We start from the raw sequence: 272535 nt of genomic DNA, 5'->3' as shown, positions 1-272535 counted from the left end.
CACGAGGCATTTGGTTGCTAATTCAATGAGTGTGAGTAGAGTATGAGATGAGTGTGAGATGAACATTATCATGTTTGGTATAAAATGAAGAATGAGCATGAGTGTTGAATTTTAATTGTATAATTTCCATATTACATAATTTTTTGTACATAATAATAAGAATATATTAATTTAATAATTGTGATTACTTCTTAATAAGAGATATAATAGTTTTTTGATTATCGAACTCATTCTCCTTTGTGGAGATTAACAAATCTCACCATTTTAATGAGTTTGACTAATCTCTATGAGGGAATGAGGGTGGGATGAGTTTGAAATTTGACTCTCCCAAACTCAATCAAATAAGGAAATGAATAATTTTCACCCTCAACTCGCCTCATTCTCTCCTCAAAATGTCAACCAAATGGCCCGTCAGTGTTTTCGCTAACAGTGTAATGTTTAATATTTGGACAAGAAACAAAGTGACTTAGGTTCCGTTTGGAATTTCGTAAAGGATAGTATAATATTATTGTCCAATGCGTAATTTAATCCTTGTATAAGTTGATGTATAATTTAATCCTATCAAGTGTTTGGAAAGAATATAATATTAAGCTTGTATAGTATGAGATTTGTGTAATATGTCTGAATTACCCTCAATTAAAGTGATATCGAGCATCTTTTTTGTCATTCCACATATTATTTCTTATACTAAGCGTTCCGTATAAAATAAAAACGAATTGGAGGTATTTTAATATTATAAGATCGGTATCGTATAAGAACCACTTTTATATAAAATTATACTATCCTATGTATTTTAAAAATCATCCAGACACCCTATAACTTCATTAAAAGATAATTTTATACCATACAGAATCTTATCCTCCCATCCAAACGAAACCTCAATGTAATCACGAATAACTAAGAAATTGTTCATAGAAATTCTCAGTGACAACACGAGAACTACAAGCCAAAACATCTTTTGGCACAATAACCCAAAAGGGTGGTGCTAGTGGTGGGTAAACCAGTTTTTGTCCTGAGAAAACCAGGCACTACAACACAAGATCAGGAACCCATTTTCACCAAGAGTGAAACAGAGATACAGAAGAAAGCTTCAGGTTCTCTTATGCATTGATTGTTAGTTTGAATTGATGAAGCCATGGTACAAACTAATTGTAGTAACTACTATTCCAACCCAAAAAGGGTAAAAAAACCAACCAAAAATTGGTCACCTCATTCCCTCCTCAAAAAGCCAACCAAATGCCCCGTTAGTGTTTTAGCTAACAGTGTAATGTTTAATATTTGGACAAGAAACAAAGTGGACTTAATGTAATCACGAATAACTAAGAAATTGTTCATAGAAATTGTCAGTGGCAACACGAGAACTATAAGCCAAAACATCTTTTGGCACAATAACCCAGAAGGGTGGTGGTGGTGGTGGTGGTGTGGGTAGCCCAGTTTTTGTCCTGACAAAACCAGGCACTAGAACACAAGATCAGGAACCCATTTTCACCAAGGGTCAAACAGAGATACAGAAGAAAGCTTCAGGGTCTCTTTTGCATTGATTGTTAGTTTCAATTGATGAAGCCATGGTACAAACTAATTGTAATTACTAATAGTAACTACTATTCAAACCCCAAAAAAGGGTAAAAAAAAACACAACCAAAAATTGGTCATTTTCCATTCATTCATTGAGATTGAAGAGGGATCTGAATTCTGCATATAATTATTATACAGGAGCTTGAAATTTCAAGAACCCATTTTTGTTTAAGAGAAATTTAAAGAACCCATGATTTTGACCCAAATTTAAGCTACCCATCCTTCAATAATCATAAAAAGAGGTCATTTGCAGAAACAAGATGACAAAAAACAAGTTCCAAATTCTATGGAAGAAAAACTAAGATTAAACCTACCTTCTGTTTATCTTACATTTTCCTTCAGGTTGATGAACCCACACCCCATATCCTCTCTCCTATGAAATTCATCAGCCTCCTCACAGACCCTTTTTCTCCCCCTTCCCCTGCATCACCACCACCACCACCACTTCCGCCGCCGCCATCACCACCGCCGCTGCTAGATTCAATCACCGAGTCAGATTCGCCTAACTCGCTGTTCTGACTCGTCTCGGACGGATTCAACTCACTGGACTTATTACTATCACTACCCTTTTTCTTCCTGTCTTTTCTGCTCTTTTTACTTGACGTAGAACTCTGAACCAACCAGTCCTCAAAAGCTTCGATGATTTCATGGATCAACTGAAGGTTCGGCGACGAGTCCCACCTAGCCCAGTAACTCATGTAGCATCTGAAACAGTCGCACTTGAACGACGGCGGGTGGTCACCGCTTCCCGTAGTATAACTTCTAGCAAAAGAAGAGGAAGACCCACTTTGGTGGCCTAGGCGATGGTGGTTTGAGAAGCAGTTTCCGGAGCTGTTGGAGCATGAGATTAGATACGCCAACACCTCCTTTTCCTCCGGCGAGAGAGCGGCGGCGAGGGTCAGAATGGCTGCCGGGAGGAAGGTCAACTGGTCGAGCTTGTCCGGCTGTGATGGATGCACCGTCCCTTTGCGATAAAGCTTCTTCATACCTGAAACAATTAGTCAGGTTCTCTGGGAAAAGAAAGAGGTGTGTGTGTGTGTGTATGTGAGACAGAGATTTATCGAGCCCTGAGAAGCTGGATGGGTTTATGTTCTCTATACAGAGAGGTGGTAGAGACTTTGTCTTGGGGTTGATGACGCAGTGGGTGAGGTGGATAATTTGGGTGTACCAGGGGCTATTTTTTGGATGTTTGGGATTGAGAGAGTGTGTAAATCGTATACGTTAACTGACATGATGATGAGATGGGACCTTGCCGTATTGAATGTTGACGACTACTCTCTGTCTGTGTCTCTCCTTTGCCTTTATACATGACACAGTTTCTAAAGCCCAATATAGCCCAGCATGGCAGTATGTAATTGTGTACATGTCAACTACTCATGCCTGGTCATTTACATGGCAAGAAAATGCAGATGCCTTTAGAATGCCTGAAGAAAAGGGCTTTCAGGGAACCGGGTTGATCAAGATTCAAGGGTCTGTTCAGTATAGAACCTCAAAAGAAAGGAATAAGAACATTGAATCCTAACCAACAATTAGATAGGGCTTACCTTCACTGGATGCTTGTGGTGGCAAAAATGAAAACCGACTATAGAATTCAAATGGAGCAAGAGTTTAGATGTGAATTACCTTCAGTGAATGCTTTCAACCACATAGATGAAGCTTGAAAGATCAGAATTCAGATACACTCTCACTGCTGCTTTTTGTCTGTCAATTCGGTTTGGTAAGTCTATACTTTATAGAGGTTATCATAAGTAACGATTAATTAAGAAATCTGAGATATGGTATCTTCCATATGTGGAAACTATACCCTCAGGAATTTAATAGAGTTATTACGTATATGGGAAGATTAAATCAAACAACACACAAGCGAGTAACCGCTGTTATATAGAACAGAATAAGGAGGTGGTTCAGTCTTCCCAGGCTAGGTAAAATAAACTAACACCAAGTCCTAATGACTATTTATAGAAGATCAATAATTATATCCTCTAGGAAGAGCTCTGCAGACGTGTCTTGATCCATGACTCCAGATATTGCAGCTCCAAATTGTTAATTGAATGTCCAAGGCCAGGATATGCCTACAAGAATCAAGATTGTTGGTCGGAAACTATGTTTCAAGCATTATTAATTAAAAAACCGGAGTATTTGAGTAATATGTATAATACCTTGAACTCGCAGCTAACACCTGCTTTTTCGAGGAAAGGGGGCCCTGCTTGTCCAGCTTCAAACAATACTGTTTGGTCTGCCATTCCGTGAGACCACAGTATAGGTGTCTGCAAAAATTGTTTGGATCTAAACATTAATCAAAAAGGAATGTAATTTAGATGGATATCTTATAACTATTTTTTTCCTTCCTTTCAATGTTTTATTCGATTGTAGAAATGTGAATATATCAAATATACTTGTTAGTCTAAACAGAGGCCAAAACAAAGTCCTTCCAAGACAAACTGAAGCCGTGCACCAAAAAATTGTGTGCCATTTAGTTAAATCAACTTAAAATGCTTGAATAAATCTCAATTAGAGGGAAAAGAAATAGTAAATTTCTCAAGTTCAAGACTCTTGGCAATAAACCATATCCAACTTCAGCAACAAGGCAATAGCCAATAATGTATTATTTTCCAGTTTCCACATACTTGAAGACAGCAAAATCTAATTACCAAATTGGATTTACTAGAAAGGAGGGGGAGAGAAGGCGATGATAAAATGTATTTTCAAAATCTAAAGAGTGGACTTTGGTGTTGTAGAACAGAAGTACCTTCTTTGCATCTGGTGGAAATTGTTCCATCATTGAAGTATTAATGGGAACCCATCCACTAAAGACTGCACCTCCTCCAAGTGTTTTAGGGTACAGCAGAACACTTGCCAAAGTTAAAGCACCTGCAAGAGCTTGTAAGCAGTTGCAGCAACAGACTACACGTAAGTAAAACCAGACATGTTGTCAAAGGATATACCTCCTTGACTGAATCCGCACAAAAATACATTTTTAGGATCTGTCCCTGAGGTTATTTCCTTGTCAATCAGTGCGTGCACATTCTGAACAGCTTTCAGCACACTACTTTCATCCTTTGGGGAATCCTATGGTATATCAACAAAACAAAGTAGATTAATAATGTGCACAAAATCAGAACTTTTGCATAATCATCTGGTACAGTCCAAAACAAGGGAAGTTCCCATCTCAGAAACTTCAAGAAGTGCCTGTGACATCACTTAGGAATGATGAACATGGCGTGGAGGACTTCAATGACCAATGGTATTCAAGACATATGGGTTCTTGCAGGATATGTGTACAGGAAACTAGATGAACTGGGGGTATCATCTTGAATAAAATACAGATACATAATTCAAGAGGAAAATAATAAGTTGATTCCAAAATTCCTTTTAATCATACTATAAATAGGCTCCTTATAGACTTGTAACTGCGAAGTAAAAGCCTTCTGAACATTTTGGTTGGACCTTAATGGCATAAGAGATAAGATTTATCCAGTGAGATGCAGATGCGTAGAAGAAAATTTGAAAAACAAAAATAGTTTGAGTGGCGTATTTTAGCTAGAAAACGGTGGACGACAAGCATCACTTACAGCAGTCACAGGAATCTCGAGAATGTCAAACCATGAAGGCATAGTAGCGCCATCTACAAGGATAACAGATAGCACCATCATATATGATACATGACATAAGAAAATTCAAAACATCTAAAAAATAATTGAATTAATAACGTCAGCTACAGTAGAAGACACCTAGAAGATTTTATTTTAAACCAAACGGGCAAATAAAAAAGAAACTAAAAGAAACTCAACATTCATCAGCAATCAAAGACCCCCGAACAAACTAAGCACATGGAAGTTTAAGATCATGATAATGGTCCAAATATGCTCATTGCGAGACATTATGTAGTGCATTCCACTAAAGGAGTAGTAGCCCAAAGATACTAGGACAAGTAATAGCAACTTCCATATCTATACATATATGTATGTATGCAATGTGTATGTCTAGGACTCTAGAATATTCAATAAGAACGCCACAAATAATTGATGCATTAATGGATAACAGATAACTAGACTGAAGCTTTGTGATTAAGATGAGATGGTAAGATTCAAGGATGTTACAACCAAAAGCATCAACTTAATCAACAATAAACATCCAAAAATCTACACCAACTCATAAGCACTCACTCGTCATTTAAATTTTCAATAAAACTTGCATAAAGAAGTAGATAAAACAAGCAAAAGAACCTCCAAGTGCGACAATCCAAACAACTTATGGAAGCAAGTGATTTTAGTATTGTCCATCATCCAATGTGCTGCTTAGTTTGCCTATTTTATACTTGAACATATGATTCTTATATATTGCATGTCGAGATGACATGCTGTAACCAATGGATAAATTTAGTATAATGAAGGATAAAAAAAATGCAAAACAAGGTATTTCATAAATTTTTCTAAATTAAGTAAGATGAAGGACTACTCACAATCCGTATCACCCAATACACAAAACCATCAACTACATTCGTAACCATTCACCATTATCATAAATTTCATTCAAATCCAGGAAACAAAGTCATTAATCAAACTAAACAGAACAAAAAATTGAGCAAACCCCACACAAATCATACACGCACATAAGTAATCAAACGAAACCAACGAAGATAAAAACCCTTACAGTTGCAGGTGACTGGTTTGTTGGGAGCAGAAGGGAAGGCCCATTTGGTATTCCTAAATTCTGCAGAAGTGAAGAGAGACTTGATGGGTTCGTTGGCGGGGCCAGAGTCACCCAAACCGTGAAGCCACAGAATAAAGCTTCGAGACATCGAGTCTGGGTGTCTCGTAGATCGGCTCGACTGGGACACTAGTATAAAAACGAAGGTACTACCTAGCGTCACTATAAGAAGTGCAATTGGCGTTGTCAACAGTGTAAGCTTCATTTCCAGTCGTCCATGGCGATCCGGCTTTGCATACCCGTGCATGTCCTTTTCGGATTCTTCTGGATCTCGGGCCTAGTATTGTTGTTTGGGCCCCCACATTATAGTCCAGCCCAACTAACACTGTCCATTTTCCAGTAAGCCATCACTTTCTTTAGTTAATTGGGAGCATCCACAGTGGTAAAAATGTAATCCTGTCCTCCAAAATCATTTCCTTTCTTCTCCTCTCTCCTATATAATACAATTTAATTGAGTGAGTGGGTCCCACAATAAACAATATTCATCAACACTCTATACATTCCAATATTCTATACTCATTTTCTCTATTTTCTCTCTCTTCCTTTTTATCATCTCTCTCTTCTTTTTAATCTTCACTCTCTTTCTTTCCATCATCTCTCTTATTTTTCATTACATCTCTCTTCCTTTCCATCATCTATCTCTCCACTATTCATCAACTATATGTATATATTCCAACTCTCAAGTATCATTTTTCTACAACTAAATTTTCAAGTGTCGTTTTTTCACCCATTGTGTATATGTAGCGTTATACTTATCAAAAAAAGTAACATTTCAAGTATTTAAAATACACTCCATTATATCCATTGTGATGATATAACACTATACTTATTCAAAAAATGTTGTTAACAATATCAAATATAACACCATTGTGGATGCTCTAAGTTATTCTGTGTGAAGGTCTTGAGCCTTAAAGGGTTTATTAGTTTCTCTTTAGAGATCAAGTAGGCCCAACTTATAGAGGCACTAGGCCCAACTTATAGAGGCACTGTTAAGAACTAGGCCATGTCACACTCATACACACACCCAACTGATCGATATCTTCCTCAATCAATCACACAAGTCCAACTACTCGCACATGAATTTGAAAATAAGTAAATAATGAATATATTTCTTGTTCTTGATCAGGCCCGGCTCAAACAAAAGAATTCTTGATCAAATGTATGATTAAGATGACGAGTGCACCTTGTCACATAGCATGCGTTTCACCGAATCGCATCTCATGTAAGATGTGCGGCTAGGATCCTTTCACTTCGCTCGTAAACGGCTTTATAAGCATCTCTCTATCTTGCAAGGGTTAGGGTTCACGTTTCACTTTGTCCTTCTTCCGCCTCTGCGTCTTCTATCAAGAATTAGGGTTTTTTTTTTCTTTGTGATTTTTTTTGATGGTGAGGCTGCATGTACCAAGAGAAGGGATTGATTAGTAGCCTTGATCTTGAATTGCCGAATCGGCTGTAGCTAAATCGAAACAGGCAGAGAAGTTAACTGGCCGGTTGTTGTTTGAGATTTCAATGAAGTCTCTGCCGTCAACATATCTGCTTACCGAACTTCTTACATTTTTTTTACTTTCTTCCTCTTTCAATCTTAAATCTCTTTCCAAACACCGAGTTAATGTTTTCGTGTTTGTTGTATGAGAAGGGAGACAGTAATGAAACGGCATAGGATTTAGCCGTTTTGAGATACCCCTTTCGTACATTTCTCTATTTTGAGGTCACTTTCCAGGCAAGGTGCCTTGATTTTTCAGCAGCTTGCGTCTATGGGTGCCCACATTTCTTCTTCCTCTTTTTGTCAAAACTCATAAGTAATTCAAGATTTAATTTTTAATCTGCTTCTCGGATTTCTTTAACATAGTAAGTGTGAAATTAACCAATTGGCTGATAAATTAGTACTGAATATTTGTAGGACCAGGGACCAAATTGTGTGGAAACTTCTCTATGTGCAATCTATATCCTGAATTTAGGTTCATATAGTCTGAGTTTATACTCATGTCAAAGACAAAATTATATACAAAATTGTATGTTATTTGTTCTGGTAAAAAAAGTGCGAAATTGTATTGGAGGAGAATTGGGCCTGAGCCAACTTCAGCTTAATTGGAAGTTCGAAGCCAAAAAAGAGGCCTTTTGAGCTTTGAGAGTTGAGACTGGGCTTGGTGCGTATGTTAAGAGACAAAGTTGTAAAACATTTGAACCAAATAATTTTAGAGCTAGAACGGACTTTAATTTATGGTTCAAAAATATGGGCTTCTATTGGGGTAATGAACATCAAAACTTTACACAAGACCCCTCGAAAACTTCAAAGAACTGAACTGGCACTCTTTTTAAATTTATTTTCACAATCACATCCCATTGCCACTGCCATTGAAAGCAGCAGTCAAGTAACCAAATCTCATCCCATCCTTCCTCCCAAAATCATCTCAGCAATCGAAAGCCTTCCCCCGAGAATTGATCTTCTTGCAACAACCTATTCACACTCTGACAAACCCATTTCTCCTCCATGGAGGGAATGTCCATTGCCAATGCACATCACCCTTGTCACCTTCTTCAGTCCCTCGGGTTTTCCTACAAATGTCTTTGGGAAAAGATTACACGGCATTTCAATTAATTTCAATGAATCATGCCTTTTTTAACGTCCATATTCAAAATAAATAGATGTTGGGTTGGAGTGGGCCTTGTTAAATTGTTATTAGCAGCTTCTTATTCTAAAGCTTGATATTGTGATTCTCGTCAAGTTAGGTCATCAAGGCTGTGAAGAGAAGTGGGTTCATTTAATTTGTTATCTTTCTTTAATAATTTTTTTTTTATAGCACAAAAAACTTCTCTGTCATCAATCACCAGACATTAGTCTTGTTTTATCTTCTGGGCTGGGCCCTACTTATCCGGCAACCCTTAACAGTTATCGGTCGAGTCCAAAAAGTGTTTGATAAATCGGGTCGGGTCAGACTCGACCTCGTGCACACCCTACGCGTTGACTTCCCTTGAGTGAGCCATCACTTTTCACTTGTGAGAAATGGGCCTAATAATGACCGGGCTCAAGGCTCACTTGGGCTCACCAAGGAGACGAGACATCTATGTGGACGTCAGACATGGGTTTTAATAGATTAATGTAGATTCCATAACATTATAACAAATTTAAAGGGTTTTTATCCATGAGGACAAAACTTAAAACTTGTATTCCAATAAGGACAATCTAAAAAAAACTTTAGAAAAAATGACAAAGCCTAGATTATAGATGTTGTGGAGTAAAATATTGAAGATACTGAGCTGAGGAGGTTATTCCTCCGTACATATAAGATGATGGTGACAAAACAGTTTCAACCGATGAGTAGTTCCAATTTCTCCAAGGTAGCGGTTCGAACAACAACTATTGTAGGAAGTTATCTCAAAATGGTGCAACAATACTTAACCTCCGAAACACTATAAATACATGTATTATTCAAACATTTGATAGAGACTGACTCACTCTTTTCTTTTTTTTTGATAAACACTGACTCACTTCTTGAATAAAAGATTCCAAAATGATATACGTTCATAATTTTTCTATCCATAAACTTACATAATCTAGGTGGCAAACAAAAAAGACATACCACATAGATTAAAAAAAATAAACAAACTTTATTAAAGAAATCACATAGGCATGCCACATGTTTATGTAAGTTTATGGATGTGTAGTGTTTCCGTAAAAGATTAGACATTTCGTGAACTTGACAAATTGCTTAACCACGTATATCCTTATGTCTTTGTTATTACTTTATTATTTTCTTTTTTCTACATTGATTTTAACATAAAAATTTTATCGACAGGTGCGCTAATTTTTTTTCCAAATTTTGGGGGAGGGGGCTAGCCCCTGTATTGCTTCTCCCCTAGAGTAGGGGTGTTCATTCGATTTTCGGTTCAGTTTTTAACCATAACCAAAATGTCCGAATCGATTCGATTATGATATTTTAGAATCCATAATCGAACCATATAGTTCGGATAACCAAACCGAAATAACCATATTTTTTTGATCGGATCGGATCGGTTTTCTGTTTCTGAAGAAATGAAAAAATATGAATAAATCTCAAATAGAGTAAGAAAATAGCCATGATCAACTCCAACTCCATCTAACAAAGTTTGATAAAAATTCATGATAATGATAATAAATATATTATTTCATCACAATTAAAGAAAAATAAATTTACAAGAACGAGATAAATAATATGATTAAGAAAAAAAAACATACATGAAAATGTCTCTCCACTTTCACTTTAGGAATAATCAATCTTAATTTATATTAATTTTAAAATGATAAGGCCACCATGAGTTTCAACTAATCAATCTTAATTTATAATTTGTGTAATGATTAGGTTAATTGGAATCTAAATTTATAATTTATTATGAAGATATAATCAAAGTTTTAATCTAAATATGTAACTTTTATATATATATATATATATATATATATATATATATATATATATATAATGTATATAATATTTGGATATTTATATAATATATATAATATAATATATCATATATCATATATATCATAATGTTTGGATATTTATATAATATATATAATATACATTAATATTTTTCGGTTATAACCGTAACTGTAACCAAAAAAAATATCCGAAATTTTATTAAAATCATAATCATATCCGAAAAAACTGAATCGAAAATCGAATAATCACGGCTATGGATCGATTCTCGGTTTACGGATCGGTTATGGACACCCCTACCCCGGAGGAAGGGAAAGATCTTTGAAAAGGAAAATTTAATTTTATAATTAAATGCTCTACGTATTGAATATTCAGTTGAAGCATGCCGTACTAAGCAACCCCTGAGTATTTATTTTTCGCATGCGATAAATGAGTCACTGACCGGAGTTTCCGTTTGATGCGTGATTCGTGCGTTTCACCACACACAGACTGGTCACAAGACTGAGAGTGGCACACATAACTAGAATTACTGTGTAGCCATGCATGTCAGCTTATCCTAGCTAGCTTTACGTGGAAAATAATAGAAGCACATCTACAATGAACCTGAAGTGTGTCCAATACATTGTAACAGTAATTAGTAATTACACAATTGCATGTGAATGCTGTTGTTACTCCTTTTTAACACTGTTTTCCTTCCTCTTCAAAAAAAAAAAGAAAAAAGACTGTTTTCCTTCACATATTATAAACAAGAACCAACATTAATGTCATCTAGTCTAAGTGAATAATTGCATTTGGAGGTTATATAAGACAACATACATACATAGGACCAAAGGTAGAACATATCTGAGAGCCATGAGTAACTCATATAACACTCATGTGTATGGTATCTAATAGAGATATCGAGTTCGAGCATCCCCTCTATTTTCCCTAAAATAAAAAAAAGCAATTAGAACATATCTTCTTAATAAAATGCAAGATGCGAAATGTAAACTTTAGTCACACCCCGAAGTTTATTAAAAACAACCCAACTTAAATTGACAATCCCTCATAAAAATCAGTTGATGGGGTGTCTTTAATAAATATAAGGATGTGATTAAAGTTTGCCGATGGAAAATTTTAATATATGGCCAAACTGCATGGACCAGAAGGAACTTGGGCCTATTTGGGCCAAATGAGTTTAATTACAGTTCAGCCCAAACTGTAGCTGATCACAGTTTTTTTTTTTTTGAAAAGGTCAAGAGACCGGATATATATTCATATACTCGACTCGTAAGTAATAGAAATGGAGGCCATTATGGGCCCTCGGGCCACCATATAGGTGGAATACAATCAACATCATAAAATAATGAACAAATCAAGACAGTCTTTAACTAAAACAAAACTTAACGGAATAACTCAATAGCAGTCATTAGCATGGCTTTGAAGAGTTGAATTCCAAGAAGACTTCTCCGCCTGAATAATATGCACAACCGAACAATGTACCTCCTCAATCCAAACCCGCATGCCTTGAATGAGAAATTAAGTAGCTGATCACAGTTACGGGAACAGGGAGAACACCTTTCGTATAAGCTGTAAGCCATCCTTTCGTATAATTTTTTTTTAAAAATAAGAATAAAATTGATTGTTTTCCAGGAAAGAAAGAAAAAAAAAAAAAGAGAGAAGGAAAGCAGTCTTCCTTCGCTTTGGAAGCCGAAAATATTATTCTCTTCCATCACCCTAATTTGCCGTCAAAATTACACGGGAGAACGGAGAGCGTTGAAGCTAAGCAAAGAAGTTGGAATGAGATCCAGTTCGTTGTTTACTGCTTTTGTTAGATTAGATGCACTTTTTTTTTCCTACTATTACGTTTCCCCTCCTTGTGTGTGATTTGGCATTAGTTCAAAGGATTTAAGGGGTTGAACTGATTGGATCTTTTTCAGAGATTTAATTGGGATTATTGTGTTTGTTTCCTGCAACTGAACCGATTGGGCTGTTGAATTCCGTATTGTCTTGTTATTTATATCGTGGGTGGTTCGACTTTTTTGTTGAATCTTTGTGCCTTTTGTTTATATTTGTTAGATGTGTGATTAGTCCTTTTGTATTGATATTTTTCTTAGCGAGAAAGCAACATTGTCGGTTGTAATTCGAAACCCCATTATTTTTTTGTTTGTTTGATGTTCATGGAATAAGAAGGGTCGATTAGATCGAGATTTTACGGATTAAGAAATATGTAGAATGCATTTCAGGAGTTCATATTACTTTGTGGCTTTATTTCACAGTATGGTGTGTTTTTGCAAGTGATGGAAGAATATAAGCTATCTGAAATTGAGCACATGAAGTGCCTATTGACCTGATTAGAGCTAAGGGGAGATTTCTTTGCAATGGAGGTTATTCGTTGCACGTATTTGTCACGTGTCCGAGTGTATCTGTGTCCGATACGTGTTGGACACTGACACTCACTCCAAAACAGAGTGTCTGTGTCTGTATTGTATATGTGTCCCGTGTCTATATCTGTGCTACATAGATCAATAATATTATTGAAATGAAAATTCGTGCTTGAAAATGTTGTGACCTGTGAGTTAACTAAGCTTATCTTATTTTGGTTGCTTAATATTTTTGGGTATGGTATAAAATGATGATCTTCTGGCCTTTGAACCCAACTATTAGACATTTCACATTTTGAATGGTACATGTGTGTTTAATGGACGAATTTTTGGTGGAGCAGCTAAAGTTCTAGTGTTTGCCAACCATGTTCACTAGCTTGTTCAATTAATTCGATGTGCTCATATGTAAGTAAATTTTGCTTCTGATTCTTTGCCAATAAATTTCAGGGAACTGAAGTTTGTGCTTGTTTTTCAGGCTTATAACTTGCTGCTTCCTTGAACTCTACAGCCATATTTTTACAATACATCTTGGAACTATTCACTATTTGGGCATAAATAGAGGAGATGGCTGAAGGATTATCTAGCTTTTGGGGTCCAGTCACATCCACGATTGAGTGTTGTGAGACCAATTATTCCCGCTCGTCTTATATTGCGGAATTTTACAACACCCTATCGAACATTCCAGCTATCATTTTGGCACTTGTGGGCCTTATAAATGCATTAAGACAACGGTTCGAGAAGAGATTCACAGTTCTTCACATATCTAATATGATACTTTCTATTGGAAGCATGTTATATCATGCTACATTGCAACGAGTGTACGTATTACTTTCATCTATTTATCATATTGGTTGTTCCTTAACATTATTGAGTTTTCAGCATTGACAAACTAAATTAATTAGGCCAGTAGCTTTGCAGGGTTTTCAAAATTTTGTACTTTCAAGTCTTTCCTCATTTTCTAGAGGTTGGGTTGTTTAAAGAGGTGAATTGTTGAAGAAATGTATCATTGCCCATCCTATTAGTAAAAGTGTAAAACATTACATGAAACCAAAATTGCTGAGTCTTTTTTATCTGGGTCATGCTACATTGCAACAAGTGTACGTATCACTTTCGTCTATTTATTTTGTTGGTTGTTCCTTAACATTATTGAGTTCTTAGCATTGACAAACTAAATTAATTTGGCCAGTAGTTGTGCATAGTTTTCAAGATTTTGTACTTTTAAGCCTTTCCTCTTTAGAAAGGTTGGGTTGTTTAAAGAGGTGAATCTGTGAATGTTGAAGAACTGTATCAGTGACCACCCTATTAGTAAAACACTACATGAAACCAAAATTGCCGAGTCTTTTTTCCCTGTTGAGGGGGTTGTGGGGTAGGGGCACATCGGGCAGATAAATGACAGCAAAAAATACTTTTAGTTGTTGTTGATGATGTTGACTTTTAAGCTTGAGGTTCAACTCATTATTGATTTTTTCATTGGCTGTCGAGAGCCACCTCTGAAGATCATTAATAATTTGTTCCCAGGCAACAGCAAGGTGATGAAACCCCTATGGTATGGGAGATGCTCTTATATATGTACATTCTCTACTCACCTGATTGGCACTATCGAAGCACAATGCCCACCTTCCTTTTCCTCTATGGTGCTCTCTTTGCTGTTTTGCATGCAGTGATACGATTTGGTACTGGCTTCAAGGTGCATTATGTGATCTTATGCCTCCTTTGCATTCCTCGAATGTACAAGTACTACATTCACACTGAGGACATGTCTGCTAAGCGGCTTGCAAAGCTCTATGTAGCAACTCTTTTTCTAGCTACCATGTTTTGGCTATGTGATCGGCTTTTCTGTAAGCAGATATCAGGTTGGCCCGTCAACCCCCAGGGTCATGCCTTGTGGCACATCTTCATGGGTTTTAACTCGTACTTTGCAAACACATTCTTGATGTTTTGCCGTGCCCAACAACGGGGTTGGGCTCCAAAAGTTGGCCATTTCATGGGGTTTTTGCCTTATGTGAAGATCGAAAAGCCTAAAACGCAATGACAGAATAAAGATTATGTTTTCTACTTCTAATTCAATGCATGGAAGTCCAAGAAGGTTTTTATCGCACAAGATAGGTAGTCAGTCAAGTTTTTTGCTATTCTGGTTGGAGCTAAAGAATGTTGAATCTGCTTTTGAGCTGGCATCAAATTTTCATTGTAAAAGTAGGATATGTACAATATTTTATATCCTGTTTTGAGTTTTGGCCTTTTGGGCAGTCAGTACTAGATGCTTTTATGGTTGATTACTTAGATTATTTTTTTGAAAGTCTGCTTTATAAACATGAGATGTATGAAATTGTTTTCGAACTCTTTCATGGAATTGTTTCTTATTATGTCAGTTATGCTCGTTTGGTAGGATAACTGTAAATTTACAAATTTGTTTTCCTTATCGATTCCCTTTATTGATTTACGTTGTTTTGTGGTGCCATTGTTTCTCCTCATTTAGCCTGATATGATGATGTTCTTGGAAAGATATATTTTGTGCTGCAATTGCACTTGTTTTGACATGTATAATTAAGCCTCTGCATGCAATCATGCATCCAGAGTCTGATTGCTAGATTCCTACATTAGTTTTCTTTGCCCTGGAACCTTGTTTGTTTGTAGTAAGTCGCTTGGACAGGAAAGGAGTATATATTGAAATCTAGAATGCCCCAAGCAGGGTGGAGTATATATTGAAATCTAGAGTGCCCCAAGCAGGGTCAATGATTGGTTTCGCGATCCGCTGAGAGATACATTGTTGAAAGTGCATATTATTCTTTATAGTTTTCTGATAATCTGATATGGCATTGTTCAGATCTCCGATATTACAGTAGCTATATGACGAAACATTCCATGTCAAGTCAAAAAAACTAGGAGATAAGAGAGGAACCATAATTTGCTCCGGTAGGAGTCCCTCCCTGTATTTGAGTTGGTTAGAATACACTGTACATAGTATGCTCGCTAAGAAATGACTCCGCCTAACTACTGAAATCGAAAACAGGAAAGACATGTACAAATCAATAGTCTTTCTTCCATTTGCTACGCCACCATGGATAGAACGTGCTCCGCTTGGATTTTGGGATCCGTGAGGTGGATCAACGGAAAGAGAGGACCAAAATCTTAAGAGGGTCCAGTCAGCCTGTCCTGGATGATCTCACCAAGCTTTGTGTACAAGGCATACTGTTCTTCGAAGCTTATGTTTGCCAATATCTGGAAAGAAAAGTAAACCATCAACATAAATTGATTCAATGTCCGTCCGTGCCGCTGTGTATCAATATAGATGGAGATTAACAGGGAATAACGTGACAAACATACCTGATCCAAGATTGTTTCGACAGTAAGGCTTTGAGACACAACAAATGACTGGTGGTAGATATATGCAAAGACAGCCATAATCATCTACATCAAATGATTAAGTTAATCAGAGCTTAATCAATGCCTGCCTTGGGTAACTAAAGCAATGAATGATGACCCACGATATTTTAGCAAGGATGAGCAGCATTTTGTCAATCACAAGATAATTAAGCATGGTAAAGGACAATATCCTTTATGCTTATAGCAGCACCAATAAAATTCAAAATTTGAATGAAAATCAAATGTGTGCAGAAGCATGTTACCCACCAAAGTAAAACGACAAAAGGAAAGGGGAAATAGGAAAGCTCATCCTCTCATTCACAAAATAATTACAGGAGAAAATAGAACCCTTATAAATCTCATCGCAACTCACCTGGCAGTCCATTCTATCTGTAATCCCACCATGTCCAGGAATACTATCACCAAAATCCTGTGGCAAATGAAAGGGAATACATTTAGTAATGGCGTGAAAAAGTGTACAGCAAGCCATGCCATCTAGCAACAGTTAGGATCGGCAAAGCATAAAAAACGCACCTTGATCTTAAAAGCTCTTTTAAAACCACTTGCGAAAAAGCCTCCAAAAGGTGCTATTATTGATGCAAACAAACCAAGACAGAGAACATGCCATTGAAGAGGCAGAATATCTATCTCCTTCCAAGGAAACTGCATAAGAGAATAGCAAGCACAGGAAAAATCATTAATCCTTAACTGAAAACAAATAGAAATTGAATTTCTAAACACAAAATTAAAATTGCATAAAGAACTTCTAAGGCTTGTATTTCAGATTGAATGCCATGCTTCAAAGTTCAAACTATCAAGCAAAATAACGCATTTGAGTGACTGAGCATAATCCATCGTATGAACAAATGTCTCAGGAATCTATCAAACCGAATGCCACAACGACACATTGGTGCAATGTAAAACATAGTCAATTCACTTCCCTCGAGCATCGAACATTATGCTACTTTTGGGTAGGAAATTGAGCAAAATACAATTTTGTCTGATTCTTTTTTTAATGGTCTTCAATAAGCAAAAACTAGGTTGATTTCAAATCCAACCAAACACCAGTTACTCACCCATTTAGGCAACCATCCAGGTAAAGTATAATGCTCCGGCTTAAATACTGGCCCGGGATCACAATGAAGCCAACCGGTAGATAAATCCTGCAAGTGTTATGCACGAAAAACATTACCACAAATTTCTTTCAAGCATAAGTATATTTCTAAAGCATCCATTAGTCATATATTAAGCAAATACTATACCTTCCTTGGACATGTCATCCACTGAAAACGCCCCATCATATTCGCAAGCTGCATAATGAGAACAAAAAAAAAAATCTTTCTTGAGAGAGAGGGAGAGAAAGGTAAGAATGTGGGGAAAAAGGATAAAGCTTAACTATCAATTCTAAAAGTTAAGCTTATGTACTCGAAGAACAGGAGCTGTTGTTGGTATTTGTATTCTACTTGATATATGAAAGCCTTTTGTTTCCCCTCATTATTTTTGATGATCGCTTTGAGAAAGAATTAATCATACGTATAAAATTTGAAATGCAGAAACATGGCATGAAGCAATGGAAAGATTTCAAAGGAAGCACTTATCATAAACTGTTACATAGCAGATGCTTAGTTACAAACTACTTGAAGTGACGAGAAGAATACAATTTGTAAAAGATGTCACAAACATAGGTATGGTGAAGTGCATTGCCCAACTGAAGCACTTAGCATATTCACACAGAATTCTTTAGCCACAAAAATATACATAAAAGGGCTTAAGATCACATTTAATAAGAGATAAAGAAATCTATGCTCACCACAAAAGCAGATATAATAGTTGTAACAGATGCTCCAATGAATCCCTCCCAAGTTTTCTTCGGGGATAGCTTGATTAGAGGTGTTCTCCCAAAGAAAAATCCAAAAATATATGCAAATATATCATTGATGACAATAAGTGTTGCTGGAAGAAGAAACCTACATTAACAAATATGCCCATTTATCAGAAAGGAAAAAACACGAGAAAAATAGAAGCAAGGTAATCAAACCATATAAACATTCAATTGAATGGTCAATTTCTTCTTCTTTTTTTTAGGGGGAAGAGAACGGCGGGGTGGGATGGGGGGAGGGGGGGGGGGTATTCAAACCTACCTTTACCACTAGACCTCAGGGTCAGTCAACATAAAGCATGTTACCAATCAAAAATACTAATCGCAATGATATTCATGATTGGCCCTCAAAAAGCTTCTTATATAACAATATATCTAGACCATCATACTAAAGATCATTGGAATTTTGGGAAACAGTTAGGGATTGGATTTTTTGGAATTGGGAAGAGATAATGCCTGAAGAATTACATAGTAACCATGCAACCAAAAAATTTATCGAGAGAGTATCATGATATGCAAGTGATATAAGTAAGAAATTACCAGATAATTCCTTCAAAAATGTTCGCCACAGTGAAAGATGACTGTGTAAATACCACAATCAGAATCATGTGTGTCCATGCATATTGGCCAAATTGATACTTGTACATCTTCTTCTTCAGTGTAAGAATGAACCACATAAAACCTAAGCCAAATATAACACAAAAATACTTTCAGCATCATAGAACGAACCACGAAAAAATTCTCAGCATAGGTCATGAAAATTCTGTAGAATTTTTAAAGGAACTTTCATGCATAAAATACATAAATACAAAAGCCAATATCATTTCACATTATTACCATCTGTTAATGGGTATGAAATTAGAGGTATTAGACTAAAAAAAAAAGCCAAAACATAAGTATATGGCTACCTGCGATATATAAAGAATAGCAGATGACCATATGATACTTGATAAGGCTGCTCACAAGACGATACAAGAACTTGTCTGAAGCGGGTACAGTATTGGCAAGGCGTTGACTTAGAATGCGGCCATACACAAATAGCATCGCGGTGAAGAAAAAGTGCCTGATACAGAATCTAAGAGTTAAAAAAGTAGTTTGAATAATACATGTAAAACACACTTCGAAGGACATGTGGAAAGTAAAGGAATACTCTTACCAATTTAATAGCCTAAATCCTGGGAGATGTCTATCTTCATGTGCTTTCCTGAGCAGATTAAACAGCTCCTTTGCCATAAAGATTTGAATAACTACCACCATTGTGGTGATATATAGATGGCCCATGTACACAATAAATGCAAACCCCCCAATCATCCATAGAGTGGAGTATGCACGAATCAAGAATGACTTGTATTTATTATTATCATCAACAAGTAAATGGCCTCCATTTTCTTTGCTAGGCTCCGGAATTGCCTGACAACCAATTCAGATGTAATTGTGAGAATTTCTACTTCAAATACTAATGCAACACTCGTGATTGGATATAAGTATTAATCCAAAAACTTAATCAAGAATGCATCACAACAAGGCATAACAGAAAATAGTATGAGGTATAAAAGAGCGCAGCAAAGGCCGCCCAAATTTTCATGACAGTGATCAAAACAGTCAAAAATTTTCATATACTACATATTAATATTCTCTAAATTGGCAATGAAAAATAAGCAAATAACGGCTTATTAAAATTATTGGTAACTAACCTCTTGAGAGCGCCTTCGGTGCCGAGACCTGGCAGTAGGCGTTGATACGTTTCCGGTACTATTATCCTTTTGCATTGAGGCTGTTTCTACTTTACCCAGCTACAGAGAATTGAAAACAACCCACATACAATGCAGTACATAAAATTGTTACCTGGTCATCAAATAACATAAAACAACAATAGAAGAACACTTGGGGAAAGCCATAAAAGTTTTTATTGATGATATGAGCTAAAGCAACACATATGAGCTAACAAGCCAGACATACCCTTAACCTAATAGTTAAAGACAAAATAGAAGATGTGAGGACCAGCTTATGTGAGCCACAGAGCTATTAACTATATACAGACTGCTCCTTACTTGTTCTTAAAATCAGTATATACTAGTATAATCATCTTATAGCCAGGTGCAATACATTAATCCTAAATTAAAGTATTAAACAGAAATGCAGTATCCAGCAAGTGAAAGAGACCACTTATGTCTGGAGATTGCATGGTGAAACTGTGCTAGAAACCACATTGGTAAAAGTGCATTCATCAACAGAAGATGACAATACAAAAAATCCAAGACAACCTAACCCAGCCCACCCCTTTCTTTCAATTTCCCTAGAACTGCAAGTAGTGAAAATCAACCTTTCGAAAACCCACTTTACCCTTTGCTTCACGAGTGAAGATGCAAGGACAACAAGCGATGCGGGTGCAAATCCTCTTAGTTTAAATGACAATAACAACACAGCTACAACAGCAGCAGCAACAAAAATGAAACAAAATGCCAGTTCTGCAATGGGTCCTACATGAGCTTACCCACCAACTCATATCAAATCTCAATAAAAACATGCGAAAAATTAAGCCCAAATCATGTTACTCCCACGTCATCAGTAATCACCTATCATTCACCTCTTAACGAGTCAGCAACTTCCACTCCCTTCCTCGATACTTCCTTCCACTGTAATTAAAAAGATTCAAACCCTTGGACATCACTTTTTACCCAACAAATTTCACTTCACCGAAAATTGAAAACCTCCATTTAAAACTAAATCAACATACATAAAATTAACAGAGAACAGAGTAGTATTCAACCATTAAACTCCTACAACTTAAAAATATATTAAACAAAAAAACTTGTTCGCACCCAAATCTGAATCAGCCCAATCGATGTCCATCGCAAAACCGCACCAAAGAAAACAATGAACCAATGAAACCTTTCATCGAACACAACGTAGCCAACACATAAATATAGAAATAGACAGGAGAAAAAAAAGAAACCTGTTACAGAGAGGCTCAGTGACAGTGCAAGAGGGAGGCGCGAGAGATGGACGACAGAGAGAGGACGAGAAGAGAAGGTAAAGCAGAAGGACGAGTCTGTTCTCGTTACTAATTTCGTGGAATCCCCAAATTGAACACCTGCCCAAATTCTTTTTATTAACAACTTTGCCCTTCCTCTCAACCCAGTGGCCTATACTTGGATAGCCTTGAATTAACGCTGATATATTACAGCGTTACCACGCGATACATGTTTTGTAGTAATTATTTCGCATTAAAGGCTCCATCTTGCTATTCTTCTTCTCTTGTCTTATTTCTCCTAATATCCAGTTTCAAATATAAACAGAAACTACTTGATTTTCTCTCTCCTTAATCACTCTAATATTTTATTGTGAGTGATGAAATTGCTGTTAAATTTGTTTGAATGGAGAGAGCGAATTAAGATTCCTATATATAAATATATATATAGTTTCCTAAGTGATTCAATTTCCATCCATAAATAAGTCATAAATGTGTACATGACCCTTGTCTTACTCCAAGAATGTATCTTTATATTCATCTTGATTAATGTAGTACATTAATCTTAGTGTTACGTTAATGTGTATGATACATGAATATATAAAAATCAAATTTTTTGTTTTTAAAAATAACAAATGACATGTATCAAATATATAGAAAGTGTTCATGCTTATGTGACCTCATAAAAAAATTAACATTGCGCTCTCTAAATTTTAATGTTGGATTATAGTATTGATATTGATGATCACTAATTCTAGTCAATTAATTAGAAAAAAAAATAATGAGAGGGAGGCATACATACATAATTTCAGAAGTCCCTTCAATGTAAATTAATTAAAATTTCCTTATAAAGAAACTAGTCCAATTATGTGATTAATTGACTAGAACATTCAACAAATCCAAGTGTCAATTCATCATTAGCCAAGCGCAATTAGATTGTTTGATCTTCTTGATCCTTTGACTCTTGGAACCCTCTGAGTAGAGAGGATTTTGATAAGTAAATAAAATTGGGAGGGCCAAAATGATTTTGGTATCCATATGATCATGACTTTCTTTTTAAAGTTTCTTTTCTTTGGATGGTCCAAATTTGATGTTGTATAATTAGGATGAGTATGGGAATCTTTATTTTTTTTAGTAGATGAGCGGGAGTGAGGATTTGAAATTGGGTACCCTCAATTTGAGTATATGTTTTAACCGTTTCGAGGGTTAAGGGTATTAGCAGGGCATCTCTCACGCATTTTAACTTGTATGTAAGTAGCCTTATCCCTAAAGTTATTCATATTCTTGTTAACTTGTTGGATTGACATTCATTTTGGGACTAACTTGAAGATTAGCTAGAATTTGAGATTTTAGATATATGTGGGCGTGTGTGTGGGATATAGCCAATAGATGGGTAGGTGCACAATCCGAGGTCAAGACATAGGGGTAAACGAAAACATTTAAAACAAGATAAGATACACAACGATTAACATTATTTATACCCTTTTTTTACTAAATATATCATATTAACTCTTTAAAAATACACTAGAATGGAGTGTACTTAGTAAAAAATGAGGTATAAATAATGTTCATCTATAGAGCAAGTTTATCTTAATCCATGAATGCATAGCATAAATTGACTTCCGTTGTAGTGTGTTATATATACACGAGTAATAAAGTTGTGAATGGTGTTTGTTTTTTTTTTTAAACAGGGGTTTGGGGGTTTGAGGAAGGGAGGGATAGGATTCGAACCCATCCCTTACATGCAATGTAATAAAAGTTTGTGAATGGGTAATTTGAGACATATTTTCTTTTGATATATATATTCAAATTTTCTATTCAAGTGGGAAATTTCTGGGTGCACGGGCCTAACGGCTTGAGTTTAGATCCATATAAGATGTTTAAATGATAAACTTATGTATTGTCGTTTTCGGTTACTAAAAAAAATTGATTCTCTTTTATCTTTACGTAATCACGTATTATTGAAATGTTATGTCGATGTTGTTAGAGACCCAATCAACTACATATACATGTCCATACTTTATTACTTTAGACTTTCCAAATGACATAAGAAAATTTTATTATCAACTTGTTAGATTCACATTCTTTTCTTGTTCCCTAGGACAACAAGAAAAGAATAGTTCACCATTAAAAACACTAATGGAATCATACAGTATTTCTCATCTTGTTTTACTTGCTCTCTCTCTAGTAGTTTACATAAACCCACTTTGATATCATCACCATTTTTATTGTCAAGTTGGGTAGATACAAGATTCTCAATGTCTCATCATAGTAATTGGAGATGTTACTTTTGTGTTCTTCTACATAAACCCCATCAAACACATCAAGATAGAAATTGATCAAATGGGAGCAATGCTAAGTAAATATTTCAGTTTCAGTTCAAAGAAATCCAAAAATGATCAAACCCATTCAGGCAATCATCAAGCTAAAGCCTTTTCAATCACTGAATTGGCGAAGCCAGAGTGTTTGAAGACAAAGAAGAAGATCATCAAGAAGAAGAAGAAGAGTGAACCGAACAATAACCCACAAGAGAGATCAGATGTTATTGTTAGTAGGATACTGACTCTTGAGGAAATGCTATTAGCTTCTCCTGGTTCAAAGTTCAAGCCAAATCACAACAATGGATCAGGTGAACTCCATGTCTTCAAACATTTCTCCAAAAGGGTACACCCTTCTTCTTCTTCTGCTGCTGCTGAATCCTCTAAAGCAATTAGAGTGGTTACTGCTAATACTACAACTGCTACTTCAATGGATGTTCAAAGTGGGAAGAAGAAGAGAAAAGTGAGCTTTAGGTTACCAGAAGAGGCTGATATCTTCACATACTATTACTCATCCGAGGAGAAACTGGACAACTACAGTCTTTAATTAAAGAGTACTTCTCTTCTTTAATGTCTGTTATTAAGTATATATACATAGAAATTAAAAAAAAAAAATCAACGTGAGTTGGGTTTGGTCATCCTATTTTAGTGACTCAAAGAATAGAAAGTGTAAGAAAGTTAGAACCCAAACAAATTGTAAAGGTATTCCGCTTTGAGCCTCAAAGACCCGCACAATTTTATTCTTATTCCCTCAACTTTCTGATGTGAGAATGTGGTCCTTGTTGTTTTATGCTATTGTGTGGTCAATCTGGAAAAAAGGAAACTAAGTGCTACTGTCCACTCTTTAATTTTTGTCAGGGTTGCATCTTCTATGTAGTTGCGAATTTTCTATACCTTATTTTACAGCTTCTTCAATTCTGGAAAAGTGTCAAGAGCTGGAGCAATCAGCGAAGAATCAACAATGCACCCTAATCACTTTGGGAGCCTCCACCAAGAGGCTAGCTGAAGTGGAATGTTGATGGATCAGCTATAGGGAAGCCAGGCTTGGCAGGAACAGGTGGAGTCCTGAGGAATATAAATGGTGCTTTCATCTGTTTATTCTCATGCAACATTGGTATCTATGAATCTAATGAGGCATAACTCAAGGCCATCAGAAAAAACAATGGAGTTATCAGCATGCATTTCCCCCGGAGATATCCAGGAAGGGGATCATCTTGGAGACTAACTCCTTGAATGCCTACAAGTGGGTTACAAGAGAAGGAGATTCTCCATGAAAGCACAAATGGAAATACTATGGTGGTTCTGCATGTTTGATATAGGCAGAGATGTTTTAGGCAAAATCCTTAGTATTTCCATTTGTTTCCTGTGGCCCCCAGTGGGGTTGTAGTTTGATTCCAGGCCATCCTATCTGATGTCCTGCTATATTCCTCTGTTGTTTTTATATATTCTACTGTTCATAAAAAAAAATTGATGTGAGAGATCTTTATCTTAAGTGAAAGGCCAACAAAATACTTGAGTGCGTGTTTTTGTTATGTCTAAAAAAAGTAGTTTAGATGACAAATCAAATTAAAGGAAGCCATGGAAGAAGCAGAAGAAATATAGAGCCAGCTAGGACAACAAAAAACTATAAAGCTGTCCTTTCAATTGTTGTAGCTCTCATTTTGCATACTATCAGGACCCTCCGTGTAGTCTAGACGTTCTTGGCCTTCTGGGCTTTTAGTGAGTGTGAGGCGCCAGTGCCTTCCGGCTTCGGGTGCATTTTGATGTTATCCTTATTCCTTACCATCTAATTCCATTAATTACACATATGTAAAATAGTTAAATTGACATATAAGAGGCTGCTATCAGAAAAGGGTCCATAGCTCAGTGGTAGAGCATTTGACTGCAGATCAAGAGGTCACCGGTTCGAACCCGGTTGGGCCCTTTAGCTTCCCTATTTTTCCTTTCCTTCTCTTTTTTCCCGATTTGGAAGCCAAAAATTTTCATATCAATGATATATATATATAGACTAGACAACTTTCAACAATTCAACATAAGACTAATCTATTATCGTTGCAATTGTCTTGCCATATATATATATATATATAGCCAGCTTGATGGCACATGAAATTAAGGTCTAGCTGTGTGTATCATATGAAAGGGAAGACAATAAAAAGGATATGGAAGACCCTGCTATGTCTCAAATACTGAAAAAAAGGTCATGCTCATTACTTGCATCTTTAATTGATTCTACACCATCATATCAATTTAGTACGAGCATTAATGTCATTCATTTTTTTGGTAAACCGAGAACGACACCAGATAAATTTGTTTTTTGGACAGTTAATATGGGTCTAAACTCAGGCCTTAGACCCGTCGCGAGGTCCCAATAGTATTGGTTATAGTGAGAATCGAACTCATAACTTCCCGAATTTATACGATTTACTACGCGATAAGATGTGGCTAGGATTGAAGAATCATATAACGTTTTTTAAGTAAAACGTCCATCTCAATATTATATGTAAATTAGAGAATAGTGTCATTTTGTCTTTTAGAAACTCTATGTAAACTACAGAATAATGATATTTTGTTTGTATTTTGGGGAATCTGTAAAGAGAAACTGATAAATGTTTTCTTATATATATAGTTAAAGCTTTACTAATCAATTCACGAACATCGATCAACGAACATCGATCAACAACTCAATCATGAACCCAATTCTTCTTCTCTTGGCTTCATTGGCTTACTCTTATTTCTTGGTCTCAAAAGCACCAAATGGCCTTCCAAGATTGTTCTTCAACACACCTACGTTCTACGTTTTTGCCATCATTCCTTGGTATTTCTCTTCAAGCAGCTTCTTCAGAGGATTATGGTCTTACTTCATCACATGGATTGCTTCTTTCAAGCTCCTCCTCTTCTGCTTTGACCAAGGTGGACCACTCACTTTCTCCATAAACTTCATTGATTTTCTCTTATTAACCATTTTTCCTCTCAAGATCCGAGAAAGTACCAATCCTTCTTCACAGCCAAAAACAACTGAGACATCAAAGGTATTCAAGTTAATCATATTTATTGTCATCTTATTTAGACTCAACATGGGTTATGGTCCATTTGTGACATTGGTTTGTGGTGTCACTATGGTTCGAGCCATGGCTCGGTACGAACCCGTGCCAATTTTCAACCATCCGTACTTGGCAACGTCTCTCCAAGACTTTTGGGGGAGAAGGTGGAACCTTTTGTCTTCGTATATCCTCAGATTGACCATCTACAATCCGACCCGAAAGACCTTCACGGGGCTTATCGGGTTCGGGCCGGCAAAGGTGGTGGCCTTGCTCACAACTCTTGGCGTGTCCGGGATCATGCATGAGGTTATGTTCTATTACATCACTTGCGGGAAGAGACCCGCTTGGGATGTCACGTGGTTCTTTGTGGTTCAAGGGGTTTGCATGGTTTTTGAGGGTACACTGAAGAAGCTGGCTCGGATCATGGGTTGGACCATCCTGGTTCACCCGGTTATTTCGGTTGTTTTTACGATCGCATTTGTGGTGGCTACGGGCTATTGGTTGCTTGTGCTGCCTACCTTGAGGAAGGCACAAAACGAATGTGGAATTAGGGTTGAAGGATTTAGCTTTCAAATCATCTAGTGCAAGGAATGTTAAATTTGTTGTTGATATATGTGACAAAACTAAGAAGAGATTCAAGAAGGATCACATTATTGCATTGATTGAACGTTACAAGCGTGTGGGATTGTCTTTAAATTGCTAGGTACTTTAGTTAAAAGCCCATGCAAAATATTGAATAATTATTTAGTGGTTCTGACACATCATGTCATATGTTGATATTATATAGCAAAATCAATGGGACAATGTCAATTCACAAGCCTGTACCAAATAGATCACATATTTGATCGAATTCTAATTTGGTGAACAATGTTGAAGGACTTTAAACTGTCCGTAAGTCTCAAAATTTGATCGAGTTATCATTTTGGAACAAATTTAATATTTAAGTTGAAATATTTGGACATTCGATGATCGATTTGGAACTAAATAAATCTTTGAATGGCAAAAAGTTATACCATTAACTAATTATCACAAAATTGCCATAAACCGTTAAACCATGATGAATAGAAAACTGGTAACCCTGGCAACCGTTCATTGTGTTGACATCTCTAAGGATCAAAGATTGATTTCTTAAAGAACTCGCCAACAGCCGCGTACTCTTCAAACGCCCGAACATCGACCTGATACCGGACCAACGGGGGCAACAACACCCAATAACTCGTCACCATCACGAATCCTACCGTCAAAACGGTCGATATTAGCCTCGGTAACCGCCACCTGCCTTTAACCGCCTTCTCCAACCCAACCTCCGCCACCACGCACACACCGTGTAACAATAAGAACCACGTGATTTCCCAGGTGGGCTTTGCCCGGCCCATATAGTAGAATGTCAGCTCGTGCATCAATGCCGACACCAGAAACGTCCCAAGCACCGCCGGTACTTGGGCCCACCTAGGACCAACGGCACACGTGGCAACACCGTGGGTAAGTTCATATACAGCCGTTCGCAGAACACTCGTTTCCGGGAGATTCCATCTTGTACCCCAAAAATCTTGTAAAGATGTGGATAGGTAAGGCTCGAGCTCAACTACCAAAAGGGCTCGAGCCAGGACTGCAAACAGGTCCAGTGTCCTTTCAATAACGAAGTAACTATGAACACAATAAAGAAACGACACCACCTTTGGACAGAGATGATCACTGTAGTAAAAAACACGTACAAACATGGACAATACAAGAACCTTGATTGCAATCGATTTCTTGGTCTTTCGAGGCCTTTTTTGAGGTGGGTTTGCTTGGATTTTGATAGGTAAGGAAGCGAGGGCCAGAAAACGAGGAAGAGAGATTGAAGGGTCTGTGGATAAAGGACCTTTGTCGAAAGCAAAAAGCAAGAGCTTGAAATTGGCAAGCCGAGCAATGATGAAACCAGTGGTGCCACTAAGAATGACAGAGTTCAGATTGAGAGGAAGAAGAAGGAAGAGGCATATGATTGGTAGTATGGAGAAGAGTCTTGCGAACCCTTTTGGGGTTATCTTTCCTATGGAATAACAGTAGCAGAGAGAGACCAGTATTGAGAGCCATACCTTCACGAAGTTGTGGAGCTCTCCCTCCATTTAGTTTCTTCATTCTCTTCAGATTGTTAATTAGTATATCATTATTGATTAATTGTTAGTTTCTTTTACAAAAATTAAAAATGATCTCCCATGGAAAATATAGCCACCGTTGACAAAGAATTCAATCATCTCGATTGAATTTGCTTGTCTTCTTGAATCTTTCAATTGTATGACCATATCATTCCTCCAAGGCCACCTTGTTCTCTGGTTCAAGACCAACCAGATTTGACTCATACGAGTAGCTGAGCATGTTTGAATCCTTCATTGGGAGAAGAATTGTTAGGGATGCACGGTTGACTGGTTGCCAGATTGATCCATCAGCTTATCGGTCAAATTGGACAGCCATGATATGGTTTCATAAAAGTATAAAAACCGTATCCCAGATCTAACCAGAGCAGATTTTACAAGAAGAAATCTTCAATGTTTCAGCACTAGTAAGGTCCAATATATATATATATATATATATATATATATACACATACAAAAGAGGTGTTTACACGACTCTACCACCAATCCTAGCAGGAAAATGAGGGAAACAAACAATTTAAAATAAGTACAGAGAATTCACATCATCCTAGCTGATGTTTGCTTCGGGCAATTCAGAAGCAGGGCACTCCTGTCGATTCTGTATTAATCAGGTAAAGAGAGAGGAAAAAAAAAAGTGGTAGGCAAAACACGTCGTACATAACAAGAACCTGAAATCATATCACATTCTCCACGAAACCAGTCACAATCTACAGTGCCGACAGAGATGGCAATGCAGCAATAGATCCCCAATTTTACCCTGAAAACATTTAAACAAGATCACTGGAAACCTCAGCGGATGAGAATAATACTAAGTGTACTAGAACATATAATTCGATCATTGTAGACATCACTGCTTTTTCTGGTGCAAGGTAAAATCTGGTTTTAACTTTTAAGGTCATTCTTACATATGGGATGCTCCTCTCTATCACAGAGAAAGTGGAGAATGTCAGTCTACTCGGAACCTCAACAATACAAACAAAAATCAGACACCAGCATTCACATCAAACCTTCTACATTTTCATCTACCTTCTGGATAAAGTTGAGATATCTTGCCAAGACCAAAAAGTGGGTACATCAATGCAGTCCAGTAACAACTTAAGTTGGGACTTGGCTTTGCTTCACTACCGATGCTGCTCATATATCTGCATATAAGTCTCTGAGAGTGCAACCATTTGAGGAAGGGTTTCAGAAACATGCAAGTCCTGCATCTCATACCTGTGTGCATTAGATGACATACACGTTAGTCTGGGATAGCATCTGCTTTCATTACAACTGTACAAATCAGTTAGGAATATATTTACCATAGTTCTTCTGACTTCCTCTGCACAAAAACCCTGTAGTAACCCTCATCATGTTTACCATCATGGACAATATTGGCAATCAAATCGTACTTGGAACGGGTTCTTTCATTCTCTTTGGGTGTTGGCAATGGAATATAGTCCTTCAATTCCAAATTCTTCACAGGGAAATTAACTGAAATAAAAACATCAATTAGCACAAGGATGGTCAAAATTAAAAAAACACAGGACAGTTCCATAAGGCGGCATAGTCTCAAATTAAATATATCTTGAGCTTACCTAAAGTCGGGTTCTTCTCGACAAAGAAGTTGTTCTTTGTAAAGCGGCGCATATGGAGTATCAAATATTGTGGCAATCTGGTAACACGGAATCTCTTTCTTGCTATACAAGGACGAACAACTTCAGTCACAACCTCACCATCAAACTTCTTTAGTATATTGAACAACGGGACCTAGAAGAAAACCACTTTCCCAATTAGTCCAAAAGCAAACATGGGAAAACAACAACAAAGAAATGAATGTCACAAAATAAAACCTGACAATACTGAAGACAATGAATCAGTTCATGACAGAAAACAACCAACACCAAGGTTCCAACAATCAAGTTAGACAAGGCAGAATACTAATCTTCTGTTTGTTTCAAGGAAAACAAGCTTTATGATAACTCTTCATTTTCTGGTGTTTGTTTCAAGGAGTTTTCCATCATATATTTTTATAAAAATATGTTGAAAAACTAACTATTTTCTCTAAGGAAAATTATGGATTTTCCAACAGCTTGATTTTTCTTGAAACAAACGGAGCCTAAACTGATTCATCAATGCATGATGCAAGATTGTTGTCCCCAGCAATCAACAAGCACAGAAAAATCAACACAAGGTGGCCCTCATATGCTAAAAAACATGATTTCATTTCAATATAGGCACCCTCCTCTCCTCAGCTATTATTATAATAAATAGAAGAAGCAGTTCATTACATCAAACAATGTCCAATACAAGTGAAATAAAGAATTTAGATAAAGCACACACTAATGCAATTATAGAAGCCAACAATGCTTCATGCAAAAATGTTCTCCCATCAATCAGCATGCATAGGGAAATTAATGCACCATTGCTCTCATATATGACACATATAACTACCAGATTTTCAAACGAGAAACTTAGGGCAATAATGTTTCTCAAGTAACTCTGAACCACTAAATTTTAGCCCAAATGGCAAATATGAATCCCTAATGCTGCCCATTGCATTCTGTCCAAACATCCTAGCTGTGTTTCTACACCAAAAGCTGAGATGCAGAATATGTCATTCTAGAAGAACTTTTTAATTGATTGGTATAAATAAGATAAGAATCATTTAAAAGCCATAATGTGAATCAATGGAATGAACTAAAAGTGAAAAACTCAAAACCACAAAATATTTTAAGAGTCCATGTATGTCAACCAGGAGGGAAAACTCAAACAAATATTTTAAGAGTCAACGTATGTCAAACAGGAGGAAAAACTCGAACAAATCTGTTAATTAAGGCACAATCTAAAAGATATTAAACATAGTAATTAGTAAGAGATCACAACAATTTACTTTAGCTAGAAATACAGCATGAATCAGGTACCTGGGGTATTATATTTTTCTCCATCACATCTTGAAAAAGAGGTGGTGGTGGCAAATCAAGGCCAAGCATCAAGAATGTCATCCTGGAAGTTTCTGTGAAAATGCCATCATGGGCAGTTCCAGCATCAGTTGGTTTTAGCATACCATTCTGGTCATCACCATTTTCTTTCTTCTCAGCGATACCCTTGTTTGGAATCTCATTCACAACCTCCAATTCCCCCTGTAAGGCAAAACAAGTTTTGTATACACAATCGTTAAATAACACATATAAGGTATCACTAACAATACCAATAAACTGAAGCACTTGGATCATTAAGAGCACCTGAAAGCATTGGTTTATGATGCTGGTCTTCCTTTTCGAAGTTCTAAGATCTACATGCAGGGTGTTCAGAAGCCAAGAGATAAATTCAACTGGGTCAGACTGCACACCTATTCGGAACCGCTTCTTACTAGCTTTCATAACTGCCTGAAGAAATTCATGAGGACTCACCTGTAGAGAGACAACATTTTTTGTTAAAAAAAATTGTAATAACCAAGAACAATAATCCAAGTGCACTTATCAGCATTGTCAAACCTGTCCTTTAAAGTTTCGAGCATGCCATATTTTTCGCGTAAGTTCTCCAAACCGCTGAACAAGAGGAGATTTGCAGTGCTGATAGTTCTCTGGAATGAGAAAAAAGTTCCTCAAGGGAGTCACTCTCATCAATGATTGGATTGTGACATTCACAAAATCGGTGTTCTTTATGTTATTGAGGCCCACCTGACATTTTGAAACATCGAGATAACACATTAAAAGGGCTGAAATTAACATCTTAGCATATACAAGAAAACCGAAGGTTTGGTGTTAAGCAACACTCTCCAAGTAGGAATAAAAACGAGTACCATTCCTGGAAGGTAGTCAGAACCATCTAGTGCCCTGGACCACTGTCTGTTTCTGTCAAGATGCTCAACTTGCTCGTTTGTAAACCTGATGCCACAAATTAACTTTTGTCAAAGAGTAGGTAACAAAAACCTTCACCTAACAAAAATTTAAATCCTTATAAAAGAAAATAAAATTCATAAGAGTGACTGTTAAAATAAAATTATCTTCCATTGAATGCTCCTACTGGACAACTCTACAATATTAACCCCTTATACGTACATAAAGATTGGTAGACAAGGAACGGGAAATGAAAATTAAGAAAAGAAAAGATGTAAATAAAAGCAACAAAGACAGGTCGCAGCTTACCTTGGGTTCAGGACTTGCCGAATGTCATCCAATGATGGATCGTTAATTTCATATCCATCAGGAAGACAGTAAACTTTTTCTGTTTGAAGATTGATGTAGACATGGTGGCCAGCTTCAAGGCTATGCGTATATGCATGGGATTTCTGCCCTCTTCCTTGGTAATATTTTCCACAAACCAAGCATGCATAGACATTTAAATTTGACAAGGAGACAGAGCAAAACTTCTCAAAATCAAAATCCAACACCTGCAACACATACAAGAATATATATCATGTTACAAGCGACATATATTCACTATTTCACTCCATCTGCTATACTGTCACAAAGTAGACTGGCAATTATACCAACAGAGTTTTAGAATTATACACTTTCATTTTTTTTTCAAACTCAAAATATCATATATATCCATATAATTTTTAATAAATAAAACCCGACATATATGATCTTCATTCTTCAGAGAATAAATTATGTAGTCAGAAGTTGAATGGAAATTGCTTACTTGTCGATCAACGGTATCGAGGTATGGGCAATCCCGCCGGACTTCAACCAAGCGGGTTCGCCGCCCTTGACCAAACCCTTGTCCAAGTCTGTCATCATCGTCACTCTCATCATCATCATCTACGTCTATCTCAGCTCTATGACCATTTTGCTCCATCCTTCCTCCATTAACCTCTTGTCTACCACCATGAGTGGATTCCCTCCTTAAATCCTCCTCCTCCTCCTCATCATCATCATAAGTATTAGCTAATGGCAGAAGTGGGTTGTCGAATCCAAGGGGCGGAGGAGAGAGAGATGACTGCTCAACAATCTGTCTCTTTGAATCCCTTTCCTCCTCCATTGTACTTTCTTCTCTACTTGTTTTCATCTTCTTCTCTCCTTTCCAACTTCACGATTAAAAATATTCAGAGTATTATTAGGTTTTTCAATCCATGACTACAAAATAAAAAAATTATGGTGGATGGATTGAAACCAACTAACTAACCAAACAAAAAATAACCATACCACAAAGCTTCGCATACAATAAGGATAGAGAAGGAGTAACTTAATCATTATTAACTCAAACGGAGAACTCTATATCAGTTATATCAGTGAGTGAATAACCAGAGAAATTCGTCTGAGTAGACAAGAAAAAATGAAGAGAGAAACGCTGGTGATTTCAATCGGGTTTCGGTATAATTATAAAGAAAATTAGATATCCTGCTTATATCTCCACGATAGTGTATAACTAATTTAAATCATTCTTGATCTAATTTCCAAACACTTAAATCCTACAGTTTAGACTAGATTTCCCTAGCAAAATTAAATCAAATTCTACGGTATATTGGCCCTTAAAAGGACATTGTCGCCGAAAAACCACAGTAAAATTGTTTTCAAAAAGTTCGAACTGCAGCCACAACAATCATCACATATTTTCGATGATTTTCCCCCAAATTCTTGCCAACCAAACCGAACAATAATCCTAGTTCCTAGGCTTTACAACATCAAGGTTAAGGCATACCAAACATAACAGAGGTGGGGAGAAGACGATCAACATGGCGGAACAACTAACCTGAGACAAATACTGATTCTGGAAGCAACGAGAGAAAATCTGGCTGCGTCTCTCTTGCCGTCGCCGACTCCGAACGGTCGCGAATCCTACCAACTTGTGGGTCTGGAGGGATTGGTATTCGGAATGGCGGAAGGTGGATTTACTAGAGAAAGGCCGGTCCAAATCAAGATGTCCGAACTTGGGCCTTCACATTATTGGGCCATATTATCAATTAGGCCCAAATAATTCTTCCGTTGCATCACTGATCAGAATAGTCCCCTTCCGCTCATGGATTCAGTGGAAGGCCATATCAGATTAAGGGAGAGAAATTTCCAGATAAAAATTCTGTTTTTTACTTTTTACCATAACAGTCAGAGACTCAGAATTTCATTGCACTTCTGAATTAAAGAGTTGATTTTGCTCATGTTTATCCTAAAACTGTGTCGAAAACCTAATTATAATTCTGAAATAGCCACGGAATGATCAATAAACAATGTATAAACCCAAAATGCTTAATACATAAATAATGGAGCAATAGCTCAATTGATTATATCTCTAGATTTTGGTTGCTCAAGTCGGGAGTTCAAACTGGCTTGGAGTATTTTTCTAAGGTTTTTCTTGTCTCGTGGGATTTTATGCCCATATAGACTTTGAAGTTTACGTCCACTCAGCTTGTCCGAATGACATGTTGGGCTAGGTGGTTCCTCTTACCAAAAAAAAAAAGTAATGATCACAGAGGCTTTACTGTGCAGCTTCTAAACTTTTCTGCTTCCCAGCAGAATTAGTAGACAAGGCACAGATAAAGGCTCAAAACAATCAAATATTAATTCACTGAGGCAAAAGGATTCCAAGAGAGGCAAGGAAGACTGCTGAACCAGGAAATTCTCAAAACTTTTATTAATAGATACCTAGCAAACGAATGTTTACATGCATTCTCATTTAATCTTCTCCTCACTGCTTAGATTCCAGATCAATCTCAGACATGAAAGTAAATGAAAATGAAAAACAAGGAATGTTTAACATCCAAAGCAGATTCAACTTGTAAAATGATCAACTAGGGACAGAAAACAGTGGCTCTTGCAGGTGGGAACTCCCTGAGTTTTAAGTTGACTGCCACTCTTTTCGGATATCAAAGGTGTAGTTGATCTCCAAGTAGCACTTGTTGTCGTCATCGATAAACTGGAAACAAAGGAGAAGGACAATGAGTACAGAAGAGATCAATATGAGTACAGAGTGAGTACAAGCAATTAAGCATGACTCTTTTATCATGGTTTAAAACTTATCTACCAAACTTTATACGAGAACCCCATGGTTCTGAATTTCAGATGTAAAACTTATGATACACATGGGGTCTGACAAATAATGAAGTCAAATCATTCATCAGAAAAACAAAAAAGCAAAAAAAATCATGCATGTAAGAGGGTATTAACTTAGCCACAGTTCTGCAAATGATTATTCTAGAGCAAAGACATAAAAAGTGGAATGAAATCAGTATCAAGATTCCAAAATCACCAAACAATTAGTCATGTGTTCACAGTCATCAATGGCTTTTACATTAGAATGATTGCATAGAATGGGATAATGGTTAACCAAATCGACTGTAGTTCATGAGTCTTTTTTAAAATGTAAAGCATGAAAAAGTTTTAAAAGCTTTACGTTAAAAGTTGTGGGACTTACCTTGGTTCTAGCTGCATATTGGCCTCTAGCAAACATGCCAGATGGAGTTGTTTCTTCAGGCATCTCATGAGTATAAGGTTCTGCCTGAGGGCTAAAGGTTCCAAGCATCTCTTTTGCGCTATCAACTGTTAGAACATGACCAAATATGGTGAGAACGTCCTGTCCTATAAACATTGAACATACGAGTCTTTCACATCATATCAAGAAAAAGAGTGATAGTAATACCCTTCAAGCCAGTTTTCCAAACTGTGTTAGTGTATCTGAGGCCAGACACGATGTTATTGTTAACCTGGAAAGTGAACTTCAGACTGTATTTGCTTCCTTCTTTTAAGGTGAACCATAAGCCTTTTGGATTTCCAGTTGGAGGGACTGAAAGGACAATATCAGGTCTATCAGCGGATTTGATCGCCAGGCTCAGGATCAGAACTTCTGGCTCCAGATTTTCTACATAATATCAAGCACAAGAAAGTTTCATTGGCATCATGTGAAAAAATGAAAAAATAGCAAACTGGAGGCAATAAAAAAGAGATGTAAAATTTCCTATGTTTTAAAACATGAAGACAAGTCCTCTACCAGCCAATGATTAGCTTGAGAATCTGGAAAATTTGCGCAAAAACCCTTCACCAGCGCAATGCCTTGAATTGGCATGATTCAAATTGAGGGCAGACAAGAAACTCAAAAGCTTTCAACATACTGTTACTGTTCATTTAATTTGGAAGCAGATTAATCATGCACGCGTTATTTGCGCAGCAATGGGCGAGTAGTTATTTCAGCTATAATGGAAAATCAAGCAAGCAATGAATTAAGATATCATTTTTCTATAAGATACAAGACAGAGAGATGGACATGAACAAAGAAAACTTAAATTTTCAGTTCAACAGAGATCAATCATGAGAGAAACAAGAACTTCTGTGGAAGAAATTGTAAACATATAATCACCTCCAACAGATTCAAGATCCACACCAGCAAGCAGCTGTTCTTTCCACCTTCTCAAGCTCTCATCATCCTAAATTCACAAAACAGCACCATAATGCATTAAAGAAATGTAGATTAAAATCCCAATTTAAGGACTTTTAATTATATCAATCAAATAAAAAAAATATTCTCAGAAAGAAGAACCAACCTTATCCTTCTCAGAGAGTTCTTTAAGCGTGACCTGAGGACCCAACTCAATCTTCCTTTCTTCATCTTCCTCTTCATCCTCGGTTGCACAGATGGAGCTGTCACTCATTTGTCTACTAACGCCAGCACTGGGAGATTCATCTTCATTCGCGGGTGTTTTCGCTGCTGCTGCTGTTTTGGTCTCCGAGACATTTTCATTGCTCTCATCCAGACCCATGTTTTTGGAACTCGAATCCACACCAGCCGTCAAAGACATCAACAACAGCCCATCAAACAGTGACAGTCAAAAGGACCAAAACGGTTTATGAACTCTCTGTCACCAAAAGAGAAAGCACAAAACGTCTCGAAAGCAAAAGAAGAACAAAGGCAAAACCCAGAAACAACAAAAAATGGGAGAACCCCAATAAAAGATAATAATAGTAAAACCAAAAAAAGTAGGTTAATTTTGGGGTCAAAAGGAGGAAAATCAAGAAATCCCACAAATATACCCTTCGAGACAAGAAAAGACACCAAGAAAAAGATGAGAGAAAGCAAAATGCAGAGGTGGGTTTGTTTAGGAAAGTTTCAAAGCAGAGAAGGAAACGGTCATGTGGTGATCCGATATTCCAAATTCAACAATGGAAAATACGCAAGAGAAGAGATAGATAGGGACAGAAAGAGAGGTGGCGAGATCGTGAGGGTCACTTCGGCAGTCGCTTCCACGAATACCAAGATTCGAGGAAGAGCAATTTCAATTTACAGGGTGAGATGGAGACGGAGATGGAGATTGGATGGATAACGGATTCACTTTGACCGCTTCTCCTGGTTATTTCCATAAATTATATAAAAAGCTAACAAAATTTTAAATGGGGATTTAAAGCTAATCATTACTACTTCACATAGGATTACTGAAAAATGAAAGAAACGGACTTTCCCCCTGAACAGAAGAAGAGAATAAAGGTGGCGATAATAATTTTCTATGTCTAAATTGATTGAATATTATTATGCGATTCATGATCATCGGAATGTGCAACCACCTTACGTGGGGTTGTTTCCTCTAAAAGATATTTGATCGTAATCCGGCACTGTAGTGTATATCCATGATAAGTTAGTAACTGGTTTTCATAAGTGCAGAGTAATAATGCTGCTTAATTAATTATTACTCCTCAAGAACAACTAATGTTCAGAGATGTCAATCATGCATTCATGCACTAAAATTCATCATAATCCATTTTTATCAGCAGATTGGAAATAATCCATTTTTATAGAGATAAACATGATTCATGAGAATGTCCTATATATCGCATAAATATTAAACACGGTTCATTTCCCTCAAAACTCTCTCGTTGGCCGAAACGGATTTGGAGTTCGCAATTAGTTTAAAATTATAAAGTCTACAATTGAAATCCAATGGTTTGAGAGGTATGCCATATCACAACATTTTTATTTTTCAAAATTTAAAATTTATCTGAATTTTTCTCCATTATTAGATGTGAATTGTATACTCTAGAGAATTGCGGAGTCCCCAAATCCAACCGATCACCATTGTAGACTTATTTGTTGGATAGGACATGATAATACCAAAATGACCTCTACTAAGAACATGCCATGTGTCGTAACACCTGGTATAAGATGACAAGCATACCAAAGGGCGAACATCTAAGAGGGCGAAGAGGAGAGTTCATGACCGAGAAACCACCATTGGTACCCCACCGAGCACATATGTTTGATCTAACGAGATGTTCTACCCTGGTGCTATGCTTTCATATGAGAAACCATTACTACAGGAGTAAATGATGGATCCACGTTCTAACGTGGAGTTAATGATAGACCTACGATCTCCCATAATCGTCATTTACTAACTAGTATAAAAAGGGACCCTTCACCACAGGTAAAAGGTACATCCTAAAATCTTGACCCTTGCATACTTAATAACAATTTGAGAGAAGAGAGCTCCGAACACCGAGCACTCTACAACACGTGACGTCTTCGAAACCAAAGATAGTTTTGGACGTCATTGGGACATATTAGCAAGATGAGCAAGAATATATATCCAGGATGACCACAAAGATAATGTTTTGTGTGAGAATCCAATCGAGTTGAATTGATATTCTATTTTACTTGCCTCGTCTCCAACGAAAATGACTTATATCCCTAACATTTTCATTCATAACAGTATTACGTTATCTAATGACATAGAATTTCGTTATTACATTGTCTAATTACATTGACTCTCCTTATTACGTTGTCTAATTACATTAATTTTCACTATTACATTGTCTAATTACATGTTATGACTAATTATAACTGAATTTGTTAGGGATACATAGTTATTACATTGTCTAATTATATGTTATGACTAATTATGACTGAATTTGTTAGGTATATATAGCGATTCCACGTCTCTAATCTATAACAACATTCTTAGGTTGTTGATCAACCCTACCAATCCGGCAATCCTTATCAAAAGTCAAGAAACAAAGAAATTATGTCCTCTTACGAAAATGGTCGTTACTCTCTTGTCTTCTTACATTCTTTCAAGAAAAAGCAATAAAGAAATCATGGTCTATTTTGTCATTTCAAACAGTTATCTTTCGATTCTGTCTCGGCAGACAAGACAGGCACCTTATTCAGATCTTCATTTCTTTTTGATATTCTTCTGATTTGTATCTTCCATAGTTCCATCATCTCATTCCCACATGCTAATTTACTACCTTGCCCCTTATTCCCTCTATGCAATCCAAACAAGCAGGAAGGGTGATTGATAGTGTAACAAAATAACATTCACTGTGAGATCTTGACACATGACAAATAAAATCAGTATCTCATCAAGACAAGAAAACATCCTCGGCTACCGATCAAAATAGAACCGAGAGGACACTAATCAAGGAGAACTATCAAAACTGAAACTCGTCTAATACATATAAAATGGGACCCTCGTAAACAATCCCTAACTTCACACTCCTACACATTATTAGGTGCTAGAGAGAGCTCCGAACACCTAACGCTCTCATTTGATAATTTATCGACTTGAGCATATGAGAGGTCCCCAAACACACAATCAGAGCTCCCTTAGCTTACATGTTTTTGTGTAGACAATCTTTATCAATATTGATGATAATTTTCGACTTCAGTTCTATCATCTGATACGTAATCAAGACCGAAGTCCCCGAACACACCATTAAAGCTCCTTTACCTTACGTGTTTTTCTGTGTTGACAATCTATATCAGTACTGATGATAGTTTGTTATTTCAGTTCTATTATTTACACCTTATCAAGACCGAAGTTTTGAAGGTTACAAGGTATAATCGTGTCGTTCCAAGCTTCTTGAACAAATGAGGGCATTAATGTCTTCTGATTGCATAGAAACTATTTTTAAAATAAGGGGTAATTTGGTCATTTTAAGTTTATAAAGAGATAGAGCTAGAGAGAGACAGAGAGGAAAGAGGGGAGAGAGAGACAGAGCGCAGTGGTGAGAGGGACGAGAGAGCCGTTTTTTCGGTTAAGTATTAATTTATATGAGAAGAGAGGAGCCTCTAATGGTGTCGGACCAGGAGATAGCGAAAGGGGTTGAGACGGTGCTCCGACAGTCAGACCCTAATGTGGTGACGTCTGTAAACGGCGTCGTTCAGCAGCTGGAAGCGAAGCTAGGGTTAGACCTCTCCGACAAGGCGGGCTTCATTAGGGACCAGATCAACCTGCTCCTCCGAGCCCATCCAACGACACCACAACAAGGACCACCACCACCACCACCACCACCACTACCGCAACCACAACCCCACCACCTCCCTCAGAAGGACCATTTTGCCCTCCAACACCACCAGCAATTCCTTCAACTCCCTCAACATTCACAACATTTCCCTTCCCATTTTTTCCTTCACCCTCACTCTCAGCACCCTGGCTTTCCTCAGGACCTCAACTTCCAGCAGCACCCGGTGCCTTCCCCGCCCCAACCCCAACTGCAACCACAACCACTGGTCAGAAAAGCTGAGGTCTTTCCTCAAAATGTGGCAGCTACCGCTCTTGCCACCGAAGTACCTAAAGAAAGGTTTGGGCTTTTTCTGTTTTTTTTTTTTGTCATTTTCTTCAGGTAGTCGTACTTGAAATCTCAGTGTTAGGGTTTTCTCTGGTTTCGTCTTAAATTTGATGGTTCGTGTCGAAATTGAGTGTTTCGTCAATTGAAGTGGTGTTCTTGTTGAGATTGCGAAATTAGGGTTTTTAATGCAAGTTAGGGTTTTAAACTTCTGGTTTTTTTGTATCTCTGTGTGTGTGTGAAAAATTCATTGCAGTGCTCAAGCTGGAGCCAAAAGAAGGGGTGGTCCAGGGGGTCTAAACAAAGTATGTGGTGTTTCACCTGAACTTCAGGCTGTTGTTGGCCAGCCAGCCCTACCAAGGACAGAGGTTGTGTTTTGAAAATTTTCAATTTCTTCCTTTGATGAAGCTAATTCGTTATGTAAATTATTTGGTTATAATTGTTTAAAGTAATTTGTAGATTTTCTAAAATATTCTGGTTTGCTTGATTCAGATTGTGAAGCAGTTATGGGCATATATAAGAAAACACAACCTCCAGGATCCAAGTAACAAGAGAAAGATAATTTGTGATGATGCTTTGCGTTTGTTGTTTGAGACAGACTGTACTGACATGTTCAAGATGAACAAGCTGCTGGCTAAACATATTATCACACTTGAACCTTCAAGTAAGTGATGTGGTAATTTATGAAGCTCTTTTTTGTCCTATTGTGGTGTTGATTTTAAATTTAATATTCTTGCAAATATCTGGAGAGTTGTCTGGACAAGCTAAACGATCAAAGGTAGATGTTGAGTCGGCAGCTGAAAGTACAGAATCTTCTGCATCGCCTGTTATAATATCCGAAGCACTTGCCAAGTTTCTGGGCACTGAAGGAAGGGAGATGCCTCAGCCAGAGGCATCAAGACTTGTCTGGGAGTACATAAAGGTTAACCGTTTGGAGGTGGGTACTGGAAGCCTAAGTTTTTTGTATAGTTCTTTTGCGTAAAATTTGACTTGAGAGCTTAGTTTTGTCCTGTGACAATCCAGCACTGATCTCAGAGGTTTATTCCGCTGAATTCAAGTTGATCCCCTTTTACCTAGCAGTCATGATTTGGTCGAGAAAAAAAATAAAATAACTGTCATTATTTGGTTGTTTCCTTTTAGCATAGCTCATGTTCTGACCTCCCTCCTCTTAAGTGCTTACATTTTTCTCATTCCTTTTGTTTTCTCTCGTTGAAATGTTACTGTTGCAAGTTTCTGATTGGAACTTTCATTTCCTCTTCCTTTTCCTTTTGTTAACTTCTCTAACCTTGTTGTTAGACCAACATTGCTTTGAAGTTCAAATTCTAACTCAATATTTTTATGATTTTGCTTGTATCCCTTTAGGATCCATTGAACTCGATGGTGATACTGTGTGATGAGAAACTTTGGGAGCTTCTTGGATGTGAAAGCATTTCTGCTGTGGGCATTAATGAAATGTTGGCACGCCATCACTTATTCAAGCGATCATAACTGGTAAGTGTAAACTCTACAATGGCGCACTTTGAGGTTGATTAACTTCACATTTCAATCGCAATTACTTATTGTGAAATCTCGATTGGGGTCATTTTTAAGAACACACACAATGTCTTTAAAGTAGGCAGATTATCATGTCAAACTTTGATGCCCATGATTGTTTTCTCCTACACAAAATTATTTCCCGGTGTTCTTACTGTGTGCATAATCAACTTGATTACCTGGCTTATTCTTTCAGTCGTTGTGTGAAGTTCATTGCTCATCCAAAGTGTTTGGCCCAACTGCTGCTAGATTACCAATGTCTGCTGCTGCCATTTTCAATTCCTTGTAATTATTCTGTTTATTTTTTCGACGAAATATCATAAATCCTCAGTGAAGTTAATTTATTTTTTTCCCTGAAAAAATTGGTTATTCTGAGAATCCTTGGCTTCTCAATGTATGTGGGAAGGGTTCATGATTTGGTGGCCTTTTCATTTGCTTGCTGACACTTCCTTACTTTTTTAGACTGCCTTTGTCAGCCATTTAGTTTCTTTTATGATCCTTTCATACCTTACCATGCAATAATTTTCTCTTTTGTTTTTGGGCAATTTTTGGAGGCAAATGCAACTATTTTACTTACAGATCTGTACGAAACAATTGGTTGAGTATTTTCCCCCTATATTCTGCAGGTACTTGGGGGTCAGGGCTGACGGTAGAAAGATACCGAAGAACCTCTTTGTCCATCTTTTGTTTTAGGTTCATTGTTCTTTGTGAATTGACTCGGCTGGATGGTGTGCTGATTTACATGCTTGGTGATTGTAATCAGAATGAATATGTACCCGATTACAATGAATATGCACCATGGGTCTGTGGCAAGGATTATATTGTAGTTAGCCATTACCCTGGATTTAGGTTTTCTCTAACTTTCGTTGTGACTTAGCTGTCCAGTGTCTAACCTGATAGCGGGCTGAAGGAAACTCAATGGAAATGTAAAACTTATCTTATGTAAGAGTAGTATGCAACTTTGTCCATGCCTTTGCTGTTGGTTTAACAGGGAGTTGCCTTCACTTTTTCTGTTTGGTATTATTTCCTTGTGGACACATGTTACTGCAGCCTGTGTTTCATGCGCTGGATAATACGTATCAGATGCATTTGAAGTCATGAAGAATTTTATGGGCTCTGAAATTTTGCAGAGAATGAAAGGAATTCAGAGCTTCCCAGCGTAGAGCTGTGGACTAGCTTATGTTGATGAAATCTGGTATGCTCAAATCTGAATTGTCGAATAGCTCTCATATTCATACCTTACAAGTATCCTTCCCTCGTAGATTTGCAAGATATAGAAGCTGAAACCCTTCCCTAAAGGCATGTGTGTTGGAAGAGAAAGTGATAAACTTTCCTCTGCAGTCCCAATATTTGCCTATAAATTGTTTGATTTATTAGTGAGATAAACTAATCATGACCCTAGACAAACTAGGATTAGTTAATGTCCTTCGTTAGCCATGGAAATTCCTAAAACAGTTGGGAATAGGAAAATCGACTACTACTGGGATTATAAGAAGTCACCAAAGTTTTCTCTATAAATACATACCACAGAGGCTTAATTTTTATTCTCATGCATTCTATTCTTCTTCAATTCTTTCAATCGCCAGCTTTTCTGATTCCATGGCCAAGTTTCTTCTCCTTTTCCTCGTGCTTTCAACACTACTGCTCGCTGCGAAAGCAAGCCAAGAAGACTCCAGCATGGCCACACAATATGGCAGTAGTGAAGTAAATGTCTCTCGGATTGTGAGTGCCCTTGTTCATAAGGGTTACGTTTGGCGTCAGACTCTGGAGGCCACTCTAAGTAGCCTGATAGGAAAGAAAAACTCAAGTTTTACCATATTTTGCCCAAAAGACAAGTGGCTACGCAAGTTTGAGGTACGCGCGGCCTCCGCCGACGCTTGTTGCATTCCATATTACGTCCTTTAATCTCCGAATAGAGGATTTGGAGTTAAGAAGCGACACTCTTCAAATGTATTCAAGGATTGATACACTCCTGCTGGGGCATCCTCTTGTGGTGACTACTCAAATACAGAATGCTAAGGATTCCGACTCCCAGGCTCAACTCAACCTTGTCAACGCCATTGATTGGAACATCTACGATGATGGGCGCATCATCGTTCATGGAATTAAGGACTTTCTCGATCCCTCTGTTCAAACAATCCTATTTCCATGACTTGAACATCGGGAACCCATCAAAACCACCACCTCTTTCAATGTTGAAAATCATCCACTGGGTTTTCTAGTCATATTTGTTCTCTGTGTCTTTGCTGTCTCTGAACTCGTTTTTTGGGCATATCTCTGTGGTTATGGTCGTCGTGAAATCACCACAAAATAGATGTGTTAGTCTACAGCTCTAGGATTGAAGCATTATTGCTTATTAGATAGTCTAGATTTTTGGTTTCCATGGGAAAGTTGTAATATCTTTATTGTAACACTTGAAAGGAATTTGACTCCAAGATTGCATGTATATTTGCATTCCAAAATTGTATATTTGCTATATAATTTCCACATTCAATCCACATGCAGTGTAGGTTGTACTACAAATTCAACGTGCTGTCCCAACCATTCCATTAGATGGGTGAAAACATCCAGAACTTGCTACAAAACAAGAAGAACATGTTCAAGAGAAAACAGAACAAAGCCTTCCACCAAAAATATTTGGAGACAGCAATGAGAATCCATAGTAAAAATAGATTTCTTGGCTCATAGAGATAGAAATTACGCTACATTTTGACCATGTAAAGGCTGGAAATATAAGAAAAAGTTGCAGACACATCTACATTCATTCATCAGAAATTATATCAGATAATTTGTGGGTGTTTCGGTTCTTGATTGCAGTGTAAAGCTTGAGACTTCCTTCTCTTGATCCTCAACTCTCAGCAAGCACTGGCACCAGCATTGAGCCTTTGTGCCTTGAAGAGAAGTTGTTTAGAATCAGTGATTTGTTCAGAAATGGTGTAACCTTAGAATCGCCATAACACAAGCTGTTTTGGTAGTATATTTGTGTAAACAGGAAGGAAAACCAAATGCAAGAAAAGAATGAAAGCGAACCTCAACATGCATACTTCCTATCACAAGCTATAATCACATTGAATTGCAGTGGATGGTCTATTATTTCCTTGTACAATTGTATGTGCCAAACTCAGCATTAGCCTACACAGTCAATCTGCAGGACCCACGACTCTACAAAAGCCCAACAAGACCATAGCCTGAGTAACAACCAACTCAACAAAGGCCCACGGCCTATGCAGCCAATCTAAAGACTCACGAGCTCTACGAAAACCCAATAAGCCCATGGTCTCTATGAAAACCCAACTGACCCATGACTTGGACAACAACCAATTCAACAAAGGCCCAAGACTGACACAGTTCACCTACATGCCCACTCCCTCTATGAAAGCCCAAAAGACCCATCATGGTTTGGGCAACAATCGACCCAACGCAGACTCATCGTTTAGGAAGCTCTTTCACAGGCCCGAGGCCCAAATCAAACATTCGACAGATGCAACAATTACATGATTTCATAAAGCAGCAAGAGGCTCAAATCTCATCCAACTCAATACCTTGTGCTATTGGAGGGTCATGTGAGCTAGAGGCCTATAAATGTATAAGTCCTGCCACATCAATGGAGGTCCAATTTTGGAGGTATCTATTTTTTCTCTCTAAACACTCAACTTTTTTTTTTTCACTAAAATCTCTTAGCCATATTAATAATTACTTGATCGTTGGGGCGACACCACACCAACGCCAAGCTTTCATGATCTATTCTTTCTATAATCTTTGTAGGTTCTTGATGGTCTCGCTTCATATTAGATTGATTGTAGCAATGTAGCATTTGCCCCATTACTTAAATAATTTATTTAATGATATCTCCTTTTAGTAAATTACACTAATATCCTTATTCTTTCATCAGAAAGACATTTCACTTCAAGTCATCCTCGTCGAGTAAAAACGACAAAACCGCAAGCGGAGAGAGCAGAGCAGAGTGGGTGCTGCGAAACGAAGCAAAACAAAACAATCTCGTTTTTTAGCATCCGATTTAGGGATGGCGGAAGATCTGGTACTGGACACCGCGATCAGAGACTGGGTGTTGATACCGCTCTCGGTGGTGATGGTCCTAATCGGGATCCTCCGGTACTTTGTTTCCAAGCTTATGCGCTCGTCCTCTCAAGTTCCCGATGTTAAGATCATCAAAGAAGGGTAAGTCATCATTCATCCCGAATCTCAACGGCATATACCTATAAATACGCGATTTTGATTTCTTGTGTTTTGGAATTTCAGGCAAGTTATTGTTAGGGCTCGGAACTTGCGTGCCAGTGCCAATTTCATACCTTCCAAGTCCTTTCGCGCTCGAAAGCTCTACTACAACAACGAGGTTTGCCACTTTTAATATTGGCACTTTGAATTGCTTGTAATTATTGATGCTGTAACTTAATTGGTGAAATTCATTGCCGCGTCTTATTGTTGGGCGCTATTTGAGCTTTACCTTTAAGAGTGGAAATGAGTTTATTGATAATTCAGAGATTACACAGAAGTCGATGCTGCCTGTATATTGTTTGAATTGCTGAACGGTAAAAAAAATGTCCATGATTGAGAAGGAATTCTTTACCAGTTTAGTTTGTGTTCCAAGTTTTATTCTTTCTTGTTTGGATGATTAAGTTCAGTATTTGTTGTTGCACGCTCGCAGGAGAATGGGTTGTTACATGTTCCAAAGGGCCAGGCTCAAAATCCACAAGCACAAATGTTCTCTGATCCAAACATGGCTATGGATATGATGAAGAAAAATCTTTCTATGATCATACCCCAGGTACTGAGGACTGAATTTTTTGCCACTGTTCTTTACATGATTGATCAAATGAGATGATTTACAGTTTTGTGTGAATGTTTCTCCTTCTGCCAGACTCTTACTTTTGCATGGGTAAACTTTTTCTTCTCTGGCTTTGTTGCAGGTTATTTCTTTACCCTCTTCTTCATCTTTGTTAATTCATTGTTCCTGGGTTTGATTTTCTTTGCCATTTTATGATATGTTTGATATTTTGTTAATGATGTTCAGCAAAGATTCCCTTTCCACTGACTCAGAGATTCAGATCAATGTTGCAGAATGGGATTGACTTGAGCACTGTTGACGTTAGCTATGTCAGTAGCCGCTCATGGTACTTACTCTATCTTTCTGAACATAATGCATTTTCCTCTTGGGGCGGGGATTTGATTCCACAACCCTTGAGCAATCAAAAAAGATATTCTGTACACCAGCCAGTTCTTATCTCCAATTATTTACAAACAGCCTTCATCTTTAAATTTCAGGTATTTCCTTAATTTGTTTGGACTTAGGGGTTTATTTAGTCTCATCCTGGGTGAAGAAAATGGTCAGTATTTTCCTTAAACTTCATTATTCCAACTTTATCATTATTCTGTTTTAATTCCTGCAAACTGGAATTAGCTCTGCACGTTGTGCTGATCCTTATCATATATATATTTTTTCATTTGATTGTTCTTAAAATAGCAACGGATGATACACAACGTATGATGCAAATGAGTGGCTTTGGCTTTGATCCGTCAAAGGTACAAACTTTACTTTTTACCCACCTGTTCATTTTTGCTTGTGTAGGTTTTCCCTTGAGACGCTGAATATAAGTGCTCTTTTTTTAACTTTTGCTAGTTTTCAAATATTTTCTATCTCCTCAAATGATTTTTCGTGGAGAAGATTTGTCTGAATAATGTGCTATCAATGTAGCTACACTGCAACTTATGCAATTACTAGATACATTGGACATTATATGAACTTTATCTCCACTGCAGTATAATTGCTTTAGTTTTTCACTAATCTTTTTGCAAATATATTTCTGTAATATGGAAACCTACCAATCAGGGTTCTATATCTTATATTTCAAGTATGTCTCTGTCATGTCCTCGTATATTTCTTTACTTGTTGCGGTTGTTTAAAATTTAAACGTATTGATATATATGCTGGTCTGGGCCTTCCATCTTGGGAATTTCAGAGGCGTGGTCATTAAATTGTTTTGCTCCTGTTTTCCTTGTTCCCCCTCATGTACCTAGTATTGAATTTGTAGAGAAAAGTGTAAAGATAGAAGAATAAATAACTATGTTCTACATGAGGTGATAATCTTGGTAAAGAAAGTTTGCAACTGAAGCCCCCTCCTCCCCACCTAATAGGCATGTGAAGGACATCTGAGAAATTTTTTGCTGAAGGACAACTGAAGCCCCCTCCTCCATTAAACCTTCAATTAGTGTGGATTATATGGCATGTTATGGAGGATTGACATTTATGTGAATACTGCATTGTCTGCTTGAAAGGTTTTTTTTCACAAATTGCTGGAAATGGGTGTTATTTTTGTTTTATTAGGATTAAATTGTAATGTATAGATCATTGGGACATGCAATCATGTAACCCAGTGGTAGAGTTGTAAGGGTACAACCTAGAGGTAATAGGTTGAATTTCTATAAACAACCTCTCCACATATTATGTGGGGGTAAGGTTTGTTGTGTACATCTTGTCTATTCCCGACTCTTGTCCACTGTTGGAGTCTTGTCATAGGAGTTGTTCACCTTTTTACCTATAGATCATTGGAGTTGTTTACCTTTTTACCTATAAATCATTGGGAGGTGGGTGGCATTTTCCTTTCGGGGTTTTGAGCATGGAAAATTATTAAGAAAGAACATTGAATGATGTGACGACTCAATATCAGTGTTTTGAAAACCGGACCGGACCGGCCGGTCGGACCGGTCCAACCGGTGACCGGCCACTTGTCCGGTCCGGTTGAGGTGCCAAAACCGGTGATTGGTGAACCGGGATATTTCCGGGTGAACCGGCCGGTTCTTCGGTTGAACCGGTCAGAACCGGACCGGTTTTGACCGGTTCGGTCATTTATTAATGTTAATAAGATATTTTTGAAATTTTGTTATTTGTAGGGTTTGAACTCATGACCTTTTATTCATTAAAAAAAGTTTTAACCACTAGGCTATGAGATTTTCTTTATTTAAAATGGTACTTTATTTGAATATATTGTATTTTTATGAAGTTTTCTTACATATTATATGCATATAATATAAATATATATATAAATAATTCATTACATTAAAACCGGTTCGAACCCGGTTTGAACCCCGGTTGAACCTTTGAACCTTTGAACCGTGAACCGAAGACTTTTCCGGTTTGATGACCGGTCCGATTTTAAGAACCTTGCTCAATATAGGAATGGGTTATTTGTGCAGCAGTACTATATGCAACATGATTGTCTCCTAATCCTGTGTCTTTTTGTTCATATCAGAGCTTGGGTGCTGAGAAAGACAGTATTGACATAGTCCAACATGATTGGGCTCTCCTGAAATTTGAGCAGCGTGCTGAAGCTACCCTCAAGAAACTCATCAGCTGAGCATTAGCCATTTGTGTCAACTAAATGAGGCTTACACAGAATGTGGTTATTCACTCATGTTTTTCTCCATTCATGGTGGAATTTCACTGCTGGCTGTGAAGTTGGCAAGACTTCAACAAATCGAGTAGCTGGGGATAGTTTTCTTCTTAAAATGTTAATTGTACTCTGCAGAATTTTCCAGAGTGATGGCCATACCAACCATTTCTGAGTATTGATCTACTTGGATCTCTCTTCATGTAGAAGTATTCTGCTTAGATTTCTGTCGGGTTATTTTTCTTGAATAGACATGATTGTTGTATGATACACGGAAACAATTGATATTCCATTATTATGTGATTTTGGCACTTAATTATGGGGATTAGACATTTTTGCAGTTTTGAACTACATCAGTTGTGAGATTTTATTCATTCTTGATTCAAGCATTATTTATGCTAAGACCTATATAAACAGTTGAGCATGCATTGACATCTCAACCCTCACAAGAAAACTACAGATAACCAACATAACCTCCAGACAGCGTTAGTATATTTAGCAGAAAAAGGATAAAAACCGGCTTTCCTATATTCTGTACAACCGGTATAATATCTTTCTATGCTCAGTAAAAAAAAACCCGCTTTTTATCTGAATGTAGGAGGGAGTGATACTTCACAAAGTACCAAAGCTGCAACCAACATGTTCCTGGGTGATGAAGAGAAGACGATCTTGCATAACAGCTGCGGAAGGATAGGGTGGAAAACACAACTGGTAAAAGCATGTGTGAGATGAGGGAAGACGATCATGGGGCTCTGAGGACTTGTATATGTGAAGTTTAGAAACTAAACCACGGAAACCCTCAACTGGAAGATATTTCACTGATGTCCAGAAGAAGAGGAGAACCTTCTTCTGTTTTTCTGACATTTCCCCAACAATCTACAATGCACCACAAAAATTCATAAATATGTTTTGATATTACATATATCCGCAGGATTCATAAATATGATTTATCATATTACATAAATACTAGTGCGTGTGTGTGCGCTCGTGCGTCTACAAACACATACACCACGACTTCATCGTCAACTAAAAATGGGCGGAGCTACGTAACATCGTTGATTGATAGACAATGGTGTTTCAACTACTCTTAAAAAATAGTTGATTAAGAACAATCAAACAATTGTCTCTGAAATATTACAAGAATGCAATAGTTCTCACCTCAGCGGTTATCAAGTAATATGTTTTTCGACTTAGGCTTTATCATTTTTTTGTTTCGTTTCCCATTCTCTGATGCCATTGATCAAAAAGAAAATGCCAAAAGAAGTAGTATGCCCTAGTACACGGGTAGTGTGCAAGCAAAGCCCTAGTACATGAGTAGTATGCAAGCAAATGGAAACTAAAATGAAAAATAACTCAACATTCTAAAAATGATTCATGGAAACTTATTCTACGTAGGCTCTAAATGTCATCACAAATTCAAGTCTCAATTCTCAACTTTCAAATTTTGCTAATAGTACTTCTATTTTCTTCACATAAACCGGTACTTTTTGACAAATATATTTTATACTCTTTCTGACTCAATACCTTCATTGTCGATTTCCTCTTTTAACATTAAAACCTTACCTTTTTCCCCCAACATTGATGCATCATGCATTGAATCGTGCTTGTGCTGCTCATTGCGGCCAAGTTATTCCAACACTCCTCTCTCATTTCACAGCTTTACAATACTTCTCCTCAAGTTTCAAAAATTCCAGGAATAAAAAATTTGACACCATAAAATTCCATCCTATTTCTAGGATATTTTATGATGGATAAGAGGTGATCCATCCCTACTCGAGCAACAGATAAAATATAGCCACCCTAATAATATAATAGCTATGCTACCATACTAAGTCATAACTCATTGTAACTTCACCTGTAATGATATTTTGAAACCAGAGAAATGTAAGGTATGTTATTATATCCAGTACTGCTTGTAAAGTATCCTTTCCATTTCGTTATCATAAAAGTTACAAAACACCCACTCTAGAGCCTACGGAACATCAGTCTTCTACATTTGCAATCAATTTGCCGAAAGCATAATCAAAATCCTTACTTCCCAGACTTCAATGTCGATTTTAAATCCTAATTAAAAAATAACTTCCATTAATAAACTAGTGAAACACTGTCAACTGCCATAATATAAACTCTACTCTTGAAATCCGTGAAAATCATATATACAGCACTATTCTTAAATCATCCCTCAAGTCACAAAGTCAACAATTCAACTCTCACTAGAAGATAATGGAAGCTCCCAACATCATGCAACTACCCTCATCATTAAAACATTCTCCATTCAGTCTGTCCTAAAAATTCTTAATACAGTATATTTGCAAGATAATCCTGCATGCAACTTAGGGTTTCTTTCTAGTACTTTTATAGTCAATGAAAAAAGTTATTTCTATATTTATCTTAAAATGTGCTGCTAATCTAGTATTGCCAATGATCTTGATAGACATTTTGGTCAACATAGAAAAAGCAAAAGCACCCTCACGTCTTAAACAATTTACTCCCTTGAGTTTTCCATGAAATCTGATAACGTTACAGACATGTCACCAAATTCCATGTGACCTTAGCTAAAAGTATGTGCAACTTTTTTTTGAATCTACAAATTTTATTAAGGCACCAAGCATGTAACAGGAAACAATGTTCTTATTGATCCAGCTTTAACTTTCATGATGCTTCAAAACAGTGGTTAATGGAGATACAAGAAGGCAAAAATAAGGCTAGTTATCACAACCTCCTCATCTAATGGGTAAGGAACACAGACGCAAGTATTTCAGACCATACTTACAATCCAATAGAAAATGAAGAATAAGAACGTGGCAGAAGACTTTACTTTTCCTCTATAATTTTGCAAAACACCCACAGAAAAGAAATGTAAAAAATTGGTAAAACAAGAAGTTAACTTTCAATGTATACTTGTGGAAGAAAGGCATAGAGTGGTGAACGAGAGTTCTTTAGTTCCAAACAAGGGATATCCAACAAGAATGCAGCCGATTAAAATTTAAAATGGTAAAACAGTATGTAACACGCTTCTGATAGTGGAAATATTGTGTGTGTGTGAGAGAGAGAGAGAGAGAGGTGAAGAACAACAATGAAGACAACCAAAAGACGCATTTATAGTTCAGCGTTAATGAAAATACCACCCAGCAGGCACATACCTTCCAGAACCACAGTATCTGAGGATCAGTTTCTGTGTAGCCATTGAAATCAGTATGTGCCTTCCAATCATCAACACAGATAACACTTTCAGTTCCATATAGCATCCAGTCAAGGTCTTGTAGCTCTAAACTATGGAAGAAACATGTCCGCTTGTCTGGCTTAGAAAGAATATCTGCAAAACCTTGCGCAAAATGAGAGACCTGTTCAGAGATTGACGTCACAAAGTGATGTTGGATGAGAAGATCAACATATTCTTCTCTATTCTTGCTATTCACAACAATATTCTTCCCACCCAGGCAAAGCTCCACAGCTTTCCTGGATCCTAGCTCCTCAACTTCTGTAACAAATGTCAGTCCTAAAGCATCTGAATCAATAAACTCAGCATCCATCTCAAGGATCTGCTTACAGCTATTATATAATAATGGATCTGCCTCCCGAATATCTTCTACAGAAAGTTGCATTCCAGCCAATTGCAAGAAAAACACTCGATCAAAGAAAATTCCCACTTGTACTTTATGCATCAAAGCGAGAGCAATTACCCGACCAGAGAAGCTAAAGTACTCCAGATGCATGGGATCCACCTTAGATGCTGCAAAAAGAAGCAGGAGGATCACATGACCTATACAGGTGCACCCTATGTAGATATACTGACATATAATTATGAAAAAAACTGGTTATTTCAACTGATGGCAACTTTTGACCCTGAAAACAAACTACAAGATTACATTAAATGCTAATTCGTAATAACTGCAACATGATAACATAAATCACAGTAAACAACTCCCATACACGAGGTTCCTGCAGAATTTGTGACCTCTAGGTTGCATCACTGCAACTCTACCATTGGGCCACATCAGTATGGATTATGGAATGATGGTAGAGTAAGTGGCAGAGTAATCGACTGGAACAATGGTTATGGAATGATCCGATAGAACTATCTGGCAATACTAGACCAAGAGTTCAAATTACCACATCAGTATGTCAACAAGCAACAATCTGCCCCCTCCATTACTTTCGTCTTTAAGGTTTGACTCGAAGAAAAGAGTTAGCAGCCTACAAGCCCATGGTAAAAGTTGTGCCAGCACGTAATACTTTGTAGGTAAAACATGGTGGTTTCAATAGCATTGTTTTTAAAAAAGCACGCTTGCAGCAGCTAAAGATTTTGATCACTGTCTAAAGCAACAAATTTTGCGATAGAAGAGACGTATACTCTTTCACCCTAAGTCTTAGAAGAGATTAGGCGAGGAGGTTCTGGGTAAGTGTATTACATCTGATAACACCACAAAAAAGTGTTTTGAGAGCTAATCTTTCACTTGGAAAGAGGTTGCTATTCTTGAAGTCCTCCGATTTTGTATCATAGGAAATACAGGCATTGATCATTCACTATTTCACCATTAAGTAGTCCCAAAAACAAAGAGTTTAAGAAACTATGATTATCTAACTGATGGTTAATAAAGGATAAACCATTCAGGAAAGCAAGTTTAAACCACTTAAACAGCTTTCTCACTTTTCAGAGCAATAGCCTTAAGTGAACTGTCTGATTTTCCTTCAGATATTTTGGAAACGACTGATGATCACATTAAAAGCTCCTGCAGTCAAGCCAACCCCTATATCTGAAAACATTCAGTTTTTGACCAACTGCAAAGCAGTACAATTTTTTTTTTTGAACTTTTGAATAAACAAGCCTTCCAATCAAACCATAAATTGGTTCCGAAGTATTACGACGCTCAGTTTATGGTACAGCACCTCCAACTATCCCAAACTTCGTTACATGTAAAGCTTTAAACTAAACTCAAATGCGCATAGATGATACCTCATTATCTTGTAGGTCGAGAGTCAGTAAAACAACATAACAAAACCTCAAATAATGAAAACACAGCATGAAATACTTAATGGCCTGATTGCACTAGGCATTTACCATTTCCATTTTCTATATTTTATTTTCTTAGAAACATACATTTGGTTTTTATGATTGGAAACTAGCAAGACCGACCCGGAAGAAGGAAGTTTGAAGGAACTTCAGGCAGTTCAAAACCAATCCAGAAGGTAGGAACTTTTGGCAATTCATATCTAGTTTTTAAAGAGAACAAAAGATGAAGAAGCGTGGGCCAGAAAGAATGACAGAGACTATGAATTGTAAAACAGGAGAGAGAATGACAGCCATGGGGAACAGCAGTGGATTGGCAGACAGACTTTATTTGAGAAAGAGAGAGAGGGGGAGAGAGAGAGAGAGAAGGAGATGAATAGTGAAAATTGAAAACGACAACTCTGTGTTTTCTTTTCTTTTCCCAAAAGAAAGGTTTCATGTTCCGAAAACAATTAAACTAAATAGCAGCAAACAAATTCCATTCAAGTACCCATTTCCATAGAAATTGAAAACAAAAAAAATGCCAAAGCTAATCATGTTCTATCATTCTCTAATAACCGAACAATGTTATAGAATTCCTTGTGTCAAACGGCCCAAACCACATTAATTGTATGCATCAAACTGTATCAAATTCAAATCAAATGCTTACGCTGGCCGGATATGGTAGTCACAACCCATAATTCATGCCCATATCATATAAAGCTACCAACAAAAATATTTAGCAACCAACTTGACATTCATTTCTCAATCAGAAAAACATCTATATAGATATTTGTTCAAAGAAGTACACCAGCTGAAAATGACCACATTCCAGAATTCATGCTCATATTATACAAGTACCAACAAAATATAAGTTGAAAGATATTGGTTAACATTCATATAGTCATCCAGAAAAGCTTTCATACAGATATCCGTCAGAAAGAAAAGGAAAACATTTATTTCATCAGCATAAGGAACAATGGAAATAAAATTGTTCAGGGAAAGCCTGTTCAGAATCTGTTGAAAAATTGAGGTAACTTACAAGGGTTGGGATAAAATCTTTTATGATCATTTGGGCATGCTGCAAAAAGTGCATTTTTTGGATTGAATATAGCTTGGCACACCAGGATGAACCACTCCCTTAAAACACCAGGACCTGTGGCTTCCTCGTTTTTGAATTCCAAAAATAAACCACCACATAGAGAAGCAGGATCCGCATGTGCTATGTACTCAAATGATTCTGACAACAGTTGAGACCTGTCAATAAGCATCTCATACAGCTCGTCATTATCTTTTCTTACCTCTGGGAGCAACATCATAGCCAAATGCCTCCTGGATTCAAAATTTGTCACTTCCTTATGCTGAAAAAGCCATTGATTATCGTCAGCTGGCTTAGCATACCTAATAATTAGCATAGAGAAAGAAGCCTTCCTATGGGTCAATTCCCCCCAAAACTTCTCCTCAGCACCCTGATATAGTTTAGAAATGCTGTTCAATTCTTTCAGAATCGCAAGATACTGTGACCATCCTGTACGAACAACTTCGCCTTCTGCATTTGAATTCAGACACAAACGGTCCTCCATGTTCTTAAGGCAATCATCCATCTTTAACAGCAAATCAACAAATATGTTATGAAGCAGTCTTATCTCTTGCTCATGCCATGGATGGCTGGAACCAATCTTGTTCTGTGGCATGGAGATAGGACAGTTGGGTCCTGCTTGCTCCACAATTGCCTGGCGGAGCAGGGGCAAAAAAATGACAAGATTACGAACATCATTCGACAAAGACAGAATGCTCAAGGGTAACTCCATGCTCTTAACCAGGTCCTTAGACAACCTACTTGCTAGCTCACTAACAAATGGGAAAAGGTCTTGAATCACAATTACTGGCCGAATATTCCCTCTATCCCCTCTATCCTTTTTATCACCTTTATAAATCAACAAGCCATTCCACACAGAAGTCTTGGTCAACAATGACGCTAAAGTATGCCAGCAACGGAAATACAGGGGGTCTACATGACCTATCTGCCTAAGCAGCTTACAAAACTCTATTATTATGGTGGGTGCACATTTTATATACAATGACTCAGTTAGATTAGTTTTACTGATAGTCAAGAAATACTTAATACAATGATAAGCACACTCACGGTTACCTTCAATTGATGAAGTGTAAAGGGAAACCAAGGCAGTAGGTGCATACGAAGCCATGAATATGTGTATATAATCAAATTGCAATTCTATATCTTTCTTTGGCACTCCTGAGAAGAAATCTGACATACGGTCGGTAATGTATTTAGAAGGTCCAGTTACCACCTCGCCTTTGCAAAGTTGGTAAATTTTTGAAATCATACAATCTATGGCATTCCATCCCGCAGGGTGTCTTGTGCTCCTCATTCGGCCCACCATTGTGAGTCCAGCATCATTTTGGATATGGCAATCAGCTAAAGACTGATCCCTTTGTAGTTCTCTTCCCCTATAAATTAATCGCTGCTCAGATACAGGTATTCCAGTCTTGAGATCAAGCCGTTCAAGTAGAGAACCTACCGTCTCGTCCGAATTAGCACGCACAACCAATGTATTTCCGCCCCAAATTGACTTGATAAAGAACTGTACCTGAGTTTTGCACTCCGGTTGCCGGCAGTCCAATAATGATGGGGAAGATAGAGAATCGGGTCCGTGATTTAGCTTATTGAAGTTCGGAGAGATAGAAAAGATTGTTCCGCCACCGCCGCCGTTGGATGAGTCAGGGACGGCCGAGATTTCGTCCCTCTGCATCCGAACAGAGCCTAGTTTATCCTCGTCATCAGCGGCGTAATCATCCAGTTTTCGCTTCGACGGAATATGGTCATCGTACGGGGGTGATGATGAAGTGAAGGACGGTGATTGACGGAAAGACATCTGAGGATGATTACGTGAAGGGTGGAGCAGGTGGTGCTTGTGAAATCGCGGTCTCTGCGTTTCTCTGCTTTCACACTGCACAGCCGTAAGTAAGACATGAGACTGTCCAGTTGCTTTTTTATGCATGTCATTTTCTATGCGAAAGGAGCGTGGATCTAATACTCAGCGGTGCACGATAGTTTTTTAACTTTGCTACCTTGCGATATAAATAAACCGACGGCCACAGATCAAGCCTATGAAAGTACAGGTGTCAATAAGCCCCACGAAAGAGGCACAAATCAAGCTCACACAGGGGCAGACTAAGCCCACACACCTCTTATGAAAGTACATGTGTCAACAGACCCACGCAGGAGGCACAAATCAAGCCCACACAGGGGCAGACTAAGCCCACACACCTCCTTATAAATATTCGGAGGAGGTGAGACTAGAACCCATAACCTCAGTCGGGACATGCAAAGTCATTGCCACTCAACCAATGACTCATTTGCTATTTTCATTAATCATGTTAATTAGATGCTTTTGCACCATCTTACATGGATTATTTTTTTTTTTTCATGATTTGCCCTTTGAACATATGTTATGAGTCTAAACTCAAGGAGTTCGCATGCACAAAAATTTCCATATGAAAATATGGTACATTAAAAGTTGGATCAAAATCTTGCGCATGACTATGAAGACTCTTAGTGAAATAGGACTTGGAACATTTTGAGTTCATACGTCTCTACCCCAGACTTCTAGAGAGATATATGTAATCGAGTTTTAGTAAATAACCTTAAATAAAATCTTTTTCGATAGATGGTGAAGTAATTAATTTCTTGAAATTCTTACAAATTATATGATTAAAAGAACATTAGGATAATACTTCTCTCTCCCAAAAAAAACCTCTCAACTCTCTCAAGTCCTCTAGATTTGTTTAGAAGAAGAGGTGGAGATTCTTCTTCTCCACTTCTCCTCTGATCTTGTTCTTTATGCACTTTTCTTCTCATGTTTCGAGTTTGAATAAGATTTGTTTTAAGATTTCTTCTCATGTTTCGAGTTCGAATAAGATTTGTTTCAAGATTTCTTCTCTCCATCTCTAAATTTCCTCCATCTATGGCAGATATTCGATCATTGGTGTTTTTGGAGGTTATGACGACATATATTTGATTCATAATGATGAGACTCATAGATCTAAGGAAGATCGACCTCTCTTGTTGAAGGGAAAACCAAATTCCTTCATCTAGAACCATGTTGTTGTTTGTTTGATGTTTGTTTGTTCAATCTATGTAATCCGACATAGTTCGATGGAGTTCGGTGTCGTTCAATGGTTGTCCGGTGTAATACGGAGTGTCCGACGATGGTCTGTTGGTTTTTTTTTCTTTTTTAGTTCTCTTATAATCCATCCTTATGGTGGCTCGATGTCTTAGGGGCCTCAAACCTCAAATTCTCTTACTCTTTGGGTACATTAATACAATCCGGTCCATTTTTCAAAAAAAAAAAAACCATTAGGATCAAATTTCGTTACATTTTGAAGAGTGTAAACATGTCATATTACCTTTTTTGGCCAAACAATTCGTTCATAGTTTTCTAAACAAGCAAAGCCCAAAGACAAGTAAATAAAGCCTGCAAGATGGAGGCCCATGAAAGAAAGAAAAAACTAAAACTAGAAGCTTCACAGAACTGGATAGAGAAACCAGAAGGAAGCTTGGCAGCGGAGAAGGAGGAGAGGCTTTCACCCCCCTCAAGTTGAATAGGTTTGGGGTGATCAATGTTGGAGCCGTCAAACAAGTTCAACTTGGTGAGTAAGTGATGAAGACGAGGAGCGGATATAGCTTTTGTAAGAAGATCTACCGGTTGATCGTCAGTGTTGAGGTAAGCTAATCTGATAATTTTTCTTTGAATTTTCTCTCGTATGAAATGTAGATCGATTTCTATGTGCTTGGTCCGTTTATGAAAAATAGGATTGTGAGCAATGTAGATAACAGCCTGACTATCAGAAAATAGAGTCATGGGATAGCTACGGTTGACGTTGATTTCGTTGAGTAGACTGGATATCCAAGTGAGTTCATTGGTTGTGTTAGCAATAGCTCTATATTCTGCTTCTGCTGATGATTTAGAAACTGTATTCTGCTTCTTGGATTTCCATGAGATTAATGAATCTCCCAATTTGACACAGTAACCTGTGACAGATCGCCTGTTGTTTGGGCATGATGCCCAAGCCGCATCACAATAAGCCTTAATATGCAATTGGTTAGTAGCAGGATCTAATAATTCTTTGAGCAGCGTGTAAATGAATATATGTGGGGTTTTTCATGTATTGACTTAGAGGGTTGACTGCATAGCTAATATAAGGTCTTGTAATAGTTAAATACATTAGTCTACCTATAAGTCTTCTATATTGAAGAGGATTTTCTAAGATTGTACCTATGTCTGCAGAAATTTTGGTGGTAGTTTCAGTCGGAGTGTGACTTAGTTTAGCATTGGTGAGGCGCTACTGTGCTTAACTAGGTCAATAGTATATTTTCTTTGAGATAATTGAATGCCTGTTTCTGTTTTGTGAATTTCTAAACCTAAAAAATATTTTAAAGGTCCTAAATCCTTTATTTTGAAACAAGTAGCTATGTAAGTTTTTACTTGCTGTTGGTTTAACTGGGAGTTGCCTTACTTCACTTTTTATGTTTGGTATTACTTCCTATGTGTTTCATATGCTGGATGATATATATATATATATATATCTCTGATGGAATTGAAGTCATGAGGAATTTTAGGGGCTTTGAAATTTTGCAGAGAATGAAAGTAATTCAGAGCTTCTCAACGTAGAGCTGTGCATTAGTTTATTACCTTTCTCTAACAGTTCACTGTTATTTGATTTCAAATGGAATAAGTATCACAGAAGCCCCTAAACTTATCAAAAAAGATAAATGGAGCCCTCATGCTTTTTTTCTTGCCAAATCAAACCTTCGACTTCCATAAATGGTCCACGTTTGCCCTTTCGCCAATTTGTTGTTAAAAATAGCTGACGTGAACTTAATTTTCTGACGTGTACGTTATTTGTTAAAAATTACAAATTACGTGTATTAGCTGATATGAAATTTAAAAAAAAAAAAAGAAAAAATCAAACCATTCTTCTTCTTCAACACCCAGTCGTCGTCACCACATCACCACCACCAACAAACCCATTCTTCTTCAATGTTTAGGGGTTTGTGCAGGGATTTGTATGCAGGTCCGGTGAGTGTTACATTGGAATGGGAAAGGGAAGTCGTGCGCTCGACTCGACGTGAGCCGGCCATGTGCACATGACGCGATTTGGGATCCACGCAAGCCGGCCATGTCCACATATGGAGGGCCGAAGTTGCAGAGATCAATGGTGGAAGACCAAAAAGGTTTGTGTTTAATTGGTGCATGCTGTAGATTACATTCATTATTATACAGGGTGCTCATATGCATCTATATGGATTAATTCAACAATGAAATTGGGGATTCAAGTCAGAAAAATTGGGTCGCATCTCGTCGGGCTCTTTCCAGATGCGCTGCTTTGGGTCGTACTGGAGACTACCAGCGTTGATAAGTCGTTCGGTTGGATCTCAGTTTGGTTTCTATTTTCATTTTCATTTTCTGTTTTTCATCTTCATTTTTCATTTCTATTTTTAAGTATGGAAAACATGTTTCGTTTGAAATATTTAAAAATATTTTATGTTTTCTATTTTCTTTTGGCAAAACCATATTTTATGCCTTGAAGTTGCATGCGTTTCTTGTTTATGTCCTTGAAGTTTAAAATTTACCCCAAATATCCTTAAAGGTTCAAAAAGCTAGTCTTTTCTGTCCCAAAATCAATTTTCCGGCCATTGATCGCCGAAACTTGATTAGTTGAGAATCGAAAATTCAAACTGGCAATTACATCTCATTATTATAATTATAAAATTTTACATGTCATTTTCCTTTTAAAAATAAACAAATATTTTATCCAAAATAAAGCCCTAGAAAAGTGAGAAGCCCTAACGACATGTAAACGAATGTATAACTGATTAAAATTGCAAATAAGTACACCTAGTCAATGCCAAATCGAAAAAGAAAGGGGGACAAATCGAAGTATAACGGTATCTAAATCCAAACAGAAAGGGATCGAACCCTAATCGAAATAGAAAGGGATCAAAACCCAAATCGAAAAAGAAAGATATCTAAATTGAAACATAAATGGATCAAAATCCTAATCGAAACAGAAAGGGAGCCAAATAGAAGAAAACAAGGAGCGAAACCCAAATCGAAGCACATATTGCAAATTGACACCCATTTTTGAAAACCAAATCGAAACAAAATTTGTATATCGAAATGCAAATCGCAACGGAAAGGGATACCTGAGCAAGGAGGGAGACGGAGATTGAGTATCAAGTTTGAAGGCTACAAGAACCCTAGTGCACAAAGTGAGAGTGGCGCAGTTGAGAAAAATAATCGTTTCTTCTTGCTATGTGAAACACTGAAACCAAATTGGAATTGGGTTTTGTATAATACAATTTAAGTTTAATTTTTTTATTCAAATTCCATGTCAATAATTCCACATATTACTTAGACTATATAAATATATATGACACGTTTGAAAATGGTCTCCACATCAGCAATTTTTGATGGACCATGGATGAAAGGGCAAATGTGACCCATTAGTTGAAGTTGAGGGGCTCATTTGACACGCAAAAAAGATAAAGGGTTGAATTGACCCTTTTTTGTAACTTAGAAAGTCTTTGTGATACTTATCCCTTAATAAAATATGTAAAAAATATTTATTTTCAATTTTTTTTCTTCATTCAAGACTTGTGCTACCAAGAAGATAAGTTTGGTGTAACCAAACAAGGCCCTTGGCTAGGATTCACTTTTGAAGTCTTGGAGCCAAAATGAAGGGACAAGATGACATAGTACAATGTGCATCCATGGCTGAGAATTAAAGAGAGTTTAAATGGTCAAGATTTGAAGACATACATTGATCCAAGGGTTGTGCTTGTGACAACACTTATGGAAGAAAGGTTATACCTTTTCTCTCAAACTTCCAACGTCTATGTGCTCTATGGTGGAGATTTGTTTGCTCAAATCAGTAATGGCCAAGATTAGGAGCTGCAATGAATGGTAAAGATCAAATCTTGAAGGTTGATCCAATGGCTACAAGCATAGGAGAGCGTTTGATAGGTATGATAATACCTATCGTTTTTGGTAGAAATATCCCCCTCTTAAGCTTTCTTTTGATAAATAATGAGTGTATTTATGTGTTGATTTGTATTTTGATAGGTTGATTGCGGTTTGGATGAAAAGCGACGGAAAAAGGGCTGAATTGAAGAAAATGTCCACCGACCTTCGTGTGTTCAAATAGTCATAACTTTCTGTCACGTTATTGGAATCGAGCGCAACAAAAGGCATTGGAAACTAGACATCTCAAGCTTTCCGTAGAATCTAAAATCATGCAAATCGGAGGTCATATGGAGAAGTTATGGTCATTTGAATCATGTGTCTATGGGTAACGCGCCTAGGCGTGGCGCGCCTAGGCGCACAAATTGTGCACGCCCAGGATCACTCCTGCACGCCCAGTCCAGAGAGTTGGACTTGAATTTGAAGTTGTGCACGCCTAGGATTGCGCCTAGGCGTGAAAACAACGCGCCTAGGCGGAAAAAGCAATTTTCTGGGATGTTTTAAGTCGCGATTTGTCCGAGCTGCGGGAGTTTTTAGACCTAGAATAGAATTTCTGGGGAGCGAAAGCAGAGGGGGAGGCGACTCTTGGAGCTAGGAGGAGAGATTCTTCAGCTCAACTTGGATTTGCTCAACTAATTGGGTTTATTCATGATTTTCTCATCTCTCTTCTTGTGTTTTTCTCTCATTATGTGTAACTAAACCTCTTTGCCAAGGCTAGGTTGAAGCCTTGGGTTTGATGACTTTGTTTATGACTTGATTTACATATATATGAGTTGATTTGGGTATAAATCTTGTGTTTCTATGTTTGATTGCAATTTCTTCATGCTTGTGGTGTTTGGCCAACACTTTAGGTTTTTGGATGAAATTGTTTGGAGAATTTGCTTAGACAATAATATGTCAAGTAGATTATGCTTCTTGAAACACTTGATTATGAATGTGTCTCCCTTTAATTAGGTGACAATTTGTATGAATTCTAATCTCCATAGAACTCCATGAATTCCTATGCATGTTTAGACCAATAAGATGGCTAGAATGTATTTAGGAATATCCGACCTAGACCAATAAGATGGCTAGTAATCGATTTTAGGGAGATTTGGCTTAAGTGCGCTAAAACCGACTTAGGTACGGATTCGTTGTGCCCGAATTAGCAAATATGTGTGTGAATTTGTGTCATTGCAAGTCATTTCCCAAGGGGGATTCCAAAGCCTTGGTGTTCATCTCATTCATCTCATTTGCATTAGTTACATCTTTATTCTAAGAAAATACCAAAAACACTTTGCTATTTGCTTGTTTTAGTTTAATTACCAAACCAAACAATCTTGAGTTGAACTTTACTTTTGATTGCATTGTCCATACATACATACAAATATACATTTGGATTAGACATAACACCGTCCCTGTGGATTCGACCCTTGCTTATCATTGTGCTGTAGTCGCCGACTAGTACACTTGCTAGTAAGGTTAAATTTAGACCCAACAGCATTGACACAAAAGAGGGGTCTTCTCTTTCATTCAACTTGGAGAAGCAAATTGAAAATTATCCTTGAGAGATACTTCTTGCTATAAAGTTCATCAATCATCAAGCTTTCTTGCTATTTGCTACAACAATCTTCTCCAATACAAGCCTCTACAATCAAAGACTTCTTACTACTCTTGCTTTTGCAAAAGGGAAGTTCCTATATTCTTTAGGCTTTGTTTACTTACAATCTAAACCTCTCTTGTTCTTAAAATCCTACCTTTGAGAGTGTCGTTGTAATCTTGAGAGTTCCACACCAAATATCTTTGAGGTAACTTGTGAGAACCTTGGCTGAAAACCCCATTGAGAAAGTCCCTTTGTTAGGGCAAACTGTAAACATTGAAGTTTGAGGGAGTTCTTAGAACCACACCTTAGTGGAGTTGGGAAAATCCTAGGTTGGTGAATCTAGGTAGTAGATGTAGGAGAAGGGTCTCCGAACTACTATAAATCTCTGTGTTGATTTCCTTGTTTACTTGCTTCTATTTACTACTTGTTTCAAACTGCAAGATTTTCAAAACCCTAATCTGTCCGAGATTAGCAGGCTGCCTTAAACTTTGAATTTTGGTCTGAAATTTTGATATAGTGTTTATTAAGGTGTTGTGACATTGCATATAAAATTTCGTTGCATTTCGACATCATTTGATAGGTGAAATCTGAGTTGAAAAATCTGTGCGCATTGTGTTGTTTGAAAATCTGTTTTGTGCAATTCTTGATTATTTGATCATTCACTATATTGTATCACATCTTGCATTGGATTGAATATTGATTAGGATAATCATTAGAGTCCAAATTTGTGTGTTACTTGTTAATTGTCATTAATTTGTTTAAATTTGAAAAAGGGATTCTAATTGAAATTTGGAGACACAATTCACCCCCCCTTGTGTTAAACTCGATCCTTCACACCTTTGTCACCATGCATCTTTTGGGAGCTCAAAATTGCCAACTTAGAAACACAAGATGTGGCGTTAGATAAATTATATACGTTCCAAGTTTATAATTTATATCTTTCAAGCTCGCACATTAATTCCACTTGCTCATTGCTCATTTGATTCGAGATTACTATCGTCCCAAGTGATTTGTGTGTCCTACTATTGATCTTCTTCTTGTTTGGACAATGTTGTGCTAAATGACCAAATCCATTACAATCATAACACTTAACACCTTTGGTTAGGTTTAAGGGTTACTATGTCATTATATGCAAAGATACATGTACGCACCCGTCATTTGTGAGACGCGGTGAAATTTTTTTGCTTCTATCGGGGACCCAAACGGACCCATCCACTGAAGAGTACACAATTCCCAACATGTTAAAATCAGAAAAACAGAATGTAGGCACCTCCCCCAACTCCATTTAAAGCCATTGGTTTTCCCTGCCACACAGGAAGAAGATACATACATGTGCAGAAATATGGTAAAGAAAAAAAGATCATCCTGCGTCTTTCCTTGTTAAGTGATCTATTTCCCTTTCACATCGTCAACTTTCACGAATAGAATCCATCCAATACAAAAGGAGAACTTGTGTAGTTAAAAGATATTCTCAACTAAAAAGTCACGGTCTAAAGCAACTACAGCATTCAGAACTGCTATCATTACTTATAACATCCAGCACTCTTTACTAGCTACAGAAGATATATAAAATGGCCAAGTACTCAGAAATTTATGGGTAGCCAAAAATTATGCACTATGCAGTTACCTATTACGAAGAAAAAAGGAGAAATCTTTCTGTTGACAAGACTATCACATACTCTGTTCATTCGACGAACTTCCCGCTCCCCTCACTTCTATTGTAGGCTCGCCTCTTGTTCCTGGTAGCCCGGCATAAGCACTAATTTGAATGACACTTTCTCCATAAACTACTGAATCCGCGAGCTGCACCCAACAACCAACAGTTTGTATCTTGCCTTTTTTCTCCATTTGATATCTCTGCCAAAAGAGGCATCCACTAGATAATGGAATAAGGGGAATATCATCACTACTCATCGCACAGGGAACTAAAACATGGTTTACTGAGTAGAGTTTGGTCCAAGAATCTTTTATCATATAATCTTTCATCATCCACACTCCTAATTCATCGGATAAGCAAACCGCATACGACTTTTTCTCGGTCATCAAAAGGCATCCTCTCAAGACACCAACATCCATGACACACCTAGTGAGATCAGGCAGGGGTACTTGACCACAAAATCGTTCAGATTGAAGATCAAAAGCAACAATGCCTCGTTTCGGCTTAGAGTAGATAGCCCAATGCATAAATCCATTGACAAACACACCCTGGCGATGCACACATGAGTATAGATCATGTACACTCCTTGTCCATTTGTTCTGCTTCAGACTATATACCATTGATATAGACATAAGAATTTCAATTTCTGAATCACAAAACCTCTCAATCAACACCACTTTATAATCATACCCCATAGTATCATACCCAAAACCGTACCCTATCCTATCATCTAAATTACTCGGATAGGGTATCATCAGATGCTCTCTGGTAGCCACATTGCATATCACAATATTATATTGGACATCAAACAAGCAAACGAGACCATTACAAGAACCAACGAAATGGATGAAAGAGTAATTTCCAAGTTCATACCGGACAAAATTTTCCAGGGCTCTATCGAAGAAGTGGATCTTTTTAATCTTTTTATCATCAAAGTTATTGAGAACCAGAATTCTTTGGGGTGATCGTTTGAGATGAGAATTGACGAAATCAGGGCTCTGAATCAGGTCCCGACACGATTTTGACACGCTCTTGAAGCGAAAGAGAGACTTCGGCGGCAATCGACGTAAGATTTTCTCGATCAACTCAACAGGTAGATTCGTCGACATGATTGTTTCAGATCTGCAACGCAGAGGGTTTTTAGGGTTTGTAATACAATTACAAACAAAGATTGGTGTATCGTTTCTCGAAAGGAATATTTCGGCACTCGATCGACCGAATTGTATTGGCGGTTCTTTTATATGGAGAAGTTGTATTCTATTTAAGCTCCTGTTTGGTACAGTGAAAAATTGATTTTCAATACTAATCAAAATATTAAGAAAAATATATTAAGTTTAAAACTGTAAAATATGGTGTAGTTGTTTGGTGAATTAAAAATTAATGTTAACGGAAAAATTATTAAAATAAATTATTATAATATTAGTTTTTTTTTTTATATTAAAATAAATCAAATAAATATAATTCTTGTTAAAACTAATTTTAAGTATTAATTTAATTAATCAAATATAATTTATATTTAAAATTAATTTGAAGTATTCTTTTAATTAATCAAATTAATTTTCTTACATTTATTGTACTTTTAAATTTTAATTATTTATTTCAATATTAAATTTACTGTTATAATAATTATAAATGCATAAATATAATTAATTTATAATTTTTATTAAAATATAATTATATTTAAATCATTAAATAATAATATTTTATATAAAAAGTGTGAGACCCACACATTAAAAAATTTTTAAAAAATGAAAATTATAGTGATTTTCTCCGTTGGAAAAGAAACTCCCTCATGAAGCTTTTTTTGAGCCAACGGATCCGTTGACTATTTTTGTCTGTTTGGCATGGCATCGCTTGTGGAGCTGCCCTACCAAACAGGCAGTTAAATTCTGCAATCTATCCGTATAACGTCACTACACCAATTACTTATGGTTTCTTCATCGGTGAATTTTTTGATAAAAAAAATTATTTACACATGGTAATTTATTTTCCAAAATAGTATTGTCCGAGTTATCAAAATAGAATATACTCTAATTTTAGTTGTTTTTTTTTTTTGAAATAGGGTTTGGGAGGGAACATGACTCAAATCCACACCTTAATGGATGGATTAGGTCTCTTGCATATAAGATGATTGACATTCAACCAACAACTCACTTGTTTTTAATTTTAGTTATTGATTTGAAACGTTTGAACAATTAAGTGACGACACATTATATGAACCCGATGGTTGTATGATTGCATCTATATTTCTCCACCTGTTTGCTTCTGTTTTTTTCTCAGAATTTATTTACCTTCAGCTTGATGTGCAAATCGACTTCTTTTGGGTTTTTTTTATTTATTTATAATTGGAACACAATGAGCTTCTTTTAAGCTCGGAGTAGATAGGCCAACGCATAAAAATCCATTGACAAGCACACCAGCGGGAATGATTAGATGCTGTTTCGAGCCGGATTACTTATTACATATCTTACACACCAACTAAGCAAACCAAACCATTGCATGAACCAACCAAGTTAGCAAAAGTGTGATTTCAATCCTTAGGTGCTATCGGGGATATGGCTCAGTGATTGAGGCCTCGTTTCTTGATGAATGACCATTTGTGGCGTTTGATTGATCCGACTCAGTTGACTCTGAATTCTGCTCCAATGATGAAGATGTGTCTCGGATTCCTGTACTTTCCATAAAGAAAGCAGGTTTAGAAGGCTGTGGGAGACTCGCAGAGGAGCTGATAAGCATGGCACCAACTGAAGCCATGGTTGGTCTGCTAGCTTCATCTTCTTGAACACATAGTAGTCCTATGTGGATGCATTTCATGATCATATCACTTGGTCCACCACGTAATGCAGGATCAATCAGATTCAAAGCTGTCCCCTGATTCCAGTTTTGCCATGCCTGCAACACAATAAGACCAAATGCACATCCAATGTCAGTTCCTCTGGTTTAGCTCAGTAACAAGAGGGGATGGAATAAATTCATACTTACATAAGTTCTAAGGTCTGCAACATCCTCCCCGACATGGAAAGACCTGTTCTTTTGGCCGCTCACAACTTCCAATACTATCACACCAAAGCTATAGACATCTGATTTTGCTGAGAAGTGCCCGTTTGCAACATACTCTGGAGCCATATATCCACTGCATATTACCAATATTGGAGTGGATGGTCTTTAGTTCCAGAAAGTGAGAGATAATGCACAGTTAACAATTCGATTCTTATACTTACTATGTACCGACGACTTTGCTCGTGTCAGCTTGTGTTTGATCACTTGCAAACAACCTCGCTGTTCCAAAATCTGAAATTTTCGCATTCATTGCTGCATCTAACAGAATGTTACTAGCCTTGAGATCGCGATGAATTATCCGATGTTGAGATTCTTCGTGCAAGTAATTCAGTCCTCGAACTATGCCATAGATAATATTGTATCGACTTCCCCAATTCAATAGTGCACGCTTAGTGTTATCTGCAAAATGAGATTTCTATGTGAACTACAATATGTATATGTTTGTTGGTTTTGAGAGGATCCCGAATTACATAAGCATCATTCACTACATCATATAATTGAAGAGGAAGCTTAAGAATACCAGATAAGAAGTTGCTGAGACTTGAGTTAGGCACGAACTCATAAATGAGAAGCCTTTCTTCGCGTTCATAGCAGAAGCCCAAGAGCCTAACCAAATTCCTATGCTGAAGCTTGGCTAGTAACAAGACCTCATTCTTAAATTCTACTTCTCCTTGTGAAGATTCCTTTGACAATCTCTTAACGGCTACTTCTTGTCCGTTCGGAAACGTACCCTGGAAGAAAATCATAATAAAAATATGGCAGCTTGATTGATTTACCTTCACGTTGGATTAATCTTACTTATGGTGATTGATGATCAAATTTTTTTAATTACTTGCCTTGTATACAGGTCCAAAACCCCCTTCTCCAAGCTTATCAGAGAAGTTATCTGTCGCAGCTCTAATGAAGCTGAAGTCGTATTGCAAGGATTCCACAGTTATGATTTCATCCATTGCTTCAACAACAGAATAAGAATTAAGACAACACAAAGAAAAAAGGTATCTTCAAACTATTTTGTTTAAACCACAGATTGATTCAAACTTACTTGAGATTTTTGTTCTTTGTTTCTGTACTCTTTTTAAGTAGATGAAGATCATGACAATAACCAATACCACAGAAACCACAACTGAAATAACGATAATAATTAGAGTCTTGCTTCCATTCCCTGCAGAAACAAGAATTTTATTTGATCAAATCAATTGGAGAAATGCATAGTTATTAATTATCTGCCACTATAAAGAAAGAGATATAGCTGGTTACCTTTAGGAGGTGGTGAAGGTGCATCAACAATGTCATTATAGAAACGATTTGTCTCATATCTAAAATTACAACTTGGGAAAATCACTCTTCCTCCTTGTCTTTCAGTACAACAGGTTGGGATTAGTGCAGAAGCATTAGTTAAACAATATTTGCATTCTTCCTCTGATAAATCAGGAGTACATTGCACAAGACCATATATTGGTTGAAGGTCCGGCCCTGGTTCTTCTCCCACGGCAGCCTTTTTTTGAGAATTTCTTGTTGCAGCTTCATCCCGGAGCCTATACAACAAGGTATACACTGACGTATTGAACCCAGTAAAATCCGAGACATTAAACATACTATGGACGAAAAAGTAAGGTCCTCCTTCCATGAGGTGAAAAATGTTGCGGTTTGCATATCGTAATAGACATAAATTATAACCTCCGACTGCCTCCATGTAGTTGGAACAGTTTCTTGGGAGGGCTTCACTAGCATTTCTTATGCATTCGCGACAAACATCCGAAGTTATATCTGGTCTGCAAAGTGCAATTGAATAAACCTTATCGGAGTCTTCTCCATATGAAAAGTTGTAGAAGCCATAGTCAATTTCATTGTCGGTGTACATAGAGGTGAGGAGGGTATTGAGGTTGGTGTGATAGATGCTGTTTGTGGTGTAATTCCCCTTGTCTAGGCAATCACTGTACAGCAGGGGTTCTGTCTGAGCAACTGCAGGATGAACAATATTTAGAATGAAAACAAAGCAAGCAAGGAAAAACATTGGTCCTGAAAAAGCCATGTAGTATGTGCTAACTTTGTTGACTTCTAAGTTTATTTATAGACTCAAGAAATTAAAAAAAAAAATATATATGCAGCATTGAAGACCCATTTTTGCTCTCCTGGACTTCTTCTCATCCTAAAAATGATGTAATGAAGACTAGTCGTAAGCAACCATCAGTGGAGAAGAGGACAAGGTCTTATGATGTACAATAGAATTAGCATCGAACTGAGACATGAAAACAAAAACATTGTGCTCCAACCTTATCGTGTAATAAATTCACGCGTCAAAAGGATGCTCACATTGACCATAAGAGTCACCATTGTGGGCCCATCATTCGACTTATTCTCAACTTTACGTAAACAAAATGTTAAAGATCTTAGTAGTTGATATTTCAAATATTTGAACGTACAAAATTTAAGTAAATTGGCGGATTCTACATGTACACATGATACATTAAGTATCAGAATAAGCCGAAGTAGTTGGGATCTGAATCTAACGTACAATAATCAACATACGATCATCGTAAGCTGCTTTGTTTGGTAGAAAGTGAGCTTCCTCGTGATATAACTGGTTTCAAAGTGGATTAATGGAATGTGCGTGGAGCTTTCGAAATAATTTCTATGAAAAATCAACAGAAAGGCACACGAAACTACTAGGTTTGGTCCATTCCAATATTCTGGGTTGATTCTAACGAATAATGGCTATGGAAGTCATATGTTGTTCGATTTCTTATTAAAATTTCCAATACAATACATATAACGAGATGTGGTTCTTCAGGAGAACACATTGTTTACTATAAGAATTGAATTTATCTATATATTCATAGATGGTGGCGTACCCACTGCAGCGTCACTGGAGGCACGATCCCCCAGTCAATTGAAATTTTTTTTCACTAAATATACCCTTCATTCTTAACAATTTAACACTAAGACCCTCAACAAAAAAATAAAAGACCCTCATTACACACACTTAGCCCATTAACTAAGACCCAACCCCACTCTCATTCAACCCAAATAGACAAATCCCAAAAATCAAATTATAATGTAGTTTCTTATGTGTTTAAAATATTATTAATGTTTTTTTATATTTATAGTTTATATTCGTAAGTCGACTACATAAATAACCTAAAAAAAAAAAATCCATGGGCGCTGCCCCCGGACCCCCGCATCATTTTTGTGCCCCCAATAACTTCAATTCCTGGGTCTGCCACTGTTCATAGACCAATCCACCAACAATATTGTTCGCTTTGGTGTTGTTTGGTTTCATTGATACATCGGACCCACATAGTGCTCTCGCAGAAGCACGCATAAACTGCGGAGTTATTACGAGATGTTGTGATCCAGGAAAATGCATTATTGATGGTAAGAAACTAAATTCATCTATATATGTTATTAACATTCCTGACACTTATGGACTGGGTATACTAGACCCAATAAATGGACTATGCAGGTTAGAATTACTTGTGAATGGTCTGTTCATTAAACATTTGAAAGCCCCTACAAGTACCCCTCCCCTATGGGTGGTCCATCCATAAGGATTTCCGAAAGGCCCCCCAGGTAGCCCAAACAAAAGGAGCTAGCTCCGATAGCATATTTGGAATTTTTAACCTATACACATCGACAATATTATCTGCTCTAAATTGTCCGATTCCCGTGAATACATCTACGCGCACGACTTTCACCCATCCCAACACCCGTGATTTTCAAATGCATGAGCGTGCATTTTTTAGCTTGGATTTGGGGCCCAAACACTTGGGCCCCATAGCAGTACACTAAGTTAGAGTTCTTGAGTTAGAGTAAAATTTGGATGACCATATTACGAGCGTCCATAGGTGAGCCTGAGCCTATATATATACACACACACATATATGAAGGCAGTATATATATCTACATATATATGCACACAGATATATACATGCAATTGGAGAATTCTACTTCCTATTTCTTTGTAGGTTATCATCTTGATAATCATATATCACTCAAGAATCAGTTTTAGAAGTGTTTGAAGTCCGGTTTTTAAGAATGAGGAGAGTAGCAATTCAAGACAAACCATCAAAGTATAATAAAAAAGCAATGAAACTACATATCCTCAAATCCCAAACCAGACAACATGATCTAAACTCCTTCCTACACCTCCTTTAGCTAATAGATCTGTAACTTGATTGCCTTCTCTACGGATGTGTTTTAACGAGACTGATGTCAACTGTAGATTGGCCCACTCCACAAATATTCATTAATTGGCTAAACTTCCATGGCACTTTAGCAGCTCGTGTAGCCCAAGAATGTACACTTTGGGAATCAGTTTCCACAATGATATTCTTCAAAGATAAACTAGGTTGAGTAACAGTTAAATGCAACGCCTTTCTCAAAGCCATAAATTCTACTTCATTGGGGAGCTAGGAAACCATGAAAGCCTATTTTCATCAACCTTCCACTAAGGGAATCATTGACATGATTGGAACAAGCCTTAGGACTCTATATTCTTGAGTATATGAAGATGCAAATTCAGTTTGTATATTAAAGATTCAGACAAGGACAATTGATCTTTCAAGGAGTACCCGATTGTGCATAATGTGCTTCATGAAGACTTATGTACATGGATTAATATGTGGACCGGCTGTGGAGCTTAGTGAAGCTGATTTTATTGAATTAATATGTTCTAGAATGTCTCTACACAATTGGAGGGAATCTCTCTACAAGGTTTGAATTCAAGAGAGAGGCTTGGAGCTCATTTACTTGGAGGAGAAAATGCCACCTCTTTCATTACCCACAATGGACCAACACTTGTTACTGTTGTGGACCTGAATTATCACTTGTTTGGCACCCTGAAGGATTCGCCTTGAGCAGCTATGAAGGAAGTTCTTGATTCTCCAAACAAGGCTTTGTGTCTAGTTCAATTGCTGCACATTTTTTACTCCAACGGCTAGGTGATTAATGGTCGTGATTTTTAAGTACATTTTATCCAATGGATGAGATCTAAAGAGTTGGTGGACAATGCTATGTTTGGCTGCCTTTGAAGAAGACTTGAGCTGTGATTGAAGTTTAGAGAGTTGCAAATTACATTGAGCAAACAGGGGATTAAACTACATTTGAAGAAGAGCCAAACGGCTACAAAATGCAAGGGTGGGATTTGTTTGTAACATCAACGGACCAGATTGTAAGCATCAAATGCATGGCTGAGATGATCAAATCAATATGATCCAATGGCTGCAAGCATAGGAGAGCATTGACACAAAAGAGGGGTCACCCCTACCATTCTTCCTTGGAGAAGCCATTGCTAAGAAAGAAAAACCTATTGCTCTCGAGTTCTTTAGTCATCAAGCCTACTGATTTCATCAAGCTTCTACCCAAAATTCTTTGAGGACTTCACCATCATCTTGCTTTTGCAAAGTGTTATGGTCCTCTTCATTTGAGCTAATGTCTTGAAGCTTCTCCATAGCCTTGCTTTAAAGGACTTCACCATCATCTTGCTTTTGCAAAGTGTGAAGATCTTCATCTATTTGGCTACTATTTTGAGAGAAGTTCGAAATCCTCCTTTGAACTTCATTTATCCACATACCCGTGAGGTTATTGCTATTGTATTGAGTGTTCCTCAACCCCATTAGCTTAGCGCTAACCTTGAGTGCACCATTTGTTCTAAACACTTGTAAAAGTCTCTTCATTGGGCAACTACCTTGTTAGAAGTTGAGTTTGAGGGAGTGCTTGAAACCCTTGATTGTAAAGTTTGAAGATTGTCTTGAATTCTTTAGTCTTAAGGGTGACCTAAAAACCTTTGTGAGTTTTGTGGAGGTCTTAAGAAAACCACACCCGTAGTGGAGGTTGGAAATCCTAGGTTGGTGAACCTAGGTACTAAATGTAGGAGAAGAGTTTCCGAACTATTATAAGTAACTGTGTTGATTTTGCTTGTTTATTTGTTTTTACTTGTTTGTTGTTTATTTGTTGGAATTTTGGAACCCCAATCTTCCCGCGCAAGTTCCCATAGATAAAGTTTGAATTTTGATCTAAAATTTTGATATAGTATTTATTAGGGTGTTGTGACATTGCGTATAAAATTTGGTTGCATTTCGACATCATTTACTAGGTGAAATTGTTGCAAAATCTATGTGCAGAGTGTTGTTATACAATCTGTGTTTGTACCTCTTGATTATTTGATAGTTTATCATTCATTACAATGTATCGCATAGTGTATTGAATTGAAACTTGATTAGGATAATCATTAGAAGCCAAACTTGAGTGTTAGTTGTTATTTGACATTGGTTTGTTTGAAATTGTAAAATGGAATTCCAATTGGAATTTAAACACGATCCTTCAATCTTCACCCTTCATATAAGCTCTCTGCTCTTGTGCTTACAACTTACTGGAGACAGTGAGCTTGGTAAGATCACATGATTTTTCAATTGCAGAGACCTTTGCCTCAAATCTTTTTGACAAGTTAATTAACATTTTTTCAACAACTTTTTTTATCAGACAGAACCTCACTATAAAGCCTCATCTTGTTAACCAACCCTACTAATTTATTGGAGTAATCCTTCCCTGAGACCCCATCTCTCATTCTCTGAAGCTCAAACTCTCTTTTAAGTGTCAACAATTTAACTGCCCTTACCCTTTCACTACCATGGTACTCTTCCCTAAGTTTTTCCCAGGCCTCCTTGGTAGTTTTCAAACCAACAATTCTAGAGAAAATTACCTCCATGAATGAAAGACAGAGCTTTGAAGTTCCTCGTGTGCATCTCCTTATGTTGCTTATTTCCATGGGTGTGTACCCTTGCTCGACTCAAATCATGAGCTTGCAGAAGAGTCTCCATCTTCACAAACCAAAAATTATACCCTTCTCCTGAGAAGACAGGAGGTGTAGCCAAACCACTGCTTCCAGTGCTCCTGTATGCAGTGCACATGCATCAGCAAGAATACAAAACCACAACAGAAATCTATAATGATGAGGAACACAGAGAACAGCCAGCATAACCTTTGCTCTGATTCAACATAATGAAAACAGTACAGTGACAAGCTACATAAACCCTTACAATCGTCGAGACCATTCTCCACCACAAAATATCATAAAAAGACAATACCAACCTCAGTCAAAGTTACCAAGATAACTTGACCAAGTCAAACCAGTAGACTCAAATACCAACACATTAAAAGGGACAATGTAGATTGCAGTAGCAATGTACCAAACATGTAAACATTAGGAAGAGTCTTAGACCTTCAATACTTACGAGTACAAAATTGTACTATCAATGACATCCTTTGCTAATTCGTCTAATTTCCATCCTTAGCTGGCAAGCTGCTACCGGGGATCTAGCTCAGTGATTGAGACCTCGTTTCTTGATGAATGATCAGGCTTGGCATTGGATTGATTCGAATGAATTGACTCTAAATTATGATTCACTGATGAAGGTGGGTCTCGGTTTACTGTACTTTGCATAAAGAAGGCAGGTTTAGAAGGCCGTGGGAGAGTCGTAGAGGAGTTCGTAAGCATGTCACCAACTAAAGCCATGGTTGGTCTACTAGCTTTATCTTCTTGAACACATAGTAGTCCTATGTGGATGCATCGCATAATTTCACTTGTTGGTTCACCACGTAATATGGGATCAATAAGATTCAAAGCTGTCCCCTGATTCCAGCTTTGCCATGCCTGCAATATTAGCCCAAATGCACATCTAATGTCAGTGCCTCTGCTTTAGCCCAATAACAAGAGGGGATACAATATATTCAAACTTACATAAGTTGTAAGGTCCCCATCATCATCATCCCCAACATGGAAACGACTGTTCTTTTGGCCACTCACAACTTCCAATACAATCACACCAAAGCTATAGACATCTGATTTTGCTGAGAAAGTCTTTTTTAGAAGATACTCTGGAGCCAAATATCCCCTGCATATCACCATTGGAGTGGACGGTCTTTAGTTCAAGAAATTGGTGCTGATATAATTATTGTGGAAATATTTGTAATGAACCAGGAAATTTTAGAACAATTTGCAGCAGATTACTTGTTAAGAATTGATGTCAGTAACAATAATCATCAATTTGGCTGTAATATGAAGTGATAGATAATGCACAATCAACACTTCGATTTGAATACTTACCGTGTACCGGCGACTTTGCTCGTCTCATCGTGTGTTTGATCGGTTGCAAACAACCTCGCCAAGCCAAAATCTGAAATTTTCGCATTCATTGTTGCATCTAACAAAATGTTACTAGGCTTGAGATCGCGATGAATTATCCGAAGTTGAGATTCTTCGTGAAGGTAAATCAGTCCTCGAACTATGCCCCGTATAATATTGAATCGACTTCCCCAACTCAATTGTGCATGCTGATTGTGATCTGCAAAGTGAGATTTCTCTATGAACTACCATGTGTTTGTTGGTTTTGAGAGCATCCCGAACCATATAAACATCAGTACCACATCATATAATTGAAGAGGAAGCTGCTTAAGCATACCAAATAAGAAGTTGTTGAGGCTTGATTTAGGCAAAAACTCATAAATGAGAAGCCTTGCTTCGCGTTCATAGCAGAAACCCAAGAGCCTAACCAAATTCCTATGCTGAAGCTTGGCTAGTAACAAGACCTCATTCCTAAATTCTACTTCTCCTTGTGAAGATCCCTTTGACAATCTCTTAACGGCTACTTCTTGTCTGTTCGGAAATGTACGCTGGAAGAAAATCATAATCAAAATATGGATTAATCTTACTTACGGTGATTGATGATCAAATTCTTTTAATTACTTGCCTTGTATACAGGTCCCAAACCCCATTGTCGCAACCGGGGTCACGACGCAGTCCGACGTTTGAAAGGATGAAAAATGTTTAGAGTCGCCACCAATTGATTTAAGGTGCAATTGGACACCGTAAAAAACCTGCGAACCAGAGAAAAGGGTACAGGGATTGATTGAGTGTGGGGAAGGTGTTAGGCACCCCACAACTCCCGTTTGAAAACGGTTACCCGGATTAATCTAATGGCTATCTTATGGAAACTTGCTCTTTGCAAGATATAATTGTTTTGAGAAAAAGGTTGGTATGAAAAATACTATCAACTTATGATAGCTTTAGAAAAAGGGTTTGAAATAACACTTATCAACTTATGATAGTGTTTGAAAAAAGGTTTGAAATATTACTATCAACTTATGATAGTTTTTATTTGGAGATACACTACCCACTTTGGTAGGTTTAAATTTAAATACCAACTTATGGTTTATTGAACAAAATGCCCTACCAACTTTTGATAAGTTTGATTTTAAATACCAACTTATGGTATAAATGATTATATGTACTACCAACTTTTGGTAGGTTTAATTTTAAATACCAACTTATGATGTAAATGATAAAATACCCTACCAACTTTTGGTAGGTTTAATTTTGAACACCAACTTATGGTATAAATGATTATTTGGAAAAAATGTCATTTGCCAATTTAATCCATTATTGCCAACTTATGGCAAATTCATAAATGAAATCAAATATGGTCCATAATCCAGATAAGTGAAATCAACTTATGATTTCCTTAATTGAAATGACAACATATCAAAGAATCAAGATTTGCACAAAACAGATTTTCAAACCACACATTGCGCACAGATTTTTCAACTCTGATTTCACCTATCAAATGAGGTCGAAATGCAACGCAATTTTATATACAATGTCACAACACCTCAATAAACACTATATCAAAATTTCAGAGCAAAATTCAAAGTTTAAAGCAGTCTGCTAATCTCGGACAGATTAGGGTCTTGAAAATCCTGCAGTTTGAAGTCCTTGATTGTAGAGGCTCGCATTGGAGAAGATTGTTGTAGCAAAAAAAATAACAGGAAAGCTTGATGATTGATGAACTTGATAGCAAGAAGTTTCTCCCCTTTTCTTTCTCTCTTTTTCTTTTTCTCCCCCCTAGCTCTCTATTTTTGCTCTCTTCCCTTAGCTCTCTCCCCTAGCTCTCTATCTTGCTCTCCCCCTTTAGCTCTCTCCCTTAGCTCTCTATCTTGCTCTCCTCCTTTAGCTCTCTCCCTTAGCTCTCTATTTATAGGAAATTAGGAGCTACCCATCCATTGAATGACCAACCATGGCAACCTAAGTGGAGTCACCACCATTGAATAACCAATTTGCACTAAGTAAGTGGATTCACCACCATTGAATGTAAATGGAGTTACCACCATTGAATTTGCACTAAAATGATGGATTCACCACCATTGAATGTAAATGGAGTCACCACCATTGAATTTAAGTGGAGTTGCACATCAATTTGCACTAAAATGATGGTGATGCATGGAATGATGTCAAGAGAGATATACATATATGTGTATATATGTATAGGTGGAAATAGTAATGGGTTTGACAAATCATGTGGTGGGCTTTCAAATGATAATCAAGACATTGGTCAAGATGGTAGTGGACACAAGCAAATTAGCTCTTCATGAAATGGGCCAACAAATGTTGAACATAGGTTGGTATGAATTGGGCTAAGATATGAGTATTTGTGGGCTTAAGAATCCAAGAAAGAGAACATTTATGGGCTTATAGGTACAACAAATGTGTTTTTTTTTGCATTTTTGTGTTTTTTCTCATTTTTGTATTTTTTTGTATTTTAGCCGGACGAAAATCGGGTACTACAGCTGCCCCCCTTTGTATGTCTTTTATGAAATAAAAGGCAAACAAAGGTATAGTCAACCGAGTTTCGTACGAGAATTGAAATGCACGGGATCACTATGGCCATTCTCGGCTTGGCCAAATATTGGTGCAGGAAAATAAAGGGGCACGGGATCACAAGGCCATTCCCGGCTTGGCCAAATATTGGTGCAGGAAAATAAAGGGGCACGGGATCACAAGGCCATTCCCGGCTTGGCCAAATATTGGTGCTGGAAAATAAAGGGGCACGGGATCACAAGGCCATTCCCGGCTTGGCCAAATATTTGTGCAAGAAAATAAAGGGGCACGGGATCACAAGGCCATTCCCGGCTTGGCCAAATATTGGTGCAGGAAAATAAAGGGGCACGGGATCACAAGGCCATTCCCGGCTTGGCCAAATATTGGTGTAGGAAAATAAAGGGGCACGGGATCACAAGGCCATTCCCGGCTTGGCCAAATATTTGTGCAAGATAATAAAGGGGCACGGGATCACAAGGCCATTCCCGGCTTGGCCAAATATTGGTGCAGGAAAATAAAGGGGCACGGGATCACAAGGCCATTCCCGGCTTGGCCAATGTTTTTTTTAATCTTTGACTTTTTTTTTTTGGTGAAAAGGTGCTCGGGATCACTGTAGCCATTCCCGGCTTGACTGAAAATTTTTTATTTTTGATTTTTTTTATTGTGAAAAAGGTGCTCGGGATCATTGTAGCCATTCCCGACTTGGCTGGAAAAGATTTTTTTGATTTTTTGAGAAAAAGGTGCTCGGGATCATTGTAGCCATTCCCGAATTGGCTGGAAAAGATTTTTTGATTTTTTGATTTTTTTTTTGAGAAAAAGATGCTTGGGATCATTATAGTCATTCCCGGCTTGCCTGGAAAATTTTTATTTATGCAGCGATGATGCATGCATTGACCTATTTTGCTCAATTATGAATGTCTCATGAATGAATGAATGCATGTTTTCTCAAGGCTTTGCCATCCTCCAACAAGCGCACAATTACGAATTGCTAAACCAAATTTGTTTCTCTGTTAGGGTTGACCTTCTGACTCACTGAGCTTTCAATGTATCTTCTTTAATCTGATTAGTGAAGGCCTTTTTCCTTTCTGGATTCTAGCTCTTGGGCTATCTCTTTTCCTTCTCCAATGTGCATTCCCATAATCAATTGATTTTCCCTGAAATTTGCATGTTCGTACGCATCTGAGTTCAAAGCTACCCATTTATCTGAATTTCTTTATTCAATTTAATATTTTTTTTTTGCACGGCTTAGGAATGTGAGCTTCTCTTTCCTGCTAACACCTGCTTCAGCTTCAGGCTTTTCACTCAGATCCTTTCCAGCTTAGGATGCCAAAATCCATCAACTTCCTATCAAAAGTATTGTCCTGATGCACTCATTATATTTCCTGTCAAAACTTTGTCAGTGATAAATTCAAAAGTACAGCCATGCTTGTCAATTATTGAAAGCAAATGATAAATTTTTGGAGTATGAAATGAGAATTGAATTGGGATGTGGAAAAGGAGACAACAAGCAACAAAATTGAAGAAATGAATTTCCTCACAATTTGTTTCTTGGAGTATCAAATGAGAATTGAATTGAGATATGGAAAAGGAGACTACAAACCACAAAATTGAAGAAATGAATTTCCTCACAATTTTTATTGAAAAGGATGGGTGGTAAGAAAATATTTTAGAATGAAATATGTACAAGAAATTAGGGAGGTCAAAGGCAAGAAGGACAAACCGAACTTATTCAAGATGAAATATGTGATAATTCAAAGATTGTACCAAAATTGCCCCAATTTTGGTGTGCACCCAATTAACAATAATCAAAACTGACTTGTATGAGGCTATCTCTGAACCTTCCATTTCTGCCAACAAACTTCTTCTTCTATGTAACAGACTAACACCTTAGCAAGGTAAAATATCTGATGGTATAAAGAGCACCCCAAAATCTACCCCAGTTTTGGGTGCATGTCCAATTAACTGATCTCCAACCCTTCAATTACGAAATTAATTTTGCACTCCCACCTATGTCAATGTGAGACAAGTTAACAGTCAACTCAGGCAATACTCATCAATTCAACAGATTCGTGATCCAACCATCTTGCAGCCCAAACTAAAATGCCCATAAGGGTTTTTTTTTCACTTTAGCGGAATTCTTCTTTTTTTTTTTTTCCCCTATTTTCCTATTTTTGCCTAGAGCGCCCTTGCGGGTTTTCACTCTAGCGGGAATATTTTTTATTTTGTCCCTAATTTTTGCCTAGAGCGCCCTTGCGGGTTTTCACTCTAGCGGTTTTTTTTTTTTTTTTTTTAAGCATAATACTGCCTAAGAACATCGATATTTACTGGGTGAGGCAAATCATCTCCATCCATCCTTGTCAAAATTACTGCTCCACCAGAGAATGCTTTCTTCTCCACATATGGTCCCTCGTAGGTAAGAGTCCATTTTCCACGATGATCTTTTTGAGGTGGGTGAATCATCTTTAGTACTAAATCCCCTTCTCTGAAACAACGAGGTCGCACCCTCTTGTGATGTGCTCTTATCATTCGTCTTTGATACAGTTGTCCTCTACAAAGTGCCCCTAATCTTCTCTCCTCAATAAAATTTAGATGTTCATAACGAGTTCGAACCCACTCATTCACTAGTGAATGTACGCACAGAAGTCCGATATCCATATAGAGCAAAGGAAGTCTTGGTATTCATGTAGGAGACCTATCAATTTTTTCTATCTTCTCCTTCAAAAGCTGCACCAATCCTAACCTCCTTTTTCTGATCTTCAGTTCCAAGTTAACAACCTCAATTATTTCTTTGTGTGGCTGAATTATCCTCTCTTCTTGGTTAACTTGTCTCAACATTTCTGGCGATGTCTCAAATTCGTCCTTAATGTCAGGGTCAGATTCAACATTGTTAATGGGTGCCCCAAAATCTGGTTCATTCGATTCATCTTTTTCATTATCCTCAATTTCAATCCTGTTAAAATGGAATATGTGAGATTTGGAATTTTGGAGGTGATGGATGAAATGAAATGAATAGATGTGAGAATTATGAGCAACGATTTTTGTGTATGATAAGCATATCAGAATCATCAGAAACATGAGAACATGCAAAGGCCTTACTATGCGAATTCATCAAAAGATAAAGTAAAGACATGCTCATTACAAAAACCCAATCAGTGGCCATGAGCTGGGTCACAGATCATAGTGCACATGGATATTACTCTTGAAGGCTGTTGATAGAGACTGGCAATTCAAAACTGGTCCAGTTGTTGAGCTTAAAACCTGAAAGACATGGCAAGGCTTAACAGCAAAGTTTTGATCATTCCCCATAATAGCAACATGGAATTCCTCAAACTGCTCACATAACTCCCCAAAATTTCTGACTGTTGGATTGCTATGTTTTCACTTCCGTATCATATCCATGACTGCTACCAACATGTGCTCTAGCCTGTGTTGTCCATCTTCTAGTGTTTGTAGCCCCATCTCTAGTCGGGCTATCGCTGCACGCATGCGATCTGATTGTGGAGATGCTGCAATTACTGATGAGGAATCACCAGGTGGTGATGCTGAGGGACCTTCTTGGGTCTGCTTCTTTCCAGCAGAAGTTGTTTTCAAATGGTTGATGCTCTGACGCCATGTCCTTCTTTCTAGCATGGTGACCTGATATCCCAAAGATGCTTGAGGCCGAGGAGGTCGAATGCTTTTGAACAAAAGCAACCTTGTGATAAGCCGTGGGAAAAATAACTTCCCCGCCTTTGTTGGCTTCGTCTCGACAAAATCCTTGGCTTTGAAGATAATGGCCAGATAGATCTTCCCAATATCAAACCACTGCCCTTTATACATAGAGTATAAGACTGACAAGAATTTTCCTCGTCGTTCTTGCTCATGGCTAATAGGGCACAGATTTTTCCTGACAGCATCATCCAGCAACCACATCTTTGAAGGCAAGTAAGCACGGCGTGTAGCGTTGCTGTGCCTATTCTTTTTTCCTCCGCACATATCATCAACAATTTTCTGCTTTGACGCACAGATCGGTTGTCGAGATCCAGTGGGCTTATCATCTACTGGTGGATATCCCAAGCAGCAACACAGATATGCTGTCGTGAATTGAACTTTTATACCATCTAGAATGACCTGATAAACCAGTTGATTCCTAGTCCGCTCACTTCGTGGTAGCTCGATGAGAGTGTGATAGAAGGAGCGAACGATCTGAGGATACACCAGTAAGTCATTTTCTGGATCTGGGTCTACTAGAAACAGCAAGGAATGCTCCCTCAAGTAGCGCATCGCCCATTTGTTGAGTGCTTCTCGCTGTACCGTTTCGTCGATTCTACACTCAGGAATAATTTCAGCTTTGTTGAACAACGCAAGCCTGGACTGTAATCTTGAGGCGATGGTGCGCGAGCGTCTCGGCATAGCTCTTGATCTTTGTGAGAGAACACACTTTTGTCAGGAATGATTGAGATGAAGATGGAGATGGAGATGGAGATGAAGATAGCTCAGAGAGAAAACACACTTTTGCAATTGAGATGGAGATGAAGACGGAAATGGCTCTACATATATGAAGACATTTGCGGTGCCTGTCACATCAGTACTTACTTGACTGTCACCATCCACTGTTATTTTCCCGCTTGAGGACAACTCTTTTCTTCCTTCTTTTTTTTCAACTAGATAATAATAAAAAACAAAACTGTCACACTCAACTGTTCATTTCCCGTTTGAGGACAAACTTTTTTCTTTCTCTTTTTTCTTTTCTCTTTTTTTTCAACTTAAATAAAAATAAAACAGAATAATAATAATAAAAAAAAACTTTCACACTCTCCAAGAAATTACGAATATTTGCACAGTGAGGCAGGGTACATAACAGACGATCAGGATTTAATCCCAGCAGGACCTTCTAAGCTGTCTGATAAGAGATTCCAACGGAGGTGGAGAACATGACTCTAATGGTGATGGTGGTAACGAAGGAGAAACTGACAGCGATGGGGGCGGAGAGCTAAGAGTGGAGGATGACGGTGACGGTGATGATGATGATGAACATAGATCACAAGTCCCCGGAAGCTTTCTTTTGTTTGTTGATGCATCTCTCTTGGTTTCCATCTCTGGTCATGTAACCTTTCAAGCGCTTCACATCTGACAACTTCACTGGCTTTACAATAAAATCCTTTGCTCCTTCTCTCAAGCATCTGTTGATCGAGTCACTACGTTCTCAGATGACATGATTACCACTGGAATCTCTCTCAAGGCAGACGATCCCTTGATTTTCTTCAGCAACTCGTATACAGTAGTCGGTGATAATCAGATCCACCTTCAAACTATCAAACCCAACAGAACAATTATTCTCCTCGTCTAATCCTAGAAACTGAAGTACTCTTATTCCACTATCCACCGCCATCACTTTACAGGAAGTAATCTTGAGCAACCTTTCAATGACCGTTCTATCAACAAGGTTGTCATCGATAGCCAAAACATGAACCTCCTCAGAATCAGACAAAGAATGATCCATTCCAACTCGATCAACAAGAAAATTAAGAGTCAATTTTCTCAAAACTGCCCCAGTATTTTTTGTTGTTCATTTTTCATTGTTTTATCAATTCACAACTGTAATCTTGTACTATAAGGATGGCAATGACATGAGTGAATTGGTATTTTTCTTTTTTCTTTCTTTTTTGTTTCCCATGCATGACTATGAACTTATTTAATTTGACAAAATGCAATGACTGTGCCTACGTGAATGCATGAGAGAAGAAACCAATAATGGAAATTACAATTAAAAATGTGTAAAACAAAACATCAACGACAAATGAATAAATCGCACAAAAATAGAATATGCCATTACACGGGGTAACCTAAATTTCTGGAGGTTTCGGACATGGATCTAGGGCTTTATAAAGTGCTTGGGTAAGTTTTTCTAACTATTCCGCGAGGTCCCAGATCATGTTGCTTTTAAAATCCCAACTATTGGGACAAAAGCTCCTCCCTTAACTTTTAAGGGAAGTCGATCCGGTGAGGATATCTTCCACTACCCATGCGGAGACGGAATCTCACGAGAATAGTGGTCAACCCTCTCTAATACTAAAGGTAGAGCCCAGCTGGTAGGCTACAGTGAGTGTAAATGTATGAGATGACAAATACTTTACCACAACAAAATAAATCAACATATCTGCCATATAAAGGAAACAAACAATTAATCATACAAAAAGAAGTAACCGTAGCCAATCAGTTTAATCATATGGGCTTGACCCTCTTAGGTTTAAAAAACCTGGTGTTCCCCAGCAGAGTCGCCAGTTGTCGCAACCGGGGTCACGACGCGGGCCGACGTTTGAAAGGATGAAAAATGTTTAGAGTCGCCACCAATTGATTTAAGGTGCAATTGGACACCGTAAAAAACCTGCGAACCAGAGAAAAGGGTACAGGGATTGATTGAGTGTGGGGAAGGTGTTAGGCACCCCACAACTCCCGTTTGAAAACGGTTACCCGGATTAATCTAATGGCTATCTTATGGAAACTTGCTCTTTGCAAGATATAATTGTTTTGAGAAAAAGGTTGGTATGAAAAATACTATCAACTTATGATAGCTTTAGAAAAAGGGTTTGAAATAACACTTATCAACTTATGATAGTGTTTGAAAAAAGGTTTGAAATATTACTATCAACTTATGATAGTTTTTATTTGGAGATACACTACCCACTTTGGTAGGTTTAAATTTAAATACCAACTTATGGTTTATTGAACAAAATGCCCTACCAACTTTTGATAAGTTTGATTTTAAATACCAACTTATGGTATAAATGATTATATGTACTACCAACTTTTGGTAGGTTTAATTTTAAATACCAACTTATGATGTAAATGATAAAATACCCTACCAACTTTTGGTAGGTTTAATTTTGAACACCAACTTATGGTATAAATGATTATTTGGAAAAAATGTCATTTGCCAATTTAATCCATTATTGCCAACTTATGGCAAATTCATAAATGAAATCAAATATGGTCCATAATCCAGATAAGTGAAATCAACTTATGATTTCCTTAATTGAAATGACAACATATCAAAGAATCAAGATTTGCACAAAACAGATTTTCAAACCACACATTGCGCACAGATTTTTCAACTCTGATTTCACCTATCAAATGAGGTCGAAATGCAACGCAATTTTATATACAATGTCACAACACCTCAATAAACACTATATCAAAATTTCAGAGCAAAATTCAAAGTTTAAAGCAGTCTGCTAATCTCGGACAGATTAGGGTCTTGAAAATCCTGCAGTTTGAAGTCCTTGATTGTAGAGGCTCGCATTGGAGAAGATTGTTGTAGCAAAAAAAATAACAGGAAAGCTTGATGATTGATGAACTTGATAGCAAGAAGTTTCTCCCCTTTTCTTTCTCTCTTTTTCTTTTTCTCCCCCCTAGCTCTCTATTTTTGCTCTCTTCCCTTAGCTCTCTCCCCTAGCTCTCTATCTTGCTCTCCCCCTTTAGCTCTCTCCCTTAGCTCTCTATCTTGCTCTCCTCCTTTAGCTCTCTCCCTTAGCTCTCTATTTATAGGAAATTAGGAGCTACCCATCCATTGAATGACCAACCATGGCAACCTAAGTGGAGTCACCACCATTGAATAACCAATTTGCACTAAGTAAGTGGATTCACCACCATTGAATGTAAATGGAGTTACCACCATTGAATTTGCACTAAAATGATGGATTCACCACCATTGAATGTAAATGGAGTCACCACCATTGAATTTAAGTGGAGTTGCACATCAATTTGCACTAAAATGATGGTGATGCATGGAATGATGTCAAGAGAGATATACATATATGTGTATATATGTATAGGTGGAAATAGTAATGGGTTTGACAAATCATGTGGTGGGCTTTCAAATGATAATCAAGACATTGGTCAAGATGGTAGTGGACACAAGCAAATTAGCTCTTCATGAAATGGGCCAACAAATGTTGAACATAGGTTGGTATGAATTGGGCTAAGATATGAGTATTTGTGGGCTTAAGAATCCAAGAAAGAGAACATTTATGGGCTTATAGGTACAACAAATGTGTTTTTTTTGCATTTTTGTGTTTTTTCTCATTTTTGTATTTTTTTGTATTTTAGCCGGACGAAAATCGGGTACTACACCCATTGTCCAAGCTTATCAGAGAAGTCGTCTGTTGCAGCTCTAATGTAGCTGAAGTCGTATTTCAAGGATTCCACAGTTATGATTTCATCCTCTGCTTCAACAAAAGAATAAGAATTAAGACAACACAAAGAAAAAAGGTATCTTCAAACTATTTTGTTTAAAACACAGATTGATTCAAACTTACTTGGGATTTTTGTTCTTTGTTTCTGTACTCTTTTTAAGTAGATGAAGATCATAACAATAACCAATACCACAGAAACCACGACAACTGAAATGACGATAATAATTAGAGTCTTGCTTCCATTCCCTGCAGAAACAAGAATTTTATTTGATCAAATCAATTGGAGAAATGCATAGTTATTAATTATCTGCCACTATAAAGAAAGAGATATAGCTGGTTACCTTGGGAAGTAGGAGGAGGTGGGGAACCTGAATGAAAATTTTAAATTAAATAAATATATATTATCCAAATGACAAAATATTTTTCTAAAAAAATAAATAATAATACCTCATTTTACTTCTAAAATAAACCAAAATCATTTTGCCAACACGATGAATCCAATCTTGGACTTCACTTCCACGACTCTCACTCCGACGACGCTAAAAACTCATTTACAATAAAAATCAAACCCCCCAACACGACAAATCTTGTTCTTGGCCTCCAAGTAAAAATAGTCCAAAATTATAAGAATCAGACTTAAACAGCGCTTTGATTTGGAGTTTTAATTTTTTTAGGGTTTTTTATGGAGAAGAAGGCGAGGTGTCATTACATTCTTTTTGAATAACTGACCTAGAACGTTTGATCTTTAGATGATCAAAATGTAATCTTGAGCATCTTTCAATGACAAAAAATTTATTTTTAACCCTCCTAAAAATGATGTAATAAAGAATAGTCGTAAGTAACCATCACTGGAGAAGAGATTTTCCTCTCCTGGACTTCTCCAAATTCCAAAACTACCAGGTTTTGGAATCAACAGAAAGGCACATAAAACCCTAGACAACTCTAGTTTATAATGCAAGTAATTGGGCATAGACTCTCGAGTTTAAACTTTTGATCGGAGGATTCCAAGCTTATATTATAGGCCAATTTGTCCAAGTGTATGGGCTTGACCTTATGTCCATAATTAAAAAGAAAAAAAGAAAAGTAAATAAGATCTTGAGGGGAGTTGGCATTGCTGCATATGTGGGTCCCAACATCGGGATCGTCATTGCATTTGCTGTTGATGCAAATGAGTTGGCCTGAGCAGTCGTCTAGGGTTCGGCATGGACCGTTGCGGTAGGAGATGGCATGGGAAAGAAATGGAAGGAAATGGTGATAGTGATAGTGATGAAGAAAGCAAGAACAAGTGAAACTGTATTTGCGATTTGAGGAGGAGAAATAGTAATTGTACGAGTGTGATGATAAAAGAAGGGGTATATAATAATTATATATAGAGGAGGGGGTATTAATTGAACTAGTGTAAGTAAATAACCATCACTGGTGAATAGATTTTTCCCTCCTGGACTTGGAGACATGAAAACAAAAGCAATGCGGACCAACCTTGTCCGTGTAAATAAATTCACGCATCAAAAGCACGCTCACATTGACTATAACAGCCAACATTGTTGACCATGTCAGAGAAATGTAAAAAGATGTCAGAAGTAGTTGGTATTCAGAATGGTAATTGTTAAGAGTTTTTTTCCAATATAACACGTTCGCAATTAATATTTTTCAATATAAAACTATTGTTCTTTATAATTTTTATATGATCCATTCACGTCATTAATTATAACGTGCATAACGTCAAAATATCAAATCAACATGACTATTTAAAATTCAATAATCACGTAAATTAAGTTGACGTGAACTTATATATGGGTACATATATACACATATATGTATATATATTATATATACATAAATATATATGTATAAATTAAATAATATTTAGTTTAACAAACTCTGTCCCTCTCTCTAGAGCTTTCTTTTTCTAAGATTCAGCTCAACAATGGCGTCCAAGATTCAGCTCAACAAGAATAAATTTTGACTGAAACCCAGTTCGAGATATCCAGAATCTCTCAGAGCAAAAGACACTTCGAGAATAAATCCATAAAGCAGAGACCCATACCCATACCCATACCCGTACCCATACCCATACCGATCTTCGAGAGACTTGTGATCTGTTCTTTCTGCCATTGGAAGTGAACTTCAGAGCTCTAATTGCCCTTCAATTCAGCAAATGATCGGGACAAATTCCTTATGTCCTACAAACAGGTTAATGTCCTAGTAATCATAGTGGATCTCGTGGTTGAGTCCAAGCAAATTACCGCTCTTCAAACAAAAAAAGTGGAACCCGTGGTCGAGTCCACGCCGTTCCCAGGCTTGACCTCAGCGGCAGGTTCGATCGTGATGGAGTCATGGAGCCATGGAAGCAGCTTCAGATCTGTGTAGACATTGAGTAATGGAGTTGTGTAGAGAGATTTGTGTTCTTTGGCTTTTGACTGGGAACCTCGTTCTACAATGACTACAAAGATTATTAGCTTTGTTCATTCACGCCAATTTGATTGTCAAATATATTAATCACGCCATTTACGATAACACTCAAAATATCCATGTCGTTGTGGATGGCGTGACTCATGGAAAAATGGTCACGTCATCCACGATGACATGATTGTATAAAATTTTCAAAAAACACGTTTAATGTTATATTGAGAAATATTTTTATCTCAATATTATATTGAAACATATTTATTGTCAAAGTGTTACTTTGGAAAAAAACTCAATTGTTAAAGGGTTTTTTTAAACACACCCATTCTATTTATAATATAAAATCACCCTACCCTAGCGTAAACCTTTAGGTCAATAATTCTGACACTCACGTGGATCCCCCTACCTATTTGTCATTGGATGCGTCAGCTTCTATTCAATTAAGGGTCCTGCTATTTAAACCCCCCTTTTTGCTATTTAGACCCCCATTGATTAGACAATTCTTGGTATTTGAGCCATGTTGATGGTTGATTGTCTCATTTATGTGTGTTACTTATTTAGAAATATAAAGTAAAGGTAATAATCATGGAGACTGACAGACAGTGATTAAGAGAGAGAAAGATCAAGAGAGAGTGAATTATCAATTGTTCAATATATACATATACATATACATACATACATACATACATACATATATATATATATATATATAACTGGAAATTATGTAAACAATTTAATTATTAAAAATAATATAATGATTTTTAAATTAATTAAAGATAATAATAAATTATAAATTACTTGATAAATTATCAATTTATTTGAATTTAATTTATTTATTATTTAATTTATCTTAGAAATTCAATCGTGGAACAACTAAGTATTGTCTAATGACAATATCCTACCAATAGGATACATACCGTATCCTATCATTATGCTACATATTGTATCATACCGGTAAGATACATAAGTATCCTATCACTAGGATACACACCCTATCCTACCGGTAGGATACATTAAGTATAGGATACAATATGTAGCATAGTGATAGGATACATACCGTCTCCTACCGGTGGGAAACATTAAGTATTCTATCACTATGCAGCATATTGTATCCTACCGGTAGGATACATTAAGTATCCTATCACTATGTAGTATCCTACCGGTAGGATACATAAATATCCTATCACTAGGATACATACCGTATACTACCGGTAGGATACATTAAGTATCCTATCACTATGCTACATATTGTATCCTACCGGTAGGATAGTCCTATAATCATCAAAAGGTGTCAATAAATGAGGGGTAATCTTGGAATAACATTAAATTATTGGGGACAATAATGAGAACAATTTCGAAATGCTCCAGAAAAGCTCCTTAAGAGTAGCATGTCAAAGTTGGATGAAAATGTTACATAAAAATCTCTCGAACTATGTGCTACTAATGGACGGTCTTACATAAAAAAATTTTACGTGCAAGTAATGGACGGTCTTATAATAAATTAATAATTGTTATAATAAATTAGTAATTATTATAATGAATTAATTATCCATTCTGAATAAATATTAAAGTAAATTAATAACTATTATAAATAATAAATTAACAATTCTTATAATAAATTAATATTTATTCATTTATAGTTGTAATAACTTATATATATGAAATAAATTATTTTTATTCATTAATAATAATTAATACAATCAAACAAAAATTTACACGGCTTAACCATTAACAACAGTAAAATTTTCACCAAACACCTCACAACTTATTAATTTAGTATAAGAATTATTTTGACAATACCTTATTATAAGAATGAGCCAAAGACCCATGGGAGACCTTCTGGAATAACTTGATTTTATGAGCTTCGGTCTCGTTCTCCCCATAAAGCCCGGTCTTATCTATCGCTAGCGTGGAGTGGGTTGAGTTGGCGGCTCGAGTTTAGTGCTAACCAACATGTATGATAGATATGTTGGGTTGAGGAATTCTTAGTTATCAAAAAATGTTATTAACTAATATATTCCATGAATAAGTGCTTCTTTAGTATGTATTAATGAGCATTTTAGGGTTACTATTTTTTTTTTGCATGGAAGAGTTTTCTTAGATTCATAATCTACAAATAAAAATAAGATTTCTGTGTTTAGGCCAAATCCGAACAAGTAAATATATAAACTTAGGTTTTGTTAGGTAACGATATGTGTTGGGTTCTATGTCATTAAAAATTATTCATTTAAGATATATATTGAAGTTCATAGTTTTCCAAAGAAAAAAAAACAAATGTTGTCGTCAAATATTTTTGTTTGCGTGTGTTTAACGTATCGAATTTATACCCATATCGAATATTCAAATAACAAATTTAAATGATGCCTTTTTCATTAAAAATGAAATATATATATATATATATATATATTTCTTACGTTAATACATACATATTTATATTTCTTACCTTAATATATATATATACACCCAAGTAGAGGTTACAAAACAGACAAGAGGAGAGAGAGGGATGGGGCAAATTCCAAGGCAGTAGGGGCGCAAGAGAGAGAGAGAGACTATGTCTGTGAGACTTTTCATTTACATCAAAATTCCAACATTTTTCTGACACAAAAGTAAAAGAACTGCTAGTTAGTATTAACAAAGAGTATGTCTTGTCACTTGTCAATGTCAAAGGGGTTTATCTAGCAAAAAGAGGGGGTGTAAATAGTCTCGCCGCTTTATTTATTGTATAAATTCACCCTATCCTAACCTAAACCTTTAGCTCAATAATTCTGACACTCGCATGGGTCCCCCTACCTATTTGGCAGTGGTTGCACCAGCTTCTCTTCAATTCATGCATAATATATCTATATGTATGTATATATAAATATAAATATATATATATATGCATATATAGTTGTGATAGGTCCATTGCTGACATTTTCTGGTCATAGGGAACTACAACAAAAACTAATCATTATTTAATTACACAAATTATTATTATTTAATTGTATTTAGGCAAAGTAAAGCCACTTCTTAGAAAACTTGTAATGGTGTAAATTTAATGATCCAATAAAAATCAATACTGAGTCCCAAATTTATATGAGGTAAAATCAAATAACACAAAAGTCTTGGATATTTAAAACCAATATGAGGCCCTAAACAAACTCGAATGACCCAAATCCATCAAACGTCTACGCCAAAAGGCGTAGAGTATGATTTATGTCGTCGTTCCGCTTCCGACAAGGTCACCTGAAACGGAGCCCGTCAACAATTACTAAAATATCGACTACGTCCTTTTTTAATGACGACTATATCCTTTTGTATTTTAAGCTTCTTCCTCTCCAATTTTATACATATCCGACTAGTACGACTCGGGCAGCGTAATCGAATGAGTGGATGTAATAATCGTGATGGGTTTTATTTTCTTCATATAATTAATGTTTCTACTAAAATCCACCCAATAGTTTTTTGTGTCATTTTTTTTTTGAAACAGTGGTTTAGGGAGGGGTAGGATTCGAATCAACGATTTAATGGATGGATGATCTCTTACATACAATGTGATTGTCGTTCAACTAATGGCTCACTTGCAAGTTTTTTGTGTCATTGAATCAACACTTTTGTGTTCCAAAATTAATTATCATACCCTTTTAGTAATTCACATAAGTATGTTTTAATGTTAGAAGTACCATTATTTAACAAAAATGATGTAATGTCCATGATGGGTTGGTTTTTTTCGAAATAATTCATTTTTATGCTAAAACATAATTTTGAATTGATCAAGAGAATAAATTTCAAAAAAAAGTATTTGGGGTTTAGAATTCAATTTTTAGAATTTTTTTTCTTCAAAATATTAATTTGAAAGTAAGAATAGAAAATAAAGACAAAAAATGCGAGAAGGGAATCTTGACAATCTAAAAATAAGGACACTTTTTGTGTCTGGTCAAAATGCACAATTGACGAGAAACTCTCAGGTTGATTTCCCTAGAGTTTTTTTTTTCTAATATAACATTGTCAGAATTAATATTTTTCAATATAATATTGGAATGAAATTATTTCTCAATATAATACTACACGCCATTCAAAATGATGTATTCTTTATAATTTTATACGATTACGTCATTTGTGATGGCATGAACCGCGTGATCCATTCACACCATCAACGTATCAATCATGCCAACCTAATTGTATGTATTTAACAAAAAATATTTGTATGTATGTATGTATTTAACAAAAAAAATATATAATTAGATTCAGCGTGTTAAATATTAAACATTTTAAATTTTTAAATTTTTAAAAAATTCTTTTTTGATGCACCAAAATGGTACACTGATTCTATTCCCATACCTTTCTCTCAATAAATTGACTTTTTTGAGTCAATGCATTTTATTTGTTATTATAGTATTAATTCCGTATAGTTCATTAAGAAATTAAGCACAACAAATTGAAAAAAGAAAATGGCTCAAGGAAAAATACAAAATGTGGAATATTTTGAAGTGGATTTAGTAAAAAATAAAATGCAATCAAATCAATGAATTGTGAAACAATGAGTACACATGCACCTATTCAGAATCCACACTATTTAACAAAAAGATATGTGTATTTAGATGCACCCAAGGGCGGATTTAGGGGGGACTACACTGATTTAGGGGGGACTACACTAGGCTGTAGTCCCCCCAAATGTTTGGTAATTATATATATATACTTACATATATATACACACAGGAATTCTCCTATGTGGACCAAAAGTGTGGACCAAGTTTGTGGACCAAAATCCAATGGTTGTAATCAATCAAAACATAAGTGGGGGCCACACATTTATTATGGGGCCCACCACATCTATGGTTGAAAAACAAGTCCACAAACTTGGTCCACACTTTTGGTCCACATAGGAGAATTTCTGTATATACACATATATACATGCACATATATACACATATATATGGATACATGCATGCATACATACATATACGTATAGATATATACTAATATAATTATACATAAATAAATAAAAATACAATTATATACAGGTTCATACCTAAATATACACTTAGCCACCTAAAAAAAACACACTCCGTACATACTCTCCTTCGTTGGTGCAAGTGTGTAACGGTATTGCTTCGTAAGTTCGTCTCAAGACTCTCAACTAACAATAAGCCTAAATGTCTAATAAATTAATTTCAGTAACTTGTACTATCAATTAAATAGATGTAATGTAAATAGCCTCAAAAAAAATTCAAGGGGTAGCGGACCTCCACCAACTTTTAACAGTCCCCCTAACCTGAATTCCTGGTTCCGCCCTTGGATGCACCTATTCAGAATCCAAGTAAAGTGATGGATCCTACATTTCTACATGTACACAAGATCACTTTCCTCTGACGCTTGTCCACCACTAGCAGCTACTACTTGAAGTTACATTATTTCCCTCCCACTTCACGAGTCTCTGTCTTGTTTGTTCTTTACACATTTTTCGTCCATTGCTATGTCTTTTACCAATGATCAAGTGTACCCGGTAATGGGTACTGGTATCCTTCAATGTCTTTTAGCAATCAACTGTACCTGGTAATGGGTACTGGTATCCTTCAATGGCTTTCATATTCTGAGTACAAAACTGGGCACCTAATTATATAATAGCTTTTGTCAAAAGTAGATGAGAAACAATAGGGCTAGAGATGCCTCTCTCAGTTTATCTGATTAACTATTACATACATCTTTTTATTTCTAGCAAAGTATTCTTCAATAACATTTATGGTAAAGAACAAAAATAAATAGTAACATACTATGCTATGTCAAAACATGGACAAAACCCAAGAACAAAGAGCACAAGTGGCCATACTGCTCTTGTCATACTATGTTATATCAAAACATGGACAAAACCCAAGAACAAAGATCATAAGTGGTATTACGTGGCAGCCTTGCCTGTTAGTTGCTGGGTTATATCTTGTCTGAAAGTTTTTTTAGTTCCCTGACAGTTCACTCATCCCAATAATACTTTTACAGAAGCATGCTTAACTGCAAAATTATTACGGGATGTTCTCCAATGTTGGGCTTCAAGCCTGGCCCCAGAAATAGAGTCCATGCCAGCTCAAAGCCTAGGGTTAGGCTGCCCAATCCAGAAGTAATTTTGAATGGGGGACAATCGTTGGCCCAAGAGCTAAATGATGTCCCTACTCAAGGAAACGACAACTATGCATCTCTCCAACTTCTCGCTACAACAATTATGGTGAGAGGAGCTGTGGGTTTTTGGTTTAGTGATCCTTAGCTACTGCAACTTGTGGTTAATCTTTGGTTGTAACATGGGTATCTCATACGAAGATGAATTTGTTCTACGACTTACGAAGGAAAAAAAGTTGTAAGGATCCAAAAGTGTTTTTTCACTTTCATCTCATTTTTTTTTCCTTGAATAAGATATTCATACTATCATGTCATTATTTAAACATTTACGGTTTGATTAAAATGTTAGGTAAGCACATTGACGAACCAAGACTCAATAAAATCCGATTGTGGAACAATTTGGTAAAATCAGTTATCATTTTACAGCGTTTGAATTTTAAATGACTGAATTCCAATATAGACTATCTATCAGTGATCACAAACAACATTTACTCAATTGTTATTCATAGCTTTTCTCTCGCTGTAGGGGTTTGTTTCAGAATCACAAACAACTCAAAGTGGCTCCTCGTTGTTGAGCCATTACAACATTTACGGAAGGAGTAGATATATATATCACCAATCTGATTGATTAGCTAGTGATAGTATCAATGTAATCAGCCAAAATATGACAAGTCATTAGGACTATTCTTACCTATTTTATATATCAAAATATTTAACAATCTATTTCTAATCCGACTAACTGGATCACTATGAATGATTAGTGTCAATTTTAGAGTAATTAATTAGAAATATCCATGTGATTAGAAGTTGGAGGAAGAGGAAGGTTCCTTTCCTCCACCTCATAATGGAGGGAGGGAGTACTGTCAATGAATTCCAACAAATGGGGGAGGGAGGAGTGCTGCCAATCAATTCCAACAAATTGGGGGCCCTCCAATTAGGCCAAGTGTCTAGCATTATTGATCTCTCCTCAAAAATAGTCCACACACGTCTCAATATATGATTTGCTAAGCTAGCGTGGCATATCATGTTGCTGATTTGGAATTTTGTTATTGATAGACCATTATTGAGCTTAGAGAAAGACCACAATCTCCTCCCACATTACTGGATATGAAAGATGGTATTGTGACCAATCAACTAAATCCAGCAATATAAAATACTCCATTATTGGTCTTATTATTTTCATTTTATAAGAACAAGATAATATAAAGATTTGCATGTCATCATACAAACTTGTCATTTGGATATCGATATGTACCTAAACTTGAGACTTGAGTCGTCAAACTTGCATGCACATAAATTTTTCACTTGACAACAAAATAAATTGGGTCAAAACTCAACTCATAACCACAATGATATTGCTCATAGTGACTCGAAGGCTAGTGACTGGCTAATCATCATAGTGATTTAACAATAGTCCATCATTGGTCTCGTTAATTAGTTCATTAAACAATGCTAGCCCTTAATTTTCATTTATAAAAAGCAGGTTAACATAAAGGCTTACGTGGCAGCCTAATCATAGCGATTTTTCTTTTCTTTTTTTGGGGAATTGTTCAAAACAAATAAGGTAGAACTCAAATTTATGACTCAACTCTCCAAACCTCATCCTCCCCAAACCTTATCCTCCCCAAACTTCATCCATGCAATTATGCAAATACTAATCCGTATATCTAGTAATTTATAGTAATCAAGTGAATTTAAGAATAATAATTTCAACTTTAGGAAAAAGTCAAAAATTATTTAGGATGAGCTGGTTGGTTCATGATTGGTGGCAAAAGGAGTTAAAAAAATACTAATAATTGAGATAGGGATACCCACGTGGCATCATTTCCTGGATGTAGGGCCTATCTCTTTCATTTGGGCCCGCCCTAACTAACGATAAAATATTCACCAGAAACAGAACCGGAACATCCCCTTTTGTCTGAAAATTCAAATAAATAAATAACCATACAAACAGAAATTAAAGTTGTACACTCCTTCCGCCTCTTCACGCCTCTATAAAAACCTGCGAGTCTTTAGTGTTGTCTAATTTAATCTCTCAGACACCTGAAACTCCATTGTATTTTCATCATCTTGAATCCTCTCCACCCATAATCACCATAATGGACGGTGATCGTTCCGTTCATGATGACACCAAGACCCCACTTCTCCCCATCCATGATCAGATCATCCAACGCTCACCAAGCTCGACCTCCAGCTCCCGTCCATCTCTAATTACATCCCTTTTCACACCAAATAACATGTATATCCTCTTAGGACCGCTTTTGTGCGCAGTTATATGCTTATGTGTCAAATTGGAGGGTGCTCCGACGACTAGCCGGAACATGCTGGCAGTACTTGCTTGGGTCTTTGCTTGGTGGGTGACGGAGGCCATTCCTATGCCGATCACCTCCATGTCTCTGCTTTTTCTCTTCCCTCTCTTCGGAATCGCCTCCGCGGACAGCGTTGCCAAGTCGTTTATGGATGATGTGATTGCTCTTGTTCTTGGTAGCTTCATTTTAGCTCTCGCTGTTGAGCATTACAACATTCACAGAAGATTGGCCTTGAATGTGAGTTTTAATTCCTATGATTCATTCATTTCAAGTAATTACTCTGTTTTTTTTTTTTTTTTTTGGCAAAATTGAATGGTTAGATGTACATACAGCTAGATCGTTAAAACTGTAGTCGTTTTTGTCGATAATGATTGGAAATTTCTTGATAAATGACAAGAATTTGAATATTCCATATGTGGGTTCCTCACAGATGACATACTTGTTCTGCGGCGACCCGGTGAACCCACCGCTCCTGCTCCTGGGGATCTGTGCCACGACGGCGTTCGTCAGCATGTGGATGCACAACGTGGCGGCGGCGATGATGATGATGCCAGTGGCGACGGGTATCCTACAGCGGCTCCCGACGGGTCCCACGCAGTCAGACGCGGTTGGTAAGTTCTGCAGGGCAGTTGTGTTGGGGGTGACATACTCTGCGGCAGTAGGAGGGATGAGCACGCTGACGGGGACAGGTGTCAACTTGATATTGGTTGGGATGTGGAAGAGCTATTTCCCACTGGCCAACCCCATAAGCTTCAGCACATGGTTTTTTTTTGGGTTTCCATTGGCAGTCTTGATTTTCATAGCTTTGTGGGGTATACTCTGTTTGTTATACTGCTCAAGAGGGTCAGCCCAGGTTCTCTCTCTTTACTTGGACAGAGCCCATTTGAAGAGAGAGCTTGAATTGTTAGGTAAGGACTAACATCACCCAACACCAATAGACTAACCATTGCCAATTTTGATTGATTTAACCTCAATTTGTTGCATGCATCTAGGTCCCATGGCCTTTGCCGAGAAGATGGTATTAGCAGTGTTTGGGGTGAGTGAACTAAATCTTGTGATTGTTGTGTCAATTTCAAGTTGTTTAAGATATAAAAAAGCAAAGATCCCAGTGTTGATCCATGTGAAATCGTATGCGTCCATCTCAATATTTAAGATAGTTGGAACAAAAAAAATACTGAAATGCGTAAGATTATTCTTAAGATATGAATGACATGATTAATGATAAGGGAGAGTTGGGTGCAGATGCTGGTAGTATTATGGATGACAAGGAGCATAACAGATGACATTCCTGGATGGGGAATTCTGTTCAATGACAGAGCTGGTGATGGAACTGCCAGTGTAAGTGCTAATGACTTGTCTAATTGGGTGATTTGTTTGAATTGAGTGTAATGCTATTATTTCTTGATGTAGGTTTTGATGGCAACACTATTGTTCATAATTCCAAACATGAAGCAAAAGGGGGAGAAACTGATGGACTGGAACAAGTGCAAGAAGCTACCATGGAACATAATATTACTTCTAGGAGCTGGTTTTGCAATAGCTGATGGAGTCAGGAGTAGTGGACTTGCTGATATTCTTTCAAAATCATTGGACTTCTTAGAGCAGGCACCATACCTAGCCATTGCACCTATTGTTTGTCTCATAAGTGCCAGCATCACTGAATTCACATCAAACAATGCAACAACAACTCTCGTTGTTCCTCTGCTTATTCAAATAGCCCAGACCATGAATCTCCACCCACTACTTCTTATGGTCCCTGGAGCCATTGGAGCTCAGTTTTCTTTCTTGCTCCCAACAGGAACCCCTTCCAATATTGTTGGGTTCAGCACTGGACATATTGAGATTAAAGACATGATCAAGATTGGTTTGCCTCTTAAGATTTTTGGCATTGCAGCACTTTCCCTTCTAATGCCTACACTTGGTAAATATATACTCTCTCTCTCTCTGTGTATTATTCATTCTTTAATTTTGATGGTGGTGTGATTTTGACAACATTTGGATATTGCAGGGGCTTATGTCTTTGGGAGTATTGAAGTTGTTCAGTAATTGCTGTTTTGTTTTCAGAAGCTTCAGATGCTCAAACGACGACTGCAATTCACCGGTTAAAGAGTTTTGGAATTAATGCATATTTTCTCACTTTTATGAATGGTAGAAAGTTCGAATTTGTACATTATACCATGTAAGGATTAGAGGAGTTTAAGAAGGAAGAAAAGGTTGCTTTGGTTGACGAAGGAGGAGCATAGAGATTTCTACTTTCTAGGCTCTTGTTTTTCGGCCATCTTAAAGTTGGGCCAAGATTAGATTGAATATGGATCTTCATTAAAAGTTGGGCCACTGGGCCAGAAATAGAACAAGCACCTGTGAGAATCCAATCCATGCATTTTCGTAGGCTTTGCTGCTGACGATGTAGACATCTGATATTTGAAAACTTTTCAATAACCCCCTCAAACTCCATTACCCATTTTGCATTCGTACCCTCCCGCTGGTTGTGAGCCACGAGAAAAGCTTTCATTTTTACACATGAAAAATCGTAGCCCTCACCGTTGAAGACGCGCGGAGAAGGTGGAGATGAGGCTGACATGACCTTGAGCTTCTTCAAAAACTCTCGAGCTGTAGATTCTCCTCCTCTCGCATCACAAGTCCACCAAGAAGAATGCTCCGATAGTATACCACTGTAGATTCCAAAAGCACTTAAAACCAACAAATAACCTTGCAGTTCCAGCTATCAAAACAGAGCAATTGATGAAGATACAAAGAAAAGTTCCAGAAAATAGCTTTCTGTCTCTAAAACTGATCTTCTTTTTATTTAACACTACAAGACTCCAGCCAAACAAATACAAATACAAATAGTCAAACACAAAAATGACCAACTTAAACAACGTTAACACTAATACAAGACAAGACTCACTAAACCAACTTAACAACACAAATTAGAAACATTAACCAGAGTTGTATTAAACACAAGGAAAGCTCCAATGCTTTAAACAGAAGAAAGAGACATGAACCCCAGCTGAACCCACAAAACCAAGACTACAAATCAAGTTGAGCCAATGATGGCTTTTTTAATCTGCTCTACACTTCTCTCTCCTTTGAGTACGGTAACAACGTCGGGCATGGTAGGCCTGAGTGTTGGTACTTGCCTGATGCACACCATTGCCAGCTCCAAGATGATTTTGGCTTGTTTCATGTTCAATCCTTCTGGTGTTCTATCAATCAAATGGTCAAGCCTTTGCTTCTCTTGCAATTCATAAGCCTGTGCGTGTTTATGGTAAATTATTAGCTGCCACCTTGACAAAAGGATTATAACATCTGTCATCTATATGTGTGTGTGTGTATAATCTTGAAAATAAAGTTTCGTCACACTTGCATTTGGTTTAGTCAACTACATAAGAACATAACGCATTATGTCATCAGCAACTGTCTCTTACCAGACTCACTAGATACACACTTTGTGCATTTTCTTCGTACTCGAGCCTCTTCCTGCTGATAATTTCAAGCAGAACAAGCCCATAGTTGTAAACATCAACCTTGCTTGTTATTGTTTTTCTGAGTGTCGCCACCTCAGGGGGCACTCTTGAGCTACATCAAGAAATGAACCATTACGAGTGACAACTAGGCCATATCAGTTTTGGTTGATAGAACACCAGAAGTACTATGTATTGAACCAACTCTTGTGCACATTGTATGTTCTTAAAAATTAAAATTTTGAGAAAGTGAAGAATTTATAGTGTGATGCTTACTATTTCTTTTCTTCAGGCACCTCGACCATAAATATGTCCTCCATCCGAGACAGGTTTGTCAACCAGAAGTCGGATATCTTGACCTTAAAAGTACTGTCATCTGAAGTTCCAGCAAGCAAAATCTGGCTGTCTTTAACTTTTCCATGATAAGGTGTCTTCTCGTGTAGATACTTCAAACCCTCTGCTGTTCCCAGGCAAATAATATATTGTTCTTTCCAAGTAAAACTTGAGTCTGCAAATTTCCAAGTCGCCACTTAATACAGCTTTGTCAGAGTTAAAACAAGATAAGAAAGTTTAACGCTTATAGTTAATTTGCACGTAAGCAAATGCCATAAAAATCATCAGACCATCTATTTAATACCATGCAGCAGCCTACACAGTTTAGACACATCAAAATGGACACATTAAATCTGGATAGTTTGATGCTAGAATGAGGAAACGAGGCAAATGGATAAATTAACAAACTGGGCTTATATAATAATGAAATTAAAGAAAATACCGAACAAGACATCTTGGAGTGAACCGCGCTCCATGTATTCGTAGATTATCAAATGTAGGTCTTTTTTGGAATATGCACCATAAAATTTAACTACGTTCTCATGTTCAAAGGACTTTAAAGTATTAATATCTTCCTGGGAGAAACGAATGGCTTCCTTTGTTCTAGGGGATAGCTTCTTCACTGCTACAACAATTTCATCTGTCAATTGAGCCTGCGATTGTTCAAATATTAGAAGCATATGGTAACAAAAATAGATAATACATTAGAGACATAATTTGACCTTGTATACTTTAGCAGAATCCCCACTGCCAATCTGCATTTCCTGGCTAAAATTGCTTGTGGCTTTTTTGATCTCTTTGATGGAAAAATATCTGCCTTCGATGTTAATACGCTTTGCTATATACGATCAAAGAAGTACGTTAATCAATAGTTATCCTCAAATTATTATGAAAGAGGAAACTTTTTTTTGGTAAGATGGTTGTAACTTCGCATATAATCTCACCAGACAACTCTCTGTCTCTCCGCCACACCATTAGCCAGATGATGAGAAAAATCACTAGAAGAACAAATAGAGAAGCAGCTGCAATCCCCCCTATTTTTAAAGGAGATTGTTTGGTTTTGAATTCTGAATAAAAGAGGCAAATTGTTTCATAAGGTCAAGAAGTGAGTAATAAAAAAAGAAAAAAAAAAGCGTAAATTCTAACCTGGAATTACAGAAATAGCTGATATAAGAGGTCCATTGAGATAAGGTGGGTTATATATGGATCCTTTTCCTGCCCAGAAGAGGTGTATTTCCAATAGATTGTCATCAACTGAAACTGAAAAATTTGCCTTCCGTGATTTTGTATAATTTAGGCTCTTTTTTGGGCGGTAATCTCGCAATTTTCTGTCACCCTGTATCAAATAAAATATTTCCTTAGATGATGCGTATGGTAGTTAGGAAAATAGCTTCAATGATTGAAGTTAAAAAATGACCTGGATATAGACATCGAATGTCCGTTTCCCCAAAATGCTATGGTCTTCACTCTTTGTGTATACATTTTCGGCAAAATGAAGTGTCACATTATAGAGGCCATTATGTAAGCAGAGGGCATAATATGTTAGCGAGACAGGAGCTATGCGAGAATCCTCATATATATGTGCCTCAGGGACAGAGATGGCACATGATAAGTTCTCTATGTAATCTCTGGTTCCTGACGAAAACTCCCCAGAAAAACTGTAAGCCCAATTCCCATTTGGACTTGTGTAAAAATTGTCTGTTGAATTATCCGCCTCATAGTGTTTCCCTTGGAAAGTTGTTTCAGGACCTCCACAATTTATGAACAAGGAATTATCTGCAAGAAATGGAGTTAAAAAAAAAAAAGCCATCCTAAAACTGTGATATGATGAGAATGTCCATACAAGACTTATATGAAGCACCGATTAAAAATAAGTTTACTACTTGGTGTCTACAAATGTGCCAATAAAATACTGTCCATTGCATAGACTTTGGAGGGAGAGAGAACCTACACTTGGGTTTAGGACATTTACTTTTCATTCTCTCCTTTAAGGATTCCCTATAAAACAAAAGCAGGGTTATGAAACATAAATTGTCCATTTCATTGGTTGCAGATAAAGAGGATATAAAAACATACCTGTTGAGTGGTTCACTGGGAAGAGCAGCAGCAGGACACAACCAAGACCACAGAAAACATATGCTCGCAAGTGAGATTTGAAGTATTAATGCAAGAAAATGCCATTGATCAAAATAGGAAAGGAGACATTTCTTACATTTTTATCTTTTTCCCTAGTGGAGTCTTTGGATTTGATAAACCAGTTACATTTAGAAAATTATTATATGAAAGATCCCTGCAAGATGACCATTCACAGAAATGTAGGAATGTTTCTGTACAACTCATGAGCGAACAAAAAAAAAAAAAAAACAGAACAAATCATCATAAATGCCATTTCACATCATATATGAGAATAAGCTTAATCAAAGGGAGCTTAGAATTCTGTAAAAACAGAATTCTTCCAAGAGAAGAGACCACATATAACTATGTTATTAAATTAATGACATTTAGTTCCAAGTCACTAGATCTAGATGTGAAAGAAATTTATTTTCTTCCAATAAGTATCTTCGGCATTACGACCATTACCACAACGATGCTGTCCATATCACCATGCTATTAAGTATTTTGATTTAAGTTCTTCTCGTAAACTCTTTGAAAGAGAAGTTGGAGATCAAGCAGCATTTGGCTGGCTGCATACTGAAGTGCAAACAGATATGGTTCATGAAGGCTGACTTAAGAACAATGATATCACATTCATACCATGATGAACAAGATTTCAACAAAAATGAAATTTGTTCCTCAGTTGCCATTGCTTTCCCTTCTATTTTGGTGTCATTTACAGGACAGAACATGAACAATTTAATGTACACACACTAAAAACCAAAAAGCACACGTAGTTGAACAGTTTAGCACATCGGCTCAAACCAACTTATATATATATATATATATGATTTTTATGTTTCGTGACCGCCTGATATAGTATTAGCGTAGAAATTGTTCATAGTCCAATAGCAAGAGATTAATTAGGAAATGGTAAAACATGCTGTTTATTTTGGTGGTACCAAAGGACGTTTGCATAAATTTGTGTGGTGAGAAAAAGGGAATCAGAATCTCAGATGCATGAATAAGTTGTAGGGATCAAGGCATAGAAGCATACCCCTTAACCTTGATGGTATGCTCAATCCATTTGGGGATTGTTCCATTCAGCTGATTATGCATAAGAAATCTAAACAAAGAAACACAAATGAGACCAAACTCCAGAGTAACCTTTTTGGTGCAAAAATAGCTTAAGAGGAGCAGAAGCCAGAAAGTGGGTTTTAAAGAAGGTGGTTCACATACATCTTCTCAATACTTCGGTTACTTAGAGTATTCGGCAAAACACCACTTAAGTTGTTGAAACTCAAGTCCCTGCAATCAAGAAAAAGTGTAAAGGATAATGATTTTGAGATTCAACAATCTAAGCAAGGACAATAAGATTTGGGAAGGAGTGGGGAAGCAATTAAAATGAATATGAACACGAATGTTATCGGAGCTTCACATTGACCAAGTATGGAGTTAAAGGGTTAATATACATAGATGTAACTTTAACATGTATACAGGCCCTCATGCACACATGCGCAGAACATCTCACAGACATGTATATTGCTAATGCTATAGGTATTCAAATGTAGTTCTAAGATGAGAATGAATAGATAAAGGTGATTCCATCAAAAGTAAGAGGAGATTGATCAATGTTAGATATCTTGAATCTATATTTTTGTACTAGTGTAGAGTGGACTGGAAAATTCAAAAAATATGAGAGTTAGTATGCGGCTGGCTGCACTTAGGGGTCTATGCAAAAGGACTAAATGGTTAGCCTTCCCTTTTCAAAGTGAAGGAACAAGCCACTACAACCATTCAATATATTGCAAGGTAAAATCAACATATTTCAGTCATTATGACAAGATTGCAGTGTAATCAGATACATAAACAGAAATTTTGACGGCAAGATGTAACTGGAAAAACAAGGAAAGAAGAACTTACAAATAATATAAATCTTCCATGCTACCGAGCCATCTGGGAATGGTGCCATTAACAGAGCTATTCCTTATCATCCTACAGAAAAATTATTCAATAGGAATGTAGGGTATCACAAATGACGTCAAAATAAAATCACTCACAGCAAACCCATATTATCTAAGGTTGCATCTTCAGGGAGAGAGAAACCCGCATTCTTCAGGTCACTAACCCACCTAAAAAGAACAAACAACTAACAAATTTCAAAAAACCTGCAGGTGTTGTAGAGAATCTTGGTTCTTCAATCAGCTTAGACAATTCGGAAAAATTAAACAAAATCACAACAGCTGGAGCTGCACTTACAAGGACACTAGAGTTTTCATGGAAAATATTTTTGCAGGCAGTGGTCCTTCAAATTCATTTCCCAAAAGATCCCTGAAAGCATGTGGCACTTGTAGAAGTAAAGCATATATAAAAAGACAGTAGAAACTAGAAACTCAATGTAACGTGTTATGTGTGTGTCTGTGTATATATAGAAATGAAATTAATATACTCACAAATGAGTGAGATTGACCCAATTATTTGCAATGTACTCCGGTATCGGACCAGACAAGTTGTTCCCACTTACCTCGCTGCATTGATTATATGTATCATTAGGACAAATATTTGGGGTCAATCGACCATATGAATTCTTTGTCAAGAGTGATTTGAAATCCCCCATTCAATATTTTTGTACAAAGCAACCGTATGCCTTTGGTATCACGTAAATTTTCATGAACTTGGATTGCCCTGCCCTCCTCAGACATCTTCATCAATCTCGGGAATCAACAAGGTAAGTTGAATTTAAATTCTCCATTTGGAGAACTAGATCCCAGCTAAATTAACCATCCATGAGTAGTTACATAGACACATTATGGAACTATACTTCATAACAAAATTTTCTATCTCTCGTATTCTGTTTATGTTGATTCCTTTGTTGTTTGCATCACAGTTTACCACTCTGACTTTGTAAAAAATTTAAAGATAAGGCGCATGAACATATGTAAAAGTGAGAAACTGACAAATACTCTAGAGTTGTGAGATTGGCATAACTCTCCGGCAAAGTGCCATTAAGAAAGTTCCCTGACAACCACCTGAAATGACAGATCAACAAAAGAGACTCCTAGTCAAACCATTCTTATTTTCTTCTTCTGATCTTAATTGCATCACAGTTTAATTCCAAGCTGCTTTTGGAACATTAGGAACTTACAAATTCCGGATGCTTTTCAAGTTTCTAAAACCATCTGGGAGTTGACCAGCGAGTAGATTCTCGCTTAAATCCCTGTATATAAATGATGACATTCATGATAAGTATTATATAGAACTTCCGGTAGAAAGCGGGAAAAAATCGTGGTCTTGAGACTTCAAGTTGGTGGGGAAATTCCTTACATGAAGTGAACATTCCTCAGGTTTCCCAGTTCATTAGGAATAGATTCAACTAACTGATTTAATCCCAATACTCTGCAAAACCGATAACATATTAATGCATTGAAAAACAACTCTTGCAGTCAAGCTGCCTTGCCCCGCATAAATTTGCTGAAACCGTTTCCGAGATTTAAAATATAAGGATACTTACAAAACAGAAAGATTGGAGATTGAGCCCAATTGTGGTGGTATGGTCCCACTGAGAAGGTTGGAGGACAGATCACTATGGAGAGTGTAGCTAGACAGTTAGACTGAATGGAACTTTAGACCATAATATGATTTTAATACAATAACTGAAAGTCAGTAGTAGCAGGTCTGTGAATATCATACAACAGAACCATGAATATGTCTACAGTGCCAGGGCAGCAGTATGTTCTGCACAGCCACACCTGGTACCCCAACAATGGAGGAGATGATCCCTCCAACTATCAAGAAAAAAAAATCATGTCCGTTGTGGTCTTCCATGCATCTATTCAGCTGTACCGATATATTGCCGTATATATATTGATTTTCCCTTCCCCATTCCCCACTGATTAACCAGGAAAAAAAAAACCGAACGAAAAGGACTTACAGTAAACTTAGATTTTTCAGGTTTCCTAAGCTTGGAGGTATAGGCCCAATCAACTGATTATCTGAAAGGTCTCTGATTTTTCACACAAATTTAACCAACTGTTAGATGTCCAAAGGAAGGAAAAAAAAAAAGAAGAAGCAAGAACACTATTAACACAAGCAACATTTATTATTCCAGCAACAACTTACAAATATTGCAAATGAGGCAACTTTCCCCATATATCAGGAATGGTGCCATGAAGATCATTGTCGGACATATCACTGTTGAGGTGAGATCATAAGCAATATTTATATCTGACATTCTATATATCTATTTAGTTTTCATGGATTAATGTGGATATGTTAGAAACTTAACAGTTTCTGCAGCAATGGAAGTCCTGATAATGCTTCATGAAGCGAACCCTGTAGGTCTAGGCCAGTCCATGTTCTGTCACCCAAAAAAAAAAAAAAAAAATTCGCTGCTTTTACTTAGAAACCATATCATATATATATATACACACACTAACATTGAACTTGAATATAATTTTGTAACATACATTTCGGTTATGTGACAAATTTGGTCATTGCCACACACGCATCGAATATGGAGATTCACACTACCAGTACGTGAGGTTTCACAAAATGAGCTCGAGATATCTGGTGGCGGATGCATCTTTAAGGCGTTCACAAAATGCTGAAGAGCGTTCACTGTCTCCCAATTTCAAAAGTATTCAGTAATTCATTTGTCAAAATTGAACGGGCAGCTTTTAAATTTGTAAAGGAGTAAATGCATGTATGTATATCATGCTATCAGTAACCTGATTCATTATAAAACACACTACTTCACCTCCAATATTTTTATTAATAGTGACGAAGGAATACTGTGTTATAAAAACTTAGACAAGTGACTGGAAAACAAAAATTAACATACACAACGACAAGTGTACCTTCATAGCAATGAAGTCCATGCTTTTCAGTGCAATTTACCGGACTGCGATTCCCCCCCTTAAGGCAATATGGCTCCGAGCAAGTACTCCTTGTCACTGAACTCAGGGAAAATCCAGAATCAAGTATCATAAGCAGAAGAAATGTGATAGATGGAGCAAGCTTATTAAGGACTTTTGGAGACAATTCAACCATTTTTTTTTAAACTCGAAACTGTAGCTCTCCGTGAATAGTCAGTATTATGCTGGTTCATTTATATACATGCCAACTCAGATACCTTAACTATTATGGGAAGCTATAGATTATTGATACAAGATTTCTTTATTCTCCCACTTTTGCTTTTTTAAAGGTAAAGTATAGCTCTTGCATTCCATTGTTACTTATCACCTAAAACAAGTATTGTTTATTCGCTTCAACTTTTCTGTTTGAACCTTTTTCTTTTCCATTTTGGGAAAAATATAAGGAACAAGAAGGCAAGAAAAAAAGAATAAGAACAAAAGAAGAATACTCTCCCTTAATTAATTCGAAGGTTGCAATTCACTCAAACAACGCAAGACAAAATTAGAAACAAGAACTTAAATATGAAGTTGAAGAGGTCACTTCTTTTGCTTTCCCCTTTTCATCTGATTATGATATAGTACAACCTCTCTGTCTTTACCAAATGCATCCTTGATATCCAACACAATCAAACGTGATTCTCATGGTTGAACAAAAAAAAGGAAAACCCAATAATCAAAACTAACAGAAGACACTGTAATCTGTTTCATGGGAATCAACCAAACAAAATGATCTGTGAGACCTAGTTATTAAAAAATTATCAATTACAAATCACGCTTGGGCAGACTCTCACAAGTTTACAAAAATTCTATAGAAAAAATTGCTATGGCTGCTTTTTATGCTTTCTGTTCCTCCACAGTCCACAGTATTTCAACTAAATGTTATTATAGATTTTGTTTGCATTGATTGCATTGCCACTCACATGCGAACGACCAACAAACAACATCAAATTCAAAATTTTTTTAACAGAAATGAAATTATTTAAACTGTATACACAAGAACAAAGTAAAACAACATCAATGTTATCATATTATGATACAAATCAAGCAACCTTTAAGTCCTTACACACCAAGTATAGTATCAGTAAAATATGAATACTCAACAAATATATTACACAGAGCACAATTTCCAGAGGACATCACAGAGATGGTGATGCCCCCCTCCTTATTTCAATCACCGATTTCCTAACCCCGGTGCTTTCTCCAGACCCCTGGCTTGTTGACAGGGCATGGAAAATTTTTCAAATTGAAGCAATGGCTTACCTCCAAATAACTTAATAAAGGCATTTTCTGCATCAAGTCTTTCCAGTCTAGCTCCAGGTTTGGCAAGAACTTCAAACACAGACCTTCAACAGTCCACACAGACTCAGAGTTGAGACTCAGATGGATGTTGTCAAGGTCACCATTCTCAATGCAAAGATACTGCAAATTCGGGAGCTTTCCTGGTTGAACCCATTTCGGCAGAGTTTTATGAGGGTAATGTCTAAGATACAGCTCCTGAAGGCCTGCAGGAGGGGTAAGTTGATCCAGCATTGGTAAGACATTTTTTACTTTAACATCTTCCATATCAATAGCAAGAACCTTAAGTTTCTCAAGCTTCAAGAAAATCGTGCCCTCTTCTTCTGAGAGTTCACTTTCATCACTTAAATTCAATCGCAGGACTTGTAGCTCAGTCAATTGCTGAAGCTCAAGGACCTGACAGCTTCTCTTGTTAGCCTTACCCACCACCTTGAAACCTGATAGTTCCTGCATATGCGATAGCTGAGCCAGTCCACAAGGTAGATACTGAAGACCGCAAAATCCAAGGTCCAAGATCATTAGCATCTTCAACATAATGATTGATTGGTGTAGCTTGACAAGATTGTTGCATCCACTTAAGACCAAAATCCGGAGGTTCCGAAGTTTTCTGATTGAACGTGGTAGTACTTTAAGGCCTGCTGCGCCACTTAGATTCAGAACTGCGAGGCGTTTAAGAGAACAAATCCAGCACAGGAGTTCCTCCATATTGACATTTTCAAGCTTACTGTGAGAAAGATCCAAAACTCTAAGCACAAGGAGAGGCTTCATATACTTTTGGAGTGGAACTTCACTTCTTGACATCAGTAACAATGCTCTGAGCTTCAAACTGCTTTTCAAGGAATTTGCATCTGCCTCGTTAATGATTCCAAACCAAAGTGAATCTGGCGTCCATTTTTGTCTGCCTCTTTCAAAGCCACAAAATGACTCATTTTGAGCAATCATGATGGTCAAATCCCGCACCAAATCATGCATTTTGCAACTATAGACTCTTCGGTCATAGCCTCGCTGCTGCACAACTTCAACTAGGCATCTGCCTGCTAGTTCAGACAGATATTCAAAGCCCAATTCGGTAGCTGTTCTTGAGTTTGTGCTTCGGATAAGGCCCTCTCCAATCCACCAATGAATTAACTGTTCAGAATGGATCACCGAGTCTTCAGGATATATGGAGAAACACAAGAGCAATGTCTTTAGAAGACTAGGGAGTTCGTCATAGCTCAGTTGCAAAGAAGCCAGCACTGAGCTTGTTTGACCTCTGGTAGTCAATTCATGAAAATCATCACGAGTTTTCTTCCACTCTGTAAGAGAATGAATTTTTGGTGCGAGTGACGCTCCAATGGTCTTGATTGCCAGCGGAAGTCCCCTGCATTTCTCCACAATTTCTTTGCCTACTTTTTCAAAATGGGAATTAGGGCATATTCCTTTTCTTACTGAAAATGCAAACTTGGAGAACAGAGACCAACTTTCTTCTGGATTTAGAACTTTCGGACGATGGATCCGATAGCTGTCAACCCCAAATGCCACATCTTCGTTTCTAGTGGTAACTATGAAGCAACTACTTTTCTCAGTTGCAGTTGGTAGATTGGAAGATAGCCTTCTCCACCATTCAAAGTTTATATTCCAGACATCATCCATAACAATCAGAAAGGATTTCCCTTCAAGTAATTGGTGAATCCTTCGCAACATTTGACCTTTGTCAGACCCCAAGCCTTCTTGTCCTAATTGTAATTGTTCCAACATGCTCCTCATGATCCTTTCTTCATCGAAATTTTGAGAGACTGACACCCAAATCATTTTCTCAAAGTATCCACGTACTTCTCTATCATTCATAACTTTCTGGGCAATCGTGGTTTTTCCCAAACCCCCCATCCCCACAATTCCAACTTTGAGAATTTCCTCATCTGGCCAAAGAATCCACTCTTTTATTGTCTTGACATCATTTTCCAGTCCAATTATCTCAGAAGAATCAAAATCCTGTGACGAATATCGTGCAACTTGCTGCACAGTAGTGCTTGGCTCTTGGGGCCTCAGAAAACTTGTCAAATCTTTGCTTGTCATTTCCATTTTTGAATTAAGATCTTTCAACCTCTTTCCTATTTCGTATCTGAAGGTTATGTCAAAAGGTGAGAAGACAGAGCAAGAGTCTGCTTTTTGATACTCATCTTTGATTATAACATCTATGAGCACATCATCAGCTTCATAAATCAGTTCTCTCAGAACCATTAAAGTCACTTTCTGCGTCTCCAGATTACTTTTGAGGTTCTGCGTGTCTGCTAAGCAGGCCTTCACATTCCGAAGCCCTGCCTCCAATTTCTCAAGCTGACTACGATATTGAAACACATGTTTACTTTCAGTAATGAGATCTTGAACTAGCATCTCTACCAGTTTTCCAACTAAGGGATCCATTGCCAACATCTCCTTTTTAGTTTTACCTGCGAAACTCATGTACAAGCTTCATAATCAAAACTTCAAACTATATCTGAACCTTTACATCTTTCAATATAGCTCTAGATAAGCACTTTTCACTTCGGTTAGATAATTTGTTCACATATGATATGAAAGACAAGATCATGGAGTTACATAGATAAATGACATGGATAACAATCTTGCAGAAAATGGATGTAATAAGCAATAAAGGCTAATATAATAGCTAAGAACAAGCCCAAAGCATTGGAAAGAAGAAAGCAGTGTTTTTGAGCCATTTGTAAGGAAATAAAAATGAAGCCTTCAAACCTTAGGCATCATTCACTGTTGGCTTATACTAGCATTTCTATCACAATGAAGCAATCTTACAATTAATGATTCATCATCAATCCAATCCAATTTTCTCAATCTTATACCAATAATTCATGAGGCTAATGGTTCTACTATGGCACAGAAGCATATATACTTGGTAATTGTCTAAATATAGTTAGTTTAAGAATACTTATTAATCAATAACAGGATAGAAGCAAAACAGTGGAAGGTCAAATTACAAGTTCCAATGCATTGCAAACTGTACCTACTAAACACTGATTAAGTTCAAGGAGATACTGATACAGCAACTATACAAAAGATGATGTATGATTGGGCTTATTAATATTACAACGAAAAAGGACAGCAAGAAATGTATTTTAGCAATACTAGACATACTGTAAGGACTCAAACAGAAGCACATACCCCAGAATGCAGCAGATATGACCTGTCCAAGGGTATATAAGCTTCAACAGCTCTGGATTAAAAAGGAATTGAACCCCAATTCCAACCTCGACATAGAAATCGAACAGGGAGAAGAATACTTTATTAGTTTATGGTATTCTCAACATTATATAATATACGAAGCATACCAATTCCAAAACTTATTCTTCCTTATGAATAGAAGGCACAATAACCATTGGAGAGAGCAAAGTATCTCATTCAATAAAAGAGTGATACTTGGTAACAGCGCTCAAAGCTAAGCAAAGAATCCAACAAAACTTAACAGACCCAAAAGTAAGCAAAGAATGCAAAACATAGGGGGGAAAAGTGAAAATGATGTTTGAAAGTCGCCATGCTTTCGCAAAATCCAAGGCCACTTTTGCTAGCTTTACTTTAGCGTATAATTAATACAGGAAAACATTATGAAGCAAGTAGAACACTGATTCAGAGACTTATATAGGCAACTAAAGGTATGATTGTGTAAAAGGAGGCGTGCTTTGCATTCCTTTGTCAGGTCAGACAGTCAGGGTTATATTTTTGCCTATACGTGAATTGTCTACTATCAGTGTAGCCTGAGTTAGTCCCCAGTACATTCTAGCCTCATGTTTGACAGCATGAGATTGCCACTCTGAAAGATACCAAAAAATGAAGAGGAAGAAGAAAAAGAAAGGAGACTTTAACATAAGGTTCAACTCAAAAGTTGCAATCAACTTGATAAGAGAATAAAAAATTTTGATAATGTGGCTCTTCCTCTTCCATTAATTATACTTCCTTTCTCTTATTATTAGAACTATCAAAGGGAAGTGTAGATGAAAAGAGAGAGGCAGGAGAAACAAATTTGTGTAAAGATCATAAATCTGCAACAATGTGGTCATATGAATGAAGGTAAGAAACTACAAATCAACTATATAGGAATTCACAATGAAGATAATTTAGAGTCCCTTATGTGAGTTCTCTTTCATTTTCAAATTCATAGGTTTTAAAAAAGTGTTCTTGCTGTAAACTCACAGCTTGAGAGTTGGTGACCTAGCTACACTGTTCTGATAAGCGGAGGTATATACAAAAATAATTTTCACAAATAAATCATGTCCCAGGAAACACTACCATTTTTTGGGCAAGAAACATACAAATGAAAAATATCACGAGACACTTGAGCAAAATGGAGCTGAGTTCACCTCCCCATCTTCCAATGAAATTCCTGCTGCTACCAAGATTTTCTGTCCTCTTTATTTTTGTTTGCAGTATACCAACTGCCAAGTGATTTTTTATATCGCAATCTCCTTTCATAATCCCATCCCCTTTATTTGCGTTATTTTTCTGTTTTTGACCCATTAGTAGAGGAATGAACTACGGCTAGTCGACTACATTTGGCCATTTTTCTTTCCCTTGTGCTCAATAATTACACAATGTATCAAGTGCAGATGTCTGATTTTAGACCTTGGTAGCCCTCCTTATGTTAGACTTTGGTTGTCACCATATGAAATGGACAAACCACAAAGAATACATTATCTCAATTTTACAATCAATGAAAGAGGTTAAACTGCAGATAGCAGACATGTAAAACACCATAGATGTTATCTAAATCATATGCAGATCAAGCAACTTGAAAGACTTCACACACAATATAATTAAAACTGAAAATACAACAGCAAACAATTTAGCAAATAGATAACAAGCCAAGCATACACAAAGCAACAATGTCCAAAGGACACCAAAGAGATGGCGATGCCCACTCCTTATTTCAATCACTGATTTCCTAATCCTCGTCCTTTCTCCAGACCCCTGGCTTGTTGACAGGACATGAAAATTTTTTCAAATTGAAGCAATGGCTTACCTCCAAATAGCTCAATGAAGGCATTTTCATTACTTAAATTCATTCTCAGCCCACGTAGCTCAGCCAGTTGCTGACAGCTTGTCTTGTGAGTCCTACTCACCACCTAGAATCCAGATAGTTCTTGTAGACGCGACAGCTTCCCTATTCCTCGAGGTAGATACCCGAGACCACAAGATCCTAGATCCAATAGCATCAGCATCTTCAATTTAATGATTGATTGATGTACATTTACAAGACTGTTGCATCCGCTTAAGACCAAAATCTAGAGGTTCCAAAGTTTCTATGTCGAAACTTTGCAGCTTACTGTGCGACAAATCCAAAACTGTGGGGTGGAAAGGTTCCATGCTTTTATCGAGGGGAACTCCACTGCTTGACATTAGTAACATAGCCCTTGGCCTTGGACTGCTTCAATCGCATTTCCAAACCATCAACATTCTGGTGTCCATTTCTGTCTGCCTCTTTCAAAGCTGCCAAATGACTCATCTTTGGCAATCATGATGGTCAAATCCCGCACCAGTTCGTGCATTTTACAACTAACCGTAGACTCTTCTATCATAACCTCGACGCTGCACAACTTCAACCAGACATCTGCCTGCTAGTTCCGAAAGATATTCATCGTAAAAGAATTTGTGGGTTTTAGGCAAGACACAATTTTTAGAGGGCACAAGCAGAAGCACGTTACACATACCGAGGAATGTGGCTAATAGAGCTTGTGTAGAGTACGTGAACTTCAACGGCTCCAGATTGGAAAGCCAAATACTGTTTGAATACCGGCGGAAGAGAAAACGAACCACGAAAACGATATGGTTTATGGACTGCAATAATGCAAACAGGGATGTTTTAAAGGCCAAAAATTGGGGACGAGGAATATAAACACTAGGAGTATGCGAATATAGCGAGCGATTCTTGCTGATTTTTTTGATAGAAGGCACTGCAACCATTGGAGGGTTTAGAGTAATTTATTGCATTTGATAAAACAGGATAACAGTGCGCATAATAAAAAATACATGGAGTCAAATTGAGTTTTCTTCTCCTCCTCAAAACAAAAAAAGGGTTTTCTCAACCAACAAGAACTAACTGGATTGACAATCACAGAAATGTAGGAATGTTTCTGTACAACTCATGAGTGAAAAAAAAAAAAAAAAAAAAACCAACAGAAAAGATCATCATAAGTGCCATATCACATCATATATGAGAATAAGCTTAATCAAAGGGAGCTTAGAATTCTGTAAAACCAGAATTCTTCCAAGCGAAGAGACCACATATAACTATGTTATTAAATTAATGACATTTAGTTCCAAGTCACTAGATCTAGATGTGAAAAAAATTTATTTTCTTCCAATAAGTATATTCGGGCATTACGACCATTACCACAACGATGCTGTCCATATCGCCATGCTATTAAGTATTTTGATTTAAGTTCTTCTCGTAAACTCTTTGAAAGAGAAGTTGGAGATCAAGCAGCATTTGGCTGGCCGCATACTGAAGTGCAAACAGATATGGTTCATGAAGGCTGACTTAAGAACAATGATATCACATTCATACCATGATGAACAAGATTTCAACAAAAATGAAATTTGTTCCTCAGTTGCCATTGCTTTCCCTTCTATTTCGGTGTCATTTACAGGACAGAACATGAACAATTTAATGTACACACACTAAAAACCAAAAAGCACACGTAGTTGAACAGTTTAGCACATCAGCTCAAACCAACTTTTATATATATATATATATATATATATATGATTTTTATGTTTCGTGACCGCCTGATATAGTATTAGCGTAGAAATTGTTCATAGTCCAATAGCAAGAGATTAATTAGGAAATGGTAAAACATGCTGTTTATTTTGGTGGTACCAAAGGACGTTTGCATAAATTTGTGTGGTGAGAAAAAGGGAATCAGAATCTCAGATGCATGAATAAGTTGTAGGGATCAAGGCATAGAAGCATACCCCTTAACCTTGATGGTATGCTCAATCCATTTGGGGATTGTTCCATTCAGCTGATTATGCATAAGAAATCTAAACAAAGAAACACAAATGAGACCAAACTCCAGAGTAACCTTTTTGGTGCAAAAATAGCTTAAGAGGAGCAGAAGCCAGAAAGTGGGTTTTAAAGAAGGTGGTTCACATACATCTTCTCAATACTTCGGTTACTTAGAGTATTCGGCAAAACACCACTTAAGTTGTTGAAACTCAAGTCCCTGCAATCAAGAAAAAGTGTAAAGGATAATGATTTTGAGATTCAACAATCTAAGCAAGGACAATAAGATTTGGGAAGGAGTGGGGAAGCAATTAAAATGAATATGAACACGAATGTTATCGGAGCTTCACATTGACCAAGTATGGAGTTAAAGGGTTAATATACATAGGTGTAAATTTAACATGTATACAGGCCCTCATGCACACATGCGCAGAACATCTCACAGACATGTATATTGCTAATGCTATAGGTATTCAAAGGTGGTTCTAAGATGAGAATGAATAGATAAAGGTGATTCCATCAAAAGTAAGAGGAGATTGATCAATGTTAGATATCTTGAATCTATATTTTTGTACTAGTGTAGAGTGGACTAGAAAATTCAAAAAATATGAGAGTTAGTATGTGGCTGGCTGCACTTAGGGGTCTATGCAAAAGGACTAAATGGTTAGCCTTCCCTTTTCAAAGTGAAGGAACAAGCCACTACAACCATTCAATATATTGCAAGGTAAAATCAACATATTTCAGTCATTATGACAAGATTGCAGTGTAATCAGATACATAAACAGAAATTTTGACGGCAAGATGTAACTGGAAAAACAAGGAAAGCAGAACTTACAAATAATATAAATCTTCCATGCTACCGAGCCATCTGGGAATGGTGCCATTAACAGAGCTATTCCTTATCATCCTACAGAAAAATTATTCAATAGGAATGTAGGGTATCATAAATGACTTCAAAATAAAATCACTCACAGCAAACCCATATTATCTAAGGTTGCATCTTCAGGGAGAGAGAAACCCGCATTCTTCAGGTCACTAACCCACCTAAAAAGAACAAACAACTAACAAATTTCAAAAAACCTGCAGCTGTTGTAGAGAATCTTGGTTCTTCAATCAGCATAGACAATTCAAAAAAATTAAACAAAATCACAACAGCTGGAGCTGCACTTACAAGGACACTAGAGTTTTCATGGAAAATATTTTTGCAGGCAGTGGTCCTTCAAATTCATTTCCCAAAAGATCCCTGAAAGCGAGTGGCCCTTGTAGAAGTAAAGCATTGATAAAAAGACCGTAGAAACTAGAAACTCAATGTAACGTGTTATGTGTGTGAGTCTGTGTATAAATAGAAATGAAATTAATATACTCACAAATGAGTGAGATTGACCCAATTATTTGCAATGTACTCCGGTATCGGACCAGACAAGTTGTTCCCACTTACCTCGCTGCATTGATCATATGTATCATTAGGACAAATGGTTGGGGTCAATCGACCATATGAATTCTTTGTCAAAAGTGATTTGAAATCCCCCATTCAATATTTTTGTACAAAGCAACCGTATGCCTTTGGTATCATGTAAATTTTCATGAACTTGGATTGCCCTGCCCTCCTCAAACATCTTCGTCAATCTCGGGAATCAACAAGGTAAGTTGAATTTAAATTCTCCATTTGGAGAACTCGATCCCAGCAAAATTAACCATCCATGAGTGGTTACATAGACACATTATGGAACTATACTTCATAACAAAATTTTCTATTTCTCTCGTATTCTGTTTATGTTTATTCCTTTGTTGTTTGCATCACAGTTTACCTTTCTAACTTTGTAAAAAATTTAAAGATAAGGCACATGAACATATGTAAAAGTGAGAAACTGACAAATACTCTAGAGTTGTGAGATTGTGATGGAAACCCACACCGGCCCATAAGGCCCAAGGTAGAACTACAACCCAGAAAACCGGCTTACTAGGTGAGGGTGTCTTGGATCCTTATAAACTAGAGTTGGTAGCCCTATTTTTTCGATGTGGGATACTCATCAAACCACCCCCCTTGGACAGCCGACGTCCACGACGGCTACGCTCGCCCTTCAGACGGCAGCCCTCTCCCGGACGACAGCCCTCTCCGCAAACTCGGCTCTCTCAATGAAAGCACCAATGATGGAAACCCACACCGGCCCATAAGGCCCAAGGTAGAACTACAACCCAGAAAACCGGCTTACTAGGTGAGGGTGTCTTGGATCCTTATAAACTAGAGTTGGTAGCCCTATTTTTTCGATGTGGGATACTCATCAGATTGACATAACTCTCCTGCAAAGTGCCATTAAGAAAGTTCCCTGACAACCATCTGAAATGACATATCAACAAAAGAGACTCCTAGTCAAACCATTCTTATTTTCTTCTTCTGATCTTAATTGCATCACAGTTTAATTTGCTAAAGCAGCTGCTTTCTTGATGAGCGGAAGATGACCATTATTTAATATTAAAAAACTCTCTATATAATGAAAATTGCTCCTCTTCTTTGGCCTCCAACACAATCTCCACTCTCAACATAAAAATGGTCATCTTCCGCCCATCAAAAAAGCAGCTACTTCAGCAAATGACTGAGACATTCCATTTCCCTAATCCTACGTATATGGTTATTCAAGGAGCGAATGAGGGTGGCAGAGTTGTCCTCACCCTTGATGTTTATAACTTTGCCACAGGAAACCAGTACAAAACAGAGGCCATCATAACAGATGACATAGACAAGGCAGAAGAATTGGCCTCAGAATTAATGTTTGGGCTCATGAAAAACAGATTTGGTCTTCAAATAGACGATCTCAACTTCAATCAGATTATGTATTATCAAGACACTCTGAACACATGTGAATTGAGATGAACAACCAAGAGGAGAAAATTACTGAACTCATCAACGTCATGAATGTCATGAGAGAAGAAAAGAAGCAAGACACTGACAAAATACAAGAACTCAACTACAACATCGAGGTCATTAACTTAGAGAAGGAGGATGCAATAAATGAGGCAGAGGAAGAGCTGAAAATAGGAGCATCAAATCAGATATAGTGCGATTAATGGACACATTGCACAACCTAAGGAGAAAAATGAGAAGACTTCTGCAAGTCATGAATGATGATGCGTTTTTGGGAAGTCAAACATGAAGAAGAATTAAAGATAAAGATTCAAGCCATGCCACCAAGCCATGAAGAACACAAGACAACAAAATAAAAACACTCACTTTTTTAATGTTCCTTGGTTTATTTTGCATTTTGTATACTAGAGTGGTTGTTTGATCTTACTGTTCGTACACCAACGTCTCTATGCACAGCATTTTGTATTCTCTATGTTTTGAATTTTGTGACTGTCAGTGTTCATTAGGTGTTATATATCTTTCTTTATGTTTTTTGCCACCCACGTTTCTGTCTTCAATAAGTATGATATTGATAAGCACCATCGACGCTTAAAAGTGTGATTAATTTTTTATAAACAACACCAAAACCCTAAACTAAAAACCAAATTATTAAATTTCTCCTTACATTCTATGATTACCTGGATACGATTAGCCCTTCATCGATCGTTATTATGTGCGAATAACAAAATTTCTTTCAAAATCTAGATAAACAATATGATTATTCGGCCTCAATCCACATCCAACAAACCATAATTTACCCACAACAAAGCGCGGGCTGTCAGCTAGTATGTGTATATATGAAAATAAAAGGAGCGAGGTCAGTTGATGACACAACCTTGTGTGTGGATCCGCCCCTAACCTGAGTTGTAGAGTGAGTTGGTTGTTCCATAAAGTAGTGAACTGGATTAGTATGATGAAGGCTCACTCTACCAATTCATGGCATATTGACCAACTGGTTTGGATTGCTTATTGTCGCAACCGGGGTCACGATGCGAACATGAAAGGATGAAAAATTGTTTAGTTTTAGAAAATTGTTTAGAGTCGCCACCAATTGATTTGAGTGCAATTGGACACTAAAAATGTGGTCTACGAACCAGAAAATGGGTAAGGGGGTCTATTGAGTGCGGGGAAGGTTTTAGGCACCCCATAACTCCCTAAAAGGTTACCTAGATTGATCTATGTGCTTTTTCTGGAAAAGTTGTTGTATATTCCAATTTGGTGAAATTTGCAAATGAACAATCTAATTTTATTTGACGAATACAAATGGTATTTTAATTTGAAAAAAGATAACATAATTAAAATCTAGGCAGAAGCTGAATTTTATCAAGTCCTCCTCCTAAAGAACTTTAATTCAGGTATCTTGTAAATTAATTTATCAAATAATACTTTGAATAACATAATTAAAGCCTAGACAAGAGCTGAATGTTATCATGTCCTCCTCCTAACAACTTTAATTTAGATATCTAATAAATTAATTTATTATTTGCTTTTCGTTTAGATGAAAATATCATAATTAAAGTCTAGGCAATAGCTGAATTTTATTAAGTCCTCTTCCTATTTGACTTTAATTTAGTATCCATTAATTGATCATTATGTTTACGAATACAAATAATACTTTAATTCAAAGAGATAACATAATTAAAGCCTAGACAGGAGCTGAATGTTATCAAGTCCTCCTCCTAATGAACTTTAATTTAAGTATCTAATAAATTAATTTATCATTTGTTTAAATGAAGATAACACAATTAAAGTCTACACAGGAGCTGAATTTTATCAAGTCCTCCACCTATTTGACTTTAATGTAAGCATCTAATAAGTTAATTTATCATTTGTTTAAATGAAGATAACACAATTAAAGTTTAGGCAGGAGTTGAATTTTATCAAGTCCTCCTCCTATTTGACTTTAATGTAGTATTCATTAATTTGTTTTTATGAAAAGTTGGTAAAAACGTGATTATTGAATTGATGGATTGACAAAACTAAACCCCTAAACATGGATACTAATCATGTTAAACATAAATAAAACTAAACTACACTACTCTACACTACTTTTCATTATTGTCACTTCCCTATTACATGGCTTACCTTTACAAGGATATACATGTCAAATAAAAATAAGATAAAACTATATACAAAAAATAATAAACACAAATACAAATACAGCCCATGGAACCCGTATGTTGCTCAAATCCTGCCCAAATCTTCTAAGTATGTCCTCCGACCCAAGTAGGGTCAAGCCCGATCCAAACCCAACAAATCAAACATAAGAATGTGTCAATAATTAATATCCACATGCTAATCCAAACTCAAATTAATATCAAATTCATACTACGAGATTCTTCCGCATAAACCTTAGAGATGCATAAACCCCCACATCTTAATCTAAAAAACATGATATTTCAAAGCTGATCATATAAACATGTATACACTCAAATAAATACAAACGACCAAATCCATCAAAACACCCTTTTTCTTTGTCCCCCACCTTTTTTCTTTTCTCCCCACCTTTTCTTTTCTTCTTTCCTTTTTCATTAGCCTTCTTTTCCTCCCCCAATTGTGCCGCCTCCACCCTTTTGTTTTTTCCTTTTGTTTTTCTTTGATTCCCTTTTTCCTTTTGTCTTTTCCTCTCTCTCTCACACAATTTTCTTCCCCTTTTCATTTTAATATCAATGTGTAATAATGTGGTATAGGTGTAATAACAATACAGACAAAAGACTTTCAGTGGGTGGTGTTGTGCTTGTCTGTTGACTCCCCATATTCTCATATGCATGTCATGCAGAAATATAGGCAAACAAAAGTAACAAACCCTGATTCCCTCTTTTTTTTTTATGTTTTCTTTCTATTTTTTGTATTTTATATTTTATATTTTTTTTTTACCGGACGAAAATCGGTTACTACACTTATTATATAAAAAACTAAAAATTTGAGTATCATCTTGAGCATTATAGTATTATTACTAACAGGAACAACACATAAGAGGATGTACATAAACGGCAACACTGTGCATGCTTCTTACTCGATGCTTTGAAGACCAGTGCCCATATTCCTCAATACACTAAGCTTCTCAATACACCGATGACGGGCTCCCTACTAGTATTAAGAAGGCACTCTTCTCCACGTGAAACAATAGAAATGAACGCTAAAATTGCAGTCTTCCTTGCAACATTCAAGGGATATTTCTTGATCATTCTTACCACACAAGTGGCATGGAAGAAAGTCCTCTTTCCTTAGGGTGAAAAAGAGATCGCGTTCGTGCAGATCGAGAGCCCGGGCACTGCTTCCTTGCTTAAGGTAGGGGCAATCACCATGAGCACAATGAGGATGAACATAGATCGGACACTCAAGATAATTAGGACAACCGTAAAACCAAAGATTAGGATCTCTATATTGTTCACAAATATCACAATAAGGAAACCCATCCGAATCATCATTTCCATGGTATGAAAGGACAAGAAAATTTTCATCGTACTCGTACTTGGCTATATGTGGTAGTGTGGCGCATCCATAGTCCAATGCGAAAGGACATCGTTCTTTGCATCGGAGCATGTACTTGCCGTCTTTCTTGCCGACCTTGCCGCAACAAGTACATTGTGGATGGCTATTGCTTTGGGTAAACACACTGAGGGGATGCTTATGACTATCATGGAAGAATTCAAGAGGATTAACCAAAGCACATCGGATGTCAATCATGATATCAAAACAAGCTCGACAACGATATGAGAAGCCACGAAACGGATTATGGCAAGCATAACAATAGGAAGTGAGCCATTCATTGTTTTCAACAAGGGTTAGAGGGTGTTGTGGGTGAAGTGGGTGATTGATTTGTTTTGGTAATTTGGAACAGCTGATGTGGAGAGAAAAATCACATTCTAGACACTTGTAAAAGGGAAAAGAGATGATTCGCATGCAGGCATCACATTTTGTTTCAATCTCATGATCATCATTATCATGCTTTACCAGAAATAATTTATGATGAGGATGACTGAAATGCTCAATCTCTTGTTCAACTAATTGGTCCCCTGCTGCCTCAATTTCTTCTGCCCAGAACTTTTGTCCCACTTGTTGCACGTTGTCCAGTGCACAGTCAACATGGACAACACATGGACAATATTGACAAGAATAGCATCCAAATTCTCTCTTCACTTCTTGACAACAAATTCTACACATTAAAGCAGCAATAGATTGACTTTCAGGAATGAAATAAGTGTGGATGAGGGGGTGATCATGTTGTGGTAATTGGATTGAGAATGGCAGTGAGATACATTTATTGTGAACTACAACATGACAGTTAGTGCAGATCCAAGGTTGCAATTTTTTTCTCGAGGATGCAGACCGATACTGATCACTATCTGTGCCACAGAAATCGCATGTAAATGGATCTGACCTACTCCACGTAACGAAATGATGCTTGTGACTTTGGGGTCGAATAAAGCATCGTGCAAGCATAGCGCAATTGATATCAAGGTCAAATTTGCAATCAGAGCAATGGTAAAGGAAGTTGGCAATCTGTAGATCACACATATTGCAGTCAGATCCAGTAGGACCATATGGTGAATTCGTGTGAAGAATCAGAGTGTGTTTACGATGTGAAGGCTGTTTAATAATAGGGGGCAAGTCTGCACAAGTGTTATGAAGAAAGAAATAACAATCACCACTGCAATAGTAGAATGGAGCACCAGCCAATGATTTTGAGCACACATGACAAAAAATTTCTTCACGAGCGTTTAGGTGTATGACTTCCTGCTCGCAGAAGATGAGATCGTGAGGGTGGAGGTGGTCGAAAGATATCAATTGATGCACGTCCATATCTCTACAACGGCAAGACAAGACTATTTAGATCTGAAACAGACAAGTGGATCGATATATCTCTGCAATTTCAAGACTATTTAGAACTGAAAGAAAGAAGTGGATAGATATATCTCTGCAAGATCATCGGTCAGATTGCTTATCATTTTATACACACCTTCAACCTCAAAGTCTTAAGTCTAAGTCTTAAGTCAATGTGTGGATAATATGTAAGTGGTTGCAGGCCATCTTCCAGTACCTTTCCAAGCAACTTCATAAGTCTTCATTTCAAATCAAACTTCTTTTTATTTAATACATTGCGCGTGCAAAACAAATACGTTGTATAAAAATAAAAACAAACTTCTTTTGAGGTTCTTGAACTTGGTTTTCACAGAAGTTTAAGACCAACTTCATATTGTTTGGGAAGTTCGGACGTGCTGTGTTCTGCAAATGTTTGAGCATTTGTCCTACCTTGAATATGAGAGAGAGGAGAGATTAGATAGTTTGTGAAAAGAATTCAGGGAATATGAAATAATATGATAGGAGAAGAGTTCATCCCCAAGTCCAACCATTTCACAATTACATGCTTATTATACCCAGTTATCCCCAGAGGAAAAAAATAAACCATTTCTCCTTTATGTACACCCAAACGCTCCATTTTTCTCTTCCCCAACAGCACAAAAATGAAAAAACAAAATCTTGTAAACCCTGCCATTTTTCTCTTCTTTTATATCCATTTACATATTATAAGGCAGGAGCAAAATCACAGCTGCAAAACCCTTCCTTTATCTAATCTAACTTTCACCACCCTCCAATTAAAACCTTAAAAATAAAGGTGTGGAAAAGAAAGATACTCGAAAAGCAGATTCAAGATAATGGCAACAGCTGCAATTACCTTGGCTTCGGTTGTGATCCGAATGACAGTAATGGTTGGACAAGCCTCTGAGTCGAGGGACTACCGAGAAACATGGCCTGATATCGAGTGAGACAAATGGAATTGTGGAATTTCTTGAGATATTGGGCAGCATTTGCTTTGTGATTGAAAGAGGAGAGCACAAGCTGTTCCTTGTATCAGTAAAATATGAATACTCAACAAATATATTACACAGAGCACAATTTCCAGAGGACATCACAGAGATGGTGATGCCCCCCTCCTTATTTCAATCACTGATTTCCTAATCCAGGTGCTTTCTCCAGACCCCTGGCTTGTTGACAGGGCATGGAAAATTTTTCAAATTGAAGCAATGGCTTACCTCCAAATAACTTAATAAAGGCATTTTCTGCTCCAAGTCTTTCCAGTCTAGCTCCAGGTTTGGCAAGAACTTCAAACACAGACTTTCAACAGTCCACACAGACTCATTGTTGAGACTCAGATGGATGTTGTCAAGGTCACCATTCTCAATGCAAAGATGCTGCAAATTTGGGAGCTTTCCTGGTTGAACCCATTTCGGCAGAGTTTTATGAGGGTAATGTCTAAGATACAGCTCCTGAAGGCCTGCAGGAGGGGTAAGTTGATCCAGCATTGGTAAGACATTTTTTACTTAACATCTTCCATATTAATAGCAAGAACCTTAAGTTTCTCAAGCTTCAAGAAAATCATGCACTTTTCTTCTGAGAGTTCACTTTCATCACTTAAATTCAATCGCAGGACTTGTAGCTCAGTCAATTGCTGAAGCTCAAGGACTTGACAGCTTCTCTTGTTAGCCTTACCCACCACCTTGAAACCTGATAGTTCCTGCATATGTGATAGCTGAGCCAGTCCACAAGGTAGATACTGAAGACCGCAAAATCCAAGGTCCAAGATCATTAGCATCTTCAACATAATGATTGATGGGTGTAGCTTGACAAGATTGTTGCATCCACTTAAGACCAAAATCCGGAGGTTCCGAAGTTTTCTGATTGAACGTGGTAGTACTTTAAGGCCTGCTGCGCCACTTAGATTCAGAACTGCGAGGCGTTTAAGAGAACAAATCCAGCACAGGAGTTCCTCCATATTGACATTTTCAAGCTTACTGTGAGAAAGATCCAAAACTCTAAGCACAAGGAGAGGCTCCATATACTTATGGAGTGGAACTTCACTTCTTGACATCAGTAACAATGCTCTGAGCTTCAAACTGCTTTTCAAGGAATTTGCATCTGCCTCGTTAATGATTCCAAACCAAAGTGAATCTGGCGTCCATTTTTGTCTGCCTCTTTCAAAGCCACAAAATGACTCATTTTGAGCAATCATGATGGTCAAATCCCGCACCAAATCATGCATTTTGCAACTATAGACTCTTCAGTCAGAGCCTCACTGCTGCACAACTTCAACTAGGCATCTGCCTGCTAGTTCAGACAGATATTCAAAGCCCAATTCGGTAGCTGTTCTTCCGTTTGTGCTTCGGATAAGGCCCTCTCCAATCCACCAATGAATTAACTGTTCAGTATGGATTACCGAGTCTTCAGGATATATGGAGAAACACAAGAGCAATGTCTTTAGAAGACTAGGGAGTTCATCATAGCTCAGCTGCAAAGAAGCCAGCACTGAGCTTGTTTGACCTCTGGTAGTCAATTCATCAAAATCATCACGAGTTTTCTTCCACTCTGTAAGAGAATGAATTTTTGGTGCGAGTGACGCTCCAATGGTCTTGATTGCCAGCGGAAGTCCCCTGCATTTCTCCACAATTTCTTTGCCTACTTTTTCAAAATGGGAATTAGGGCATATTCCTTTTCTTGCTGAAAAAGCAAACTTGGAGAACAGAGACCAACTTTCTTCTGGATTTAGAACTTTCGGACGATTGATCCGATAGCTGTCAACCCCAAATGCCACATCTTCGTTTCTAGTGGTAACTATGAAGCAACTACTTTTCTCAGTTGGTGTTGGTAGATTGGAAGATAGCCTTCTCCACCATTCAAAGTCTATATTCCAGACATCATCCATAACAATAAGAAAGGATTTCCCTTCAAGTAATTGGTGAATCCTTCGCAACATTTGACCTTTGTCAGACCCCAAGCCTTCTTGTCCTAATTGTAATTGTTCCAACATGCTCCGCATGATCCTTTCTTCATCGAAATTTTGAGAGACTGACACCCAAATCATTTTCTCAAAGTATCCACGTACTTCTCTATCATTCATAACTTTCTGGGCAATCGTGGTTTTTCCCAAACCCCCCATCCCCACAATTCCAACTTTGAGAATTTCCTCATCTGGCCAAAGAATCCACTCTTTTATTGTCTTGACATCATTTTCCAGTCCAATTATCTCAGAAGAATCAAAATCCTGTGACGAATATCGTGCAACTTGCTGCACAGTAGTGCTTGGCTCTTGGGGCCTCAGAAAACTTGTCAAATCTTTGCTTGTCATTTCCATTTTTAAATCAAGATCTTTCAACCTCTTTCCTATTTCATATCTGAAGATTATGTCAAAAGGTGAGAAGACAGAGCAAGAGTCTGCTTTTTGATACTCATCTTTGATTAGAACATCTATGAGCACATCATCAGCTTCATAAATTAGTTATCTCAGAACCATTAAAGTCACTTTCTGCGTCTCCAGATTACTTTTGAGGTTCTGCGTGTCTGCTAAGCAAGCCTTCACATTCCGAAGCCCTGCCTCCAATTTCTCAAGCTGACTACGATATTGAAACACAAGTTTACTTTCAGTAATGAGATCTTGAACTAGCATCTCTACCAGTTTTCCAACAACGGGATCCATTGCCAACATCTCCTTTTGTAGTTTTACCTGCGAAACTCTTGTACAAGCTTCATAATCAAAACTTCAAACTATATCTGAACCTTTACATCTTTCAATATAGCTCTAGATAAGCACTTTTCACTTCAGTTAGATAATTTGTTCACATATGATATGAAAGACAAGATCATGGAGTTACATAGATAAATGACATGGATAACAATCATGCAGAAAATGAATGTAATAACTAATAAGCAATAAAGGCTAATATAATAGCTAAGAACAAGCCCAAAGCATTGGAAAGAAGAAAGCAGTGTTTTTGAACCATTTGTAAGGAAATAAAAATGAAGCCTTCAAACCTTAAGCATCATTCACTGTTGGCTTATACTAGCATTTCTATCACAATGAAGCAATCTTACAATTAATGATTAATCATCAATCCAATCCAATTTTGTCAATCTTATACCAATAATTCATGAGCTAATGGTTCTACTATGGCACAGAAGCATATATACCTGGTAATTGTCTAAATATAGTTAGTTTAAGAATACTTATTAATCGATAACCGGATAGAAGCAAAACAGTGGAAGGTCAAATTACAAGTTCCAATGCATTGCAAACTGTACCTACTAACCACTGATTAAGTTCAAGGAGATACTGATAAAGCAACTATACAAAAGATGATGTATGAGTGGGCTTATTAATATTACAACGAAAAAGGACAGCAAGAAATGTATTTTAGCAATACTAGACATATTGTAAGGACTCAAACAGAAGCACATACCCCAGAATGCAGCAGATATGACCTGTCCAAGGGTATGTAAGCTTCAACAGCTCCGGATTAAAAAGCAACTGAACCCCAGAGAGAAGAATACTTTATTAGTTTATGGTCTGTAATCATGTAAGCAGATAGAAAGATATAGGTTTTTGTAAGCAGATAGATAGATATTAGTTTTTAAAAGGGCATTCATGGTCTTCTCAACATTATATAATATACGAAGCATTCCAATTCCAAAACTTATTCTTTCTTATGAATAGAAGGCACAATAACCATTGGAGAGAGCAAAGTATCTCATTCAATAAAAGAGTGATACTTGGTAACAGCGCTCAAGGCTAAGCAAAGAATCCAACAAAACTTAACAGACCCAAAAGTAAGCAAAGAACGCAAAACGTAAGGGGGAAAATTGAAAATGATGTTTGAAAGTCGCCATGCTTTCACAAAATCCAAGGCCACTTTTGCTAGCTTTACTTTAATGTATAATTAATACAGGAAAACATTATGAAGCAAGTAGAACACTGATTCAGAGACTTATATAGGCAACTAAAGGTATGATTGTGTAAAAGGAGGCGTGCTTTGCATTCCTTTGTCAGGTCAGACAGTCAGGGTTCTATTTTTGCCTACACGTGAATTGTCTACTATCAGTGTTGCCTGAGTTAGTCCCCAGTACATTCTAGCCTCATGTTTGACAGCATGAGATTGCCACTCTGAAAGATACCAAAAAAATGAAGAGGAAGAAAAAAAAAGAAAGGAGACTTTAACGTAAGGTTCAACTCAAAAGTTGCAATCAACTTGATAAGAGAATAAAAAAATTTGATAATGTGGCTCTTCCTCTTCCATTAATTATACTTCCTTTCTCTTATTATTAGAACTATCAAAGGGAAGTGTAGATGAAAAGATAGAGGCAGGAGAAACAAATTTGTGTAAAGATCATAAATCTGCAACAATGTGGTCATATGAATGAAGGTAAGAAACTACAAATCACCCCTTATGTGAGTTCTCTTTCATTTTCAAATTCATAGGTTTTAAAAAAGTGTTCTTGCTGTAAACTCACAGCTTGAGAGTTGGTGACCTACTAGCTACACTGTTCTGATAAACAGAGGTATATACAAAAATAATTTTCACAAACAAATCATGTCACAGGAAACACTATCATTTCTTGGGCAAGAAACATACAAATGAAAAATATCACGAGACACTTAAGCAAAATGGAGCTGAGTTCACCTCCCCATCTTCCAATGAAATTCCTGCTGCTACCAAGATTTTCTGTCCTCTTTATTTTTGTCTGCAGTATACCAACTGCCAAGTGACTTTTTATATCGCAATCTCCTTTCATAATCCCATCCCCTTTACCCATTAGTAGAGGAAGGAACTACGACTAGTCGACTACATTTGGCCATTTTTCTTTCCCTTGTGCTCAATAATTACACAATGTATCAAGTGCAGATGTCTGATTTTAGACCTTATGTTAGACTTTGGTTGTCACCATATGAAATGGACAAACCACAAAGAATACATTATCTCAGTTTTACAATCAATGAAAGAGGTTAAACTGCAGATAGCAAACATGTAAAACACCATAGATGTTATCTTAATCATATGCAGATCAAGCAACTTGAAAGACTTCAGACACAATATAATTAAAATTGAAAATACAACAGCAAACAATTTAGCAAATAGATAACAAGCCAAGCATACACAAAGCAACAATGTCCAAAGGACATCAAAGAGATGGTGATGCCCCCTCCTTATTTCAATCACTGATTTCCTAATCCTGGTGCTTTCTCCAGACCCCTGGCTTGTTAACAGGACATGGAAATTTTTTCAAATTGAAGCAATGGTTTACCTCCAAATAGCTCAATGAAGGCATTTTCGTTACTTAAATTCATTCCCAGCCCACGTAGCTCAGTCAGTTGCTGACAGCTTGTCTTGTGAGTCCTACTCACCACCTTGAATCCAGATAGTTCTTGTAGACGCGACAGCTTCCCTATTCCTTGAGGTAGATACCCGAGACCACAAGATCCTAGATCCAATAGCATCAGCATCTTCAATTTAATGATTGATTGATGTACATTTACAATATTGTTGCATCCGCTTAAGACCAAAATCTAGAGGTTCCAGAGTTTTCTATGTCGAAACTTTGCAGCTTACTGTGCGACAAATCCAAAACTGGGGTGGAAAGGTTCCATGCTTTTATCGAGGGGAACTCCACTGCTTGACATTAGTAACATAGCCCTTAGCCTTGAACTGCTTCAATCGCATTTCCAAACCATCGAGATTCTGGTGTCCATTTATGTCTGCCTCTTTCAAAGCTGCAAAATGACTCATCTTTGGCAATCATGATGGTCAAATCCCGCACCAGATCGTGCATTTTACAACTAACTGTAGACTCTTCTATCATAACCTCGACGCTGCACAACTTCAACCAGACATCTGCCTGCTAGTTCCGAAAGATATTCATCGTAAAAGAATTTGTGGGTTTTAGGCAAGACACAATTTTTAGAAGGCACAAGCAGAAGCACGTTACACATACCGAGGAATGTGGCTAATAGGGCTTGTCTGGAGTACGTGAACTTCTACAGCTCCAGATTGGAAAGCCAAATACTGTTTGAATACCGGCGGAAGAGAAATCGAACCACGAAAACGATATGGTTTATGGACTGCAATAATGCAAACAGGGATGTTTTAAAGGGCAAAAATTGGGGACGAGGAATATAAACACTAGGAGTATGCGAATATAGCGAGCGATTCTTGCTGATTTTTTTTGATAGAAGGCACTGCAACCATTGGAGGGTTTAGAGTAATTTATTGCATTTGATAAAACAGGATAACAGTGCGCATAATAAAAAGTACATGGAGTCAAATTGAGTTTTCTTCTCCTCCTCAAAACAAAAAAAGGGTGTTCTCAACTAATAAGAACTAACTCGATTGACAATCGATTAGGTCTAATCATTAATATTTCAATAAAAAAGTTTCTAGACAGAACAGCATTATCCAAATTCCAAACCTTAGCTAATCAGCTCAGATTCTATAAAACAAAGTAAAATAGATCAAAACCAGGTTACAAAGACTAAAAAACTGGAATTAGACGACTTATCTATGGATTTACAGTTGCTCTCAAACCAATAAATCCTTCCAAGTTTAAACATCAGAAACATCCTTATTAGATTTTCCTTTGAGTAACTGTGGCCTGTAGCCTTTCTCAAGCACCTTCTCGATCTCCTCGAATCGCATTCCCTTTGTTTCAGGCACAAAGAAGAAAATGAATATAAGACCAACAGTAGAAATGCCAGCAAAGAGAAGGAAAGCCCCAAAGGAACCAAAAGCTTCTCTGATGCTCAAAAATGACATAGAGACAATCAGATTGGCAGTCCAGTTTGACATGGCAGCAATGCCTCCACCAATTCCTCTGTATCTCAATGGGTATATCTCTGAGTTAACAATCCATGGCACCGTCCCCATTCCGGGTGCGTAGCAGATGATATACAATGCCATTAGAACCACTGCAAGGAATCCAATCTTGCTCGGGCACCCTTCTTCGAACCATTGTCTTTTGCTTTCTCTGTGGCAGGCATTCTCAAATTCCTTGTTTGAGACCAAGCATGCTCCAGGATGGTACTACACCACACAGATTAATTGAAGTTAGTGAATCGAAACTCAATGAAACTACAAAGTTAAGGCAAAAAAAAACTTACTTGACTGGCTGAATTACTGCAGAAGCCGCACTTTGCTTTCACGCAAGACATACAATCCCAAGAAGGTGCATTCATGGCAGCTACATATGCTGGACAAGTAGAGTTAGCACCAAAGTGGGTGCTCTCTGCTACACTAAGAGCAGGAGCCTGACTAGCAGCTTGTAAGAACACAATGGCTAACACCACAAGGCAAGAGATGATCCCAACCATGGAGACTATCATTAACCTCCTCCTGCCATATCTATCGACAAATGCCATGCTAACAATGGTACCAAGTGCATTGAGGCCGGATGTGACAAGAGAAAGCGCCAAGGCAGTCTTCTTTGAAGCAAAACCGGCAAATTGAACGATTGTTGGTGCATAGTACATGACAGTGTTGATCCCCACAAATTGCTGAGCCACTTGAACTGTGATCCCCGCGTAGAGTCCTCTACGAACAACTTTGTTCTTGAAGGCACTTGCCAATTTAGCAGCGATGCTCTGCCCAATTGAAGATTCCAATTCCCTTTCCTCTTTGATAGAGGATTGCAGTGCATTCATCTCAGCTTCAACTTCATCAGCAGGATATATCTTCTCCAAGATATCCCTTGCCTCATCTACCTTATTCTGTAAACACGGTAAGGAATTAGGACAAAAGCCAAGTGAGAAATAGCAAAACAACAAAAGTAATTGTATAATCTATCAAATTTCATAAACACACATCAACAAAGACTGCGTAAGTACTAACCTGACTGTAAAGCCATCTGGGAGACTCTGGAAGGGTGAGCATGCAGAAGAATTGAAGTGCAGCAGGAACGCCAGCAATTCCAAGCATCCAACGCCATTGTCCGTGAACCTGACAGATGATTGACTTCAATATAATTCCATTCAAGAACATTTGAAATACCATGTTATAGTTTTGAGTGGTATAAATATGGTGATTGTAAACATATTACATACATTGTTGAAGGCAAGATTGACAACATAAGCAACGAACTGTCCACCGGTGATAAGAAGTCCATTAGTGGCAACAAGAGCTCCTCTGATCTTAGCTGGTGAAGCTTCTGAGATGTAGAGAGGTGAAGTCATGGAAGCTGCCCCGACTCCAAGACCTACTAAGATTCTGCCGATAACGATAACCCAGGGAGCAGGAGCTGCAGCCATGATTACAGCACCAATGAAGAAGACAACATCAGCACCAAGAATACACAGTTTCCTTCCAAATTTGTCGTTCATCCACCCTCCAATGCCAGCACCAAATATAGCTCCAGCCACAGCCATACTGACTATCACTTCCTGATTAAAATTATCAACGTGATTATTGCTAGAATCCCACTCTTAGGCCCCAATTGGGTGCTTTATGACTGAAAACCAGTTATGGTTAACCAACGATCAAACTTAAGTTATGCTACAAACTATTCAAAGCTTGTTACCTGCAGTACTGTTGACTTCCTAACAGAATCAAAGTCATCTTTGATGAAAAGAAGAGCACCAGAAATATTTCCTACATAAACAAAAGTGTTTAGTCAAGAACCAATTAGTCAAGAAAATAAAAATAAAAAACACAATCTAGTTATCAAAGAATTCATTATATAAAATGATGATACCTGTATCCCAACCAAACAATAGTCCTCCAAGGCCTGCAGTGAGTGCAAGCTTCATGATATAAGGAGTCTTCCATACTGTCTTGAAGCACTCCGTGAATTCTGTCTTATCAGCTCTCACACCACCTCCTTCCACCATTTTTTTCCCACCAAACAACAATGCACCTTAATTCGGCAAGCTCAGAACCTTCTCGAATCCGAACTAACCTGCAAAGTTGGTGACTTTTTGATGAGATCAAACAGCACAGCACTCATTTGTTAAAAGAGTTCCTGATTTGTTTCATAAAGATTCAGCAATTACCATTATCTTCAAATCTCAAAGTTTCAACAAAATTTTCTGTCTTTACACCCACAAGTCGACAACATATATGTATTCAGTATTACATACAAATTAAACGCATTCTCGAAACTGAATTCAAACTGAACGCAATAAATCAATCAACACTGAAAAACTGAACACATAATATTATATGTATCTATATATAATGACATCGTGACAATGCAGCATCTTTCAATGATCAATAATCAATAATCAGGACTCATGACATCCCAACAAAAAAATCTCGAACTTTCAAAACAAAACAAAAAAATCATAATGAAGGTTTAACTCACTAAAGAAATTTTCAGTCTCAGTGATGAAAGAATGATCAGAAAATACAAGCATTGGAGAACAGATTTGCTGATTGATTGTGGGTGGTTTGAGTAATTTTGAATTGGGTTAGGGTTGGGATTTCTCTAATTAATTAAAGAAAGCAGTAATTCTCGAATTTGTTTTTGATAATTAGGATTTGAAGGAATGGAGGACTCTTTTTTTTTTTTCCTTTTTTGTTGAGAAACTAAAAAGAGTGAAGAAGTTGAATTGGTCAATGATCCAACAAAATCTTTAAAAGGATTAGATTTAATTTAATTCACTAGAAGTAAAATCGGATTACACTCCCCACTAAACTCAAAACACATGTTAATCTCCTTCTTAAATGTTTTTGAATTCCAAAACCAAACAGATTAAAGACTAAAGAGCTTACCTTACCCACATAAAGGTAAACATACATAACCAGTTGAAAGCCCATTGGATCAATCAATGTGCTTGTGTGTGAATAAGGCCCAATTGGTTCTCAATGGGTTTGGGCTCTTGTAATCTGTCTCTTTTTCTCTTGTTTTTTAATCTACACCAACCAAACCTTTTGAAGTGATGATTTTCATTACAATATCCATATAAACAGGACCAAATGTAACCAAACTTGAAGGCCTCAACATCTCCTCTGCAAATGCATTCAATATTGAATTGACAAATGAAGTACGTGTTTTGGCATTCTGGCTCTGTAGACAGAGCCACTGCTCATCATAAATTATGATTTGAATGTTGCACATTAACTTTTCTGTATTCATTCATCACATATATGGCCTCCACCTTCCCCCATTTAAAACACTTTTGTGTGTTCTTAGTGTGAACAATTAGAAAGTCAACTACTTGGATGATAGCATAGGGTGAATCTCTCCGAAGTCAAATAGTTTGTAGTCGGAAGGTCTTGAGTTTAATTTCCCAAGGAATATTTATTTTTTTCAAACCACAAGTTAGGTTTTAATCCAACTTACTCTATCATAATGTGGAAATTTTTTTATACGGAAAATGACCATCCGATTTTACGTTCACAACAGATGTCCAAAGGACAAACGTATATTTGTTATTCTCGTTTCTCAAAAAAAAAATTACAAAATCAAATATTCATTTTTAGCACCCAATTAAACGTTTGGGATTAAATTTCAATGGATTCAATGGGGTTGCCACTAAATACGTAGTTTGGGCCTGCGACTAGCACTTAAACACATGTGGGCTCAGCCCATTGACTACAGGCTTTAACTGCTATAGCAAGTATGAATACGCGCTTTCTGTCTTTCGAGCTTCTTCCCTCTCCTCGACTCGCAAACGCTTGACCCTTGGATTCCCACATATACGGAGAGGAGAGACCGAGAGAGACAGAGAGGGGTAGTGTTCAACAAAGTTGCATTGATTTTTCCTTTCTTGCAGAGGCATTGTGGAGACAACTTCATTTCTGCGTATCGGATCCATTTTTTCTTCGACGGTTTCATTTTCACCTCTGATTCGATCAGAGACACGAAGGGAGGCTTTAGGCAATAGCCGGTACGTCTAACAATATAATCGTATCTCTTCTCGCCTTTGATTTATCTGGGTTTTGTGCCTTTTTTTCTATCTTTTAATGTCGCGTTGATCTCTTTTATGTGTTGGCAATGCTGTAATGCCTCTTATTTCAGTATTATCTATTTTGTTCTTTAAACATGAATTGATACCCAAGTTTACATTTTTGATGTTTTTAGCTGTCAATAACTGTCTCGTAGTCTTGGGAATAGTCCTCAGAAGTTTCATTTGTGTTGAGATAATGATGTTACCAGCCAAATTAATATACTCATTTTTTAATAGTGTTGAGAGCTCAAACAGTTAGATCTCTGAAGATTGTAGAATTAAATATTTTGTATCTGGCACTTGTAGTTCACTTTGACCTCAAAATTTAGAACATTTATGATACCAATTTGGCTGTGTTACCCATTTGCAAGGTTGATTGTTAGTAACCCCGACTCAATGGGACGAATTATGATGTAGCAGACCAAGTTTTTTTCTTTCTCCTGTAGAAGGAGAGAAGGTTTTGGCTTATGAGTTTGTAGGATGCTTACATTTATACATGAAGCTATATGTGTCAATATGGCATAAAACAATCTATTTGATGTAGATTGTACCTACTTTTACACTGCTTCTTCTTCAAGTAGTCTTCCCACATTATCACGAACTACCATCACATTAGATATTTGTGACTCTACAGATTAAGTGGGAAGATATTTCATACTCTTCAATATGAGATATTTCGGATTCTGATGCTTTGTTGACAGTGCAGGAATCTTGAAGCTGTGGCGTTTTTAGGTCTTCATCGGAGTGTTGCAGTGAAAAGCGTCGGAAATAATTACATTAGTGGCAGAAAGCATAGGGTGGAGCATCAGAAGGTTGGTATTTTCTCAGATTTGGTTATACAGCAATTGTTTCTTTGTGGCATTGCTCCTCTGTATAATTCCCCTGCATTTCAGGTTTCCTTTTATTGCCTTACTTCTCATATATTCCATTTTATTTCCTCACTTGGATAGGTGAAGTGTGGCCTTTCTTGGTTTGCATATGTCCCTGGAAAGTCCGGCAGGCTAGTCATTCTTAATATGGTTCTATAGGTTGTCATTTTTTTGAGGGTGAAGATGGCCTTCTGTTCTGAGGATGAAAAAACTGAGGATTACCTATTCAAGATTGTTTTGATTGGTGATTCAGCTGTTGGGAAATCGAATTTGCTCGCGAGGTTTGCAAGAAATGAATTCTATCCCAATTCCAAGTCCACTATAGGGGTAGAGTTTCAAACCCAGAAAATGGATATCAATGGAAAAGAAGTTAAAGCTCAAATCTGGGATACAGCCGGTCAGGAGCGATTTAGGGCTGTCACATCTGCATATTACAGAGGTGCAGTTGGGGCTCTTCTGGTATATGACATCTCTAGACGCCAGACATTTGACAGCATTGGCAGATGGCTTAATGAACTTCACAGTAAGTTATATGACAGCAAATTGGGTGTTTAGTTATTTTTTGATTGCTTTTTTTTTTCTTTTCTTGTGAGAACATGTTTGCCTGACATTGTTTTTCAATTGGAATATGGCACTAGGAGCATAGCAGTCCTGCAGATAATACATTAGAATTTAACAGTCTTAAGTCAACAACATAAGGCTCTGATTCTTCCTGCTGTAGTACGCTATATACTGACAACTCATATGCCAACCATAAAAACTATGCTATACAAGCCAACGAGCCATTTTAGTATTAATACTGCAATTTGCATTGTGTTGCAGTGGATCAAATTTTGTATTATACAACCTATTGATTGCCAATAGATATCGCTATTGGATCCGCGCTGGTGGTTCCTTCATTCTACTCTTTTTTGATAAATATACTGATTGATATTTTCTGTGTGCCTCAATGGCCTTAACTACACCTTGCATCCACCTTAAGCATGATGAACAATATTTAATTAGTGCAAGTTTGCTCTCTGACAGCTCACTCTGACATGAATGTCGTAACAATACTCATTGGCAACAAGTCTGATCTCAAGGATGCAAGGGAGGTGACAACAGCAGAAGGCAAGGACTTAGCGGAGGCACAGGGTTTATTTTTCATGGAAACTTCTGCTCTGGATTCTTCCAATGTGGCTGCAGCCTTTCAGACCGTTGTTAAAGAGATCTACAATATATTAAGTCGGAAAGTAATGATATCTCAAGAATTCAAGAAGCAGGATGCTCCATTGATGGGAAGTGGAAAGACAGTAGTTTTACAAGGAGATGGAACCCAGGAAGTAGATACTGAACCTAGAAAGGCTGGGTGTTGTTCATCTTGAAGCATGATTTCACAACACCTTGTTCTCCAAGTGTTAAACTTCTTTATTTTGTTGAAACGTTTATTTAAAAGAACATTTTAGTCTTTATGGCTGAGGAAGAGGAATTGGAGAAGTAGCTTATGTAAATTACCTTTTCAGTTTATTAAAGAAATACAATACAATATTCAAGGTTTTCAGTTTGTTGAACATTGTTGTCTAAGCAAATGAGAGTGATTCTGCTGCATTCTCTTGCATCCACTGTCAATTTCCATTGGTATAAGAGCAATTTTTTGATCCTAACTTCAATTAGTGGAGGAAGAAGTACATTAACATTCGTTTTAAAGTTCCTAACTGACTCTCTCTAACTTTTTTCTTGGCAAAGTTCCCATTGCTTTTGTTGTTAACTTGCTTTTTTTTTGCTTCATGAATTCCCATGGCTACAATGGTTTCTTTTAATCTTTCTTTCTAGCTGTTTTTCAATGGATTTAACCCTTCTATTTATTTTTCATTTCAAATTTCGGCCGATTGACAATTTTAAGGTTTACAACAAAACAAAGACATATCTCATCAATTCATTCAACGCGACAAAAAAAAAAGAGAAACCAATGCATATTTTTCAGAAAAGCCTCAGAATTGCAGAATGTCAGCAGGGCTAAACAAAGCCATTCAGTCCCGAAAGATGGTGTTCTTACTGAATGATTTCTTCATCGGCTCTTTCAAAACAAAAAATCAAAACTTTAACTCATTAAATCGGAAAAAGAAAAAGACTTGGATTAGATTTAGATGTATGTCTCATGGCAAATCCTAAGTGGTAAAGGCAGCGATGCTGCTCCACAAGGCAATGGAATATGAGACCTGCCCCATTCAACGGAGATTCCGAGAAACCTCAACGTTGGTCGGGCATTCATCTGCGACGTTTACTTCGGAATTTGCAAACACCAATTCGTTTGCTCCGCTTCAGTAAAGGGTCTTTAAGACCCTCCGTCGCGTTAGCACAGACAAAGAGAAACTCAACTTTCGAAGAACAAAAAACAACAAACAATCACATCCTTTGCAAAGAAATCACGAATCGATGCATGGATCAACTGATTCAATTTCAGGTCTATCGCAAAAGAAAACTTGTTTTGATAGAAACCGATTGAATCAGATACAGCAAGCCCTAGAAACGGCTTTCAGAAACCAAAAACAAGACCGAGGGAGAGGGAGAGGGAGAGGGACTGGTTGCAAAACCCTAGAAACGGAGATGTATATATAGCGTCAAAGCGAAAGAGATCGCCGACAGCAGTTTGTGAATTGTGACTAGGGTTTGATATCGACAGATTTTGGAAGTTTAGTCCATAAAAGGCCATAAGTGACCAAACACTAATCTAGGCCCAAATAGTTAACAAAAGCCCATAAATAACCAAACACTAATCTAGGCCCAAATACTTAATAAAGCCCATAAATAATCAAACACCAATCTAGGCCCAAATACTTAATTGTTCTTCATGATCCCATGAAATGGCTTGCGAGTTTTTTCTACAAACCTCACCTAGGCCTCTATTATGCATGCCATCAAGCCCAACACTATCGATTTGAAGGTATTGTATTTTTACTTGGGTAAATATATAAATTGGGTAAATCTTGTCTTGGAGGCACATCAGGAATCAGATGAATTTCAAGTTCAATTTGGTAAATGGGTTAACGTTGTGACTGAGAAGAAGAAAGTTTAGCTGCTTTTTATGGACTTTGAGAGTTGCTCACAACTTGGCATACAAATAAGTAGACTTTCCTTCCTTCATGTAAAAAGGGTGCTTAAATACCATGAGCTAATTATCAGAATCCCAGAGATGCAAGAGGAAAGAACATTATTCCTACTTGCTTTCTATGTTCTAAAATGGTCTGCTTCAACAAAAGGTGCTAAATTTGAAATTAAACATGAACTCCTTTTACAAAGAAACAACTCTATTTCATCCGGGAAGAAATAGAACAACAAACTCTCAAAAACTGAGAAAAAAAGAGGAAGCACTGCAATTTGCAGAGCAGAGCACAATCTCTTTTTAACTCTCTGGAAATGCAATTGCATTCCTCTACAAAAACATAGTTTCAACTGTATATCACCCATTACACTTGAAGAACCACAACGACAAATAAAGGACAAGCAAACATAATATACTAAACCACACAAGGACACAACAGATGGATTCTTTCCTCATTGAAACAAACTTTGCGACTGAACTCGAAGTAATTGGACTATATTTTGTGCAAATCCAGATTTCCCCAATTCGCCACATGCTGTGAATTTCTTTACAAGTTCTGCATGAAGTTTCCTGTCCGCGGCCTGTAACATGGAAATTTAAGAGAAGGTCAAAATCTCATAAACTTGGTGTGATCACATATATATCTGTCTAGATGAGTACAAAGGCGTGGATGTAATTAGTACTTACCATTGCTTTTTCCAGAGCTGCTTGGATCACATAGTTCCCATATGGATTTTTGGCAAGTTGTGAAAAACTTTTGTTATTCTCAAGAATAAAATCCTCAACTACAAGCTCCATAGCTCCAGAATTCACACACTTCTCCACCACATAACTACCACCTTTTTGCTTTGAGAGTCTCACATAGTGACCTTTAAGTGCCTTAAATATCATGTTAGAAAAGACTTGATCGTGGTAACCGAGGACGTGCTGAACAACATAGTTCCTGCAACAAAATTGGTCAATTTCAGCTACAAAATTGCGGAGCGGAAATTCTAGTGCATAGGATACATAATGTAAAAAACTTAGTTTTGATTTCCAATGCCTACATTGCTATAAAGGAACTTTAGGACAAGTAAAACAGTATAATGTTGAAATTAGGACAAGGAGCAGGTTATTACCCTGAACGATCCTGTGAGAGACACAATGAATGTTCAGCGACGATGTGTAGGAGCTGATCTTTATAGGGATTTTTTGAGTTCGTAATGAATGTCTGTAAGCTTCTGCATCCATACTCATGCTTCGCTAGTTGAAGACAGTTCTTCAAGGCTGCTTCATATAGTAACTGAAATCACAGGAAATCAAGTTAGATTGTAGCTCGACAACGCTGAAAAGAGATGCAAGATCATTCAATACAATTACCTGATTCTGCCGAGTGCTGAGGTTATCTAAACACTTTGTTATAACATGACATCCTGATTGGTTGGTCATTAGAGACCAAAATTCAGTGGAGAGAACAAGAACTACATGATCTATTAATGGTGTCCTCGCTAGCACTTTGATGAGATTCATGACTGAATTTGACCTGCTCAATTAAAGAAAAGATCATGAGCATACACACATAAATCACAAATATAGTAGAAGTTCTGATAAAAGGTTCCGAGTTAGGATTAATACCCGTGTCTCTGTTGCGATACATTGAGAAACGATTCATGATTTGCGGTTAGCTTGTAGGTGAGTCGTCTTAGCTGATCCTGATCGAATGATTGAACTAGCTTCGCAAAGTCTTTATGCCAGTCTCTGTGAGTCATTAACATCTCAGCCGAGTCAATAAGTTGGTCAACCATACAAGTTTCCAGGGGTGGATCTCTTTCATCCATGGTGAATCCCACCACGGAATAGTCACGACGTTGTGGCATATGACCCATAATTCCAACGTTATTAGGGTCTGAAGCACTCCAATGATGATTTCCAGCTAAATCTGTGAAGAAATATTACACACAAAAAAAAAGATTTGAGTACTCCTTGAAATCAAAATTCAATTAATATAGAGAAAAAAAAAGAACACAAATTAATGGAAGAATTACGTACCTCTATTGCGGTTCATGTAATCATTAAACGTCCAGGCACTCTGTGGAAATAGCGGTGAAGCTGGCTTTTTATCATCCTCCGCTGTGTCTTTTCTCGGCGAACAAACAAAACCAGTGTAACTATTACCAATCGTCAGTGACTGTGCTGCCATTGAAGACCCATTACGAAAGGCGAAAGATTTGTTCTTCGAGATGCATAGTTGATCAAGTTGTTGCCTAAGTTGATCAAAATTGAAACTATCGAGTTCTTCAACCTGTGAATTTGGAGTTTCGGGATTTGGGAATTTCTCCATTGATGAATTTTGCAGAAAGAAACAGAAGCAGAGAACAACAACAAAGAAACAATTCAGGAATGTGGGTTTTAGAAGGAACCGTTGAGGGCTTATATAAACAGTGAGACGAATCAGAATTCATGTGGGTTTAGGATTACTAGAAATACTACAGTGTGAGTTGTGTCGTGAATTGCAAGTCTTCTGAGAGGGCATGTTTGTAGGAAACTCTGATTCCCAATTTATTATGGACCCGGAGTTTTTTATTTTATTAGAAGAAAAGATTAAAGAGTTTCTACCCGACACCGTCTCTCACACTCTGATGAATGCCCATTAGGAAAATACAAAAAGAGACGAAAACAGAGGGTCTCAATTCTAAGAATTGGCAACTTTACCCTTCCTTTTTCACTATTCCTCCACGGGACCAGCGAAACTGCCAAAGTTCCTATGCCCATCTGATATCCATAACAAAAGGTTTTGACTTTTCAATTTATTAATCCGAATCAACCAGTTTACGCGATTTGTTTTTCTGTGTTTGACCAATATTTTACGTTAATTGCACAAGCTAATCACGTTTATTATTCATGATTTCATTCCAAGCATGAGCCAGAGCAAGGTAGTAATTTCTGTTCTTGCCGTTCGATTCCCTTTTTTCTGATGATGTTATAAGGAGAATGTTGGGATCTATGGTCATGATTAACGCTGTAATATGGTTCCTTTGAGATGAGATTTCCACTGCTCTTCTGCTATCACATGATTCGTATGATCTTTTATTGAGTCACGTTTGTCATGATCTGTATTTGTACGACATCGTTATTTTGATGCAAGTTTCTTGATGGGGTTGTCCAAAGTTATGATTTTTAGGCAAATAAGAGGGAAATCGAAGGGGGTGGTTGAGCTTTGATTTGAAATGGAGGAAGATTCATCGGAGAGGCGGGCTCTCCGCATGTCGCAGAAGGAGAAGGAGAGGGAACGACGTCGCATCAGGGACAGACAAAGACGGCAATCGATGAGTGCCGAAGAGCGCGCACACCACCTCGCTAGACGTCGGAGGAACTATCAACTGAGGAGGCAGAGAGCTGAGAATGCCAGGTTGGTCCCACAATTTGAGGAGGAGACCACTCAGGTTCAACATGAGCCGTTGATTGAAGCGTTTATTGTATCTGATGATCAAGGGCATGATGTAAAGTCTGAGGTGGGTTTGAAACTTCCTCCACATATATTAGCTATGCTACCCAGAAGGCCTCGTTTGACTCATTTTAAACATCTTGCTCGGTCATTGAATGATCAAGTGGGTGAAGAAGTTGCTAGTAACAATCACAGACTTCATGTGGAGGTGTTCGTGAAAGATGGAGAATCCTATTGTAAGTTCATTAATATATCTGATCTTGTTTGGTGCATTCTCTATATGTTCTTATTGAAGCAAGAATGTAGGATATGGATGTGAAAAGATTAGGGAGGTACATATGTGTTTAGTTAGGATTGAGGAACAAATCTAGCACATCCTTGGGTATGTTCATGATGTTGTAATGCTGTTCAGATGCATTATCAGAAACTTTTGCAATTAAAATGGATTAAGTCCCTTGCCAGGGCACAAAAGATGCATGGAATGAGCCCCTTTGTCATATACCTTATATTCTACCACTGTCAGAAATATACATGCACCCTTGTGAATGCTCACGATGTTTGAAGTTTGAACACCCTTTTCAGGTGGATCAGTAAAAGCTTTACGATTAAATTCTGTTAAGCGACTTGCTCGGGGAATAAATGCTACTGTGATAGAGTCTGCAGATCAAAACCATCAAAGTGAAGGTAAAGCTAAGGTTTGCAGATAGATTTTTGACGGAACTTCTTTGGATTTTAACGGAGCTTCAAATTTCTAAAAGGTAAACAGAATGTGCAATGTGGAGAGAGTCAACTCAAAAGTTGTGAGGTGCTGCAAGGTGTACAGCCTAATAGTCTTGGTGGTGAATACAATCAACTTAGTTAGGATGGTAAAATGATAAATCACTAGTTTTCTTCAATTGAACAGTATTAGTTTATTTTTATACGAGATAACCATGGTCAAGGGATTAACATATTTTATCTTTTTCATGGTACATTAGGTTAAAGTTCTCTCCTTGCTGAAGAAACGAAATGTTCTGGTTGGCCATATATAAAGTATGGCATTCACTTAGCTCCTCTTCAAAATTTCTCAATTGAAGACATGTAAGTAAGAACCTGATAGATAATGATTGAAGATCATCGTTTGCAATTGCTTGGCTTAAAAAGCAAATTATTTGGTTTTCTCGTGCATACGTGGGAAAGTTTGGTTGAAGAGTTTAAAGCTAAGTTTGTTGTTCTCTATCTGTTGTTTTCTTATTTGAATTGGTTCTACCTTGGCCAATATTCTGTTTGGAATTAAGATTAATGGAGGATAGACAGTTTTTATGGTTTCTTGTTATATATATATTATAATTGTTTTTCATATGAAAATAAAAGAGAATATTGACAGTGGTATTAATTATTGTCTTTTGGATATCAAAGGTTGACGCTAGAGAAATTTGATTTGAAACAAAAATTCGGGGCTAGCCATTTTTGGGTGTAAGCAGCATTAAGTGCAAAGACAGTAAGTAACACACAAAAACATGATTATCACAATCTTTTAGGTCAAGATTGGGAAGCTAGGCTTCATTACCATGTAAAAGTATAGAAGAGAATATTGAACTTTATCGTTTCTTGTGTATTGAATGGTAGACTTGCAAAGCTTTTACTTAGTTTGAATAAATCGACCTCTACAAGGAATTAAGACACAGATTAAGGGAAACTTTAGGAAGCCTTAGTTAATAGGTTAACCAGTTTGGGTGAACATTACTTGTCTATCAAATGCAAAAGAGGTATTACAGAAATGGTCGGTAAATTTCCAGGAGATGTGACATGAAATATGAACAATTTCAGTCAGGCAAACTAACTTGTGTGTATGGTTGGTACTATAGAGACCACTTTTCTTTTTACTGTGATGTAGAAGAAATCATTGAAATCTTTAATCCCAAATAAATTTGGATCACCTACATGAATCTGTGAGAGACATTAGTTGGAGTTAGAGTCCACTATATGGGTCCTCTTTCACCATTCATTTCTTTCTATTTAAAACTACACCCCCCCCCCCCCCCCTTATTCCTATATAATACATGTAAGTTGTAGATGAAATACAAATAACAAATTGGTTGGTGTTGTTATCCTTTAAGATTATGCGAGAGCCTATGGAACTTACAGCCGGGGCAGCAAACGGAAGAAAGATTGATCTAATAGCATGTATAAGTGAGAGAGAGATTGAAAATTGTCTTAATTATTTGTCTTTTGAGACAGTACAGAAGGTTGGCTAATTATAGTTTTAGTAGAGCTGATATCAATAAGGTGATATATATTATGAGAAATTAAGGAGGTATGGTGAACTGCATATTGTCATCTTTTTTTTTCTTTTTCCTTTTTTTGGCATGTATATGCTATCTTGGCTAACTAATTGGTTGTGCCTGATGATATGATGATAAAACCACCGAAACTAGATTTTTGTTTAGATAACTGTGAAGTAGCACTGCTTGATAGTATGGATGGACTTATTTAATGCTTGAATTTATAATTTACATAATTACATGTTTTATGCTTTTATGCCAAAGGTGTTCAAAGGACAAAGGTTAGAAAGAAACAAGACTGAACTTATAGTAACAGTATGGTTACGCATGAAAAATAAGACTGTAATATGGCGGAATGGGAAAATGGGCTTTTTGAATTCTTGCTGAGCGTCAACCTTGATTAATGAAGATAGTTTTAACATAGGCTCTCTCCTCATCCTCTTTCCCATTGTAGCATGTTATCAGGTTTCACATTAGTATTTATGTCGGATGTGCTTTTGCCATAGATATAATAAGTTATGACTTGTTTTGCTCTGCAACTGCAAATTATCTTACGTATAACCCTTTTCTATTTCTTCTTACTAGATCTTTGTAGATAATGTATTTATTATGTTCTTCTTTTTACTCTGTTCCGGGTTCACATTGGTTACAAGGAAAAAGTTCGACGAACTTTTTTTTCTTTCTCATGTTTAATTTTATTCTTTGATATGCAATTATCAATAACATAATTTTGGCATTCTCTTCATCTGAATCCTTGTAATAAAATCCTGGAAAGCAAATAAGTTTCTTCCTTGTTTCTTTCTTACTATATCTGATAGAATTGCAGGCTAGACGAAACAAATGTTATAGTGTAAAAGAGAAGAGAATCGCTGTATGACGAACGATTTTGAAGAAAACACCAAAGTTGTGGCTCCATTCACAACGGAGGAGCACGGAGTTCTTCAGATGCTTTGAAGTTTGAACATTATCCAAGAATTAAACATGATGTATTGACGTTCTTAGTGTTTCTCAGCAGATTCAGGAATTTCAGATATATTAATTACATTACATATCTCATTATTAAGCAGATCTTTATTACTTTCTTGTTGGTTGCATTGGTGCAGGGTTTCAATAGTTTTGCTTCCTCCTGTTCTGTGTTACCATCTTTTTAAGATTTTAGCATCTCTGCTGCTACAGCTTCTTGTCTTCTGAATTCCCTCTTTAGATTTATTCTATTTAAGGTTTGCTCATGCATATTTATTATCATCTTTTTTTTCTTTCAACTTGTTGGCACTCCACTTTGTATTGTTTGTACTTTATAGCAATACTTACATAATAAGAAACACCTATTGATTCTTCATCTGTACAAATTTTGCACATTTATTGCTAACAATGGAGGGTCCATGTTCGATAGACTAAAAGACCTCTCACCAGCTCATTCTACAGCTCTCTGCGTTCCATTAAATGATAGGATAAAACAAAACAGAACAATAAATTACAATGCAATCATTGATGGATATGTGATGCCATCATTCAAGAGGAGAAAAGTCTATTTTTCTTTCACCAAGGTCCTTTGAGTACAAAAAGACGACTTAATTAGGTCTGAAACTCAAAAAGACCTATTTGTTTCTCTCATTCTGGTTCAGGGGATGAGGGATTTACAATGGAAATTCAAAACTGCTTTATGGCACTAAATATAAAAAAAGGCGGCTAATCTTAATTCTATCAAGACATGGAGATGACATCATTGCTACCTATGCTCTAGAAGTGACAGCAAAAGTAGTATAAAGGGTAAAATTTACAGATATTGCCAGGCAATCATTGTTATCTTTCACCTCCATGCTGAAGAGGTTGCCATTGCTCTATTCTTCCACCAAAGGTATAGAGCTCCATCCCTCTCTTCAAGTCTATAGTTCTTGTTATATTCCTTCAACAGATCCTGGATACCACTAGTCGCTGAGGAAGTCAATGGGTATGGAGTAAATCCAGCCATCATAAGTCTTGACCTCCACTTCCCCAGAAGTTCATGCCTTTCTACCCTCTCAGCTCCCTCACAAGCAATCATGTTGACAATGTCTCTGGCCACACAGTGCTGCTCTGCATTGATCCGCTGCTTGTCATCCCTTGGGCGAGCCACGTCGATTGATTCAAAAAATGCATGATAATAATCAAGCGTTTCAAGGAATCTCTGAAAGAAAGGGGAAGTGTTGGTGTTGGATTCTTGCTCCATTAAGGTCACAACCTTCGGAGACAAACTCTTAACAAGCCTCAATAACCGGTCTCTATGATTCCATGTGGTCACACTCTCGTCTGGTACATGATGCAACACATAAGGAAAATTTACCACCACAGCTTCCCCAGGTCGAACCATAAGATCTTCGAGTTGAACCTCACAACCAGACATGGCAGCATCATGGAACTCAAATTGCACATTACATGACTCAGCAAGCTTTTTCAGCCTCTGCCCAACAATATGAAGACCACCACCACGAGCATGATTTGATTGTGTATCATCAACACCAGTCATGCGAATTGAAGGAGCTCCACCAGGCCGATGTGCTAGTTCTTGAATGAGGGCCATCCACTGGCTGCCCTGTGCAATCTGGAAGTCAATGAAGTGGATTCTCGGTTCATTTGCGACAGCTTCCTGAATGACAGTATTAGCTGACTTGTAGGCAAACCTCCAATACGGGCATATCTGAAAAATGATGGTCATGTAAGACAATAACTCTGAGCTTGTTGGTTCTTCACACTTCAACGCTTTGTAGATTTTACTCCCTGATGATTCTAACCTTGCTCTAAGCCCTTCCAACATGTAAGCACCTAATCGTTGCATAGGCCCTCCGGATACCGACACCATTTTCTCCAACACATGCATTAAGCCAGCCGCTGTTGGCATATCACCGTCGCATACTGCTTGAGCACAGGCAATGAGCACCTGTTTCAGGTCCAACCTGGGGATCATTTCCACGAGTTGATTCCAGTCCCAACCTGACACAGATGGAGCTTTGTGGACACCATTCATGAAGCAACAATTGCAACTATCAATGTCAGATTCTGGCCCAAGCAATGAAGTCTCCAGTTCCCTCAGCTTGTGTCGCAGTACATTGTCATTCTCTACAATTGAAGACCCACTGACTGGCGAGTTATACGCATTATCAGGGGAATGATGAGGGTCTGATAGGTATGACTGAGAACTCCTGCTGGTAGAGGAGCTGGCAGCAGAAGGGGAATCATAAACAACGAAACCAGTACTAGCTGTGGATGATTCAAGCGTAAAGAATGGCTCCTTGCATGCTTGAAAAGAGGCACTAGTTCCGTCACTACCAGCATCTCCAAATGCATTGTTTTCTAGAATTTTAAAATGGGAGAAATCATAGGGTTCAATCTCTTCTATCGGCTGGAGGTAAAACCCATGGATAGCAGCTGGAGTTTGATGTTTCTGAGATGTTTGCATCTAAAACCAACCCACTATAGATTTGATTCTGAAAATGGAATATATTACTATGCTAGCAGCCGTTTGTAATAGCAATATTCAACGGCAGCCAACTGCCTTGATAACCTGCAGCAAAGTATCCAATGATTATCATCTAAAACCAATGCAACTCAATCGGTTAGTGATGAAATTAAATGAACTACTTCTCGAATCATGAATTTCGAAGTATCACCTTTTGGATTTTTATACTAAGTTAATTATACAACCAATGAGAATATTATGGGCTAAGAAGAAAAGGCTTTTTTAAGGGCTGGCAAGATACCCCCCAATCCCCAAAAAAGAAAGAAATTGTTCATTTAAAATCCAAGATTCCAAAGAACAAAATCCCTTTTTGCAAAGGAGTGCGGAACACTGGAAAAAACATAGTTTCACTCCTAAAGTTCGTCAGAGATCTAAACTAAGGGCATAACAATGACTCATCAAACACTATAAGGAAGTTACTATATTAGCTTTAAGTGAAAAGAAACTTTCAAGCAGCATATAATCATGATTATTGCATAATCAGTCAAAATCCATCATTTTAAGGACCTATTTATGAATTGAATCCCAAATAATTTTCATTGGAATTTTTTCAGATTCATTTTCCAACCCCCACCAATGATCACAACAACGAAGTCTCAATCGCCATAAATCCCCTAGCCAATATCACATCAGAAACAACAAAAAAGCATTCACTTCCACAGAATTGAACTTGAACCCACATAGATGGCTACTCCTGTACTCCAAGCTTATATCAAAAAGAAGAAAAGCACATTCATACACAAACTCACAGATGCAGAATTCTAACTATGCAAAGTTAATTTCACAAAAAAGAAGGAACTTGCTTTCGAAAATTTAAACCCAAACCCGATTACCAAAATTCCATATGTTGAAACCTAAAACCCAATTCGATAAAAATTGATCAAAAGCAGAATCTCCATTAAATCAAAACCCATACATGAAAGACACGATATTTAGATGTCATCATCATGTGAAGGTGATAAATCAGCGAGTGTCAAGTGGTTTTCCTTACCTCAGTCAAAGAAATGACTCTCCAGAGCTCTTGATTTCACTATCGTCTTTCGGATTTCCTCTTCAATGGCAGCAGAAGAGGAAGAGCGACCACTTGTCAATCTCCGTCAAATGATAGCACACCTCTGTGGTGATCTGATATTTAAGGTTATGGCCTGAAAACAAACGCCCACGCATATGCCTTTAATTACGGTACTACCCTATTAACAAGTAAATGAGTTTTGACTTATAAAAAATAAAAATAAAAATAAAAAAAGAATGAGTTTTGTCATATTAGAAAGGATAATGATTCCCACTCAAAAAGTAGTGACTTTCAAAATATATCATTTAGTGTTGAAATGAGACTGTAAGAACTACGTGTGTATTTTTAATCAATAATTATTTTAATATTACGTAAATTTGGGGATCACAAAATGAAGATATAACATTCTTCGAAAATGATAAGCAGTAAACTAATTGACTAGAAAGTAGAGTATGGTATTGACTAAACTAAATTAATGTAGTCAAATATATAAATTGTCTTTTGATCTTAATTGGAATTAAATATATAAATTTTTTTGACAATTTGGAATGCTATTCATAACCAACAAAATTCCAAGTGTTTCCTCGAAGCTCACCAAATAGACTAATTCTTCTAATCCAATACTAGACCAAAAGTTGTAGTAGTTGATTTCATGTTCACTTAAATATATCCCATACCATTCATAAAATTACAAAATAAACACAACTATATATATACATAGAATGTAGGCATTTGAATTAAGAAAAAAGTAATTTCCTTTTGGCCTATACATATATCACATAGTATTTCGTTGTGCTTAAAAGTTGATTGATCAAACATATATATATATATATATGAAATATTTTGATTAGAATTGAAAATGATCTAAACATGGTAAAGTCTACACATCAGAATAATAAAAAATTAAATGAAAACCAGCTTGAATTAAATTCATTAACCTTTGGATTTTGGATCAGTCCACAACAGTGCATAAAAATGGAAGTAATCAACGCGTTTTACTGTTAGAAGGTGGTTAGTGGCAATTCCGTGAAAAACGTACATAGTCGAGGGCATATGTGAGACGACGCGTCTGCCAAGAAGGTCGCCAGTGCTCACAACACAATCACATTCTCCGAAGCACGGTTTCTAAACCAACGTGTTTCTTAATTATTTTATTTCTAAAATTGCATCATTGCTGACTTGGAAATTACATTAGCAGCTCCCGCACTCCACTGCAAGGAGGTGGGGCCTGGGAAGATGAGGATCGACTGTGGACGAGAACACGGGGCTAGTGGATGGGATCACACACACACGTCTGTGTTCATCCTGCCTGCGTCATCAGAGTCAGAGAGCATTAACCATATTTACCTGTAAAATACTAAATTGAAGAGGATGGTCCCACTAAGCCAATGGGACTTCGCCACGTCATATCCTCAATGTGTGGGATCCCATGATCTTTTAGTGATCAACATTATTGCTTTTGCTTTTACATTTCCAATTTTGTTTGTGCCATGATGTTTGTCATTTTATTTTATGACCAGATAGAAGAGTCAAGAATTAAATCTCTCGCACGGGTGTTTGATATAACTTAATCTAGCGATTTATAAATCATGTCAAATTCCTCAAAACATCAACAATATCATTTTTGGACTCGAGTATGATCGAGTGAGATGACTCAGAAGAATAAAATCGAGATTGATGTATCTAATGTGAACCGATAAATCCAAAGTGAATAATAATGTGTTTGAACTGAAAATTTAAACAACTCACATACATGATATTTCCGTTTTGAGTTTATCGATTCTAATGGATACATTCACTTAATGATGAGATGAGATGTAAATTAAAAAGGACAGCATACAAGATTCTTTTTTGATCTTAATGTTGATAAAACGAATTAAGAAAAGCCGAATCTTTGGTGCGCAAACCGACTTATTCTCTGATAATAACTATTTTTTTTTGTGTTATAGAATTGAATTTGGTGTCCCATGAAACAGGCCTTATCATTACTTTATTCTATTCTTCAGTTTTTTGGGGTCCTGTCCGGGCGAGTTCCTTTTTGTATCCATACTCTCCAATTGTTACAGTGTCATAAAGCATGACCATCACCATGATCTCATCACCTCACAAAAAACAAGAGTTAGTGGGGTTTTTTTCTCCCCAAAAAAGAAGCCTGATTGGGCCTTTTTTGTCCCTACTCTTAGTGGGCTTTTTTTCTCCCCACGAAAGAAGCCTTATTGAGCCTTTTTTGTCCCTACTCTCACTAGAGAAATCGTAGTACAAGACTAGAAACGGTAGTACAAGTGCACTTGCGTGTGTCAGTGTGCTGCTGTTAATATCAACCACGCTTCTTCTACTTCAAGTCCTCAACTACTGTTGATCTTTATTGTGTATTTTCGGTCGTCCGATCTTAGATAGCATTTCCCTATCGTGCGGTTATGTGCCATTTGCTCCGTCATGAACGACAAAACTATCGTTCTTATCTTCGTCGTCTACGACAATTCATCCCCGCCGCTGCAGAGGACTTTAGAACTTTTCAGTGCATGCATCTCTTTGTCATTTCATCTCTCTCCTTCGGTGCGTGAATCTGTAACTGCAGCGTTCAGTCGACCTCCATTATTCCAGGTATTTACGCTGTCTTTATTTCCTGAGATCTCTCAACAATCTATCTTGCATCTCTGTACATGATGCATGCACCTAATAGCCTAAAAAAGTAAAAAGTTAAATGGGTAGATGTTTATCTGTCAGTGGTTGTATGTATGATTATACTATAAAACCTGCAGTATAAATACGTTTACAGTCACCAAAACGATCTCTCAATCTTTCCAAGCAAGCGTCGTCTCGCGTATTTCTTCTTACAAGTAAGTTTCTACATCCCATGGGTGTTTAGAGTAGATTGATGATCTCTTTTCTCCACACCTGTGCTTATTTCATAGTGTCTCTTCTCTTCTCTCTAAACTCCCATCACTCCCAAATTCCATTCTATTTGACAGTTGTTTGTGTTGTTCGAAGGTGTTTTTCCCACGGGTGATTGGGGTTTCTCACCCGTTGTGTACGTCTGTTGTTTTCATCTCTTCGTGGATTTAGCATTGCTACTCTGTCTTGCGCTTCAATTTCTGGGTTTTGGGTCACTGTACTTTTCTGTTTCTATTTATCGGCTTTTAGTTTACTGTTCCATCTTACGATTCAATCTCTGAGTTTGCGGTCACTGTGTTTTGCTACTCTTCCTGTTTATTGTATGTCTGGGTTCGTTTATTGCTCTTCTTTGTCTTTCTATTGTTTCTTTGCATGCCGCATCACATCTTCGAATTACGCTGGCCGTTTTTCGTTGTTATTAATTTCCTTGGTGTTCTTATGCGCATAACGTACCACAATATTATCTATGTGTTCATTAATCAATCTGTCATTTATGGACATTTAGATTGTGATGATTGAAAATTTTTATCATTTGTCCCTCATTAAAATTGTAGCTAAGAGCAATATTTAGAAGCTATACTATTTTTTACTTCTTCCAAAAATGAAATTATGTATTCGAATTCCATATGAAAGTGCAAATAATCATAAACTATAATTGCTTCACCCTTTGTTTTGAGAGAAAAATTTACAGGAGATTTCTGTCACTAGAAAAAGCTCCAAGAGATAGAAAAAGGCATTATCAATCTGCTTATGCTGTATATGTGGTGACGTTACTATCGCTATATATGTGGTGTCATAACCTGTTGCTCTTTCTCTTTTGCATTATCCATTCCTCCTTATGTTCAAACTGGAATGTCGTCTATCAAATCAGCTGCTTTCTAATAATCATTTGTCCAAACATCTGTGAGTATCAGGCGATATGGAATACACATCTATTTCAGATTTGCAGATTGGGCAGCGTGGTTGTAAAATCAAGTGTCATGTTGCAAGGATGTGGAAATCCATAAATCCTACGATGCAAGACCAGTTGATGAGCGTGGATTTTATCTTGGTGGATACACAGGTTCATCATCTTAGAAACATCTTCAAATTCAGACAGTGATTAATATCAAATGCATGTCCATATAAAAAATATTCTTTAATTCTTAAAAACTTACATTTTGAAGGGCACATCAATACAAGGAACAATGCGAAAGGAGGATGCCCCTACAATTACGGAGCTGCTTATGGAGGGAAAGACTTATATTCTTGCAAACTTTATGGTCGTTCCACCACGAAAATCATTTCGAGCATGCCCAAACGACAATATGTTACGGGTTGGAACATGGACAGTCATGAAGGAGTGCTTTGACACTGATTCGGAATTTCCTCTTAATAAATTTCACTTCATTGATGAAGAAGAAATGGAAAATAGAATTCAGAATGACATTCTACTGACAGGTAACAGGTAAATTTTGTTTTTATGCTTATTCTCTTCCTTTTTACAACAATGGTTAATGGGTTTATGGAGAAATGATGTGCAGACATTATAGGTCATCTCATTTCAGTTGGGACACTTACCAAAGTCTTCTCAAATGGCAGATACATTTCCAAGAAAAATATGGTCATTCAAACACTGACGTGAGAATCCTGTATTTTGCTTTAATTGGTTTAAAACTGTGAAGATAAAAATATGTATTGATACACCCACTTAATTTTACGTAGGATCACCCACATATCAGTTACATTGTGGGGGACTATCGCAGAAGGTTTCGATGAGTGTTCTGTGTTAAAACTTCCGAAAAAAGAGCCATTGATTGTTGTACTTACAGGAATGACAGTAAGAGCATTTAGAGGTAACGTGGATTTTGCATTTTATTTAATTTCTTCATCTCGCAATAGAAGATGATTCGCTATAATTCATACATTCGTTTTTAAAACTGCAGCTCAAACAACTCTGTCAAGCACATCAGCAACCAAGATCTACATCAATCTTGAAATTGAAGAGGTCCAAAAATTTCGTCAAAGGTAATCTATGTATTACTTATATACTATAAAAAATATATTTTTTGGTATAATATATATACACAGATTTTCGTCGTAATTTATTAACTATATTTTCCATCAAGCCTTTCATATCCAAACGAGGTAACATTCTTGGAAACCAGTGTGAGGCATGGAATTGGTTCAGCAGAAGATTCTATGATGGAAAATAAAACTATTTCAGCACTTCTATCCCTCAATACCATATCAGATAAAGTAAGTGGTGCTCAACCCAAATATATATTTCGTTAAAAATCACCTTAACTTCTATATTTCATGTATTTAATTAAAGAATTTTTGCAGAGCAAGCAATTTTCGTGCGAGGCCACAATAACAAAGGTGGATGCATCTAGGGGTTGGTGGTACAATGCATGTGCTAAATGCAAAGCTGGGATAAGCAACTACAATGGGTTACTTACATGCAGAAAATGCGGTCCAATTGCTAATTTGCCCATTCCATGGTAATCTATTCATTCATAAAACTTTGCTTCTAATGATTGACAATTATTTTTCAAAATATAAGTGAAGATTGATAACCCCATATTATTTACATATTTCTTTACAGAGATAATAATGACCAACTATACGCATAGTATGATAGTGTACATCCTCATATCCAGATTTTGCTGCAGCTACTTTATTGAAAATACGAACCACAGATTCCTTTTATCATATAATAGTTTCTATCTCCTATTGTTAATTAGTGTTGCTTTTATCATATCATAGTTTTAACTACCTCAACGACTTTGAATTTCAATATAATGAAGTCCACTTCTAGAATACAATCTTATAATGTAAACATGTATTAATAGGTACATGGTCCCTGTACATGTCAAAGACGACACTGGAGAGGCAAAGTTTATCATGTTTGGAAAACATGTTGAAAGATTACTCAAAATATCAGCCTACCAATTGTCCCAAATTCCCAACTCAAGTAGAACTACAGTTCCAGTGATAATGGAACAACTCCTGGGAAAGAAGTTGATATTCACAGTGTCAATTAGTGAAAAGTTAGACAATTCAGAAAATTTGACTTTCAAAGTTGCAAAGGTAATTGATGAGCAACCCATAAAAACAGAAGGCCTTCAAATATTGAAACAACAAGATACAACTTACAGTCTTCGTACTTCATCAGACGAACAATTTACTGAGGATATTTCTGCAAATTCCAATTCAACCAACAAAAGGTACAGAACATTCCCTTTATCTTGATGTATTTAAAAGTCTACAGACGAGAAGGGAAAAAATGAATCTTCTTAATTATTGTTCTCATTAATCTTGATTTACCTATTCTAATTCAGCTATTCATATTTTTGGATTTGACAGGGACTTGAAAGACTTAGAGCATAATGCAACTGTAACAATCAATCTTGGGAAAGGAGATGTTGCTAAAAACCCAAGCATCGAACAAGGTTCACTTTACTTTAAGCAAATAATTTATAACATTATTGCTATTTTCTTATGTATATATGTTTTCAACAACTATAAAATACTTTCGGTTTCTGAATATGCATAACTCCAAACAGGTGAAAAAAATTAGTTAAAAATCTCTGTCATGCAAGTAGGAAAGCCCTGAAGAAATTACTCAAGTACATGTTTATAAATATATAAATATATGTGCAGCTGTGAAGTTGTCTTTATTCGTGTTTTGATATTTGCGAATGTATCTACGTTTTTAACACAGATTAAAACACTGGGTGATATCTAGCTTTTTCCCTCAAACAGAAAGCATTCTAATTTTCAAAGAACAAAACACAGCTTGCAGTCTTCATGGAATATCAAGTCCACAAATTGCTGACAACATTTATGGGTTCCCAAAAGCAACGAAAAACAGGTGCAACACAACTCTTTACCATATGTTTTTAAATATTTGCAGATGACAAAAAAATAAATACCTTAGTTATGGTGGTTGACCATCATTACCTCTGCATGAACAGGGAGTTGGAAACAAAAGAGGACAATGTATCTGTTACAATGAAGCATGAAAAAGCAAGTGCTGCCAAAAAAGGAAAGTCAAGCGGATGTTAAAGTACACATAGGGAAGTTATGAGATTTTGTTGTGTGCATATGTATTTTGAACAACTACAACTACTTTTGCCTTCTGGGTGTACAAAAAGTTATGCAGGTGGAAAAAGTTTAGTTCAAAAGCTTTGTGAATAGCTAAGAATACCCTGCAAAAATGAGTCATCCACATGTTTCTAACAATGTGTGAAACTATGTAACCTTTTGTTCACTGTGTATAAATAAACCATGCAACTATGTTATCATGTGTATAAAAGTATCATATGAGGTTTGAACAATCTAACAGCTGGGAGAACCACCTCAATCATGGCATATGCACGACATTTATCACTCGATTGACTACGTTCCAACATGGTGACCACGAGCCCTCACAATGCATGCGCTATCTTTCAATCTGTATAGATTAAGATTTGGCCTACAGAATGAAATATTTTACCCCCTCCCTTATCTGCTGCCATTAGTTGATGCCTTTAGTTCATTTATTTATTACTATTGAAATATTTGAAAACATATCACAAATTGAAAATCTATTGAAATATTTGAAAACATATCAGAAATTAAAAATCACCTAGCCCTTACATCTACACTTCATTGTCATCTACACTTCATTGTCTTTTCCAGTTTTATTCCGCTTACTAAATGCAAATGCTTAAAAAACCACTCTCGCTAATGCACATTGTTGCAGTGCACGCCCTAATACCAACTGTCATGGATTCTTTTATTATCAGCAAAGTAAAGTAGTACAAAACAAGAAAAATACTCCAAAATACCCACTCTTCCTGCTATCATGTGTCCATACTCTTAATTTCATCTCTGCATACAGGTTTGAGGCAATCACAATGAATACATATTGATTTATGTATTTAAAAAAACCAATGATAATGAGATTAAAAAACCAATCACAATGAATACAATAAACTAATGTGTTTATCCATTTATTGTGCCAAAAAAAATCCATCCAACTCTTACAATCATGAGTTAGTTATTAGTGTTCTTTGTCTTTCTTTTTGTTCTTTGTATGCATCAAATCTTCGAATTAAGTTGGTCGTTAAAGTTTGGTGATCATGTTCATGTGTTTCTTTTCTATCTTTTTTAATTTTTTTATAGGCAGTACTTTGTTAGCATGGATGACTCTGTTCCACAAAAGGTAAGTATTTCTTTGCAGCAAATAAATCTTGAATTTTGTGGGGCCTGTGATTCTAGCCTTTTCAACTCCACAAATGGGAGTGCACTTAATTTGGTTTGGGAATTTTTGCTGGTACATTGTTTTATTTTATTTCAATTTTCTCTATAACCTATTGTAGCCAATTCAAATATGAAAATCCATACTTTCCCTTGGGGATGGAATATAATTGATATGGTTATATGCCCCTATGTGTTTGTCTGTATGCAGTGTATTGGTTTTGATTTTGAACTGGGCTAATAAAACATGCTCTTAGTAACCAATGTTGGATTTCACACACTTGCTTTGATGGTGGGGCTTTCAATTGGTATCACTTATTATGACATTTTATAGATTGGCTGATGAGAACATAGAAGCTGTGTTTTTCCTCATTTTTTATTTCTCACCTCTACTTTGATTATAAGCTGACATCGTGAGCACTCTAGAATGGATTTATACTTATCGCTCGCTAAAATTACTACTCATTGCCCCTTTGTAAATCCGAGAAGTCTTTTTTTCATGTTTCAGTGCTTTATTGATAGACTGACAAGTGATATCAAAAAATATTTTACATTTTTAATGATGCATATATGGGTTTTTAGTACCTAAGTTATTTAGTAGTATTTAATCCCAAGGTTGCTTATGTACCACTCACTTTCGAGTAATGGTTCATGTGCCTTAGGGTGGAGTCAGTGAAAAATAATGATCAGACAGAGTAACTTATACTAATTTTGATGAAGCAAAATACTAATTTTGCTTGATGGTTGATAGTTTCTGTCAATTTCTTACAACTTTTGATCCTGTCAACAAGAAGTTATGTTGCTGCTGCTAAACAAGAAAAAATATATCAAAAGAGGAAAACGAATGGTGGCTTAATTTCTTGCAAATAAGAGCCAACCCAGTTGTGGAAAGATGTCATGACTTGAATTTAAAGCATAGAATTAGTCCTCCACACCATACAGTGACTGATCATCCAGTGAATATTAAGACTGAAGAAAGGAGCAGTGACATTGATATGTGTTTCCATTATAATGAAGCTCCATCACAAAGAAACATAACGTACATCCATTCATCAACCATTGCTTTAGATTATTATTCGAGAGCATGTTCTCCCTCCCCCATTGTTATATGAATTTTGAACAGGAAAAATTTGTAACTCTTCTGTTTATAGGTTTTGCAATCGAGAGGAGATGAACTCTAATCCTTAGTTTTTGCAGACTGTTTTAAGTTTTCACCCTTATGACCGTTCATACGCTTCAGCAGTACTTATACCCAACTACGCCAACAAGGATAATTTTTGTAACCTCTCATGATCAGTCCCGCCGCAAGGCGCGGGCATTGACCTAGTATATATATATATTCAAATCTGATCCCAGTTGGAGTTGGTTATTATATATAAATCTTGTCAAAACACATTGCGATTGCGTCACTGGCTACGGACCCACATGACTCGTCATGCCAAGGCTGGGAGACCAAATCAAAGCAAAAGCTTCTTTGAAAGTGGAGTGGATTGGATTTATCTGTGGGTTTCGATCTCTGTTTTTTGGGTTGTTGTGTGTGTGGAATAATCTCCGCTTTCTGCACAGAATAAAGGTTAAAGCAGCATAATTATATTATGATAACCCGGTGGTGGGGGTGGGGTGACTGAGAATGAATGAGATGACTTGCTTCTTTTCTTTTTCCTTGAATAGTTGCTCTCACTTCATGGGCAATGGGAATTCTACATTTCTTCCGCAACATAATTATATTATGATAACCAACATGTTTGATCTGGAATTTCCTGGAAAATGGCCCCCAAAACCTTAGGACGGAGACTTTCAACTTTGAATTCCTTATAAATCAGTCCAAGTTCTCAACTGAAACCCTTTTTTTTTTTTTTTCTTTTTAATGTGGATTATCTTATGTTTTTCTGGCTTTGGACTAAATTCACTAGCCCCACTGAGGTATTGGAATCCAAGCCCAACCCAACTACCCAAACCTTAAGCCCAAGCCCACCAAAGGAGCCCACAAAGAATAATTCACACTTTGTTGCATCATCCCCTTCAAAAGCCAATTATATGTGTGTAAATACTAGATACTAAATACTGATGAATAAATTTTTTCTTGACTACCCTTTCGAGAAAATGGGATAATATATATTTGTGTTTAAATATTGATGATTTATTTGCACGCCTAACCTAAAACTCTATTATATGTGCATTCCCTTCAAACTTTGAAATTCCAAAACAAATGAGGAAAAGGGTAAAAGGGCGATAGTGCTTCATAAAAGAAGCCTCCAATCTAGCACTGCTTTTCCATCAGCAGCTTTCCCTTTTGCATGCCATTCCAATCCAAACACTCAAACACAACAACTAAATATATAATGTGTTGTTTGAATATATATATATATATATATATATATATATATATATAGAGAGAGAGAGAGAGAGAGAGAGAGAGAGAGAGAGAGGGGAATGTGAGTGTGCTTGTATCATTGTATTTGTCATATATATTATGATTGTTCAATCAAAGACAAAATGAAAGTAGTCCTAAGATTATTCCCTTCCACTTCTAGTCCTTGTCCTCTTCCCCCTCAACCAATTAAGGGAAAAAATATTTTATAGGAATTGAAAAAAGACTTGCTCTTTTCAGAGAATACCAAACCCACCAAAAATGGTAAGCATTGTATTAATCTCCAAAGTCCAAGGCTCATTTCTTTTATATAAAAAAAAACTATATTCCTCCAAGCACACCCTTCCAATCTGCAAAAATTCAAAACATATATATATAGTTTGGAGTGTAGTTATAGAGCATTTTCTATTTTAGCAGCTAATGCTTCTCTCCTGATAGATTGGTCATTCACACTAGTCCTTTCTTTTTGTACTAAGCAGCTCACCTGCCTATTCTTTAATCATTTGGAATTTTATGGGGAGTCTAAATATGATTATTATTGTTCCCAAAGGACAACCTTAAACCATTCCAATACTTACTATAAATACCCCATTATAAGCCCATACAAAGCACCTTATAAGAGGAAATTTAAATGGGAATTAGGGAAGCACAAGAAGCAGTTGTACTTCAATCCTCCATTGCTTTATTGCAAGAGAGGTTCAGGGAGTTGCATAGAGTGAAGAAGGAGAGAGAAGAAAGAGAGCTCTTGAAGATGCTGATGATGCTCCCTGATGATCATCATCATAATCATGAGCCTTTGGAGTTCACTTTGTTTTCTCAACCTGAAAGGGTTCTTCTTCCTCCAAAGCCTCCTCCATTAATGCTTTCTCTCTCCCTCTGGCCATGCTCACAGCAGAGTGACAAGCACGGAGATCATGATCATCTTCAGGTCCTGGAGGCAAAGCCAACATTATTCAAGAATAGTTTGTTTCCAATGGAGAAAGTACCCACTTTGTTGAATAAACTTGATGATTTTGATATGAATCATAATGATTGTGTTGACACTTCTCTTCATTTATAGCTAGCCAGGCTGATGATCTCTATGTATAATAAACACATATAAATCCAACATTTTGGTCTGGTTGAACAAATGAATTATTTTCTTGTATTTTATTATTAGCTATAGAGTCTATAGCTTATATTACGATGATGATGTCTTTTTCCCTACCATGAAAGCAAAATGGTCATACATTTAAACCAAAGTACATAAATCAGATGCTGTCATTACATTATGTCCATTACTTTTTTATATAAAAATAATGTCACTGGGACATTTGGGGAGCAAAACCCTTAAATTAAGCAAAGTAGTGGTTATGGTAATGGAGGCCTAGTTATTGATGTCCATGGATGGAGCTTCTTGGCCTTGGAGAAACAGACTAAGTCTTTGGAGGTGCTCTTACAGTACCAGCTGCAGCAGGAGCTCTATCTATTCTTCTATTGTTTGGGTAGTCATCATTCTCATACTTAATCACTGAATCAATACCATGGCACTTGATCATCATAGAGTTGATGCAGACATTTGGTGTAATCACTTGAGCATCATTAACATAGAAATTTGACTTGCCATGATTTTGTATCTTGATCAACCTGTCATGTAACCCAGATGGGACTATGGTTCCTGTTGGAAAATGAATCAAGTCACTGAACTGAAGAGTCATTGTCATGGAATGACTGAGCAAGAAGTCTTCAAGGTGTTCTGGTGAAAGTGTGAATTTGGACAGCTCTCTGTCTACAGGCATGAAAAAGGTCAAGGATTCCTCCTCATTGAATATTTGGTGTTGGGTACTGCTATTGCTGTTCAAGTACATTTGGAGAATAACTGCAAATCCATAGAAAGATTGTGCTCTCATGTCTCCAACTGCTGCTTGCATGTCTGTGTGGTTGAAACTGTGTGAATGGGACAGAGAGACACTAAAGACAGAAAGAAGGCTCAGAAGCAGAAAACAAAGAAAACCCATTTGAAGGAAAGTGAAGAATCAGGGCTAGTAGCTTCTTGACTTAAAAAAAGAACCAACTGTGGGAGGATTTTATATTACATGAAGTTCAGCAGGTTAGCTTGGAAGTAGTTTAGACATGAGGGAATGCTTTTCTTGGAAATTTGTTTGATGTCAAATTAATTAAGTCTTGGTGTGAATTATTGAAACTTGCAATACCAAGAACATGTCATGTCAAGACTAATCTCTCCAATGTAATCAAAATACATAAATTCAGCAATCTTATTGTATAGTTCCATATTAATTGGAAAAGAGTTTACTGTTTGGTGCATTCTAGATAGACTTTGAACTGTTGTGGGAAGATTTAAGGAATGAATCTAAACTTTTTAAAAGAAGAAAACTTCTTTCATGTCCTCCTATTCTCCATAACAATAGAAATATAGCAAGCTGCTAATGTAGGGTGATATCAGCATGCATTTTCAGGTATAGTGGCTTCTGTTGATCAATGTTGTCTCCTTTGCTGAGGATTATGCTAGCTCTGCTCTGCTCTTTATTACTTCAATTCCTCAAAAGTCATGTAATATCCTCAAACATGGAAGCATCTATATGTGTCTCAACTATTCCACTCTCTCTATACCTTATTGAAGTTATTTTAATGATCACAAGTAAATTATTTTCTTGTTAGCAAATACCACTGTCTATAAAAATTAAGGACAACGCTACATTCCCATTTTGTGACCCCAAAAGACCTCGAAATTTATGTGATATTAAGATAACTATTGATTAAAAACTCAAATGTAGATCCCACTTCACATTCAACACTCCACATTAAATATGATTTTTGGTGGTCTTAAGTATTATCCAAAAATTAAACATGTATGGTATAATAAGCGTATGAATTAACTGTAAAGAAGATTCAATAATAAAATGTGGATGGTTAGAAAGACACTCACATTTAGATTCTTGAACCCTTATGTCAAATATTGAGAGATGTCAAAAAATAGGGCCATAAAAATTTATCGATAAAATCAAATTGATCGATTAAATTTATGTTAAAAATTGAAAAAACCGACCGAAAATCGGAAAAATCAATTGACACCGACAATAATCGATCGACTAATCCATTAAACTTATGTCAAAAAACCGAAACCGATCGTTTTCATCCCTACTAAAAAACACTTTCTCCTTCTGACAGAAAATACAAAGATGATGCTCACTACTCACCGAGGAGGCGAGGATTGATCACAGTCTGGCCCATAACGTAAAGATGGGGCAAGCAAGGCCCATCACGAATACTGCGGACCGACCATGGTCGACACAAGCCTTTGAAGCACATCAACCCGGAACCAAATGACAAGGTATTTCATTGGCTATTTATCATCTTGAATAGTGCACCGAACCGTACATTATCAATTCTTCTCCTCTAGTCCTCTATTTCTGGTAAAACTGTAAACGCCACACCGCCTTTTCTCGTCCCCTCCCCTCCAGTCTTCAAAGCTTGGAAATTTTGATAAAGCCATGATTTTTATTGGGTTTTTGCAATGAAAATCGATACTTCAGTTGGTTTGTTGTATTGGTGATATAAGGATACAGTTTTCGTTTTTTCATTTTTCCTGGGTTCTTGGAGATGTCTGAGAAATTCTCGCCAACGCTACGGAGTGGGGATCTCAACGATTTCATAGCATCCTCACAAGCATGCGTCGTTTCTCTTGGAACAACCTCAAAGAAGCCTGATAAGGTCGAGGTATTTTTTCTTCGTTTAGTCATTTGGTGACGTATTATGCTGAGAATTTTGATTTATCCGTGCTTTTTTGCTCGAAATTTGGAGCCTCTTTCATGTGGAAGCGGTATGAATAATGCCTTTTTGAGGTTTTGCTCATTCCTTCGTCTCTAATTGTTTGTTTTTTGAGGTAGTAAACTGGTTTAGTAATTGGGTTAGTTTGTTGGAGTTCCGGTTCGAATTTTGTGGGCCTGCATTCGTCGGAGGTTTTGATGTTTCTGAAGTTATGTTCTTATTTCCTCTTGCTTATCAATTCATCATTGTAAACTTTGGCATGCTTTTCATCATCTTTCTTGTGAAGGTTTCAAATGTTAGCAAACAGCAAACAGACACTGTTAAAATTTCACTGAAGGACTGCTTAGCATGCAGGTAATTTAACTCTCCCCTTCCTTCTCTATCGCTTAATATTTCATATTTCAATCAGTTGCGAAGAGTTTTAAGACCGAAATGTTTATATGAAATATTTTGTAAGCCGACTACCGTTTTGTTTCTCGGGTAGTAGTCAGGGTGGCTGCATGTTCCGCATATGTACCTTATTAACCTTATTTTACTGGAAGGCTGGGATTGTCAAATTGGCATTCTATTGGTGGTGATCCTTACTTTTAGCATTTAGATGACACAAACTTTTTTTTTGTGTGTGTGTGTATGAATGAGTGGGTTGGAGTTCCACAGGGTAGTATTGAGCTTGCAACCTCTCAGCATACTTTAATCCAGTATCTCTTCCATACTTCATGAAAATTTTAATGAGTAGGTTTCTCGTTTTATCAAACATCCTGATTATTAGCCTCTTGAGATTTCTGGAAATCAAATACAATAAACAGGAGAAGTGATCTGTGTTTCAGTTGCCGTCCAGCAGATTCTAAAAATGTTGATCAGTTTTTACATCAAATTTGGACAGAAATGTTTTTTTGCTTTGCTTTCACATTAAAGGCTTCTAATTTGCAATTTTCTGTGTTCATGCAGCGGATGCATAACATCTGCAGAGACAGTTATGCTTGAGAGGCAGAGTTTGGGTGAGTTCCTCTCAAATCTTAACAAGGGAAAGAATGTAATCGTCTAGCTTTCTCCGCAATCCAGAGCCTCTCTTGCGGCTTATTTTGGCATCTCTCCACTTCAGGTGAGTTGAGAAGTAGCAGTATGTGAGAGAGATGGAAAGAAACTGAGAGGAGAAAGGAGTAGCAGTGAGAGGATTTCTCTTCACGACTACAACCACCATCATATCCTTATTATCTACTTGCCATACACATTTACATCTTTCCATTACATTTTCAGCATACAACTACTTCATAAATACAATTTTATCAAGGTGAAACCATAGCGTTGCTAACTATCTATCTCGCTTGTTACCTGTTTATTGGCCTTTCATAATGGTTTGTATTTGTTCCTTTTGTGGATGTTTGTGTTATTCTAAGTGCAAAAGTCCCCGTCAATGTTATGGGTGTGTAAGAAGTTAACAACATTCCTGAAGTCCCTGGGAGTAAAGGCCGTCTTTGATACAAGTTGCAGTAGAGATATATCACTTATCGAAGCTTGTAATGATTTCGTAAACTGATACCAGCAAAGTCGTTGACAATGATAAAAGTAAATCATCTCTGCCCATGCTTGCGTCAGCATGTCCAGGTACTTGTGTCGGTGTGTTCTAGATTGCTGGAAACTCCCTTCTAGAGCAGGCGAATCCATAACGCTGATTTGGTATTTTAGATGACATGTTCATTCATAAATAATTTTCTTGTGATTGAAGGTTGGATATGCTATGCTGAAAAACAACTTGGTTCCTATATCCTCCCTTACATATCTTCTGTAAAATGCCCTCAGCAAACTATGGGAGCTACCATTAAGCATCATATATGCAAAATACTGCAGCTCAGGTAAATTACTCCGAGGATATAGTTATTTTATTGCGATTTCTGATTGTCATTATTTTTTTCTTACCCCTTCTCACATGTGAGCATCTTGATATGTATAGGGTCTTAAAGCGTGATCGAAAATTCAACACTCTGTTTTGTATTTGTGTGTGCTTTAATGATATGATTGCTGAATTCTTCGTCTAATAGGCCGGACGAGGTTTACCATGTAACGGTGATGCCCTGTTATGACAAGAAGCTGGAGGCTTCTAGGGATGATTTTGTTACTGAATTAGAATCTCATGGAGGTCTTAGGGTTGCAGAGGTAGATTCAGTATTGACATCTAGAGAAATTTTAGATTTGATACAGGTAGTACACGACCTTGCCTTTAATGAATTCTTTGAAACATTTTACTCATTTCTTGTTTTTAATGTTTTTAATGATATCAATACATGAGTTGGTTATTTTATTACCATTTATAGTTGTAGGTAGTCAATGTTAATTCTTATAAAATAAATAGGAAATTTTTATGTGGGAAGCACTGCTCTTTGATCTTATCTACGTGTTCTTTCTGTTGCTTATTGTAACTTATTAGGCTATACCCCTCAATTTAGGTGGAGAAGAGAACCTGTTAAGATTTGCAATGTGTTATGGCTTCTGGGACCTGCAGAACATTGTTAGGACGATTAAATTGCAAAAGTGCAAATATCATTTCGTGGAGGTTATGGCATGCCCATCAGGTTCTAATTTCCTCCTCCACTTTTACACCTTACAAAGTTCATTTTTCATAATAGCGACTAGTCCATGACTCCATATATGTACATTTTGCATGTCATATGGTGCGATATATGAAGCTAGAGATCATTGTGTGTTTTGATTGATCAGGCTGCTTAAACGGTGGGGGTCAAATCAAGCCGAAGCCTAGGCAAACTCCTAAGGATTTGATTCAGGCATTAGAAACTATTTATATGGAAAATGTACTTCTATGAAGTTACATTTGCAATAACTTTTTCTGTTGCTGGATTTGAAGTTTCAAAATTTAGTATATTTATGTGGATGCTATGAACTTACTTTAAATGCCTCGGAACTTTGGAGGTGATTTGCCTGCGTAGATGAGATCCTCCTATTCTTCTTTTTTTTAAAAAAAAAAAATTATGTTGTCATTCGATATTTGTTAAGGTTTATTCTGTAACAAGTTGTAGGTTTTGGTAGCTGATCTTTTTAAGAATCTCATTGTCAAAGGCTTATATGATGAGTGGCTTGAGGATCCCGGATCAAAGAAAGCAAAAAGGTTCATGCATACAGAGTACCATCCTATTGTTAAAAGCATCACTTCTCAGTTGCACAACTGGTGATCATACTTTCTGGTACACGAGGCAATGGAACTTCAGCTTGATACAGGGCATTGATATCGGATATTATCCTCACATCCCGGTGTATCCATTGCTTATATATGTGGGATTCGTTCAGAGGGAGATCCAATTTTTGATAGAGTAGACAGTACTTTTACCATTTGGCATATTAGAGTGTTTGCATATAGTACTTGATAATTAGGACCTAGTTGGATAGAGCAAAGAATTGAGTTGTATACATGATTAGTTCATTTGAAGGGATTTTTGACAGGGAATATTGATTAGTTCACATGCCTTGGCTTTGCATAATTTCTGGTAAACCTTTGCATGTAAACAGTTTCCATAATTCCATTCATGAGCTTGTAAGGAAACCTTGAGACCAAGTGCTTGCACATTGGCTTTCTTTATGTTATTGGATCAATCTCTTTAACTGAAGTAGCTGGGCTTTCTTTCTGTTATTGGATCAATATGTTAACTGAAGTAGCTGGTCTCAAAGGTCAAATTATTTTATTTTATTTTAAAATGGGGAGGGGATTCGAATCCTAATCACCAGGTGATACGCATTATTTTTATCACATTAATTAGTAACTTGGGTGTAAATTATTATTTTTATAAGTAGGAAGATTATTTTCTTTTTTATGAAGACAAGGTGGCATCATCTAATACTTGCTGCAAAAAAGATAAAGGTTAGATTATTGAAAATGGTAAAAAAAAAGTTCAATAAATTTGATTTTCTATTTTTTTTCTTTGATAATTTTTCTAAAATTTAAAATGGAAAATCATATTATTGGATCTACTAATTAAAGCTGCTTCATGAAATCTCTCTAAATACGGCAGGCATTAATTATCATTTACAACCTTACTAAAATTTGAGATATTAACGAAGCTTGACCAAATTCATCAAAATAATAAACAAATCATTCTTAAGAAATTGTAGAAAGCATTGAAATTGAATTCGTTGACAGAGCAGAGGTCTCCGCTTCTCGACAGCTATTCTTTCGTTTCCAAGCAAAAATATGGTACCAGCTCTCTCTCCCTCTCTCTATCTCTTGCACCATAGATATATATTTTTCTTTTCTGTAAATTATTTTTGATTTTTTCCCTGTTGATCCAGTTTTGTAGTGGGTTTTTTATTTTGGTTTTAGCTTCTGGGTTGTGTTTCGAATGACTGTTTTATATCAAATTATCGATCATGTTCGTGATTGATCACCAGATGCATATTGGGTTTTATGGATTGTGGGTAAAGTTTTCGTAATGGGATTCCTCATTTCTGTTTGATGGAAAAATCGAAAAGAGGGTTGCATGTTTGCTGATTAGTTTTATTTTTAGTTTTATTCGAGAAAGATTGAATTTTTATTTCATTTGTGGTGAAGAAAATTTTATTATGAAGTGCGAATTCTTGTTCTGTTATTGCTTGATTTATGCATGTGTTACTTCGCAGAATCACTTTTTGAATGCCCCAAACAATGAAACAAAAGATTCCTGTTAGACTAAAATGCTGCATAATTTTAAGATATCGAAAACCTTAAGCTGGTCTCTCTCTTTATCTATATATATATATATAATCCAATGCCTCTCTCGTTTACCTACATAAAATGTGTTTCCTGCTGTGGGACTTCAATGGATTTTGAAGTTGGTTACTTTAACATTGATGTATCTAGCATTACCAAACCTTGTCAACGCAGTTCAATTACAGTGTTTGTCGCTGTATTGTACTCTACCAATGGAATGTTGTAAATGGGAGGGAGGGAAATTCCGGTGTCTTATATTGCTCATCATATCCATTATTAGTTATTTGAATAAAACTGTGGTTGTTTTCTAATTGAATTTGGCAGACCACCTCAAAGAGAGTTGCAGAGAGGAAAGTAGCAAAGTTTCAGAGGAATATCAGTAAAAGGGGATCAGTGGCTGAGACTTCAACTAAGAAAGGATATGACTATCCAGTTGGGCCAATTCTTCTCGGGTTCTTTGTCTTTGTGGTAATTGGATCATGTAAGTTTGTCTAACACTGTTGACGACCTGTTGTTCCTATTTTATCCTGATATATAGATATTCATTGTCATTTGATCGTTCTAGTTTTTGTGGAAACTTGGGACATGAAATGCTAGGAATTTAACGGTGACAATGGTTGTTAGTTTTTCTTACGTGTCTCGCATGAATGCGGTCACTTGTTTTCTCGGTCTTCTCCTCAGGAAGCATTTTGCATACTTTCTTTTCAAGCACTGTTAGAAGAATTATATAATGTTGTCACACCAATATGTTGGCTGTCAACTACTAGTTGTTTTTCTGATCAAAATGCTACGATATCAGTATTCATCAACCAATATGAAGCGATTCAAACCATTATTTTGTGATGGTCTTATTATGTAATTATCACTTGAATTCTTTTCCCCCTAAACATGATCTTGGGGCATTATGAGATAGTTGAAAAGGATTGATTGACTACGGAACTTCTTTGTGAAATATATATTGTTGGGTATGGCATCGCATCACTTGCTACTTCTGTTGCTAATGAAATATGATGTTTTTCATTCTTAGTGTTTTGTTTTAATGACGTGTAATTTTGATATTCCGATTTCCTTCTTTCCTTCTCAAATCTCTGAGCTGCATGAAATGTTTCTTCTTATGTAAACCAAGTTTGTGGTTCTTCACAATGCTAATAATAACCGGAATGCTAAACTATGACTTTTGATAACATTATCATTGCGCACAAAATATGTACTCTTGACTTGAATAGGCCATACTGGTTAGTTCATCAGTGTTTGATGGCTATGTAGAAATTTAGTACTTATTTTTACTTCTTCAGCAGATTTGAAGTTCATAGGTGTTTTTTTTTCCTTCTCTTTCTCATTTACCTTTTGGTTGGCAGCTCTGTTTCAGATAATTAGGACAGCTACCAGTGGTGGGATGGCCTGAAGAGAACTGAGAAGGACACTGTGGGGGATGAAGGTTACTGATACAAGCTGTAGACCGTGAATATGTTAAAATGAGGTTAGACATCTCTGTTAATGTCCAATGTAAGGAAGAACAAAATTAAATAAAATGCCCCCATCTTGATCTCAATACAACTTTGCTGTCTTTTTATGTCGCGTTGCATTACTGTGTTTTCATTCAGTCTTCCTGGTTGGTTCTTAGTACGAGCAATTGGGTGCAAATAGGATCGCGAACTTGCTTAGTAGTTGGCAACTAGTGAATATGTGCTATACTAATACGTTGCCATGCTACATGTTAGACATTAGTATTGCTGAAAAAATGTGAAACATAAAGGCAGTAGGACTGTAGCGGTGATTTTCAATGTGAAAATCTTATGACTTACATACTCAGCAATCCTTTAAGTTCTAAACGGCATGATCCTTTTGTTGATCATCAAATTCAATTTCACTCAATGATAAGCAAAATCTCATTTATAGATTTATTTGAAGTTCATACCAAGCAAAAACATTCCTTTGAATGACTAAAACAAGCAGCTACAAGAGCCTATGGTTCATCTTCTTTGCATATGTGCTTTTCCTTTCATCTGACCTACGACTGGCTCGAGCCATTTTGCTCCCTGGATCAGAACTCTGGCAACAATCTGAGCTTTTGGACGACTTCTTGAGATGAGAGGTATAAACAAACTCATTACATTGCATATTCTTCATCATTAGACTTCCATTGTCAAATTCCTATAAAATGTCCATGTACTTGTTTATACCATGCCATTTACAATCACAAAAAGAAGGGAAGGGCAACAATAATCCGGTATGCCTACCTCAGAGATTTTCTTGACAGAGTAAGGTGTCAAACAAGGATTCAGATCGTTCAGGAACAGATCCTCTGTACTCCCAGGGCTTGTAGGATCACCAGAGCTGAACTCCTGCATCAAGCGTCAAATGCTTTATTTTATGATAAACAGGGAGTGAAGTAGAGATATCATTGGTCGTAAAACATGTGTCTTTTTTAAAAGTTTAAACTAGAACCTATTGAGTTAGGAGATTATGGTGCTTTTACCAAAGAATTAGCAGCATCTTCATGATCATAAGTTGGGGTCCTTGGGGAGCTGCTATTAAGTCGCATACGTTCCCTTGAGGTATATTTCTCTGCCTTTACCTGCTCCAGAAATAGGATGTTAGCTAACATGATAAAGATAGCTTTGCATATATATGTAGAGAAACATAGAAAAAAATAAAATGGCACAGGAAAATTCAACAGCATTTGCATCACTCAGACTAAGTTTACACATATAAACATCTGTGGATGCAAAATTCAGCCAAAAGGTGCAGCAACTGCTAATTGATGCTTACGCGGTTAACATATGATTATGGAACGCACTGCACTGTTGCGACTGCACATGGTATCAGTAAAAAGAAAGCTAGCAAAGTTATTGTTATACCTCATTGAGATCCTCTGCAAGACACTGTAACTGTCCTGTGAGAGAGGTAACTTGCTTCTGGAGAGTAGGGAGGACTTGCTTTGCTTGCTTCATCTCTGATCCCTGATTCTCTAAGAGTTCTTGAAGTTGAGAGTTCATAACATCAGGAAATAGTATGGCATCTTTTAATGCCTTCATTTCTTCCCTTTGCTTTAAGCATAGATCCTTCAATTTCTCAACCTGTTAATCCAAAAAATGGAGTCAAAATAACTCTCCACTTCTTACTTGTTGGTGTAATGTCTCACAGAACTTCAACTTGACATTGAGTTCCAACAAAGTTATTGCTTTTTAAAATGTTGTTTTTGCTGCAGAATCTGCTGGGAATAGGAGGTTTTGGAACTGTGTGTTTAAAAGAACAGAATTTGAACTCTAATTAATTTTCCAGATAACCCAAAAAAAAGATGTGATGCGAAGCTGAACTCAAGGTGGGGAAAATGAATATATGGAAAAAATAAATAAATTGAAATTCAAAGTTTCTACTGCAAAATTGTTTGCAAGCTAATTTGAGTTATAATTCACCTCCTTGAGAATCTCAAAAGTGTAAATCAGAAATCAAATTTTGAATTCAAAGCAGAGCAGAAAGGAATTCCCACCTCTATGCTTCTCTCTTGAAGCATGGACTTAAGTTGAGAAATCTCCTTCTCCTGGTCTTTGTCCAAGCTCAAGAGCTCCCTTTCACTCCTCAACACCATAGCCAATGTCCTAGTGTTCCCTTTCACCTCTGTCAATGCCTTAACCTCTTTCTTCTGCTGCTGCTTCTTCTCCTCTGACACCTTCCCGAACAGCTTCTTCTGCAACCCAGTGAAATTCGTCCCCTTCCTTGCCGTCCTCTTCAGATCCTCCGCGATCAAATCGCAAGGAACAACCAGCCCTCCTGCCGCCCCAGCCTTCTTCGGCAACATTGAGGATTTCTTCTCCATGAACTTCTTGACCATTGTGGCAATATTGTGGTGGTTACTCTTAGCAGCCTTGGTGGCTGCAGATAGATCCGAATGCTTGGCTTTTACGAGTGCACGAGAAGCTGATGTGTTGTGGGCTGCAGCTAATTTGAGCTTAGCGGCGGAGAACTCCGTCGAGGAAGACGGATCCGAGAAGAGAGAGGAGGTGGAGGAGCGTGAATCGTAAGATGTGTAGCGTGACGCCATTTCTTGAAGGGAATGTGGTGGCAATCTGGGACGGTGGTGGTTGTTTAGGGTTAGATAAGCGTCTTAAGGATAGGGCCGATGAACAGGTTTGATGAATTTCAGGCTAAGGAAGGAAAGATTTGGTTTTTACTTCGGCGTTGTCTGAATTCAAATTTTGTTGGCCGTAAGCGTGGAAAATGCGCGGGCTGTTTGATTGAACAAGTGCTTTACTAAATAGCCCTTGAGCATCTCTGCCCCAATATATTGCCATTGTTGTGGTTGTTCTTAGTGACACTTGTTGACCTGAAACCAAGTGTATGCCAAATTATTACATGTCAAATAAGGAAAACAATCAGTCTCCCGGTACAAGCATTTGCAACGTCCTTGTCTGAACCAGAACAAGCACAAGCTAGAAGAAGGATGAGCCAAGCTTCAGGTATGTGTTCCAACCAACTGTTATATAGATATGCTGTGCATAGTGTTTGGTGATCCATTTGATTTTTGTGGCGAGAACTACCCATTGGTAATAAAACCAAAAGAAGTGCAAAATCATAGCTTTCTTTTTGTGGATTTAGGGTTTAGAATTTCTATTCCGTGAATTCATTTGTTGAATTAAAGCGAATTAATATGCAGGGCGAACTCTAATCATTTACTGTATCCTTATAAACTGTACATTTTCATTGTGACATTGGGTGCTTTCGCGTTTACAGAGATAACTAAGAGAGGTTACAGTTTCCTCATATGCACTAAACATAATTGCAGAAAACAAACTAGCTAGTATTGATTCAAGATTACAACTTCAAGCAAATGAGCCATTGGTTGAGTGGCAATGACTTTGCATGTCCCTGACTGAGGTCATGGGTTCTAGTCTCACCTCCTCCGAATATTTATAAGGAGGTGTGTGGGCTTAGTCTGCCCCTGCGTGGGCTTGATAGTTTGCCCCTACGTGGGCTTGATTTGTGATTTGTGTCGTATACTGTATTCGTACTTGTACTCAAAAAAAAAAAAAAGATTACAACTTCAAACCCATTTATTGGTTTATATTATATTTGAGTATGATCTTCTCCTACAACATATTCAACAAGTCCTGCCCCTGCTTTTTCTCCATGTCCATCAGTTGCCAACTGAGAAACTCCTCCAAAGGCGATTATCATCACCAATAGCACAGCTGTTGAGGCCAAAAGAGGCCAAAAATAGACAAGGATTGCGAGTAACCTCGGGGCAGCATATAAAAACATGGAAAGTGCCAGTGAAGCAATAATCGCTGTTGCAAAATGATTTCTGTATTGTAAGATCTTCTCTCTGATCTCCATGAGGACACACAGACAAACACACCCAGAGAGAGAGAGAGAGAGAGAGAGAGAGAGAGACCAGAGTTGTTTATGTTGGAAATAACCGGTTTCATTGATTGTTTTTAAAGATGGGTTTCTTCTTCAACTGCTAATTCAAGATATGAGGAGATTCTTTTTGTTTTCTGTGTAATTATACTCCCATATTCGATTATAAAAGTACCCTCCTCTCTATATTCCAATTCTCGTTACCTATACTGCATTTCTGCTGCATATGAACATAAGTTGAGAAGGGCAAAGCAGTAACTACAAGAAACCCAAATGGAATTTATCTGGTATATATGCTTTCTCCACCACTTTTCATTGTTGTCTTTTAATAGAAGATTAGGACTTGGGGGAGGTTCTTCTTTTTTATTCTTACATGTGGTTATATGTTTTATGAACATAACTAGCTAATGGAAGAAGAAAATGAGTGGTAATATTTTGCTTCCATTTTATTCTCCTTATTGATGCCAACTGATTGAAGAAAGAGGAATAAATTTTTGGGAAGATTTTCAGATACCACAAATTTTTTCTGTCCACTTGATATTTCCTGTCCTAATTTTTCCTTTTTAAGGGGATAAAGATGGTTCTTTTTCTGGTCCACCAAGCCGGAACCTTGCTTTATGGGCAGCCGGCCTATGATAATATTGATATGTGCCTTTCTGATTCTGCTTCACTGGAAGGGAAAGGCCAACGAAATCCCTCTCTTTGCGGTCAGTTCCTTAAAGGAGATGAATTCTATCAGTATCTCTTACAATACCAAACTCTTCTTATGTTATTCCGCCATAAAACCCAGTTGTATTTAGTTGCTGTTGTATTGTTGTGTAATGACTTCGATCATTGTGTATTATTCGTGTTTCATAGCACTAAAAGAGAAGCATGAAAAGGGAAATGGTGGATCATGAGGAGCAACAACTTGGAGGAGGAGAAGACCTCTCTCTTGTTCACCCTGACCCTGTTGTGTTAGAGCTCAACCGACTCCAGAACCTACTCAAAGGTTTCATATTTTTCTCATAAACACACACCCTCTACACAAATTGAATTTGTTTCTGCAATGGGTTTTAGAATGTGCAATGATATATTGTTTCTGCAATGTGTTTAGTCTTGGTTTGGGCTATGTCTCAATTCCTAGGGAAGTTTTGGTTTAGTGTTACTAAGGAGTTGAGGGCTATAATATGCCCTCATGTTTTCTTTCAGTTTGTTAATCAATAACCACCATTGCCTGCATTTAGTCAAATTTTCTTGCTTTGTTTGCTTAGATTTGAATATGGATGGGGAAAACATCGGACGGGGAAAATGTTACTCTTGCAAGTGAAGAAAAAAGTGAACCAATTGCCTTTGTAAGCTCCTGCTTTTTCTTTGGTTCTACATTTTAACGTACTTTCTTGATACAATGATCATGATACATGGATTTTGGATTGAATTTAATGCAGGCAATGCAGGAAGAGAACAAAATCCTTGAGAAGACCAATCGCCAAAAGGTTTTAGAGGTTGAAGAGCTCACCCAAACCATTCAGGAACTTGAGGAGGCCATTCTTGCTGGTGGGACTGCAGCAAATGTAATTCGAGACTATCGACGACAGATTTCCGAGCAGCAAGTATGCACCATGTTTCACATACCTGATATCCGGCATTCTGTTAAAGAATAGTCATCATCTCTTTACCAATAATGATTAAATTCAAACTTCAGGTTGAAAAGAGGACATTGGAGTATTTAATTTGCATGTTTAGCAACTAATGATTAAACCAATCTACCAACACAAAATGATTAACAAGTGGAGACCTGGGTTTTACTAATTTATGAGATCAATATTGTAACAATTCAGGACTCTGTTTTGTAATGGACGGGTGATTAAACCAATCTTCCAACCCTATCTATAATTATAAAAGCAGAATAGGCTGTCGTGTTGGCTGGGTTTTGGTCATAATAATATCATGCAAAATCTTTATTATTCTCTCGTATTATCAATCCCGTCTTAAGTCTTAACAATATCCTAAGCCCCCCATTCATATTTATTGAAAAATAACCCAAAACACAAAGACTGGCTGACGGGGTGTGGTGTTGTGTTCACATGATTGAGCAGATGGACGAATTTTCTCCACATCTGCTGACGGGATAGCCACCTCCGCCCCAGCTGTCATAAACTGGTGTTCCATGATACCCATCATAAACCCGCGGCGGATATCCATATCCCTCGTAGCACGGCCCACCGCCTCTTCCTCCATAACACTCCACACAACACACCCCAATTGGGAAAGCCGCTACCGGTGGTACCGGCTGAGGCGCCTTCTCTGCTGCTTTGGGCCTCTCTGCTACTATGGGCCTCGGTGGTGGTGGTGATGTGGGCCTCTCTGGTGGTGGTGGTGCTGGTTTGGGCTTCTCTGGTTCTTTGGGCTTTTCAGGTTTCTTCTCGGGAACAATCTCAATGCCTTTGACAGAGTCACCTCCTTTGCAGCGAATCTTCATTTTGATCTTCTCAGGGCTACAACATACCACCTTGATTGTCACTGTGTTATTCTTCTCATCGTATATCTGGTCTCGAATTTCTCTTGTTCGCAAACAATCCAAACATACATATATATACACATACAACTCAGCCATTTTCAATTGATTACAATACAGAAAATTGATTAAAGAAGCTCTTTTTAAAACCAAATTATGATTTTAGAACAGGGAGAGAGACTCACGAGGGAATTTGCAGAGCACTCTCTTGATCTTCTTGTAGCACTTTTCGCATTGAAGATCCACCTTTATCACCATTATTGTGACCTTCAAGAAAAAATAAAAGGCGATATAATTATGACGTACGTGTAGAGAAATATGAACCACAGTTAGAATTGAATAGATAGACTGGAATTTGGAAGCACAGACAGACCTTTGTCTCACCCATGGCTGCGATGGATCTGAAGCACCAGGTAGCTAGGCTAGAAGGAGAGTGATGGTAGCAGCCAGGTATGAAGAAGCTGACAGAGAGACAAGAAAGTAAAAGCTGAAATTGGGGGTGATGATGACACGTGTGAATGAGAGTTGAATTTTCATGATTGTCGGTATATGAATGGTGCTGATTGCTGACTCCATTGGCAACCTTTCCACTTTGCATGTGTTGTGTTTGATTGATGCATCTTCTTACCTTTCCTTAGCTTGGATTCATAAATATTTATTTTATTAGTTAGACAAGTAAAATTGCATTCTAAGGTGAAAACCATGCCTAACTTTCATCCTACCGACACTAAATTTCCCTTTTGGAATTATCAACCGCTCCATGTCTTTTTAATTACCCTCTTCATTCTAACTCTGTAAACACACACAAGGAATGGAAGTGGGCCTATAATATATAAATGGTAGTACTTTCGACCCCTTGAGGAAAGAAGGAACCGGAACTTGAGAGTAGTTGTGTAGTAATTACTAAATATAATATAATATTTATGTTCTAATTCCTTAGAACACCAACAACAATTCTTGAAAAGTCACCCACTATGCTATTTTACAGGATGGAGGTATACAAAACATCAAAAATTGATTTCTCATAAGCTCCTGTAAAATAGGAAATGATGATTGCGGAGCTATAATGATCCACTAGATGTAACAAATCGTTGTAGCTCTGTTGCATGATATTTTATCACTAAATTATTCATTTTATGTTTTTTAAATCTTTTTGTTATTTAGTTAAAATTTAGACATTTGACTATAATATCTAAAGTCATGAATCATTGTTAAATTAATTATCATATTTACTTCATAGTAATATAAATAATATATATTAAGGTGTAGAAAGTAGAAACTATCATTCACTATAAATATATTCCATGAATACTCGATAAAATCACTTTTGAGTTGAGAAGTGAAATCTACACAACTCTAAAAGTAAAAATTCTTAGTGATGTAGTTTTCTTTTGAAGAAAACTAGAGAAGAAAATCCCAACCTATCGGTTGGATTTCTTGGGTGTTGAAAATATGGCTCGTGTATTTCTATTGCAAATTGAATGCGAAGAAATAGAGATTCATGCAAAATATCTTTCGAAACATATCATCATTGTGAACAGATGATTCTGCAAAATAATCATTGAAAAATGCATTCGCGACCTTGTAGTGGGTTACTATCAATGAACGAACGTTGTCCACGAGAATCGATAAGTGACGTTGATCCTGTTTTACGCTCGAATGGTTTTCTTTGACATTTCAAAATTAAAAGATCTTCAAAGTCATCCTCAGAGAATGAGTTTGAGGATGGAATGTTACAAATTTTTGTATACGCTTAAAAAAAAAATTTATTGTGTAAATATAATATAATGAATAAGAGTTGAGAGAAGAGGAAATGAAGTTGAAAATCTCTTTATTTTAAAATCAATAATCTACACAATTTTTTTTTATAGTAAAAGTATGTGATCATTGGAAAGTAACGTTTGTAATTTTGAACCCATATCACTGGTGGAGTTTTGGATGACCGTTTGAGTCCATTTTTGGACTAAATTGAAAAAACAAATTATCTAGTGATATATATTTAAAATTTTTTGATCTTTATTTTATATTATTATTATAAATATCCCGTGTGGGGGCCTGCCCTCGTATTATATTACAAAGCTAATCCCCAATCAATCCAAAAGGGAGAGCAAACACATGAGAAAACTGATGGGCTTCAGACAACAATGAACAAACTGCAATATAGCCTTTTTAACTGTCCTAATTCTATACTATCCCCCTCAATATGGGTTGCACCATCTTCTTTCTCTCACAACTCCCAATACAACATATGATTTTTACACAAGTCCAGATGAGAAATGGGCGTACAGTTTTTCTGGGGACTTTTTGTCAGGCATCTCCACACCAAGTGATTCCATAAACGAGTAATTAACATGCATGTTTCTATCTCTGTTTTTGTTTGATTGTTGGGTTTATGTCATTTTATTTATACTAAGGTTATTTTTGATATATTATTGACTTGCATGTTACGTTGATGTAGTTTAATTAGCGGGGTTGAATTTGGATATATTTTTCTCGAGTTTCTATTTTATTGCATAGTTGGTATCTAATCTTTCTTTGAAAATGATTGGAGAGGGAACTTCCTGTTGGAAAACAATCGGGAATGAGAGTACGTACAATACTAGATTTAAAGTATTTATTAATACGAAATAAATACAGTAAAAAACAAAATAAATACAGTAAAGACAAAATCAAAATATTGACTTGAATTGAGATTGAGGATAGCGTAATGCTATGTCGTATAGGAGAAATTCGCCTCTCTCTCTTGTGCTTGTAGTTCGATAAGCGTTTGCCACCAAGATTCAACAATCTGTAGCCAAAAATCGAGCACTTGATTCTTGGTCCTGATGAATTTACTAAGTCTCAGATCAAAATGTATGTGATGAAGGTTTGAATGTCAGAGTTTCTGATGATACAAAACCTTATGTCATTCCTTGTATTTATAGAATATCAAACAAGCAGTTATCATAGAGGAGTTGTGTTGATCAGACACAACTATTCAAACAAAACATAACTGCTTAGATAAAAATAACTGTTTAGATAAAAACAATTGTTCTAAAAATACACTGTAATTGGATATTTTCTAAGTCAATGAGAACCCAAGGCCCATCTTTTGATATATATATACACACACACACACACCCATCATATAGCCCAAGCTCATCTATGTATCTTTATCCAATTTAGTAAGTGTGTTAAGACCACACTTATAAACTACTCTTTCTTTCTATACTTTTCCAATGTGAGACTTTCTTATTACTATACAAAATCCTACAATACCCCACATTTGTATAGCAAAAAGAATCATCACAATGTTTTGAATGACCTGGAGAAAAACTAGATTTGATATGCATAAGAACAAGTGTCTCTTGGACTTGAACCTTCCTTAGTGAATACTTGTCGGATTTACTGGTGAGTCAGTGTGTATAGGAGACATTGAACTGTTCACCATATTTAGTAAACCTAGACAACAAGTATCACACATATCAAATCTTTACACTTTTTAGATTCATCAGTTGTGTTCATTTTGGTCCTGAACAATCCTGGGTTCATAAGAGCTTTAGAGAATTTAGCCATGTCATTCTCACAAATGCGACCCCATATTACTCTCATATAGGTGACACTTTTAATAAGAATACCTTGCTATATTCTTTTATCTTTTGTTAGTGTCATTAAGAATTATTAATAATTCACCCTTATCATCACAGGTATCATATGATTCATATCATAGGAATGAGCAGGATTATATGCTCTATTCCTTGAATTTCACCCAACTAGTTTTCCTTATTGAACCTAGACTTGGAAAACCAATTGCTAGGTTAGGTTTTCGTCAAGTTACTCCTTATTGTGTTGGCTTTAAGCCCATTCCCCTCGATAAATATAACACTTTCTCTTTTGGTATACCCTTTGTAAGTTGATTTGCAATATTCTCCTTTGAATTCACATAATCAATGGAAATAATGCCACTTGAGAGCATATGTTTTATAGTGTTATGTCGACGTCTTATGTGTCTTGACTTTCCATTATACATATGGCTTTTAGCTCTACCAATAGCCGCCATGCAGTCACAATGCACACATATGGCTGTCACAGGTTGTGGCCATATTGGAATATCTTCCAAAAAATTCTTAAGCCATTCCGCAGTTTTATCTAAGGCTATAAATTCCGATTTCATTGTTGAATGTGCAATACACGTTTGCTTTTACGATTTCCATGATACAACAACCCCTCCAAGTGTAAAGACGTAGCCACTTATGGCTTTTTCCATATCATTCGAAATCCAATTGGTATCACTATATCCTTCCAAAACTGGAGGATATTTTGTATAATGTAATCCATAGTTTATTGTATATTTTAAGTATCTTAATACTCTAACCAAAGCTTCCCGATGAGCCTTTGATGGATTGCTTGTATACCTTGCCAATCTATTTACTGTATAAGCAATGTCTGGTCTCGTGCAATTCGTAATGTATTGTAGTGTTCCAATGACATGTGAGTATTCCAATTGAGACACACTTTCCCCATTATTTTTCTTTAAATGACACTTAGGATCATAAGGAGTATTACATGGATTGCTATCAAATTGACCAAATTTTCGAAGAACTGTTTCCACATAATGTGATTGGCTAAGTACATAACCATCATTACTCCTTTGAATTCAAATTCCTAAGATAACATCGGCTTTTCCCATATCTTTCATTTCAAAGGTCGAATTGAATATTTTCTTTGTGGAATTTATTGCATCTCGGTTTGGTCATACAATTACACAAGAACCATTTTCAAAATTTTTAATATAAATACATTTATCACATTCATTGATCTGAAATCCATGCGATAACATTGTATGATCGAACTTTTCATGCCATTGCTTAGGTGCTTGTTTAAGTCCATATAAGGACTTTACAAGTTTACATACCTTTTTCTCTTGCCTTTTTACCACAAAACCTTCAGGTTGTTCCATATAAATTTCTTCATCTAATTCATCATTTAAGAATGCAGTTTTTACATTCATTTGGTGTATATCCAAATTGTAAACAACCGCAATAGCAATTAACATCCTTATAGATGTAATTCTAGTTACTGGTGAGTATGTATCAAAGAAATCTAGCCCTTGTTTTTGACGGTTACCTTTTGCTACTAGTCGTGCTTTATATTTCTCAATAGTACCATCAGACTTCAATTTCTTTTTGAAAATCCATTTGTAACCTATTGGTTTGCAACCAGGTGGTAAATCTACTAATTCCCACGTGTTGTTTTGTAAAATGAATTCAGCTTTGCTATTTATTGCCTCTTTCCAATAATAGATTTAGATGAAGTGATTGCTTCTTTATATGTTTGTGGCTCAGTTTCAGCGAGAAAGGTTAAGAAATCAGGTCCAAAGTCTTTTGCAACCTTCACTCTTTTTCCTCTTCTTGGTTCTATCTCTTTTCCTTGGGTAGATGGTGTTTTTTCATTTGGTTCCAAGTCCTTGTCTTGAACACCAGATGATGAAGCACCATCATTATCATGACTTAAATAATGTATCTTTATTTTATTTCCATTGAGTATGTCTTTATAAGGAAATATATGCTCAAACCATTCATCATCATTAGACTCAATGATGATATTTATTTGGATATCCAAAATTCCATATTTAATTATTAAAAATCGAAGTGCTGCACTATTATTGGCATATCCAATAAACACACAATCAGTAGTTTTAGGTCCAAGTTTAATTCTCTTTGGTGAAGGAACTTCAACTTTTGCTAAACAACCACACACTTTCATAATTTTCAAAGCTGGTGGTTTCTTATTTCATTTTTCGTATGCAAATTGATCACTCTTCTTTGGTGGAATTCTATTCAAGATTTTGTTAGTAGTAACTAGGGCTTCACCCCACATGTTTAGTGGTAAACCTGAACTACTAAGCATGGAATTCATCATGTTCTTCAATGTTCTATTTTTGTGTTCAACCACCCCATTTTGTTGAGGAGTGTAGGGTGTTGTCGATTGATGAATAATTCCATGAGAAGCACAAAATTCTACAAAGGCATTGAATTCATATTCTCCACCTCTATCTGATTACAGTATTTTGATCTACTTGTTTAATTGGTTTTCCACTTCAGCTTTGTATATCTTAAATATATTCAAGGTTTCATCTTTGCTATGTATCAAATATACATAACAATATTTACTGCTATCATCTATGAAAGTACACTACCAGAATCTGGGGTATTTTGCAACAGTTAGAAACCGTTGCAAAATTATGTTAAACTGTTGCTATGAACATTTGTAACAGTTCATGTCACCGTTGTAGAAATCGTCATCACAAAAGGTTATGACAACGGTTTTGTAATTTAATGCAACAGTTATTATACCTATTGTAAATGACTACTTTATGCAACGATCCAAAATTTATTAGCAACGGGTGTAATTAAATCGTTGCCTATATTATATTCTGCAACAGTTATTTAACCGTTGCATGTTATAATTTATATTTAGCAACGATTTTAACCGTTGCTGAACAAGATGTTTTGGGTGTTGCCTAATTATTTGCAACGAGTTCAAACCGTTGCGATTGTACTGGGTAACCGTTGCTGTTTATTTGTAACAGTTTGAAAGTCGTTGCAAGGTTAATTAACGGCAACAATTTATTTGTAGTTCGACAAGCGTCTGCCACCAGGATTCAACAATCTGTAGCCAAGAATCGAGTACTTGATTCTTTGTCCTGGCGAATTTACTAGGTATTTTTTCTCTCAGATCAAAATGTATGTGATGAAGGTTTGAATGTCAGAGTTTTTGATGATACAAAACCTTACGTCATTCCTTGTATTTATAGAATATCAAACAAGCAGTTTATAAGTAGTTATCACAAAGGAGCTGTGTTGATTAGACACAACTATTATGTTCAGATAAAAACAACTGTCCCAAAAATAAACTCTAATTGGATAAAACAAAAATAAACAATATTTTCTAAGTGAATGAAACCTTAAGGCCCATATTTTGATATATATATATATATATATATATATATATATATATATATATATATATACCCATCATACAATCCAAGCGTGGGGCCGAAGCTCATCTATGTATCTTTATCCAATTTAATAAATGTGTTAAGGCCACACTTATAAACTACTCTTTCTTATTATACTTTTCCAATGTGAGACTTTCTTATTGCTATACAAAATTCTACACTTTCGAGGATTAAAGTCTCCACAAACATGCAGCAACTGCTGTGGCTACCGAATGGAAGGATGAAAATAACAAATGTGATTGAACGACATCGCTAGTTACTTCTTCAATTCATCATCATATGTAGGTTGAGATGCAACGATTGAGAGACAATTAAGTTGGCTATATCAGAGAGAACAACTAAAAGCATAAGCAAAATTGAAGGTGAAATTCCTATTCTCTTCCAAATTTTTTTTATCTAAATCTTTTCTTATAACATAAATAAATGGTTAAAATTTTATGTTATTTTGAGGAAAAATTGAAGGGGAACAATATCCAATGTTCTCTGATATTTAGTTTCTTTACAGTGTACTTTTTTTTTTTTGTTAACATGACAAAAATCTTATATTCAAGATTTGCTGCAAGGGAAGATGAAAGCAATCTAATATTAGGCCAAAGCAGATGGGCCGAAGCCTAACAAGCGGCTCCAATGGAAATGGGTCTAAAAGATCATTCAAAACGGCCCATTTGATACTTCAATTTTATTATTATTATTTTTTGAAAAATTTCATCTATGCATCACAAAAATACTATCTTTATATCAAAAAATTATAAATTTGTACACAAAATCATAGTAAAAAGATCAAATTACCCTTATTTTTTATACAATATTAAAAATATTGATGTTAAGTTTACACACACATTTAACCCACAATTCAATCTCCCATTCCTTACCAATTTCAGATGATCAACGCTACATCCCAACAATTGTACCAGATTTTTGTGATAGACTGTTCTTATGAGAAGAAACAATTCGAGTGGCGTTGCTTATAAAGATGACCCAACAATAATGGCATGGGAGCTGATAAACGGGCCCAGATGCAACTCTGATCTATCAGGCTAATCTATCCAGGTTAGAAAAACTAGCAAGCATAAATACAAACTGATAGAGTGCATAGAAAAAGAAGAAGATTTAGGTGAATGATTTTGATAAATGTAAACGTTTTGGCAGGCTTGGATTACAGATACGGCATCCTACTTGAAATCTGTTGATGGAAACCATTTACTACAAGTGGGCCTCGAAGGTTTATATGGACAGCGATCAGTTGATAAGCAACAATACAACCCAAACTTCCAAGTAGGAACAGATTTCATTGCCAACAATCAGATCGCTGGCATCGATTTCGCAACCGTTCACTCGTACCCAGATCAATGGTGATAATACTAAGAACATTTCCTTCCAACCTTGGTTACATACTTGCATGATATTTTCACTGGATATTGATTATTTTCTTGATAAGTTAGGTTACCTGGCTCGAGCCGCGAAGCTTACAATTCATTCTTGAACATGTCATTGTATACAAGGATATATTTATGTAAAGTATAAAAAAAAATTAAAAAGTGGGGTAAAGATAATATTTTTGTAGTGTGTAATTATATTTTCCCTTACGTTTTTTAAGAACGGCAAACATGTAGACGGTGGATATACATGAATACATATAATTTTCAAACTAATCAAGTCCCACCCACTGATATCAAGAATTGTCTGCCTCACTAACGTAGTGCAAGTCATTACATCTCCATACATATCTCTACATATAACACCCACATCAGTACATTTTCCTCGAGGATTTAACGCAGCGTCCCAATTGGCTTTAATAAAATCTCTCGGAGGCCCCTGCCACTTTGGTATGCACAATACTCTTGTTGATTGAATTGTTGAAACCATGCCTTGTGTTGTCTGAGCAGGTGCAAAGTCATCCACCATGGACAAGAGGCGGAACACTACATGGAAGGGTTTGATCGCGGGTTTGAGCGCGTGCATGTTTGAGTGGGTGCTTGAGTGGAGGTTGGAGGAGCAAGTCAGCCCATGCTTGAGCAGGTGCTTGAGCGGACGTTGGATGTGTGGTTAGCATACACTTCATTAATTATTATTTGTTATTTTGGTTTTAAAATACTTAAGATTGTGGGCAAATATATCTTTTTGCTTTGTTTATCTTTAGGGTTCCTGCGAGAACCTATTTATTTAGCAACTTTAATTGTTAGAGGATAATTATTGATGAAATAGACTAGTTGTACGTCTTTGAAATTATTCTCTAGGTTTTCTTACCATCTAAGGTAATGACGAAGATCGTACATTCTATCAGTTTCCATTCTGCGTTAACAATAATTCCATCATGGACAAACTTGTTACGCCTATGCCACATCAGACGCATAGTGATTGCCATAATTGCATGATCCCGCTGAGATAAATCCTTCATTATTGTTTACTAGAATTAAGAGAAATTCCCTTTGAACATCACCCCTATCTTCTGTATTTTTTTTATGCTCGCACTAAAGACATATCTGGCCAATGTATTCCCATAGGGCCTGCATAATAGTTTCTTTGGTGTCATGATACATGTTAGGTATGTTAATTGATTTTCTATTTCTCCTCTCTTTTTTGCATTGATTTTATCAATACCAATCAAGTCTTATTCACGCTCTGCTTGCAGATTTTTGAATAAGGGTTTATCATAATTTAACTTGGCCTTGAACATGGTGTTTCTAACAAAAGTTTAAAAAATACACATTCTACGAGCCCAAGTTCATTTTATATGCTATAAATTTATCGGAACTAATGCATATGACAAAACCAAGAAGTCTGTGTGTTTATTAACTTAGATTCATGTATTCTACTAGCAAATAAAAAAGAGCAAAGCTATTTGATATTTTGATGAAACAAATTAAGAGTAACCTCGTGGACTACTCTGTTGATTTAAGCAAGTTTGCCTTCTTGTACAGACTTTTTGTTTTCCCTTTTAGTCTTTGTTAAAATTATTTATTCTCCGTTATACTGCAAGCCCCCTCCTCCCATCAATCAGAGTGATTAGAGATTGTTGAACCAATTAAACGATGGGGGTATCCTACTTTGTTGTATCTAGTTTTTTTTTTTGATAAAGAGGATGATACCTCAAGATTTTGTTAAAAAACCTCATTTATGGTGGAGGAATACCGAGGTTACAGATAAAAAGACATTAAATAAAAAAAAACAGCAATAACATAAGTAGAAACAAAAGGAACCAAAAACCAAAAGACAACTTTCAAAGAGCAAGCAAAGACCGAGGAAAAAAAGAGTTTATCTCAAAACCAAGCAACGAACTCTAAAACTCGATTAACCCTTGATTGTTGTATCTAGTTAATACTTTTTTTCCTAAACTTTGTTGCATCGCATGGGTCAAGTCCTAGTTTATTAGAAAGAAAAATGATAGAAGTAGACAGAAATTAGAAAGTGAAATAAGAAAGAAATAAAAAGCACCAAAGAACAAGTAGAATTGATTATTGGAGACTATTTGATAGCTTCCTTGCTCATTGCACGTGTGATGGGTTTATGCAAGGAATTGGGATTCCGTTTGGTAGAGGAATTCTTGTGTTTAACAATTGTGATAATGTAAAATCAAATGAAGACGGTTTAATTCGAGGAAAACCAGATCTCCAAAGACTTAAAGTCTTGTTATAATTCTTGATAACTTCATTCTCATCCACAAGAAATTAAATACAAACATAGAGAAGAGGTTGAGTTGCCAACAATCGTGACCACCACCACTCCTTCAAACTAGGAAAACAATACAGAATGTGATAACTATCGAAACTATTTACAACGTGTGCAACAAGCACCCATGATAACTGAAAATAAAAACTAGATAATGACTTGCACACCACCAACGCAACACATACGGTAACACTACCCACTCCTAGTATTGCATGATCACAATACTCCTTCATGGGACCTCACGTGCGTCCCTAACACTATTATAACAACATAATAAGCCAATTATCCTTGATTACACATCAAACCTTAATTTGTCATGTTTAGCAACTAATGATAACAACCTCCGCACCAACTGTCCGGTTTTAGGTTAATTTCAGACTTTCAGGTCGGACAACGCTACTTATTTATAAAATATTTACATGTTCAGATTATGATTCGAATTGGATTTCAAACGTCTTAATTGATCAAATCCGAATTGGTTTAAATCGAAACAACTAAGTTGGATAATAACGTAATTTGAGTTAGGGTTTGGACAAGTAAATCGGACAAATTTTTCGTGTTTGGACCCTTCCCTATTTTAAACCGAACAAAAATTTTGTGTCTGGACCTAGATTTCGGTCATATAACTTATGTTGAAACTTGATTTGATCTGGGTGGGACAAATTCAATCATCCAAACTAGACAAAATTTTGTTACCACTAGTTATACAGTGTTTAGCGTTGTGGTACTGTGGGATAGAAAACTTATCATTATGGGCTTAATCATGTACAATGATCAGCCATGGGTTGGAGATTAACATGGGTTTTCCTTGGAGCAACTACAATGTTGGTTTCTTAATGGGGACAACAAAATATATTAGAAAAAGAAAAAGTGTTTCCCTAATGTGGTTGGGTATTTTGTTGATGTGATTGGATCAACAAAATATATTGATACAATAGTGTAAATTTGTCGGTTTTTTTTTTGTGTAATAGAGATGAGACTCAATATTGACTTTTGTGTAAAAATGTGAGTGTATTAGTGACAGGACCCACATGAAGAGCAAATATGTAGGCAAACCAATGTCCCCTCCTCTCTTCATGCCACAACAAAAATAAACCATTAAAATCTCATTGTTGTATCCACCAATTCATTCATGCCCCATCAAATGTTACTTTTTGAGCATCCATGCCCCAATATATTGTCATTGTTGTGGTTGTTCTTAGTGACACTTGTTGACCTAAAACCAAGTGTATGCCAAATTATTACATGTCAAATAAGGAAAACAATCAGTCTCTCGGTACGTACAAGCATTTGCAACGTCCTTGTCTGAACCAGAACAAGCACAAGCTAGAATAAGGATGAGCCAAGCTTCAGGTATGTGTTCCAACCAACCGTTACATAGATATGCTGTGCATAGTGTTTGGTGATCCTTTTGAGTTATGTGGCGAGGACTACCCATTGGTAATAAAACCAAAAGAAGTGTAAAATCATAGCTTTCTTTTTTGGATTTAGGGTTGAGAATTTCTATTGAATTCATTTCTTGAATTAAAGCGAATTAATATGCAGGGCGAACTCTTATCAATTAGTGTATCCTTAAAAGCTGTACATTTTTCATTGTGACATTGGGTGCTTTCGCGTTTACAGAGATAACTAAGAGAGGTTACAGTTTCCTCATATGCACTAAACATAATTGCAGAAAACAAACTAGCTAGTATTGATTCCAGATTACAACTTCAAACCCATTTATTGGTTTATATTATATTTGAGTATGATCTTCTCCTACAACATATTCAACAAATCCTGTGTTAGGACCTTAGGCTTAATACAAGAGAGGGTGAATTGTATAAAGTAAGTCTTTTTAAAACTCTTTTTGGTTCCTGTAATTGCTAGACCAGGTCTTCTTTTGAAAACTAATTGATTAAGTCTAGAATTAGAATAGAATTCAACAAACAAGGTGCTAAAATTATTCTAACAGAGAATATTCAAATAATGTTCGCACAATTTGATCAAACAAGTAAGCATAGGAATAGGAGGGCAATGATAGATAATAAAACACAATAAAAAATGTAAAGACTGTAAAAAGTAAGGGTAGAGAGGGTGCAAACGATTTTAGAGTGGTTCAGCCAGAAATGGACCTACTCCACTACTCAAGGCTCCTCCTTGAGATTTGAAAATCCACTATGACAGCTTGCTGATGCAGAGACAAGCCCACCTCTTTACACAGCTGGTTTTGGCTCAAGTACTAGCCACGCTTTTTCAATTATGTATTTTTGATATGGCTAGAGGTTTAGAAACTAAATTTTGAGTGCAAAGAACCTCTAACAAAGAGTAGGATAACAAGAATTGCTTGGAAGCTCGTATGAAGTTTCTTTGTGCTCTTTTAGGTAGCCTTTGAGAAGATTATATAGGACTAGGGTTTCTCTCTTGACCATTTGAATCATGTCCTTGATTGTAGGAGTTGAAATCATCTTAATTTATCTCCATTCCCTTCCTATCATCTTCTTTCCTTTCTTGTATTCAAGGAATCATATTTTCTTTCTTTACTTGTCTTCCAAGAATCTTCTTTCCTTTTCTTCTAGGAAATCATCTTTTATTTACAATTTCTTCTTTGACTTCCAGAAAATATTTCTTTTGATTGCTCAATCACTTCATATCTTCCAATTTGCTTTGATATTGCCATAATCAGTGTTTCCAGCTTTACTGTGATTCTTATTGCCATAATCAGTGTTTCCAGCTTTCACACTTATAAAATCTACACCAATTTCGTGGCCTATTGCTTGAGCCTAGTTAGCAAGTGTTGAAGTCAGCAAAGATCTTCCACATCATGTGCTGTCATAGTAGATTTGTATAGTCCTGAAAGTTGACAGCTTGTAAGCTTATAAGTAAGCTTCATGTCTTTGATAAAAGTTAATCAAAACTATGACTGGAGTATGCAGGGAAGCATTTCACATTATGAAGACATAATAAACTTAATCATATAGCATTAACAACCCTAGAAATTTGATCATAGATACATATTAAGCACAACAAACATAACAAGCATATTTTGTATCAAAACATACCTGAACATCCTGCCCCTGCTTTTTCTCCATGTCCATCAGTTGCCAACTGAGAAACTCCTCCAAAGGCGATTATCATCACCAATAGCACAGCTGTTGAGGCCAAAAGAGGCCAAAAATAGACAAGGATTGCGAGTAACCTCGGGGCAGCATACAAAGACGTGGAAAGTGCCAGTGAAGCAATAATCGCTGTTGCAAAATGATTTCTGTATTGTAAGATCTTCTCTCTGATCTCCATGAGGACACACACACAAACACACCCAGAGAGAGAGAGAGAGAGAGAGAGACCAGAGTTGTTTGTGTTGGAAATAACTGGTTTCATTGATTGTTTTTAAAGATGGGTCTCTTCTTCAACTGCTAATTCAAGATATGAGGAGATTCTTTTTGTTTTCTGTACAATTATACTCCCATATTCGATTATAAAAGTACCCTCCTCTCTATATTCCAATTCTCGTTATCTATACTGCATTTCTGCTGCATATGAACATAAGTTGAGAAGGGCAATGCAGTAACTACAAGAAACCCAAATGGAATTTATTTGTTATATATGCTTTCTCCACCATTTATCATTGTTGTCTTTTAATAGAAGATTAGGACTTGGGGGAGGTTCTTCTTCCTTTTTGTTCTTACATGTGGTTATATGTTTTATGAACAAAACTAGCTAATGGAAGAAGAAAATGAGTGGTCATATTTTGCTTCCATTTTATTCTCCTTATTGATGCCAACTGATTGAAGAAAGAGGAATAACTTTTTGGGAAGATTTTCAGATACCACAAATTTTTTCTTTCCACTTGATATTTCCTGTCCTAATTTTTCCTTTTTAAGGGCATAAAGATGGTTCTTTTTCTGGTCCACCAAGCCGGAACCTTGCTTTATGGGCAGCCGGCCTATGATAATATTGATATGTGCCTTTCTTTCTCATTCTGCTTCACTGGAAGGGAAAGGCCAACGAAATCCCTCTCTTTGCGGTCTGTTCCTTAAAGGAGATGAATTCTATCAGTATCTCTTACAATACCAAACTCTTCTTATGTTATTCCGCCATAAAACCCAGTTGTATTTAGTTGCTGTTGTATTGTTGTGTAATGACTTCGATCATTGTGTATTAGTCGCGTTTCATAGCACCAAAAGAGAAGCACGAAAAGGGAAATGGTGGGTCATGAGGAGCAACAACTTGGAGGAGGAGAAGACCTCTCTCTTGTTCACCCTGACCCTGTTGTGTTAGAGCTCAACTGACTCCAGAACCTACTCAAAGGTTTCATATTTTTCTCATAAACACACACCCTCTACACAAATTGAATTTGTTTCTGCAATGGGTTTTAGAATGTGCAATGATATATTGTTTCTGCAATGTGTTTAATCTTGGTTTGGGCTATGTCTCAATTCCTAGGGAAGTTTTGGTTTAGTGTTACTAAGGAGTTGAGGGCTATAATATGCCCTCATATTTTCTCTCAGTTTGTTAATCAATAACCACCATTGCCTTCATTAAGTCAAAATTTGCTTGCTTTGTTTCCTTAGATTTGAATATGGATGGGAAGATATGAAAAGAAACAAAAAAAAGATTGTACCTACACTTCGCGTGGGGAAAACATCGGACGGGGAAAATGTTACTCTTGCAATTGAAGAAAAAAGTGAACCAATTGCCTTTGTAAGCTCCTGCTTTTTCTTTGGTTCTGCATTTTAACGTACTTTCTTGATAAAATGATCATGATATATGGATTTTGGATTGAATTTAATGCATGCAATGCAGGAAGAGAACAAAATCCTTGAGAAGACCAATCGCCAAAAGGTTTTAGAGGTTGAAGAGCTCACCCAAACCATTCAGGAACTTGAGGAGGCCATTCTTGCTGGTGGGACTGCAGCAAATGTAATTCGAGACTATCGACGACAGATTTCCGAGCAGTAAGCATGCACCATGTTTCACATACCTGATATCCGGCATTCTGTTAAAGAATAGTCATCATCTCTTTACCAATAATGATTAAATTCATACTTCAGGTTGAAAAGAGGACATTGGAGAGGTAGCTTGAAAGGATTAAAGTCTACGCAAACAGAGTAGCACAACTGTTGTGGCTAACGAATGGAATAATGAAAATGACAAGTCATGCCAGTCAGGCTGCGGCTGGAAGAGAGACGGTTGCTGCAGGTATCACTTTCCCAGAAACCTCTTTTAAGAAATATAATTTATTCAGATGTGATTGAAAGACATCATTAGTTACTTCTTCAATTCATCATATGTAGGTAGAGATGCAACGATTGAGAGACAAGCTAGCTATATCAGAGAGAGAACAGCTAAACACATAAGCAAAATTGAAGGTGAAATTCCAATTCTCTTCCAAATTGTTTGTCTAAATCTTTTCTATAACATAAATAAATGGTTAAAGTTCTTTGTTATTCTCAGTTTACTAGAGAAAAGGAAGCCTTATCAGTGAATTGGATGATAACAAGAAGATAAGAAACAGCTCAAACTCCTATAAAAGGTGAACAAACTCCAATGTTCTCTGATACTTTTTTAACATGACAAAAAGGTTATTGAAGATTTGTTGCAATGGAAGATGAAAGCATTCTAATATTAGGCCAAAAGCAAATGGGTCGAAGCCTAACGTGGGGGGTTCCAATGAAGATGGGTCTAAAAGATCGTTCAAAACGGCCCATTTGGTATTTAATTTGTCATGTTTAGCAACTAATGATTAAACCAATCTACCAACACAGAATGATTAACAAGTGGAGACCTGGGTTTTATTAATTTATGAGATTAATATTGTAACAATTCAGGACTCTGTTTTGTAATGGATGGATGATTAAACCAATCTTCCAACCCTATCTATAATTATAAAAGCAGAATAGGCTGTCGTGTTGGGTGGGTTTTGGTCATAATAATATCATACAAAATCTTTATTATTCTTTCGTATTATCAATCCCGTCTTAAGTCTTAACAATATCCTAAGCGCCCCATTCATATTTATTGAAAAATAACCCAAAACACAAAGACTGGCTGACGGGGTGTGGTGTTGTGTTCACATGATTGAGCAGATGGACGAACTTTCTCCACATCTGCTGACGGGATAGCCACCTCCGCCCCAGCTGTCATAAACTGGTGTTCCACAATACCCATCATAAACCCGCGGCGGATATCCATATCCCTGGTAGCACGGCCCACCGCCTCTTCCTCCATAACACTCCACACAACACACCCCAATTGGGAAAGCCGGTGGGTAAACCGGACATGGCTGTGGTACCGGCTGAGGCGGCTTCTCTGGTGGTGGTGGTGCTGGTTTGGGCTTCTCTGGTGGTGGTGGTGCTGGTTTGGGCTTCTCTGGTGGTGGGGGTGCTGGTTTGGGCTTCTCTGGTGGTGGCGGTGTTGGTTTGGGCTTCTCTGGTGGTGGTGGTGCTGGTTTGGGCTTCTCTGGTGGTGGTGGTGCTGGTTTGGGCTTTTCAGGTTTCTTCTCGGGAACAATCTCAATGCATTTGACAGAGTCACCTCCTTTGCAGCAAATCTTCTTTTTGATCTTCTCAGGGCTACAACATACCACCTTGATTGTCACTGTGTTATTCTTCTCATCGTATATCTGGTCTCGAATTTCTCTTGTTCGCAAACAATCCAAACATACATATATATATACACATACAACTCAGCCATTTTCAATTGATTACAATACAGAAAATTGATTAAAGAAGCTCTTTTTAAAACCAAATTCTGATTTTAGAACAGGGAGAGCGACTCACGAGGGATTTTGCAGAGCACTCTCTTGATCTTCTTGTAGCACTTTTCGCATTGAAGATCCACCTTTATCACCATTATTGTGACCTTCAAGAAAAAATAAAAGGCGATATAATTATGACGTACGTGTAGAGAAATATGAACCACAGTTAGAATTGAATAGATGGAATGGAATTTGGAAGCACAGACAGACCTTTGTCTCACCCATGGCTGCGATGGATCTGAAGCACCAGGTAGCTAGGCTAGAAGGAGAGTGATGGTAGCAGCCAGGTATGAAGAAGCTGACAGAGAGAAGAAATTAAAAGTCTTGTAAATGAAGCTGAAATTGGGGGTCTTAAGAAGACGTCAGGGAGCAAGGTGATGATGACACGTGTGAATGAGAGTTGAATTTTCATGATTGTCGGTATATGGATGGTGCTGATTGCTGACTCCATTGCCAACCTTTCCACTTTGCATGTGCTGTCTTTGATTGATCCATCTCACCTTTCCTTAGCTTGGATTCATAAATATTTATTTTATTAGTTAGTCAAGTAAAATTGCATTCTAAGCTACATCAACACCTACTTCTTGCTCCCCACCATTTTTCAATACCCCCTTCCTTTCCTTTTCTTATCTCCCAACAATCAAAAATACTGAAATGACCCATATGATTTATATGAAATAGTGGACAACGCTTTATACCATTTTAATGAACAAATGACACAACCCTTAAAACATATTACAAGTCTACAACCCTAGGTATTTTCTAATATTATATTATATTTTATGCTTAGAGATGCTAAAGAGAACAACTCTTGCAATAATCTATTTTAGTTACTTTTTAATAATGTAGTAATATTTTTGCAACAATGTCATTTTTCATTATTTATTTTAACTAGAGAGAAATATCTAAAAAGTCCCTCTACTTTACAAAACGATTTGATTGTGGTTCATAACCTATTACTTAACATTCAGGGGCTTTGTTGCCCCAAAAAATAATAAATTTCAAAACATTTCGAAATCATGTAAATCACATATTCTCAATTGCATGAAAACTTTTGAACACGTGTCCAAATTTCAATGGTCAAAGACACGTGGCCGTCGAGTTAACAAATAGCAAATTATTCAAAAAAATTCATCTCATTACTTAACTATCACATCATCACAATTATAACAGAAGTTAGCATGAGGCTAATTATTGTAAGTGGAGGGACTTGGATGATCTGAAAAAAAAATAATAAGAGAGCTCGGTCGAACCTTTTAGCAAGGTAGAGGGACTTTTCAATACTTCTCACTTTTTAACTACTTACAATGCAAGTTCTCTTTAGGGCTTCATATTCTAGATTATAATTAAGTGGGGTCCAAATATATATGCGATGGCGATGGTGGAGATTCCCGAAGCATTAAGCAATCTTAGCTTATTAATAGTAACTTATTGATTTTAATTTTGGTAATCAATTCAATTCAATTCTGGTGGTGGCGTGACCCAAGATGGGAATCCAAGGTGAAAACCATGCCTAACTTTCATCCTACCGACACTAAATTTCCCTTTTAGAATTATCAACCGCTCCATGTCTCTTTAATTACCCTCTTTATTCTAACTCTGTAAGCACACACAAGGCATGGAAGTGGGCCTATAATATATAAATGGTAGTACTTTCGACCCCTTGAGGAAAGAAGGAACCGGAACTTGAGAGGAGTTGTGTAGTAATTACTAAATATAATATAATATATATGCTATAATTCCTTAGAGCACCAGCAACAATTCTTGAAAGGTCACCCACTATGCTATTTTACAGGATGGAGGTATACAAAACATCAAAAATTGATTTCTCGTAAGCTCCTCTAAAATAGGAGATGATGATTGTGGAGCGATAGTGGTCTGCTAGATGTAGCAGATCGTTGTAGCTCTGCTGCATGATATTTTATTACTAAATTTTTCATTTTATGTTTTTTAAATCTTTTTGTTATTTAGTTAAAATTTAGACATTTGACTATAATATCTAAAGTCATGAATCACTGTTAAATTAATTATCATATTTACTTCATAGTAATATAAATAATATATATTAAGATGTAAAAAGTAGAAACTATCATTCACTATAAATATATTCCATGAATACTCGATAAGATCACTTTTGAGTTGAGAAGTGAAATCTGCGACAACTTCAAAAGTAAAAATTCTTAGTGTTGCAGTTTTCTTTTGAAGAGAACTAAAGAAGAAAACCCAACCTACCCATTGGATTTCTTGGGTGTTGAAAATATGGCTCGTGTACTTCTATTGCAGATTGAGTGCGAAGAAATAGAGATTCATTTGAAATATCTTTCGAAACATATCATCATTGTAAACTGATGATTCTGCAAAATAATCACTGAAAATGCATTCGTGACCTTGTAGTGGGTTACCATCAATGAACGAACGTTGTCGACGAGAATTGATAAGTGACGTTGATCCTTTTTTACACTCGAGTGGTTTTCTTTCATGATTCAAAATTAAAAGATCTTCAAAGTCATCCTTAGAGAATGAGTTTGAGGATGGATTGTTATAAATTTTTTATATACGCTTAAAAAAAAAAGAATTTATTGTGTAAATATAATATAATGAATAAGAGTTGAGAGAGAGGAGGAAATGAAGTTGAAAATCTCTTGGTATTTTAAAATCAATAATCTACACCAGTTTTTTTTATAGTAAAAGTATGTGATCGTTGGAAAATAACGTTTGTAATTTTGAACTCTTAGAATATGACTGTTGGAGTTTTAATTTGGGTGACCGTTTGAGTCAATTTTTAGACTAAATTGAAAAAAAAAAGAAAATTATCTAGTGATATATATTAAAATGTTTTATCTTTATTTAATAATATTATTATAAATTTCCCGTGTGGGGGCCTGCCCTCGTATTATATTACAAAGCTAATCCCCAATCAATCCAAAAGGGAGAGCAAACTCATGAGAAAACTGATGGGCTTCAGACAACAATGAACAAACTGCAATATAGCCTTTTTAACTGTCCTAATTCTATACTATCCCCCTCAATATGGGTTGCACCATCCTCTTTCTCTCACAACTCCCAATACAACATATGATTTTTACACAAGTCCAGATGAGAAATGGGCTTACAGTATTTGTGGGGACTTTTTGTCAGGCATCTCCACACCAAGTGATTCCATAAACAAGTAATTAACATGCATGTTTTTATCTCGGTTTCTGTTTGATTGTTGGGTTTATGGCATTTTATTTATACTAAGGTTATTTTTGATATATTATTGACTTGCATGTTACATTGATGTAGTTTAATTAGTGGGGTTGAATTTGGAATTATTTTTCTTGAGTTTCTATTTTCTAGCATAGTTGGTATCTAATCTTTCTTTGAAAATGATTGGAGAGGGAACTTCCTGTTGGAAAACAATCAGGAATGAGAGTACATACAATAGTAGATTTAAAGTATTTATTAATACGAAATAAATACAGTAAAAAACAACATAAATACAGTAAAGACAAAATCAAAATACTGACTTGAATTGAAATTGAGGATAGCGTAATGTTATGTCCTATAGCAGAAATTCGACCCTACTCTTATGCTTGTAGTTCGATAAGCGTTTGCCACAAGGATTCAACAATCTGTAGCCAAGAATCGAGCACTTGATTCTTGGTCCTGGCGAATTTACTAGGCGTTTTTTTCTCTCATATCAAAATGTATGTGATGAAGGTTTGAATGTCAGAGTTTCTGATGATACAAAGTCTTATGTCATTCCTTGTATTTATAGAATATCAAACAAGCAGTTTATAAGCAGTTATCACAGAGGAGTTGTGTTGATCAGACACAACTATTCAAACAAAACATAACTGTTCAGATAAAAATAATTGTTTAGATAAAAACAACTGTTCTAAAAATAAACTGTGATTGGATATTTTCTAAGTCAATGAAACCCCAAGGCCCATCTTTTGATATATATATATATATATAGCCATCATATAGCCCAAGCATGGGGCCCAAGCTCATCTATGTATCTTTATCCAATTTAGTAAGTGTGTTAAGACCACACTTATAAACTACTCTTTCTTTCTATACTTTTCCAATGTGAGACTTTCTTATTACTATACAAAATCCTACAATACCCCACATTTGTATAGCAAAAAGAATCATCACAATGTTCTGAATGACCTGGAGAAAAACTGGATTTGATATGCATCAGAACAGGTGTCTTTTGGACTTGAACCTTCCTTAGTGAATACTTGTCGGATTTACTGGTGAGTCAGTGTGTATAGGAGACATTGAACTGTTCACCATATTTAGTAAACCTAGACAACAAGTATCACACATATCAAATATTTACACTTTTCGATTCATACTGTTGTGTTCATTTTGGTCCTGAACAATCTCGGGTTCATAAGAGCTTTAGAGAATTTAGCCATGTCATTCTCACAAATACGACCCCATATTACTCTCATATAGGTGACACTTTTAATAAAAATACCTTGCTATATTCTTTTATCTTTTGTTAGTGTCATTAAGAATTATTAATAATTCACCCTTATCATCACAGGTAGCATATGATTCATATCATAGGAATGACCAGGATTATATGCTCTATTCTTTGAATTTCACCCAACTAGTTTTCCTTGTTGAACCTAGACTTGGAAAACCAATTGCTAGGTTAGGTTTCCGTCAAGTTACTCCTCATTGTATTGGCTTCAAGCCCATTCCCCTCGATAAATATAACACTTGCTCTTTTGATTTCACATAATCAATGGAAATAATGCCACTTGAGAGCATATGTTTTATAGTGTTATGTCGACGTCTTATGTGTCTTGACTTTCCATTATACATATGGCTTTTAGCTCTACCAATAGCCGCCATGCAATCACAATGCACACATGTGGCTGTCACAGCTTGTTGCCATATTGGAATATCTTCCAAAAAATTCTTAAGCCATTCCGCAGTTTTATCTAAGGCTATAAACGTGTGATACACGTTTGCTTTTACGATTTCCTTGATACAACAACCCCTCCAAGTGTAAAGACGTAACCACTTGTGGGTTTTTCCGTATCATTCGAAATCCAATTGGTATCATTATATCCTTCCAAAACTGGAGGATATTTTGTATAATGCAATCCATAGTTTATTGTATATTTTGAGTATCTTAATACTCTAACCAAAACTTCCCAATGAGCCTTTGATGGATTGCTTGTATACCTTGCCAATCTATTTATTGCATAAGCAATATATGGTCTCGTGCAATTCGTAATGTATTGTAGTGTTCCAATGACATGTGAGTATTCCAATTGAGACACACTGTCCCCATTATTTTTCTTTAAATGACGCTTAGGATCATAAGCAGTATTACATGGATTGCTATCGAATTGACCAAATTTCCAAAGAATTGTTTCCACATAATGTGATTGGCTAAGTACATAACCATCATTACTCATTTGAATTCAAATTCCTAAGATAACACCGGCTTTTCCCATATCTTTCATTTTAAAGGTCAAATTCAATATTTTCTTTGTGGAATTTATTACATCTAGGTTTGGTCCAAAGATGAGCATATCATCCATTTATCTACATAAAATTACACAAGAACCATTTTCAAAATTTTTAATATAAATACATTTATCACATTCATTGATCTGAAATCCATGCGATAACATTGTATGATCGAACTTTTCATGCAATTGCTTAGGTGCTTGTTTAACTCCATATAAGGACTTTACAAGTTTACATACCTTTTTCTCTTGCCCTTTTACCACAAAACCTTCATGTTGTGCCATATAAATTTCTTCATCTAATTCACCATTTAAGAATGCAATTTTTACATCCATTTGGTGTATATCCAAATTGTAAACAACCACAATAACAATTAACATCCTTATAGATGTAATTCTAGTTACTGGTAAATATGTATCAAAGAAATCTAGCCCTTGTTTTTGACGGCTACATTTTGCTACTAGTCATGCTTTATATTTCTCAATAGTACCATCAGACTTCAATTTCTTTTTGAAAATCCATTTGTAACCTATTGGTTTGCAACCAGGTGGTAAATCTACTAACTCCCACGTGTTGTTTTGTAAAATGAATTCAGCTTTGCTATTTATTGCCTCTTTCCAATAATAGATTTAGATGAAGTGATTGCTTCTTTATATGTTTGTGGCTCAGCTTCAGCGAGAAAGGTTAAGAAATCAGGTCCAAAGTCTTTTGCAACCTTCACTCTTTTTCCTCTTCTGGGTTCTATCTCTTTTCCTTGGGTAGATGGTGTATTTTCATTTGGTTCCAAATCCTTGTCTTGAACACCAGATGATGAAGCATCATTATTATCATGACTTAAATCATGCATCTTTCTTTTATTTCCATTGAGTATGTCTTTATAAGGAAATATATGTTCAAACCATTCATCATCATTAGACTCAATGATGATATTTATTTGGATATCCGAAATTCCAGATTTAATTATTAAAAATCGATATGCTGCACTATTATTGACATATCCAATAAACACACAATCAATAGTTTTAGGTCTTGCTAAGCAACCCCACACTTTCATAATTTTCAAAGCTGGTGGTTTCTTATTCCATTTTTCGTATGCAGATTGATCACTCTTCTATGGTGGAATTCTATTCAAGATTTTGTTAGTAGTAACTGGGGCTTCACCCCACATGTTTAGTGGTAAACCTGAACTACTAAGCATGGAATTCATCATGTTCTTCAATGTTCTATTTTTGCGTTCAACCACCCCATTTTGTTGAGGAGTGTAAGGTGTTGTCGTTTGATGAATAATTCCATGAGAAGCACAAAATTCTGCAAAGGCATTGAATTCGTATTCTCCATCTCTATCCAATAACAGCAACTGCTGTGGCTACCGAATGGAAGGATGAAAATAACAAATGTGATTGAACGACATCACTAGTTACTTCGTCAATTCATCATCATATGTAGGTTGAGATGCAACGATTGAGAGACAATTAAGCTGGCTATATCAGAGAGATCAACTAAAAGCAGAAGCAAAATTGAAGGTGAAATTCCTATTCTCTTCCAAAAATTTTTTTATCTAAATCTTTTCTTATAACATAAATAAATGGTTAAAGTTTTATGTTATTTTGAGGAAAAATTGAAGGGGAGGCTAATTGATAACAAGAAGATAAGAAACAACATAAACTCCTCTAATATTTAGTTTCTTTACAGCGTACTTTTTTTTTTTTTGTTAACATGACAAAAATCTTATATTCAAGATTTGTCGCAAGGGAAGATGAAAGCAATCTAATACTAGGCCAAAGCAGATGGGCCGACGCCTAACAAGAGGCTCCAATGGAAATGGGTCTAAAAGATCATTCAAAACGGCCCACTTGGTACTTCGATTTTATTAGGGACAATTGGGAGTAAGAGCACTTTGGACAACTTAATTGTAAAAAGGTCATGAACATTTTTAAAATTGTAAAAAAGTACAATTTAAGGGTAATGTGGTCAATTGACTTAAGCTCCTTCTTCTTCTTCTCCCTCCAACTATCTAACTCTAGTGTGTCCTCTCTTTCTCTCATTCTTCTCTACTAAAAGTTATCTCATTCTTTCTCTCATTCTTCTTCTTCTTCTTCTGGTTCTCGATCTGAATTTGTTCTTCGTTGCCTTCTTCTCCGTTTTTGGCCGAGTTTCTCCTCTCTTCATTGCCTTCTTCGTCGTTGCTCAATCTGGACTGCGTCGAGTTGCTCTGCTTCGTTTTTTACAGATCTAGACTATGCTTCGTTGTTCAATATGGGTTGTGCTTCGTTTTTTTGCAGATCTGGACTCTGATTCGTTTTTTGCAGAGATGTATCACTATAGTATCAGTATAGTATCACTATAGTATCATCAGAACCAAAAAACCACTAAAATGATACAATTAAACCAGTATGCATACTTCATCTTCCTAATTACTTTTCTTTTCTTGATTTTCTTTTCTTGGTTACCTCTCTTGTTCGTTTTGGAAAAACATTTATAAGTGCAGAGATGTATCACTATAGTATCACGAACACCAAAAATTCATTAAAATGATATAATTGAACCATAAAGACATGTAATGCAATTAAATTTACATTCTAACATTTATATCATCATTTTATGAGCAAAAGATATAAATTGAACACTAAATTGGATATTCTATTTAAAAGTATCACTATTGTATCACAATTCGTGGAGAGAGAAAATCAAATTTGAGGTTATTTTGGTAAAAGATGATCCCCAGTGTACTTTTTTAAAAGGATGTTTTAGTGATTGCATTTTTTAAAAGGATGTTTTAGTGATTGCACTTTTTTACAATTAAGTATAATCTAGTGTACCAGCCTCCAAAAGTCCCATTTTATTATTATTATTTTTTGAAAAATTTTGTTGATGCATCACAAAAATATTATTTTTACATCAAAAAGTTATAAGTTTATGCACAAAATCATAATAAAAAGATTAAATTATCCTTATTTTTTATACAATATTAAAAATATTGGTATTAAGTTTACACACATTTAACCCACAATTCAATCTTCTATTCCTTATCAATTTCATCGGAACCAGACGTTCTCTTAAATCTCAAACAAAGATTAAGACGATGATCAACGCTACATCCCAACAACTGTACCAGATTTTTGTGATAGACTGTTCTTATGAGAAGAAACAATTCGAGTGGCGTTGCTTATAAAGATGACCCAACAATAATGGCATGGGAGCTGATAAAGAGCCCAGATGCAACTCTGATCTATCAGGCTAATCTATCCAGGTTAGAAAAACTAGCAAGCATAAATACAAACTGATAGAGTGCATAGAAAAAGAAGAAGATTTAGGTGAATGATTTTGATAAATGTAAACGTTTTGGCAGGCTTGGATTACAGATACGACATCCTACTTGAAATCTGTTGATGGAAACCATTTACTACAAGTGGGCCTCGAAGGTTTCTATGGACAGTGATCAGTTGATAAGCAACAATACAACCCAAACTTCCAAGTAGGAACAGATTTCATTGCCAACAATCAGATCGTTGGCATCGATCTCGCAACCGTTCACTCTTACCCAGATCAATGGTGATAATACTAAGAACATTTCCTTCCAACCTTGGTTACATACATGATATTTTCACTGGATATTTGAGCGGGTGTCTGAGCGGACGTTGGATGTGTAGTCAGCGTACACTTCATTAATTATTATTTAGTTATTTTGATTTTAAAATACTTAAGATTGTGGGTAAATATGTCTTTTTGCTTTGTTTATCCTTAGGTTCTCGCGAGGACCTATTTATTTAACAACTTTAGTTGTTAGAGAATAATTATTGATGAAATAGACTAGCGGTACGTCTTTGAAATTATTCTAGCTCTAGGTTTTCTTACTACCTAATGTATTGACGAAGATCGTACCTTCTATCAATTTCCATTCTGCGTTAACAAAAATTCCCTCATGGACAAACTTGTTACGCCTATGCCACATCAGACACATAGTGATTGCCATAATTGCATGATCCCGCTGAGATAAATCCTTCATTATTGTCTACTAGAATTAAGAGAAATTCCCTTTGAACATCACCCCTATCTTCTGTATTTTTTTTATGCTCGCACTAAAGACATCTCTGGCCAATGTATTCCCATAGGGCATGCATAATAGTTTCTTTGGTGTCATGATACATGTTAGGTATGTTAATTGATTTTCTATTTCTCCTCTCTCTTTTGCATTGATTTTATCAATACCAATCAAGTCTTATTCACGCTCTGCTTGCAGGATTTTGAATAAGGGTTTATCAGAATTTAACTTGCCCTTGAACATGGTGTTTCTAACAAAAGTTTAGAAAATACACATTCTACAAGCCCAAGTTCATTTTATATGCTATAAATTTATCCGGAACTAATGTATATGACAAAACCAAGAAGTTTGCGTGTTTATTAACTTAGATTCATGTATTCTACCAACAAATAAAAAAGAGCAAAGTTATTTGATATTTTGACGAAACAAATTAAGAGTAACCTCGTGGACTGCTCTGTTGATTTAAGCAAGTTTGCCTTCTTGTAGAGACCTTTTGTTTTCCCTTTTAGTCTTTGTTAAAGTTATTTATTCTCCGTTATACCACAAGCCCCCTCCTCCCATCAATGAGAGTGATTAGAGATTGTTGAACCAATTAAACGATGGGGGTATCCTACTTTGTTGTCTCTAGTTTTTTTTTTGATAAAGAGGATGGTACCTCAAGATTTTGTTAAAAACCTCATTTATGGCGGAGAAATACCGAGATTACAGATAAAAATACCTTAAAGAAAAAAAGAACAGCAATAACATAAGTAGAAACAAAAGGAACTAAAAACCAAAAGACAACTTCCAAAGAGCAAGCAAAGACCGAGGAAAGAGAGTGTATCTCAAAACCATGCAACGAACTCTAAAACTCGATTAACCCCTTATTGTTGTATCTAGTTAATACTTTTTTCTAAACTTTGTTGCATCGCATGGGTCCAAGTCCTAGTTTATTAGAAAGAAAAACGATAAAAGTAGACAGAAACTAGAAAGTGAAATAAGAAAGAAAGGAAAAGCACCAAAGAACAGGTAGAATTGATTATTGGAGACTATTTGATAGCTTCCTTGCTCATTGCATGTGTGATGGGTTTATGCAAGGGATTGGGATCCCGTTTGGTAGAGGAATTCTTGTGTTTACCAATTGTGATAATGTAAAATAAAAAGAAGACGGTTTAGTTCGAGGAAAACTAGACCTCCAAAAACTTAAAGTCCTGTTATAATTCTTGATAACTTCATTCCCATCCACAAGAAATTAAATACAAACATAGAGAAGAGGTTGAGTTGCCAACAATCGTGACCACCACCACTCCTTCAAACTAGGAAAACAATACATAATGCGATAACTGTCTAAATTATTTACAACGTGTGCAACAGGCACCCATGATAACTGAAAATAAAAACTAGATAATAACTTACACATCGCCAACGCAACACATACGGTAACACCACCCACTCCTAGTATTGCATGATCACAATACTCCTTCATGGGACACCACGTGCGTCCCTAACCCTATTATAAAAACATAATAAGCCAATTATCCTTGATTACACATCAAACCTTAATTTGTCATGTTTAGCAACTAATGATAACAACCTCCGCACCAGCTGTCATAAACCGGTGTTCCATAACACCCTTCATAAAACCGCGGCGGATATCCATATCCATATCCGTGGTAGCACCGCCAACAGCCTCGTCCTCCACAACACCCAGGACAACACACCCCAATTGGTAAACCTGCTACCGGTGGTGGGTTACACGAACATGGCTGTGGTTTCTTCTCAGGCTCTTTGGGTTTTTCAGGCTGCTTGGGCTTCTCAGGTTCCTTCTTCTTCTTCTCGGGAACTATCTCAATGTCTTTGACAGAGTTACCTCCTTTGCAGCATATCTTCTTTTTGATCTTCTCAGGACTACAACCAACCACCTTGATTGTCACTGTGTTTTTCTTCTCATCGTATACCTGGTCTCGAATTTCTTTTGCTCGCAAAACAAAATCGCAAACAATCCAAACATATACATACATATATATATATATAGACACATAACTCAGTCATTTTCAATTGATTTCGATACAGAAAATTGATTAAAGTGACTCTTTTTAAAAAACAAATTATAATTTTAGAACAGAGAGAGAGACTCACCAGGGAATTTGCAGAGCACTTTTTTGATCTTCTTGTAGCACTTTTCGCATTGAAGATCCACCTTTATCACCATTGTTGTAACCTTTAAGAAAAATAAAAGGCGATATAATTATGACGTACGTGTAGACTGTAGAGCAATATCAAACACAATTAGAATTGAATAGATAGATTGGAAATATTAGAGTTTTCAACGTAATTCACATCAACAATATAATATTCTCCGTTTTGAATTTATCGATTCTCGTGGATACATCGGACACGTATGGCTTTGTCCTCCCTGGAACCACTATCCCAATAATGTTCTCGTAGAAACACGTTTAACTGTGAAGTTACTATGGAATATAGTTCATCTCCTCCAAAAATGCGTTTTGGATGATAAAAGACTGAATATATCTATATATCTTAACAGGAAACATGCACATACATTTGGCTCAGCCATGGCCGCGGTGGATTTGAAGCACCAGGTCGGGTAGCTAGAAGGAGAGTGATTGTAGCTGCCAGGTATGAAGAAAGTGATCAGAGAGAAGAAATTGAAGAGTCTTGCATGTTCATCAAGTTGATATTGGTGGTCTTAAAAAGACGTGATAGAGCAAGGTGATGATGACACGTGTGAATGAGAGTTGAATTTTCATGATTGTCGGTATATGGATGGCGGTGATCACTGACTCGCTGGCCAATCTTTGAGCTTGCATGTGCCGTCTTTGATTGATGCATCTCACCTTCCCTTAGCTTGAATTAATATTTTAGTTGTATTCTAATACATCAACACCCATCATTTTCAATGCCCCTTTTCTTTTCTTCTCTCTTATGGTCAATAACAACACATATATATACATTCTGCTCTTTTATGGTCAATAACAACACATATATACATACGTGTGTGTGATATGACCGATGTTGGATTGACCTGATGGTTGATATTTAAAATTGGCATTTTAGGGGGAAAAAAAATATTAAAGATCTACGTATCTTTTATCACACTTATTGCAAATTCTATGATAGAATCCCATGATATACGTGAAATCATGATTTCCACGTGATTCATATGAATCGTAAACGCTTGTAGGGCACACTAATCGCAAAGACATAAGAAAACTAATGGGTCAGTTCCTATTAAATTTATTATTGATGTGGATTAGTTATTTTTGTATAATTGTATTTTTTAGGTACCTAGATAATTGATATATAAGGGTTATAAACCCTAGCCGAATGGACGAAGGAATTCATCTATTGAAAATAATTGCAAACCTCAATGACATAGGCAAATTGTCGAACCTCGTAAATCTTGTGTTCTTCTTCTCTCTTCCTATTTTTGATTGCTTCTCTATATTGTTCTATAATCTGTGATTGTCTGTGAAAAACTTGTTACTCAATAGTTCCCACTTAGGCTTCAAACAACAAACTACACGAGCCTTTTAACTTGGCTTCATACTATATAGTGGTAGTTCATGGAGCCCAATTCTTTTACACGAAATTTTAAACGTTTTAACTCTCAAAATACATGTTATATTTTTTTATAAAAAATTACATATTTGGAATCAGCGCATAAAGTTCATTCTAACAAGATCCATTGTCGATGAGTTTTATTGGATGAATCTTAATTCCATTGTTTTTTTCAATGAAATTTCAAAAACAATGGATTCAAAGCTAAAAGAATAAAGTCTAGACTATGCTTTTAAAAAACAATGTAATCTATATTAAAAAAAATAAATTTTAGACAATGAATTCTGGGATAAAAGAGTGAAATAAAGATATTACATTGATTAAATCAATGGAATAAACCTGTTGAGCTATCAAACTGTTGGGCTACATTTCATTTTTCGTATTCCAAATAAAAAATAATATTGTATACAATTAATATTTAAATATTATGATAACTAACATAAATAATAAAGTACCTTTAAATCACAAATATGATAATAATTCCTTGAAATTATTAAATCTACGTATTGATTAAACTTCTCATCATTGTAGTTCATTTTTATTTATAATATTTTCCCTTTATCTTTACTTTCCTACCTACTATAGTATGTTACTAATCATAATTTTTAAAATCATATCGTGTATCAAACTGTGTAATTAAGCTGAAGGTTCAAGCAGTATGATAAAAATTGAACTGCTTATTTTTAATATATAATAAATTAATGTATATATATTTAAATATATAATATATAACTAACCTCTAATTGAGTTTAGTCCACAGCTTCCTGGAGCCAAAGAGGCTCATTCGATTCGTTCCAAATGTGTGGAACTGAACAAGTCAAAGAGAACTTAGCAATACTATGCCCTACATTGTTACAATTTCTCGAGTAGTAAGATACCCTACAGTATTGCAACTCCTCCCGTAGCATCCGAATTTCACCAATAACGCTGCCATCTTCATTCAACCCGGAATCCTGCGCATTGATCTTGGTCACAGCTCCCTTAGAGTCACAGGCAATTGTGACATGCTCCAAGCCAACCTCAATTGCAAGCTTGATACCCTCCCTAATAGCAAATAGTTCTGCACTTTCAACAGAGGAAAGGAGCCCAACTGGTACTGCAGATGCTATAATCAACTTGCCATTAGAATTTCTACCCACGCAACCAACTGCAGATTTGAAACCATCTTTCTCTCTAGCAGCATCAACATTCATCAAAAACTCCCCTGGGCTAGGCATTTTCCAATGAACATCAACTCTCGAGGGGGCGGGATGTGTACTTCCTCGACAACAGTGTGCGAACTCGTCTAGACAGATAGACCATGCAATCCAACAAACTGCCTCCCAATGCGGACCGTAAGCTTCCCCATACTTTACTCGTATTCCATACCGATTTAATATGTAGACAGAAGAATAAAGCATGCAAAGTGTTATCTTGACCACCTCCACACAACGGACAGTGATTGGATCTCTATTTTGAGGTTGTAATGTCCTTTAATTAAGATGTTCTAGCACTTAGTTAATGTATTTGATTACATTTTAGTTTAATTTTATATTTACAAATGTTTCCCCTTGATTTTGTAGGAATCGGACCTTGTTCGGGCAAGTTGGAGCACTTTTTGGGCACTTTTTGCTGTGAGGTGTCGGGACACTTCCCAAGGTGTCCGGACACTTACCGTCCAGACACCCACAGTACCCGTCCGGACACTTTCTTCACAAATTGAGACAGAGGCTCACAAAGTTGGAGGATGCATGAAATGTCCGGACACCCGTCGCGAATCTGCAAGTTCTGCACTAAAATTTCAAAGGCATTTGGGGTAAATCATGTATGTAACCAATGGGGAACGATTTTATAAGGGTAGTTAGGTATTTTCTATTGTAAAAAGAGGAGAAAACCCTAAGATTTGGTTGGCTTCCTCATTCATTGACTTCTCCAAGATGAAGCCACCATAGGAGTAGTGTAGATCTAGTTTATCTCTCTAAGTTTTCTTTGTTGTTTTTGATGCTTTCTCTTGATTTTGTATAAACTCTGATTTAGATGACAATAGATTGGATGTTTATTGCAACAATCATGAGTGGGTACTTCTCTTCTCTAGTTTCTAGTCCCGAACGGTGGGTGCAAGGTTTCGATTACTCAAGGTATGCTCAAAGAGTCGTAGCTTCGATTTCTCTCTTTTAATTTCGTGATAGTTGTGTGATGGGATATATGAGAATGACATATTTGATTGTATTCTTGGATTGTCTAGTCTAGGGATTGCATCAAATGTGTTCGATTGAAAATTGTTAAACTCATTGCATGATTTCCTTAATTAATTGAGTTTTCCATTGCATAGCTATTAATTATGTGTATTGATGATGGGGTTTTGGGTTAATTTAGAAATGTGCATGGGAGAGTTATGGTTAATTAATCTTTGAGTGTGAAACTAGGGTGTTAGCCAAGCCGAGCCCCAAGGGGGAATATTAATCCATAATATTAGGTGCTTAACCCTTTGCGTTCATCGTAGATTAAGAGACCCGATGGCCTACATGTATGAATTGAAGTCTTATATCCCAATTCTCTTTGCATATGCATAATTGATAGTATCACACAATGCATTGTGTATGGTTGTGTGTGTTTGCAATGATACCTTGAGTATGAGAACCGAGTAGCCACCGAGACGGATTAGAGACTAGGTTTTCAATTAATTGTTTTAAATCCAATTTGTGCTTACTTTGATTACAAAATCGCTCATGCTACCGAGTCATTTGGCCCATTTCTTTTACTTGCTTTTATTTGATATTCATTGTGTTTATTAGTGTTAGCTAGTCATTTGCATATCATTCACTTCAAATTTGCATTGCTTCCTCGTGGATCTATACCGGACTCACCGGTTTATTACTTGACGATACCCTACACTTGGGGTAAGTACACACACACTTTGGTGTCGGTCAGACAGCTCTGTAAACAAGGGACGTGTTGATTCATCAAGTTACCTCTTGTAGGTATAATGTCATGGCAAGCTCTCCATATGAAAATCTTGACCTTCGGGGGAATTAATCTTGCCCATAACCATTTCCACCACTGTTTCCTCCAATCAGTCGATACAAACGTACCTGAATTATGCAATTCTATAGCCAAATGATACACACTCCTTACTGAATACCTTCCTTTATTATCATAGTGCCAGCATAATCTATTAGCTACCATCCTCCTAGGACAAGGTATACTCAATATCATATCAGCTTCAAAATCCAGGAAACTCCGTCGAATCAACGATTCATTCCACCCACCTTGCTGGTCTAAAAGCAGAGACACCCTACTTTGTAATAGGAGTGTTACTAGAGACACAGTAGTAAAAGATTTAGGAGTTGGTACCCATCTATCTCCATAAATGAAAACATGTTCTCCATTCCCAATCACCCAGCGCGTTTCGTATCTTAACAACTCCCTTCCCCACAATAAATTCCTCCATGTGAAGGAAGGATTTCCTCTAACCCCAGTTGTCCAAATATCCCCCGTAGGGAAATATTTTCCCCTAACAATTCTCGTCACAAGTGAGTGGGATCGATCCATTAATCTCCATACCTGTTTACCCAATAGAGCCTGATTCAAAATAGTTCAAAATCCCATGCCTCCCTTCTCTCTGTTCACATAACTTATCCCAGCTTCTCCAATGCAATTTGTTATTCTCCTCTGAACTTCCCCACCAATATCTAGCACAAGCACGCTATATATCAGTGCAAATGTTAGCTGGCAACCGAAAATAAGATAGAATGTACGTAGGCATTGCCTGGATACAGACTTAAGCAATATCTCTCTTCCCCCCATCGAAAACCTGCTCTCCTTCCACCCATTTAGTTTCTTCAATATCCTATCCGAATTGTACCCTTTTATTCTTCATTGATACCGTTGGCAAACCAAGGTAGAAATCGTGTCTTTGAACCACTGGAATGTCAAGAATATTCTTCATCGTTTCAATCATGAGTTGGGAGGAATTCGGGCTAAAAGAGAGGGCACTTTGTAATTTATCAATTGCCCTGAAGCTTTCTCATATAAGCTAAGACATGATTTTAAATGAGAACAATCATCCACTATAGCTCGACAAAAAATTAGACTATCATCGGCGAAGAAAAGATGGGACACAGCAGGGCTAGCTTGAGCAATCTTCACTCCACGGATAAGGCCATTATTCCTTGACTGAGAAAGAACCAAGGATAGGCCCTGTGCACACAACACAAATAAATACGGGGACAATAAATCTCCTTGTCATATACCTCGGGAAGGTGTGAGATGGCCTATCACTTGTCCATTTAATAAATAAGAGTATGATACCGACCTAACACACTTCATAATCAGCTTATATCAACTTTCAAAGAACCCTAATTTCTGCATCATAGCTTTCAGGAAATCCCACTCCATTCTAGCATATGCTTTACTCATGTCAAGTTTCAATGCCGCATAACCCATCTTGCCTCCCGTATGATTCTGGATCCAGTGCATACATTCAAAGCCTATCAAAACGTTGCAAGTTATTAGTCTGCCCGGTATAAAGGCACTTCGAAAATCATTAATGACCTTATCCAAGATCAATCGAAATCTATTAATTTGTTATAGCCCGAGCCATAATCTTATAACTTACATTGCATAACGAAATGGGCCTGAACTCCTTGACCTCTTTAGGCTCCTTAACCTTCGGGATCAGGGTGATTAGAGTTTTATTCCAAGCCTCAATTTTGTAATTTTGTTAATCAAAGTTAAAATATAAATAAAATGGAAAGGGATAAGAAATGGGGAATCATAGCCTCTTTCCTTGGTATATATTGAGGAAGTAAAATAAAACAAATAAAACCTAGCAACATTATGAAAAAGGTGGTAAAATGGATAAGTAGAAGAAATTGTTCTGGTGCTTTCGTAGAAAAAAGATGAGAAACAGAGAAGATGAGGGAGTGCGAAAGAAATGACTTTTGGGTCTTGGCAGATAAAGCAGAGATTAAACCCAGCTTTCTTCCATCAGGTATACTACACGAGCTCTACGAATTGTTTTAGTTATTCTTAATTATGTTCAGATGCCTTCAAGGTTTCTCTTGAAATCTGTGGTCTTAAGAACTGAATCTTAGTGGAAGAGTAATCTTGCATAATGAGATTTTTCTATTGTGGAAATAAATAGCCTTAGTCGGCGGTGTAATTGAGAAAGTATCCAACCGTGATTAGTTCTACAAATTTTAGAAGTATGCTAGTTAGACTCCAGAGCATGTATGTTGCTTTATAAGAGGTTGCTGGACAGTAAAGCTTAATGGAGGAATTATTGAATCTGAATATCAGGTGAAGGGCAAGTGTTGTATACGCGCTCGGAAGGGTCTAAGGACGCTAGGAAAGTCTTGGCTTACTGTGAGTGATACTTAAACTATTATTTTTCATTGAATGAATGTTTCCAATGAAAGTTTATTGCTATTACTGGTATTTAAAGAATAATTTCTTATATGGAAAAGATTTGCGTGACTACATGATTTGGAAGAGTTTGAACCCTGATATGTTACGTGCTGGTTTATACTTGGTATTTGAGCATTTTATGGAATGGTTTAATATGAAATGTTTTTGGCCTATGAGACACTTATATTCAAGTATGACGAGATTTATGAAATTGTACTCGCTCTGGTTTCTGATCCGTCAATCCAGATGCGTGAGATTGATATGAGTTGTCCATGGCCAAGAGATGATATTTTGATAGATAGTGTATGTTGAAATACTTGAGATTTCAGACAATTCGTTATATAGTGAGTATGAGATATTTGATATCATGGTTTCATTGGAATATGCAGTTATATGGGTTTTCACTACGTGTTGCCTAAGCATGGTTTCTATGTTTGAAAATCAACGTGGCAGCACTATAACAGATTTCAGATGTTGTACTTATTTATCTCAGATTTCAAATATGTTTTTAAATTGTATCTCTCATTGGACTAGCGAGCTCACGCTTTCATGTTTTTAAATATATTTCCAGATGGGTTAGCAGATTGAGAGTATCCCACACTTCTGGAATTCAAGGAGCACCGCTTGCTGAGCTGTCCACATGAAGCCAATTGGAAATTTGTAGGATATTTGTAATGTACTTGTACATTTGTAAATTATGATTTAATTAGCAAAGTATGGAAATTATTTAATTAGCAAAGTATGGAAATTCGGGGGTAGGTGTTACACAAAGCGAGAGACCTCTCTTGAGAAGTATCGTCTTCATTTGCACTGCAATTAAAAGTTTAATTTATCTTTTTGATTGTCCTTTTCTTTCCAAAATCCAAATAACTCCTCGATTTGTAAATTAATTCAAAATAAAAAAAGCTACCTCTGCATATCCGATTTGTGAATCGATAAAGACAGATAATTTTCAGATTTGCGTGAATTTTCTACTTCACCCAGAAAAAGTCAAATGTTTTTTTATTTTTTTTTATTTGGCTCTAGGTTATATATTCCCAACTGGAATAATTCCATCAACTTATTTTCTATTTTAATATTTGTAATTTTTCTATCCTCACATCACTCATATTGTTCTCAAAGATTTGATGCCTGAAAATTGTCTTTTCTCGAATGAGTTTGAGGATTCTCCATTGAAGATGATGGACTTTATATTGATTTCATTGACCCAATAATTGGATTATTTGATTCCATTCATTATGTATCTCCAAAGTCTCTCTCTCAGGGTAAAATAACTTCAAAATGTAACATGTGGTCCAAGAAGTCATCTTGTATATCCTACTATCTAGGTTTTTTTTGTTCAAGAAACTGCTATTTAACAATATTTTTATAAATCAATATTTTATAACAAATATAATTATGGGTATATTTTTCTAAAACTCTTTTATTTGTGTTGATTCTTCTATCATCAAGTATTTTAATGAAATTGTAAAAAAATTTTGCAATTCTTGCATCGCATGAGTTCAAACACTAATTTATTAGAACAAAAAAACAATAAAAATAGGCAGAAAGTGAAATAAGAAAGAAAGGATCAGCACCAAAGAAAAGATAAAATTGATTATTGGAGACAATTATAACGACATAATAAGACAATTATCCTTAATTACACATCAAACCTTAGTTTGTCATGTTTAGCAACTAATAATTAACCCAATCTTCCAACCCATGAAAACACTAATGATTACATGATTGAGCAGGTAGAGGGGGTTTCTTCACATCTGCTGACATAATAAACACCGCCGCCACAGCGGTCATAAACTGGTGTTCAACAATACCCATAAAACCACGGCGGATATCCATATCCGTGGTAACACGACCAACCGCCTCGTCCTCCATAACACCCAGGACAACACACCCCAATTGGTAAACCCGCTATCGGTGGTGGGTTACACGAACATGGCTGTGGTTTGGGCTTCTCAGGTTCCTTCTTCTTCTCAGGTTCCTTCTTCTCAGGTTCCTTCTTCTTCTCAGGTTCCTTCTTCTCAGGTTCCTTCTTCTTCTCAGGTTCCTTCTTCTCGGGAACTATCTCAATGCCTTTGACAGAGTTACCTCCTTTGCAGCATATCTTCCTTTTGATCTTCTCAGGACTACAACCAACCACCTTGATTGTCACTGTGTTTTTCTTCTCATCGTATACCTGGTCTCGAATTTCTTTTGTTCGCAAAACAAAATCGCAAACAATCCAAACATGTACATACATATATAGACACATATAACTCAGTAATTTTCAATTGATTTCGATACAGAAAATTGATTAAAGTAGCTCTTTTTAAAAAAAAATTATAATTTTAGAACAGAGAGAGAGACTCACCAGGGAATTTGCAGAGCACTTTTTTGATCTTCTTGTAGCACGTTTCGCATTGAAGATCCACCTTTATCACCATTGTTGTAACCTTTAAGAAAAATAAAAGGCGATATAATTATGACGTACGTGTAGACTGTAGAGCAATATGAAACACAATTAGAATTGAATAGATAGCTTGGAAATATTAGAATTTTCAACACAATACACATCAACAATATTTTCCGCTTTAAATTTATCTATTCTCATTGATACATCGGACGCGTACGGCTTTGCATTCCCTAGAACCACTATTGAGAATAGTGCTCTTGCAGAATCACGCTTAACTGTGGAGTTATTACAGAATGTGATCCATCTCCTCCGAAAACGCGTTTTTGATGGTAAAAGACTGAATATATCTATATGTCTTAACAGGAAACATGCACATACATTTGGCTCAGCCATGGCTGCGGTGGATTTGAAGCACCAGGTTGAAGAGTCTTGCATGTTAATCGAGTTGAAATTGGTGGTCTTAAAAAGACGTGATAAAGCAAGGTGATGATGACACGTGTGGTGTGAATGAGCTTTGAATTTTCCATCATTAATGTTGGTAGATGGATGGTCGTGATCGACTCTGACTCCCTGGCCAATCTTTGAGCTTGCATGTGCCGTCTTTGATTGATCCATCTAACCTTTCCTTAGCTTGGATTAATATTTTAGTTAGGAAAGTAAATTGTATTCTAATACGTCAACACCCATCATTTTCAATACCCCTTTTCTTTTATTTTCTTCTCTTTTATGGTGAATAACAACACACATATATATATATATATACATTCTTCTCTTTTATGGTCAATAACAACACATATATATATATATACATGGATCCTGCTATACACACTCCCTTTTTTACTTTATAAACCCCTCTATTATTCCTCTAATCAAATCACTTGTCATTCACACTCTTCCGTCACTCTGTCAGAGACTAAAGTGGGTCCTAGGCTAGCAATTATTCACTATCAGCTAGGGATGGCAACGGGGCATGGCGGGCCGGGGGTGGGTATGCCATCCCCATCCCCGTCCCCATCCCCGCTCATTGAGATTCGGGGATCCCGTCCCCGACCCCGACGGGGATGGGGATACTCGACCCGGACCTGACGGGAATAATTCAAATTTTTTTATATTTAAACTAGTATTTAGAGAATTAGAGTGTCGAGATTATCAAAATAGTATGTTTGAATATTTAATTTGTCATAAACTTTAAAAAGAAATTATACTAATATATACATCATAGTATAAAGTATTTATATTATATAATGTATAGGGTTTAGTGGTTTACTTAGGGTTTATGACTACGTTTACTTCGGGTTTATGACTACATAAGGTTTACATATATGATTATAATGATCCAAATTACAAAAAAAAAAAAAAAAATTGGTTTTGTTATTTAGTTAGAGTTTAGGGTTTAGGAAGTAGGGAAGTAGGGTTTAGGAAGTAGTTTTAGGGTTTAGGAAGTAGGGTTTATGGTTTATATATTAAAGTATTAAGGTTTAGGGTTTAGGGACCCTAAACCCTAAATTTATTATATAATATATATGATATATCTATATAAATATATATTTATTTATTAAAGTATTAAGGTTTAGGGTTTATGGTTTAGGGACCTTAAACCCTAAATATATTATATAATATATATAATATATCTATATTAATATATTTTCGGGTCGGGTTCAGGGTCGGGTATGGCATTACCATACCCTACCCATCCCCACAACACCTCATTCGGGTGACACCTGAACCCAAAATTTCAGGTCGGGTCCCCGGACCCGAGGGTCAAATTGCCATCTCTACTATCAAATAAACCACGTCATGCCACGTAAGCATACAACTATAGTTAATGGAGAGTGAAGTCATGGTATGCCCATGTCACATCATTCTGGCTTTTGTCTTTGATTTGTCCCCTAGTAAAATACGTCGTCGCTTTAAATGCTTGGTAGGTACTACGCAGACACTGCAGATGCAGACAATTCCGCAAGACATGTAAGTAACTACCCTTGAGAAAAATGAAGTGGAAAATTATCCAAGTCAAAGAAAATATAAATATATATATATATATATATGTCGATGCTAGATTTGCACCGAAGTATAGAATACGTATAAAGTAGAAAACTTTAAGAAAATACTAACACAAAATTTACGTGATTCGACAACTTGCCTATGTCCACAAAGTTTGATATTTTATTAGAGTAGAGTGTCTAATAATCTCCCTTGCAAATGTGAGAACGATTTGTATTTATAAGTCTTGCGGGTTTGTCAGTTGATGCAGTTATGTCAGTTCCTAAGATAATTTAACCTCCTCTGGTAACATCCTGTTGTAACTGCTATTGCCTTATTGTAACTGTAGGATAATTGATCTGTCTTGGAACTGCTTGAACTGTCGGATAAATTGCTTTTGGATAAAGCTTTTTTGTCTGGGAGCTGCCAATCTTCTGAAATCATACTAACATACATATGAAATAAATTATTTTTATTCATCAATAATAATTAATACAGTCAAAATAAATTATTTTTATTCGACGTTATTATTTTACTTTTACTCAATAGCTTTTTCACTGTGATGAGTTTGAAAATGAAGTTGCAGGGAGCTCATTTCACTCTCAATGCAACGCGAAAGGGTAAGACCCATTTGATTGGACTTTGATCCGCTTTTTTGAGTTTTCCTACTTGTGGAGTACCTACCTACTCATCCTTACTCTCTCTAACCATAGCTACAGCTAAGTTAATATTTCTCAATCTATCACTCTAAGCCTATGTGGCAAACTGACCCTGAATACTTGTCTACTTTTCACTGAGATATCATACTAACTTAAATGTTGATGTACCATTTGTACTTGACTCATGGGACTCACATAAATTTGTCTTGTCAAACTTTTAGTCTCTCTCTAAAATGGTTGTGATTTCACGTATTGGTATCTCTCAAAGTTTATTTGTCACAAGAACTATGAAATCGTCAAGCCTAGAGAAGTAGATTTGACCTTAAATTTGGCACGTTTTGATGATGATATGACTATCCTATCAGTAGGATACAGTAATATTAAAAAATATTCATTTAAGATATATATTGAAGTTCATAGTTTTCCAAAGAAAAAAAAATAAATGTTGTCGTCAAATATTTTTGTTTGCGTGTGTTTAACGTATCAAATTTATACCTATATCAAATATTCAAATAACAAATTTAAATGATGTCTTTTTCATTATGTATATATATATATATACCCAAGTGGAGGTTACAGAACAGACGAGAGGAGAGAGAGGGATGGGGCAAATTCCAAGGCAGTAGGGGCGCAGAGAGAGAGAGGAGATACAGTAAATAACAGTAGGGTGAACAAAAGTGAGAAATGATTTTGCAATCGAGCTTTTCATTTACATCAAAATTCCAACATTTTTCTGACACAAAAGTAAAAGAACTGCTAGCTAATACTAACAGAGAGTCTATGTCTTGTCACTTGTCAATGTCAAAGGGGTTTATATAGCAAAACGAGGGGTGTCAATAGTCCCACCGTATATACATACGTGTGTGTGATATGACCAATGTTTGACTGACCAGATGGTTGACATTTAAAACGGTAGTGATGGTTGACCCAACTTTTGGTGACCCAATGTAGCCCAAGTGCATGTGGCATAGTGACTCATCAGGTGACATGACAAAATTTGAAATATGAATTTTTGAGACATAAATACCACTATTTCTTTGCTACTGAATGTTCAAAACTCATGTTGACATCACAAATTTGTTTAACTTTTCTCTCTCTTATATGAAATTTCAAAACATTTTAACTCATAAAATAAATGTTAAGTTTTTAAAAAAATTACATATTCAGAATCAATGCATAAATATCTTTCTAACAAGATCCATCATCAATAGTTTTTACTTAATCGTTCTTAATTCCATTGTTTCAAAAACAATGGATTCTTAACTGGAAAAATAAATTATGGACTGATGCTTTTAAAAAACAATGGATTATGGATTGTTCTTTCAAAAAAAAGGAATTCATGAATAAAAGAATGAAATTGGATTTTCAAACTCTGAACTATTATGTTTTATAAATTATTAAAATCAGTCTAAATTCATTGTTAAAACAATGAAATTAGCTATCCATTAAATTTCATGTGAGACTTATGGTTATTCTGTTGATTTAAATCAATGAAATTAGTCACTCCATTGATTTATTCAGTGGAATAAATCATTAATTTAATCAGTAGATATTGGATTGTGCTTTAAAAAAATGGATTATAGATTAAAAATAATTGATTTAGCTATTGTATTGATTTAAATCAGTGGATTTAGCTCTCGCAATTATTTAAATATGTGGATTTAGCTATTTCAGTAATGTAAATAAGTGAAATTAATTATTCCACTAAATTAAATTAATGGAATTAGTTAAACTGCTTTTGAAAAACAATGAATTTCGGCTTAAACCTATATTTATTCCATGAATTAAAACATTGGAATAACTTATTCCTTTCAATTTTGTCTTAGACCAATGGTTATTTCATTACATTAAAATAATGGAATAACTTATTCCATTCAATTTCATCCCAGACCAATGCTTATTTCATTGACTTAAAACAGTGGAATAAGTAAATCATTATTTTTACTTGAAATCCATGGAGATTTATTTGAATTACATTTTTTATTCATCCAACCACTTCAGTGTTATTGTTATTCAACCTATCAACGACACCATTCATCCACCTATAATATCTTCATTATATATTAACCACCATATCATAATTGAAATCCATAAAAAAACATTTATCAACACTTGATCATTGAAAAAACAGTGGAATGACATCAAAATCAATGGAATAACGATCTGTCTAACATTAAAAACAATGGGATAACAATCTGTCTGTGATTAAAACCAATGGAATAACGATCTGTCTAATATTAAAACAATGAAATAACCATCAAAACAATGTAATAACCATCTATTCATATTAAAACCAGTAGAATGACACCAAAATTAATATATTCTGAAATAAAATCCTCCATACATTCAGAAGATGAAGACAATAAAAAAATATACCTGGTTAATGGTCCAAAACTGGGTTACAATTGAGTTACAAATGAGTTCACTTTCCGGTGAGTATTTCAATCGTCCAAGGGCTTAAACATGTAGAGCTCGTCAAGGCAAGTTCAACAGTGGTGGTGGTTAACGGAGAGGTGGCCTATGGTGGTCGAATCGGACTCCAAAAGTTTCGTTGGCCGCAACTTCAAGGAGAGATTTCGACGAAATAAACAGTTGTTAGCAGCAAACGAAGGTTGAGGATGAGTCATGGTGATCCGACGCTTCAGATTCGTAAATCGATGGCCGGATGGTCGTCGAAAAGAGGAGAGAGATGAGAGAAAGAGAAGCGTAAGGATGAAGGAGAGGGGAGAGTATTTGTGTTTAATTTTTAAAATTCAAAATTTGTTCACATAGAATTGCTAACTGAACATGCCACCTAGGCTTGGGTTACAATGGGCTACCAAAATCTTGGGCTCTATATCATTTTCGCATTTAAAATTGGCATTTCCTAAAAAATATTAAAGATGTCAATGTTTTTTTTATCACAGTTATTTTAAATGAAAATGTTAAATGACCCAACTTTTTTTAATCCAACTTGTCCCAACTTTTTTTATCATAGTCATGCTGACATGAAATATTTACTGACATGACAATTTTTTTGAAAATTAAATTTCCCTCTTCTCTCTCCATTCTCCTTTGTTTAAAATTTGAAAATTAAACATTCCCTCTTATATTTCCCACTTTTCTTTTCTCCCACACTTCCATTATTTCATCATATTTCATTTAACCACAAATAGACAAGCAAATCATTCATATTCACGAATTACATTGAAAAGAATGGTATTCATTGTTTTTTTTACTAAGAATGAATGATATTACACTATTTTTTTGTCATACAAACCTGTGATTACATTGTTTTTTTTACACACAGACAAGCGATTACATTGTTTTTTTGTCAAATTTATCAAAACAATGTAATTTTCATAACAAATGTAAATTGCCAAATTCCAGAACAATGTAAATTGTCAAATTTATCAAAGCAATGTAATTTCCAATTTTTGCCATATAAAAGCTGGAGAAAAAATAGCTAAAGAATAACAAGGTAACAATGTGTAACAATGTCAAACACATTGTTTTCAATACAGTGCAACTTCCAAAATATGAGAAAGAAAAGTGAGAAAACAAATTACATTGTTGCTAAAGGTGGCAGGAGAGTTGCTGGAGGTGGTTGGATGCATGGATCGACGAATTACATTGTTTTTAAACAATGTAATTTGAACTGGGTTGTCGGATTTCGACAGCTATCCGGCCAAAAAATGAGTGGATAAGGGGCATCTCGATGTGTAAAGTCCAACTATGGGGTCAGTTGTCGGAGGTGGCCGGATTGACACGATTTGTGCTGCAGTTACCTCTTTCTTTGGGTGCTTTTTTCCAAAGATATGAGCGACGATGGGTGGTTTGGAGGGTCAAAAAATGATCGTGGTGGTCGAGCGCTTCTGTTCGGTGTGTCAACAGCTTCGATTGATGGCCAGACGAAGGAGCTCTGATGGAAAGTGGCGGTGCTCGTGAGAGTGGGAGGGAGAAAATGAGAGAGGAGAGAGAAAGGAGAAAGAACTATCGAGGGTTCGAATCCCTCTCTCTCCTTTTGCTTGGCGAATATGTATATTTTTTTTTGGTAAGAGAAATAAAGAGAAAGAGTGTATGTCTCTTATATGGAGACAAAATTGGTGATGTGGAATTTATGTGGCATGTCACATCAACTTGTGATCATTTTTGTTGGGTCATTTAGACCATCTCCAACCCAGGTTGCAAATGGGGTTGCATTATGCAACCCGTGGGCTTCAGGTGCCAAATTTCCACATCTTTTCCCTGGGATGGAAAAAACGTGGGTTGTCTTCAACCTTTTCTTCGTCTCTTCTCCGTTGAACACATATCCGTCGTCACCGTCTTGAAGCTTCCATTCCATATTGGTTTGTATCGATTGCGGTATGGATTTCAAGTTTTCTATGTTTAATCGTCTTGTATTTGAGATTGTAATCGATTTATTACCTTCTTTTCTCCAAAAATCCTCAACTACACTGCGATGGGCATCCGGGGTTTTAGCTTGCGATTTCATCAAACTCAGGCTCCGAATCAGGTATGAATCGATCATTGTATAATAGTTCTTTCAGGTTTTGTTCAAGATTTTGTTGATTGAAAGTTGGTTTGCGAAATAGGGCTTAGGATATGCTGAGTTTTTAGGCGTTTGTTTACATCTTTCTCTGTTGAACTGGGACTGGGAGTGGCTGAATGAATATTTGAGGGACTAGGGTTTCACCTGCTTCATGTCCATGATTAGATCAGTTTTGGTTGATGAGTTTCTAGTTTTTTTGATGGATTGACGGATTAGTGGGATTTTAAGTTGTTAATTGTGTCGTTTGGATTGGTTTGACTTAATATGGAGTTGGTTTCACTAAATTATGTACCTTTTCTTGTTTTGTTTGACTATTACTATTGAATTCAACCAACCCCTTGTTTTCTTTGTTTTGTTATTGTGACCAATTGAATTATTGTTGTAGAATGCTTGATTATGTTGCTCTACTATTAATTACTAAACATCTCTTTGGAATAATTAGTGAGAGTAATTGATTATTGGAGTTTGTATTAAAAATTTGAAACCCACATTTGGGTTTACGAGAGCTTGACATATTTGAGATCCTGTGAAACAACATTCTATTGTTATGTAATAATCTTCTTCACGGCTTTCTTAGTCACTTGTCCACTTTCGTACTCTCTTGTTTGCTTTCTTAGTCTCTTGTTTAGGGCTTCTTTGAGTACCTGAGGTTATCTTTGGATGCAGATATCATGGTGGGTTTATGTTATTGGTTTCTTTACAGGGGGAGAGACTGTCAGTTGTTCAATTCTTGTTGTTTGTTTTGTTTTGATAAGTAATTCTTGCTGCTTGTTAAAAAACAATTAAAAAAGATTTTCTTTAATTCTTTACCATGAATTGGGTTTCAAGTTGTCTTCAGTAACATAATGTCTTAACTAGTATTTTCAATACCATTACATTGATCTACATATATATCAATCATGAAATTTTCTTAATTTCCAAATTCTACCTTGCAGATGGATCCAATTAGGTATGATGGATCTTTCCAGAGCGTCCTGCTCAGTGATGATCGTCCTTTGGGCTTTAGTCTTAAATATTAAATTGCATCTCCATTATAGAACTCTCCATTGCAATCAAAAAAAATTTCAACCCCTAAAACACAACTATTCATGGATGAAAATTTTAAATTGCATCCCCAATTTCTAATTTATGATTAGAGATGCCCTTAGAAGCTCCGTATTATAAATACTGAGATGGAATGATTAGGGGGTCCTGAAATTCGTTAGGAATTTCAGAGTCTACAATCTAATCCATCGGTTCAGCCGATGCGACGTATTCTTTCATTGTTCAGAGTTCTTAAGCCTTTTTTACCAAAAATAACCCCATGCAAAGTAGAACCTGTCACCAGCAGAGAATACGAGCTCTTTTCCAGAATGGTGAAGGTGCGTCAATCATTCCCCAATACAAAACTCTTTACAACAGAGATTTAAGAACTAACCTATGAAATTCGAAATCCAAAAATACCCAAATTCCAAATCTTTCAATTCCTCAAGGAAGAGAGTGACTGGTCCGGCAGGCAGTTGGAGGTCGCAGGAGATGTCCGACTGCAACAGAGGGTGGCTGAAGCCTGCACCTTGATGATCGGTGACGACGGCGGTGGCAATACTCAGATTGAGATTGAGGAGTGATTGTGAATAATATGTTCTTATGGCCAAGAGGCTATGCATCAAAAAGTTGCTTGACATATTCTGATACACCTATTACTAAAAGACAAAGCAACCCGTCTTACAGATGATTCCTTGTTCATAAATTGTGGGGTCATTTCGGGGGACAACTCCACACCAAGTGATTCCATAAACAACTTAACATGTGCCATCTCTGTTTCCGAGCACTTTTATATGAGAATTCTCGCATTGCCCCTCTCTTTCTCTAACATATTATGGATTCTGCTTGCACAATGGCAAATACAATCTTCTGTACACACATATACAAAAGATTGCAAGACACCAAGCACATTTTTTTTTTACCAATACACAAAAGTCGTAACTATTTACAACATATTCCGAATCATATATATATATGTGTGTGTACACACCCCGGCAATTATGCAAGTGAATTTTGTGACTAAAGCGCCATCATCTCACGAGCCATATCTACCGATTAAGCATTCTGGTTAATAATATGTTTGTTAATAATGCATGGTGGAGAACGCTTAGAAGTTCGATGTAGAAATTTTATCTTTCCGGTATTGTAGGTACGGATGCCATTCTCATTCTCATTCCCATTCCCCTTCCCATTCTCAACCGATAAAGAGTAGTTGTGTTTTTTGAGATAATGATTTGGTATTGGTCGGCACTTTGAGTTGTTTGGAAGGCGAACGACTTTAAGTGAACATGCTTTCTCCAAATTGGGAATTGCATGAAGGTGTGAAGGAAGGTCTACAACAAAATCTCCATATTCATCTGTCCAACTTGCTGTTTTACTACTCCTCTTACTCTTAGCCTGGTCATGACAGTGAACCACCACCCGAGCACCTGCATGCATTCCGAATAATTTTCATTTCAAGATGTCCTGTAAATGCATGTCTACGTGATGATATATCGATGCATGGAAAAGAATTTGAAAATAAAATCACAACTGATTTATTGTTAATATATGCATTATAGTTAGGCAGAAGCTAATTAATTATATAAGCTTGCCTGTCTTTGTTTATAATTGCTTGGTTTTGTGGTTACTTAGCTAAACGCCTAAACCCCTTGTTGTGACTCATCACCAGTATTTACTATGACATATATATATATATCCTCCAAAGCAATAGTTTTCTTTGATCATAAGTTTGGCTGGAAACTATATGTACTTATAACTACTACCGAAAGCTATATATCCCCATATAGAATTTAAGACACATGACCTTCTTTTTCTGTTTGGTCAGATTAATTTGTTCGACCAAAATGATCATATTTGATACTTCTATACTAAATCTATTTATATATAATGTGTCTTTGTGTCATGCATGGAGGATATAAGAGTAGATTGATCAACTGATCAGGTTCCCAGAATATTAATCATATCATATAATACATGGAATATTGAAATCTTGCAAATCAATAAAACCTTATATACTACATATATATATATGAACTTAATTAATTCTTTTATATCTAATTTCTTGATTTGGGTACGGACTATGGAAGGCTAGCTAGTCTCTCTCTCTTTCTATGTATATATCGATCATACCTGTGTAGTGTATGTATATGTAGCGAGAAACCATGGGTGATTATTCAAAATAACAGCAAGCCAATGAAAAAAGAAAATGAATTGGGAATTAAACCTGGTATTGGCCATTGACGAAGATGTAATTCACCATCACCATGCAAACAAGCCTCACAAACCACACTGCCTGTGACTAGCACCGTTGAGAGCTTCTCATCTCCATAACCAGCTATTTGTACCATCTCTCTATTCGAGTACAATAGTTGATTATCTAAAAGGTATTGTTCTCCTTCCACGACACCGACCGCCATTGATGCTGCTTGAAGAAACAACATGAAGAAGGTGAGGGTGGACATGAGCATCACAAGATTGTGGGTGCCGCTGAAGTAGCTCATCTTCTTTGTGTTTGTTTGCACGCCTACAGTTTTGTGTGGATTTCTTGAAAGCAAGGCTTTTGGAGAGAATAGCTCCAACTTTGGTTTTATAAGGGAAGGCAATATCTAAATGCCCCTAGTCATCACTCATATTACAAATAAAACCTTCAAGAGGTTGACTAAATTGAGGATTTGTATATAAAATTTGTTGGACAAAAACGTTACAATTGTTAAAGTTACATCTCATCAAAAAGAGTTATATCGTTTGATTTGAAATGAAAAGACGTGACTATTAGTAAGGATGTACAACTCTTAATTCCAAAAAGACATGATTAGTCATTGGAATGACATGTCCCTTACAAATTGCAGTATTCAACGCTAGATTTGATCAACATTTCTACAATTATTAGGTTCTATAATTTTATTCAATTTCTGGTCACTATTTTCCCCACTTGATTCATATTTTGTATTTGTTCTAAATACATACAAGTATAGTAGAGGGGACAAGAACATTTTCTCCTGTTGTACATATAAGTGGATGTATCAAATTGCATATTTGCCCTTACCAATGCCACTCTTATCTTAGGCCATGAAGAAGCTGTCTTTGAGGATTAATTAGATGACTAGATGTTGATGCATGCATTTGAAATTTGAGTGAAAAGGAGGGTTAAAATAGGCCTTCTATAGATATATACAGAGGGATCCCTATATACATACATATGCGTACAAGAAGTGAAGACAGGGAGGGAGTTGGGAAATTCGATTGGAAAGTTAAAAGGAAGTAGGTAGGTTGCCTACTCTTATCATCTACGTATTCTAATTAATTAATTAATTAAATTTACTAGTTTATTAGTCATGCACATAAGGCGTTTACCAAATTCTATACACAAACACCTACGTATCTATATTCAATTACCAGGGTTACTGGTATCATTGACAGATCTGCAAATCTAAGGAGCAATCCATAGAAATAGAAAACACTCAACAAAAGTGCAGTAACTAGAATCAATGATACAAGAATTCAATTACCAGTGTTACTGGTATCTTTGACAGATCTGCCAATCTAAGAAGCAATCCATAGAAATAGAAAAAGAAAAATTCAACAAAAGTGCAGTAACTAGAATCAATGATACAAGAGATTAGTGAACCAAATATTTATGTTTGACTGTCACCTCAATAAACTACAAGGCACAAGCTATATTATTTCATGAGTTTAAAAATCCAAGTGCAGAACTTGTATCCCCTCCCAGAGTAATAACTTCAAAGGCTGCGGCCATACTTCCCATTGAGGTGACTGCTGTTCATGTACAGGTAGTGTTTCTTATCTGAGAAGCTTGAAGTCGTAGGCACCGGAGAAAACCCAGAGTAACCCTTATCTTTCTTTGTTAAGCATATATCATATAAGTATTTTAACAACTCATCCTCTTGCACAAATGGTTGGGCTGCATATTCCTCACATGGCATCCACTGCAGGTAACTCAAGCCAAAATGAAGCATCATTATCATGTTAGAAAGTCTTCCAAAATATAGAATTTACTAAGCCTTTGAACCATAGACATGATGATAAGGATGAAAACACGATTTTCAGGCTATCGACTTTTCTACTCTTTTTCAGTGCTCGAAAGTAAGAAATTGTTTCGATCTCATTGTCCATTTGCATCACAAATTACCTGAGCTGCCTCTATCTCAGATTCCTGTGCCTGGATGTCAAACGAGAGGGGTCGCAACATGAACAAAAAGAACAACTCTGATTTCCCAAAGAATGCTTTGTGGCTTTGTCTGTAAGTCAGTTGCAGTAGGAGAAGATCTTAATTTGAAATACCAATATGATAAACCCATTAAAAAATGAAAGAACGATAAAATGAAGGAACTAAGAATGTTATCTCAGTTTTTTGACAGATTAAAGTCCTATCATTTAGTAATCAAGCCAATTGCAACAAAATGTGGTCTGAATTTACATGAAGTGTTTACTTTTTTTTTTGGTTGCAAAATTCATACCTGAAAGCTAGTAATTCTACAAACTCTGTCTCAATCTGTATCAACCAAAGAATTATAAACTGTAAATATCATATAACACTAGCAAAACTATATCCAGTCGGCTCAAATTAAGTAATATCTCAATGAAAGAATGTACAAATTCCAAGACAATCACTCACTGCTGTCTCTTCTCTGACTTCTCTGACTGCTGCTGCACAAATGTCTTCCCCCTGGAAATGATAAATGATAAATCTTTTGTAAGTGGCAAATGTAGATGAAGTGTAGTTTTACAACCAAGATGCCAAACTCATACTAATATACACACCTCTTCAACAACTCCAGTAGGAAACTTCCAAATGCCTTTTCCGCTGAGCACGCCACGGTTTTCTTGGACCACTAGCACCTAACAATCAGAGGCGGATCTAGCTATTGAACATGATAGAAGATTTCCACTCAATGAAAAATTGTCTAGCACAATTTAAACGATTCTTTATTCCCGATCATTGTTCAATATATAGATTTTGATGTGTAATTTAATGAATATATAAATATTTACTTAATGTAATAACTACATAAATATTTGCTTATCTCCGGTCACTTTTCAGTAAATGTTCTAAAAAAAAATTCCGGGCGCTACCCCCGAACCCCCGTCAACCTTCAGCTCTCATATTATAAATTCCTACATCCCAACAAACCAAGCCCACCCTAAATTCATTTTCTAGATCCACCCCAGCTAACAATGTAAGTTGAAAACACAAGTTTTGAGATGCGACAAAAGAGACTGAGAATGAGAGTGGTACAGAATCCAGCATCAAACATATGATATCACCTGTTTAACAGAAAATATTAGTTTAGCTTTCGTAGAACGTTTTGTACCAAATTGGGTAGGGGGGAGATAAGCACCACTTTCTAGGTTAGATTATGCGACTCCAGGAATGGTGCAAATTGACAATGCAACTTGACAATACAAATTGTTTCAGCGAAGGAAAAATGGAATAGACGAACACAAATTGACATAAAAGATGCTGGAAGAGAAGACAGACTAGAAGGAAGCATTAGAATACATAAACAAGAAAGTGTTGGAAGTCAACACCAACTTAAGTGGTACTGACTTTCATTTGCCTCGAAAGTTCTTTTATGAATGATTTTTTGTCAATATATTTTTTAGGGGAACTGACTTGTATTGCCTAGAAACCTATTGTCTAGAAAGTTCAAAGTCGGCAAAGCACCGACTATAGTCTAGTATAAATAGGTGTGTGTGCAAGTGAAATGTAACACACAAGCAAGCAAGAGTGAGTGGCAAGTGAGAGAGTGTACTGCTAAGTGTTGTGTTAGTGTGCTGGGCACACTTGTGAGAGAGCATGAGTGATTGTGTAGTGTTGTAATTAATCTTGTATTAATATAAGCGAGTTTATTTGAGTCTCAGAACTCTACAGAAAGCACTTAAGGTGGCATGTTTAAAACTGTAAACTGAAGACCATCTGTTATCTTAATCATGCCCACTTGTATTTTGACTGGTGATGGGGACAAGAATCCCAGTCACTACCTTCCTTGTTAAAGGCGAGGTCTTCGGGGCTTGCTCAGTACAATATCGACTGATGAGAATTTGTATTTAGTAGTTATACCTCTCTTTTATCATTCATAACAAATGCGCCGATTGTCACTCGGTGTGAGGCATTTGCAGGAAGAGGGCTAATCCCCTCAGGAATCCAGTAAACTAGCATTAAGTATTTTGGCTCTGCATGGTGGTACGAGAACCCTTCCTGCACAATGACAACACAGAAATTACAAATGAAACAAAAATATGACAATATCAACTTAGTCACATTCTGTACAACATAAGCAACTTTGGAGCCCAAGTGTCTAATTCTGCTTACCTTAATAGTAGGTTCGACCAAATTTGCTAGCTCGATAGGCAATTGGATCCAAATTCCCTTCTTTCCCTACAAAACATGTTCATAGATCATTACCATAGAACATAATATTTAAATTTGGTATTCCATGTCAACAGATGATAAATCGTTCTAGTCGCAATCGAAAATGTAAATGCCCGTGCAAATATGTTAAAAATTTGAATATAAGCAGCACCTCATCTCGAAACGTTCAAACATTTTCAAGTGCATAATATCAAATGAAACATAAGACACTAAATAAGGGATAATGCTTCATTGAGCTGATTCTGATAATTGATAAAAAAAAAAAAAAAAAACTATGCTCAACAACAGGGCCAGCGAATGAAGGGCCTTTAAGTTTCCCAAAGAACTGAAGAAGATTCTGAAAATAGATACATAATCTTGCACTATACTAAGAACTCCAAAATCACAAAATTACATATCTTTGAGTAAAGTAGTATGTTCCTTGGTCAATTAGAGACCACACTTTCCTATCTAGTAACAGCAAATGATCAATTCACAAAGCTCACCTGCTGTCTCCAGTGTGCCATCGAAGCTCTAAGTGCCGAAGCAAATGCATTGGAATCCATGGGTTCTTTCATTTCAACGATGACACCTTCATACTCATCATTGATTCCATTAAGCAGTTTAACCTCCTGAACCTCATTTTCAGCATCCAAAGGAGAATATGAATCCATCGAAGCTGACACAACTCTGATTCTAAAAGCGTCTGTAGACCTGACCCATCTGCTTGAATAAACCAAAAAACATGAACCCATCAAACTCTACCCTAAACCCAACAAAATAAAATTTAAGAAATTACGCTATCACCAGAAAAATCAGAAAAGAAGAAAAGGGAGGGATCAAAGTTGAACAAAAATAAAAGAATTTACCTTTACTGGGTTTTGTAAGCAACTTCGGAGCTAAGATTCGAGGGAGCGGCTGCTTATGCTTCAAAGAAGAGAGGATTCAGGTATTGGAATAGGAGGCAGTGAAGGATAAGAGAGGGATTTACCCATTTTTATGGTCATCAACAACTCGGGATGGAGTAAGGAAACCCTTTTTTTTTTTTTAATAATGACAATTTGATTTTTTTGAAAAACGATTTTAATATTTGTGGATGAGAAAAATGATAGCAACTTTAAACGATTTCAACCATGTCAGCAGCTGACGTGTGCATGTTTAGAAAATTGCATCCACAATACTATTGAAAAATTTTCTTATTTGAAACGTTGGGCTAACGTGGGTTTAGGAGTTGGAACTTTGAATTGAATGCGAGTTACAACTTAAAACCAACGGAAAACTGACAAACATATGAGCTTATAGTTGTTGAGCAAACTTCAACCTCATTTTCAACCCAGATCACATCATTTGCTTCACAAATCACTCATATGTTTTTCTTTTTTCTTTTTCTTTTTTTTATAGTAAGCGTTGACTTGATGACCATCATTACGAGTTGAATGCAACGCAGTTTTCATGGACATTGTTCCCCAAACTACCAACTATGGATGACTTCTTGCTCTTAAAATTTAACCAATGTTTTTGAAATTGGACAAGAATTTCACTCATATGCAAATTGTCTCTAATGTCTAAAACACGTTTTTAGATTAGTATAAAGTTTGAAAAAATTTTAATGATATGAAAACGAAATTAGTAAAAATTTACTTCTTTTTTTTTTTTTAAAATAGTAAACGTTTACTTGATGACAAATAAACTAGTATAAACCGTGTTAGTTGCTTTTTCAATAAAATGAAAATGAAATAAATTGTACAGATCGAACGACTTTCTTTACGGTGGTCATAGAGTTTCGAACGTGATTTCAACGATTATAGTTAAAGAAACTCATCGGGATTGGTTAGGTTTAATTCGTGATGGCTTAGACTTTAATTTGTTGGTGGTAGCTGTTCTCGTGAGGGAAGAAGAAAGAGATGGTGAGGGGTAAAATGTGAAAGAGCACAAGAAAAAAAACATAAAATCAACATAAATCAAGGTATGATTAATAAAGATAGAGGCTCCGTTTGGTAGAGCGGTTGTGTTGATTTTCAACGCTAACTGTTAAGCTGTGAAAAATAAGCTAAGCTTAAAGCTGTGAAATAAACTGTGAAGTATTTGGTAAAACCAAAAACAGTTTAAAGCTTATAAGTTGTACTAAATTGTGCATTGTTTGGTTATTTCCCAAATAAAGGAGTTGTTATTTTTAGAACACCACATAAGAATAAATTGACAATTTTTTGGATACAAATAAACCTACATGTCCACATTTAAATTAAATACTACAACATTAATTAAAATACTACTGACATAAATTTAATACCACTCTAATCACTCATTGTCTCTACCTCTGCCTCCTACGTACAAGTTTATCTGCAATCTTATCCCGAACAGAGGACATGGTCCTGTCATCGCTCAAATCATCAACACCAATAACAACATCTTCAGTAGTTGGTTCTTGAGATGAACTACTTGCCCCTTCATCCGTTTCTGTAAATTCTTCGTCATTGGTCACCCTCAATCGAATGAAGTTGTAAAGTGTCATGCACGCAATTACAATTTGAACCTGGGTTTCATAAGGGTAAGATGACATCTTCCTCAATATAGGAAACCTATTTTTGGTAACCCCAAAAATTCTTTCAATTACACTTCGGAGTGACGAGTGTGTGTGATTGAACACCTCACGAGGACCTGTTGCTCGGCGACCATTTTCAAACTGAGATAAATGATACCTCTCACCTTTATAAGGTGCAAGAAAACCGGTCCTATTAGGATACCCCGCATCAACCAGATAATACTTTCCTGTTTAAGGTAAAAACAAATAAAAATAAATTATATATACAATAAATTATGTCACAAATAAAAATAAATTATATATACAATAAATTATGTCATAAGAAAGTATAATAACTACATAAAGTAAGACTTACCTCGAGGTGGCATTGGAAATCGTAATTCCGGTGTTGAAATTGCATCCTGGAAAACACGTGCATCATGTGCTGATCCCTCCCATCCAGCCGACACAAATATGTACAGCATATCAAAGTCACACGCTGCCATTACATTTTGGGTCTTTGTGCCTTTCCTCCCAATGAATCGACCTCTGTCAGGTTTAGGAATCACAGCTGGGATATGTGTTCCATCGATGGCACCAACACAATTTTTAAAGGGGCTATATTTTGGGTCACCCCTAATCTTAACTGGGACTTCGTCAAACTGGTTCTCTCGCGGTTTAATGATGTCCACTAATAACAAGTACACACTATGCAATACCTCATGGAACATCCTGCTAACTGTTTCTCCAGAATGCTGAAAACATTCCTGCACCAATCTATTCCCTGCACAGTGGCCCAGTGTGAAGAGGAACATCCCAACCATTTCCGGTATTTGAACGTAGTTACTAGTTCGTAACATGTACTTATCCCTCAGTTGATAACATAGGTCTCTAAAAATCTCTTTCTTCATCCTAAAAGTCTGGTAGCATCTATCTGGGTGTCCATGTAAAATTTCAACTACCCATTTCGCACCCTGTAATTTATTTGTCCTGCACGGCATCTTATCAAAATATGCAGTCCGTCTTCTCCGATGATAAATTACAGCTGCAGTTACAGACGTTATGAGTATAAAATCATCATTCCTTTTACGGTTCAATTCCCATTCATCATCATCCATCCCATCATACTCATCAGTGTCATCAGTGTCATCAAACTCACCACCACCCATATCAGTTGTGTTGTTGCCTGGATGTAAAGGAATATCCGTGAGTTGTGCTCAAAATAATCAAATGCATTAAAGAAAAATAAAAAGCACAATCTGTATCAAACTTAAACGGTGAAAAATCACGACATGTATCATTAGACATACATAATACTTAAAAATAGAAGACATATATAATTGATCAAAATATTCCATTCATTAGACATACATAATAGTTAAAAATATTCTTGTTCTCATCTTAATACTATCATTAACCTAGATTGGAATATCCAAAAAAAAAACATGTTAAAATGCAACTAAAGTCATTGTCATCACACACCACCCATATTGCTTCTCTCCTCATATTTCTGCTCCAGATATGGCAGCCTCAAATCAGGGTCCAAGTTGCAAAACATGTCCGCTTTGGCACGATTATCAGAAAACAATTCAGCTGCAAAGATAATAAGTTTATTAGAAATTCCTTCTTCCTTCCTCATCTGACGCAGAATATCCATAGCCATAGCCACAGTGGTCTTGGTGACGTTGCGAACCCTAGGTGCTGCCACTGAGTTACTCGCAGACACATGGGACTCCACAGCATATACCAACCTCTGCATTGTCTCATGTTCATCAGCTCTGGTGATCGATCGCTTCTTACTTGAGTTCTTGCTAACTGAACCCTCGAATGATCTCTTTCCCAATGATCCGGATGTGTGAGATGGTGTCACCGGAACACCTTTAGAAGGTGAACTTGCAGAAGAAATATCATCATTATCAATAATTTTTTCAGGTGATTCTCCAAGGTGTACTTCATTGGATGGATCAGTGTATGGGTAGGGTGAATCTTTCGATGTGTTGGGTAGCTCAGGCACATATCCTTCTCCAAACCAAGTATCCAAATCATCGTCAGGTTGGGTACTCTGATTACCATCACTACAATGGTATTTTGGAGTTGGTATGTATCCACTAGACGGTGCCAATCTCGCTGAACCAGTAGCATATGTCCTCGTAAAACTGAATTCAAGGTCTGCCTTATTCTTGAAGCCATGTTTACGGAATTTGGCATATTCCTTGTTCTCCTGCGAAGTTAAAAAAAAATGTGTTCATTAGAAACATGCAATAATGGTAGCAAAATATAGTTTACAATTTATTATAATACATGTACCTTAATTTTCTCTTCCCACCATTCGTCGCTTGCATTTATAGTGCCAGTAACAGCATCCCACCCAACACCCGTATCCTGGGTAGTCATCTTCACCCATAATGTCCAGTCTTTTCTAAGCAAATCCCATTTATTCTTTAATGATTGTTTTTGATAATTATGTCCTGTTTTAGCATTGAATTGGACCACAAGTTCTTCCCATTCCAGTTTTGGTATACGACTGTCAGGGACTCGCTTAGCAGCTTTCATAGCAGCAACACATATCTCAACCAAGACACAGAGTATTCGAATCATCCCATTGAATTCTCTCATTATGACTACCCTCATATGAAGTCATTTTATCTTTCCCTTTCCTTGACATATCTAAACATTAGGTATACATATAAAATACAAACATGAGAAACTAAAAGTCTTACAAAACAACATAATTTACTCACAGGAAAATATTACTTTAGCATCATTTAACTTGCACAACCAAATGATGCAAACAACTAAACAAAACAAATCAAAACTCGTAGGAAAATATTACCTAGAAACTGCACAGAATTTACCCACAAAACTGCCCAAAAGAAACTACACAAAAGCTGTCAAAAACTAACCAGAAAACTGCACAGAATACAACCAAAAAACTGCCCAGAATACAACAAAAAAATCCCAAAAAACTGCCCAGAATATAATGATAAAAGTGATCAAACTGCACAAAAGCTGTCCATAAACTACCCAAAAAACTGCACACAAACTGTCCTGAAAGTACACAAAAAATGCCTAAAATTGCCTAGAAAACTGCCTAAAATTGCCCAGAAATTAACTCAGACAATTGCACAAAATCTGCCCAGAATACAACCAAAAAATCCCAGAAAACTGCACAGAATATAATGACATAATTGATCAAATTGCACAAAAACTGTCCATAAACTACCCAAAAAAACTGCACACAAACTGCCCTGAAAGTACACAAAAAAATACCTAAAATTGTCCAAAAAACTGCTTAAAATTGCCCAGAAATTAACTCAGACAATTGCACAAAATCTGCCCAGAATACAAGCAAAAAATCTCAGAACTCTGCACAGAATATAATGACATAATTGATCAAATTGCACAAAAACTGTCCATAAACTACCCAAAAAAACTGCACACAAACTGCCCTGAAAGTATACAAAAAAACTGCCTAAAATTGTCCAAAAAACTGCCTAAAATTGCCCAGAAATTAACTCAGACAATTGCACAAAATCTGCCCAGAATACAATCAAAAAATCCCAGAAATCTGCACAGAATATAATGACATAATTGATCAAATTGCACAAAAACTGTCCATAAACTACCCAAAAAAACTGCACACAAACTGCCCTGAAAGTACAAAAAAAACTGCCTAAAATTGCCTAGAAAACTGCCTAAAATTGCCCAGAAATTAACTTAGACAATTGCATAAAATCTGCATAGAATACAACCAAAAAACTGCCCAGAATATAAACAAAAAATCCCAGAAAACTGCCCAGAATATAATGACAAAATTGATCAAATTGCATAAAAACTGTCCATAAACTACCCAAAAAAATTGCACACAAACTGCCCCAAAGTACACAAAAAACTGAGGTAGCCCAAGCGTGAAAGCCTTCCCTTTCTAAGCTTATGAGTCCGGTTTCGTTCGGCTAAAGCCTAACTTTCATTAACTGAATCTGCCTACTTTCATGCTCGAGCCTGACTTAAGTCAATTACTTGATCAACCACGTTAGAAGGAAGAGAAAGCTAGGTGCGTTTGGAAAAAGTAGAATGTCTCTCGGCCTCACTCCAATTCATTTCTTTTCTAACTGGACACATGATGGGAAAACTGCTACTTTGGGCGGAAACTCCGTCAAAATGGAAGAAAGAGAAGGAAATTCCTATTACCCAGAAAACTACTTAAAATTGCCCAAAAATTAACTCAAACAATTGCACAAAATCTGCCCAGAATACAACCATAAATTCACAACAATGAAACACACAAATCACAGATGTAAATTTTCAATCAAACCACTACAAACAAAGGATAGAGTTATGGGTTCTTACCAAAAAATCAAGTGGCTTTGTGATCTCCTTGGGTTGAACGAAGACAGAGACGTAACCACTGGTATCAACAAAAACCTAACAAGAAAATTGACCAGTATCAGAAAATTGAAAGAAGAAGAAGAAGAGGATACCAGTAGCATATGTAAGGCCAGATCTGCACACGAAACTAACCTCGTCGTGGTGGGTGATGAGTTCGAGATCGCAACGGTTCGCACCTCTCTTCTGTGCAAAGAACTCGTGACGGAGGAGTGAAACAAACAGAGATCGAGTTTTAGATAAACCGCTCTCTCAAAAGCTTTGTTTTGGAGATTATTTTTGGGAGCGGTTTACCGAGCGTTTATAGGGCTTTACAACTAGCCTATTAGACCCGTTTGGTATAACTGATACCGCTAGCGGTACAGCTCAACTTTAATCTCACATGAACGCCCTCCCAAACACTGCCAGAGTGTGACTAAAGCTTCCCTTTCCCCCGTCTTCTTGCTCTACCAATGCTTGTTCGTTGTCATCATCCTCGTCTCCATCAAAACCAGCCGTCCTCCTTCGCTATACGGCCAACGGATACGGAGGAGGCAAAGAAACCTGGCCGAGGGAGCATGTCAGTAGAACTTGTTGGAATTACGCTATCACCAGAAAAATCAGAAAAGAAGAAAAGGGAGGGACCAAAGTTGAACAAAAATAAAAGAATTTACCTTTACTGGGTTTTGTAAGCAACTTGGGAGCTAAGGATTCGAGGGAACGGCTGCTTATGCTTCGAAGAAGAGAGGATTCAGGTATGGGAATAGGAAGCAGTGAAGGATTAAGAGAGGGATTTACCCATTTTTATAGTCATCAACAAATCGGGATGGAGTAAGGAAACCCATTTTTTGAATAATGACAATTTGATTTTTATTTAAAACAATTTTAATATTTGTGGATGAGAAAGAATAATAGTTAGAAGAGGCTCAACTCCACTCTCAGGGTAAGAGAATATCTCAAACTATCGTCTAAAAACATTTAAAACGTAAAATAAAAACTCGGAGAGGATAACTCTGAGCTCCCAGTGAATATCTCAAACTAACGTTCATAAAACGTCACACGATCAAGATCACGAAAGCTCACCGCTACGTCAACCATCTCAACAGTTGCAGAAAAGAGACCCCTTCCCCCCATTTCGAAAATGATGAATATGAAGTCCGTGGGGCTGCAGGTACTATGGATCCTCTGACTCCCAATCGAGTTGCCCTCCCGGGTCTCGCCGGTCTTGCCTGTAGGTCGTGATGTGCCTCGAGATGGCCGTCTCCTGTCCCCCTGCCCGTGGGGAATCCGCTCCCGGGTCGTCGCTCTGCTGCGTCTGGCCCGTCCTCTAGGCACCTTTGTGGATGTTTAGAAAATTGCATCCACAATATTATTGAAAAAATTTATTGTTTGAAACGTTGGGCTAACGTGGGTTTAGGGGTTGGAACTTTGAATTGAATTGAATGCGAGTTAAAACTTAAAACCAACGGAAAACTGAAAAGCAAATGAGAGCAAACTTCAACCTCATCTTCGACCCAGATCACATCATTTACTTCACAATCACTAATATGTTTTTCTTCTCTTCTTCTTCTTCTTTTTTTTTATTAGATTGCGAGTTGAATACAACACCGTTTTCATGCACATTCTTCCCCAAAACTAACAACTATGGATGACTTCTTGCTCTTAAAATTTAACCAAATTTTTTGAAATTGGACATGAATCTCACTCATATGCAAATTGTCTCTAACGTCTAAAACACGTTTTTAGATTAGCATAAAGTATGCAAAAAATGTAATGATATGAAAATGAAATTAGTAAACATTTACTTCTTCTTTTTTTAAATAGTAAACGTTTACTTGATGACAAATAAATTAGTATAAACGGTGTTAGTTGTTTTTTCAATAAAATGAAAATGAAATAGACTATACGGATCAAACGACTTTCCTTGCGGTGGTCACAAACTTTCGAACGTGATTTCGATGATTGTAGTGGAAGAAACTCATCGAGATTAGTCAGGTTTAGTTCGTGGTGGTTTGGGCTTCATTTTGGTGGGAATGGGTGTTCTCGTGAGGGAATAAGAAAGAGATGGTGAGGGGTGCAATGTGAAGAGCACAAGGAAAAAAACACAAAGTCAACATAAATCGAGGTATGATTAATAAAGCAGACAATTAGCACTAAGAGCACTTCGGATAACTTAATTGTAAAAAGGTTATGGGCCTTTTTAAAATTGTAAAAAAGTATAATTTAAGGATAATTTAGTCATCTGGCTTAAAATATGTTTTGGTTTATACCTACAATACCCTTCTTCTTCTTCTCCTCCTTCTCCCTCCAACTATCCAACTTCAGTGTGCCCCCTCTTTCTCTCATTCTTCTCTACTAAAAGTTATCTCCTTCTTTCTCTCCTCCTCCTCTTCCTCCTCCTCCTTCTCCTTCTCCTTCTCCTTCTCCTTCTTATGGTTCTCGATCTTAATTGTTCTTCGTTGCCTTATTCTCCCTTTTTGGCCGAGCTTCTCCTCTCTTCATCACCATCTTTTTCGTTGCTAGATCTAGACTGCATCGAGTTGCTCTTGTCTCCGTTTTTGGCATATCTAGACTATGTTTCATTGCTCAATCTGGGTTGTGCTTCTTTCTCTCTTCTCTCCTTCCTTGCTCTGTCTGATTTGTACATCTCTTGCTCGTTCTGGAAAAACATTTACAGTTGCAGAGATGTATCACTTTAGTATCACCAATACCAAAAATCCACTAAAATGATACAATTGAACTAGTATGCATACTTCCTCTTCCTAATTATTTTTCCTTTTTTGATTTTCTTTTCTTGGTTACCTCTCTTGCTTGTTTTGGAAAAACATTTACAGGTGCAAAGATGTATCACTATAGTATCACTATGTTATCACCAACACAAAAAAAATCCACTAAAATGATACCATTGAACCATAAAGACATGTAATGCAATCAAATTTACATTCCAACATTTATATCATCATTTTATAAGGAAAATATATAAATTGAACACTAAATTGGATCTTATGTTTAAAAGTATCACTATTTTATCAGATCAACAAAATACCAAAGGAAAATATCATATCTGCACTAAAATTACCAGTAAATAAGCCACAAATCCCTCAACCACTTACATTCCCACAAATTGATTGTTGATATCAATTTAATGAAATATACATTTAGTATCACTATAATATCAATCATTTGCTGCAATTACAAAAGTTTCACTATAGTATCAGTTTACCAAAATTTCAAAGAAAAAAGTAGTTTCTGCATCAGAAACAATATTATTCAAACCAAAATTGGAAAATGTTGAAGGAAAATAGATGAAAATTAACCACGTGAAAGCCTCAAATGCACAAAAGTGCTAGTATTGTATCAAAAGTCCTAACAGATTCCAACTAACCCTAACTAGCAAATGTACCAGAAATTAACCAAAATTTTCAAAAATCAAGACATATAAACATGATTTGAAAACGGACAAAGGTTTTCGGTGCACAAATTTCAGATAATATCACCAAAGTATTCATTAATCGAAAAAAGCTTTGGGTATGTAATATGTTGTGAGGTGTTTGGCGAATTAAAAATTGACGTTAGCTGAAATGCTGTTGAATTAAAATATTATAATATTAGATTTTATAATTTTTATATCAAATTTTGTTATTAAATTTAATATAATAAATATAATTTTATTAATAAAAATAATAAAATAATTATTTTATTAAATATTAAATATAATGATTTTATAATAATTTTTTATTTTTATTAATCTTACATTTAATTTATTAAATGTAATTTACTAATAAAATTAATATTACGTATAAAATTTAAATATTTTAAATATTATAATAATTATTTATGTAAAATTAATTAAGATAATGTGGTAAGTTAAAAATTTTTAAAATAAAAAATAATGCTGTGAATATTAATAAAAAAGTAAAAGAAATTAATATTGTAATGCATGTGGGCCCAACCTTTATTAAAAAATAATAGAAGTGTAATCATTATGTGGGACCCATATAAAATTTTGGAAAAAAAATAATACACAGCGGACCAGCTGTATAAGCTCCTATTGGGAGCTTATAAAGCTCCAGCTGACCAGCTGATCCGCTGGACCCGCTGTGCCGTTTGGAACAGCGGATCCACTCTGGTTTCTGCAGTACCAAACAGGCAGATAGTATCACTCGAGATTGAGAAAGAAGCGTCATTATGGATGTGAAATCTCTGAAAATGGAGGTTTTAAGGTCCGAAAATCGATAGTTTTTGCAATTAGTGGAGAGAGAAAATCGTGGTGTGATGGAAAGAGAAAATCATGGTATGAGGATGAAGGTTTTGCGGGAGAGAAAATGAAATATGAGGTTATTTTGGTAAAAATTGGTCCTCATTGGACTTTTTTAAAATGATGTTTTAATGGTTGTATCTTTTTATAAATAAGTACAATCTAGTATATCGGCCCCATTTTTCCGTTAATAAAGTTTGGGGTATGACTAAAACTCTCCGAAGTTGGGAACTGGCCTTATAGGCCCATCATGTTCTTGCCCAGCCCAATGAAGAAGGCTAGTCTAGTAAATTCACGAATCGCATCTTACCCTTTTACTCTTCCATATACGACCAACTGTTCACCTTCTCTCAAAATCCTTCTACGGTCGCTGAATTTTTACCGCCGAAATGCAACTCTTTTCCGGCAACCGGAAATTTCAGGACGAAGCCGACTCCCCTCGACACGAAGCCCCCTCCCCTAATTCCGAGGGCTTAAGTCTCTCAAATGCGTCGCCTCTGATTCAGTCTCGAGAGAACCCCGATATCATATCTCACTAGTTGAGAATCACGCCGCAAAAGCTCCGTCCGATCCGGTGTGATCGGAGGTCTCCTGAAAGCTCTCTCAGAGACGAGTGTTTCTCGTTGCCCCAGCCCCAGATGGGATCCATGGAGGAGAAGCTTGGATTCTTTGTCGGTGACATGCGTTCTGCTAACTGTTTTGAGTCCCCGATGAAAGTGGAGGAACCTAACGTGGCGGAGAATGGTACTGGTTATGGTGGTGAGTTTAGCGGCCAGTGCTGGGTGGGGTATGTTCCCGGCCAAGAAAGGTCGGACATTGGGGTATTAAATTCTTATGCCGCAAACTCTGAGGAAGGTTTATTAGAGGACGAGTCCAGGTAAAGGTTGCTTCCTTACATATCATTATTCTTCACTGCTTTATTTTTATTTGTTATCTGGTTTACTTGAAAGCTATTACCTTTTTGTTGCCGCAGTGTGTGTATATATGCATATGCTCTCCATATGTGTTGCTCATTCAACTTGATTTGTTCTCATTTTCTTTTTCTTTTTTTGTCTGAATCTAGAACTTAACGTTTGAGGGGTAATCTCTGATATATATAGAGTCGGAACCTTACAAATGCGGATGTCCCTTGAAGCATTGAGTTCTTTATCTGGTATATGGGATTTCTCAATGCACTTTATTGATGCATGTCTGGTTTTCTTGTTACGGTGACTCAATCTCTGCTAACACTTGCCCCCCTTTAAGTAAGTTTAAGCAATGCACCGAGAGGAGCAGCTGATGTGCAATGGCATTGGTTCTCTGCATCATGTGGTTGATAATATTTTGTGTTCATTACCTTGAATATTTCATTGTAGAATAGCATATTGTCTTGCCTTCTGATAAAGATTTTGAGTTATCACTTATCAGCAATCCGTGCTTCGTATAATTCAATACCGGCGGCATATAATGTTGCTCAGGTTTGCTTGCAAGAATACGATGATGTGAGAGGAGGAGAAGAAGAAGAAGAAAGAGGAGATGAAGGGGGAGCAGATGTGGACATAGGATAGGACTCATGACATTGTACGAGGTTACACAACTGGTGGAAAATATAGAAGAAGAAATGCAACCTGAGGCACAATTTAGAATTGAAGACTTGGATAAAGAGCTAAAAGCCTCGAAAGAAAGAGAGATCGATTTAGAGAAACAACTGGCTGAAGATCTTTCAAACCATGCACAGAAGGACAAGTAGAATGAAGATGTGGAAAATATAGAACACCAACCTGGGGTACAACCTTACAATCTAAAATTGAATGTTTGGAAAAAGAACGAGAAGCCTCAAAAGCCAGAGTGAATGATTTTGAGAAACAACGGAGCATCACGATGCACTCACGCAGCTGTATAAGAAAGTAAATAAGAGTACCAGGGAAGATGCCTCAACACCACCAGTGCATCTGCCAGTCAAAGAAGTCCAGAGATCAATGGTACAGATCATAAAATCCAAAAGAAAATCGACTAATGATCCAGATTTCACATACTTTGGTCGAAAAAGGAAGAAAGAAGATCCTCCTCAATCATAACAAACTGATGTTGAGGTCATTGATTGTGAAGCATATCCAGATGTTACCTCAAAGAAGATGAAGCAAACAACAAAAATGGGCGCAAATTGGCCAACGGTAAGATTTCTTGGAGCAAAGAACAAGAGGAATATGGAACTAATCCAGAAGGCCAAAAGTCCCATGTAAGTTCAATTCAACACACTTTTAGGTTACTTTTTTTTTATGAATTTCAATGTTACTGTTTTGTCATGTTACGAGAACTCGTTACGTATCTTCAATATTATTAATACACAACTACTAATGTTGTATTATCTCACGGAGACTTTATTTGGAAGGGATCAAAATTCCATTACTCTGTGATGTTACAGGACTTGTTTGATATCCTGAAAGGCAATTCGATTATAAACAATGTGAGTTCCCAACTTCTTTGGTTTAGTAGTACACATATATGGCAAAGAATCTTCCCAATATATAATATGTGTCATTACAATGTCTGTGCAGGTCATTGATGCTTACGGAGAAATATTAATGGCAAATGCATCCTCATCTGTCGAACCGATATTTGACAACAAAGTTCTTATATTCAACAGTTTGTGCTGTGTAATAATAATATCTTTTACATAATAAAACACTCCATTATACTCTTAACACAGCTGTCTAAACTATTCTTTTTTCAACAGAGTTATATCAAGAACGACGGCATGTATGGTAATCGAAAAAGGTGGATAGATGATGTGCTACAAAATATGAAGGTGCCGAGATATATGTTGTTTCCGATAAACTCTACCGGCGGGTGGGGTACTGTACCGAATCACTGGACACTGCTTGTTTTAAACGTCGAAAAACAAGCATGGACACATTACAATTCCTTCCTGCCTAGTGACTGTAGCAGAAACACCTATCTAGAAGATGCCAAGCTAATTGTAAGTTATAAATCAACATGACGTTAATATTTCTAATTTGATGATGGGTTATATATATATATAGCATGAATATATCATTTGACAAATGGATTTTCTTTCTCTCAAAGGTGTGCAGAAAGATTATGTCGAGAACAGGCTGATGGAACAGGAAGTATAGTCCAAACTATCCAGAAATGAAAAACCTCTGCATGCTGAATTAGAATGTCCACAGCAAGCTTCCAGCAATCTTGACTGTGGAATCCATGTATGCCACATCATGGATAGGATCTGCAACAACAACCAAATTAAAAAAAAAAAAAAAAAAACCTTACATTGGTCGAAGTTAGAAAATACAAAGCCTTGTTAATCCAGGAAATCCGGCATCCAGCCATATGGACCATGGATTTCGGGGCTCCACAATTCTTTAAAGTCTATAATTCACATCTAATTATGGAGAAAAAGTCAGGAAATGAGGTTGGTGTCAACTATAAACTATATAACTCTTTCCTAGATATCATAATTTGAAGCATATTCATTAAAAAGAATGCTATATTTGTTCAGTTGTCATATTTGTTGAATCTACTTGCCAAATATTTAACGGTTTTTATTTATTTAAAACCTCTTAAGGTAACATTATAACTATACTTATGATCATCTAATACGTTAACAAATAATCTTTTTATTAGATGATCAACTAATTTCTATATAAGGTAACAGATTAATTGGCGCGTAAAAATGAAAATCGTAAATATAAATAGAAAAAGAAAATCAATTTTGATTGGTATATAACTTGCATTAACCAATAAGGTGACACGGCGCGAAGTACGAATCGATTGGCTAGTTCATGACTAACTCAACATAATTTAAAATCCACCAAGAAAATTGAGAAAAGCTTAAAAAAAACGTAGATTTATTTTATTTCAAAGATTCAAATATTACTTAGCCTGACAACTCACAACTTTATAAATACTAAAACTATAAAATCCAAATAGATATGAAATTATCAAAAAGTACTAATAATAAAATTAGAAATAGACGTCTAACAAAGAAATAAAATAATTAAACTAATTCTCCTAATTACTAAAGAAAACTACTAAACTTGGCCTACATCATAAAATTTACTTAGTATTATGTAAAAATAAGAGATTTTATCAATAAAAATATAAAATAAAGAGCCAAGTTGAGGGAGCTTGAGCATGTTTTTGAAGTTTAGGGCATAAAAAGAAAAAATTCAAGAATAAAGGGTCATTTCAGGAAAAAAGAACAACAAATGGATATGTTCAGAGAGTTTAAGATTTATTTAGAAACGTTGTACATATCATGAAGTCAGCATGTGCGTGATTTCAATTAAATTTGGAATTAATTTCGGTTCCTTGTTCGAAAGAAACCAAGGGAAAACTCACCCTCTTCTTTTTCGCTTGATTTTCCGTTTCTTTGAAGCCAGTGGATGGGAGACCTCACTCTGGTTCTAGCTCTTTGAAGGGGATAGAAGACGACGGTACCGGTTTTTTTTCGTCCGACTGACAAGTATGTCGCAGAAGCTCCAGCAGCAGCTGAAGGAGGTGGGATCGAAGCTCGAGACGCCTCCCTCCTCCAAGGACGCTCTCATTAAGCTCTTAAAGGTGAGCATTTCTCAAGTTCACAACTTAATTATCCAATTCTTCGAGTTAGTTTGCAATTTTAGAAGAATTGCTCTGGAATTATTTTGATTGAAGTCCACGGTTCGTTTGCCGTGGTTACTAACTGTTACGTGTTTGGGGTGCGAAAGAGGAGTGTGGGGAGTAAATGACGAGAGGAAGGAAGGAAAATTTTGGGGGTTTGTCGTGTCTTTTGTGGGTTGATTACTTAGAGCCTAATTGCTTTGCACTCACAAGACTGGACTTTTGATTTCTCGGACATTTCAATTGTCTTTGTTTGAGGTATAAACAGATTCCTTTGGTGATTTTGGCTTTTTAGGAGGTGGAATTAATTAAATTTCTGGTAGTCGAAGGAAACTTGGTTAAATTAGGGCTAATTCATGCAGCGTTTTGAGTTTGTTGCAGTTTAAAGATTCTCACTTTTTTTTTTGTGAAGCTTTTTCGAAGTTAATGATTTGTTAGATAATCAGATTATGGTTTAGTAAAAATTAGAAATTTTTTTGGTTTAAATCATGGGAGAATTGAAGAAAAAATTTGGAATTCATAGCTGTTTGTAATTCATTGGAGTATCTTGTAGGTTGTTTGAGGGTTGGTTTTCTAGCAGAGATATGCTGCTTGGCCGAATACTTTCACTGGGATGCATAATTTATGTCTAAATGTGCTAATTCAAATCTTTATTATATCACAGCACATCATTTATTTGTGAGCCTTCATGGTAAAATTGGGTATCTTAGCCATTTCTACGTATTTGGGAAAAAAGAGTTCCTTAAGTGAATGAATTGGGGACAACTGGATTTTATTGGTGATGACATGATTGTGAGATATGTCGGTTAGTTAGCAGGATTATTTTGCTAGCATGGAAGTTATGAAGATTCTAGTGGGTCCTCAAAGAGGGTCAGCAGCCCTTGAATTGGCTCAAAAAACATTATTTTAAAGTCCAGAATATGCTAAGAGCCTAAGAGGGTTTCTGGTTTTCTATGATATAAAGGAATTTATTTTTTCAGTATGAGATTTTGACTTTTGGATATGATGCTTCAATTAATACGCTTCCACGTATTTGGGTTGTGCTCTTATGCCCACTCATAACGTTTCTCTGGGAAAGAGAAATCTTGGTGTCAACCGTGTGGATAGCCATAATGCTCATGTGTCATGAGGCGCTGCTGTGTGTGAATTATTCTGCCATATGTTTGAAGTTAGGATTCTTTTCTGTTTGATTGGTAATACTTCCATTCAAAACGGAAAAAATACTGCATTCAAAAAAGTAAGTCTTGAAATGACTCTTTTTTCCCCTATCTGTAGCAAGCTGCAGCAAGCCTTTCGGAGATAGAACAGTCACAATCGGCTTCAGAGTTGGAGCCAATGCAGCCTTTCCTTAATTCAATTGTCAAGCCTGAATTGCTGAAGCATCAAGATAAGGATGTAAAGCTTCTTGTTGCAACCTGTATATGCGAGATAACCCGAATAACTGCACCCAACGCCCCATATAGCAATGATGTCCTCAAGGTATGTATCTATCGTAAAGATCTACTCTTTCCATTAGCTCTCATGCTCTTGTTTTGCCTATCATTTTTGAAATTGTAGTTAATGTGACTGATTTTGGATATATTTGCAGGATATTTTTCACTTGATTGTGGGAAATTTTAGTGGGTTAAGTGACACTGGTGGTCCGTCTTTTGGAAGGAGAGTTGTCATTTTGGAAACTCTTGCGAAATATAGGTCATGTGTCGTGATGTTGGATCTTGAATGCGATGATCTGGTGAATAAAATGTTTAGTACATTTTTTACAGTCGCCAGGTGTGTTTCATTTCATGATGTCCTTCTGTTGATATCGATCCAAGCATGCTTAGATTGTCATTTTTTCCTTGATATTTTAAATCAAGTTATTTTTGTTTATCATGTCTTATTTTTCGTTGGTAAATAATCAATACTTTTTCATTGTTGGCATTTTTTTATACTCTCTGTGTGTCTCTAAGAGCTTACACGGAAACAAAAATACTTAATGGTTACCTCTTTGATATGCTCTTATCTTGGTGGAAAGAAGGGTGGAACAATGCTACTTTTTCCTGTAGTTTTTCCTTGTTCTTTTAAGTGTTTGGTGGGAGTTCATCCACAAGATATTGTATTAAGTTTCCTACGGCATGTTGATAAGTTGCATTGACATTTTTCTGCATTTTCTTTGAACTTTTACTTCGCTATACTGAAGGAAATGATTTCATAATCACCACTCTTGGATTTCTATCATGCAGGGATGATCATCAAGAAAGTGTTTTATTGTCAATGCAAACAATTATGATTCTTCTCCTGGACGAGAGTGAGGAAATCCGAGAGGATCTTTTGTTTGTTATATTATCGGTATTAGGCCGTAATAAACATGTAAGTTTTTGTTCTATTGTCTGTATATGAAAATGATTTTTGTAGTCTATGCTTTCATGTGTTGTCTTGTTTTTTGATGCCTAATACTAAAACTTTCTCATTAATTACTAATAAAATCATTTTTTTTTGGTATTGTAATGCTAGGATATTTCCGCAGCAGCAAGGAGGCTTGCGATGAATATAATAGAGAATTGCGCTGGAAAACTTGAAGTTGGCATCAAACAGTTCCTCATATCGTCAATGTCTGGAGATAGGCCGGTGGATAGTCAAATTGATTACCATGAAGTTATCTATGACATTTATCGTTGTGCTCCTCAGATCTTAGTTGGAGTTGTCCCATACCTTACTGGGGAGCTTTTGGTAATTACGAATATGTTGCTTCAATGCATGTGGCTCTTAATGTTCTTGATTTTCTTTCGAATTTTAAATTTTCCTGCCAAAATGTCCTCATGGTCATCATATTCCATCTATCAAATTGTAATACCTTTTGAAGGTTAAATCTAGCCCTGCTTTGACTTTAAAAAAAAATTCTCATGAAAGTGAGCCATTTTGCCAGTATTCTTTCATCTATGGAAGTTATGCTGATGCGGAATCATTACAGGCTCTTTTTAAACTTAGTATTACTCCCATTCCCAAAGTTTCAACCTTTCTTGTTATTTAATTGAATATAGTCTGAAGTATAAGAGTCCTATCACTGCAGACTGACCAGCTAGACACTCGTCTAAACGGTGTGAGGTTAGTTGGAGATCTTTTTACTTTACCAGGTTCCAGCGTCTCTGAAGCATTTCACCCAATCTTTTTAGAATATTTAAGAAGATTGAGTGATAGAGTTGTTGGTGTAAGGATGACTGTCCTTGAACGTGTCAGAAGCTGTCTATTGACGAGTCCTTCAAGAGCTGAGACTCCTCAAATCATCTGTAAGTACTTTGAGTTAGTTTACATATCTCTGTATCCATGCATACAAGCATATATGATATATGCATTTCTTTATGTATGGACATACTGATTTGAAATATTTTCCAGCTGCCCTTTGTGATCGATTGTTGGACTATGACGAGAATGTGCGAAAGCAAGTGGTTTCTGTGATTAGTGATATGGCATGTCATGCCCCGGATTCCACTCCTGTTGAAACTGTAAAACTAGTTGCAGAGCGACTTCGAGATAAATCTGTATGCATGCCTTTCTATAATACTCTTCCTGGTTATGTTTAAACAAATATGTAGCAAACCCTAATTTATAGAATTTTTTATTTACCTTCCCACAAATCCAGCTCATTGTTAAAAAATATGCCATGGAAAGATTGGCTGAGATATTCCGAACTTATTGCATGAGGTGCTCTGATGGCTCAACTGATCCCGGTGGATACTATTGGATTCCTGGGAAGATTGTGAGATGTTTCTATGACAAAGATTTCAGGTAAGATATCCAAGGTTGCATTTTGCGCATGATGGTTTTTCTTTTCTTTTTTAAAAGTTTTATTTTGCTTTGTTATTTTGTAACTCCGTTTTGTCTAGCCAAGTTCAATGACACTTCACACCTCTTAATGATAGAAACATACGAACTGTTTGGGCTAAAGTCTTGACCTGTTGATAACTTAAATGCCACGATGGGTCTTTGGCTTTGAAGCAGCTTGACTGCTTGAGTTATGAATTTAGTTCTCTAGGTTCTTGGGAGTTTTGTGCTTTACAGCCTTTAAATGGTGAGTTCACTATGTTGGTGCAAGCAAGATTTCACTACGTAAGTTTTAGCAAGAATTAGTTATCCATCAATAAGAGGACTTCTTAGTTCTCATTGGAGGGTCGGTTGCAAGTAATATATTTAGAGATGGCAAGTATAAAAACTGTTCTGGTGATTTGAACTTCGTGTATTCATACCAAGGCTGTCCAGATGTGCATTTTCCTATTGTTAACCCTTTACTCTTTCTGGCCATAACGGTGGGAAAGTTTCGGAATACGGACAAATTTGTATAGCTAAAGCCCCGTGGGCATGCATTAATTTTGGGGCCAACTTTGTCTTTCTTGGGTATGGATGCTTGACTTAACCCTTTTTCACTTCTTCTCCGAAATAATTTTTTGATGGTGAGTATATTATTTACACTGTTCTAGAAAGGAGTATATTATTTATACAAGTGGGAACCAGTTCTGTTAGATTTATCTTATTACCTGTGACGGTACTGAACAGTCGTCACTCCTAAAGTTAATTATCGTGATTCTAGTTACCATTCTGAAGATCAGGTCTTGGTTCATGGTAGAAGCTTTGGGGAAATTTTATCCTTTGGCTTAGTTAATATTTATACCTGTGTTTTAAACTTGCTAAGTATTTTGCAGATCAGATGCGATTGAGTCTATTCTATGTGGGTCTCTTTTCCCTATGGAGTTCTCAATCAAAGATAGAGTTAAATGTTGGGTGAGAGTGTTCTCTATATTTGATGGAGTTGAGGTGAAGGCGCTTGAGAAAATAATGGAGCAGAGGCAAAGGTATGTTATGGTGCTTGAATTGGCCTTTCCATATGATCTACTATGGATCTCTTGCTGTAAAGGTAAACAACTCCGCAGTGGGCGGGGTTGGGAACATGCAAGATGTATGTAGACCTTACCCCTACATAATATGTGGAGAGGCTGTTCTCAGGAATTGAACTTGTGACCTGTAGGTTGCACACTGCAACTCTACCATTGGGCCACATGTTCGCTTGTGAATCTCCTGTTGTATATAAAAAAAAATTGTGGTTGATAAATCTTATGGGAGTCTTGGATTGCAGGTTACAGCAAGAGATGCAAAGGTATCTGTCTCTACGGCAGATGTATGAGGTTTGCAAATTTAAACATAGAGTTGCTAATCCTAAGCAGAAAATGCTGGACTGCTGGTACTGATATTGAGACTAAGAAAAATTAATTTCATCCAAATGCAGGATGGGGATGCCTCTGAGATCCAGAAAAAAGTAATGCTCTGCTTTCGCATCATGTCTCGCTCATTTGCTGTGCCTTCAAAGGCAGAGGAGAATTTTCATATTCTTGATCAATTGAAGGATGCTAATATCTGGAAGATTCTGACGAATTTTCTTGATCCGAGCACTAGCTTCCAGCAAGCGTCTACCAGTCGGGTAAGCAACTAGGTGGAGGTGGACTAGCAACATTTTTGGGTTCATAATGTGTTGCATTAAGTGGTTGATTGAAACTGAATCACAAACAGGGTTGAAGAACCCGATCTTCCTTTTAAGACAGGCACTCTTATATGCTATTAGCTAATTGGACTGCCAAGAACTTGTGAGGATTAGAATATAGAGTTGTACTCTGGTCATTTGTGCAACTTCCAAATTTTGGCCTTAAGTCCTTTTGACATCCCATCCTCAACTTAATCCTTCCCCCATCATCACTCCTCATAGCATCACCCTTTCTCTGTGGCTCATAAATCTAGCTTTAGTGGCTCATAACTATCATACCCATGGTGACAGCAGTATGTCTGCCATCCTATTGTAGTTCAAACCCTGTCTCTGTCTACTTGCTGTCGTTTCTCCTGTCATGGCGTATGCCCTAGAAGCTTCCCACTATCAATTTCATCTGCCTGAACACTTTGTTGGAACTAAGTCGCCCCCGCTTGTTAACTCTTATTGTTATCACTTCTCTTTCTGTTATAGAATTTTATATTGATAACTCATATGTTAGCATCACAAAGTGGTAGGTGTTACCTTCTAGCTTCAGCACCTTATTGACACACCACAATATTCATTAAGACTGCCTTCATATTATGTTTTTCATTTGTAAACATCCCATCCCACCTTGCCCACCACCTGCACAGTTGCAAATACAATTCAATGGTGGAGGACCAGTTTACTTGGCTCAACCAATTAAATCGTGCTTCTATTAATTGGTATCTTAATTTTTTAATTTATTTTTTTTGACTCTGGATTAACTTATTCTTTTTTTTTTTTTGAAAATTTAAGGATGATTTGCTGAAAATACTTGGTGAGAAGCACAGACTCTATGATTTTCTGAGCAATCTGTCTGTGAAGTGTTCTTATTTGCTTTTCAACAAGGAGCATGTGAAAGAAATTCTTCTGGAGGCTGGTATGCATAAAACTGCTGGCCATACACAAGAAACTCAATCTTGCATGGATCTGCTGGTGGTAAATACTGTCATTACTACATCTTGCGTATGGCAAATAGATTCCCCCCTCCAAAACAGAAATGTTGCTGAAGTCTAGGCAAATATTTCGTCTTTAGCCATGGTTCCGTGGCTTAAATAGATCAATTACGCACCCCTTGTGTTTAATTTTTTCTACATGTAATTCACAATATCTTTGGATCATAAAATTGCATTTTTTATGCTAAATTTGGCACATCTGCAAAAAACACGTTGTCTTTTTTCTCTTCTCTGTTTAAATTTTTATATTAAATAATCAAAATGTTTAATTGATTTTTTATGAAGTTGTATAGTAACATATTTGAGTACTTTTCACCCCCAACGGATTTTCAGATTCTTGCACGCTTCAGCCCATTGCTACTCAGTGGAGTTGAGGAACATCTGGTAACTTTTCTGAAAGATGACAATGAAATAACAAAAGAAGGTATTTTGCATGTTTTGGCGAGGGCTGGCGGTACCATCAGAGAACAATTAGCAGCTTCATCAAGGTGCAGCTTTGTGAAATTATCACTTGTTAAACCCAGTTTCTTACATTTGTGCTTATGATCTTCCTGTTACTTTTATGCAGTTCAATAGATCTTATATTAGAGAGGCTCTGTTTAGAAGGTACTCGACGACAGGCCAAGTATGCTGTACATGCCCTAGCTGCAATAACAAAGGATGATGGACTTAAGTCCCTTTCTGTTTTATACAAGGTTTCATTTTACTATTCACTGAACTAGTATTAGATGCAGTCTATTTATCTTGATATCCATGTTTGTTGCCCAATAGAGTATTTGTAACCAGATCATGGGCCTGTCCATCTTAATGATAAATGTTGGAATTTGCAGAGGTTAGTTGACATGCTAGAGGAAAAGACTCATTTACCTGCTGTCTTACAATCTCTGGGATGTATAGCGCAGACTGCCATGCCAGTGTTTGAAACACGAGAAAGTGAAATTCAAGAGTTTATAAAAAGCAAAATTCTCAGATGCCATAGTGTATGCTACTCATTGTCCTCTGTACATTTTCAGTTACCTCTTCCTTATATCTATCATGCAATTTTTTCATGCTTGAGTACTCATCACTGTTTCAGAAAGTAGAGGATGGCATGCAAGCATGTTGGGATGACAGAAGTGAAAATTGTTTGTTGAAGGTTGGTCATTTTTTATTTTTTTTTTAAAATTTTATTATGATTATAGAGTTGAAGTGGTTCAATTCTTGGAACAACCTCTCCGCATATTATGTGGGGGTGAGGTCTGCGCATGTCCTACTTGTGCTCGACCCCGCCCACTGGGGGGCCTCGTGTGCGGGAGTTGTTTACCTTTGGAGACTGAATTATGATCTATATATCACATGGATTCACACCGCGATTTTTTCTTCCACAGATATATGGGATTAAGACGTTGGTCAAGAGCTACTTGCCTGTCAAAGATGCTCAACTCCGGCCTAATATCGATGACCTTATTGGAATTCTTAGAAATATACTATCATATGGAGAAATATCAAAAGATATAGAATCAAGGTATACTTACTGATGTTTCTTCGATGCCTTGATTAGTAAGTATTGCTTGTTTTGGTAGTCAATTGGAATTTCACTCACAATTAAGTGTGTTTTGTTAAACAGTCCTATTGATAAGGCCCATTTAAGGCTAGCCGCTGCAAAGGCGGTTCTACGTCTGTCAAGGTACTGGGATTCTAAGGTACCTGTTGATGTCTTCCACTTAACCTTGAGGACCCCTGAGGTGAACAGTCCTATTGATAAGGCCCATTTAACTCTTTATATTACTCGGGTAATTATAGTTTAAGTTATTGCTTTTCTGTTAACTGTTCTTCCCCCCCCACTTTGGGTTCCTGTAGATTCATTTTCCTCAAGCAAGGAAACTATTTTTGACCAAAGTTCATAATTACATAAAGGATAGGCTATTGGATGTAAAGTATGCTTGTGCCTTCTTATTCAACAAGACTGGCTCCAAGCCCCTCGAATGTGAAGAGGTATATCGACTTGACCTAATTGGTTCAATCTTATTCTGAACACCTAAGTCAATCCTATTATCATTGTCCATGTGGCATGCATCATAAAATTTTATTCGTTGAATCTTAATATTTCTCTGAATGGCAGGAGAAACAGAACCTAGTTGACATTATTCAAATGCAGCGACAAGCAAAATTACGGCAGCTGTCTATGCAAAATGATGCAAATTCATTGACATCTTATCCCGAATACATTCTTCCGTATTTGGTCCATGTTCTTGCGCATCATTCATGTCCTAATGTTGATGAATGCAAGGATGTCAAAGCATATGAACTACTGTATCAGTAAGTCTAATTCCACCTAATCTAATACTTTGGTTCTAATATTCCTACTTGAACTTGTATTTAAAGAGATTAGATGAGAGATAGGGGGGGGGGGGGGTTTGCTCTGTTTTGTCTTTTTACATGTGGTATCTGTACAAAGGACCTTGCGCCATGGCAGGCTTAGACACTTTATAGCGATTTAATCACTTCAATACTCAACCTGGATCAGGCTTGGGGGCTGAAATTTGTAGCTGGCCAATCTGGGATCTTTTCAGTTCTCAGTTTAAAATAAAGTATATAGAAGACGCTGCTGACAGAAACAACAATCAAAATTAAAAATAGAACATTAATTGAACCTGCTGCAAGGCAAGGTCTACCGTCTGCATGTAGATTCATTAAACTCATTAGGTTTTATGTCTCATTATGTGTTATGCAGTCCACTCTGTTTAGTTCTATCTATGCTGGTGCTTATGTACTATGTCTCATTATGTGTTTTACAGGCAACTGTGCTTAATTCTATCTATGCTGTTGCAAAAGGATGAAGATGTTATGTCAGAAGCTATTACCAACAAGGAGAAGGAGAGAATCTGTGCAGTAATCTCTATCTTCCAAAGCATCAAGTGCTCAGAAGATATAGTCGACGTCGCAATTTCGAAGGTTAGGAAAAAGTATATCCAACTTTCATCCCTTTTTTTCTGCTGTTTAGTTTACAGTCCTGTAACCATTATCCAGTGCCCGTAAGGGCAACCTGCATTTGACATGTCTCAATGGCACGATGTTGTGCTTTATACAGAATTCACATGCTATTTGTGACCTCGGGCTGTCAATCACCAAAAGTTTTGTTCAAAAGGATGATGATTTAAAGAAATTAACCACATCGGTCTCCTTGCCTGCAATGCTGTACAAACCAGTTGAAAAGACAGAGGTGGATGACTCTCTGGTAAGACACCTTTGTCGTTAATGTCTTTTGCCTGTTAGGAATGGTGTTAAATTCAATTGAATAGGAGGGCGGCATTGGTTCTTCACATTTTTTTGCATGTCTTTTTTTAAAAAAAATTTGTCATAATGCCCAAATGTTAGTTTGGTAACGTATCACAACATTTTCTTGTATGCACATATATAGTTCTGTACTGTTTTCTGGCAATCTAAGTCTTATATGTGATGGGCAGCACTAACTTTTTATCAAGTTGTTCCCTCCTGGGGGAACATATAGTATCTAAATTTTTGTGGCTCTTTTAATGCAATGTGGTCAAGATAGTAGATTCCTGATTTATAATTTTATATTCATCTTTATCTTTTGAATGTGGTGCTTGAAGGTGGATATCGCCTGTGAAGGTATCCTAGCATATCTGTTATCTCCCTCCCCATTTCTCTGTGTGATCAAGTAATATGGACACAACCGGATAGATTGTACTTGCCCTATTAGGTCAGAGGCAAAAAAAGATGGAAAACCCAGCTTAACAGCGGATTCTACCTTTTAATTTTGTTTGTTTAATAGTCATTTTTTCCACAATTTGCTATTATTTTGACAGATTTTGATTTGATAACAAGCTTTTTAATTCCGTTGTGTGTACTGGATAGGCAAGTGGCGGCCAGACATGGTTGGTGGATGAGAATGTTTTGATCCACTTCGAATCACTAAACCTAGAAAGGGAGGAAGCAGTATGTTCTAATTCTTTAAAATGGTTTAGATGAAATGATATTAGTGCTAGGTGTGTACTGTCATTAACGTTCATACCTGTCCTCCAATTCATCAGATTAAGACAGAAGCAGCTCAGGATGAGATACTGAAGGACAGTGAAACCGAAGGGAGTGAAGTGCCTCTAGGGAAAATCATAAAACGTTTAAAATCTCAGGGAGCCAAGGCAGGAAAGGCCAAGATGAACAAGTCTTTGCCAGCAGAAGAAAACAATGACGACGTTGATATCTTGAAGATGGTGAGGGAAATAAATTTTGATAATCTAGACTCATCTAGTAAGTTTGAATCAAGCAATGGTCACAAGCATATTCCAAGGCCGAAGATCAAATCAGATCCGGACCATAAAGAGGTTGGTAAAAGAAAAGCCAGTGGTGCAACATCTATTCCAGTCCCTAAACGCCGCAGGTCATCATCAGCACATAGTGCTTTCAGATCACCAAAGAGTACTTCAAAGGCTTCTTTACAATCTTCAGCAGATGATTTGCGTCATGCAAGAATTTCCCCATCTGAAATAGACGTTGACTTCCAATCTGATTCGGAAAACAAAAACTCTATGCTGACAAACATGGTTGAAGGCACTGAGTCAGATTTGTTGGCATCATGCGTTCGAAAGAATCGTAGTGTTTCATCAAAACGTAAAAGCAAAGTTTCTGATTTCACCATCATTGGGAAGGCAAATGAAGATGGAAAAACTGATGACAGCTATGCATCGGTAAAATATTTATTGCTCAAGTACTTCTTGATTTACTATTACCTTTTGTTGTGGCAACACTTGTAAATGTCTACTTCTTTTCTGTTTCTTGCAGAAGTCTAATGTTCTGATGGAGTCTGATCTGGCCAACACAACTAATGATGTTAAGTCTCTCAGTGGATCGACCAAGAAGAGGAAACGAAGAAGCATTGCAGGATTGGCAAAGGTGAACACTTTTTGTTAATTCTGACTAATATCATAGCGCTTTCTTGTTAAAGCCCAATTGGGTTTGCATTTACAATAGCTTTGCTATTTTGTTTCACGATGCTGTGCAAAATATTGATGCTAATATAGAGCCTTTGTTGAATAGCCTAAAGTATATGATACTTATTTGTGCCCTTGTCTTTTGGTAGCTTACTTTTTTATCCCCTTTTTTCCCCTTTCTACTTCTTTACCCTCCCTGACACAATTTTTTTTTCATTTTCCATATTTCAATTGCTGATAGGTGCGAAATACAAATTAAATATAATTTTGACCTCTTCTCAGTTATTAGAGTCAAAGCCGCAGCAATAAATGCAAGGTGTCCTTCCAATTATTCACTTACAAGATAGTGGTGACTTAACAGTTTGATTAGAATCTTGTACTGTTTCCCCAGCTGTGATGGAATTGATGATATAATTGATCTTAAAGGGGTGGTTTCTTTTCCACAACATGAATCACAGCCTATCTTCAAATCTTCAATATCAATATGTAAATGTACCTTGACTATCAAGACCTTGACTATCCACTTCAGCATGCTCTAGATAAAATGCTCAAGTAAGCTGAAAGTAAATTTGCTGTTGATTTTTTGGTCCAATTTCATTATGTAAAACTCAATCATGCTGTTATATTGTGTATATATATATATATATATTCAAGTAGGTGTGTCTTGTTATGCTAAGCATTTTTAATACCTGTTTTTTCGTCCTTGCTTATTTTTAATAACTATTCTTCTGACTTCTCTCTCTGACTCCAACTACAAAACCATAGCTAGCTTCTAACTTAATAATTAACTCTTCATTTTTAATATTTTCAGTGCAAAACAAGGAAAGCTGGCATTGATATTGAAAACTTGACTGGCTACAGGATCAAAGTTTGGTGGCCTATGGATAAGCAGTGAGTATCTTTTCATCATGAGGCATCAAAAAGATCTTATGTTTTCCATTCAATTAATATGGAAGGAGAAACAAATATATATGATCTGGATTTAGAGATAAGCTTTTCCAACATTTATCGGTCATGTGGTGATACTTTCTATGTCATGTATATGAGTGCTACTGCATTAAGTTCCCTTGAACTTTTTCCTATTAAATTCATATGGATTGATATACACATGAATTTCGCAGTAATCATTTGATCGTATCTTGCTGGTCATCAGATTTAGTTGCATCATAGTTTCTTTCTCAATCCCATCTGGTTTGATTGTTTTGTGAAGGCCAATGTCTTGTTGAGGAGTTTCTATCATCTGACATGGAGCTTGGTTTCAGACTTTCAGTTATCCATCCAAATTGCTTTGCATATCATCCTTACTTTGAGTTTTTGGCTTTCAGTAGAGTTACCATTGTACCATTTGAGATGGCTCTTTTTTCACCCAAATTGCTTTGCATATCATCCTTACCTTAAGTTTTGGGCTTTTAGTAGGGTTACCATTGAACCACTTGAGACAGTTATCTAAAAAAGATTGTATTGTGAGAGACTCTGCTTTTCCTGCATCCAATTGTTCTGGTTTTGTACTTCTTTTCAACATTTTGGCTCTGCTATTGTTGTTATCATTGTTGTAACTCCATAAGCGAAAGAGCATTTCTGTATAATATTGCTTGAATACTTCGGCGGTGATTTTTCTCACTGCTCAATATGGCAGGTTTTATGAAGGCACTGTTAAGTCTTATGACCCCATAAAAAGGAAGCATGTGGTAAGCTTCACCATTGCTGGTCTTATTATGAGATATCTTACCTTTAGTCATACATGACTTTCTTGACAATACTTATATTTGGTGTCTTTAGTTATTATATGAGGATGGAGATGTTGAAGTACTCCGTTTAGATAGAGAGCGGTGGAACCTTGTTGATAATGGCCGCAAGTCTAAAAAGGTCAAGATCTTCATTTCCTGTTATTATTTCATTGAAGTTAGAGAAAGTTATTGTATGGTTTATGGAATATGAACCGCTAGTGATTAATTAGTTCATTTTCCATATTATATGTGCAGAAACCAAGTTCATTGAAGCGTCCCGTTTCTACAGGAGTGTAAGTATTTAGACTTATGATTTTCTCAAATTGACAAATTTTCATTTTCATTGTCTAGTGAAAATTTATGTCTGCATAAACCTATTGGAGTATTCCCGTGCTTTGTTTTGTCTCATGGTGTGGTTTATGCCGTTGGTGCTACATATAATATCATGTGATGCTTAGTTTGGGGACGTATCTTCTGTTCTTTCTTTCATATCATTTATTTTCATACAGGTTGCCTGTACTAGCACAAAAAACTTCAGGTGGCTCTCGTCAGGATAAGAAGTCAATAAAGATGTGAGTAATGCTTTTTTCATCCCAATTGCAACTACTGCTTATTTAAGTTTCCAAGCTGGATTATGAATAAGTGTCTTTTCCTACAGAGTTAAAGGAAAAAGAACTCCAAAGAAAAACTTGAAGCGCTTGCAAAAAGGTGCATCGAAAAGTGATTTCTCTGAGGCCGAGGCCAAAGGGGATTCGGATTTTTCCAATTCGGAACCCTCCCCATCATTGAAAAGTGATCATGTAAAATCAGGTGAAATGTCTCATTTTTTACTTCTCAGAATTATGTCACTAAAATGACCAAAACATTTCCTTTATTTTCCTTTTTTATCCAAATCTTGTGACTGATCATAGATGTCGAGGTATGTTAATCTCACTTTGTTGCGGGGTTATTCTAAAATGGTTGTTTCTGCTGTGAACGAGGATTTACATGTGATCAGGACAAACATATATGTATCTGAAACTCAAATTGTTCAACTAAACGTGGAAAAATGAGGGGTGGATTGAGCTGACCAAATTTCTGAATGTTGTGTTGATGTTTTGACGATGGGCTAGACCAAACTCCAAAGGACAATCTATGTTTAGGAAGCTATAATTATTCTCTCTATTCCTGGAAGGAAGTTATAAATTTTCTCATATACAGTGATTATCAACTTAGAGGTGATAGATTCAATTCTTGGAAGCAATCTCTCCATATATTATGTGGGGGTAAGGTCTACGTACATCTTGCATGTTCCCGACTCTATCCATTGGGGGAGCCTTGTGCAATTAGTGTTGTTTACCTTTTGCAGGCGAATGTGTGGCCTAGTGATAAGGGTTGCAGGGGTGGGGTGTAACCTAGATATTACAAGTTCAATTCCTAAAAAGTCGTCTCTACATATTATGTATGGGTAAAGGCTGCGTACATCTTGCATGTTCTTAACTCCATCCATTGTGGGAGCCTTGTGCAACTGGTGTTGTTTACCTTTTTACAATCATTATCAATAGAGAAGTGTTGTGGATTATGGGATATGTAATTCTTAGATCTTACGGTAGGTCTTTTTGTAGATGTTTGAATCGGCCACAAATACATATGTTCTAAGACGATTTGTTCTATAAATCCGCGAGAATATGTGTGTTATTTATATTACAGCAAGGGTGGTGGATAGTGAGTTAGTGACCCTATGCATGTAGAAGTTGCCTTTTGCATCATTCTCAGAAAATTTGGCACAGCCTTACTGTAGAAGATATGCTGTTCTTTTTTGTAATCTTCACATTGTTCTCTTGTAGGTGATACTCGAGGCGAGCATGCAGAAAGGGTGGATGATAACCCAACAGACGATGGAGAATCCGATAAGGAAGTGACATTTACTTCTGGGGAAACATTTGAAGAACGAGCGAAGGTTCTTAGCCAAATAGAAGAATTAGATGGAGAGGGAAAATCTGAATCCACGGGAAAAGTTGATGAGCCTATAAAGGGCAGCCCAAAAGATGCTGAAAATCATGATGCTCAAGAGGAATCTATTTCAGAAGGGAAAGAGGCTGATGAATCAAATGAAGCCTCTACAGAAGCTGATGAAGACAAACTCGGTTCTGTAGAAAAGCAAGATATGAATTCAAAGAAATCCGACATGGAATTGTCGAATCTTCCAGTTGATGAAGATGCTGAGATCTCTGATGATGAGCCTCTTGTAATCATCCTCAGACTTTGCTTTTAGTCTATGAATTACTACATATGCGAAGCCAGCGCCCATTTTATTTTAATGCAACTGTTTTTTTATGGAATGCAGAGTAAGTGGACGCACAAGGTCGGGAAATCAAGATCAAAGCAATAAGCATCGGCCTCTGATCAGTTACCATAAAGAAATTGTAGAAATGCAGTTGTAACACGTATATGTATGTCCGATTCAAGTGCCTCCAGATTAGTTGGTGAAAGACGCTGACGATGAATGAAGATGGATGCTCATTGCCTGAACATAATAATAGATGTATGAAGCAGTTGGTTATAGCATGTAAAAATAGCAGTAGCGATCCTCGGAATTAGGTAGAAAGAATGTTAGTAGCATATGACAGAATATTGAGGGTGAAGTTCTGCAAGCTGTGGATAGTGTGTTAGCAGTGGTAGATGTTGAATATTGAATGTCTTGGGATTTTCTGTACGTGGTGCATCTGTCTAACCTCCATAATTGATGAAGTAGATACTAGATAGGTGACATGTACAGTTGTGGCTGGAAGGATAGTCTTTTGTTGTATTTATGCTTTGATCTAGGAAGATAATTTTACCTTCTGATTATTTGTTTTTCCATTGGTTTTCTGTTGTGTTATTCACTTCTTTTAGTAGGCATGTTAACCTTAAATAAATTTAGGTAATTGGAGTGATTCTTTCTCAATCTTCTCATATATTCCATTCCAAAGATGGTGTTAGTCTGATGGTAAAGTGCAGGATAGTCATTTTCTTCTACGTTCTTTTCGGAGGCATGAGTTCACACATAAGTTCTTTTCGGAGGCATGAGTTCACACATAAATTTTTCGTGGGCTTGTTTGACATGAATACTTTGGATTTACCTAAGCGCACCAAAGGATAATTTTGATATATTTTATACGCATCAAAGGGTAGTTAATGGCTGCAAGGTTTACTGTACAAAAAAGGTGAATGAGGAAATGATAAACCTTTTTTGTGTCAGAATCATTTGCCATGCCCTTTACGGACAGGTGGCTGTGAAGCTCATCATTAAAGTACGATGAAGAATCCCATGTTTGTGTGCTCTACCTGTAATTGCCGGTGCATCGTCCACCTCTGGTTGTGTTTCTGATTGTTGATCTTTCTTGTTAATCTTGTTTTCACAAACAGAAGCAAGCGCCGGTTCCTAAAAATAGAGTTTTTACGGTTTGATAGTTCTCTCGTTTTCGGGTTTCTTTCACACTCTTTTATGTTTGCTTCTGTTCGGCTTTTTACATAAGCAATCGAGAAATGGGTTCTCTCTAGTTTGAGCTCTTCCTTGTTTCTGCATCTCTTGCCTTCTTCCTCATACAGGTATTCAGCTTCTCTCTCCCTCTTCATTTGCAATATTTATATATATATATTTGGTTTTTTCTTATTCATTTTTCTGGTTGGTGTCTGTATGTGTGTATGAGACGAAAAATCTGAGACTTCACATCAAGTTTAGTACTTTAATGAATTGATTATGCTGCATTTTTGAAAATTTGATCTTCATGTTTTACTCTTTAGCCGCCGAGATAAGAGAACAGACTTTGTATAGATCCGGAGAGTTCTTAATTTGTTGCAAACTGACTATACTTTATTTCTTACTCGAATTTCTTTTTGATTATCAATGCGTTGAAGTTTTATGAATATTTGATCTTTACTTTTGGGTTTTCCTGAGAAGTGAGGATTTTGTCTTCTCTTTTATGAATGAATGGTTTTCTCTGTGTGTTTTCATTTATTTCTTCTGGTTTTCTCTGTGTGTTTTCATTTATTTCTGGTTTTCTTCTAGCTTTGGTATGGAGTATTTTTTAACTATGAACATCAAAATCTGAGATATTTTCCTCCTAGAACAGTAACTGTGCTCATGGAATTCATGTTTTGACAGTGTGATTGTTCAGATTTTCTTTTTCGTCAGATCCTTGGAACTAAAACCATGGGTGAGGACATAGGGGTGCTAAAAGTAGTGGTGGCGCAAGGGAAAGATCTTGTTATCCGGGATTTCAGGAGCAGCGATCCTTATGTTGTGATGAAGCTAGGTGATCAGGTAAGTCTAGTTTTCTCACCCTTCCAAGCAACCCAAATGACTGTTGCTGTTAAAGACTTGGATGCAGTAGCAAGACGCTCTTTATGTTTACAAGGATGACTGACTTGCTTGTTCTTCTTTTGGCAGACGGCAAAGACTAAGGTTATCAACAGTTGCCTTAATCCAGTCTGGAATGAAGAGCTAACTCTCTCCCTCAAAGAACCTGTTGGAGTTCTAAGTTTGGTAGATTTCAATTTCTCTCTTTTTTCTGTCATCAAATTCAAGCTTCAATTTATTTTCCATGACATGAACAATTCTGAAGGAGCGTTTTGCATAGGGATTTTCTTGCATTCTTACGAGGAAATGAAATGACCCAGTTGGTCTTTCTACAGGAAGTGTTCGATAAAGATCGTTTCAAAGCAGATGACAAGATGGGGCATGCTCACCTTAGCCTTCAACCAGTTCTCTCAGCAGCTAGACTTGGGCAGATTCTACGAGTATCCTCTGGCGAGACAACGTTAAGGAAGGTTGTCCCGGACACTGAGAACTGTCTTGCAAGGGAAAGCACTATTAGTTGTGTAAATGGTGAGGTGGTGCAGAATGTTTGGTTAAGGCTCTGCTCAGTTGAATCTGGGGAGATAGAACTGAAGATAAAGCTAATCAATCCTCCTGGAGATGCTTAAAGATAGTACACAAATGTTTGCAAGGCCTTGAAATCTAATAGGTGGGAATTGAAGCGTTACTTGTGCTCTGTTTAGTAGAGTAGTTGAATTGATTTTCAACGCTAATTTCAAAACTGTGAAAAAACTGTCTTATAAGCTGTGAAATAAGTTATGAGATATTTGACGAAACTTTTAGATAATGATAGCTCATAAGCAGTGAAAATTATATTATATTTTGTATTAAATCGATTTCAATTTAATTATAATGTAATAAAAGTAAAAAAGTTTTAAAAATCAAAAAAATAAATTGGTGGACCACTCAACTTGTTTGGTTGATGGGATCGCCCCACGAAACAAGCCCCCCATAGTCTTCCCTGTGTTGCATTGGTGGAATGGTATTGTGACCAACAAATTTTCTTGAGAGGTGTTTTGGTGATGTGATTAGGAATGGGAATGCTATGTCACATGTATTGATGTACTGATATAAATTTACAGTCTTGGTTTTTATCTGTATGAGTGGGGCCCAATGAACCAAACTTTAGGTTTCGTTTGGCTTTGTAGTTAATAGTGTGGCCAAGTGAAAGTCATCATGGAGGCAAACAAAAGTCATGCCCCATGATTGGCCTAGCAAAAACAGACCAACAAAGTAGCTCTATTGTAACACTAAATTTTTCATGACCCAACATAAGAGACATTAAAACTCATCCATGGCCCAATATATCGTCACCATTATAGTTGCTCTTACATTCTAAACAGAGATACGTATTGTGTCGGATCCTCCAAAAAAGATATGGACACTTCATTTTTCTGTTTACTCTTTAAATGTGAAGACTCAATTGGAGAGATCATTTTATGTCTTTTGCCCAATTCTTCCATATATTGCAGTTAGAACCATTTAAGTTAATAGTTCATACGATTATTAAACTTCATTTGATAAAAAAAAAATGTGTTTAAAAAATTAGCAAATCGTTACAAAATTACATTGAACATAACATAACATAAATATTTTATATAATAATGCAAGCACATATTAAGATGACGTACCCACATACCCGTATCCTAATTTTGGACGGTGTCTATGTATCCGTATCCTAATTTTAGGATAGTGTCCACAAACCCATCAATTATGTCAAATTGAAGAGGGTGACATTCATATATGTACCCATACCCAATAATTTTACCCCATGGCTAGGTATCATAGGATAAGAGTAACTACTAATACATGCAAAGACTCCAAAGCTCACAGTTCATGATTTCACTGCTTTAGAAGCCACTGGACTCCGAAGACTCATCAATCACTAATTTTGAGGCCATTTAGAGACCCTGAGAGCCTATTCCTATTTCCGTTCTCAAACTTCTGTAGCTCAGATTCAATGGTTTTAGCAATCTCTGTCCCTTTTGCTGCTGTCTCAGGCAGATCCACATGAAAAGAACCCTGTTTGATCAGATCAACAGGTTCACCGATCAAGGATTGCTCCCTGATGTAATTATAGAGCTCTTGATGAAAAGGATGGTCCAAGGAAAAGCAACTTTCAGTTGTATTCCCTGAACGTCCAGATCCAGAGCCTTCTCTTCTACAGAAATGCGGGAGAGACGCAACATCCATTATCTACATGAAAATGAAACACACAACACAATAAGAGTACTCATCTGGATCGTAATGGCAGAGAATATAAAGATCGCTCTAGTAGGCTGTTAAACGGCAATTACAAATCTGCAGAATACTTTTGCTTCCAATTCACACGGTCCTGCCATCACTAAATACTATATTCATAGCCCCGTAACCGCTTCCTCTTTTTGCTTTATGAATCCACTTATCTCAATATTTATTAGATTCCAAACCGATGTAACGGGGTGCTGATGCATAGCATAGATAAACGGATGGCAATAAGACAATAAAAGAAAGATGGGAGCAAAGAAAACAGAAGAAAAAAGTGCTCCGCATTACAAGAACGTACAGAAGTATCTAGTCACCTAGCCCCAATGTGACTACTAGTATCTTTTTAAATGCAGAATACTTGTAGGTACACTGGGGATAGGTGAATGGGTACTTTTGTAAGTTCTTATCATGCAGAGACCCTACACCCAATAGGAAAGCTTCTTCGGCTAATAAAACGTATATTTAGAACTACTCCGTTAACTTCAGCTGTAACACTCTTAACAGAATACCATCAATTTATGTAGAAGGTTAGAAAAAGATTAAAGAAATTATTATCACGAGGTTATGGTGACAAACGGGGAAAGGAAAACATACCAGCAATGCTTTAAGGATCGTAACTTATATTTTATATTTTCTGGGGAGGGTCAGAATTTGAAATGATTCCAAGAACAATGGGACTAACTGTTAGATGTATAAGTAACAAATCTAAAGACTAACTGACTTACCTTCAACAATTCATCTCGTCCGTTACCTGACAACACCTGAACTTTTTTCCTCGTCCTCTCCTGCAAAAGAGGCTTGACAACCTGCCAAATATTTCAGAACAGTGTCATTATCAAAAGGCCATACAATTTTCAGCCCGAAAGTATCGTTTCTTTCACCCAGCAAATAAACATAAATAAAATCTCGCACCACTGCATCTAGAAAGGACTAGTAAAATAGAACACAGGAGGCTTCACAACAATTTGCAAATTGAAATTTACCTTCCAACAAGAGGAGAATATATAAGGGACGTTTACAATGTAATAAGTGGTGGTCTTCTCGGGATAGTTCAAATCATCAATAGTTGATATTATAGTCAATAACTGCAGTCACAAAAATAACCAAGTCAATTAATATGAAATGATTCATGAGGTACTCATACACAAATTTGTTTAACTGGATCTAGAAATTTACATATCTTTCAAGAAAAGAATGTAACACATACGAAATTTACACAACGGGATCCATAAATTTAAGTATTTAAATATCTTTCAAGATATCAGAATGTTGTTTTAATCTCAACTGATAAGCTTGGATTCAGATAATTGAAAATTCAATCAGGAAGTCGGGTTCCTTGAAAAAAAAATTCCTTCTATTTCTCATAAAAACTTCAGAGTAAGACCACGACTGGTTGGAAAATTCCAATGGTCTAAGTAACAGAGTAAAATTGAATATGATAACTGTTATAGTATATAATTAATGAATTACCTTAACCGGAATATAATATTAAAACAAACCTTGGAGAAACACAAGGATCTGTTAGCGACAACAACAGCATGGAAAGTTCTACCTTTATTTGACTCAGTGCGGAAAGCTTCAAGCCGCTCATATCTAAAACCTTCACACAGGTGGTGATTGGACGTCCACACTTTTTCGATGCAGAAGGCTATCAGAAAGCAAATAGGTCAAACAATGACTAAACAAATTTACAGAAAAAAACTCCATACTCTAATACTCACAAAAACTACACGATCCCGATACTCATTGATTTGAATATGTGACTGCACATAGTAGTGGACCTACAATGAAAAACGAAGTTACTAAATTCTCTTATGGGATGCTCGATTTCACACGGAATTAAAATATAATTGCAAAAATTAGCAATACAAGTTTCAGAATACGTTTGATAGAATTTCAACACAATTGTTCATAGTACTTACAGATGCTTTGTCATATGTGCTGAGCCCGACACCAACAGCAAAAACAGGTAGGCCCTGAGATAGATAAGCCTTGAGATTAATTGAGAGCACATACATCAACATCTTATTTAAATGAACAAAGGCTCTAATATTGGACCATGTTAAGGTGGATAAAGTACTGCTGAAAACTTTGAGTGAAAATAAAACATGTAGAAAAAAAATAATTAGCACCTCTTTTGAGTAACCTGACATTCCCACGAGATGAGAATCACGCACAGATCGATACAAGTCAATAGGAACTATAGGTTTCTGAATAAAGAAACAAATAACAGAACATATATATCAGAACTCGTGGAAAATATAAGTCTCACAAATTCACAATATGGTTAAGAAATCAACTGAACGTCTAAATTTAAGGCAGGAATGGCATTATCAAGTCCATCACATGTTTGGATATACATGATTGCTTGATAAACATTGCCACCTCATTCTTTGACAGTTTAAGCTTTTGAGATGATAGTGTATTGTAGCACCACATTGTTTTGGTTACATTTGCAATAGCGTGTTTCAGGCTTTCTTTTCCTTTTACATCCTCACTCCTCATGCAATTGGGGCTTGCAGGAGAGAGTTCTATACATTATATATGTGGTTCCGTAAAATATATTGTTAGCCTTATCCATCAACTCAATCTCTTTAAGATCAAGGAAACTCTGATGTGATAATGGGGACACTATAACAATGGTAGTCTAACATGATAAAGATTGATTTCAAGCATGTGAGTGTGTGGAATGATTTCATGTGCCTGCACATGCATGCGTTTGTACTGGTGGGCTAAGAAAATTTTCTCTATGAAGAAAAGAAATGACATCAAAACAATTAGCACGAATCAAATTGATTGCCTTGCTCCAAATGCTCTTATGATTTACTTCGCAGAATATAGTAATAAACTTTTGAGGAATCAGAAAAGGAATGGCCTCAATGGACAGATTTATAAAGCCTGCCAGTGTAAATAACATTGGGAACGCTCTGTCCCTTTTTTCTAGTTAAATGCCTTGTGAGGAAACATGTACATTCAGGAAAGAACATAAAAAATGCCCTTTTTTCCTGGCCATGTAAAATTTACTTCGTGAAATATTGAAATATACAGGGGACAGTGCATCTCTTAAATTTTCAATATCTAAACAAAAACACAAGCATCAACTGTGATCAATAGAATAAAGGGAAGAATGAGACCTGTAATAATTTTTAGAAGAAAGAAAAGACAAAAAAAACACATGAAGTGCCATAGTATCACAGAACTTACTGCTAATATATTGTCAATCTCATTCTGTACCCTCCAGTTCAAACAATCAACCAACTGAAACATAATATGAGTTTGATGTCACATATATGAGAAGTAAAATGTGATCAAAATGCTCTCAGTTTCATCAAACTGAAGATTTCTAGAGTTTCACTGCACACCATTTTATGGGCTTTGGAAACATTCCATTCTCTAGCTTTCAGGAAACGCTGCAAGGTTTCAGTTGGATAGCCTTGATGAACATTCTACAAAAGTAATAAATAATTGGCCACACATTAAAGTCGAAACTGAAAGAAATTTATTAAAAGGAACTTATCATATCAAAACATATAGAGCACATCCTCAAGCAGTTTGTCCCTCCAGTTTACTTTTAGCTTTCATCAAAACAGTGCAAACAGAAAAGATAAAACACCAAATGCCTAGGAGAGGAAAACGAAAGAAATTACTTATTCCAAATTACCCATTACTTTCCATCCCCTAAAAGCAAACAGATGCAGACCAAAAAAAAATGCATTATCTTTCAATATATTCAAATTTCTGGTACAAGGGACCAAATTATTTGAGAAATTTTGTCAACAGGAAATTGCCAAAGTAGGTCTGTACAAGATCCACTTTACAATGGAATGCTAGGATCCTTGATCACTTTATATCTATAGTTCTTCTGTTCTAGCTCAATGGTAGGGGAGGTCAACTAGATAAAGCCGCAACTGGGGCTAAACTGAATTTTGAAGTGAGACTCGACAGACCCAGTAAGCAATCTAAAATTCTGTCAACTAGATACTGGTAGAAACACCCCCATGAACTCCACAAACACCCAGATAGCTGATAGCTAATGACCACCATTTCTCATCTATCAATTAGACAGATCCAAACTCTTACACTTTGAAAAAGAAACATCTAGCTCTTTCCCATCACTAGTAGCAGTTAATATCATATTTACCTCAAACAATGAAAAAATCTAAGCTGCAAATAAGGACTTGGTGGATTTGCAATAATCCGAAAAATATGCGCATAAATAAAAGAAATACAATTGAACCCCTTATCAAAACAAGTTTGGGGAAACAGATCGGAACAAAGAAGAAAGAAAGAGAAACTACAAGGACAAAAAGCAAACCTGAAATGTTTTCTTCAAGGGCTCCTCCACTGCCATCAGCATTACAGTTAAAAGATTTTCAAAAACTAAATTCAATTTTAAAAAAAAAAAGAAAAGAAATTACTTAGAAGAAGATTCAAGTACAAGGGAAGACCTTGATCCATCAATGCTCGGAACTGATTGATCGCTTCTTGTGAAGCGATCCCCATTTTTTTCGCCCCGGAGAAATCGCAACAAGAAATAAAAATCAAGGAATTTAGTACCCTTTTGGCTACTCCTGTTTTTGACTCCTTTTCACCATGGAGAACGATCCATACTCATATACATATAGATGAGAGAGTTAAGTAGTTCAAAATTGTAAGTAAAGATACAATTTTTAACAGAAAGAGAAATCTAATCTAAAGCTAGGAGAGACATCAGTGTTCTCAATTAGCAACCATGTTGTTTTGGGTATTTTCTGTGCTTTAGAAAAATCAAAGCCTTCGCCTTTTGGCTGCTTCTGCCTCTCTCTCTCTCTCTCTCTCTCGCCATTTTAACAGGTCTGTTTTCACCAACGAAGGGATCGTGACCGCTCACCTAGTGAACCGACTATCGATAGATTCATTTTACACCATTGATTATTTAACTTCTGAAAAGTAATTAAAATGAGGATATTGTATTCCTCTTTGGCTCCTTCATATGAATTTATTTAATTTGATTTATGTTTGGACAATGGACACGCACTCAACTTTTGAGGTCAGTCTTCTTTTAGACTTTTACCATTGGAAAGCACAAGTGGGTGGAAGGACAGAGAGACTCCCGACGAAGACAATGGTGTGGGTTGGGAAAGTCAAGGGGAGTGATGACAAAACCCTCCACCGTTCCCATCAGAAAGAGTTGCCTGTAATGGTTAGTTTAATGTAATCAATCTACTCAAAGCTCATCATTTCTCATTGTTAGCACTCAAAAGTCCAATGTAATAGACAAACAGAGGACGTTTCTCATGATCATCAGGCCCTGTCTACTCATCATGGTCATGTCAATATCCCTGTCATCAAGGTCCTGGGATCTAATGCACTCTGTTCTTGCAGATGTTGAAATCTCAGCGGGACATTCTACAAATAATGTCACTTCCAGGGA

General features: G+C 36.6%; 45 protein-coding genes and 3 non-coding genes across 95 annotated transcripts; 16 read left to right on the top strand and 32 right to left on the bottom strand.

Annotated features, from left to right (window-relative positions):
- Nucleotides 1-1635: 1635 nt before the first annotated feature.
- Nucleotides 1636-3334, bottom strand: LOC119988123 (hybrid signal transduction histidine kinase B-like). The gene is made up of 2 exons (XM_038833055.1): nt 3199-3334; nt 1636-2563 (listed from the first exon to the last, which is right to left on the bottom strand). Exons 1-2 carry the CDS (start codon nt 3221-3223, stop codon nt 1914-1916), a joined length of 675 nt encoding a protein of 224 aa, XP_038688983.1. The 5' UTR covers nt 3224-3334; the 3' UTR covers nt 1636-1913.
- Nucleotides 3335-3349: 15 nt separating this feature from the next.
- On the bottom strand, nt 3350-6536 carry LOC119988122 (probable carboxylesterase SOBER1-like). Its single transcript, XM_038833054.1, has 6 exons — nt 6229-6536; nt 5148-5200; nt 4521-4644; nt 4325-4446; nt 3735-3842; nt 3350-3647 (listed from the first exon to the last, which is right to left on the bottom strand). Exons 1-6 carry the CDS (start codon nt 6530-6532, stop codon nt 3558-3560), a joined length of 801 nt encoding a protein of 266 aa, XP_038688982.1. The 5' UTR covers nt 6533-6536; the 3' UTR covers nt 3350-3557.
- A 1196-nt stretch (nt 6537-7732) lies between these two features.
- LOC119990279 lies at nt 7733-7842 on the top strand. Its single transcript, XR_005466003.1, has one exon. It is a non-coding gene; the product is annotated as a small nucleolar RNA snoR109 (small nucleolar RNA).
- A 4480-nt stretch (nt 7843-12322) lies between these two features.
- Nucleotides 12323-15480, top strand: LOC119989769 (alkaline ceramidase-like). 3 transcript variants are annotated; one of them, XM_038835465.1, is made up of 4 exons: nt 12323-12489; nt 13405-13468; nt 13572-13881; nt 14582-15480. In XM_038835465.1, the coding sequence occupies exons 3-4, from the start codon at nt 13628-13630 to the stop codon at nt 15093-15095; spliced, it is 768 nt and encodes a 255-aa protein (XP_038691393.1). In that variant the 5' UTR covers nt 12323-12489; nt 13405-13468; nt 13572-13627; the 3' UTR covers nt 15096-15480. The 3 variants fall into 3 exon arrangements, with proteins under 3 accessions (XP_038691393.1, XP_038691392.1, XP_038691391.1); XM_038835464.1 differs by lacking the exon at nt 13405-13468; XM_038835463.1 differs by lacking the exon at nt 13405-13468 and having other exon boundaries at nt 12324-12489; nt 13539-13881.
- A 347-nt stretch (nt 15481-15827) lies between these two features.
- On the bottom strand, nt 15828-21560 carry LOC119987885 (phosphatidate cytidylyltransferase 1-like). 4 transcript variants are annotated; one of them, XM_038832791.1, is made up of 13 exons: nt 21262-21560; nt 20882-20941; nt 20000-20098; nt 19462-19715; nt 19214-19368; nt 18846-18987; nt 18237-18393; nt 17689-17736; nt 17503-17589; nt 16961-17089; nt 16800-16856; nt 16388-16471; nt 15828-16282 (listed from the first exon to the last, which is right to left on the bottom strand). In XM_038832791.1, the coding sequence occupies exons 3-13, from the start codon at nt 20072-20074 to the stop codon at nt 16193-16195; spliced, it is 1278 nt and encodes a 425-aa protein (XP_038688719.1). In that variant the 5' UTR covers nt 20075-20098; nt 20882-20941; nt 21262-21560; the 3' UTR covers nt 15828-16192. The 4 variants fall into 4 exon arrangements, with proteins under 4 accessions (XP_038688719.1, XP_038688720.1, XP_038688718.1 ...); XM_038832792.1 differs by having other exon boundaries at nt 20893-20941; XM_038832790.1 differs by lacking the exon at nt 20882-20941 and having other exon boundaries at nt 20000-20150.
- Nucleotides 21561-23619: 2059 nt separating this feature from the next.
- On the top strand, nt 23620-27217 carry LOC119987786. The gene is made up of 5 exons (XM_038832700.1): nt 23620-24133; nt 24501-24608; nt 24729-24837; nt 26227-26598; nt 26662-27217. The coding sequence occupies exons 1-5, from the start codon at nt 23620-23622 to the stop codon at nt 27215-27217; spliced, it is 1659 nt and encodes a 552-aa protein (XP_038688628.1).
- TRNAC-GCA lies at nt 25447-25518 on the top strand. Its single transcript has one exon. It is a non-coding gene; the product is annotated as a tRNA-Cys (tRNA).
- Nucleotides 27218-27396: 179 nt separating the features above from the next.
- On the bottom strand, nt 27397-28791 carry LOC119989652 (acyl-CoA--sterol O-acyltransferase 1-like). Its single transcript, XM_038835303.1, has one exon. The coding sequence runs from the start codon at nt 28741-28743 to the stop codon at nt 27742-27744; it is 1002 nt and encodes a 333-aa protein (XP_038691231.1). The 5' UTR covers nt 28744-28791; the 3' UTR covers nt 27397-27741.
- A 388-nt stretch (nt 28792-29179) lies between these two features.
- On the bottom strand, nt 29180-34585 carry LOC119989651 (U4/U6.U5 tri-snRNP-associated protein 2-like). Of its 2 annotated transcripts, XR_005465871.1 has the most exons (11): nt 34450-34585; nt 33400-33784; nt 32901-33145; nt 32555-32639; nt 32247-32432; nt 31995-32162; nt 31674-31892; nt 30348-30519; nt 30072-30243; nt 29797-29985; nt 29180-29527 (listed from the first exon to the last, which is right to left on the bottom strand). XR_005465871.1 is itself a non-coding variant. In XM_038835302.1 (10 exons), the coding sequence occupies exons 2-10, from the start codon at nt 33763-33765 to the stop codon at nt 29892-29894; spliced, it is 1707 nt and encodes a 568-aa protein (XP_038691230.1). In that variant the 5' UTR covers nt 33766-33784; nt 34450-34585; the 3' UTR covers nt 29568-29891. The 2 variants fall into 2 exon arrangements, 1 of the variants encoding a protein (XP_038691230.1); XM_038835302.1 differs by lacking the exon at nt 29180-29527 and having other exon boundaries at nt 29568-29985.
- Nucleotides 34586-35298: 713 nt separating this feature from the next.
- LOC119988693 (rho GDP-dissociation inhibitor 1-like) lies at nt 35299-38116 on the bottom strand. The gene is made up of 5 exons (XM_038833829.1): nt 37229-38116; nt 37045-37111; nt 36331-36549; nt 36106-36230; nt 35299-35607 (listed from the first exon to the last, which is right to left on the bottom strand). The coding sequence occupies exons 1-5, from the start codon at nt 37481-37483 to the stop codon at nt 35530-35532; spliced, it is 744 nt and encodes a 247-aa protein (XP_038689757.1). The 5' UTR covers nt 37484-38116; the 3' UTR covers nt 35299-35529.
- Nucleotides 38117-40647: 2531 nt separating this feature from the next.
- On the top strand, nt 40648-43784 carry LOC119988435. The gene is made up of 6 exons (XM_038833473.1): nt 40648-41255; nt 41497-41608; nt 41733-41904; nt 41990-42177; nt 42603-42731; nt 43400-43784. Exons 1-5 carry the CDS (start codon nt 40726-40728, stop codon nt 42726-42728), a joined length of 1128 nt encoding a protein of 375 aa, XP_038689401.1. The 5' UTR covers nt 40648-40725; the 3' UTR covers nt 42729-42731; nt 43400-43784.
- Nucleotides 43785-46684: 2900 nt separating this feature from the next.
- On the top strand, nt 46685-50507 carry LOC119988883 (ER membrane protein complex subunit 3-like). Its single transcript, XM_038834116.1, has 8 exons — nt 46685-46952; nt 47034-47127; nt 47440-47559; nt 47653-47701; nt 47806-47905; nt 48057-48118; nt 48256-48314; nt 50042-50507. The coding sequence occupies exons 1-8, from the start codon at nt 46798-46800 to the stop codon at nt 50144-50146; spliced, it is 744 nt and encodes a 247-aa protein (XP_038690044.1). The 5' UTR covers nt 46685-46797; the 3' UTR covers nt 50147-50507.
- Nucleotides 50508-50519: 12 nt separating this feature from the next.
- On the bottom strand, nt 50520-58211 carry LOC119988882 (E3 ubiquitin-protein ligase UPL5-like). Of its 3 annotated transcripts, none has more exons than XM_038834114.1 (4): nt 56212-58211; nt 53323-53912; nt 50751-51055; nt 50520-50690 (listed from the first exon to the last, which is right to left on the bottom strand). In XM_038834114.1, exons 1-3 carry the CDS (start codon nt 58190-58192, stop codon nt 50792-50794), a joined length of 2835 nt encoding a protein of 944 aa, XP_038690042.1. In that variant the 5' UTR covers nt 58193-58211; the 3' UTR covers nt 50520-50690; nt 50751-50791. The 3 variants fall into 3 exon arrangements, with proteins under 3 accessions (XP_038690042.1, XP_038690043.1, XP_038690041.1); XM_038834115.1 differs by having other exon boundaries at nt 50521-50697; nt 50758-51055; XM_038834113.1 differs by having other exon boundaries at nt 50572-51055.
- A 7730-nt stretch (nt 58212-65941) lies between these two features.
- LOC119989569 (F-box protein CPR1-like) lies at nt 65942-67685 on the bottom strand. Its single transcript, XM_038835178.1, has one exon. The coding sequence runs from the start codon at nt 67563-67565 to the stop codon at nt 66471-66473; it is 1095 nt and encodes a 364-aa protein (XP_038691106.1). The 5' UTR covers nt 67566-67685; the 3' UTR covers nt 65942-66470.
- A 1075-nt stretch (nt 67686-68760) lies between these two features.
- On the bottom strand, nt 68761-88825 carry LOC119988166 (cysteine-rich receptor-like protein kinase 8). 4 transcript variants are annotated; one of them, XM_038833104.1, is made up of 7 exons: nt 88683-88825; nt 88465-88587; nt 70353-70468; nt 70037-70247; nt 69678-69915; nt 69439-69589; nt 68761-69348 (listed from the first exon to the last, which is right to left on the bottom strand). In XM_038833104.1, the coding sequence occupies exons 2-7, from the start codon at nt 88514-88516 to the stop codon at nt 69001-69003; spliced, it is 1116 nt and encodes a 371-aa protein (XP_038689032.1). In that variant the 5' UTR covers nt 88517-88587; nt 88683-88825; the 3' UTR covers nt 68761-69000. The 4 variants fall into 4 exon arrangements, with proteins under 4 accessions (XP_038689032.1, XP_038689034.1, XP_038689031.1 ...); XM_038833106.1 differs by having other exon boundaries at nt 70353-70465; XM_038833103.1 differs by lacking the exons at nt 88465-88587; nt 88683-88825 and adding exons at nt 70559-70678; nt 70774-71690.
- LOC119988167 (cysteine-rich receptor-like protein kinase 8) lies at nt 76820-78244 on the bottom strand. Its single transcript, XM_038833108.1, has 4 exons — nt 77976-78244; nt 77621-77858; nt 77255-77408; nt 76820-77167 (listed from the first exon to the last, which is right to left on the bottom strand). The coding sequence occupies exons 1-4, from the start codon at nt 78199-78201 to the stop codon at nt 76820-76822; spliced, it is 966 nt and encodes a 321-aa protein (XP_038689036.1). The 5' UTR covers nt 78202-78244.
- A 9997-nt stretch (nt 88826-98822) lies between the features above and the next one.
- Nucleotides 98823-101515, top strand: LOC119990172 (tonoplast dicarboxylate transporter). Its single transcript, XM_038836031.1, has 6 exons — nt 98823-99380; nt 99574-100051; nt 100136-100179; nt 100386-100481; nt 100554-101064; nt 101152-101515. Exons 1-6 carry the CDS (start codon nt 98934-98936, stop codon nt 101187-101189), a joined length of 1614 nt encoding a protein of 537 aa, XP_038691959.1. The 5' UTR covers nt 98823-98933; the 3' UTR covers nt 101190-101515.
- LOC119990164 (probable leucine-rich repeat receptor-like serine/threonine-protein kinase At3g14840) lies at nt 101240-109983 on the bottom strand. The gene is made up of 26 exons (XM_038836015.1): nt 109891-109983; nt 109501-109651; nt 109320-109391; nt 109154-109225; nt 108966-109037; nt 108546-108617; nt 108359-108430; nt 108180-108251; nt 107992-108063; nt 107488-107562; nt 107294-107365; nt 107095-107166; nt 106958-107029; nt 106274-106342; nt 106092-106160; nt 105153-105230; nt 105017-105031; nt 104892-104938; nt 104358-104716; nt 104087-104276; nt 103885-104007; nt 103663-103778; nt 103383-103593; nt 102884-103115; nt 102572-102722; nt 101240-102396 (listed from the first exon to the last, which is right to left on the bottom strand). The coding sequence occupies exons 2-26, from the start codon at nt 109614-109616 to the stop codon at nt 102181-102183; spliced, it is 2787 nt and encodes a 928-aa protein (XP_038691943.1). The 5' UTR covers nt 109617-109651; nt 109891-109983; the 3' UTR covers nt 101240-102180.
- Nucleotides 109969-117177, bottom strand: LOC119990165 (disease resistance RPP13-like protein 4). Of its 5 annotated transcripts, none has more exons than XM_038836019.1 (3): nt 116252-117176; nt 111208-113672; nt 109969-109986 (listed from the first exon to the last, which is right to left on the bottom strand). In XM_038836019.1, exons 1-3 carry the CDS (start codon nt 116292-116294, stop codon nt 109984-109986), a joined length of 2511 nt encoding a protein of 836 aa, XP_038691947.1. In that variant the 5' UTR covers nt 116295-117176; the 3' UTR covers nt 109969-109983. The 5 variants fall into 5 exon arrangements, with proteins under 5 accessions (XP_038691947.1, XP_038691948.1, XP_038691944.1 ...); XM_038836020.1 differs by lacking the exon at nt 109969-109986 and having other exon boundaries at nt 110952-112942; nt 113024-113672; nt 116252-117177; XM_038836016.1 differs by lacking the exon at nt 109969-109986 and having other exon boundaries at nt 110952-113672; nt 116252-116843; nt 116940-117175.
- LOC119990168 (inositol transporter 4-like) lies at nt 114397-136468 on the bottom strand. Its single transcript, XM_038836028.1, has 8 exons — nt 136257-136468; nt 135648-135851; nt 135474-135544; nt 135001-135336; nt 134789-134896; nt 134062-134667; nt 131829-133984; nt 114397-115867 (listed from the first exon to the last, which is right to left on the bottom strand). The coding sequence occupies exons 2-7, from the start codon at nt 135781-135783 to the stop codon at nt 133508-133510; spliced, it is 1734 nt and encodes a 577-aa protein (XP_038691956.1). The 5' UTR covers nt 135784-135851; nt 136257-136468; the 3' UTR covers nt 114397-115867; nt 131829-133507.
- Nucleotides 116021-119829, bottom strand: LOC119990182 (probable LRR receptor-like serine/threonine-protein kinase At1g53430). The gene is made up of 7 exons (XM_038836049.1): nt 119602-119829; nt 119406-119477; nt 119207-119278; nt 119070-119141; nt 118386-118454; nt 118204-118272; nt 116021-117066 (listed from the first exon to the last, which is right to left on the bottom strand). Exons 1-7 carry the CDS (start codon nt 119763-119765, stop codon nt 117060-117062), a joined length of 525 nt encoding a protein of 174 aa, XP_038691977.1. The 5' UTR covers nt 119766-119829; the 3' UTR covers nt 116021-117059.
- On the bottom strand, nt 123740-128015 carry LOC119990169. The gene is made up of 2 exons (XM_038836029.1): nt 126817-128015; nt 123740-126392 (listed from the first exon to the last, which is right to left on the bottom strand). Exon 2 carries the CDS (start codon nt 125940-125942, stop codon nt 124233-124235), a length of 1710 nt encoding a protein of 569 aa, XP_038691957.1. The 5' UTR covers nt 125943-126392; nt 126817-128015; the 3' UTR covers nt 123740-124232.
- Nucleotides 126949-132351, bottom strand: LOC119990175 (disease resistance RPP13-like protein 4). Of its 2 annotated transcripts, XM_038836036.1 has the most exons (4): nt 132213-132351; nt 130373-130440; nt 128990-129639; nt 126949-128908 (listed from the first exon to the last, which is right to left on the bottom strand). In XM_038836036.1, exons 3-4 carry the CDS (start codon nt 129268-129270, stop codon nt 128212-128214), a joined length of 978 nt encoding a protein of 325 aa, XP_038691964.1. In that variant the 5' UTR covers nt 129271-129639; nt 130373-130440; nt 132213-132351; the 3' UTR covers nt 126949-128211. The 2 variants fall into 2 exon arrangements, with proteins under 2 accessions (XP_038691964.1, XP_038691963.1); XM_038836035.1 differs by having other exon boundaries at nt 126949-129639.
- LOC119987785 (leucine-rich repeat-containing protein 57-like) lies at nt 127459-128181 on the bottom strand. The gene has a single exon (XM_038832699.1). It carries the CDS (start codon nt 128179-128181, stop codon nt 127459-127461), a length of 723 nt encoding a protein of 240 aa, XP_038688627.1.
- A 1072-nt stretch (nt 136469-137540) lies between the features above and the next one.
- Nucleotides 137541-140248, top strand: LOC119990178 (ras-related protein RABA5a). Of its 4 annotated transcripts, none has more exons than XM_038836040.1 (4): nt 137541-137784; nt 138551-138656; nt 138795-139236; nt 139740-140248. In XM_038836040.1, exons 3-4 carry the CDS (start codon nt 138897-138899, stop codon nt 140075-140077), a joined length of 678 nt encoding a protein of 225 aa, XP_038691968.1. In that variant the 5' UTR covers nt 137541-137784; nt 138551-138656; nt 138795-138896; the 3' UTR covers nt 140078-140248. The 4 variants fall into 4 exon arrangements, with proteins under 4 accessions (XP_038691968.1, XP_038691971.1, XP_038691969.1 ...); XM_038836043.1 differs by having other exon boundaries at nt 138546-138656; XM_038836041.1 differs by having other exon boundaries at nt 137541-137804.
- A 430-nt stretch (nt 140249-140678) lies between these two features.
- On the bottom strand, nt 140679-140770 carry LOC119990248. Its single transcript, XR_005465983.1, has one exon. It is a non-coding gene; the product is annotated as a small nucleolar RNA SNORD96 family (small nucleolar RNA).
- A 1168-nt stretch (nt 140771-141938) lies between these two features.
- On the bottom strand, nt 141939-144339 carry LOC119990173 (pumilio homolog 18-like). Its single transcript, XM_038836032.1, has 6 exons — nt 143824-144339; nt 143410-143713; nt 143155-143317; nt 142914-143077; nt 142483-142738; nt 141939-142376 (listed from the first exon to the last, which is right to left on the bottom strand). Exons 1-6 carry the CDS (start codon nt 144113-144115, stop codon nt 142248-142250), a joined length of 1308 nt encoding a protein of 435 aa, XP_038691960.1. The 5' UTR covers nt 144116-144339; the 3' UTR covers nt 141939-142247.
- Nucleotides 144340-144514: 175 nt separating this feature from the next.
- LOC119990181 lies at nt 144515-148658 on the top strand. Of its 2 annotated transcripts, none has more exons than XM_038836048.1 (5): nt 144515-145455; nt 145802-145903; nt 145986-146085; nt 146197-146299; nt 148310-148658. In XM_038836048.1, exons 1-3 carry the CDS (start codon nt 145002-145004, stop codon nt 146021-146023), a joined length of 594 nt encoding a protein of 197 aa, XP_038691976.1. In that variant the 5' UTR covers nt 144515-145001; the 3' UTR covers nt 146024-146085; nt 146197-146299; nt 148310-148658. The 2 variants fall into 2 exon arrangements, with proteins under 2 accessions (XP_038691976.1, XP_038691974.1); XM_038836046.1 differs by having other exon boundaries at nt 144519-145455; nt 145978-146085.
- Nucleotides 146369-172501, top strand: LOC119990187 (stress-associated endoplasmic reticulum protein 2-like). Its single transcript, XM_038836054.1, has 5 exons — nt 146369-146381; nt 151267-151274; nt 170393-170452; nt 171269-171425; nt 172303-172501. Exons 3-5 carry the CDS (start codon nt 170450-170452, stop codon nt 172347-172349), a joined length of 207 nt encoding a protein of 68 aa, XP_038691982.1. The 5' UTR covers nt 146369-146381; nt 151267-151274; nt 170393-170449; the 3' UTR covers nt 172350-172501.
- LOC119990170 (scarecrow-like protein 13) lies at nt 148978-152104 on the bottom strand. The gene is made up of 2 exons (XM_038836030.1): nt 151971-152104; nt 148978-151024 (listed from the first exon to the last, which is right to left on the bottom strand). Exon 2 carries the CDS (start codon nt 150917-150919, stop codon nt 149294-149296), a length of 1626 nt encoding a protein of 541 aa, XP_038691958.1. The 5' UTR covers nt 150920-151024; nt 151971-152104; the 3' UTR covers nt 148978-149293.
- LOC119990167 (replication protein A 70 kDa DNA-binding subunit E-like) lies at nt 154340-159186 on the top strand. 7 transcript variants are annotated; one of them, XM_038836023.1, is made up of 13 exons: nt 154340-154595; nt 154754-154831; nt 155836-155949; nt 156053-156326; nt 156410-156506; nt 156591-156721; nt 156812-156893; nt 156995-157124; nt 157212-157369; nt 157721-158095; nt 158235-158320; nt 158667-158742; nt 158846-159186. In XM_038836023.1, exons 1-13 carry the CDS (start codon nt 154428-154430, stop codon nt 158934-158936), a joined length of 1860 nt encoding a protein of 619 aa, XP_038691951.1. In that variant the 5' UTR covers nt 154340-154427; the 3' UTR covers nt 158937-159186. The 7 variants fall into 7 exon arrangements, with proteins under 7 accessions (XP_038691951.1, XP_038691950.1, XP_038691952.1 ...); XM_038836022.1 differs by having other exon boundaries at nt 154342-154595; nt 156419-156506; nt 158634-158742; XM_038836024.1 differs by having other exon boundaries at nt 154342-154595; nt 156053-156333; nt 156468-156506; nt 158634-158742.
- Nucleotides 163664-164393, bottom strand: LOC119987784 (FAS1 domain-containing protein SELMODRAFT_448915-like). The gene is made up of 2 exons (XM_038832698.1): nt 163928-164393; nt 163664-163686 (listed from the first exon to the last, which is right to left on the bottom strand). The coding sequence occupies exons 1-2, from the start codon at nt 164391-164393 to the stop codon at nt 163664-163666; spliced, it is 489 nt and encodes a 162-aa protein (XP_038688626.1).
- Nucleotides 167177-169708, top strand: LOC119990176 (protein NAR1-like). Of its 2 annotated transcripts, XM_038836038.1 has the most exons (6): nt 167177-167856; nt 167978-168104; nt 168291-168450; nt 168677-168821; nt 168967-169058; nt 169324-169708. In XM_038836038.1, exons 1-6 carry the CDS (start codon nt 167835-167837, stop codon nt 169576-169578), a joined length of 801 nt encoding a protein of 266 aa, XP_038691966.1. In that variant the 5' UTR covers nt 167177-167834; the 3' UTR covers nt 169579-169708. The 2 variants fall into 2 exon arrangements, with proteins under 2 accessions (XP_038691966.1, XP_038691965.1); XM_038836037.1 differs by lacking the exon at nt 167177-167856 and having other exon boundaries at nt 167863-168104.
- Nucleotides 172502-172819: 318 nt separating the features above from the next.
- LOC119990174 lies at nt 172820-175758 on the bottom strand. The gene is made up of 5 exons (XM_038836033.1): nt 174438-175758; nt 173806-174024; nt 173424-173522; nt 173185-173289; nt 172820-173098 (listed from the first exon to the last, which is right to left on the bottom strand). Exons 1-5 carry the CDS (start codon nt 174987-174989, stop codon nt 172901-172903), a joined length of 1173 nt encoding a protein of 390 aa, XP_038691961.1. The 5' UTR covers nt 174990-175758; the 3' UTR covers nt 172820-172900.
- Nucleotides 175759-175982: 224 nt separating this feature from the next.
- Nucleotides 175983-195071, top strand: LOC119990185 (microtubule-associated protein 70-5-like). 7 transcript variants are annotated; one of them, XR_005465958.1, is made up of 5 exons: nt 176762-177296; nt 177559-177639; nt 177742-177897; nt 194505-194652; nt 194748-195071. XR_005465958.1 is itself a non-coding variant. In XM_038836053.1 (4 exons), exons 1-3 carry the CDS (start codon nt 194047-194049, stop codon nt 194563-194565), a joined length of 321 nt encoding a protein of 106 aa, XP_038691981.1. In that variant the 5' UTR covers nt 194041-194046; the 3' UTR covers nt 194566-194652; nt 194748-195071. The 7 variants fall into 7 exon arrangements, 1 of the variants encoding a protein (XP_038691981.1); XR_005465959.1 differs by having other exon boundaries at nt 176747-177296; nt 177559-177897; nt 194505-194822; nt 194908-195071; XR_005465957.1 differs by having other exon boundaries at nt 176764-177296; nt 177559-177897.
- LOC119990177 (protein PYRICULARIA ORYZAE RESISTANCE 21-like) lies at nt 178216-179292 on the bottom strand. The gene is made up of 3 exons (XM_038836039.1): nt 179176-179292; nt 178988-179069; nt 178216-178846 (listed from the first exon to the last, which is right to left on the bottom strand). Exons 1-3 carry the CDS (start codon nt 179188-179190, stop codon nt 178368-178370), a joined length of 576 nt encoding a protein of 191 aa, XP_038691967.1. The 5' UTR covers nt 179191-179292; the 3' UTR covers nt 178216-178367.
- LOC119990183 (protein PYRICULARIA ORYZAE RESISTANCE 21-like) lies at nt 189510-208457 on the bottom strand. Of its 2 annotated transcripts, XM_038836051.1 has the most exons (4): nt 208276-208457; nt 207852-207933; nt 207307-207684; nt 189510-189812 (listed from the first exon to the last, which is right to left on the bottom strand). In XM_038836051.1, the coding sequence occupies exons 1-4, from the start codon at nt 208288-208290 to the stop codon at nt 189799-189801; spliced, it is 489 nt and encodes a 162-aa protein (XP_038691979.1). In that variant the 5' UTR covers nt 208291-208457; the 3' UTR covers nt 189510-189798. The 2 variants fall into 2 exon arrangements, with proteins under 2 accessions (XP_038691979.1, XP_038691978.1); XM_038836050.1 differs by lacking the exon at nt 189510-189812 and having other exon boundaries at nt 206921-207684; nt 208276-208455.
- Nucleotides 191532-193311, bottom strand: LOC119990184. Its single transcript, XM_038836052.1, has 2 exons — nt 192513-193311; nt 191532-192303 (listed from the first exon to the last, which is right to left on the bottom strand). The coding sequence occupies exons 1-2, from the start codon at nt 192829-192831 to the stop codon at nt 192254-192256; spliced, it is 369 nt and encodes a 122-aa protein (XP_038691980.1). The 5' UTR covers nt 192832-193311; the 3' UTR covers nt 191532-192253.
- Nucleotides 195372-196570, bottom strand: LOC119990180 (sulfated surface glycoprotein 185-like). 2 transcript variants are annotated; one of them, XM_038836044.1, is made up of 3 exons: nt 196421-196570; nt 196233-196314; nt 195372-196089 (listed from the first exon to the last, which is right to left on the bottom strand). In XM_038836044.1, exons 1-3 carry the CDS (start codon nt 196433-196435, stop codon nt 195524-195526), a joined length of 663 nt encoding a protein of 220 aa, XP_038691972.1. In that variant the 5' UTR covers nt 196436-196570; the 3' UTR covers nt 195372-195523. The 2 variants fall into 2 exon arrangements, with proteins under 2 accessions (XP_038691972.1, XP_038691973.1); XM_038836045.1 differs by lacking the exon at nt 196421-196570 and having other exon boundaries at nt 195372-196025; nt 196233-196297.
- A 7797-nt stretch (nt 208458-216254) lies between the features above and the next one.
- On the bottom strand, nt 216255-217493 carry LOC119987624 (FK506-binding protein 4-like). 2 transcript variants are annotated; one of them, XM_038832530.1, is made up of 3 exons: nt 217232-217493; nt 217033-217114; nt 216255-216872 (listed from the first exon to the last, which is right to left on the bottom strand). In XM_038832530.1, the coding sequence occupies exons 2-3, from the start codon at nt 217103-217105 to the stop codon at nt 216487-216489; spliced, it is 459 nt and encodes a 152-aa protein (XP_038688458.1). In that variant the 5' UTR covers nt 217106-217114; nt 217232-217493; the 3' UTR covers nt 216255-216486. The 2 variants fall into 2 exon arrangements, with proteins under 2 accessions (XP_038688458.1, XP_038688457.1); XM_038832529.1 differs by having other exon boundaries at nt 217453-217493.
- An 8833-nt stretch (nt 217494-226326) lies between these two features.
- Nucleotides 226327-227928, bottom strand: LOC119987783. The gene is made up of 2 exons (XM_038832697.1): nt 227498-227928; nt 226327-226700 (listed from the first exon to the last, which is right to left on the bottom strand). Exons 1-2 carry the CDS (start codon nt 227772-227774, stop codon nt 226327-226329), a joined length of 651 nt encoding a protein of 216 aa, XP_038688625.1. The 5' UTR covers nt 227775-227928.
- A 790-nt stretch (nt 227929-228718) lies between these two features.
- LOC119989900 (nudix hydrolase 10-like) lies at nt 228719-239257 on the bottom strand. Of its 2 annotated transcripts, none has more exons than XM_038835662.1 (9): nt 239207-239257; nt 232153-232369; nt 231608-231673; nt 231356-231493; nt 230056-230133; nt 229910-229960; nt 229752-229786; nt 229424-229532; nt 228719-229220 (listed from the first exon to the last, which is right to left on the bottom strand). In XM_038835662.1, exons 2-9 carry the CDS (start codon nt 232318-232320, stop codon nt 229014-229016), a joined length of 852 nt encoding a protein of 283 aa, XP_038691590.1. In that variant the 5' UTR covers nt 232321-232369; nt 239207-239257; the 3' UTR covers nt 228719-229013. The 2 variants fall into 2 exon arrangements, with proteins under 2 accessions (XP_038691590.1, XP_038691589.1); XM_038835661.1 differs by lacking the exon at nt 239207-239257 and adding an exon at nt 232516-232676.
- LOC119987781 (protein ALP1-like) lies at nt 233958-235336 on the bottom strand. Its single transcript, XM_038832695.1, has 2 exons — nt 234544-235336; nt 233958-234415 (listed from the first exon to the last, which is right to left on the bottom strand). Exons 1-2 carry the CDS (start codon nt 235334-235336, stop codon nt 233958-233960), a joined length of 1251 nt encoding a protein of 416 aa, XP_038688623.1.
- LOC119989898 lies at nt 235568-239038 on the bottom strand. Of its 2 annotated transcripts, XM_038835659.1 has the most exons (4): nt 238689-239038; nt 238518-238592; nt 236475-236834; nt 235568-236388 (listed from the first exon to the last, which is right to left on the bottom strand). In XM_038835659.1, exons 3-4 carry the CDS (start codon nt 236796-236798, stop codon nt 235642-235644), a joined length of 1071 nt encoding a protein of 356 aa, XP_038691587.1. In that variant the 5' UTR covers nt 236799-236834; nt 238518-238592; nt 238689-239038; the 3' UTR covers nt 235568-235641. The 2 variants fall into 2 exon arrangements, with proteins under 2 accessions (XP_038691587.1, XP_038691588.1); XM_038835660.1 differs by lacking the exons at nt 238518-238592; nt 238689-239038 and having other exon boundaries at nt 236475-236893.
- A 3840-nt stretch (nt 239258-243097) lies between the features above and the next one.
- On the top strand, nt 243098-246270 carry LOC119988114. Of its 6 annotated transcripts, XM_038833041.1 has the most exons (7): nt 243099-243667; nt 243854-243943; nt 244248-245008; nt 245146-245236; nt 245328-245426; nt 245507-245749; nt 245857-246270. In XM_038833041.1, exons 3-7 carry the CDS (start codon nt 244905-244907, stop codon nt 245887-245889), a joined length of 570 nt encoding a protein of 189 aa, XP_038688969.1. In that variant the 5' UTR covers nt 243099-243667; nt 243854-243943; nt 244248-244904; the 3' UTR covers nt 245890-246270. The 6 variants fall into 6 exon arrangements, 4 of the variants coding, with proteins under 4 accessions (XP_038688966.1, XP_038688969.1, XP_038688968.1 ...); XM_038833038.1 differs by having other exon boundaries at nt 243098-243667; nt 243854-245008; XM_038833040.1 differs by lacking the exon at nt 243854-243943 and having other exon boundaries at nt 244198-245008.
- A 789-nt stretch (nt 246271-247059) lies between these two features.
- Nucleotides 247060-263377, top strand: LOC119989104 (sister chromatid cohesion protein PDS5 homolog A-like). 2 transcript variants are annotated; one of them, XM_038834412.1, is made up of 33 exons: nt 247060-247350; nt 248665-248868; nt 248978-249159; nt 249612-249738; nt 249883-250098; nt 250439-250655; nt 250762-250907; nt 251009-251154; nt 252066-252215; nt 252497-252545; nt 252647-252838; nt 253679-253861; nt 254212-254366; nt 254447-254573; nt 254709-254858; nt 254954-255013; nt 255246-255382; nt 255485-255602; nt 255718-255852; nt 255989-256176; nt 256656-256812; nt 256949-257095; nt 257737-257817; nt 257913-258566; nt 258661-258771; nt 259621-259700; nt 260446-260497; nt 260589-260675; nt 260792-260829; nt 261046-261108; nt 261195-261346; nt 262363-262763; nt 262863-263377. In XM_038834412.1, exons 1-33 carry the CDS (start codon nt 247258-247260, stop codon nt 262905-262907), a joined length of 5043 nt encoding a protein of 1680 aa, XP_038690340.1. In that variant the 5' UTR covers nt 247060-247257; the 3' UTR covers nt 262908-263377. The 2 variants fall into 2 exon arrangements, with proteins under 2 accessions (XP_038690340.1, XP_038690339.1); XM_038834411.1 differs by having other exon boundaries at nt 255980-256176.
- Nucleotides 263378-263763: 386 nt separating this feature from the next.
- Nucleotides 263764-265662, top strand: LOC119989631 (protein C2-DOMAIN ABA-RELATED 11-like). 4 transcript variants are annotated; one of them, XM_038835277.1, is made up of 4 exons: nt 263764-264106; nt 264693-264821; nt 264948-265043; nt 265193-265662. In XM_038835277.1, exons 2-4 carry the CDS (start codon nt 264711-264713, stop codon nt 265481-265483), a joined length of 498 nt encoding a protein of 165 aa, XP_038691205.1. In that variant the 5' UTR covers nt 263764-264106; nt 264693-264710; the 3' UTR covers nt 265484-265662. The 4 variants fall into 4 exon arrangements, with proteins under 4 accessions (XP_038691205.1, XP_038691209.1, XP_038691208.1 ...); XM_038835281.1 differs by having other exon boundaries at nt 264690-264821; XM_038835280.1 differs by having other exon boundaries at nt 264676-264821.
- Nucleotides 265663-266422: 760 nt separating this feature from the next.
- Nucleotides 266423-271927, bottom strand: LOC119989695 (phosphatidylinositol/phosphatidylcholine transfer protein SFH9-like). The gene is made up of 11 exons (XM_038835361.1): nt 271571-271927; nt 271438-271466; nt 270485-270568; nt 270327-270380; nt 269255-269332; nt 269045-269098; nt 268844-268903; nt 268675-268770; nt 268106-268207; nt 267848-267928; nt 266423-267071 (listed from the first exon to the last, which is right to left on the bottom strand). Exons 1-11 carry the CDS (start codon nt 271623-271625, stop codon nt 266754-266756), a joined length of 1011 nt encoding a protein of 336 aa, XP_038691289.1. The 5' UTR covers nt 271626-271927; the 3' UTR covers nt 266423-266753.
- Between the last annotated feature and the right edge of the window lie 608 nt (nt 271928-272535).

This window comes from Tripterygium wilfordii, chromosome 21 (genome assembly GCF_013401445.1).
Source record: "Tripterygium wilfordii isolate XIE 37 chromosome 21, ASM1340144v1, whole genome shotgun sequence".
Lineage (NCBI taxonomy): Eukaryota > Viridiplantae > Streptophyta > Magnoliopsida > Celastrales > Celastraceae > Tripterygium > Tripterygium wilfordii.
This window is presented reverse-complemented; position numbering and strand designations above follow the sequence as displayed.

What these genes read in the sequence shown, in the direction of transcription:
- LOC119988123 (XM_038833055.1), bottom strand. Translation starts at nt 3,223, where the DNA reads ATGTGGTTGAAAGCATTCACTGAAG. An exon ending in GTTGAAAGCATTCACTGAAG is followed by an intron (nt 2,564 to 3,198) that starts GTAATTCACATC and finishes TAATTGTTTCAG; the next exon opens with GTATGAAGAAGCTTTATCGC.
- LOC119988122 (XM_038833054.1), bottom strand. Translation starts at nt 6,532, where the DNA reads ATGCACGGGTATGCAAAGCCGGATCGCCATGGACGACTGGAAATGAAG. An exon ending in CAAACCAGTCACCTGCAACT is followed by an intron (nt 5,201 to 6,228) that starts GTAAGGGTTTTT and finishes TTATCCTTGTAG; the next exon opens with ATGGCGCTACTATGCCTTCA. An exon ending in GTGCGGATTCAGTCAAGGAG is followed by an intron (nt 4,447 to 4,520) that starts GTATATCCTTTG and finishes AAGCTCTTGCAG; the next exon opens with GTGCTTTAACTTTGGCAAGT.
- LOC119989769 (XM_038835464.1), top strand. Translation starts at nt 13,628, where the DNA reads ATGGCTGAAGGATTATCTAGCTTTTGGGGTCCAGTCACATCCACGATT. An exon ending in CATGCTACATTGCAACGAGT is followed by an intron (nt 13,882 to 14,581) that starts GTACGTATTACT and finishes ATTTGTTCCCAG; the next exon opens with GCAACAGCAAGGTGATGAAA.
- LOC119987885 (XM_038832791.1), bottom strand. Translation starts at nt 20,074, where the DNA reads ATGCAAAAGGATAATAGTACCGGAAACGTATCAACGCCTACTGCCAGG. An exon ending in CTATTCTTTATATATCGCAG is followed by an intron (nt 18,988 to 19,213) that starts GTAGCCATATAC and finishes TATTTGGCTTAG; the next exon opens with GTTTTATGTGGTTCATTCTT. An exon ending in GGATGACATGTCCAAGGAAG is followed by an intron (nt 17,590 to 17,688) that starts GTATAGTATTTG and finishes TAACACTTGCAG; the next exon opens with GATTTATCTACCGGTTGGCT.
- LOC119987786 (XM_038832700.1), top strand. Translation starts at nt 23,620, where the DNA reads ATGGGAGCAATGCTAAGTAAATATTTCAGTTTCAGTTCAAAGAAATCC. An exon ending in GGAGAAACTGGACAACTACA is followed by an intron (nt 24,134 to 24,500) that starts GTCTTTAATTAA and finishes CTTATTTTACAG; the next exon opens with CTTCTTCAATTCTGGAAAAG. An exon ending in AGTACCAATCCTTCTTCACA is followed by an intron (nt 26,599 to 26,661) that starts GCCAAAAACAAC and finishes CATCTTATTTAG; the next exon opens with ACTCAACATGGGTTATGGTC.
- LOC119989652 (XM_038835303.1), bottom strand. Translation starts at nt 28,743, where the DNA reads ATGGAGGGAGAGCTCCACAACTTCGTGAAGGTATGGCTCTCAATACTG.
- LOC119989651 (XM_038835302.1), bottom strand. Translation starts at nt 33,765, where the DNA reads ATGAAAACAAGTAGAGAAGAAAGTACAATGGAGGAGGAAAGGGATTCA. An exon ending in TCATAAACCAATGCTTTCAG is followed by an intron (nt 31,893 to 31,994) that starts GTGCTCTTAATG and finishes TTTGCCTTACAG; the next exon opens with GGGGAATTGGAGGTTGTGAA. An exon ending in AGGAAGTCAGAAGAACTATG is followed by an intron (nt 29,986 to 30,071) that starts GTAAATATATTC and finishes TAATGCACACAG; the next exon opens with GTATGAGATGCAGGACTTGC.
- LOC119988693 (XM_038833829.1), bottom strand. Translation starts at nt 37,483, where the DNA reads ATGTCTTTGACGGCTGGTGTGGATTCGAGTTCCAAAAACATGGGTCTG. An exon ending in AACTCTCTGAGAAGGATAAG is followed by an intron (nt 37,112 to 37,228) that starts GTTGGTTCTTCT and finishes TTGTGAATTTAG; the next exon opens with GATGATGAGAGCTTGAGAAG. An exon ending in AATATGCAGCTAGAACCAAG is followed by an intron (nt 35,608 to 36,105) that starts GTAAGTCCCACA and finishes CTTTGTTTCCAG; the next exon opens with TTTATCGATGACGACAACAA.
- LOC119988435 (XM_038833473.1), top strand. Translation starts at nt 40,726, where the DNA reads ATGAGAAGAGAGGAGCCTCTAATGGTGTCGGACCAGGAGATAGCGAAA. An exon ending in ACCGAAGTACCTAAAGAAAG is followed by an intron (nt 41,256 to 41,496) that starts GTTTGGGCTTTT and finishes AATTCATTGCAG; the next exon opens with TGCTCAAGCTGGAGCCAAAA. An exon ending in CAGCCCTACCAAGGACAGAG is followed by an intron (nt 41,609 to 41,732) that starts GTTGTGTTTTGA and finishes TGCTTGATTCAG; the next exon opens with ATTGTGAAGCAGTTATGGGC.
- LOC119988883 (XM_038834116.1), top strand. Translation starts at nt 46,798, where the DNA reads ATGGCGGAAGATCTGGTACTGGACACCGCGATCAGAGACTGGGTGTTG. An exon ending in TTTCTATGATCATACCCCAG is followed by an intron (nt 47,560 to 47,652) that starts GTACTGAGGACT and finishes TCCTTCTGCCAG; the next exon opens with ACTCTTACTTTTGCATGGGT. An exon ending in TATGTCAGTAGCCGCTCATG is followed by an intron (nt 47,906 to 48,056) that starts GTACTTACTCTA and finishes TTTAAATTTCAG; the next exon opens with GTATTTCCTTAATTTGTTTG.
- LOC119988882 (XM_038834114.1), bottom strand. Translation starts at nt 58,192, where the DNA reads ATGCATAAAAAAGCAACTGGACAGTCTCATGTCTTACTTACGGCTGTG. An exon ending in AAGATTTTATCCCAACCCTT is followed by an intron (nt 53,913 to 56,211) that starts GTAAGTTACCTC and finishes TTCTTTTTGCAG; the next exon opens with CATCTAAGGTGGATCCCATG. An exon ending in AGATACTGTGGTTCTGGAAG is followed by an intron (nt 51,056 to 53,322) that starts GTATGTGCCTGC and finishes GGTGCATTGTAG; the next exon opens with ATTGTTGGGGAAATGTCAGA.
- LOC119989569 (XM_038835178.1), bottom strand. Translation starts at nt 67,565, where the DNA reads ATGTCGACGAATCTACCTGTTGAGTTGATCGAGAAAATCTTACGTCGA.
- LOC119988166 (XM_038833103.1), bottom strand. Translation starts at nt 71,548, where the DNA reads ATGGCTTTTTCAGGACCAATGTTTTTCCTTGCTTGCTTTGTTTTCATT. An exon ending in ACCTTCACCACCTCCTAAAG is followed by an intron (nt 70,679 to 70,773) that starts GTAACCAGCTAT and finishes TTGTTTCTGCAG; the next exon opens with GGAATGGAAGCAAGACTCTA. An exon ending in TCTCAGCAACTTCTTATCTG is followed by an intron (nt 69,916 to 70,036) that starts GTATTCTTAAGC and finishes CTCATTTTGCAG; the next exon opens with ATAACACTAAGCGTGCACTA.
- LOC119988167 (XM_038833108.1), bottom strand. Translation starts at nt 78,201, where the DNA reads ATGATTTTCTTCCAGCGTACATTTCCGAACAGACAAGAAGTAGCCGTT. An exon ending in AGCAAAGTCGCCGGTACACG is followed by an intron (nt 77,409 to 77,620) that starts GTAAGTATTCAA and finishes GGTGATATGCAG; the next exon opens with GGGATATTTGGCTCCAGAGT. An exon ending in ATGGGGACCTTACAACTTAT is followed by an intron (nt 77,168 to 77,254) that starts GTAAGTTTGAAT and finishes CTAATATTGCAG; the next exon opens with GCATGGCAAAGCTGGAATCA.
- LOC119990172 (XM_038836031.1), top strand. Translation starts at nt 98,934, where the DNA reads ATGGACGGTGATCGTTCCGTTCATGATGACACCAAGACCCCACTTCTC. An exon ending in ACAGAAGATTGGCCTTGAAT is followed by an intron (nt 99,381 to 99,573) that starts GTGAGTTTTAAT and finishes GGTTCCTCACAG; the next exon opens with ATGACATACTTGTTCTGCGG. An exon ending in GAGAGAGCTTGAATTGTTAG is followed by an intron (nt 100,052 to 100,135) that starts GTAAGGACTAAC and finishes GCATGCATCTAG; the next exon opens with GTCCCATGGCCTTTGCCGAG.
- LOC119990164 (XM_038836015.1), bottom strand. Translation starts at nt 109,616, where the DNA reads ATGCATCCGCCACCAGATATCTCGAGCTCATTTTGTGAAACCTCACGT. An exon ending in ATTTGTCACATAACCGAAAT is followed by an intron (nt 109,392 to 109,500) that starts GTATGTTACAAA and finishes TTTGGGTGACAG; the next exon opens with AACATGGACTGGCCTAGACC. An exon ending in CATACCATCAAGGTTAAGGG is followed by an intron (nt 105,231 to 106,091) that starts GTATGCTTCTAT and finishes GTCATCTTGCAG; the next exon opens with GGATCTTTCATATAATAATT.
- LOC119990165 (XM_038836016.1), bottom strand. Translation starts at nt 116,294, where the DNA reads ATGAATTTAAGTAATGAAAATGCCTTCATTGAGCTATTTGGAG. An exon ending in CTTCATTGAGCTATTTGGAG is followed by an intron (nt 113,673 to 116,251) that starts GTAAGCCATTGC and finishes TGAGTTTCGCAG; the next exon opens with GTAAAACTAAAAAGGAGATG.
- LOC119990182 (XM_038836049.1), bottom strand. Translation starts at nt 119,765, where the DNA reads ATGGGGGATTTCAAATCACTTTTGACAAAGAATTCATATGGTCGATTG. An exon ending in TGGGTCAATCTCACTCATTT is followed by an intron (nt 119,478 to 119,601) that starts GTGAGTATATTA and finishes ACTCGCTTTCAG; the next exon opens with GGATCTTTTGGGAAATGAAT. An exon ending in AACCGAAGTATTGAGAAGAT is followed by an intron (nt 118,273 to 118,385) that starts GTATGTGAACCA and finishes TTCTTTGTTTAG; the next exon opens with ATTTCTTATGCATAATCAGC.
- LOC119990169 (XM_038836029.1), bottom strand. Translation starts at nt 125,942, where the DNA reads ATGGACGTGCATCAATTGATATCTTTCGACCACCTCCACCCTCACGAT.
- LOC119987785 (XM_038832699.1), bottom strand. Translation starts at nt 128,181, where the DNA reads ATGCATGATTTGGTGCGGGATTTGACCATCATGATTGCTCAAAATGAG.
- LOC119990175 (XM_038836035.1), bottom strand. Translation starts at nt 129,270, where the DNA reads ATGGAAATGACAAGCAAAGATTTGACAAGTTTTCTGAGGCCCCAAGAG.
- LOC119990168 (XM_038836028.1), bottom strand. Translation starts at nt 135,783, where the DNA reads ATGGTGGAAGGAGGTGGTGTGAGAGCTGATAAGACAGAATTCACGGAG. An exon ending in TCAATCTTGCCTTCAACAAT is followed by an intron (nt 134,897 to 135,000) that starts GTATGTAATATG and finishes ATCATCTGTCAG; the next exon opens with GTTCACGGACAATGGCGTTG. An exon ending in GCAGTAATTCAGCCAGTCAA is followed by an intron (nt 133,985 to 134,061) that starts GTAAGTTTTTTT and finishes TGTGTGGTGTAG; the next exon opens with TACCATCCTGGAGCATGCTT.
- LOC119990178 (XM_038836040.1), top strand. Translation starts at nt 138,897, where the DNA reads ATGGCCTTCTGTTCTGAGGATGAAAAAACTGAGGATTACCTATTCAAG. An exon ending in ATGGCTTAATGAACTTCACA is followed by an intron (nt 139,237 to 139,739) that starts GTAAGTTATATG and finishes GCTCTCTGACAG; the next exon opens with CTCACTCTGACATGAATGTC.
- LOC119990173 (XM_038836032.1), bottom strand. Translation starts at nt 144,115, where the DNA reads ATGGAGAAATTCCCAAATCCCGAAACTCCAAATTCACAGGTTGAAGAA. An exon ending in CTCTCACAGGATCGTTCAGG is followed by an intron (nt 142,739 to 142,913) that starts GTAATAACCTGC and finishes ATTTTGTTGCAG; the next exon opens with GAACTATGTTGTTCAGCACG. An exon ending in CAGCTCTGGAAAAAGCAATG is followed by an intron (nt 142,377 to 142,482) that starts GTAAGTACTAAT and finishes TCCATGTTACAG; the next exon opens with GCCGCGGACAGGAAACTTCA.
- LOC119990181 (XM_038836046.1), top strand. Translation starts at nt 145,002, where the DNA reads ATGGAGGAAGATTCATCGGAGAGGCGGGCTCTCCGCATGTCGCAGAAG. An exon ending in GAAAGATGGAGAATCCTATT is followed by an intron (nt 145,456 to 145,801) that starts GTAAGTTCATTA and finishes CACCCTTTTCAG; the next exon opens with GTGGATCAGTAAAAGCTTTA. An exon ending in TCAAAACCATCAAAGTGAAG is followed by an intron (nt 145,904 to 145,977) that starts GTAAAGCTAAGG and finishes AATTTCTAAAAG; the next exon opens with GTAAACAGAATGTGCAATGT.
- LOC119990170 (XM_038836030.1), bottom strand. Translation starts at nt 150,919, where the DNA reads ATGCAAACATCTCAGAAACATCAAACTCCAGCTGCTATCCATGGGTTT.
- LOC119990167 (XM_038836021.1), top strand. Translation starts at nt 154,428, where the DNA reads ATGAACGACAAAACTATCGTTCTTATCTTCGTCGTCTACGACAATTCA. An exon ending in GTCCAAAAATTTCGTCAAAG is followed by an intron (nt 156,894 to 156,994) that starts GTAATCTATGTA and finishes TTTTCCATCAAG; the next exon opens with CCTTTCATATCCAAACGAGG. An exon ending in GCTAATTTGCCCATTCCATG is followed by an intron (nt 157,370 to 157,720) that starts GTAATCTATTCA and finishes ATGTATTAATAG; the next exon opens with GTACATGGTCCCTGTACATG.
- LOC119987784 (XM_038832698.1), bottom strand. Translation starts at nt 164,393, where the DNA reads ATGCAAGCAGCAGTTGGAGACATGAGAGCACAATCTTTCTATGGATTT. An exon ending in TAGAGCTCCTGCTGCAGCTG is followed by an intron (nt 163,687 to 163,927) that starts GTACTGTAAGAG and finishes CTTTCATGGTAG; the next exon opens with GGAAAAAGACATCATCATCG.
- LOC119990176 (XM_038836037.1), top strand. Translation starts at nt 167,938, where the DNA reads ATGACATGTTCATTCATAAATAATTTTCTTGTGATTGAAGGTTGGATA. An exon ending in TGCAAAATACTGCAGCTCAG is followed by an intron (nt 168,105 to 168,290) that starts GTAAATTACTCC and finishes TTCGTCTAATAG; the next exon opens with GCCGGACGAGGTTTACCATG. An exon ending in AAATTTTAGATTTGATACAG is followed by an intron (nt 168,451 to 168,676) that starts GTAGTACACGAC and finishes GTAACTTATTAG; the next exon opens with GCTATACCCCTCAATTTAGG.
- LOC119990187 (XM_038836054.1), top strand. An exon ending in CTTTGTGGTAATTGGATCAT is followed by an intron (nt 171,426 to 172,302) that starts GTAAGTTTGTCT and finishes TTTGGTTGGCAG; the next exon opens with CTCTGTTTCAGATAATTAGG.
- LOC119990174 (XM_038836033.1), bottom strand. Translation starts at nt 174,989, where the DNA reads ATGGCGTCACGCTACACATCTTACGATTCACGCTCCTCCACCTCCTCT. An exon ending in AAGATGCTGCTAATTCTTTG is followed by an intron (nt 173,290 to 173,423) that starts GTAAAAGCACCA and finishes CGCTTGATGCAG; the next exon opens with GAGTTCAGCTCTGGTGATCC. An exon ending in CTGTCAAGAAAATCTCTGAG is followed by an intron (nt 173,099 to 173,184) that starts GTAGGCATACCG and finishes GACATTTTATAG; the next exon opens with GAATTTGACAATGGAAGTCT.
- LOC119990177 (XM_038836039.1), bottom strand. An exon ending in AGTGCTCTGCAAATTCCCTC is followed by an intron (nt 178,847 to 178,987) that starts GTGAGTCTCTCT and finishes TGCGAACAAGAG; the next exon opens with AAATTCGAGACCAGATATAC.
- LOC119990184 (XM_038836052.1), bottom strand. Translation starts at nt 192,831, where the DNA reads ATGAAACCAGTTATTTCCAACACAAACAACTCTGGTCTCTCTCTCTCT. An exon ending in AGCAGGGGCAGGATGTTCAG is followed by an intron (nt 192,304 to 192,512) that starts GTATGTTTTGAT and finishes GTCAACTTTCAG; the next exon opens with GACTATACAAATCTACTATG.
- LOC119990185 (XM_038836053.1), top strand. Translation starts at nt 194,047, where the DNA reads ATGAAAAGAAACAAAAAAAAGATTGTACCTACACTTCGCGTGGGGAAA. An exon ending in AAAGTGAACCAATTGCCTTT is followed by an intron (nt 194,155 to 194,256) that starts GTAAGCTCCTGC and finishes CATGCAATGCAG; the next exon opens with GAAGAGAACAAAATCCTTGA. An exon ending in CGACGACAGATTTCCGAGCA is followed by an intron (nt 194,409 to 194,504) that starts GTAAGCATGCAC and finishes TTCATACTTCAG; the next exon opens with GTTGAAAAGAGGACATTGGA.
- LOC119990180 (XM_038836044.1), bottom strand. An exon ending in AGTGCTCTGCAAAATCCCTC is followed by an intron (nt 196,090 to 196,232) that starts GTGAGTCGCTCT and finishes TGCGAACAAGAG; the next exon opens with AAATTCGAGACCAGATATAC.
- LOC119990183 (XM_038836051.1), bottom strand. An exon ending in AGTGCTCTGCAAATTCCCTG is followed by an intron (nt 207,685 to 207,851) that starts GTGAGTCTCTCT and finishes TGCGAGCAAAAG; the next exon opens with AAATTCGAGACCAGGTATAC.
- LOC119987624 (XM_038832529.1), bottom strand. An exon ending in AGTGCTCTGCAAATTCCCTG is followed by an intron (nt 216,873 to 217,032) that starts GTGAGTCTCTCT and finishes TGCGAACAAAAG; the next exon opens with AAATTCGAGACCAGGTATAC.
- LOC119987783 (XM_038832697.1), bottom strand. Translation starts at nt 227,774, where the DNA reads ATGAGCTACTTCAGCGGCACCCACAATCTTGTGATGCTCATGTCCACC. An exon ending in TCGTCAATGGCCAATACCAG is followed by an intron (nt 226,701 to 227,497) that starts GTTTAATTCCCA and finishes GAATGCATGCAG; the next exon opens with GTGCTCGGGTGGTGGTTCAC.
- LOC119989900 (XM_038835662.1), bottom strand. Translation starts at nt 232,320, where the DNA reads ATGGATTCATATTCTCCTTTGGATGCTGAAAATGAGGTTCAGGAGGTT. An exon ending in TTATGAATGATAAAAGAGAG is followed by an intron (nt 230,134 to 231,355) that starts GTATAACTACTA and finishes TCTGATTGTTAG; the next exon opens with GTGCTAGTGGTCCAAGAAAA. An exon ending in CTGAGATAGAGGCAGCTCAG is followed by an intron (nt 229,221 to 229,423) that starts GTAATTTGTGAT and finishes AGTTACCTGCAG; the next exon opens with TGGATGCCATGTGAGGAATA.
- LOC119987781 (XM_038832695.1), bottom strand. Translation starts at nt 235,336, where the DNA reads ATGGGTGGTGGTGAGTTTGATGACACTGATGACACTGATGAGTATGAT. An exon ending in ATTTCCAATGCCACCTCGAG is followed by an intron (nt 234,416 to 234,543) that starts GTAAGTCTTACT and finishes TACCTTAAACAG; the next exon opens with GAAAGTATTATCTGGTTGAT.
- LOC119989898 (XM_038835659.1), bottom strand. Translation starts at nt 236,798, where the DNA reads ATGAGGGTAGTCATAATGAGAGAATTCAATGGGATGATTCGAATACTC. An exon ending in GGTGGGAAGAGAAAATTAAG is followed by an intron (nt 236,389 to 236,474) that starts GTACATGTATTA and finishes TTAACTTCGCAG; the next exon opens with GAGAACAAGGAATATGCCAA.
- LOC119988114 (XM_038833038.1), top strand. Translation starts at nt 244,905, where the DNA reads ATGAAGCAAACAACAAAAATGGGCGCAAATTGGCCAACGGTAAGATTT. An exon ending in CAGAAGGCCAAAAGTCCCAT is followed by an intron (nt 245,009 to 245,145) that starts GTAAGTTCAATT and finishes ATTATCTCACGG; the next exon opens with AGACTTTATTTGGAAGGGAT. An exon ending in GCAATTCGATTATAAACAAT is followed by an intron (nt 245,237 to 245,327) that starts GTGAGTTCCCAA and finishes ATGTCTGTGCAG; the next exon opens with GTCATTGATGCTTACGGAGA.
- LOC119989104 (XM_038834411.1), top strand. Translation starts at nt 247,258, where the DNA reads ATGTCGCAGAAGCTCCAGCAGCAGCTGAAGGAGGTGGGATCGAAGCTC. An exon ending in ATAGCAATGATGTCCTCAAG is followed by an intron (nt 248,869 to 248,977) that starts GTATGTATCTAT and finishes ATATATTTGCAG; the next exon opens with GATATTTTTCACTTGATTGT. An exon ending in TCAAAAGATATAGAATCAAG is followed by an intron (nt 255,383 to 255,484) that starts GTATACTTACTG and finishes TTTGTTAAACAG; the next exon opens with TCCTATTGATAAGGCCCATT.
- LOC119989631 (XM_038835277.1), top strand. Translation starts at nt 264,711, where the DNA reads ATGGGTGAGGACATAGGGGTGCTAAAAGTAGTGGTGGCGCAAGGGAAA. An exon ending in TGATGAAGCTAGGTGATCAG is followed by an intron (nt 264,822 to 264,947) that starts GTAAGTCTAGTT and finishes TTCTTTTGGCAG; the next exon opens with ACGGCAAAGACTAAGGTTAT. An exon ending in CTGTTGGAGTTCTAAGTTTG is followed by an intron (nt 265,044 to 265,192) that starts GTAGATTTCAAT and finishes GTCTTTCTACAG; the next exon opens with GAAGTGTTCGATAAAGATCG.
- LOC119989695 (XM_038835361.1), bottom strand. Translation starts at nt 271,625, where the DNA reads ATGGGGATCGCTTCACAAGAAGCGATCAATCAGTTCCGAGCATTGATG. An exon ending in AGATTGACAATATATTAGCA is followed by an intron (nt 269,333 to 270,326) that starts GTAAGTTCTGTG and finishes TTCTTTATTCAG; the next exon opens with AAACCTATAGTTCCTATTGA. An exon ending in GCACATATGACAAAGCATCT is followed by an intron (nt 268,904 to 269,044) that starts GTAAGTACTATG and finishes TTTTCATTGTAG; the next exon opens with GTCCACTACTATGTGCAGTC.